Here is a 271,280-nt window from a genome sequence, read left to right on the forward strand (position 1 = left end):
AACTGGGCAGCTGGGGGAAGTGAAATGGCACTTTGCCCACATGGCAGGAGGGAGAAACCCGGGCCCAGCAGAACTAAGGGAGTCCATGAGGCAGAGCTAGTGGCCAGACCCAGGAGTTCTGGCCCCTCGCACCTTGTTTCAGCCTGAACAGTTAGGCTAATCAATTCTCTAAGTGCAGCAACCTGGAGAGAGTCAGGTCATTGGCGAGAGCAGGGGAAGTGAGTCCAGGATCGCCTGCAGACTGGGGATCCCCAGAGGCCTCTGGTGAGGGGTGGAGGGAGGGTCAGGTGGGGATGGAGGGATGGAAGGAGGACCACGTACAAAACGTTGGATCCAGACCAAAGAATTTTCTAGAAAATTTTCTAGAACAGGATGTGAGATCCACTCTGCCAGAGGTTGAATTGTACCTTTAAACCCAGAGCAATGGCAGAACTTCCAGGTCTAAGAAGGTACTCCCACCAGGTGGCGTTACACGTTTGCCCACGTCCACTTGCCCCACCTCCCCCTCAGATTCCAAGAACCCAGGATTCCGCTTCAGATGCTTCAGACGCACCATCCTCAGCTGCCTTCTGAGAAGCACACCCCATTCTGGGAGGGCACAGCTTACTCCCACCGCCCCCGTTGCGCTGTTATGAGTCCACACACCGCTACTCCCCCTCCCATCTTCTTCCACCATCTGTGCGATGTCCAACCACTTTGAGTTCACATCACACTACCTTAACCCTCTTAGTTAACCTTGACATCGAAGTTCACCCCTTCCCCCTTCCTTCCAGTCCTTCTCCATAAATCTGGACAAATTCAAATGACCCCTTAGACAGGTGAACCCTTACCTGACCCCCACCCCAACCATACACACCTCAGAGGTGAGGAGGCCAACTATAAAAGCAAATTCACTCTGCAGGGTTCATTCCCGGAAGGGATGACCTATCGGGCCCCAGGTGATGCCGGTTTTCTTCCTTCTGCTCAGGCAGAACAGGGTGGACACGACTTGAAGCACAGCATGAAGGAATTGAGGCTGGCTGGGGAAACGGCTCCCAGCTTGTGGAGTTGTCTAGTCCCGGCCGAAAGAGGCTCTGAGAGTGCCCGTCCTGCATGAGGCTGGAAGAGGCTCTCCAGGTCTGCAGAGCCGGGGCAGGGCCTTGCTTGGCAGACGGATTAGGTGCCTCCCGATGCCAGGCCGCTCTCACTCTGCGATGGGCAGTGGGCCACCGTGCTGAAAGCCGATTGCCAAGGAGCCAAAGTGCCAAAAACCAGTTGACTCCCAGCAAACTGACGATCAGCCTCAGCAGGACGGTGGCCGTCGGGCGGAGGGAAGACTGGGGCCATGCAGAGCACAGTGCACACGGATGCCATCGCTTTGATTTGGTTTCATAATATCTGACTTGTTTTAAACTTGTGATAACACTAGGGATAGGAAATCTTTTATGTTTCTCAACATCAAGCATGGGTTTTTCAAAACTGAGAAGCTTTGTTCTTGGATAATGTATATCTTTATTGGAGCAAAGGGTGGGTTGAGATTCCTGCTTCATTCATTCTTGCATTTGTTCATTCCTACAAGAAGTAGGGACTCATTTCCCACTGAGCTAAACACTCGCCAGGCCTGGGATTATAAAGATAAGCAAGGGCCAGTCCAAGGCTTCAAGGAGGGCCTAATCTGGCGGGGAGAGCCACTGGAGAGCAGAGAATGACCAACCACTCAGGCGGTCAGGGGATGCGAGGCACGCTGGGAAGAGGAGGGCGGGACTCACCCGGCCTGGCGTGAGGCAGGAAGCCCTCATGGAGGCAGGAACGTTTCAGCAAGTTTATGAGGAGCCGAAGCTGAGGATGAGTTTGGGAGATGATAGTCCTGGAAGCAAACAAAACCTGTGGAGGCTGAAGCAGTGCCATCATTCCAAAAATGCCCCAAATGCCTCTATGACTGAATCACAGTGGACCAGTGGCAGGAGCTGAGGCAGGGATGGGGTGGGGTGGGGACAGGATCGTGGGGAGCCTTGTGTACATGCTAGAGACCGACAGATTCTTTATGTAGGTGACAGGAACCCACTCAAGAACTTTAAGGAGGGTGGTGACACATTAGGACTGACATCTGGAGAAGTCCCCCCATGAAGGGCAGACTGGAGAGGAGGCAAGCTCTGTGTGCAGGGAGGGGGCAGAGAAGTTAGGGGATTATTACAACAACCTGGGTGGGAGAGAGGCCTCCACACTGGAATCTCTTCCACATGGAAGATCCACAATGCATGATACATCTTCATCACCCACCACAATTGTGGATCCAACAATCTTAAGCTTCATAAGTTTTTAAGTAGAAGCTGAGAATAAAATTGGAATAAAAATGCAGAAACTTGGCCCTGGCCTGCCAGCTCAGTTAGCTGGAACATCACCCCAATACACCAGGGCTGTGGGTTTGACTCCTGGTCAGGGCACACACAAGAAGCAACTAATGAATGCATAAATAAGTGGAACAACAAGTGTGTATCTCTCTCTCTCTCTCTCCCCCACCTCCACCCCCACCAAATAAATAAGTAAATAATTTTAAAGCAGAAACTTCAGGGGGGAAATATGCAGCTACTGCAAAATAGAGACACTCAGATGGGTACAGAACAACCTGAGGAAAGAACTGTAGAGGAGGAAGGAGACGCCAGGCGGAAGCACTCCTCCCCGTCCCCGTGGGACTCAGAGCTGAACCTGAAAGGATGCAGCAGGAGCCCCAGCACCTGCGGTTCAAGGAGGCTTTGCTACAGAGTCCTGTACCACGTGGCCTCTGTCTGAGGGACCCCAGCCGGGGGTGGGGGCCGGGGGGCAGTTATTCACTGGCTGTCTGGGCTCACTCTCCATGCAGATATGAACACAAAGGCCTTCCTGACTCCATGGCTCTGACAAGATCTCTGCCCGGGGAGGCCAGGCTCCCCGGCAGGCCCTGGCCCCCTCTCCAGGCCCGCCCGATGCCAGCGGAGAATGAATGACAGGTCCTGCTGAACGACTGGGCTGGAGCGGGAGACCAAGCCCGCGGCCGTCCAGTGACAGCAGGGCGGTTCTGAAGCTGCCGGGCTGAGTCAGCCATCATCACCCTGACAGAGGAAAATGCCCCAATGGTTCACTGAAGAGTGGGAGCAGGCAGGGCCCACTAGGAACCAGTAGTAATAGTTTGCAAACGCAGCAAGAGGCTGTGGAGGTGCCCCTAACTGCCACTTCACTGACAACACACTAAGCCTGAAATCCCATGCCCCTGACAGTCAGGAAGAAGCCAAGTGGAGACGCGCACACGAGGGGACAGCCCTTCACTGGTCATCTCACCCATCGGAGAACTTTCTGAGCGCCTCTGTCTCTCAGTGAGTTACAATTCCCGTCCTCCAGTGGAAGAACCACGGGCTTCTCCCTGTGTATTTGGCAGGAGAAGCAAAAGCAAGGGGACACTAACCCTGCAAAAACCCAGCCAGGCTTCCACTGGTGCCTCCCCCACCTTTCTGAGTGTCAGCCCCAGCTGTGGGGTCAGGACCCCAGCTCTCTGGCGTGGGACCCCATTCGCCTAGACCAGAGTTCCACTGGGACTACATCCGACTTCTACTGACTCGGCTCTATTTTTTCCTCTTTTGCCATCTCACTCCCCTCCTCACATCTCACATAAATTACTGGTCTACCCATTGGGTCTGCCCTCTGCCACCCCAGGTCACAATGGGACAGCCCTTCCTCACTCCCAGGCAGCACGGCGTGTCTACCAGGCATATGGAGCCCTTCTTGAGCACAGAGGCCTGGCAGGGACTGGGCCCTCGCCACTCCTGGTGTCAAGGGACAATGACACACCCTCCTGAGTGGGTGGAACCCGATTTGGAGTGTAAGCCCTCCAAAGGGGCCAAAGTACTGTCTGTGGTGTTTATCACCTGGTGTCTCCCACTATGATGAGAGCGTCACAGAGGAGGTTTGTTTGCCTGAGGGATGTAGCCCATGAACTTAGAGCAGTGTCTGGCACTTGGCAGCATCGACACCTGTTTTGCTGAATAACTCAGTGAAGTCAGGGCAATAATTTCAGGAGTATACTGTGTAAATTCTACAGGCTTCAGAATAGCACCCAAGCACAGAGGCACTGCTAACTCCCGTGTGTGTCGCTGGCCACCTATCTCAGTGGGAACTGTGGGGAAGAAGGAGGGGAGGGAGAGACAGAGCCTCCTGTGTACAGTCCAAGGCCATGAGGTTCTGTTGAACTTGCCAGCACCTGTGAGGAGATGGGGCTAGACATCCACAGAGCTGAGCGCATCCCTGCACCAGGATCAGGGCAGTTCAAGCGTTACGGGACGTGTGCTCACATGCTCTGAGAGCCGAGGACCGCATCTCATGCGAGCTCAAGTCTGCCAGACCAGCTAATATTGTCCGTGGGAGAGCAGGGAGTAGCATGCTCAGCTCCTGCCAGAAAACCCTTCCAGAGGATCTTGGTCACTGGCCCTGGGACACGGCCCAGCTCTTGGTCCCTGGTCCTCTGAGGGCCTCTGGTCCACTGTGGAGGTCCCATGCTTCCTGGCTGGGTCTCCCCCAGGAGAGGAACACACTCTCTTCCTCCCAAGTCCAGGCTCCAAGTGGCACACTTGCTCTGTCCCTAACTCTGCTCAAAACAGCTGGGCTGCAAAGAGTGGACAGGTCACAGAAGAAGGTACTTTTTAAAGGGAGTTGAAAGCCTTTTGCAGCCATTCCCAGATACCCTGTCACCTTAATGCAGTTCTCTGGTTACTGGCCAACTGGAGTTTCATCTCGTTCTTTAATGGGGCTACAAGTGGCCGAATATTGTAGCTGCGAAGCCAATGGGGCCCTGCAGGAAGAGTGGCAGGTCTCTCCAGTGACGCGTCCACACGGAGGCAGCAATGTGACTCCAGGGGAGGCAATGCCCCTAGAAGAAATGTCTCTCCATGTCATCTGTGTTGCCTGAGGGAAACAGAGCATCATTGATTTTGCTTGTTTGTTAATGAAGCCATGAGTTTGCTGGGGAGGAGGGGGCAGGGGGATAGGGAACCTCCATTGGTTCTTCAGCTAAAACCCAGTATGACTACTTTCTAAATATGTCTCGGTTCCCTCCGCATCTCTCCAGAACACTCCAGCCCACATCACCTCTCACCTGTTAACAGGTGGTCTGTGCCCCGCCTGCAATCTTGCTCCCTTCCGTCTGCGCATCCCTCCAGCTGGAAAGATCTCCCCTGACTTCCTTCCCTAAAATCTGCCAATGCTTTCCACTGAGCCTCCTTAACCTCACCTGACTCCTCCCAACCAGTCCAGCCTCGTTTCTTTCCCAATGCTCCACCTATTGCTCAACAGAACAGCCATAGTCCATCCTTTCTGTTTTCTCCCAGACACCATGCCTCTGTCCCTCCCGAGTCTGCCAGGATCCTAGTTCCTCCACAGCCACATTCGCCCGCCACAGGCCTTCCTCCTCCCCTCTCTCCCTCCCTGCTGCTTTCAATGCACCTCCTCACTTACTAACTCCTGTTTGTCTTTCCAGTCTGCTGTCTTCAGACCTTCTCTGACCCTCCGACCAGTTTATACCCCCTCTGTCCATTACCATCTGTCTAAGCTCGGCCCACCTTAGCCCTCGCTGATGCTTTCCAATGAATCCCACAGGGTGGAGAGCCAGCCCTGGTCTCTCTCCCTGTCTCTCCCTCTCTCACCACTGCTTTACCAACGCCCCGCACATTCCAGGACCAATACATGTGAGCTAGGTGAACGCATAAACCCATTTTGAGAACAGATGGAATCTCCATCTCTCTGCTCCCTCCCCAGAACTCTTGTCCAATAGCAGCCTTTAGTTCTGGGTTCATTTCATATCTGGGATCTTCCTTTTATTCAATCACACTAGGCCAATTTACCTGTTCTACCTCCCTATGAAATATCTGCTGTCAGCACTTCTTCTTATCTCCTCACTAATTCACTCTCCTTCCCTAGACAGTAAGTTCCATCTCACCAAGAAACTCAGAAGTCCCCAGAAGCATTGAGAAACGTTGAGAAATCGGCTACTTACCTTTTCAAGGCTGTAGGGAGGGCTGGCACTCCCCCTAGAGGTGACAGTGAGTAAATACTCCTGTAAAAATCATCTGACCTCCTGGATCCCAGTAAGCAATCTTCAGAACTCCCCGGCCAGAATCGCTAGGTGTGAATCTGGAAAGACTGTTAGGAGTCCCCTAGACCTATAAGATCTTGAAGAGAAGACATGGTGAAAATATCGGTCTGATACCCCTCGTCGTCCCTCCCGGCACCCCTGCCATTCTAAACCCGCCGGCCGTAAACTCTGAGGGAGCCGGGCAACCCAAACCGGCTGCAGGTGGAACCAGGCCTGTGTCCCTGCCTCTCTGACAGGTCGAAGAATCGCAGTCGCTAATAATGAGAGTTTGTTTTAGCCAAGGAAACAAAGATCTGAAGTACAAAATGGGAGCCAGGACCGTTTTCTGGGGGAACATCCAAGAACTCTGTTCCTCAGTCTCTCTCCCAGAATTATGCAAGAAGGAATAACATTGCAAGACCTCATTTCTAACAGATCTCCATCCCCCGCGCAGTAAAATACCTGGAGCACGCAGGTCAAATTAGGAACTATATGAAGTGGGAAATGTTTCCTTGTAGACATTTTATGGCACCTACATAATAAAACGAGTGGTACTTGAAGATATTTTGTAGGTCAGATGCAGCTGTCCCTCACCGCTGCTGAGTCTGAAACGACATGAATGGCTCCCACTGGACCTGAGAAAGCCTGAGAGGGCACTGTGAAGTCAACACACGCGACTGCCCACACAGTGAAACTGGACCACGAGAAGAGGAGACGCTGGTATTCGTGGGCAGCAGACTTTCCCATAAAGACACTTTCTCTTTACCATGTGGCACATGACAAATTTAGCAGGTTCCTTTTTCTAACACCCTGCAATGCTGAGTCAAGACATTAAATGTTTATATATTTTGTTTTGTTTTGTTTTAAGGATTTTACTTATTTATTTTTAGAGAGGGGGAAAGGAAGGCGAAACAGAGGGAGCAAAACATCACTGTGTAGTTGCCTCTAGAGCACCCCCTACTGGGGACCTTGCCCACAACCCAGGTATGTGCCTCGACTGGGAATCGAACCCACAACCCTTTGGTGGGCAGGCCAGCACTCAGTCCACTGAGCCACACCAGCCAAGGCAAATGTTTATGTATTTTTAATATTCAATAACCTATATCAGTGCTTCTCAAAGTACGATCAACAGACCACTAAGAGGTCTGTCTCCAAGACAATTCTGGGGTGCTGGGGCCCAGACTATTTTCAAAATAATACTAAAGTGGCATTTTTCTCTTTCATGGTGTCCACAGCTGCACTGGTGAGTAAAACTCCCCTTAGTAAGAACCAAGTGGTGACACCAAACTTTCCTACCAGGCACTGCGCTCTGCCTTGCCGTGCACTCACAGGGGAAAAAATGCCAGTTTCATTCACAAATGTTCTTGATGAAACAGTACAAAATATGCATTTTATTAAATCTCAGTCCATGAGGACACACATTTGTAAAATGCCACACAGAACACAGTGAGCCCTCGGGCTGCACACTGAAGTACAATCCTGTCTAAAAAATAAGCTGGTATGGATTATTTGAATTGCAAGCTGAACTTGCTGCTTCTTTCATAGAAATAACTCTATTTTTACTTGAAGGAATGACTGGTAAACTATACATACTCAGACATGAATGTTGAGAGACCTTTTTGTAAAAAATAAATAAATGGAGCCTGTCACTCCAGTGAAAGCAGTTGACAGTATTTGTTGCCAGCACTAAAATTCGACCTTTTGAGGAAAAATGGCAGTGTCAGAAAGTTGTGTCCCCCACTGTAAACTTGACGGCTTCCTAATTCTTTAAAGACATTTCTGTGAAGTCAGCTGTGTCATTAACAAATGTGACTTTTTTAAATCTTGTGTAATGGAATTGTCAACATTTAGAAGGTCTGTATGACTCAGTGAGCCATTATTTTCCAAATGACCGATGGGTAAGATGTTACAAAGTCGTGAGTGGGTGAAAATCCATTCAGGTGCCTCATTAACTGATGGGTTTTATAGGAAGAGTGTGAAATTCCTCAATGTGGCTTTAGATGCCGCCTTGCCACTACCCTTTAAAAACGCACTACTCTCCAATTTGTCAGGCAAAATATAACCAAAGACACTGAAATAGAGGCTGACAGTGACCAGAGGGGAGAGGGGAGGGAATTTCAGGCAGAAAGGGGAAGGGTTTGCAGGAACAAGTGTAAAGGACACATGGACAAAAACAGGGGGGTAGAAACGGGAGGGAGATGGGGAGGGCTGGGGAGTTGGGCTGGGATGGGAGTAAAAGGCAGAAAACTGTACTTGAACAACAATTAAAATAAAAAAAATAAGTGAAAAAAATTATCATTCATTATCTACTAAATACTTCTCTTTGGAACTATATACCTGTGTTATGCCAGATATTCACCACATATTTCAACTGAAACAAACATCACATTGTTTTTCGGAAAGAAGCAGGAGAAATCAACTGCCTTCTCTTAAGCCAAACTTAGAAAGACTTGCAGACATCTGAACAATGTCATTCTCCTCCTTAAAATTTCTTTGCTTTGGAAAATAAAGGTTTTTTTTATAAAAATCATGTTACATATGTTGGCATGGGTTTATTGATTTTATTTTTGATTGACACCTTTTAAAATTTTCTCAGCTTCAATCTCTAATATATATGAGTTAGAATAAACTCTCTCTCTGTAGAACGTATCTCCACCATAGGAAGCTGTAATACGAATCAAGCTATGGTACTTCTTTACTTAAAATTTCCAGTAGATTCCCACTGCAAGTAGAATAAAACCCAAGCCTTTTCTGCAGACAGACCCACAGCCACCCTCTGCCATTATCTGCTGCTCCCCGCCCCGCCCCGAGCTCCAGCACAGCCCCTGCCTTTCTACTGCAGAAAATCGAATTTGCTCTCACGTGGGTCCTCTGTACTTACTTTCTCCCCACATCCTTGCATGGCAGCCTGGTCATCGTACGGACCAGCACCACTGCCTCAGGACCCTACTAGCACCCTCCAAAGCAGCATTTACCTGTGGCATTCATACTACCTGAAATCACCTTGCTTATTTGTGTTTTCATGTCCAAGTTTAGTGTCTATCTTCTTGTACCAGCATAAAAGCTTCAGGAGAGCTGTGGCCTCACCTGTCTTTTTAATCCTTATATCCCCGATATGTAGAACAATTCCAGGCAAGACATAGGATCGCAGTAAATGCTTTTGAATTACTGCATCCTTCCTGTGCCAACAGAGACCATGGGAGGGAAGAAGGCTGAAGAATTGACCGAGAGGGCTCTGGACACACACATCAGCCAAGAATCAAAAGCTAGCTGCTAACGGTGGCAGAAGTATCTCATGAAGCGCTCTGCCTTCTGTAAACATCTTCAGAAGGGAACTCAAGAGAACCCCTCCATGGCACACGATGTATAACCTCCCTTTGTCATGTGCAAACTCACACACCTTGACTTCTCATCTGTGTACATTCACACTCACTTGTTCACTAAGATACGTCAACATACACTCAACCACACAAGCATGCACCCACGCTTTTTTTCTTTTTCAGATTCCTTCTTCTTCCTTTCTTGACATGCTGCCATTCCCATCCTTCAGTGCCTACCACATTCATGAGATATGAAAATTATTTTTTAACTCCTGGGATGTTTCAGCCCTCAAACTCATGAGAGAGTGAACTATCTGAGTCCCAGGCAACATTTTGCCTCCTCTCCTGCCAGCATTGCAGTGCAGCAACCCTGTGGCCACCAAAAGGTGTCTTCCCTCCCAAAGCAGTCATAAGTAGCTTGGTTTTTAAAGTATTTGCATACCAGCACAGCTTGTCACTGAGTGTCTTGCAAAATTAACAGAAGATACAAAATTACAGTAGAAGTAACTGAAACACCAACTGGTTTTTCCTGAGGTTCCACCGTCCTTGCATGGGAGAGGCCTCACAGCAACTCGCTGACGCAAGCAGTCATTGATCAATGGTTGGGTTTAGGAAGTCACGAAAAAGTAAGGGCATTTGTCCATCATATGCAGTTCTTCACCAAAACCTCTACAGCAATTTGATTCTGTTCTGCCTATAACTGTGGACGAGGGGCCAGGGACTCTGGGGTGGCAGAGACGGGCAGGTGACACGGTGTGAGTCATGGGTCTCTGTGACCTGCCACCGCTCAGGGTCAGCTGATCACACCCCATGGAGCATGAGCCCCGCGCAGCCAGGCCTCCCTGTGTTCTAAGAGAAGCTAGATAACCAGATTTTTATGCAAAATTCCCTAATTTTTCAATGGTAGCTCAGTCTTTAAAAGCACTTTTTAAAAACATGTTTAAAAATCTATCTATAGGTCAGACTCAACCTTAAAGTCACAAGTTTGCGACTTGTTCTAGAAGTTCAGAGGGGAAAAAAAATGACAAAAACCATGGTGGAAGTTGGGGCAGGGGGCAAAGATAAACGGGAGAAACAAGCTTTTGGCAAAGGTTCAGAATTTCAGAAGGCAGGGAGGCCCTGGTCTCTGGGACAAAGCCATCGTCTCTGGCTTCCTTTCCTCCCATCGAACCCCAATCAGGCCCTTTGTGGGCCATCTGGTGGAAAAGGGACGTGCAGAACTTGGAGTTAGAAAATGAGGCCTGCGGCCAATCAAAGGGACTTGAACCGGTCACCCCAAAGCGGGAGCAGGGGAAAGCTGCAAGGTCACTCAATGACAAACTTCACAAAGCTGGAAGTGTAGACAGAGTAGCCGTGAAACTCTAAAGAACATAGGAGGAAATGTCCTGATTCTCAAGACTTTGCAGGCAGTGGGATGCGGTGGGGGCGGGAGCAGGCATCTGTTTGCGGCCCGTGCACAGGAGAGCTGCTGAGAGGCAACGGAATCCAGCCTCAGCAAGCTCGTCATTCCACCTTCCATCGTGCTGGGGCTGGACAGGGAGGCGTCCACCCCCTCGGCCCCCTCTGGCAAAAAGAGGTTGAATGGCAGCTGAAAAAGAGCTAGGCTTGTGTGGTCTCTACCATCCATTTTTCCTTCCTACTTTTCTCCCGCAGAGCAGGCTTTCCCCACCCAGTGATCTGACAGCTTCCTGCTCCTTGTCTTCTTTCTTCCAGACAGAAGGTAAAGGGTACGGGGGGGAGGTGACAGCCCCAGCAGCACAGACTCGGGAAGGGAGGGGCATCTCTGCTTCCTTCCAAAGCAAGGCAGGCGATACCCCGCAGAATTGAAAACAGGTGTTGGAGAAGAGGCGGCGCTACTCAGTCTGGCCATCACTGGTGAAGGACAAACTGGCAGACCCGTACAACGGAATGTTTCTCAGCCACAGAAGGAATGAAATCCTGATACTCGGACGTACCTTAAAGAAATGCGCTAAGTGAAAGAACTCGCATCTTGTATGACTCCATTTATATAAACTATCTAGAAGAGGCAGACCCTTGAGGTCAGAAAGTAGATGAGAGGTGGCCAGGGGCAGAGAAGGGGGAGTAAGGGAGTGACTGCCACCGGGTCTGGGGGTTTCCCTTTGGGGGATGAAATGTTTTGGAATTAGACAGAGGTGATGGCTGTACAACGCTGTGAATGTGCTGGAAGCCAGTGAGCTGCACATTTTTTAAATGGTTAATTTTATCTTATGAGAATTTTACCTCAATTTTATATTTTAATAGCTTAACTTTATTGTATTTTTCCATTACTATTTATCCCCCTTATACCCCGTTTCACCTCCACCCACTCCCCTCCCCCACAATCTATTGTTAGTGTCCCTGAGTCTTTTTTCTTTTTTGCTCCACCCCTCCACCCCAGCCCCGCCCCCCAGTGTCAGCCTCTACCTATGAGTCTGTCTCTATTTTCCTTGTTAGTTTATTTTGCTCATGAGAGTCCACATAAAAGTGAAATCATATGGTGTTTGTCTTTCTCTGACTGGCTTATTTCACTTTGCATAATGTTCTCCAGGTCCATCCATGCTATTGCAATGAGTAAAATTTTCTTCTCTTTTTACAGTCAAGTAGAATTCCCTTGTGTGAACGTGCCATAGTTGTTTTATCCACTCATCTGCTAATGGACACTTGGGCTGTTTCCAGATCTTGACTATTATAAATAATGCTGCAGTGAACATAGGGATGCATATATTCTTTTGAATTTGTGTTTTGGGTTTCTTCGATAAATTTCTAGAAGTGGAAAAAGGATGGAAAATGATATTCCAAGCAACTTACCTCAGTTTTAAAAATAGAGTCGGCATCAAGTGTTGGGTAAGCACTGGCTGCCCAGTTTGGAACCCTGCCTCTGCCGTGTGCTAGCCATGTGGCATTGGACAAGCTGCTTCAGCTCTCTGGGCCTCAGTTTCCTGATCTTAAGTTGGGAATGCCAAAAATCCTTGCTTCACAGAGCTGTGATAAGGGGCAAATGAGCTAATATTTGTAAAGCACCTAGACCAGAGCTTCGTGTAAATATTTTCTACCGTGGAGATATATGAGTCCCACAGCCCGCTTTGAAGAGACCCAGGTTCCCTCCAGTTCTGGATCTCACAGGATGGTCTCTTTGGGGAGCCAGATGAATTTGCAGATGCCTTGAGCATGGGACTCATTGGGGGCAGGGCCTTGGTTTTAAGGACTTGTGAGATTCCTGCAAAGAAAAGAAAAGGTGGGGAGCTCTGAAGAAGCCACACAAGAATACCTGGAGGCACAAATTACCCAGGCCGGCATCCACACAGGCCTGAGCTCACTGGTCCTGGCTCCCTTCCCAGGCTGTCGGGGAGGCAAGGCTGTGGAGAGACTGTGAGCTGGGGAGCCACACTGTCCTCCGGCCCTGCCCCTCAGAGTCCACACCGAGCACTCGCCCAAACGCATTGGAACAGTGACTCCATCACTGGGTTTGGGGTCATGTTTTCATTATGTTTTGTTTCAGAATAGGTATTACATTGGTCCAAAATCAACTCACACTCAAAGGTCACAGTGAAATCTCACTCCCATGCCAATTACTAACTTCTTCCCCATCCACAGCTAATCCGCTAGTGTCTCCTTTCCCAGAGTGTCTTTAAGGTGATACAAATACAGGTGTTTTCTTATTTTCTCCCTTACTTGTAGGAAGGGTAGCACACTCTACTGCACTTCAACTTGTTTCACTTAATATACCTTAGAAATCAGTTCCTAGATAGCTTCCTGCTTCTTTTTTACAGCTGTATAATATTCCTTTGTGGGGAATTACCATACTACCATTCCAGCCTTGATGGATAGAGGGATTGATTCCAGTGTTTTCCTATTAAAAACCAGTGGCAATTAATAAACTTTGCACATTATTTTTTAAAGATTTTATTTATTAATTTTTAGGGAGGGGAGGGGAAGGAGAAAGAGAGGGAAAGAAACATCAATGTGTGACTGCCTCTCATGCACCTGCTACTGGGGACCTGGCTTGCAACCCAGGCACATGCCTCAGACTGGGAATCGAACCGGCAACTGTTTGGTTTGCAGGCCAGCACTCAATCCACTGAGCCACACCAGCCAGGGCAAATTTTGCACATTATTATGCAAGTGTACAATATTCTATCAAGTAGATTCCCTGCAAATCTATTTGTTGGGGAGTATTCCCAACAAATACTCCCCAAGAGTATTGTTGCTGGATCAAAGGTTACATGCATTTGTAATTTTGATAGATATTTCCAAATTATTCTCTATTTTACTGGCTAACTTTAATGTAAGAGAGTTCTATTTACTCGCAGATACACCAACACAATGTGTTGTCAGGTTTTTTTTTACTTTTTCCAATCTAATATGTGAAAAACAGCATCTTAGAGTAGTTTTAATTTGCATTGCTCCTATTAAATGAGGTTGAACATTATTTTATGTATTTAGGGGCCATTTCTGTTTTCATTCCTATAAACTGTTCACATCCTTCATCCATTTTTCTTTTGAGCTTTTGGTCTTTTGCTGGTTGGTGTATGAGTGCTTTATCTATTAGGAAGATTAGCCCTTTTCAATGGTGTGAATTGCAAATATTTTCTGATTTTACCACATTTGCCATGCAGAATTTTTTACGGCATTTAACTTATCAATCCTCTATGCCTTTTGTGATTTTTGGATTTTGAATCATAGTTAGAAACACTTTACTGACCCCAAAGTTATAAAGATTTTAACAAAGAAATTCTCCCCTGCCCTAGCTGGTGTGGCTCAGTGGATTGAGCTCCAGCCTGCGAATCAAAGGGTTGCTGGTTCAATTCCCAGTCAGGGCACATGCCTGGTTGCAGGCCAGGTCCCCAGTAGGGGGCACACAAGAGGCAGTCACACACTGATGTTTCTCTCCCGTTCTTTCTCCCTCCCCTCCCCTCTCTAAAAATAAATATATATACTTTTAAAAAAGAAATTCTCCCCAATTTTCTACTAGTATTATATGGATTTTTAAAAAATTTAAGTCTTTAGTCCATTTGAATTTTTTTTCCTTCTTCTTCAACTTTTTCTCACACAGGGAAGGGAACTCCTTGTGTCCCCCTCGCCATCCAGCCACCACCCCCCAACTCCCCTTTCAATCTAACCTGAACTTGGCCCTGCACTTGACTGAGACATGACAGCAGCTGCCAGCAATGTAGACTTCAGGAAAAGGCAGCGACCCCACGGCACCTCCCAGAGCGATCAGAATTTCCACATGAATTTGAGCTGTCTGCAGCGAAACAGGTTCGGGGAACTGAAGGAGGCAACTGAAAGGGACCCAACAGCAGGGACCCCGACATCGGTTTGCCTCAGCCACTTAAAATTCTTGGAAGCACTGAACGGAGTCACTTGGAAAGAGAGAAAAACAGACTTAAAAAGCAACTCCTGGGTTTCAACATGTGTTCTTCGCTGGTAGAATTCGGGATGAGGATTTGAAGGACCCTGTGGGAGTATCTTTTCACTGCTCTCCCCTAATCCTGCCCAAATCGCCTAGGCTCTACAGCTGTTGGTTAGCCAGATAAACTATTTGTTCAATTATTCTTGGCCTCGATGGGGCGGCTTGCCTCAAAGGCCTTGGGCTTTATAATTCGGGCTACTTCAATCAGCCACGGCCCTCCCAGGGCTGCCTACAGGAGACAGGGCCCGTTTGAAGATCGCAGCGCCCCCAGTCAGTCTTTCCCGTCCACTCCCTTTTCATCTCCACCCAGACGGGGCTGAGGCGGCTGACACCTCCCCACGGACCCCGATGTCGGGGAGCGGAGTTAGTGCTGGGAACGGTGCCAAAGCAGAGAACCAAGGCGATAAAATAATTACAAATGAAAGGGAGATTAGCAGGGACTGTCGGGACAAATGCTTCCAAAATGGTTCCTGAAATCTTGGGCGGCACATTCTCAAAGGAGACGTCGCAGCAGCTGCTGTCTCCACGGCAACGGGGCAACAGATGCCCCGCCGGGAGCGCTCGCTGCAAATGTCAGACACCGCCAAACACCAGGCACGGGGAAGGAGATGACAGACTGGGTCACCTTTGCATCATGGAAATGGACTGGTAATTAACACAACTTTATTCTCTCCCTTCCCCTCCTTTCCCTCCACCTTCCCTTGGTTTCAGCAGAGTCCCACTAATAAATGGTTGACAGCTGTTGAAAGATGGGTCTCGTCTGGCAGTTGCTCTGAGACACGCTCTCTTTTAGGGTTTGACCCTCCAGGCTGCTGCAAAGTCCTCGGCAGCGCTGCCACCTCTCTCTTCGCAACTCCCGGTGCTCGCAGGACGCCCTCTGCTCAGGTTCCTCCGGTGGCTACTTCACTTCCTTCGCCCCCTTTGACAAAACCCCCACTGGCTGTAGTTCCCCAACGCTTTCCACCAATGTGGGCCATGATGCCCCTCCTCAGAATGACCAGGTTTGCTGGCTGCAGAGGCAGGCCCCTGGGCATCGGTGGCTCAGAGTCTCATCATATGTGCCTTCCACAAGCTTCTCACAGGGTTCCCACCCGCCCCTAAGTCTGGGGTCTACCACAGGGCTCTGCCTGCCACACACAATGCTCTGAGCACTCCTGCCAGCTGGGCCTCAACTACCCAAGTGTCCCAAATCAACCACCTTTGCTCGAGCCTACCCCAAGGCTGGCACTGGGGCCAGGAGATGAAGAGTCCAGGGCTGCATGCCATGGTCCTAGGGGACAATAACTGGGTGTCCTCTTTCTCCTGTCTGGATGCAGAGTTTGCAGGCATTTTTATCTGAATATCATGCCTAATGCTTTGCAGACTTCTGGAGGGGAACCGGGGTAGCTCAGAGGAGTGGAACTTCCCAACCTGGAAGTCAACTGTCTTCAGCCGTGGTATGGGGAGACCCAGGGGAGAGGCTCACCCCAGCGTGGACCGTGTGCTCAGTAGAACAGGTGAGCTCCTGGACCTTTTGCCTTTCCCCACAGTTAAAAAGATGAGTGTGGACTAAGTCTATGTTTATTCTACCTGGAAAACTGTCATCAAGGGACTTTCCCTGAGCTGAGCGGAGCAAATGTTTTTTGCCATATTGACATAAAAGGTCTGTCCAGAAAAAGTCCAGCCACTGTTAATATAATGAGAACAGTTTGCATGACATCGATGTAACCTGGTAGCCAAGGTGAGTGGACTGGAATGAGCATATGTGAACAACGTTGACTTCACTGTGCTAGTCAGTGGGGGCGGTAGATGCTGCTGAGTGAGCATGTGTACTGTGTGGTCATCACATTCAAAATTACTGTGCAAGGAAAGCAACAAATCTGCATCAAATTTTGCAATAAGATTGAACATTCCTCCACAGAAATTATCCGGACGATACAGAAAGCTGCAGCTATGGGCAACTGGTGAATGGCAGCTTCATCACAACACACCTATTCGTGCATCATGTCTCATGCCAAGTTTTTTGGTGAAACATCATATCACCCAGGTGACTCAGCCCCCCTACAGCCCAGATCTGGTGCCCTGTGACTTCTGGTTTTTCCCCAAACTAAAATCACCTCTGAAAGAGATTTCAGACCATTGGTGAGATTCAGGGAAATACGCTGGAGCAGCTGATGGTGACTGGGAGAAATGTGTGAGGTCCCAAGGTGCCTACTTTGAAGGAGACTGAAGTGTCATTGTCCTGTGTACAATGTGTCTTGTATCTTGTATCTTCTTCAGTAAATGTCTCTGCTTTTCATAGGACATGGCTGGGTACCTCCTGCACTGACCTCATAGAAGCAGGCAGGAATAACTCTGAGAGCCATGAATGATAAGGTGTAAAGCCAGCGAATCAATTCTCCACATTCAGTTTAGACCCAAGTCAACTTCTGCTTCTTCCATGAAGCCTCTCAAACTCACACCACTCTCTCTCTCTCTTTTGAATTCCTATCACATATACAAGAAGGAACCCCCCAAAATGGATTTTTCATTAAAAAGTGAGTATTTATTTTTACATGTTTAAACTTCAGTCACCTTCAAACTACTCTCCATTTGATGCAATACACCTATTGAGAGGTTTTTTCCACTGCTCAAGAGTTTTTGAACTCTATCTTGATGCCTTTTAGTGCTTCTGCTGTTTTTTGTTTCACCTTTTCCACATTGGCAAAACATATCCCTTTGAGGATGTTTTCATCTGGGGAAACAAAAAACCTGGCTCAGGGAGAGGTGAACAGGGCGGGCAGGGCACGGGGTCATGCTGGTTTTGGTCAAAAGCTGCTGGATAATCAGCGTGGTGTGGGTAGGTGCACTTGTAAATCACCCATTATGAAATAGGCAAACGAATTGAAAAAGTCTTCAAATAATTTTTTTCTGGTGAAGCCAAACACAGCCTCTCACAACAATGCCAGCTGGTACACTCTCTGATACAGATGGGTTCCCACAGCACTCACCTAGTGGGGGAAGCCTGCACTACAAGGGGCCAGCCCTCCAGAAGATAACTGTGGTTTTTCAGGGTATCCCCTCTTATATGTCAGTGGCATGTGTTTTAGCACAAACGTATTGTTTATTCTTAGCATTTTGCTTTTGTCCCCATGTCCCCACATTATAAGCCCCTTGAGCACAGAGGCCACATCTCATCACCTCAGTACCTCCCTCAGTGTCTGTCACAGTGGCTGTCCCCAAGCACCGGTGAATAGCTGCTAAGCAGGGAGCCACATCAAAGGGAAAGTGTTGGGAAAATAAAGTAGTCATAATATCTTTACTGAGTACAAGTTATGTGCCAGTCTTGTAAGCATATAACATGTATTAATGTCCTTAATTTTTACAAACAGCCACTGAGATGAACCCACATTACAAAGAAGATAATCTGTTATAGGGCAAATGCGGGAAGTGCCCGGGGTCACACAGCTGCTAAGAAGCGAAGGCCAGATTTGAACCCAGGGAGAGCAGTTCCTGAGCCCCTGATCATACACACGCCCTAACGCTGCAGAAGGAGAGCTGTCCCTGCGGGGAAGGGAAAAGTAGATGAGGTCAGAGAAATGGAGGATATGTATGCTTCCCAGAAAAAAAGAAACTGGAGCCTAGAGTCTTTACTGCCACTCAGTTTGCAGTGACCAGCAGCAAAAGGTCCGTGACCTTAGCCCAGTGCCTCAGCTCTGCTTCCAAGTCTACCCCAAAGGCAGCTTTCCCCTTGGCCACAGACTGCAGCTGCCCCCCTGGCCCCTCCCCACTCATCCACCTGCCCCACCTCCCAGAGATCCTTCCTTCTCTGCTTGGACTGGGGGAGGGGAGGGCATGTCACTGGGACCAGGCTGCACCAAGCCACAGCTGGCAAGAGAAGTCTCAGTGCCCTAGAAGAGCACCCCCCAAATTAAAACAACTCCTCACCAACCTTCTGGCCCCTGCCACAGACTTGCTTTCACATTCTCCTCATCTCCTCATGTAGGTGAGCACAGGACAGTAACATATTTTGAGAGAGAGAGTCCATATTCATATAACTTTTATCGCTGTATGTTGCTACAATTGTTCTGTTTTATTATTAGTTACTGTTATGGAATCTCTTACTGGGCACAACTGGTAAATTACACTTTACCATAGTATATGTATGTATAGAAAGAAACATGGTACAGGCACACTTCGTTTCATTGTGCTTCAGAGACACAATGTTTTTTGAAAATTGAAGGTTTGTGGCAACCCTGCTTCAAACAAGTCTATCAGCACCATTTTCCCAACAAGCTTGGTGATAGCATGTTTTAGCAATAAGATATTTTTTATTAAGGTATGTACTTTTTTAGACATAATGAGACTATACACTTAATGGACTACAGTGTAGTGTAAACACAACTTTTATATGCACTGGAAACAAAACTTCCTGACTCACTTTATTTTGGTATTCGCTTTATTGCAGTGGGCTGGAACCCGGCCTGCAGTGTCTCTGAGGCATGCGCTGTATATCCAGGATTCGCTGCTATCCACGGCTCCAGGCGTCCACTGAGGGTCTTGAAGCATAGCCCCTGAGAATAAGAGGGGACTCCTATATATTTATCTCATTCAATACTCACAACAAACTTATAGGGCAGAATTACTGCCCGTACTTCACAAATGAGAAAACTAACCTCAGTCTGCAAACGAGCCAGAAGTGGCAGGTCAGAGGCTCACACTCAGGCCTGCTTGCTGGGGCTCTTCCCACTCCACCGCCTACATGCGGGGCTGGCCCTGGGCTCACACAAGGCACAGAAGCTTTCAAACGCCTAAGGAGTGAGCTCGGTGAATGCTGCGTTTCTTCCCTTCCCGCCCTTCTTCACCCCCCCACCCCAGAAATGGGGCCCAGGCCCAGGCCCAGGGGAGTTGCCGTTGTCTGAGGTTCCTCTCCATCCAGAATTTCATTCACCCTTCTGACACTCAGACTGGCCCAATCCCCACCAGATTCACATCCCTTCACTTTCAGTATTGAATTTTCCCTTTTCCCTCCAGCCCCTACCTGAGACAGGTGAACTTTCCTAGAAGTCAAAAACTGATGGATAAAAATAGAAAACCTCTTGGATTCCATGAAACTGCTGAGTCGCTGCAGGAGGAAAGGTGCTTCGGAGCCTGTTGCATTCTCCTCTCTGCCCCCGGGGGGCGCTGGAGAGGACGGCTTTGGACAAGCTAACCAGGCTTGCGGCACCACCTCTCACCGCTCTCTCTCGAAGCCTCCCTGGCCACAGGTCTCTACCTCTGTCCAGTGAAACCTCCCTGGTGTTAACTTGGCAAGAACAGAGGGAAGGAGGTGTGCTTCTTTTGCCCTTGATAAGAAACACGTACAGGCCTGGAGGTGTGGCTCAGTGGGTTGGCCATTGTCCTGCAAACCAAAAGGTTGCTGGTTTGATTCCCAGTCGGGGCACATTCCTGGCTTGAGGGCTCAGTCCCTGATTGGGGTGTGTGCAGAAGGCAGCTGATGGATTTTTCTCTCTCTCACCAGTGTTTTCCTGCCTCTCTCTCTCCTTCCCTTCCCCTCTCTCTAAAATTAAATAAATAAATCACAATTTTTTTCAAAAGATTTTTTAAAAAAAGAAACCCAAGCCCTGGCTGGCGTAGCTCAGTGGTTTGAGCGTGGGCTGCGAACCAAAGGGTCGCAGGTTCGATTCCCAGTCAGGGCACTTGCCTGGGTTGCAGGCCACGGCCCCCATCAACCGCACATTGATGTTTCTCTCTCTCTCTCTCTTTCTCTCTCCCTTCCCTCTTTAAAAACTAATAAATAAAATCTTAAAAAAAAAAGAAAGAAACCCTTCCCAAAGACATTCCTATTTGTTAAGTTACAGCATGTGACTAGAATCCAGTTCTGTGTTTCAGTGACAGGCTTCGGTGGACAGATGTGCCAGGGTGGGGCCGGGACACCTCTCTTCTGTCATTATGTCTGGCTTGTTCAGAAGACCCTTCCTTCCCGCCTCCACATTTTCAAAGCCTGGTGTCCCCTCTCCTTTCAGCGCGATAAGAATCTGAGAAGCCAGGAGAGGACACTGTTGTGAAACTGCCTTGGGCCCAGGGTGTGGGAGATCACAGATGTATCTTGCAAGACAAGCGGAAGGGAGGTAACAGACTTTGCCTGGTGGCTGGTGTGGGTGCACTGTGCAGTCTGTGCTTTTCCGTGAGAGCTGAGCATGAACCTGTTCTATGGTTAACCTTGGCTCAGAAGCCTAGTAGCTGGATGGAGATACAGGGAGATGGTCCCACGCTGGTGGAAAAGATACACTGAAGTTGATTAATTGGATATGGCGCCAACTCAAGGAATAAAAGTCAGAGGGAGTCTTTTAGCAGTACTACTTCTCCAGGAGCAACACAGCCCCCCCTGGTGACCAAGCGGGTGTAATGTCATTGTGATGTCCTTGAAACAGTGCCACCTGCTGAGCTAGAGCTTACTGATTTGCCAACCAAACTTCCGTAGGTGCTTTCAATTTGCCTACTTAAATTAGGCAGTATTGGGCTTTTGGAAGCGAACTTGTGAAATTAAAAAAGTGAAAGTAAAAGTGATTTGATTATGGGAATCCAAGAGAAATGGGCAATAATCATTTCAGTAACACGTGCTGGCCATCTGTAGAGGTGTGAGCATGCTAAGGCAGCACATTGCCATGGGAAAGCACGGATTTGGGAGTCAGACGCCTGAGATCAAACCCCCCCACGAGCTTAGTGAGCTTGGGAAACTTGCAGAAAATCTCGGCACTTCAGTTTTCCTCATCTTTAACGGGAACGGTGTTGAATGAATTGATGGACAAAAATTCAAAATAAAATATGTATAAAGTAAATCAGATAATATGTATAATAAATAGGTTTTAACAGTATAACAAAACATTTTAACAAAGAGATTTTTTCCTAATTGTTATAATTGTGCCATACTCCTGAGATAGATGTATCAAATGAGAACCTGAAACCTCTGAGGTATTTTTTAAAACAGCGTAGACTTTTCTTTTCCTGGATTGGCTAATTCTGACCCTCCTCCCCGAGGCACTCTGTTTCTGATCCCGGGGTCTAGAAACCGAGCTCTGCCAAACCGAGATTCCACTACATGTACAGCATGCTGGCCATGTGCTAGACACTTTCAGATGTGCTCTTTTATTCCTGTAAGTACAATTTAAACCTTCACGATCCACCCCTGACTTCTACCAGCACACTCTCTGCCAAGCATATTGGAACCTGCCTTCAGAGCCTCCCAAGTACATTCAAGATTACCCAGAAAAGCCCGACGCTGGAAACGCATGGAGACCAAATAAATGTCCGTTAATAGGAGGACCTGATTGACCCACCTGCACAATGACATACCACTGCACAGTAGAAAGGACAAACAGCCAGATAAATATGACAACGTGGGTGTGTCTCAAATTTCGGCAAAAAAAACCCTGGCCATATACATACGCACTGTGTTTTTATGAAGGTCTAGAATATGAACCTAATCTTTGCTGGTAGAAATCAGAAGAGTGGTTTGCACAGCCTGGGGGGTGAGAATTGATTACAAAGGGGACTGGGGAACTTGCAGGGTGATGGAAATGTTCTAAGTCTTGATTTGGGAGAGGGTTACACAGGAATATACAGGCGGCAGGTGCCGGAGCCTTCCAGAGCCATCAGTAATACCGACTGTCAAATTTTCGGAAAGGTTGGAACCCAGTTGACGATCACATTGGTAGCTTAGAAGCCCCGTGGTGAAAGTATTTATACCACGGATATTAGAGCACTATACAGCAGGTTTGTTTTCTTACCCCACTGGAGAGCCTGTTGTTAAACATTTACCAACACCCTAGTGTATACATTGTCAAGACTCACCCAGCTATGCAGGAAAGACCTATGTACTATTACACTGTGTGAAAGGTATACCTCCGTAGATGGCAGGGAAGGCTCTTACCACCAGAGTGTGCAGGAGAACTCATCTGTAGGCCGCCCAGTTGAGAGAGGACGACTGTAAGCAGCTTGCCTGGGGCTGACAAGGAAAACTCAGAAGTCTTTGTGTTCAGTCACGATGGATCTAAAGCAGCAAGCACTCCAAGTCAAACTACATGGATCAGTGTCTCTGCAGTAGCCACGTGGGTCACCGCGTACCAGTCTCACGGTTACTAAGGAGGGCCTGGGGTTTGATCAGCATTCACTGTCCATCCTCTGTAACTTAATTAATTTATAAGCCTTCATACAAGAAGATCCTCTGACACACAGTCATATAGCTTTAACACAGGTCTATATAGTCACCACCACAACCAGGGTGATTATATAGAACCCAAAATGGGCTCTGCCTTCATAATCACAGCCTCTCCAACTCCTACCTCCGGGCAGCCACTCATCTCTTCTCCTTCACTGCCTGTCCTTTCAAAAATGTCTTGCGTATGACAAACGAATGAGAAATGCAGTGTGTAAAGATATAAGACTACCTCTGCTCGACACAGTGCCTCGGAGTGCCATCAGCTGCTGTATGGATAAACAGTACACTCCCTTTCACTGCTGAGTAATATTCCACTGTAGGGAGGTACCACCACTTGTCCCACCACTCACCCACAGAAGGACCTCTGGGTGTTTCCAACTTGGGGCAGTTATGAATAAGAGCATCCATAAACATTCATATATACGCTTTTATGTAAAACACGTTTTCATTTTTCTAGAGCATGGAGTACATGGCAGATTTGTGTTAACTTTCAAAGACACTGCAAAACTGTTTTCCAGAATGGCTGTACCATTTTTCAATCCCACCAGCAATGCACGAGAATTGCAGTTGCTCCGTGATCTTTCCAGCGGCCGACACCATCAGTTATTTAATTTCAGCTATTCTCCTAGGCGTGCCGTGGCATTTCATTTGTGATTTCAATTTGCAGTTCCCTAGTGCCTTACGATATCAAACACATTTTTGTGTGTGTATCTGTGCTTATGTGTCCTGCGTACAAATCCTGGAACAGACGTGTGACTTGCAAATTTTTTTTCTGAGTCTGTATCTAGTGTTTCTATTCTCTCAGCAGCATCTTTCAGAGTAAAGGTTTTTAATTCTGATGGAGATGGGTTTATCATTTTTTTATGAACCACACTTTTAGTATCCAAGAATAGTTTTTTTAACTTGAGTCGCAGAGGTTTCCCCCTGTGTGTTCTTCTGAAAGTTCTAGAGTCTTACATTTTACATTGAGGTCTATTATCCATGTTGAGTTAAGTTTTGTATAAGCTTCGAGGTCAGCATTCTTATTTATTTTTATGTATTTACTTATTTTGCATTTGGGTGTCCAGTCCTTCTAACATCATTTCTTGAAAAGATGATCATTTCAACACTTGCATTTGTTGGTTTGTTGATGAAAGCCATTCTGACAGTTAGGAGGTGATACCTTGTCATGGTTTTGTATGGACATACCTCAAAAACTTAAAAACATAACTACAATATGACCCAGCAATTCCACTTCTGGGTATTTATCTGAAGAAACCCAAAATACTCATTTGAAAAGATATATGCACCTTTATGTTCACTGAAGCATTATTTACAATGGCCAAAATATGGAAGCAACCTAAGTGTCCATCAATAGATGAATGGATAAAAAAGAGGTACATATATACAATGAAATATGACTCAGCCATAAAAAATTAAATCTTGCAACTTGTAACAATATGGATGGACCTAGAGGGTATTGTGCTGAGTGAAGTAAGTCAGACAGAGAAAGACAAATATGATTTCACTTATATATGAAATCTGGAAAACAAAATAAATGGACAAACAAAACATAAAAAACTGAAAGACAGAATGCAAACTGATTGTCATCAGACAAGGGGTTGGTAGGACGGGTGAAGAAAGGTAAAGGGAGGGACAAATTGCCGGCTGTGAAAACAGTCCCAGGGACGAAGGCACAGCACAGGGAGCCCAGTCGATAACACTGCCATAACGATGCAGGGGTCAGGTGGGTACCTCACTCATCGGGGTGATCATTTCGTAAGTTACAAAATGTCTAATCATTGTTATGCCGCTGAAGCTGATGTGATATTGTATGTCAACTTCAATTTATATTTTTTTTAAAGGAAAGATGATCCTTTCCCTCCTAAACTGTTTTTGCACCTTCGCCAGAAATGCCTTGGCCGCGTGCGTGGCTCCCTCTCCGAACCCCCATGGTCCCGTGGTGGGTGCGGACCCCGCGCAGTGCCGCCCGGTCTGGCTGCAGCAGCCTCGGAGCGCCTCCCAGCGGGGCAGCGGGTTCCCGCAATGTCATTCCCACTTTTCAAAGCTGGCTCAGCTCTTCTGACCCTTTGCCTTTCTATGTAAACTTTAGAACCAACTTACCTGTGCCAACAAAATGTCCCGGTGAGATTTCCACTGGAATCATGTTAAATCTGTAGATCGATTTTGGCAGAATTGACAACTTTTAACACTAAGCCTTCCAATTCTTGAACACAGTGTGCTATTCATTGAGGGCTTCTTGGAGTTCTGTCACTGGCATTTTTAGTTTTCAGTGAGATTTTTACCAAAGTATTTCATTTTTTGGAGCTTTTTAAGTGATATTATTTTTTAAATTTCACCTTCTATTCATAGATTTCTGGTCGTAATAGTTGATTTTCTGTCATCTGGGCTAGGCCATGGAACTTAATTTGGGTCAAACCCTAGGCTAGATGTTGCTGTGAAGGTGTGTTTTAGATGTGGTTAGCATTTAACATTTAATCAGTAGTCTTTGAGTAAAGCAGGTCACCCTCCATAACGTGGGTGGGCCTCGTCCTATCAGTCGAAGGCATTAGGAGAAAAGCCTGGGTCTCCGAGGAAGAAGGAATTCTGCCTCCAGATGCCCTTCAGACTGAGCTGCAACATCAGTGCTTCCCGAGGTCTCCAGGCTACCCGCCTGTCCTGAAGATTTTAGGCTTGCCAGTGCCACAACGGCAGGAATCAATTTCTTTTATTTTCTTTTTTTTTTAGAATTGACTTTGGTTTTTATTTCAACAGGCACACTTCATTCATTGTCTGTAGGAAACTAGGCAAGGTGTCAATGGGCAACAGTCACAGCTACTGAGCAGGTAAATGCGCCACCACTTCCGTGTCCTTCGTTTCTTCATCTTCAGGCTCGTCTGGCTCCTTCTCTGAGGAGGAGGGAGTGAGGGGGTAGGAGGTGTCATACCACCTGTACTACAATTCAACTCATTTTTTGACACTATTTTCCCAGAGATAGTGTCAGAACCCACTGGCTAAGGGCTCAGTCTCACAGAACGGCCCCCTCCCCCCACTGCAGACACCAATGGCAACTACAGGTTGTCATCTGTGCTCTGATCGACTGGGTGTAAATCATAGGTTCCCAGAAACCCCTCTCAGGTTCGATGAATTTGCAGCATGGCTCCCAGAACTCAAAGAAACAGGTTACTTACTAGACTACCAATTTACTATAAATGGCTATAACTCAGAACAGCCAGATGGGAGAGACACTAGGACCAGGATATGGGGAGGGTCTGGGGCCCAGCCCCTGCCCAGAACCTCCACAAGTTCACCAGACCGGAGCTCTCCGAACCCTGCCTTTTGGGTTGGATGGAGGCTTCATTACTAGCATGGTAGATGAAATCGTGGCCATTGCCAATGAACTCACTCTCCAGCCCTGACCCCTTCCCGGTGTTGACCACCCTCTCACCCTTAGGTGCTTTCCAAAAGTCACCTCATTAACATAAAAAAGACACCTTTATGAAAATGCCAAGGGTTTTAGGAGCGCTGTGCCAGAACTGGGGACCAGAACCAGATACGTATTTCTTATCATAAATCCCAGTATCACAAGACCCCACACATTTGGTGCAGACTTCGAAGGGGCTCTAGTGATCCTGTGAGACATGGTGGAACAAGAGCCAGTGGAACTGGACTTTTTAACTCACTGTATGCTGTTTCTGCAAATCGGTGAAGTAGAGAAATTTTAAGTAAAAGGGAATTTCACCTTCGTGCCCATGGAACTCATTGGCCCCTTGGCTCCATCACGACACCTTTGAGATCAGCGTTTGCCTTCCCCACACCACTGGAAGCTGGGGAGCTGTCTGGCCACCTCCAAGTTGCTAAAGATGGTAGGAGGTCATTTGACTCGACAGGAGGCTGCCTGCTAATCATCACACCCCCCGCTCCCACTTACTTTTCTGTCATCCCATCCAAGGCTCCTAACAGCTGTCCCAAAGTTCCAGGTTGTAGAAATTACTCTTTAGGTAATATGTCAAAACACCATTAGTGCCCCTCAACACCCGCCGGCCCTTCCCTGCCCCTTCCTCCAACCTACACACAACACCCATCCTTTCTCCTCCTTCCTTCCCCATTCCCCACGCCAGCACGGAACACTTGTCAGAACCGGTTACCTCTGGGCGCTGGGAGCCTCCGCAGCCCGATCCCCGTGACTTCCCGGCTACCCCCAAGTCCCAGACATCGGGGCCTCCTGACAGCTGGGTCCTTCCTGGGTCCCTCACATCACCAGGCTAAGCCAAGCTTCCAAAATAGTCTCCCGAACAACGGCGACAACTGCACAGTTATTTTGGAAGGTGCCGTGAATGGCCAAGACTCAGAACAACGCAGGAAAGACAATCGGTGGGCGCCGTGGGGGGCGGGGCCGGCACTGTGTGCAGGTGAGTCCAAAAGCCTGTATTTTTCCTAAAGCATGACCGGGAACGAAGGAGCCTAAAAATAAAACCGAAGCCAGACCCCAACAGCTTCCCATCCCTAAATACACACAGAAAGCAAAAACTGGGAAGTAACTTCCTTTAAAACGGCCTTTGTTACTCTCACAGGGCGAGCAGAATCCAGGGCCTGAACTGCAAAAGGTGAGGGCCTGTTTGAAGCACCAGCACTTTGCAAGTTGCAGTTTCTAAAACAGCCTGGAGTGGCGCTGGCCTGTGTGGCTCCGTTGTTGGGAGCTTCGCTGGTGAACGATTTGTTCCCAGCGGGGTGCGAATGAAGCCAAACAATCAATATTTCTCTGTCACATGGATGGTTCTTTCTTTCTCCCTTTCTCTCTCTAAAAGCGGCGGGAACGGGGGGGGGGGGGGATGTCCTCGGATGAATATATGTTTAATTGTTTAAATAAAATAAAGTAGTCCAGATGGGAGTCCAATTGTACATGGAGATAAAGACAAACTGGCACTTGAAGCAAACATAATGTGGTGGGGGGGGGGGGGGGGGCGTCTGCAGGAGGAGCTAGGGCTTGTGAAGGCTCTCACACGCTGTGTGATCGCGAGAACCCTGCCAGAAGAATTCTACGTTTATAATAAAGCTCTACGGTTCTCACTCCCCTTTCCCTGGACGTCTGTTTTCCCGTGTGTAAACACCCCAACGTCCGGGCACCAGGCCGGGAGTGCACACGGTTCGCCTGGTCTGCACAGGTTGAAACCCTTTCTTTTCTCCCGAATAAGTCCTTTTTGGTAAGGAAACACCCAGTTGGTGTTATTTTTCAGTCAACAACAGCAATACATTTCTTCTCTATTTTTGTAAGTTTTATAAAACATACATCCAGAAACATGCACAAGGCATTCCGTTTACCCCTTGCTGGATTCCCACCGAGGGAACACTTCTTCAAAACCAGCACCCGGATGAAGAAACAGAAGGTTACAAAATCTCAGATGCGCCCCCAGGGTGGGCCACTTGCAGTCCCTACCCCACACCCATCCCAGGGCAGCCACTGTCCTGATGTCCAGCGTCCTGACGTCCACCGTTGTACATCAGCTGTCCTATTACTGGAACTTCTGCAGTAAACCAAAGACTATGTAAATTTCACGACTAGCTTGTTCGCCACGGACATGTTTGTGAGATTTACCCTTTCTGTATGTAGCTGTAGTTAATTCATTCTCACTATTGTATAGCATTTCATTGAATAATATACCATGGTTTATTCATCCATCCTGCTGTGGGACATTTGGGTGATCTTCATTCTGGTGGCATTAGTAAGGGAAGTGCTGCGAACATTCTAGAACATCATTTTTGGTAAACGTATGCAGACAGTTCTGTCGGTATGTACCGTGGAGTGGGGATTACGGTTCTCAGAAATGTATTCCAAAGAAAAGAAAGCAAATTCAAGTTGGATGTGGACTTGACTGCTGTGGGGAGTGGACTCTGTGACCGTTGTGGACCTGAGCTGGCCCTGGGCAGTGTGTGGAGCGTGCTTGTTAGGACAACTATCCTAACAGTGGGAGCCATGCACAGATCTCCAGGAGGTCGTCCAAAGAAGAATCATCTTTATTCAAAATGATGGGAAAGAACTCTGAGAAAAGATTGCAGAATCATTCAGATAAATAAGGCTGATGGGTGGGGGCAGTAACTACCTTCGGAGAGTCCAAGTAAGGTCATCCAGTTGTTCTTCACTGTTACACGCCGAGCTCTCTGATAGGGAGCGCCGTGGATCCCTGGAGGAGGAGAGACCGGGGGGCTGTACACCATGCACATGCTGGCTCCAAGAGAAATCTGTGCTGGGCACTTCTTTTATGATTCTGGATGGAGGTGAGGAGGCAGGTGAGATTCTATTGCCTTAAAAAAAAGAAGATTCCATGTCACTGTTCTCTGTCCCGAACCCTTCTACCTTGCGTGTGAGTGAAATGACTTCATTAGTGCTAGCAGATCCCCTCACTGAGGCACGCAAAATACATTTTTATCCCCACCCGAGGACATGCTCATTGGTTTTGATTTTAGAGGGCGGGCAAGGGAGGGAAAGAGAGAGAAACACTGATTGGCTGCTTCCAGTATGCGCCCAACTGGGACTGAACCTGCAACCCAGGTTTGTTCCCTGACCGGAATCAAGCTGATGACCTTTCATTGATGGGACAATGCCCAACCAACTGAGCCACACCAGCTAGGGCTCCATGCAAAATATTTATGAACCATTTTATGTCATTCCCATTATTTTTTAAAGTGACAGAACTAATCTTCCCATTTTAAAATTAGAAAAATGAAGCCCCAAGGAAATCTGCATTTTCTGATTTCAGTTTTAGTCAACCATCCTGGAAGTTGTCCCAGTAACTGAAGGACCCAGCCTGTGAACCACACGGAAACAGGGTCTACCTTCCTCCTTAACCAGGCAGCTTGGCTGAGCCTATAGCGCCATCTTGTGTGCACGATGAGGTAGCTACTTTCTTAATACAGAGTATCGAGCATTATTCACTCAGTATTGCGTGTTATGGCTCACTAACACATTAGGTGCAGAGCACACAGTGGTGAGTAGACAGTTTTAGGTTCAGGTTTTCATCACCATATGACTTCAGGCAATTTATTTCACCTCACTGTGCCCTAGTTTCCCAAACCTGAAAATGGACATAAAAGTAAGAAACGGATACAGTTTCTCAGAGGCGTATAGAAGTTGAGCAACACAAGGGATATAAAAAGTTTGTTGACTTAGTCATCACCCCACACATGGCAGCTACCAAGCCTCATCCCTGGAAGAGTTGACATTCTCATAGGGAAGGCAGACTTGCAGATGGAACACAGAAAAGGCATGCTGGACAATGAAATAGAAATAGAAACTTTCCCCATGGATATTTCATATACATAGACCAACATCAAAGCTGTGTCACTCTGGCGTGTGGCCTTTCAGAATTTGCAGTAAGGCGTCTTTCATCTCAGTCAAAAATCAGCGCATTCTAAAATAACCAGAAAGGACCTCCTGTGTGCCCAAGGAACTTTCAGGCACAGGGAGAAAACTCTCAAGCATTATGAAGCTTCCAAGCTGTCTTTCTCAAGCCTTGGTTGTTACACACTAGCATATTAATACAGTGTATATAAACATTTCAGAATTTTATTTCACCTATAAGAGATATTCTTTACGTTCATTAAATTTAGAGGGTTAACAGCAAAGACTATGGTTGACATTGTGCTAAAAAATAGCGCAGCCTCTGTCTCGAGCTCACCCTAGTGAAGACCACAGAACTCCAGTTTCCTCCCCTCTTGCCTGTTCTTCCCAAGGTCCCTGGGGGGCTGGAGAATGACCCCTGTGGCCACCAGAAACCACCAACAACCTTCCTTGCAAGTAGCCCCCTCCTCTGGCCAGCTTGTCCTTCCTCTGTTTGCTAGTAAAGCGGCTTTTCTCTCTATGGCTCGATTTACTGATACTAAAATTTCTCCCCTCGCTGCTGCTTGGGCTCTGCTGTGCCCTGAAGCTGGGACCACTACCTTTCTCATAGGGCTCCTTTTGGGTCACCATCCCTGCTTCTAACCTGAGCCACAGACCCTCTGCAAAGCCATAGCGTGAGTATGGTGACCTCACACCAGTGCAGGGACTGGAGGCTGCTGGTCCAGGGAACAGGCACAAGAGGGAGCCTCATGCCAGCTTCTCCCGCCAGACTGAGGGCCACCAAGACACTTCCGACTCCACTCTCTTAGCTTTACCAATAAGGTAAAATTTATATCTTACAGGCAAAAAATCACCAGGCATGCAAGAAAAAAGAGAGGAAGCACCAGAAAAACATACCATCCATAACGAGGAGAAAGGGCAAACCTTAAACCGACCCAGAAATAGCGCAGACTGTAGAATTAGTGGACAAGGACATTAAAACAGTTATTATAGCTGTATCCTATATGTTTGAGGAGTTGAGGAGAGGCTGGCCATGACAGTAGAGATGTGGAAAATATTTTCAAAACACCCAAGTTGAACTTCTGAGAATGAAACTACAATATCTGAGGTGAAATTTATTTCCCCACGGATATTTCATATGAAAGAGATTAACAGCACGAGATGCTGCATCAGATTAATAGCACATTCGACACTGAAAAGATTCATGACCTGGAGACATAGCAGGTAAAGCATCCTCAATAAACACAGAGAGAAATCACACCAAACAGATGAGAAGCGCGCCCAAGACTGCGAGACAGCCTCAAGCAGCCCACCCACCAGAAAGGCTTCGACTCAGGAAGGGAGGCGGGTCCCCTGGAAGCCGGACAGCCCGTTGGGATGCGCCGGCAGCGTTAGAAAGCTAATGCCCAAGAGCCCAACGCAGAAATCCGTGAGGCGTGACCTCTCGACAGTCTCCTCTCAGGCCGAAGCAGCTGCCGTCCCAGGGCTTATCGTCACACTGCCCCCTTGTGGTTGTGTTGTTTTTCCAATAACGTAGAAATAATACAGGGCCAAGAAGAGCCCGTTTCAGGGACGCAAGAGTTGTTCAACAGCAAGAGGCTTCTACCAACATAAATGATTACATTTTCACACCAAAGGAAAAAACCCACACGATTTCACGAATCAATTCAAAAAGAGGCGTTTTCCTGATATTTAATAGCACTATGCATAAAAACACCAATTAAAATAGGAATATAAAAATACTACTTAAATATGATGAAAACTGTTTACCAAAAATCAACATGAGACTTCTGCTCTCAATTACAACGGAATAGCGGAGACCGAGTCAGCTAGCCTGGCCTCCTTAAACAACTAGGAGCGGGACCAAATGCACGAACCAGAGAAGGTCTCAGCCACTGAACAGGCAGTGCAGGACGGCCATCCCCGAGAGGAGGATAAGTGAGGTGCATGCAGAAGTGCCCAGCTCACCCCCTGGAGAAGTTTCAGGCTGGCATGACAGGGCAAACCAAAGCAGAGGCCAGCATTCTCACTGGGTTAAGGGGACAAGGACCAGAGCTCCAGCGGGGCAAGGGAATGAAAATTTGCAAGGCACAGTAATGGGCAGGGGGCTGCACGGATCTGCAGATGGGTCCCTCCAGTCCATGGTGGAAACTGCGTCCTGCACGTGGGAGGACACCTCCAAGGCTGGGGAAGAACGCCAGGACCGGGGAGACTGGTCAACCTTCGGAGCTCACGCAGAGCCCAAAATTGTGCTCCCACCAGCGGGGGTGGACAGACGGCCGAGCACCTGGGACACTGGGCCCAGTTCTCAGGAGCATGTCACCTCAGGGGGGCCAAGTCAGCCCTTGATGAAAATCTGTGTTAGACCTGGCCTATCACGGCTTAAAATCAAGCCTCAAAAGAATGAAACTGACTCCAAGTAACTAAGCCAAGCCCATAAAAAGGTAAAGGAATTCAAAAAATCCAGCACCCGATAACATAAACTGCACAATGTCTGGCATCCAATCACATGTTACCAGGCGTGCAAATAAGCAGCAACATGACCTATAACCAAGAAAAGACTCAATCTGTTTGTTGATCAAAACAGCAATTCCAGAGAGCACAGAACCACAATTAAGTGTATTTTAGCTAAGCTCTCACACGTTCCCATCACACATCACAGCTTTTTTAAAAACAAGATTTTATTTACTTATTTTCAGAGAGGGGAAGGAAGGGAGGAAGGCACAGATGTGTGAGAGAAACATCAGCTGGTTACCTCTCGCCCGCCCCCAGCTGGGGCTCTGGCCCACAACCCAGGCACCTGCCTTGACAGAGGATCCGACCCACCGCCCTTCCATTCCCAGGCTGGAGCTCGTTCCACTGAGCCACACCAGCCAGGGCCAATCACAGCTTTCAGCAGCAGACGCTGACTCAGAAATGAGAGAACTGGCAGATTTCCTTTCCCTGATTTTTAGTGCTATTAAACCAAAAAGTCACTAGGAAGAAAAGAAAGCAAAAGCTCAAGTGGTGTGCTATTTCCTCAGAATTCTCTAATCTTCACGATTTGAAACCCTTGAAACCCTGCTTCCCTTTGGGCTCCTTTCTGTTCCTACTCATTCTTAGTCTTTGGTAAATAAACGCCTGTTTCATTTTTAATAAAAACATTTTATTAAAAAATACTTCAAAAACAAAAATTAAAAAAATATATACCTGTAACTAACGTATGCATGTCCAGTGTGAAAGCGCTGTCTCTGTGCTGTCACTCTGCAGTAGGTCTCTTTAACAACAGAAAACTTCCTAATACACTGCTCTGGGCCGAGCACAGTAAGTGCCATGTAAGTGTGCATATATTCCCATATAAAAAAACACATATATTTGGGTTAGGACAGCAGCCCTACCTGGCAGATGTCATCCTCAGTTCCATTTTACAGATGAAGAAACTGAGGCATGGCAAGGTCCCGAGCCTGCAATAAAGTCACACAGTTCATAACAGGCAGATTTGGGTTTGAACTCAGATAATCTGCCACCAGAGCCCATCATTTGAACTTCTTTACGACACTGCCTCTAACTAACTCACAGGCTGTAGGACGGATTATCTGGTTTTTGAAAATAAAACCATACCAATGAGACTGATGCAGCTTGCTCCCATTCTTTCCCTCCTTCCATTCCCCGAAGTAACCACTAATCTGAAGATACAGAGAGTTCTCATACATGATTTCCCTCCCCTCCCCCACCTGTGGGTCTCAGATGAAGATGTCTGAGAAGATCACGTTTCCCAGGTTTCAGCACACAATCAACCTCCATTGGTCCACACGGACCCCCTCTTACTGTTTTTGAAATGAACTTGTGGATACCTTTGTGCCCCATTCCCATGCTTCTGCCCCCACAGCTAACCAGTTTAATGGGCTTTGTACATATTTTTGAATTTCCATATTTTTTTATAAAACCCACACTGATGGTGGTGCTGATGTGTGTATGTTCTGCTACTTTGGGATGAAATGCCCTGAGGAAATCAGTTAAATCCACCTGATCTCGTGTGTCATTTAAGACCACTGTCCCCTTGTTGATTTTCTATCTGGAAGATCTATCCATTGATGTCAGTGGGGTGTTAAAGCACCTACTTTGACTGTAGTACTGTTGATCTCTCCCTTTATGTCCATCAAGATTTTCTTTACACATTTAGGTGCTCCTGTGTTGGGTGCATACATGTTTACAAGGATTATATCCTCTTGTTGGATTCTTCCTTTTCATTATGTAGTGTCCTTCTTTGTATCTTACTAGAGTCTTGGTTTTAAAGTCTAGTTTGTCAGTTTTAGTTATATCTACCCCAACTTTTTTTCATTCTCATTTACATAAAATATCTTTTTCCACCCCCTTACATTCAGTCTGTATGTGCCTTTTGATCTGAAGTGAGTCTCTTGCAGACAGCATATAAATGGGTCTTGTTTTTCTTATCTATTCAGCTGCTCTATGTCTTTTGATTGAAGTATTTAAGCTGTTCACATTTAAAGAAATTATTGAGAGATACATATTTATTGCCATTTTATTATTTTAATCATATTCCTCTGTTTCTTCTCCCCCTTCTTCTTCTTCTTCTTCTTCCTCCTCCTCTTCCTTCTCCTCCTCCTCCTCCTTCTTCCCTTCTTCTTCTTCTTACAGTAGACCTTTTAATGCTTCTTGTAATACTGATTTGGTTGTAATGAACTCCTTTAGCTTTTTCTTGTCTGAGAAGCTCTTTATTTCTCCTTCAATTTTACATACTAGCCTTTCTGAGTAAATTGGTCTTGGTTGTAGGTCCTTGCTTTTCATCACTTTGAGTATTTCATGCCAATTCTTTCCGTTGACAGTCTTATGGGAGCTCCCTTGTAGGTAACTGTCTCTCTTGCCGCCTTTAAGAGTCTCTCTTTGTCTTTGACCTTTGCCATTTTAATTATGATGTATCTTGGTGAAGGCCTCTTTGGATTCACCTTTATTTGGAACTCTGCACTTCCTGGACTTGTTTGTCCATTTCCTTCACCAAGTTAGGGAAGTTTTCATTATATCTTCAAATAGGTTCTCAATCTCTTGCTTTCTCTCCTCTCCTTCTGACATCTCTATGATGTGGATGTTGGTTCACTTCATGTTGTCCCAAATGTCCCTTAAACTATCCTCATTTTTTTAAATTCTTTTTTTCTCTTGCTATTATGATTGGGTGTTTTTTCTACCTTGTCTTCCAAATCACTGATTCGATTCTCTGCTTCATCCAACCGTTTATTCCTTCTAGTGTAGTCTTCATTTCAGATATGTAATCTCCATTTTTGACTGGTTCTTTTTTATTGTTTCTATGTCTTTCTTGGCATTTGCTATCTCTTTGTTGAAGTTCTCACTAAGTCCCTTGAGCATCCTTATAACCATTTTTTTGAACTCTGTATCTGATAAATTGCTTGCCTCTATTTCATTTAACTCCTTTTTCTAGGGATTTCTCCTGTTATTTCATTTGTGGCATGGTTTTTGTCTCCCCATTTTGGCTGCCTCTTTGTGTTTGTTTTTATATATTAAGTAGATCTGCTACGAGTCCCAGTCTTGGTAGGGTGGCCTTATATTGTAGGCATCCTGTGAGACCCAGCATCAGAGTCTCATTGGTCACCTGATCCTCGTGCTCCAGGAATGCCCCTTGTGTGGATTGTATGGGCCCTCTTGTTGTCACTGAGTCTTGATTGTTATTGGCCCATTCACTTGTGGGGCCAACCGTCAGGCTAACAGATTGTGAAGATTGTCCCCGACCATGGTGTATGAGCAGTTGCTGACCACTTGAAGTTGCTGACCACTCGAAGCCTTAGCAGGATCTGGTACCTGCCAGGCTGTCCCTTTGGATATGCCACTTGTGAAGCTAATTAGATGCTGCTCTGACGCTGCCTGAAGCTGGCCACTGTGTGAATCTGAGGCCACTCTACCAATGTCTCAGGGTATTCCAAGTCTAGCTCTCACCTCCAGGTGCCTGCAGACCTTTGGGGCAGGGTGGGCTCTCAGGGAGTCATCAGGGTAAGGCCAGCAGAGTTTCTCAGGCCCTAACAGACCAAGATTTGGCCATGTGAATGGAAAGCTTTGCACCAGTCAGACATGTGAGGGGTAGATGGCCCCAGTCCTAGAGCCATACAACATAGTCTGTCCAAGATTTTGCCACAAGCCCTAGCTCAACAGGATGGGACCACTGGAAGTTGAAAGGGTGGGTCTAGTGGATTTCTGGCCCTGAAGGGAGGTGCAGGTGAGGCTTGGGAGAAGATGGGAAGAGTGGGTCCCCAATCCAGAGCCATACACTCAACCTGTCCTGGATTCTACCCAGACCTCGGCACAGCTGGGCCACCAGAAGTCAAAAGGATAGAGCTAGAGGATCTCCCATGAGGGGGGATCTCCCATGTGGGGGGTGCACTATTCAGGTTGGGGAAGCAGGGAATGGCCCTTGCCAACAAGCCACATCCCTCGGTCACTGACACCCCTGAGTCTGCCCAGACCCCTGCACCCCAGCCCAGCAGGGTGTGATCTCCACAGGATGGGGCTGCAAGGAGTCCAGAAGGCAGGGCTATTGCATTCCCCCGGGCTGATTCCGTAAGGAGGGGCAGGCTCCACTCAAGAAAGATGGTGTCTGTGGTGCAGGAGAGGGACTCAGCACCAGTGTCCTGGTGCCTGTCTCCTCAGCTCTCTCCTCAGAGCCACAAACTCGTTCTTTTTTTTCCACACAGCTCCACCCTCCTTCCACTGGCGCTTGGCCCTTTGAGAGGGTGTCTGAGTTTCTAGCAGACTCCTGTTTCTCCCTGGCAGACAGAATCCCCACTGATCTTCACAGTCAGACATTATGGGGGCACCTCTTCCCAGCTCTGGTGCTCTGGGCTGGGGAGCCTGGTGTGGGATTGAAACCCCAGTCTCCTCAGGGGGAACCTTTGCAGCTGAGATATCTCTCCAGGATCACATCCACCACCTGTGGGAGCAGGGCCAGGTTTTTTCTGTGCCTCCTGCCAGTCTCAGTGTGGCTTCTTCTGTGAGTCCTTGGTTATGACTTCCATTCAGCTCATCTTCAGTTGGTCATTCAGGCTGATTGTTCTATACTTCAGTCATCATTCCAGTCTGGTCCTGGGAGGAGGTGAATGGAACATCCACCTAGTCCGCCATCACCTTGGAGTTCTCCCCTTTTCATTTCAAATACATAAAAGAAGCTGCAAAATTGTTGTTTCCTAGAACATTTAAGACCTTGCTCCCCCACCATGGTCTTCAGTTTTGGCTCAAATAGACTCCAATAAAAATTCAAAAAATACCATAGACTTTATAAACAATGTATGCTTGGGTTATGCACAATACATAACACAACATGAAATTTAATAAAGCATGAGAGAAATGATGCAATCAAGAGACAAGGTAAACACAAGATGTTTGAGGCAGCTGCTGCATAACTGTTTTATAGCACATTTTATAAGTAGAAAAAGTATACCACAAAACAATGATAGCAAATATAGTAAATGCATAAACCAGCCACCTAGTCTTTTATTATCATTATGAAGACTTGTGCACTGTCCATAATTACACGTGCTCTACTTTTATACAACTAGCAGTTCCGTAGGTTTGTCTACACTACCACCACTGCAAACACCAGTACGTGTTGTGCTCTGCTGTTATAATGGCTACAATGTCACAGGGTGATAGGAACTTTTAGCTACATTATTATCCAATGGAATCATCATTTCCATGTGGTCCCTGGTTGACTGAAACATTATCACACAGTGAATGACTACATTAGCAGTTCATTTACTTCTGTTGTTAAATTCCACCCCATTTTATAATTACAGCACATTTTGATTATATATTCACCAGATGATGGATATTTGAATTGTTTCCCATTTTTAATATTATGTGTAATGTTACTGTGAACATTGGCATAGAAGTCTGTGTGGACACATTTTCATTTCTCTTGGATACATACCTAGGAGTGAAATTGCTGGGTCATATAATAATAAGCTTGTTTAACCTTTTAAGAAGCTGCCAAATTGTACTCCAGAGTGCCTAGACCATTTTACATTTCCATAAACAATAGATGAAGGTTCCATTTTATCCACATCCTCCCCAGTTTTTACTATTTTCTGTATACGGTATTTTATTATATTAATGCTATTGGATACACTGGTATCCCATTATGGTTTAATTTACATTTTTCCAATACCAATTGTGTTAACCATCTTTTCCTGTGCTTTTTAAATATCCATATATTTTGTTAGTGAAATATCTAGTCAAATATTTTGCCCTTTTAACATTGGGCCTCCTTATTAAGTTAGAAGACTTCGTTATAATTCTAGACACAAGACCTTTAGCAGATAGATACAACTTGGAAATACTTTCTCCTGGTCTATGGCTTGACTTTTCCTTTTCTCAGTGGTGTCTCTTGAGTTTTTAATGTTGACGATGACCAATCTACCAGATTTTTCTTTCATCAGACATGTTGTTGATATGAATAGCTCGGGTCCTCTCCGGCCTGTCTTGTGCAGACATGTGAAAACTTATCCAGACCTCTCAGCTGTCTCACATTCCAGATTTTCTTGTTAAACTTTTGGGCAGTCCCCTAGTTCATTGCTTGTCTTAGCCAGGACTACTAGCTGAGCCACTGGTTTTACCTGTTTGTCACTGAAATCGCAACTATTACTTAGAGCATCTGCTGGGCGTGGGTTTTTCCAGCTCATTCAGAATCAAGTGAGACCCTTCTGACAGTGAAGCTGTGGGCTTTCGCAGCCTGAACACTCCGGTAGGACCCCTACAAACTTGGGTGCAGGCAGGAAGAAATGGGAACAGCCCCAGGAAGATCGCCACAGAGCCCAAAGCTCAGTGTTTCACTAATAACCACTTCCCCATTGGCCGTCTGCCCCTTTGGTCAATTTCCAGAGTCATGAAATGGCTGTCTTTGACAACTCAGTCCAGTTTTATAATTAATTGGGGGGAGGAAATGTTCTGGGAGGTGGAATTGAAGGATTGTACAGAGACTGACTTCTCCAACAAAAACACATCTAGATAGTTTGGGGTGTTGCTGGTGCACCAACTGAGTAGTTTAAAAATAAGTAAGTAATGGAAAAGAATTAAACATTTATCCTGCCTTTTTGGCATGAATTCTATGAGGGAAATGGGATAGTCTTAGATCGGGAAGGTGAGTATGTGTAGAAATATTCTAGTTAATAAGTACATAATGAATGATAGAAAATCACTATTCAACAATCTCTAATAAAATAACCATTCAGATAATGATCATTAATACATAAATTTAACAAAATATGTCCAAAACTTCTATACTGAAACCTATAAAACAATGTTGGGGGAATTTAAAGAAAAGCTGTGTAAAAGAGGAATATATTGTGTTCATATGTTGAAAGACAGTATAGAATCATGTAATCCTCCCCAAACTGACCGATAGATTCAATGCAATCTCAGTTGACCACGGGCAGATTTTACATGTGTACGTGAAAAACAACCAACCGTTTTACAGTAAACACAGAAAGGCCAAAAGGATGAGAATAACTCAGACAAACAGAAGGACAGAGCTGAAGGGCTCACTTTATCAGACGCCAGGACGTCGTCACAATGGACAGCCTGGCTGGGCCAGTGAGTAAGGCCTGCGGGGCACAGAGGCTGACAAGGAGCTGTCACAGGCCGAGCGGCCCCTGCAATGCTACATGTCATCATCATCCTGATGCAGCACCAGCCCACACTGGAGACTGGTGTATCTGTTATTGATTTGGCAAATGCTTGCTTCTCGCTCCACGTGCAAGGGGAAGGGGAGGGCCAGTTTGCATTCACGTGGAACAACCTGCAATGTACTTTCAACCTGTTTCCATGGGCACACCTCGACTGCCTGGCAATGTGCCACCACTCGGTAGGGCCTGACCTTCAACAAGCCCAGATCAAGGGAGAATTTGTCATCCATTGTACCAATGACATCCTGATAGCAGGGCCCACCGAAACACAGGTGGAGGTGGTGCTGCAATTAGTCACAGTGACAAGTGATAGTCGGGCTCTGAACGCAGATGAAGTCCGGGCCCGGCACAGCAGGTGCCGTTCCTTCAGGGCCACGTGGGCGGGAAGCCAAAGAAACATCTCAGGTTCAGTAAAGCAGAAAACCGCTGGCCCTGGCTGCATCCACTAATTACAAAAAAGAGGCCCAACATCTAGAAGGTCCCTTTGGGTACTGGAGACAGCATGCACCACTTGGGGTCCTTTTGCCCCCAGTTTTAAGGTGACCCACAGGCACCAATTTTGAATGTGACCCTTATGGGCAACACGTCTCCAGCTGTCCAACGAGCCATGGCCCAGCCACGGCCTCTGGAGCCTTTGGAGCCTGCCAGCACAATGGAGCCACAGGTGCAGACAACCTCCACTCAGGCTGCTGTGTGGCCACAAGAAACTGCCCCTAGGCTTGGCCCACCTCCTGGATACTGGGCCCACAATTTGCCTGAGGCGGCCACCAGATACACTCTGAAGAGCAGCTTCTGCCCACAGTCGGACACTGGTGGAAACGGGCGTGGTGGTGCCCCTTCCTGACTAGGACAGGATGGGCCCTAACCACTGCACTCCAGTGCAAAAGAATCACGCCACCAAAATGCATGTTGGGAAATATTGAGCTTGGAGAGGGTGGAGGTGGATCACGAAGCCACCTAATTAGGTTGTGCCAACGAAATCCCAAGCTCAGTGTACACAACCATTCTTTCTCCCCGCTTAGAGCCCATTTAACTTACCATAGTACCCTGAACAGGGCCCCCAGGCTCTGCTCTGGAAGTGATATTTGCAAGCAACAGTCTCTGTTGTGGCACCAAGAACCTCTGACCCTCCCATTCAAAAGGAGGACATTATCGGACCTGCCAACCTTGTTCATGGGCAGAGCATGACCTCCCCCCTGGGACTGGGTGACCAAGGCTGAAAGGTCTGGGTCAAGCAACAAGAGCAAAGATGTCTGTGAAGGTAGTAGCCTCGAAAGTGGGACAGACAGCCTGGATTGCTATACCAGGACAGCCAGCACCCCAAGTAATAGAGGAACACCTCTGACCACGGGAAGTCCAGAAAGCAGGCCGGGGGTAGGAAGAAAATAATCCTTCCCCATTTTGTCCCCTTAGAATGCCCAGTGGTGCCAGGGGTTGACAATACATTGGTGAAGATTAGCACAGAGGCAGCAGCAGGGGGAGATTTGAAGCACTGCTGAATGTCACCCATGTATTCAAGGTATTTCCCCTCCAGACATCACGTGTGGCCTATTGCTAATCTGACAGGGGTCCCAACAGCCATCAGTGCTTTTATCAAAGTGACACTCCCAGTATGAGTTCAGATCCATAGGATACTAATACCCATGCATGAAGCTTACCTTGAACATAGACAGAAAATGATAGGCAGACTTTAAACATCCCCACTGATATGGGACAGTCTTACATTATGAACTTGACGTTGCTGCTTAACCCATAGCTAAACCACACATAGGCTTTGTGTCCTTGGACTAGAAACTCTTACACCTGTTCCCTGACCAGTGCGACATGTGCTCTGCTGGGTCAAGTGCCCCTCTGAGGGGCAGGGATACTGGGCTGCCAAGTGCCGGTGCTGGGTGCTGAGGGTGCTCAGATGGGGCACACTGTTTGGGTGCTGTCTCGGTGTCCTCGGTTGTTAGTAAAAAATGACACCCGGAACGGGAAGGGCCCCACTCTTCTTACATTACAGTGTTGCCAGATACACCCTGCCAGGAAAACAATCACACAGGCAGTTAGTTCCAAGCTATTCTTGTCCTCACACCTGGCATAGGCACACATGCCCGGGGGGCTGGGGGAGAATGGTGTGCGACTTGTCATTGACTGTGGTGGAGAGATCTGGCACCATGGCCTGCGCGTTCCCACTGAACTCCCTGGCATGGTCATGGTGGACTACCCCACAGCCCTCAATTATCTGCTGGCAGAACACGGTGGCATTTGTGTTATTGCTAGCACCTCTAATGTGTATACCTCAATCATTCAGGGAAGAGCTGCAGAAAACCCACGCTCAGGTGGTAGGGTTATCAGCTGTATCGTCGCCGTTCCCCCTGGCTCATTCTTTGACTCCTTGTGTGGTAGTGACCCCAGCACTTGGGGTTCCCAGTTGAAGACCATCCTCCAGGGAGGCTGAGCCATCTCTGGGGCCTGCTCTCTCAATAACCCTAGTACAGGGCTGTCTCAAAATGATGTGGAGGCTCTGCCAGCAAACTTTAGCTGCACAAGTTGCTTAGGGGCCCCCATGGGTGCTGTCTTCACCTCCAAATTCAAGGTGGGCAACGGTCCTGCTGCATTTGACACACTGTATCTGCTGTTTCAGTGGCCGGGGAGGGTCAGCGGGTGGGCTATTGAAAAAAGCAGTGCCATGTGCAGCCTTTCAACTCCCCCTGGGACACAGAAGAATGGGCCTCAGGCCTGGGGCATTTCCTTACCACAAGAGAGAGAGCCCAGACAGCTGTGCGGGCTCATAGCTTTGTCTGTGAAGATCATTCCATGTCTCAGACTCAATGCAGCCTCTGCTCTGCTTAAACAAAAGCCCTCAGGCACACCCCAAGCACTCAGTACTTCAGACTCCAGAGGGGAGAAGTCGAGGTCCTTCTATTCCATCATGAGAGGGGCACATGTAAGCCATATGTCCTGCCATGGCTGCCAGGGTGGAGGGGGGCCCTGCTGGCCAAGGGGGACCAACGCGCACTATTGGAGCTGATCGTGCTCTGTCTCTTCTCTAGGTGAGCACAGCGCCATTCCATCCTGTGCTCTGTGGTGTTTTCCCCGCTGACTCTGATACCAAGGTGCACTTGGACTCTTGCCTCTCAGCGTCTGACACTGCAGTGAGCTTTGCTGTCCCCCAGCAAAGACTGGAGTCCTCCCCTGGGACTGAGAGCCAATGCGCCATGTTGCACTGGACAGTTTATTTCTCTTTCTGGAATACTATTATGAATTAATAATTTTATATGTTCGATATTTTTATAAATTGCTGGCATTCTTTTGGGTTTTCCAATTGGTCCCTCTTTAGAGTGCTCCTTTAAGTTGGCTCCTGTGTCCTTTGGACAAAGCTTCTGTATTTACTTAGGTTTCCCCAAGTCAGAGCTAAGGAAAAAGCTTGTACACAGTAGTGTATATGCCCAGTTGATTCCAGAGAGCAGGAGTGAAAGATGTGGAGAGTGTCACCAGGAAGGGACAAGTTGGCTCCTGGAACTTTTTTCCTGACTGATACTTTTGAGGAGTCTTCGGAATGATCTAGCCATGGAACGAGAGTGAGGCACACATGCCTACTATTCTCCATTGCTGGAGATTGGCTACTGTTCTCCATTGCTGGAGAGTAAGTGGCCTCTTGGGCATTTATTCCCCCCAAATTCCTAAATGTGTATGTATGGCCACCGAGTGGCTTCCTGCCACAGCTGTATACCCTGCAAGCCTTAAAGGAGCCCCGAGGCAATAAGCAAGAGATCACAGCACAAGCAGACAGGGAAGCATTATCTGCTTGTATCTGTACAAAGCTTGTCAAAGCATGCATGAACTGTTTGCCACAGCCGTGACTGAAGTAGGAAGTAGGCCTGAGAGGACTGTGAAATGTTGCACAAGAGGTGTCTAGAACTGTTCACTTTCAGCCACTCGTGCTCTCTTAAGTCTTGTTCATCACAGAGCCTCCCTCCAAGTAAAAGCTAATCACAAATTCTGCAAGGATTCTATGTAAGAGGATTAGTGAAACAAACTATAGGCCCCACTGCTCAGCTGGTCCTGAGGCTGTGATCGGGATAGCCATTATGCATGACCCAATCTAAATTCCTTCATCTTCACCAGCACTTCAGCTGGAAACACTTCTGAAAAGAAGTTAACCATCTCTCGCCTGCAACCCTTCTGTCCAGTATTATTCCCATGATATAACCAAGGTAGCTTTCCACACCTCCCCCAATGCTTCTACATGTTCCACACACACCCCACACACTTAAGTGTATATATAATGTGATCTCATTATTGTAAAATAAGAAGAAAAGAAAAATAAACTAAATCTAACAGATATATACAGAACACTCCACCCAACAACAACTGAAGACACATTCTCCTCAAGTGGACATGGCATATTCTCCAGGATAAACCGTATGTCAAGCCACAAATCAAGTCTCAGTAGATCTTAAAAGACAAGTATCATACAAAGTGTCTTCTCTGGCCACAACAGGAAGAAGTTAGAAAAAATAGAAGAATCAATAGTAGAAAAAAACTTGAAAATTCACAAATTTGTGAAAAATTAAACTTAATACTCAATGGGTAAAGAATAAATCACAAGGAAAAGTAAAAAATACTTAGAGATGAATGAAAACAAAATCACAACATACTAAAACTTATGGGATGCAACAAAAGCAGTACTAAAAAAATTTGTAGCTATGAATGCTTGCAGTAAAATCAAAAAAGATCTCAAATTAACTATATAACTCAAGAAACTAGAAAAAGAACAAAAATTAAACCCAATGATAGCAGAAAGAAAGAAGAAAAACTTACAGCAACATAAGTAAAACAGAAAACAAAACAATAGAGAAAATCAATGAAACCAAAAGTTGGTTCTTCAAAAAGCTTAACAAAATTGACAAATCTTTAGCTATATTACTAAGAAAAAAATAAGAGAAGATTCAAATTACTAAAATCTGAAATAAAGGTGGCATTACTACCAAATTTTATACAAATAAAAAGGATTATAAGAGAACAATTTTACTATGAATAATTATATGCCAACATATCAGATAACCTTGGTGAAATGAACAAATTCTTAAAGATACATGACTTACCAAGACTGATTCATGAAGAAGTAGAAAATCTGAACAGACCTATGACTAGTAAGAAGGTTCAGTCAGAATAACAATGAATGTAAACTATAATTTAAATTTTTAAAAAAAGAAGATTGAGTCAGTAATCAAAATCTCCCAACAAATAAAAGCCCTGGATCTAATGGCTTCACTGGTTGATACCACCAAATATACATAGAACAACTAACACCAATTCTCAAATGCTTCCAAAAAAAATGAAGAGAAACATGTTTTCACTGATAATATGAGACCTGCATTGCCTGATATCAAAGCCAGATAAAAAAACACCCCAAGAAAAGAAAAATACAGACCAATATATCTTATGAACATTGATGCAAAAACTGTAATAAAATTCTAGTAAATAGAACTTAACAGCATATCAAAAGAATTATATGCCATTACAAAATGAAAGTTATTCCTAGAATGCAAGTATAGCTCAACATATGAAAATCAATCAATGTAATATATCACATTAACAGAATAAAAGGGGAAAAATACCTGTAATATAATTGCAATCAATGCAGGAAAAAACAGTTGACAAAATCCAGCACCCTCTCCAGAAAATTACACCTAACAAACTAGGAATGAAAAAACTGTATCAACATAACAAAGGCTGTGTGTGAAAAATCCACAGCTACCCTGACCTCAGTGGTGAGAGACAGAGAACTTCTCTAAGATTAGCATAAGCAAACAAGACAAGGAGGTTTGCTTATTTTTTACTTCTGTTCAACATAATGTTGGTTCCAACCAAAGTAATTAGTCAAGAAAAAGAAATAAGGCATCCAAGTTAGAAATAAAGAAATAAAATGATCTTTACTTTAAAATGGCGTGGCCTTATATGTAGAAAACCCTAACTATTCCACACAGGAAGCGTTAGAAGTAATAAACAATTCAGCAAAGTAACAACACTCAAAAATCAGTTGCATTTTTATACATTAACAAAAAAATCTGAAAAAGGCAATTAAGAAAATAATTCCATTTATAACAGCATCAAAAAGAATAAACTATATAGGAATTAAGTTAACTAAGAAGATGAAACACTTGTACACTGAAAACTATAAAACATTGCTGAAAGAAATTAAAGAAGACATAAATAAATGGGAGATAATTTCAAGATGTAATAGTACTCAAAGCGATCTACAGAGTTGAAGCACTTCCTATCGAATTCCCAAAGATGTTCTTTGCAGAAACAGAAAATTTATCCTAAAAATCATATGGACTTTCAAAGGACCCCAAATAGCTAAAATACTTTGAAGATTAAAAACAAGTTTATTAAACTCATACTTCCTGATTTCAAAATTTACTACAAAACTACAATAATTTTAAAGTGTCTTACTGGCATAAAGGCAGACATACAGACCAGTGTAACAAAACAGAGATCCCAGGAATAAAACCTTGCATATATGGTCAAGTGATTTTTGACAAAGGTGCCAAGACCATTCAATGGGGAAAGGACAGTCTTTTCAAATAAATGGCGCTGGGAAAACTGGATGTCCACACACAAAAGAATGAAGTTGGACCCTTGCTTAATGCCATATATAAAAACTAACTCAAAATGGATATATAGCTAACATAAGAGCTAAAACTATAAAACCATTAAAAGAAAACATAAAGGGAAACTTTCGTGACATTGGGTTTGGCATTGGTTTCTTGGCTACGACATCAAGAGCACCGCCAACAAAAGCAAAAGTAGTAAATTGTACTTTATCAAAAGTTAAACTTTTTTGCATCAAAGGATTCTATGAACAGAGTAAAAAGGTAACCCATAAAATGGGAGAAAATATTTACAAGTCACATATCTGAAAAGAGATTAACATCTAGAATATGTCGAAATTTCCAAAACCTCAGCAACAGCAGCAACAATAAAACCCAATGTATCCAGCTCAAATACGGGCAAAGGCATGTCTTAAAACAGGTATACAAATGGCCAATAAATACATGAAAAGAGCAACAGCACTGATTAGTATGGAAATGCCAATCAAAACCACACCCACTAGAATGGCTATTGTTAAAAAGCAGGAAACAAGTGTTAGCCTGGATGTAAAGAAGTTGGAATCTTTGTGCAATGCTGGTGGGAATGTGAAAGCGTACCGCTGCTGTGCAAAACAGCACGGCAGGTCCTCAAAATCTTAAACATAGAATTGATCCCGTAATTCCACTCCTGAGTATATTACCCCAAACAATTGCAAGCAGAAACCCAAATAGGTATTTTCAGAAAAGGTTCATAGAAGCATCATTTACAATAGCTGAAGGTGGAAGCAACCCAAATATTTATGAATAGATAAAGGGATAAATAAAATGTAGTATATATGTACATTGGAGTCATACTCAGCCTTCAAAAGGAGTAAAATTCTGATACATGCTACAACCTGGGTGAAATTTGAAGACATGCTAAGTGAGTTAAGCCAGACACAAAAGGACAAATACTATATGATTCCACTCATATGAAACACCTTGAGTAGTCAAGTGTATGGAGACAGAATGTAGAACAGTGGTTACCAGAGGCTGGGAGAGTGAGAAGTGGGCAGTTATTGTTTGAAGGTGTACAGTTTCAATGGAGGATGATGAAAAAGTTCTGGAGATAGTGGTGATGGTTGCACAATAATGTGAATGTACTTAATGCCACTGTAGTGTATAATTTAAAATGATGAAAATGGTCATTTTTATGTTACACATATTTTACCACACACAAAAGTATCCCTCACTACTCTACAAACATTTTTAACAATACATCGTGACTATTTTCCTGGTCAATAAATATAAATCTAATTGATCCTTATTTAAAACTACACAATATACCTTAGAAAGGGCATGCTATGCTAAGTTTAACTGCTCCCACACTGACGAACATTTGTTGTTATAAATGATGCTGCAGTCAGAATCTTTAAGGTTATGATACATTAAAGTCTCCAAACTGTGATTACTGGGCAAAGGGAATAGATGTTTAGATCTTTCTTTAAGCCAATTTTAATTTTATTTCTTCATGATATATAACAGAAGGGTAGATGTTCTGCAGTAATTAAGTTATAGATTGGCTGCAAATAACAAAAGTCTCAAGTAGCTGTGACTTATACAGGATATAATTTTATGAGCATTCCAGGACCAGTGAGGAAACTACGGCATGAGATAATGCAAGAATTCAGCCTCTTTTTATCCTCTTATTCCACCATCCATTTTCATGGCCCAAGATGGCTCACTGCCATGTCCACATTGCATTCTGCAGCAGGAGAGAAGGAGAGAAGATGGGCACACCCACTTCCTTTCAGGACTCTACCTAGAAGCTGCCTGTACCACTTCTACTCATAGCCTATTGTCCTGAACTTAGTCACGTAACCCAGACCAGCTAAAAGAGAGACTGGGAAATCATAGTCATTCTGGGTGGCCACATGCCCAGTTAGTACCAGGATGGCCAAAGGAGATTGGATAATGAGCAGTTCTATAATAAGATCTTCCAAAAGAATAGTCAACCATGTCAGCAATATTTATAAAATAAACCATTTTCCAATGAATTAAAATGCCATCCTTGCCCTGGCTGCTGTGGCTCACTGGACTGAGTGCTGGCATACAAACCGAAAGGTTGCTGGTTCGATTCCCAATCACATGCCTGGGCTGCTGGCCAGGTCCCCAGTTGGGGGCGTGCAAGAAGCAACTGATGGATGTATCTCGCACACACCTATGTTTCTCTCCCTCTTTCTCCCTCTTATCCCCTCTCTCTAAAAATAAATAGATAAAATCTCTTAAAAATTGTACCTTTAGAAAAATAAAAACTAAAAATAAAATAAAATGCCATCCTTGTGTTTATTAAGGCCCACATATAATTGGATCTGTTTTTAGATGCAAATCTGTTATATTAAAATAGCTTTATAATAGTTGTTAGCTGTTCTTATTGTATTAATTTATAGTTGTTGATATATTACTAACTTATCTTTTGTTAACTGGTTTAAGCTATTTGATTTACATTGTTTTTACAGATCAAGTTAAATACAGTTAAACTTATTTTGTAAGAACTAGTTTGTTCTGGCACTTGGGTATTGTAATTTGAGGCAGAGATCATTTTCTTCATTCCAACATTCAATGTTAACCAGCATCTCTAGCCCTGGCTGGTGTAGCTCAGTGAATTGAGCGTGGGCCTGAGAACCAAAAGGTTGCTGGTTCGATTCCCAGTCAGGGCACATGCCCGGGTTGTGGGCCAGATCCCCAGTAGGGGATGTGTGAGACACAACCAGACATTAATGTTTCTCTCCCTCTCTCCTTCCCTTCCCCTCTCTATAAAACTAAAAATAAATTAAACATTTTTAAAAAAGGAAGCATCTCTACCCATCAGTAACTACAACCAAGAGGTTGCATGTTAGTTTCGTCGTCATTGCTTTATTGGAAAAGAAAACCTTATTAGAGGGAAAGCCTGACCGTAGCAGGAATCTGGAGAGAAGGAACAGGATTTCCCAGGCGTCCAGAACTCCACCTCATCGTCCATTTAAAGAACGATGGGCATGAGCAAGTGCCAGGATGCCGGCTGGCGGCGAATGAGTTCCCAAGGTGATGGGAAATCACAGAGGCACTCTCGGCTCTGGCTCTGGCACATTTTCCATCTCAAATGTGTGGCTCCATTAGCCTTCTAACTGGTATCAGTGCCTCTCTGCCATTACCTCTTGCTGCCAGGCTTCACTCACTCTTTCAGAGAGGAGATTTGCTCGAGTTTATGTCTTATCCTCCCAAATGCCTTCCTTTAACTTTGTGCGGGGGGGGGGGGGGGGGGGGGGGGGGGGAGCTATTTGATCAAAAGAAGCTGCACTTGGGATCCCCTCCCTTCCACCCTGCTAATGAATATCCTCTGCCTTTTTTTAAAACCTGCATACAGCGTCTCTTCCACGAAGGCTTTCTTGGTGTCCAGCGCCCTCAACAACAGAAAAGTGAGAAGGCCTCTCAGAGATCTGGAGGGGAGGTTCTCAACCCTGACCTCCTGTGGTCACCGAGGAACCGATAAGAAACACATCTGCCAGCACTCCTCCCAGATTCCAATCAGTGGATCTGAGCTGGAGCCTTAGCTCCTGCATTCTTCTACTTCCACGGGGGGTTATGAGCCACAGGGTAGGAAACGATTCAACCAGGCCAACCCTTAACTTACAGATGAGAGCATTGAGACCACGTGATGCTAGGAAGAAATTCATGCATTTCTTAGCAGGAAGCAGCTCCTTCCAGGAAGGGACTTTTCCTCCTTGGAAGCTCCCTCCCGCACCTAGAACTCTGCTTACCTAGCATGTGGCAGGTTTGTGGAATGAATGAATGCATGAATAAGAGAACCCATGTGGCACCAAGTTTAAACTACAAAACTGGGTTCTGGTCCAGCATGTGACGGAGTCAGTCTTCCTTCGGACAGCCTCTGCCCCAAGTCCTTGCCACGCCTCCCAGGCTCTGTAATTGCTCTGCATCTTAGGAGGTCACTATTGGTCGCAGTCTGTCCTGGGTGCCCAGGGACCGGCCCTTGCCGGAGCGCACACCTTAGGGAGTGTCCAGGGCCAGGGAACACGTCAGCTGGAGGTCAGGGGCGTGGAGAAAAGTGAAGGCTTTGAGAAGGAAGGCACAGCGCGCGCATGGGCGGGAAGGGCGGGCTAGTGGCTTGGCCCAGGAGGGTGGGGCGCTCGCACCTGCTCGTAGGCGCCAGCCCTCAGAGGACGCGCGGCCAGCGGATCGCTCGGAGGTGCTCATCACAGGTGAGATGCCGCGCAGTGGGCAGGGGCTGGGACGGTGGGGAGGGGCACGGACGGGGAGAGGGCCGAGACCCGGAGGAGGACCGGCACGTGGAGGAGAGCTCCGACCGGGAAGGGACTGGGACTCGGGGAGTTGGGGGCGGGGTGGGGGGGAGGCTCGGACTAGGCACAGGCGGGAAGAGCTGGAAGGCTCTCGGCTGGAGAAGCTCGCGCCTCGTCCCTCCCCTCTCGCATTGCCTGCGGCCCTGGAATGAAGGTGTTGCATCCCGGGCTGGTTGGGTGGCCGGTGCTGCCGCGTGAGAGGAGCTTCAAAGTGTGAAGACCCTGCCGTCCGTCCCACCCCGAGGAGTAGAGAACCCTCGGGCGGCGACGGCTGTGTCTGGCCGGGAAGCCCCGAAGCTGCTGTGTGTGGGCTGCGCAGGACGGTGGGCTTAACACCCTCGCTGCCTGTCCCTGTTCGCTCCCATCCACAAAGTCACCGGTCAGACACGGTCCTGCGGCCAGGAAGCCTGGAACCCACTAAGTAAGGCGATTGGTTGATGGTCTCCTGAGCCATTGTTCTGCTTCGCTAGCTTCTGCTAATGGACCGGTGGGTCTGATCCCAGGAACCAGGAGGTGAGATTAGCAGGGATTGGAGAGGTGTGCGTGGGACCTAAAAATAGGGTCAGGTGACCCTGCCTGGGTCTGGAGGAGATGTGACCCAGCCGTAGATGTAAGAAACATTTGTGTTCCAGTGAAGGAACCCTGTGGCTTTATGGAAGGGATCAGTTTTAAGTTTAGCCAGGCGCCTCTTCTCAGAGTCACGGAATGACCATTTCCTTCACATTCCCCCCGACTCGGCGGCGCCGTTCCTACCATTGCCCTCCTCTTCCCTGACCATTTGTCCCCTGCCCCACCCTTCACTCTGCCTGACTCACCGAGTGGCTTAAGAAATTTACCTGTATTTTTACACTCATTTTAGTGGGTGGTATGGTTTAATGTTCATAAGAAACAGATGTGCAACGCTGTGGCGGGGGAGGGGGTGCCAGGGGGCTGCGGGGAGAATCTCGCTACATTGTGAATGCAGGGCCAGCACACTGCAGACTGAGTTCTTTGTGGCGGAGCCTTTGTACTTTGTAGGCTTAATAATGACGTCCTTGCCCTCTGTTCCCGGTGTTTCTGGAGCAGATATGGAGTTGATATGACCCTTTATCGAACTTGGCCCCTTGGCTTCACAGGAGAGAGTGCCTGACGGTATCAGTGAGGAGTGATTTCTGGTCGTGTGTTATTTGTTCTGGTGTTTTGGGGGCTAGGCGTGCAATCTCCTTTTTTAAGGAGCTCTGGTTTCCTCTCACTTCTTCCACAGGAGGTGGAGACGGTACCACCAGTGACTTATTTCTTAGGTACATTTTTCCTTATATTCTGCGGGTTCCTCCTTCACCCATCTGGCGGGTGTCGATTGTGACAGAGTAGCTGATGCCACTGAATCTCCCCCTTTAGCACCAGTTACTCCACTTGGCGTTTTCCCAAAATGTCTTTGGTTGTGTCTCTTGCTGAATCTCAGCCAACAGGACTTGGAGACAGTCACAGTTTGTCAAGGGCTGGGGAAAAAATGGGTAAAGAGGAAGAAAGACATCTTTCTTATCTCCCCACCACCTTCAAGTTCGCCTCGGCTGCTGTGCTTAATTGGTCAAAGAACAGGTGTTAGCTAGGTTGGCTGTAATCGAAGGTCTATCTCTTTTCCATAAACGCATCTGCTGGTTAAAAGGGAGAGGGGCAGTTTTGCCACCTGTAGAGCCACACCCAGGGCCAAGGTTCCTGTTATTGCAAAACTCTTTATGATTGTGTGTCATCGACTAATGACTGTGTCTGTAGACACAGTTCACTTCGAGACTTTTTCTAGAGACAGGTCATAAAACAAAACCTGGAATATTCACAAGACTGTGCAATAGTGAATGTCAGCGCTGCGATCCCCACACTTATTTGAATCCCAATTCCCTTTTAACTGCCCTGCAAACCTTTCCTGGGGCTACAAACAAACAGGGGTCATTTGAATTGTAGCTGTTTCTCTTTCTCTTGTCTGTTCTCTTGTGTAAAAATAAAATGGGCCCCAAGGGAGAAGGAAACTCAAAAGATCTGTCAGCTTTATGTGACGGAGAGTTAAACTGAAGGTAACAAAGTGCTCTCACGTATCTCCTTTGCAGGATTGAGATGTTATAAGCATTTTCAATATCTCATTGGCATCGAATCATAAAGGGGCTTTCCTGAGTACAGGCGATTTCCACAGCAGCACTGGGAGGGAAGAGTAATAGCCAAGCTCATAAATAAGGAAATTGATTCTTAGAGATATTGAGTACCCGGCCTGGGCATATGCATCTGTTAAGTGGTAGCCAGGACTCGAAGCAGAACTTCTTCCATTATATCACAGCCCCCTCCAGGGTAGTTTGTGTGTGTTTGTTTGTTTGTTTAATTTGGGGGTGAGGAGTTGTGATTTGTTTAGTGTATTTCATACCCACCATTGTTCAATGTAGTCACAAAATTATTGTAGAGCTGAAGATAGCCTTAAAGATTACCAAGCCCAGTCTTCTTGTTTTCCAAAGAAGAAAAGTGGATTCAGGGAAAATTCAGAAAGTACCTTATGTTGTTTCCCCCAAATCTGCTTTGCTGAAGAAGTACAGCGAAAACCTGGGTTTGCCCATGTTCAGACTACAGCTCGCTCTGGCAAGTGGTCCCTTGGGGATTTCCTAGATACGTAAATCAACTGGTTTAGTTTGACTGACTCTGTTGCTTTGGGGGTCTGCGACAGCAGACCACAGCCTCCCCGAATCCGGCACTCAGATGTCTGTAGATTCTTCTACTCTTCCTGTACTCCACGTTCCATGGGGAAATGAGCCTCGTCCGTGTGGCTCATTGTGTTGCTCCCAGCACAGGGCCTGGAGTAGCCACTCAGTGAAATGTGCTCAATGTCTATCCAGTAGTTGCTTCCGAGGTCGGAAGAACAATAGGAATGTAGGTGTTGAGAAAAGGTGACTTTAGTACTATCTGTAGTATTCATAATGGATAATAATGATCTCGTTCGATTAAAAAATCTAGAAACAGTCCTGACTGGTGTGGTTCAGTGGCTTCAGTGCTGGCCTGCGGCAAACCAGAAGGTCACCAGTTTGATTCCTGGTCAGGGCACATTCCTGGGGTTTGAGCCAGGTTCCTGCTTGGGAGCCTGCGAGAGGCAACCATTCATTGCTTGTCTCACACATCGATGTTTCTCTTCCTCTCTTTCTCCCTACTTCCCCCCCTCTCTAAAAACATAAACAAACAAATAAATATTTAAATCTAAAAACAAATATGAAGAAACATTATTATTAATTCTAGGTGTTACACGTTATTGTTTGTAATTCTTTGCACATTAAATTCCTCAAAAGATAGAAGAAATCTATGAGATAAACATTCAAACAAGTGTGAGATGTCATTATGATTCCATTGAGCCACAGTAACAGACAACCCTGCTCCAGCGACTTTAGTAAGGCATTTGTTTTTCTGAAGTAACGAGGTGTCTGGAGCTGAAGGGTCCAGGACTGGGACCACTGCCTCTATCCCTTGCACCCCCACCCGCCGAGTGCGGCTCTCGCCCGCACTGGGAGACGGGCGCCTTTCCGGTCTTTCTCAGGAAGGCAGAAGGCACAACCCGGCTGACTCTGTCCTTTTTTGTAATAATAATAATATCTTTCCTGAAAGCCCCACCCAGTCGACTTCTTACATCTCAGTCACATAGCCACTCCTAACTGTAAAGGAGCCTGCGAAAGTTGACCATTTTGTCAGACGCATTGCCAGCACAACAAAGGTGGGGGGTCTGTTAATAAGGAAGACAGGAGAGTGGATATTGATTGGGTGGGCAACTAGCAGAGTCTGCAATAGTACATTCATAGTCATTGACTCTTGGTCTGCATAGGTCATTGGGTTGTTTATTTATTTATTCATTCTGTTTTTTGGTTTACTGAAAAATATGATATGCAGTGGGTCTAGAGGAACTTTTTTAAATTATAGATCTTAATCCCTCCCCAAGAAATGTTGACTCTTTAGGTCTGGAATGGGTCTATCAATCTTGAATAATAAACTGGCACTCTGGGTGATTGAAATATGAGTGATTGCAGGAGCCCAATTTTCAAAACACTGACTTAGGGGTCCTTTAGCAGGTGCTCCTCATTTCACTTCCAACAACTTTCTGCGCCACTCCTCTTGAGGTATTACTTCTTACATTTTCTCTTTTGGTCAACATTAACAAACATAACAGCCTTAGAAGCAGTAAGTCCTCAAGTCTTTATGGAGTCTATGCTGAGCTGCCCCCTAGAGGCAACTATGTGTAATGCTTTAGACTATGTTTTTCTCCTGTTTTCCACCATATTTCCAAACAACGTGTTACTGGCTATTTCTTTTTCTTTTTCCAGCTCTAGATAATATCTGTAGACTTCTTACCTTGGAGGCTGAGGATTTCTCTTCTTTATACCCCATTATTCTATCTCATATTCACTTCCATTTCTTGCAAGGTCTCAATGTATTTTTTTATATATAGCGATGTTTATTGACTGTTTACATTATTATGACTTTAAAAATATTATTCACAACTGTGCCATATGATAAGCCATGGTTTTTACACTTCCTTTCATGTACTACCTTCTTCTGAGCCCTGAAGTTAGTGATTGTTTCATCTTCTTCAGCTGCTTAGATTTTTGAGTACTCATTACCAGCTCTTGTTCAAACTTTGTCAGGGTGGTAAAATTCCTCTCAGTGGAGTTAAAACTGGAGTAGCCAGTTTGATTTCCTTCTCTCTTGGAAACATCCCTGAGCGGGCTCCCATTCTCTGGGACTGACTATTCTTCTTGGAGTCCCTAGTGATGCCCCAGGCCCCCTCTCGACCACCCTGTGAAATGCACTGGATTCCTATTTGGGGTTCTATGCCTCCTCATTCCTTGGTTTTGCTGAGCACAGCTTCCTGAGAAAGGCACGCGGAGTGCGAGGCAAGTTTGTCCTGGAGCTGATAGCGCTGCGGGCTCCCGTGAGGGCCGAAAACCGCAGTGCGCCGTGGGGTGGGGAGGGAAAGCCAGGCTGCATCCAAGATACATTTTGGGTAAATTTTCTAAAGGGATTTTAAAAGAAAAGAGTCCTGAACCTGCGTGGCTCCAACTGTTGTGATTTCTTTTCCCAATCTGAGTAAATATTCACTTTCACACCTAATTTTGTATTTGTAAGTTTATGGGTTTTTTTCCTTAAAGAGCACTCCCAAAATTGTATAAAATCCAGGCCCCACAAGACCTGGCTGCTTTTTGAGACCTTGTGCATTCAAGATGCAAATGTTCTTCCTTCACACTTGGCTGATGGTTTGGCTGGCTAGAGAATATTAACTGGAAGTAATTTCCTCTGAGAATTTTGAAAGCACTGTTTCATTTTCTTCTACCTTCTTAGAGTGCTGTTGAGAAGCCGATGCCATTCTGAGTTCTGATCCCGTGGATTTTGTTTTAATCCCTGGAAGTCTGTAGGGTTTTCTTTACTCCTCGGGTTCTGATATTTCATGATGTTGTTAGTTGGTGACAGGGGTTTTTCAGTCATTGTTCCAGGTACTTTAAGGTCCTTTTCCATTTAAAACTCATCTTCTGCAGCTCTGGGTGGTTTTCTTCTGTTAGATCATTTCCTCTGTTCTGTTCTTCTGAAGCCTGCATTAGCCAGTTAGAAGTTGGATCTCTTGGATCTGTCCTGTTTCTTATTTTTTCTGCACCATTAAAAAAACAAACCTCTTGTCTTTTAGTTCTAATACATCTTCCACCCCTTCTATGAAATGTTTACATTTTTAGCATTATATGTTTAATTCACAAGGGCTTTCATTTGGGCAGGAGCTTTCCAAATGTTTTATCTTATAGCATACTGTGTTTATTTATATCATGGATGCAGCATCTCCTCATATTTCTGAGACTATTAACTCCATATTTTTCTATATTTGCATCTTATTCAGCAGTCTACAATGTCTGTTAATTTTCAAATTCTCTTTTTCTGTTATTTTTTTCTGTCTTTCATGTTGAGAGCTTCATTCAAATGTCCATGTTTAAGAATGGCATATTAAAACAAAAAAAGAATGGTGTGCTGGAACACTGTTTGTAGAGCGGTGAGCTCCATTGCAGGGTGCCCAAGCAGAGCGAGGTTTTTGGTGGTTTACCCTCATGTCTCCAGCAGCTTTCTAGTATGATCAGTTTTTCATTAGAAAGGCCCCATCCCTAGCCATTTATTCCTGTTTGAGAAAAGGCCACTAATAACTTAGATTTATTTAGTACATCATTTGTTTCCTAGTAGAGGTTCTTGTTTTAAGGCAGGTGAGTGGCAGTCTCGGGTTCAAAGTCAGAATTCTGTTCTCGACTCTGCCCACTTGGAAGCGCTGGTGCCTCTGTGCCCCTCTGTGTGTCTTTTTTCTGTCCGTGGCATGGAGGCCGTCAGAAAGCTTCCGTAAAGACTGTTCCCTTCTATTAAAAAGAGAGAGAGAGAGAGAGAGCCCTGACCAGTGTGGCTCAGTTGGTTGGATGTCATCCAGTCATCAAAGGTCGCTGGTTTGAGTCCCAGTCAGGGCACATGCCCAGGTTCAGTCCCCAGTCTGGGTGCCTGGGAGAGGCAACTGACTGATGTTTCTCTCTTGCACTGATGTTTCTCTCCCTCTCCTTCTCCCTCTCTTCCCCTCTCTCTAGAATCAATAGAAATACAAATAAAAGAGTCTGGAAGGGAATTTCTGTCCTTGAAGTTCACTGTGAAATCCGTATCATTTTTCCTTCCTGCGCCCTGACTTGTGATCATCAGACCATGAGGCTGATTCATCACTTTTTGCTGGGAGAGTTTTAGATCACATGACTACGCCAGACGATATGTGTTACAGGAACGATTCCTGGTGTAGCTTTCAAAGACCTCTTAAGTGAAAAGCCTGAGCACTAGCTACCAGATGTTCTGTTGTTGGCTTTTCCTTCTCAGGCACCTTCTAAGAAAACTTACAAACTCCTTGAAGGCTGGGTTCAGTCTTGTTATCTCTGTTCCTCTATCATCTAGATTCTAGGTCCAAGAACAATGCCTGATACATAATAAGCACTGGTTAAATGTTGCTTGAATTAAATAGACTCCATTATCCACTTTAAATTAGGTCTTCCTACTTGTCCCCTTGCTGTTTCTTCTGTTTCTTCTCTATCATTTTTTAGAGATTTGTTTGTTTGTTTGTTTGTTTTTAGAAAGAGGGGAAGGGAGGGACAAAGAGATGGAGCAAAACATCAATGTGCCCCAGATAGGAATTGAACCAGGACCTTAGGGCCCTTGGAGCAATGCCCAGCCCACTGAGACACACCAGTCAGGGCTCTTCTCCATCTTTCTTTGTCACTTCCTCTTGGATGATATGACCTCATTCTCAAAGTTGATGTGTGCAACAGCTCTAAGAAAACACACTAGGAAGTTCTCAACTACCAGGACTCCAGGTACAATTTCCAGCAGTGAAATCTCCCCATATTAGTCTGTTAAAGATGTAATAATGTCTTAGGTTATCGCCAAACACCCTACATCTAGTCCTATCTTTAACCACAGTTCTATCTGGAATCTTTTCTTTCCTCGTGTTCCACACCTCACCTCCACTTCCTTCTACTCGCTTTGACCTGGCCCCTGCTCTGATCCAAGCCTTCTCCTTGTTCTATTTGACACAGTTTTCCTGCCTCCTCCCCCCTGCCTTTATCCCACCTCTGGAATAGTTTGTACAAAGCACAGTGATGCACTAATTTCAGGAGACCTGCCCTGCCTATCAGGCAGACACCTTTTCACACCCAGTCCAAGCCCAGGGTGAAAAATCTCGCTCTTCCGGCTGTTTCTGAGATTGTTTCTATGCTTTGGTCTTACTGGGGCTGTTTATTTTTATGTGGAAGGCTCTAGACAATTAAACTCAATGTAAAGCAACAATCTGTTGATTAGTGTTTCTCAAGTGCTACCACGACGTGGGGGCTTGGAGGAGAGCAGCCTGGAGGAAGCTGAGGACTCTCTCAATGCTTAAAAATGTATGCTGCCCCCAGATACATCCCTGCCTATTTTAACATGAAAAAAATCATTTTCCCCAAAATCTTCACCTGAAATTGATACTCCAGGATGCTATTCTATATTGGTCTTGTGATTTCAGATATTCCTTTGCCTACCCATACACCAGTCTAAGAGCATAATACTAGACGATCTTTCAAAGACTCGTGTAGCTCTAAAAAGTAGATGAAAAAGTAATGGTAGCAACAACCTTACTAATGACCGGATTTAGGAGATAGTTTCCTCATGATTCGGGATTAAGGCTAAGCCGCATCAGGTCATGTCAGATGAAGAACTATTATTATATGTCAAGCTAAGCCATAGGAAGTTTAAGATGAAGCAGATAAGGTCTACTTTTGAGGAGCCAAAAGTCTAGTGAGTAAGACATGGAGATGTGTAATTGTAATATGACAAGGTAAGTAAGTGATGAAATCGGGCTATATATAAAGTACCGTGGCAGCACAGAGGTGGGGCTCCTGGCCCATCCCACCGTTTCCCGAGGGCTTTCTGTAGGAGACAAGGCGCACGTATTGGAAACCGAGTAAAGGCGAACCCGGGGGAGATAATGGACAAGAACATACCAGGTGGAGGCGGTAGCATGAGCAAGGTGAGGCCTACTAAGACAAGATTTTAAAGATGTCTACTGGATGAAGCAATATGGAAGGCACTTGTTGACACCCACAGATACAATTTCATAGCAGAACTTGACTAGAACGCAGGCCAACTCAGTGTGGCGGTGGGGAGGGAGGACTGAGCAAAAACAGGAATTGTGTTTCTAGGTTTTTTTCAAGAAACTCAACCGATTTTGACAATATGTTGTTGCATTATACAAAATCACCAAAATTCTCTCTATCCAAAAAAAACTTCACTCCATGTAATTGAGTTTAATATTTCATGATGTTCCAAATAGCTTCTAACGTTAGAAAATTTTTTCATTATCTATAAATAAACCTTTGGTCAAAGGTTTTTATTGACTCTTGACTAGGGGAGATGGTAAGACAAAGATCCACATGTTTTGAATAAATGTACAAAGTTTCAAAATTTGCAAAGTTCTATTGCTTGGCGATCACAGATGCAGTAAACAGCTGCAGTAAACAATGTAATAAACAGATGTAGTAAACAGTGCAGTGTGGAGTAACACGGTGGCAAGTGGATGCTGAACACACAGTTCAAGATGATGGTTACTTCTTAGGGGGAAGTTTTGGGGGAGGAAATCAAAGAGGGTCAACAGGAAGCTCCAAAGATGTTAATAGGGTTCTATGTCTTAATCTGGGTCCCTTTTGGGACACAGTTGTTAAATTATTCTTTATACCTTTGATGTACATTAGTTATATTGTTTTATGTTTGAAATAGTACACAGGAAGAGAGATAGGTGGTGGCTCTTAGGAGATCCAGGGTCAATGTCGATATTTGTTTCTTACATTTTGTGTAACAAAGTCTTAGGCTTAGTTGTAGTTGAAGGGAAGAGGCAATAAAGGGTGGGAGACATTCAGCATCGACGGAAGTGGAGCCCAGAGGGCACAGGCGCGGCGGGTGCAACCAGAGGCACCGCTGAAGGAGGGACTGGCCTGCAAGAGGAGCAGTGACTCTGAAGAGAAGAATGGGTGTGGATACGTATGAATTTGTAGGTGAGGAAGAGGAAATTGAGGTGAGTGATGCCTTATAGTTTCCATTATGTTAATGAGTGGGAGGAAAGCTTCACCCAGAGTTCAGTGAACTCAGGTTAAGGGAATGATGAGTTTCCAAACACCGGTCTATGGGAGATGGACGGAACAGCTTGCACGTGACAAGGGCTGGTGAGTGAAGCGGAAGGCCCAGCATCTGTCTTGTTTGCCTATTCGAGTGCTGAACAAGTGCACTAAGAGGAGAGAAAGAAGGAAATGCATATTAAACCTTTTTCCCTTGCTCCTTGAAAAGTCAGCCAACCTGTCAAGTCCAGCGAAGCCCCTTTTGCTCTCACTGGTGCCCAGGTGGCACCCGGGAACTGCTTCTTTGCTGCTGATTCCACACACTGCATTCCATCACACCCCTCCCCTGCCACCGCCATGCCTGAACTTACTCTAAGCTCTTTTCATTTTTCCTTTCATTTCATCTTTGTAATGCGATAGGAGCAAAGAAAGAAAGGTATTTTAGAACTAGAAAATGCCCTGGAGATTATGTTTTCCCAACTACCCATAATTCAACAAAGAAATTATGATCTGTGAGGGCACGTATCTTGCTCAAGGTCACAGAGCGAGTTCGTAGCAGAACTTGGACTAGAACCCGGGTCTTCTAACTCAGAGGCCAGTGTTCTTTATGAGATCTTGAGGTGTAATTATATTTAGACAAGATTTTTTTCTTCAATCTTTTTAAAAATATTTATTTATTTATTTATTTTTAGAGAGGGGGTAAAGGAGGGAGAAAGAGAGGGAGTGAAACATCAATGAGTTGGTCGCCTCTCACGGGCACCCCTCACTGGGGACCTGGCCCACAACCCAGGCGTGTGCCCTGACTGGGAATCAAACTGGCAACCCTTAGGTTCTCAGGCCGGCACTCAGTCCACTGAGCCACACCAGTCAGGGCTTTTTTCTTCAGTCTTTAATTCAAGATTCCAGTAAGAGCGACTAATTTTCATGACAGTGTGAAAGAAGCCATCGGAAAGGCCCAGCTCAAACGCCAGGCCCCTCTGGGAAGCCCTCTCAGATTCCCTGGTGAGAGATACCGCTCTTCCTCATCCACAAGGATTGCTGTCAGTATACGTCACGGCATGCAGTGTTTCACAAGTACATCGCTCTCTGCTACATCATAAACTCTGTGAGTGTAGGGACCATTCCTTCTTCGTTATATTATTTCCTCAGCACCCAGCATAGAGTCGTGTATTTAATACACTCACATAAAGAAAAAAAAGCAGGAATGAGACCATATTTTTGCTGAGGAACCAAACTGAGGAGGTAAATGAGCTGTCGTTCGTGGTGATTTTGTTCAGTAGCATCATGAACTCACGCCAGAACAAGGTTGAGACTATTATTCTGGTCTTACACCTACAGAGAAAATAACACTGACAGTAGCAGCTGACAAATCGTGAAGACAGCAATGGACTGGGGTTGCGACACTGCAGGCCTGTAGAGCAGGGGAACACCTGGCCGGAAGTGCAGGACTAAGCTGCAGTCACGCCAGCCTGCAGCCAACAGAGGACTTCCAGCAGGGTTCCGGGTGCCTCCTTTGCATTCTGCTACTAGGCTGCTTGGGAAAGAGCAGGTGGGGGTGGGGGGGCCCTCATTGTTTGCAGAGTCACAGAAAGCCTAGTCAGGTGGGGTTGGGTGCATTCCAAAGTCAACTCAGTCCAGAAACCATCCGAGCGTTTCTGCTGGCAAGGACAGATTCAGACAATAAAATAACACGCTGCATTCTCCCCATAACCTACTTCTCTACTGACCAAACACACATCCCACTGTCCAGGAAGGTAAAGGTTTAACAGTGATCCCCCCCTTTTGGAGGGGGGGCAGCTACTAAAAGCAAAGGATAGCAGCCTCAGTTCAATACATATACTTCTAAGAAAGAGGCCCAGGTTTCTCCCCTGTGATTTGTGGGTCTAGGTATAAGAGCACCAAAGAGGAAACCAGCATTTATTAAACACTCATCCTAGGCAGCCACAGGCATGTTCGGTTACTCCTCACCAGATCCCTCCGAGGCAGGTGTGACTGTCCCTGACTTGGGAGGGGTGCTGAGATTCAGAGCGGTTAGGGAACTTGTGGAAGGACAGTCACCAGTAAGCTACTGCTTACCGGTAGCAGTGGCCAAACCAGATCGGAATTTGGGTTTGCCACTCCCTAGGTCACGCTCTCTCTGTTAGTGACTACACTTCCTTCCAAAGGAAACTTGAGGAACCCAGTCTTCCTTAGGGAAATCTAAGAAGTAGAGTGCACCCGAACTACGTAAAACTTCACTTATATCTTTTCCAATTCCACCTTCCTCAGGCCCATTTGTGAGATGGTTTAATCCCTTCCCAGAGACTCTCTAGCACGTGGGACCACCGTGTCTGGTTGATCTGAGTTTTAAGGATACTGTTTTGTTCATTCCCAATCTAAGACTGCCTCAGGGGTTAATGCAGTCCGCCCCAGTGGAGAATGACACCTTGGGAAAGAAGCTGGGAATGTCAGGGCACAGGGACTAAGCACCATCATCTAGCTCAGCTCTGACCACAGGGGTGGCTGGCTGCAAGCAAGTCAGGTTGCGCAGGTACAGGTTGCCCTGCCCGGAGCTCCGCCCACTGCGGATGTGGGCTCCTGTTTCAAGGAAGCTTTAGTGGCTCATCCCTCTGTAATCTCTCTCCTGTTTTCCCCGAGCTGAATCAGCCCTCCCTTTATTGTAACACTCTGTGCACTCCGTGAAAATATTTTAAAACCACCCGAGTGTGTCTTTCAGACACATTTAAAAAAGCTGTCCCAGGAACAAAAATTATAGTTAGTAAGGTTGTTGAAACCTTTAAAGTATCTTTTTAGATACACCTGCCAGTTGTCTTTTGGAGTGACTTAGTAATCAAGTCAATAAAAGTGTATAAAAATGTCAGGTGATTGATGACTGGATGAACACAATCTGGTGTTATGGGTTGAATTCTGTCCCTCCCCCCTTGAGATTATATGTCGAAGCCCCAACCTCCAGGCCTCTGGATGTGACTCTATTGTTTGAAGATAAAGTCTTCAAAGAGGTGATTAAGTGGCAATGAGGTGGGTCACTAGGGAGGGTTCTAACCCAACAGGGCAGGTGTCCTGGTGACAAGAGATCACAGGCACAGGCAAAGGAACGGTGACGTGAAGACACAGGGAAAAGACGGCCCTCAGCAAGCCAGGGAGAGGGGCCTCAGAAGAAACGTAACTTGCTGACACCTTGACCTCAGACCTCTGGCCTCCAGACTGAGAAAATACTTCTGTTTTTAAGCCACCCCGTCTGGGGTGCTTTATTACAGCAGCCCTAGCAAACCAGTAAGTAGGGTATATCCCTACAGGGAAGAGTCAGACGTGAAAAGGAATGGGGGGTGGTACACATTAGGACATGGGAACAACTTGACAACACCCTGAAGGAAAGAAGCTACTCACAACAGCCCACACACTGTAGGATTCAATTTACATGCAGTGTCCAGAATAGGCAACTCCAGAGAGATATGAAGTAGATTAGCGTTTGCCCAGGGCTCCGGGGAGGGGGGGGGGGCGGGGAGGACTGGGGAAACGGAGAGCACCTAACCCGCCAGGGTACTCTGCTTCGGGCGATGAGAGTGTTCTAACATGGACTCACAGTGACGGCTGCACAGCTCAGGGAATACACTCAAAAACACTGAATTTTACACTTTACATAACTTGTATGATATGTGAATTACATCTCAATAAAGCTGTTCTTTTAAAAAAAGGATATGGAAAACAAAGAAGAAAACTAAAGGGAAGCAGACTTACTCTCCACACACAGTTTTGAAGGGAGAACACTCCAAGAATAAATAGTGACGTAAATAAATAACAAGAAAAGGAAGGCAGCCTGGTCTCTGCTTCCTGCAGGAGAAAGGGAGGGTAGGAAGCTGGTCTGGAATAGAGCACCGTCTCACAGCCTCAGCATTGTTAAGGTTTGGGGCTGCAGCCCTGGCCCATGTGGCTCAGTTGGTTGGAGCATCACGGGTTCAATTCCCGGTCAGGGCAGAGGTTGCGGATTTGATCCCCAGACTTGGAGGGGCACGTAGGAGAAGGCAGCCAGTCTGTGTTTCTCTCTTATATTGATATTTCTCTCTCTCTCCCTTCCTCTCTTTCTGAAAGCAATGAAAAAAAATGTCCTCAGGTGAGGATAAAAAAGTTAAAAATAAATAAGTAAAGATCTGGGACCACAGAATTCTCTGTTGTGGGGACTGTCCTGTGTGTGATGGTTGGCAGCACCCTGCTCTTGACCCGCCTGGTGCCAGTGACTGCACCTCCATGCCCAGCTGTGACAACCCAAAAGACTTCCAAATGACCCTGTTGAGAACTGCTGAAGAGCAGTGGACCTGCAGGAGAACCTTGCGATATGACGGAGCAGTTGCCTGAATTTTCCTCAGGCTGTGCCATCAGACAGGGCAGGAGGACGGCAGTGCCAGAACCCAAGCACCATTTCAAAGGAAAAGATGTATGGATCTGATGTCAAGTAGAAAAACAGGCAGTCAGGGCAGGTCCAGATCGGATTTGCCAAAATTTTCTCTGGCACTTTTTTGGTACAATTTCTACCATATCAGGCACCCAATTGCTTCTTTGGATTTAATCAGGCTTTTCCATACTTAAAACACACACACACACACACACACACACACTACAGAAGCCTGAGTGTCCCAACCGGAATGTGTTGACCGAGTTTATTTCTGTTTCCTTCGGAGCACATTAGGTTGTGCTGAGTGGAAAGAGCCCTGAACTCAACTGTTCGTCCCTCCCACGCTCCGTGTTCTCCCTGGCTCGCTGCGGGGAGCTCTGCTCCGCGTCGCCGCACTCTGGGATCTGGGCTGACGGAGGAGCTACCGTAAAGACCACTGATAACGACCTGGCAGAGGGAGGTATGTTGGGGGGGGGGCGGGTCTTGAACTGGCATTTGTGTGTTTCAGCCGGGAAATAACAAGTCACTCTTGCTCACAAATCACAAGACCCCTGCCAATCACAAGAGGGCCACTCAGCGTGGTCAAACCACCTGCCTAGAAGACAGAGCACCAGAAATGTTTAATGAACAGCACGAAGTGCTCTCCAAGTACTCTTCATACTGCTTTCCCTCCCTGATCATATAATCGATACCCACATTCGATACGTACATATATATAAAAGCAGGGCATCATCACTGCCACACAAAATGGGGTCGTATTGTAAGAGGTGGTTTCCATCTTGCTTGTCTCAGCCAACGCTACCCGTGGAAAGCCTTTCAGAACAGCTGGTCCACTCTAACTCACTTTTTTTAACGGTTACATAATACCCCATGGTGGAGACAAACCATAATTCACTAAATCAGAGGCACGACTGGGCCTCAATAGAGCCCGGGTTGTCTTTGTGATTTGGCAGTCCCATACGTTGTGGATGCTGTCATCGCAGATTGGGAGAAACTGGCTTTAACTCTTGCCCTGCTGTGAGAGCCAAGTCCTCAGTTCCCCCCATGTTGGAGAGTGCTGGTGGCTAAACGTAGGCAGAAAACAAAATCACTTCTCTGGCTGCTGCTTTTTGATTCTCCCACCCATCTAGATACATCCCTTCCTTCATAATTCCTACTCTCCCCACCCAAAGTACGGGAAAATATGGGCTTTGTTAAAACAAAAGGTGCCATATGAAGTTTTATTTTTAACTCCAGATAAATGGCATCAACCATAATTTCTCCTCTCCTCTACACCATTTCCTCTCTCTACTTCTCTTTAAAGACTTTTTTAATGCTCACCTGAGGACATATTTATTGACTTCAGAGAGAGAGGAATGGAGAGAGAGAGACACCATGTGTAAGGGAAACATTGATCAGAGAATGTAGGTAGGGGAAATGCTTGAAAACAAGGAATACAAGGAAAAGCACGTTGAATATCTGACTCAAATTATGATCCTTTCCTAGGGGTCTCTTTAGACATGAAATGAAAATCTGACCAAACTGCTAGCCTTCTTGGTTGCCAGCTTTAACTTAAAGCTACTACCTCTCCAAAATACTCAACCCTCCCTTCATACCCGCATTCCATCTCATGTGATATCAAAAAGGAGTAAATGTGTTAAAATTTAAAAGATTTGTCTTTGTGGAGGCGCCTTCTAATGTTTTCCTACCTGTGGGTTTTCCTTGCAATAATGTTTTTAACAGTGTAACGCCCACCCCGTTCTGTGTACACCGGGGTGCTCATTCCTTCAGCGTTTGCTTTTTTCATGCTTTTAAGTTACTTTTTAAAGCTAGAGTTCTCAAGGACTTAGCCTATTTGAATGTTGTTATCCAAATTGTTAGAAGTCTAAATTTTTTAATTTACCTTTTTTAGAGAGAAAGAGAGAGAGAGAGAGAGACTGATTTGCTGTTCCACCCACTGGTGCATTCACTGGCTAACTCTTTCACGTGCCCTGACCGGGGATCAAACCCACAACCTGGGCGTGTCAGGGCAACGCTCTAACCAGCTGAGCGGCCCAACCAGGACCAAAGTCTGAATTTTTATTGTTCATTTGAGGTTAGTTATTGCTTTGTGCCTCCTCATAAAAACTGACCTATCCTATAACCTATCCTAACATCTTTACCACATGTTGTATAACGTAGCCAATCTAATAAACAAAGCTGATAATTTGTTATGGAGAAATCTCCCTCCCTCACTCCTCTCCCCTGTGAGGTCAAGGTACTCGGCCCCCAAGCAGCATAAATAAATTCGAAAGTAGCTCTGACAGATAAGATGCAGGCCCTATGGATGTGAATTTCAACTCAGGTAAGAGGGAAGGGTGGGGCCAGGTGTGGACATAGAGGCAGATAAGGATGCTGCCTGTTTCGGGAAGCCCTCACAAAAACGGAGAAAGGCATGGGCACGGAGGGTTTGCAAAGCTGGTTTTTCTGCACTTACGGCTAGAAAAACAAAGGTGTGTAACAGGCCTGACCTTGAGAGGGAATTTTTTTTATGTTGACCACAAAAATTAACTCAAAATGGACCATTCATTTAAATGTAGTATGCAAAACTACAAAACTTCTAGAAGAGAACATAGAAAACCTAGATGCACTTGGGTATGGTGATACCTTTTTAGCTAAAACACCAAAGACATGATCCATGAAAAAAGAAAAATAAGTTGGGCTTACTTAAAATTAAATTTTCTGCTTGGCAAAAGACAAAACTCAAGAAAATTAGAAGACAGCCCTGGCTGGTGTGGCTCAGTGGATTGAGTGCTGGCCTGTAAACCAAAGGGTCGCCAGTTCGATTCCCTGTCAGGGCACATGCCTGGGTTGTGGGCCAGGTCCCCAGTTGGGTGGTGCGCAAGAGGCAACAGACTGATGTATCTCTCACACATTGACGTTTCTCTCCCTCCCTTCCCCTCTCTAGAAATAAATAAATAAAATCTTAAAAAGAAAATTAAAAGACAAGCCACAGACTAATAGAAAATATTTACAAAAGACACATCTGATAGAAGATTGTTATACAAAATAAACAAAGACCTCTTAAAATTTCATAAGAAAATAATCTGATTTAAAAATGGGCTAAAGACCTTAACACTTTACCAGAGAAGATACACAAGTATAAGCATGACTAGATGCTCCACATCCTGTGTCACTGGGGAAATGCTAATTAGAACAGTGAGGTACCACTACACACCTATTAGAAAGGCCAAAATCCCGAACACTGACAACACAGAATGGTGGTGAGAATGTGGGGCAACGGGAACTCGGATGCACAGCTAACGTCGATGTGAGAGACATCAGAACCTATAGAGAATTTTTGTGAGATTATTTGAGCCAAAGTGACGACAATTGCTGGGAAGCAAAACCTCAACCACTTGAGATGATGCTCTGGAGAAGGGCAGTTTAGCACCTCATTCGATACATTACAATCAAAGGAGGAGACGAAAGGGGGTTATGTGAAGTCCATTGGTGGTAGGTTAGGGAGGCCGTGAAAGCAAAGGGGGGGCGGGAGGGGGCATGTCTGGGACTGGATAAAAGGTAAAATCATAAAGACACATTGTTCTTTCCCAAAGGTGGGTACGGGATAGTTCACAGTCAACAATTAGCATGATAACAATGACAACGAGGGCATTTGTGGTCTCAGCTCTGGTGAATCGGTTGTACCCGAGGGGTTCAGAAAAAGGGACTTCACCTTGACATTCCAAAGACGTGTTACCATAGATGCAAAAAGATAATAGAATAGGCTCAGTTAAGGTAAAGATTGACCTTTGTCAGGGAAAATTCCAGTCTAGGACATGACTGGCTGCCAGGAACTGCTTTTAGTTAATAACTTTCCATTTCAGCCCATCCTTTGTGGTGGTTACTTGCGGTCTCTGAGTCTGCAAGGCTGCCTGCCTCGCAGGCCTCCCCTGAGCTTGTCAGGTTAATAGGCGGCCCCTTTTCATCCCCACTGATGGGAATGCAAAACAGTACAGCCACTTTGGAAGACAATTTGGCAGTTTCTACAAAGCCATGTTCTTGCCATGTGATCCAGAACCTCACTCCTTGGTATTTACCCAACGGAGATAAATACTCATATCCACACAAAAACCTGCACACGGATCTTTGTAACAGCTTTATTCATAATTGGCAATTTTTGGAAGCAACCAAGATGTCCTTCAGTAAATGAATGGATTAATGAATGGTGGCATATCCAGGCCACAGAATATTATTTGGTACTAAAATTAAATAAGCTATCAAGCCATCAAAAAAAACAAAAAACCATGGAGGAAACTTAAATGCATATTACTGAGAGATGAACCGATCTGAAGAGTCTGTGTAGTGTATGGTTCCAAGTGTACATGACATTCTGGAAAAGGCCAAACGATGGAGACAATAAAAAGGTCGGTGGTTGCCAGGGAGAGGGTGGGGGAGGGGTGAATGGAAGACCACAGAGGACCTTTAAGGGACACGTCTGCTATTTGCCATGAGGTAGCCAGAGACGAAAGAACCATTTGAGCTGAGACCCAAGCGAAGGAAAACTGTCCTGGGAAGAACAGATGGTGCCGGGCCCTGAAGCAGGAGTGGATGCGACTGAGGGGCCCATATCAAAGGGATAGGTGAGTGGGAGAAATCAGGGAGAGAGCACAGGGCCGTGTGGGCCCTGGTAAGGATTTCGGCCTTATACAGCAGTGATAATGAAACTAATGATCTCGGTAAATGTGTATGTTGTAACCGCAGTGAAGGGAGAGGTGGTAAAGGGCGCCAGGAAGTTGAGAGAGAGTGCCTGACGACAGTAAATTAACAGATGGCAGGGCACACACAAATGACCTAGAATTACGGAGGTAATTACCAGAGAAAAGCAGCAGAAAGAGTGTAAAGGGGTTTCCCTGGGGGGTGAGGAGGGAGGGAGTGTGGGGCTGCTGCTTCTCATTGTAAACCTTCAAATGCTATTTGACATTTTAAGAACTGGAAGCATTTTTTGAAAGCTTGTGAAAGTTCTTGATGAAGGGCAGATACCGCAACTGTAAATGGATCAGACACAGAGCAGCCCTGGCTGGGAGCCGGTGCCAGAGGGCGGGCGCCCGGGTGGCCAGGGCTGGCGCAGGCTGCGAGGAGCACCCGTTCGCTCTCATCCTGAGTGGTGGTTTCTAGATCGCCATCAGCTGCTGTTTCCTTCCCACCCTCCATTTGTGTGCAGCCCCACCCAGGCCATGCGGCAAAAGCGATCATTTTCCTTCTGAATGAAGCCTAGATAACACTCATAATTGGGATCCCATAGCCTTGCTACTGTAAATAGGATAAAAGAAACCATTTTGAGTTTGACTGAAGTTGAATCATATTGGCCATGTTTGTTTATACTAGAGCTACATCTAACTTTTTAAAATATATTCCAATTAGGTGAAAATGAGACTGCACATTCCTTTGCATGTCTTCAATCACAGTGAGATTTATCATCAGTGTGCATTATTTGTGAATTGTGTTCATGTCTTTCCTCATTCTTCTGCAGTCTTCTTCCTCACTAATCGGTAAAGGCTCTCTAAGAGAATATTGCTGCCTACGCATTTTACCAGATTAGTGCCCTGCTCACACCACGTCTGGACATTTAGACCAGGCCTTGAACTTAGACTTCCCGCCCCAAATTCTGGCTTTGCTTTTCCCAGGCTGCCTTTTAAAATAGCCACTTAAGAGTCAGGCTCTCAAAAATTTGTGATCTCCACCCCACCACCTTAAAGGTAATAGGTGCTTGCTCCCCCTGCTCCCCGAGATCTGGGGTGGAAGGCTGCCCTTGCCAGCTCATCGCCCCTCCCCAACCCCATCCCTGCTTCTGGGATCTGTCTGAAGTAGTGAGCCTGTGATGCTACTGCCTTTGTGTGAAAGCACTGAAACTGTGCCTCCGATCAAAACGGCCCGTGGTTTTCACTTCCTCAAGGTGGGAGCTTGGATGCCAAGGGAGCTCCCTGCCAACTGTGTGGGTTGCTAGTTCCTTCTCACTCACTAGGTCATAACATAGTCTGCGTGTTATTCCAAGGCCCCAGCTCCACTTCTCAACACAAATACCCACTGGTCGAGACATTGCTGGTTTGCTTTCTGATGCTTTTGATCTAGAAAATGCCAGTGTCAGTGAGTATGTTTTCTAGTTCCCTCCTTTATGTTTACAAAGCCTTTTCTACCCTGACATCACTATTTACCGATCCTCCGGTTTTTCCCCCTTTTATTTGCCCACGTTTTTAAAAGCCTCAGGGCAGCGGCATCCACTTGGCACCGACTCTGCAGAGAAGCCTGCAGTGACGCAGCATCTCCATGTTTCATGAGAGCGAGCGCACCCTCCTCCGACGGCTTCTGATGTGGGATCCCATTTCCTGCTGTGATATCCATCCGCCTTCTTCCTTCGGCCGCCTAACAGCTTCCCCTCTTTTTCAGGCATCCTAGAGCCGCGATGGCAAACTTCAAGGGCCACGCTCTCCCAGGGAGTCTCTTCCTGATAGTAGGGCTCTGGTGGTCAGTGAAGTACCCCCTGAAGTATTTTCATCAAAAGGGGAAGAGGACCCTACTGACGCGTCATTATCAGCGTCTCGAGATCATTGAGGCCGCGATCAGAACTTTATTTCCAGTCATTGGTAAGAACGGGGGCCACCTGGTCCAGGGGGTCTCCCCATCATACCCAGAACCTGCAACCCGTTTTCTGGGCCCTGTGAAATGGATGTTCCCATTGGCGGAGATGAGAGAAAAAGGATTTTCAGTTGTGTGCTGAGCTCTGTAGTGTCAACAGTTAACAGCACATTACATCTTAGCGCACCATGGAAAACTACCGAACTGCGGTCCTGGCCCTAGGAGGACGTGGGTATATAGGATGTAGGACAGAAGACATACTTTATAAAAAAAGACAAAACAGAAAAAAAAAGAATAAACTCATGTACATGCGTTATGAGAAAGCACTAAATGAAGTTTAGTTTTAGGAAAATCCATCCTTTTTTTCCCAGCTGTCTCTCCACTAGAATCTCAAGAGTGAACACCCTACTCGTGGGTACATCCTCCCTCCCCAAATCTCAAGCAGGTATGGAGAGGGGAGTTCATGCCGCAGGGCCAGTGAGAGAGACAGTGGAAGAAACCGGAAAGCCCCCAGAGGGCTGTTGGGGAGGTGTCTCCCTCCACTCTGCCCCATACCCACAAAACCCACCCACTTCCACTTGTTGTCCATTCCCTCTACCCGTGGTCCTCAAGGAGTGACTGGCACCAGTGGGGGCCTTACTCTGTACGTGCATTTGCCACTCACCATCTCTGACCTGCAGTTCCCTGGGAGGAGCTGAAGCAGTAACAGTAGCTTCTCTTGGAATTAGCAAAGGCGCACAGCTTGGTTTGCCTGGTCCGGCTGGCTTTTCCCATTCACCAGCCAGCCATGCAGGCCTCAGAAAGGCTTTCTCACCTTTCTGGAGCTGAGAAGCGACGGGGACCGTATGGCAGAAGTGGTGCAGGCAGCACCGACCTGGCCTAAGTAAAGCAGGAAGCATTGCATGGGGGGCAGGGGGAGTAATCCTCATCCACCAATCACGTCTTGGATTCCCACCATGCGCCAGGAACTCCCTGGCATGGATGCTGAGGCTACAGTGAGGAGCTAAACAGCCTCTGTTCTCACGGGCCTTCCATTCTAGTGTCACCAGGGCCTCCCTTCCCTGGTTGTTTTCCCCAACTCGACCCTTCACACATAGATTCAGAGAGGGGCTGGGTCTGAGGGGAAGTGTCTGGGGAACAGGGGCCAAGATGCTGCCATGGGGGATTTATGTAGGCCCTGTGAACATTTTGGGCACTGGGCATAGAGAGGCACACCTTCTGCCTGCCAAAGCAGGTGACAGGAGAAGCAGCAAAAACTGAGACCACCACTGTGGCGCACCTTCTGGTCCCAGTTGCTAAAGTTGGCCTCTCCTAAGATGCAGTGTGGTCGGAAATGCCAAGATCAAGTGCTTAGGACACCGAGACCCAAAGCTATGGGAAGAGCCAAGCCCAGAGCCCAGGCGGTGCCTGGGAAGAGCGCTCACAGGACATCTGCCCCGACAGAAACACCTGGGAGCTGCTTCCCTCCCTCAGGTGTGCCCGCAGGTCCTCACCCCTGCTGTCTGTCGGCTCAGACCCTGTGGCTTTCAACCTAATGGTTGCCTTCTAGGGTTCCTCTCACTGCTCACTGGGCGGAGGGGGCCCCAGGATGAAGTTATCTGCCACACTCGCCCTTCGGTGACAATGCCTGTCATCTCAGCTATTGGACAGGTGTCCTGTGAACCTGTGTGGCTATGTTTCTACTGCTTCTCCCCCTCTCCCCATGGATCCCTGTCCAAGGAACAACAACAAAAGCTATGCAGGTTCCTCAGGAAATACCCTTGTACTGAAGCAGCCAAGTCCAGCGAACCACTGGCCACCTCCACCCACATCCTGGCTTCATTCATGACTCAGGGTTATTTTTTGAGGTCACGTGTTTGTCTTGGAGCTCCTCTTCCCTCCTCAATTTCCATTCTCATTTTCCTGCAGGGATCCTGGCAGAACAGTTTGTTCCAGATGGGCCCCACCTCCACCTGTACTCGGACAGCCAGTGGATAAAGCTGATGAACTGGCAACACAGCACCATGTACCTATTCTTTTCGGTCTCAGGACTCACCGACATGCTCACCTATCTCTTCAGCCACGTTCCCTTGGGGCTCGACAGACTGGTCATGGCTGTGGCAACATTCAACGAAGGTAATTTAGCGGTAAGGAGGGAAAAAGGAAGAAACCTGACAGGTTGTGATTATGAGGGCTTGGGGCACAGTAGGCCGAACTATTGCAAATATACTAACCTGCCCTGGAAAAATGCAAATCTGACCTTCACCTTGAGCAGGCCCTATGCTCTGGATGGTATAGGCAACATACTCCATAAAGCAGCACATGAAAGCACAAGGCTTTTAGGCAAAGCCACCAGCTAACAGTGCAAACTCTCCCTGCCCTGCCCCAGCCCATACCCTCCCCCACTGACACACAGCAAGTTCTTGGGCGCACATCTACACAGAAACACACAACTTTCTGGAGACTGGGTGGATGCCACCATGCAAGAGTGTGACTCCCTGTGGCTTGGGAAGAGAAACTCCCCACTCCACCCTGACCCCACAGTACTGCAGTCTGGACTCCATTACCGATAGGAGACTCACCCAGAGGCCAGGACAGATCTCCCGATAGAATTCATATTAAATGGGTCATAAAAAAGCATTTTTTAAAAAAGACATGGCTACATTTTATTTTTTTAAGGTTTTATTCTTAGAGAGATGGGAGGCGAGGAGGAGAAACATAGATGTGAGAAACACATAGATATGAGAAACATCAGTGTGTGGTTGCCTCTCACACACCCCCAACTGGGGGCCCCACCCACAACCCAGGCATGTGCCCTGACTGGGAATTGAACCAGCGACCTTTCAGTTTGCAGGCCGGCACTCCATCCACTGAGCCACACCAGCCAGGGCAAAAAGCCTTATGTAATCCAATAACTTCACTTACGTCTGTAGCTCAGGAAGAGTTGAAAACAAGGTGAATGAGGGCAAAACTGAATTTCAAGTAAACACACACACAATTTGTTGTAAATCAGCAGCATTTCACTTACCCATCCTGTATTGAACCCTGCCACAGGTTCTATAGAGATTTAAAGCTGTATCCTTTGCTGCTTACACCCACTTTACAGACACAAACTAAGTTTCATCTGCCTATTGGTTGTCCTGTAATGTTATATAAACTCACTTTCCAAGTACTGAGAAACCTGGCTTTGAGAGGTTCCAGTAACAGAGCAAGTCCGGAGCGCACGCTCTGCCGCAGAAACAGGCAACGCTGACAGCCGTCACTGGCTTCGTGGCAGGTTTTCTCTTCTACCACCACGTCCACAACCGGCCGCCCCTGGACCAGTACATCCACTCCCTCCTGCTGTGTGCTGTGTTCGGAGGGGCTGTCAGCATCTTCTTGGAGGTGATTCTTCGAGACAACATTGTGCTAGAACTTTTCCGAACCTCCCTCACTATCCTTCAAGGCACCTGGTTCTGGCAGGTAATTGTCTTAATGCTGTTTGGGTTGAGGGCCCCCACTGAGCGTGTCCAGGTGTAGTCCTGAGGATGCAGCACTAACACGCCACGTGGGTGGGCTTAGAAGGCCACGTTCCTTACCTTGCCTGCCCCTGGCCCTATGTAACTTCCTCCACGAATGCCCTGCGGATGCCACACTAACGAGCCCAGTCTGTGCGGCACACGCAGCGAGCAGGGTGCATGTTGCCCACCTGCCCAGCCCAGTGCTGGAGGCACTGACACCATCCACAGGTCCTTCTGCTCACCTGTCCGCCTGAGGTTTGGTTTGCAGTAAGCCTCTCCGATAACCAGAGTTAACCTCTCCGTTTTCCTGTGCAAAAAGGTCTTTCTGTGCTAATGCGGGTATGGGAAATAAGGTGCAGGGGAACATCCGGTCTGGTGACCCCAGGAGGGAAGCATCAACTGCAGGGCTGACTTCTCTGTATAATCCACCAGATTGGGTTTGTGCTGTTCCCGCCCTTTGGAACACAAGAATGGGACCAGAATGACCACTCAAACCTCATGTTCATCACCATGTGCTTCTGCTGGCACTACCTGGCTGCCCTCGGCATTGTGGCCACCAACTACTCTCTCGTCTACTGGTATGTCCACGAGATGACCTGTGTCCAATCTCCCTATCCCCACCAACCCTCTGCCCCTGAAGTGTATCACACTGTACCACAGTTATTTCCAGGGGCACCCCTTTTGTAGCTGAGTAGTAACTTCTGCCACTTTGGTACCAACTAAGTGCCAAGTTCTGTGTAAGGAACTGCACACCTACAAGTGAGGGTGGCAAGGCTGTAGGAAGGTCAAGGCCCTGACTGGTACAGGAACCTGTGGGACAACCAGGCTGCAGAGGCAGTTCTGACGGGCTGCAGGCCGGGCGTGTGAAGGAAACACCCAGAACTGGGCATCAGCCCCAGACTGCAGTGCCTACTCTGTCCCCTGTTCACCCCGAGCCCATCACGGATTCCTGTCCCCAAGACCTCGTGACAATAAGATAGCACAAGTGGCAAGTGGTCTCTAAAGCACTCTTCAGAGATAATCCTGTAATTCCTATGCACTTAGTTTGTCCCTTTGGTGCATTACCCAGCTTAACCTGTATCACTTTATGAATCAAATATGCACTGTCACGTTCTACAGGTGGGAAGACCAAGGCTTCAAAAGACTAACTTGGTCAAGGTCACCCAACGAGTAAACGGCACAGCCTGTCTTTCACCGCAGGGTGAGAGTGACTTGTGGCGCATGGTGGCAGTAGTTCTGCTGTGCCGTGGCTGCCCCACCTTTTTCCTGGCTCCAGATTTCCCTACCCAAAGCAGACACACTCCACCCAGAAAGGGCTCCACAGAGGCAACTCAAGGTCACAGTTCCTTTTGGTTCTACTGCCTGGTCAGTAAAATAATAAAAAAGGATGTGGGAGACCTAAGTTTAGTCTCAGTTACAACATTAACTATTAAGTATTAAATCATGGCGTCTTTATCTACCAACAATTGCTGAGAAGTCAGATATGCAATCTCGTATTTGATAGAGATATAAAGGAAATGCTTTAAGAACGATCAGATGCCCTCACATTCTTGGGTGAACAAGGAGGGAGTATGGGGGCTCACTTGTCTCCGTCTCTCTCCTACAGCCTTTTGACTCGGCTAAAGAGGCACAGGGAAGGAGAAATCATTGGGATTCAGCAGCTGAAGTCAGACCCCACTGCCCAGAAGGCCCTCCTGAGTGGCTCAGATGAGGACTGAGAAGAGGCCATTGGTCATAAATGGGTGGACAAGTCTCTTTGAGCAGAAACAGTGAGAGTGTCCCCAGGGGCCGTGCATCCCCTCCGCTGCAACGCTCACGTTGGTCTGCACTTACGCCTCTCCACACCTGCACCTGCTCATTTAATTGGCTAGTCTGTGTGGGCGTGGTGCCCTCCATAAAGAGAAGTGAAGCGAGCTTTCACTGTGGCTCAGAGCGAAGAGAAATCAGAGACCCTTAAAGCTGCAGGACAGGAAGCAGCCTCACGGAGGGTATGAATCCAGCAAAACTCGCTGCTTTTGATAACGTATCCCTTTTCCTCCCAAGAAACAGGTACTTTCGTATTAGAAAGTAAGTGAATGACAGTGCCTTTATTTCACAGATGCAATTCTAACGTGTATTTTTTAAAAGTATAATTCACAAGCTTTGGTGTGTTAAACATTACTTGTTAAATATCTCCTAATTAGAAACTTCAGAGAACTGTAATACCACTGCTGAAAGTGACAGGCCAAAGGTGATTTTTATTTTTTAAGTCGGGAAGTTAGTGGCCCAGCAGGGAGCTGGGCTCAGGTGTTCTGACTCCTCCTAAGAGGATGCTGACAGGAAACCTGTATAATAAGGGGGAGAGAGAACTGGCAGGTTGTGGACGGCCCTGACTTTACAGCTAAACGCAAAGGGTAAGAATCCTACAAAGAACGCAAAGTCTGAACTGGTAATACAAGTCTTGTCACTCTAGTCTCGGTTCTGGTTCTTTTTTTTCTTTGAACTCCTTCAACAAGTATTTATTAAGCAACTACTCTGCACCAGCACTGACATGGTTGTGCAGATTAAGAAGTGTGTGTCCAGCAAGAAATTCACAGTCTTGTGGGAGAGAGATGCAAGCAGTGACAGACAGGGGGGACTCGTGCCATGGGGGTAAGTACAACCGCCATGAGACCGAGGAGGGAGGACGAGCAGGGAGCGGCCCATTGCCATTGGGAAAGCAGTTCCCGGGCACAAAAGCAGTTAGAGTGTTCTCAAAGAGTGAAACACCTTAAGTCGGGGGTGTCAAACTCATTTTCACTGGGGGCCACATCAGCCTCGAGGTGGCCTTCAAAGGGCCAAATTTAATTTTAGGACTGTAAATGTAACTACTCCTTACCTAGGGGCAAGGAGCTCTACATTTGGCCCTTTGAAGGCCACCACGAGGCTGTTGTGGCCCCCAGTGAAAATGAGTCTAACACTCCTGCATTAAGTTCTATCAAGTGGTAACCGTGGCTCAGCCCAATGAGAAGGCCCTTACAGGCTCAACAGTGCCATACACTGGTGTGACCTTTTTCGGACTTGAAACGTGTCTCGTTGGTTTCTTATCACCACCACCTCTGAGTATAGGGTAGTTGACCTAAGGTCGCACAGTTTACTGAGTCGTAGAACCAGCCTCCCGCGGGACTCAGATGCCAGCTTGTCTCGCTTTCCCCGCTGCCACCCCACAAACACGGCCGAGTCCACGTACACGAAGCACTGTGTGTGCTTTGGAAGAAACGCTGTACTCAGTGGAAGGTCACCCCCACGGCGAGCCAGCACTTCAGAGTTGAAGTCGCAGCTTAGAGGCTAAGGAGCTACTTGAAAACACTGATTTAATCTTTAGGAGAGACCCATGGGCACCCTTTCAGGATCCACTCTGGTTTGCGAGCAGAAACCCGAACATTCACTCAGCAAGGACTAGAGGACCTACCGCTGGCCATCAATGCAGCCCGTTTGTTCCTTAGGCACTGGAGGTGGGAAGAAGAAACCTGTTCTTGCTTTTGCTTCCCCAGTGGAGCTCTCCATTTTGATTTAACAGGGGCGGGGCAGAACACTTCGAGGAAATGCAGTGGTTTCTCCAGAGGGCGAGAGCGAGGGGGTGGCGAGGTGTGCAACCTTCACAGGAGTGACCAGTCCCAGTGTGAACACTCCCAGACATGGCAGTCAAGGACAAACCAGGCTCAGACACACGGTCTGAATAATTCTACCATCCTCTGTCAACCAGAGGTACAAAGACCCCATGGCCGCCACAGGTTCCTCTGGAACTGTCCCCCCGACACACACCCACCAGTCACGCCCTCTCTGTGCAATCCCTTCTCTGCGCGACCCCTGAGGTGCACACCCAAGGAACCCTGTTCGGCACCAGTGCTGGTGACGTCACCTCACAATGCCAGCAGGGGGCTGCCAAAGTGGTGCGCCCCATCCCACTTCCCAGGGAGTCTGACCTACACTGGCGTCCTGACACCTGTCTGTCCCCCTCGGGTGTAAACGTCCGCAATCACGAAGCAGACAGGCAGTCGGGCGACTTCAGTAAACACAAGTGTGGGGTGAGGCTGGGGCTGAAGGTCAGAACTACTTTCGTGAAGTTTGTTAAGTAAATTCAGAGGGAGTTTATTTTAACCAGCAGTAAATACCTGAGACAGGATTCCGCAAATGTCTACCTTTTTCTCATTTAGAAACAAACCCTCCCCTGAACTTCTCTGTGAAATGTGACTCTAGAAAACAATGACGTGCAAGTATTGAAGCAGCATAAACAGCCGAGGCAGCCTCCTTCCGGCAGGCCGCAGACCAGCCTGGCTCCTTCCCTGCAGCCCTCCCCGCTCACCTCTGTGCCAGCTCTCTCCCCCCCAGAAAGCTCCCCCTCACCTCAGCTGACTCCCCTCTGCCCCTTGGAATCCACGCTCACTCGGGATCCACCGGAGCCTCAGAGCCTCACCCTGGGACACCTCACCGCCCTTCTCATCTTAGGAAGGCAGCCAAGAAGGTCCTTAACTTAGAACCAGAAGACTGGATTTAAACCCTGGTTCTCTTTAACCTCAACCGAAAGTTGCATTTTCTCAGTTAAAACAGAGGTGCTAAACATTTTACAGAACCGCTTTAAGAATTAAATGAGATTATCTATGAAACCTGTGTCACCCACAAGCAAGTCCTTGCTCCTCTGCAACTTGCCTGGTGACCAGCCTTCGGCCAGCACCCTCCACAGGAGGCCGCCCCAGCTCTGCCCCCCACCTCCACTTCCTCACGCAGACCCCATCACGTTCATCACTAGACTTCTACAGATGAAAGAAACATTTTTAATAACCTGGATACTTTCAAGAGTTAGGGCTTCCTAAACTCTCGAAGGTATCACTGTGGAAAAGCTTTCCCACCCATCCCCAGCTCCAATATAAACAGGCATATATTCTTAACCACCAGTGCTTTGGTTCAATCTGACACTTTAAAAAACCACTCTAAGCTCTCCGCTGGTAGCTTGATGGAGGCTCAGAAGAAGGAAACAGCCTGGATTAAATAACTTGTGTATGGGGACTGGCTGCTTTTGTGGCTGGTGCTGCCTAGCAGGGACACCTGCTCTCTTCCTGCCATCCCTACTTTGGAATAAAAGTCGGCAAAGTTTTAAAGAACTGTATAAAAAGTATTGTAGGCTAGAGGGCCATATGGTCTCTATGGCATCCATTCAGCTCTGTCTTCAAATTGAAATCAGACACAGATAATATGTAAATGAATGGGCATGGGCTGTGTCCCAATAAAACTTTATTCACGAAAACAAGTAGCCAGTCCAAGGGCCGTAGTTTGCTGACGCTTGTTCTGGAATAAAGCAGAATGTATCATCTCTGAACTGAAATAGTTTGTGCTGCAAAAGCAGTATTTCCGCAGCTCCCACCTACTGGATCCACTGGCAGCATCCTTTACCTGTGTGTGAACAGGCTTGGTGAGGAGGACGGCCCGCAGGTGAGGGCACAGACCGAGGCCAGGACCCACCCTGACGCCCCCTTTATGGAGGGAGTGCCGAACCCACCCCCTTTCAGGGGACGCACATCACCCCCACGTCCTATGTCTCTCCCATCTCGGAGCCTCTCCATTACTGTGTAGCCACCAGCTTAGAAGTCAGCACCGAGCTTAGAAGAATCTTGCTATTCTCACATTCTGGTCAAAAGAATAACCAGTTTTAAAAAAAATAAGTTACATAAAAATTTAAGGACACGAAACTCCTAACCAGACCATGAGCCGTGGAGAAGAGCACAAGTTAAAACATACGATCCACATACGTCATGAGGCTCATTCGCTGCCTGCGCTCTGTGCTGCTGCAAGCCCTCCCTCAGCACCCTGCTCTCAGAAGAGAACTTTGGCTTGTGTGACAACTGTGACCTCACACAAGCTTGAAGAGCAGCTTCTCCTGGATCAGTACAGAGCAGACCTGGAGAGAACCCTTGTCAGCGTCCCCACGTGGAGCGTGGCCACAGAATCTCAGCCACTGCTTCTGCCATCCCACTGCTGGCCCCTTGGACAGGGAGGCTTAGAGGAAGGACGGGCCTCCCGCCCCTTCCCTTCGGCGTCAGGGCAGAGCAGGCCCGGGTGTTCAGTGAAGCCATCTTTCTCCCAGAGTCACTGTTGTTCAGGCGCCTGCTTGGGAGATGGAGCTGTGGTCACCACAACAGTGGAGACTGCCTTGGAGGGATTCGAAGCTGTTCCCTGTTGAAGATGGGAGGCGGGCACAGTCTGGATGCGCACCTGTTTGCGGAGAGAGCGTCCGATCAGCAGACTGCACACGGGCTCATCAGCTGAGAACACGCAGCAAAGGAAAGAGAGAAACCCACTATGGCCAGCATTTCGCCTCAGCCCTTACCTGTGTGGCCTGGCCTTGCTGCTGGAGCTGCTGCAACTGCTGGGCAGTGAGGAAACTCACGGGCTTGTTGCCGGCAATGAGCTTAGTGCCCGCCGGCATGGTGGTGAGGATGATGTTGCGGCCCAGCCCACCGAGGCTGCAGACAGAAGGCAGGACAGAGTGTCACCTCCCACCGAGAACCAGGCCACGTGTTGAGGGAGGGAAAAGAGGGAGGTCTGGTGCCCAGTGGAAATCCCAGCATTCTGGACTGAAATGGAAACCCATCTCATGAGCCAGGCTTTCTGCCAGCTCCTCTGCTTCCGGGGACGAGAGCAAAGGGCAGGCCCGAAGCTTGACCCTGATGTCCACACCTCGATCAGCAGGAGTAGCAGATGAACAGTGCCCCAGAGAGGTGTGTGGTTTCAGTCAGAAACCCACCCCCAAACCGCTGCCTTGAGACCATCAGAATGACTCCCTCACACCCTTTATCCCTGTTTAAGTCAGGGCCATGGGAAGCCCAGGCTCCTGAGTAAAGAAGCCCTCACTCTGCGACCTACCATACCACAGGGCTCATGCGTGTGAGGGCGCCCCCCCTCCCAGCACCCACAGTCAGTCCAACTCCATCGCAGCGCCTCCTGCCCCTTCCGTGCTCTTCTCCACAGTCTCTTACCACCCCATGCAGTATTTTACTTTATTCTCTCTCCCCACTTGAGCACAGCAAGGATTTGTCTCCTTTAATCACTGCTCTATCCCCAGCACCTGAAACAGTACTAGCTGCTCAACAGATCTTATGCACAACGGGAGATGTGGAGGGAGAGCCCCCCAGGGCGCCCTGCCCAGCCCTCACTGAACAAGCACTCACTTGGCTCCAAGGTTGCCTTTGATGATGGGGGCCGTGACCACACTCTTGCCCTTCATCGGCTGGCTGATCACAGAGAGTGGAACCGTGATCCGCGTAGGCAGCTTCCCCTAGAGAGGAGGAGGAGACCAGGAGATGAGACAGGAAATGAGAAACCAGAAGCCTGCGTCCAGGGCTACCAGAGCTGAGAGCCAGCACTCAGCAGCTTCCGGCCCCTATGCCCCGAGGGGCTCCCATGGCGAATCAGCTGCGGCCCGAGGGCTACAGGTAAGGGCTCCTATGCTACACTGAGGGTCACCTGATCTGTCACCATCCTCTTTCATGCCACCTAAAGCACAGTCACCACACAGGACCACTCTCGTCAGGAGTAAACGTGTACCTAGCCCCAAAGGGAGACGTGGGCTTGCTGCAGCACAGTGAGTGTCTGAGCCCCTGGGGGCGCCGGGGCCTGCTCCCGCGTGCACCCCTGCACTCGGCCCTCCACAGCTGCCTATGGGGGTGGGCGCGGTACACAGTCACCCCAAAGGTTAACTCAGGATGCACACACCTGCTGCCTCCCCTGGACTGACGGCTGTGCCTGCCCGCTGGGGCACGGGCCACGCTCTCCACGTGTTTTCCGTTTCTCCCAGAGATAAGAGGAGGTCAGTCAGGGGACACTAATCATAAACTCAACCAAGTGAAAGTCCAACCTCAAAGCAAACAAGGCCTAAGAGGAACAAAAGGTTGAAACAGCCTAGTTTTGGGGATTTCAGGATGGCTAAGATTCGGTAATTGCATCACCTGTTTTAAGGTTACCTGGTTTTTTAATGCTTGGTTGGCAATAACTTTATATACAGTAAAATCCTCTGATGCGAGCCCTGGCCAGGTGGCTCGGTTGATTGCAACGTCATCTCATACAACGGAAGGTTATGGGTTTGATCTCTGCTCAAGGTATATACCTGGGCTATGGGTTCAACCCCCAGTCTGGGCACATATCAGAGGCAACGAATCAATGTTTCTCTCACGTGGACTTTTCTCTCTCTCCCCCCACTCCTCTCTCTAAAAAAAAAAATCAACACATACACCCTTGGGGGAGGATTAAAGAAAAGATTCAAGATTCATAGATAGAGAGCAGAGTGACGGCTGTAGGAGGGGAGGTGGAGGGATGGAACAAAAAAAAAAGAGAGAGAAACGGACCCAACAGTGTGGTGCCTGCGGGGGTGGGGATGAATGGTGATGGGCAGAGACTGGACTTGAGGCAGTGAACACAACACAGTGTGCAAATGCCATGCAGTGGAGTTGTGCACCTGAACCCTGTGTAATTTTGTCAACCAGTTTCACCCCAATTAAGGCAATAAAAAGAAGAAAAATGACTTGAGAGGGGTGGTTTGATAGGCTGCTAAAAAACGGCACAGACATTTCCTACGGGTGAGCTGGCTCTGAAGAAGCCAGGTGCTCAGGTGCAAAGCCACACTGGAGCGGCAGCCCGCCAGGAAGCGCTAGGAGATGCTGACAGGCGACAACACGGTGCCTCCAGGTGGATTTACGTATGGTTTATTTTCTTAATGCCTCAGTGCAAGGGGTGTCAGACTCATTTTCACCGGGGGCCATATCAGCCTCAGGTTGCCTTCAAAGGGCCGTATGTAATTTTAGGACTGTGTAAATGTAACTACTCCGTAACAGTTAAGCGAGAGCGCGGCGCTGCCGCCAGGTGGAAACAAGGTGCCAGGCCACATAAAACAAGACGGAGGGCAGGATTCGGCCCACGGGCCTTGTGTGTGCCACCTGTGCCTTAGTCGCTTAAAAACATTTCAGGCCACCAGAACAGCAACTGGAATCATCCCTTCATGAACTGCCCAACTAGCAGACTAGACAGGGAAACCTCAGTGCTTCCTAACGCCCCGAATGCTCTCCAGCCATACAGGGTGGGGCAAAAGCATGTTTCCAGTTCTAAGTTCACAAAACACAGAGTTTACTCTTGTGTTAGTATTTATGAATTCTTGTATTCTTTTCCACACCAACACCTACAACCTACTTTTGTCCCACCCTGGTACATACCAGAGCAGAAACAGGGTGGGGGCCGCTGGCAGCAGCTCTCCTGATGTGAGTGCTGTGAGGAGGGCTCATGGGAAACAACCGTGCGTCGGGCAGCGGCTTCCTCTCCCCCTTACTCTGGCTTCTGGGACCTCAGAGCCTGTTTCCTTCTAAGCCACACTACATACATCCGGGTTTGTTGGCTGGCTGGTTTTGCTAACCTGTATGTCCTCCGCCACCACTCTGGCTTCTACCCAAACAATTGAGGTTTCATTACACAGCTTGTTCAGAAAACAAAACTATGTTTTACCCTGTCCACATAAAAATACAGAACACTGCTCCTTATCAAGAAGCAACATGAACAGGCCTGTATCCAGAAACACACCTATGTTAATACGAGGATTCGGTTTATGACAAGTGTGGTATTTCAAGTTAGCGGGGAAGGGATAAATTAGTCAATGATGTTGGAATAATCTGAAAAACAAAATGAGATCTCTGCCACATGCTATTCAAAAAGTTACATTTCGAATGGATTATCGGTTATACTTTTCTTAAAACTGAAAATATTTCATGGAAATATAAGCTAATATGTTTATAACCCTGAAGTAAGAAGGCAAAAGACATAAAACCTAAAAACCAGGAAAGCAATGTTGATAGATCTAATCAGATAAAATACCCGTAGAGCAAAAGGCTCCCTATGCAAGGTTAAAAAATGACAGAGTGAAAGAAAATATCATCTGCACAAAGAATTAACACCCGGAAGATATAAAGGGTCACCTCAAACTATGAAAAAGGCAAACACCCCAGAAGAAAACTGGCAAAGATGTATTCACTGCAAGAAAGCACAGGCCAGTGTCCACAGGACTGGATGCTCAACCTCACCGAAGTTCGGGGAAACAGAAGAGCTCCCTCTCACCACTGCGACAGCTACGTCCAGTTAAAGCCCCCACGGTGCCCAGCCCTGGGCAGGGCAGGAGACTTGCAGATTGGACTGTACGCTGGTGTGGCCTTTTTGGCAGCACAAATGCATGCCTAAACTTTCAAGGTGTTACCCCCGTGGCCCAACATAGACACCTCTGCTCTAGAACCCGCACACGCGTGCATCAGTGTACACGTGTGAGTTCGCTGTGGCACTCAGTGCTCCTAACGGTGGAGAGTGCCCTCCAGCAGGGGAACGGCTAGACAAAGCACATCCCTTCCATGGGCTACCACGGCCTCGCTCCAGAGCACACACTCAGTATCTGCGGGGGATCTGGAATGATCCCCAAGGCATACTTTTAAGTACAGCACACCACAGAACAATATCTAGACTAAGGTCTCTCACAGGGTTGTGTTTTTTTTTAACTGCGTGTATGTGTATAAAAACACCTAGAAGAAAAGGACTAGATGCGTAAATGCCAAGACACCAATAGACATTAGCCCTCAGGAAGGGGGAACTAGGGGGTTGTAAAAGAAATTTTATATTTTACTCTAGGTGCTTCAGTACTGTTTTAATATTTTTTTAAAGAATGTATGCAGGGACTACTTTCATAAATCTGTTTCAAAATCAAACACCAAAGTCTGTTACTAAACAAGCCTGTTTGGGTCAACTGAGGTGACACAGGATTTCCGTTCCTGAAAACAGAGGCTCCCTGGGGGGAAGGGCTACTCTTCACCACCACCGGTACTCACAGCCTGCGACGTGGACACCACCGTGGTGCTGACAGGGACCTGCCGCACAGTGGGGGCTCCCGCACCAATGCTGATGGGGGTGCTGGCCGCCCCGGAAGCCACAGCCACGGTCTTGGACACGGCAGCATTCACGCTGGGCAGGGACACCGCTGACGTATGAACAGTGCTAGACCCACCGGCCACGGCAGGGCCCTGCTTGGCGTGGGCCGCCACTGTGATGGTCTGGCTTGCTTTGGGGGGCATCACTCCCAGGCCCTGCACGATGCGGATGGTGGCAGCCGGCTTCGCTTCTGAAGAGGCCACTGCGCTCTTCCCCTTCTGGTCGGCCACACTCACACCAAGTGCTGGCATCAAGCGGAAGGCTGAGCTCGAGGCTTCTGCTGGCTTGAGGTCGGGAGTCACCTTGACCACGGTGGTACCTGTTGGCGTGGCTGAAGGGGCACTGGCAGAACCAGCTTTAGCCGGGCTGTCGGTAGCATGCACGGGATTGGAAGTGACATGTAAGGTAGCAGAGATGCCTTTGCCTGCGGTGCCACTTCCTGCCCCGAAGAGGTCCTGGGTCAGCTTGACCGTGGTGACCTGGGACTTGGCCAACGTGGCCATCATGTCCGGAGTGATCCGCAGAACCGTCTGGCCTTTGGCATCTGTGGTGATGGAAGAGGGTGGCAGACGCAATACATCCTTACCCTGGATACGAAAGTTCGTGGCTGTGAGTGGAATGCTGCTGCCCGTCTGGGGCTTCACGCCGAGCTGCCCGGTGACCGCCACCTGGGTGAGGAGAAACAGCACTGACCAAAGGGTTCCCAGCAGCACTCGGGTGCAGAGCACAATCAGGCAAACCTCCACTGCGTGGGCATGCGCGTTTCATGTATTTTTCTAAGTTTTTAATTTTAAAAACAATAAATATTCACGAGAAAAGAGAACAGCATGACAAATCCATGTAGCTATCCCCCAGCTTCCAAGGTTATCCCTTTGTCAGTCTTGTTCTATCCACCCTTCCCGAGGTCTGGGGGGCTGAGGGGGGAGGATAGAGGAGGAGTGGGAATATTTTCAAGTAAACTAATATATAGCATTTTGCTGATCGACACTGATGTACATATCTCTAACCTAGAAGGACTTTCTAAATTAAAAAAATACTCATGGACTATTACCTAATAATATATATATTCACATTTCCCCAACAGTCTCAAAAACATCCCTTCGTCGTTGGCCAACCTGCACTCTGAGAGCAGGAGAGCAGCAGGCTCGCTCCCGGACGCAGCCCTCCCGGCCCCAGGGATTCTCTGTCACATGAGCCCCGCCCCTCTGCTGCACCACAGCCACCAGAACACAAGCTGTGACGTGTCCCGTCCGCAAAGTCGACAAACCCCTGTGGGCTGCGGTCTCCTTCCCCCTGCTCCACTCCAGCCCCAGTTCTCCACTCTCTTCAAAGAGCCAAATCCCTCTAAAAATTATCTGCCTTCACTATCTCCATTTCTTTGCCTTACATTCTCTTTTGAACACATTCCCCAAAAGCCACCAATCCAGTGGACCCAGTCAGGTCCGCTCAGCACCCTCATCCAGCGGGGGGGCCAATCCTAACCCTCACATCCCTCCCACTCTCACGCCCCTGGTGCCTGCGCTGACCTCGAGGGGCACCCTTTCCTCTCCTCGACGGCCTTGCAGTCTCCGCACCTCGGCGTTCTCCATCTCAGGCAATTACCACCATCGACCCAGTCATCACTCGAGCCGAAAGCCACAGTGTCGATCTGGACCCTCTTCTCTCAGACCCCATATCAAACCACCAGAAAATCACAGACCTGACCCTGCAGCCTGAGTTCGGAACCCCTGCACTCTCACCCCCCGAGATGACCACGCACAGGAAGCCAGCATGACCTTTCCCCTGGCCCATGGCAACCGCCTCCAACCCAGTCTCCCGCTCCCACTCCTGCCCCTCCAATCTGTCCTACACAGCAGCCAGGGGCATGCAAACTAGATCGAGTCATTCTGGCTCACAATCTCTTGGTGGTTCCCTATCACACCTGAATTAAAGTCAAAGTCCGACGTGATCTAACCACTGGGAACCTCTCGAGAAAACACGTTCCAACACTTCCAAACGCGTGTTCAGTAGGCCTCAGCCACCACTGCCTTCCTGTCACCCCAAATACCCGACTCAAGGCACTCCACTTGCTCTCCCAGCACCTGGGATGCATTGCCTCCAGCTCCCTGTAACATGGCCTACTTTCCAACCTCAGTCCCCGCTCTCAAATGCCACCCCTCAGACAGGCCTTCTCCGGTCGCCCCAGCTGAACTGCGCACGGCACCCCACACCTGCCCACTGATGCTCACAGCCCCGATGGCCCCACCCCAGAGCACCCGTCTACCTGTTGGCTCTGGGGAAATACGAGCCCCATGGAGGAGGGACTTAGTCTGTGCAATATAGCACTAAATCCCCAATATTTTTGGCAGTACCTGGCACACACAAAGTACTCAATAAACATTTAATGAAGGAAATGTTACTGTATCATTACACAGCCCCATTTCACCTGTAAAACGGGGACAACAAAAGTGCCTGCTCCACGGTGCTGAGTATTAACAGCCATGACGCAGTTAGCACAGTGCAGGCACCAGCTGCTATCCTGCCTGACAGTTCTTTGAGGCCCCATGGCTAGCCTCGCATGTTCACAACCAAGAAAGTACACACACAGTCTTTTACCAGCGGTGAACTGAAACGCCAATGAAGCATATGAAGTTATACCACAGGCTTTAACTTAATTCATGGAGAGTCTCCTCCCAACTCAGAAACTCAGCCGCTACACGGCGAAGCAGATGGAAAGGAGCAGGGAAGCCTCTCCAGCAGCTGCACAGCCTGCACTGCCCTGGTGGGGACACGTTCCTGAAAGGCCTGTGCACTAAGGACCGGAGACCCCTGATCGTGGAGACCCCCGCTGTCCTCTGCCTCAGGACAAGGGGTCGGGCCCCACCCACCTGCTTGATGATGTTCTGTCCGCTGGCGTTCTGAATGACGGCGGCTGTGGACGCACTCGGGGCAGAGGTCCCAGGAGAGCTCGTGGCTGGCTTGTTCGCAGGGCTGGCTGTGGCAGGGAGGCTTGTCACCGTGAGCCCCGTCTGCCCGGGCCCCGGCCGCTGCATGGTGGCCGCTGCCGTCTGGGCTTTGACTGGAACGGTGGCCATTACTGTCTAGTTCAGAGCATGAGGCCGAGAGCTTAATCAGACACTACGGCGCAGACCAGCACACCGCCCCCCAGGGGTGAGCCTCTGCAGGCACTTCTGATCTAACCGGGCTTCCTGCACACCAGTCTCTAAAACACACACCTGAAGTCCTGAGCTTGTGAGCACACCTTTCATGTTCAGAATGATCCCACACGTAACACCCCACCCCTACATTACTGTGGACAAACAGTATGCCCCTTTTACAGTGCAGGACCCTGAGGCAGAGGGCTTCTCTCTAAAACCGCACGACTAGTTAGTGGCACAGCTAAGTACAGAGGCACATCAGATGGAGCCTGAGATTCAGGAGCACAGGGCTGGACTTCACCCCACCTCCACGAGGGACCTAACGTTATAATGCTGGGTAAATCACCAAGCTTCTCAGGAGTTCTGATCTGCCACACACGTGTAAAGCAGAACTCCTGAAAACGTGCACACAGCCATGAACGTTAAATGAGCTGTGTAATGAAGATCCTCATCGGTAGACTAACATAAGGCCCCTCAGTCCTCGCCCAGACTACCCATTGTGCTTACAGCCCACCGCAGAGTCCGCTGCCCGTTTACCTGGGGCACGACTTTGGTCTGCGTAACAGTGGCTGGAACGCGAATCTGAGGTCCTGCTGGATTCGGTGGCAGTGTCTGTGCTGGCCCAGCTGCCTGCTGAGTCACAGCAGGAAGGCTAGGCTGGGCCACCACCCGTACCTGGGGCAGGCCGGCCGAGCCCGAGTGGCCCACAACCCGGGCTGCAGCCTGAGAGCTGGGGGGAGTCTGACTGGAAGCCGGGGAGAGCATCGTTCCCAGCTGTGGCATTGTTGGTGAAGACACCAGAAGAACACTAGAAGGAAACAGGGGTCAGTGAGAGCCAACCAACTCAGGACATGCACACAAGAGCACTACAGATGGAGCGGGCTAGAGAGGCAACAGAGGCGCTTACCCGGAGCTAGACTTAGCTGGTTCTGAGACAGGAGCAGGGCCACCTTTGTTGACGGCCGAGACTGGAGGCGGGGAGATAGGAGTGGTGGGCAAAGCTGGAGTGGTGGGGGTCACAGGTGTGACTGGGGTGGGTGGCATGCTGGAGTCACTGAGGCTCATCTGGCTCTGCTCAGAAGGGCCACTGCTGAGGACCTTCATTGAACTCTCCTTGCTATTGGACTTCTGTACGTAGAAGATGAAGAGACATTCATGTGCAGACTTAACAAAGGTGTGAGAAAGGGAGGCATGGCCCCTGGTTCCTGATGCACTGAGCTACGGGAAGGCCTCACTGCCACCTTCCCTGACACCGCTAAGCCGGGCACTCTGAGGGAGTCACTTACCACCTTGGATGAAGGCTTAGGTTTTTGCTGAAGGGCTTTTCTGGCTTTAGCTGCCGCTGCTTGTGCTTGGTGAATCCGCTCTGCAAACAAGGGGGAGATGCTTCAGCGGTAGTTTAACCTCAGCACAGTGAGCAGGGGGGTTTCATTAAGAGCCCAGGCTCCACTGGGGGCTGAGCCCTGCCTAAATGCCACTGAAAAGCATCCTGGGATTGGGGCAGAAAGTCAGAGGCACCCCCACACCAGCTGGATGCTGCCCAGAGGCCTCACACACCAAACTCTTCCTCGCTCCTGTCACGATGCAGGTAGATCCACAGCTTCCGTCCAATGTCATATTTCACACATGGGTCTTTTTCATAATGGAGCCGATCCAGTGCGCCACTCACTACTGTATTCACCTGGGAACCAGAAGCAAGGGGACAAGGGGCAGGTCAGACCTGGACACCAGAGCAAAGCTCTGAGTGTTTAAGTCACGGTTGCTGAGCCGATCATGTCTCAGCAGTGGGGCAGCACTCCCAAAAACTCACTGAGGATCACGTGCCCAAACAGGAAGCGCTAAGATTCCTGAAAAACTAGGCTGCTGACCCCTGAAGGTGACAATGACCTCAGACCCTCAGAAGCTGTAAGAAAGCTCAAAGTCAAATTTGTGCTTCACTAGAAGCAAGGGTCTCAGGTTATCACTCTTCTCCTGTCTTGAGACACCCTTCTTTCCTCTTCATTCAGTTTTTCAAAATTTATGTTATTGTATATTCCCTGATAACTTTTCTGAATTACTTTCTGGAGCAAAACAAAAATAACCTCTTCTCCATCCTACCTGAGTGCTGGTGACATCTGGGGCGAGAAACTGGGAGTCCTTGAGCAATTCACAGATCTCCGCTCGTGTGCCTTCTCCATTAGGCAGCCGAGCTGCCGCGTCTCGAACTGGTGGCATCGGGAAAGGGAGAGTCCATGAGTCAAGCAGCTGAGGAACCCTTCCTCTCCCGCTCCTCTGAGGAAGTGCCCAGAGGTTTTCTCTGCCTCACCCAAATGCACCGCTGGGCAGACACTGCCCTCTAGTGGCAGGCCCCTATACACTCACCACCCTTTCAGCGGACACCAAACATGACACCTTGGGACTATTATAAACAGAAGTACAAAACCACATATTGTTAGTGCCCTGATGTTTTGAGAGAAATCAGGTGTCTTCATGTCACGTGACAGCTGTTGCAGACATCTCAAAATACCATTTCCATGCATCACTATTTGGAAATTATAGGAGTTGTAAGACCTGCTGCTAGTTCTTGTCATTTGATATCATAAAAATACGTAATATTTCTGCACAAAAAATTGGTTTTAATATTTTGATAACTCTTTCAATATGACTGGTTTCTCTTGTAGCTCTACACATAGTATTTTATGCATTTAAAGACCTAATTCTGAGAAGAGGCCCAGAGGTTTCACCAGACTCACGACACAAAGAAAGGCTGAAAACCTCACATTTAAAGGACTCAGTCTGGAGGAAGCCAGTCCCTATACTCGTGCTACTGCTTACCTGTGAACAATTCCTGCAAGAAAATAGACTGGAGTGCAGACTTCAGGAAAGAAACACTAATTCCAGATAAACCTCTGGGGGCAGAAGCCCCCTCCCCACACTCCAAAGCTTCTTAAAGCTGCACTTGGCCCTCAGAGCTCTCCCGTGTGTGTGGCTGGGGGGCAGGGGGCAGAGAGCAAGCACAGCGGTCCGAGAAGGAAAGCAACCGCACCCAGTGACAGGATGGTGACGTAGGCCGGCCGGTCGGAGCGCAGCAGGGAGTGCTCCCGCGCCTTGTTGAGGGAGGTCTCCTTGTCGAACACGCCCTTCACGGGCCCCACCACAGACTCGAAGCCATGCATGCGGAAGGTGAAGGCCTTGTGGGGCTGGCTGTATCTGTAACGCTCCTGTCAAGAGCAAAGGGACAAGGCTCGTACATCGGAACCAGTGCGGTTCTCTCTAGAGCTCCTACGAAAGGGGTCTACCTGCAGAGAGCACACAGGAAGCAAACTGGCTACTCCAACTAGGAATACTGAGCCGCCGACAGTGGGGAAGCATGGTCCCCAAAGCCTGAGCCACTGGCCAAGGGACAAAAGAGCAAAGATAAGTGTGTTTTGCTACCTAGAGAAAAAGGTCATCAAAACATTTCTCATCCCCTTTCCTTACACCATTTCTGCCCCCAACAGACAACCCCAACCAACAGAACACCTAAGGCTGCAGGTGTGGATTTTCCTGACTGCATGGCCTCCCTAGCTATTTCTTACCTGCTCCTGAAAAACTCGTTTTTCCTCCCCGGTACTGGGCCGCACCACATAGTCAGTTCTTCTGGAACACAAAGAATTTGGAGGAATCTAAAAAAAGCTGAACTCACAAAAACAGGGAGAAGAGCAGTACTTTTTACCAGGGGCTGGCCAACGGGGGGAAACAGGCAGACAGGGGTCACAGGGCACAGACTCGCAGCTCTGAGACAAGCCCCGGGTGTCTGGTGTAGAGCACACTGACCGTAGTTAGTAAAGTTATTCCTTTCACAGCTGGGAGCTGCTGAGAGAGACCACACACATTCCCACCACACACCAGTAACTATATGAGGTGATGAACGTGTTAACCAACCTTACTTCGGCAATCATTTCACAATATACACATGCGTCAAATCAACACAATATTATACGTCAACTGGATCTCAACAAAGCTGGGGGAAAAGACAGGGGACCACCCCCGACTGAAAACGGTCACATGAGACACCGTGAGACACAGAGCTCAGGACCAGACTGGAGGTCAAGAGACCGACATTCTCGCCTCGGTTCTGTCCTGACCTGACCTGCAGCCAGTCACTTAACCTCATGCCTCAACTTCTTTACAGGTAAACCGAGGAAGATGGACTAGGTGAATCACTACCAAGTGGGTACTGCAGGAGGGGAAGCCAGGGGAAAATGTCCACCCATAAGATAGATCACACCCCCCTCAGAACCTCCCCAACCCAGAATCCTTTGCTCAGGGAGCCACGTTTAACAATGGGAGCGTGCAGCCCTCCTGGGGCACACTGAAGCAGGTGAGCATCGGTGCACCCTGGGATCACTAACATCCCCCACAGCTCTCACACGCTGAGAAAGGTTAGAAAAGCATGGCAGTATCAAGAAGTACAGTTTCAGGGGACACCCCCCACTGTTCAAGGATCGTACTCACACCCGAGGGACAGGTGTTGTGGCATCTGCACCGTCTTCATGTTCTTGCTGGAGAAAAGGAAAACGTGAATAGATGAACTAAAGAATTCTGGCCAACATAAGGGCTCTGGAAACCCAATGAAAAAAATCTGCTTTTTTAAAAAACCCATACCTTACAGAATGCCTGGTCTTTGGTTTCTAGCCAGAGCTGGAACAGTGCAGCTAATTCCTTTTCATTATCTTGGGACTGGCCTATCAGAAGCATTAAAAGACAAAAAAAAACAGTAAGGAAGTGCACTAAGGTGTTCCTCAGAATCTCCCCTTCTCCATATTCACTGTGTTTCTGCCAGAGGAATTGGCTCTCAGGACCTGCAGCCGCGGGCAGCACTCTCCACACACTATCCACTCAGCCTGCACCTCTCCCATCACCGTCTGCCTGGACCGCCCCTTCCGGGTGTCCCCTAACTAAATCACTCACTGGGTAAGTATTTGCTGACAGTGAGTGCTGGCAAGGACGTGGAGAAAAGGGAGCCCTAGTGCACGGTCGATGGGAATGCAAACTGGTGCAGCCGCTGCGGAAAGCAGTATGGAACTTCCTCAAAAAACGGAACTGCCTTATGTCCCAGCAATTGCACCACAGTGGATATACCTTAAGAATCTCAAAACACCAATTCCGAAGAACTTATGCACCCCAATGTTCATAGCAGCACCATATACAAAAGTCAAGTGCTGAAAGCAGCCTAAGTTCCCCTTGGTAAATGAGTGGATCAAAAAACCCTGGTACATTTACACAATGGAATTCTACACAGCAGAAAAAAGGAGCTCCTACCCTTCATAACAACATAGATGGAACCAGAGAATATTATGCTAAGGGAAGTAAGCCAGGTGGTGAAAGATAAATACCATATGATCTCACTTTATAAGAGGTATCTAATGAACAAAATAAAGTAAAAAGCAAAATAGAACCAGAGGCATGGAAACAGGGAACAGACTGGCAGTGGCCGGGGGCGGGGTGCACGTGGAAATGGTAGGAAGGGAAGGAACTAGACAAAAAACATGTATGAATGACCCACAGACATGGACAATGGTATAAGCATTGACTATGGGAGCAGGGGGTGGGCTGGGCAAAGGGAGGAAAATTGAGACAACTGTAATAGAATAACAATAAATAAAAAATAAGTACTTGCTGAGCAGCCACTATGTGCCACAGTGCATGCTAGGTTGGAGTTAGTCCCTCATGAAGTTTACAGGCAAGTGAGGAAAGAGCACAAAACAAATAAAATCTAAAAGTGGCAGGAGTCACAAAGGATGTGATGAAAGCTTATTCTAGGAAAGTTATCCTGTCCTTGGCGGGGTTGGGCGGGGTGGTTAGAAAAGGCTTCTTCTGGCTAATGAGGGCACAATGGCACCACCCACAGGGCCCAGCAACAAGGACCCCAAAAGGCAGGAGAAAAGCTGGACTCCCCCTGCCCTGCCTAGAACGAGACAAGCACTTTGCCCATGTCCTCCTCCGCTATCACTTTGTTCCGACTCCTGCTGTGGCACTTGTCACATGATGGTACCTATGTCTCCTGCCCAGACCAGCCACCACAGGGACCCACATCACCCAGGTCTGCTGGGTAAAGAAGGCACCAGCCAGAGCCTAGCCTTCTCCTAGGCTGCTGAGTTGACCTCACCAGGTCTCCTACCTGTCTTCACTAGTCAGTGCACAATACCACCGCCCCAGGAAGCTCTGGGCTTTCTTACCCCACACAGCTCCTCTTACTCCCATTCTGCCATCTAGAAATGTGACTTCATAACCAGCACATTCTCCTCCAGCTGCATCTTCCTCCCACGACACTCCCTCCACCTCCTTGTTCAGTGTGACTTCTGGCTCTGCCTAACCCTTCTGCCATGGGAAGTGCTGGCTATTTATTCCCTCCCAGCCATGCCCCTCAGAGCTGAGCTCCACTCTCAACCTTGTAACTGATGCCAGACTATTTTTCTCCAACTCTTCTGAAATATCAAAATAAAGCAAAAGCCAGGTCCCTACGGCTCTTCCCACCCACCTGTACCCACCCCATGCCCTGCCCCTTGCAGGTACTTCCCAGTCCCTCCTCCCCATGGCATGCTGGCCCACCTTGCTCCTCACCCACCCATGTCCCAGCAGCCTGCTGGGAAACTGCCACACCCACATGGAAGGCCCATCCAATATCCTGATGCCCGGTTCTGTGACCTCAGAGACCTCCCTCCACGCCGGCCCAGCCACTTGTTCCCACAACCAGCTGGACTCTGTCATTTCCTCAAAGTGCTCCATCTTCCAAATGCCTGGTCCAATGTTTCTCAACCCTGGCTATACATAAGAATCAGCCAGGAACTTGTAAAATACCCAGGCTCGGGCCGCACCCAAACAATTAATCAGAAGGTCCGTGGGGAAGGTCTAGACACGTCAGCACTTTTCAGAAGCTCCCTCCTGACTGCAGTATACGGCCAAGGCTGAGATCCTTTATACACATCCACACATTCTGCCTCCCGACCACCATCACCGAGACTTCATCCTTGCTTACCTCCTCCCACCAAAGCACCACCTGGATTCAGAACTGCTCGTCCACTCCTCCGATCCCATCAGCCACCTTCCTTCCCACGGCTCTCCCTGTTCGGTCTACGGCCATCATCTCCACGATACCCTTACCAACACAGTACTTCCTACCGCCTCTGCTTCTCTGTCAGCATCACTCCCATCTACACTACCCACATTTTCCGAGCCCCAGCTCAGACAGCTGAGAGCTGCCAAAGAACCACAAAAAAGGTAACAAATGCCACTGACAACAAATGATAAGCAATCTCCATTGGCCCCAACAATGCCTGGCTGTCTGACATCTCTGGTCAGGCTGGTCTTCCATGCTCCATACTGACTACCTCCCCACTCTCCTCAGCTCTCTTCTAGCTCATGACACACACCCTCACCTCTCTCACCTACTACTTTAACAGCAAAGCCACGGGACCAACCCTCTCAAGATTCCTACAATAAAACCTACCAAGCCTGCTGGTTTGAACCCATCATTTCCACCTATTACAAGAAGTGTGCTGTCTCCAGCCATCCCAGGCAAATCCTGTCACCTCTTTCCAGGAATGTACGTAGTCAATTTTCCTGCTCTCCCATATCTGCAACCTTTCTTCCCACTGTACTTTCCATCAACACTTGGGCTCACCCAAAATTTCCTCTCTTTGCCACAAGGTCCTGTACTATCCCCATCTCCCTGGCTAAACCTCTAGAAAGAGTTGTTTAGATGATCAACAAAAGTTCTAAATGGAGCCCCTTTAGAACAGAGCGGGCGCTGCCACGCCAGAGCACTGCCTCGCACCTCTGCTGCCTCAAACTTCAGAATGTTACAACTGGGCAGAATAACCTTTGGCCTGGGCATAAACAACCTTGTTTCCCAAAAACTGTTTGCAAAGATAACAAGACAGCAGTCGTTATGACTACTGGACTGAGGACTGCCAGTTACTGTTGCTAAGTTACTTATCTGAACCAAAGGAAGCACCTTCCTTCTATTGATGTGATTGCCCCCCATCCCCTTCTCATAAATACTCATTGCTTTTGTTTCCTAATTGGAACATTACCTGGGCTTCTGCCTGAATCAGTGCTTCCCAAACAGCTACTGTTTTGGGGTTTTTTTTTACTTCAAATAAATGCTTGTTGCTCTCACTTTGAAAGGCTTTTATGTTTAGCTTAACAGGACCCACCGGCTCTTTCACCAGTGTGTGCAGGTAAATGTTTCACTGGCTGCAAAAAGGGGGGCCCTCACTGGGGGCATTTGCAGATCTCCCGGTGCACATCAAGGGTCAGCTAGCTGGCCACCTGTTCTTGGAAAACAAGTTTTATGGGCACACGGCGAGGTCTGTTCATTTGCACACTGTCCATGGCTTCTTTGCACTGGGATGCCAGGGCCGAACAGATGAAACAGAAAGCACCTGGCCCATGAACTTAAAATACTTATCACCTGGCTGTGTCACATTGGCCACCCCTGACACACAGGTCCCACCATGGCTGATGTCAAGCCCCCAGCCCAACAGAGGAAGGAGCCGCAATCAGCTATTACAAGTTGCCTTCGGTTCGCCACTGTCTTTAACATGCATCATTCTGATAAGGCATCATTCTTACAAGAAATTAATCATTTCTTCCAGGTCCACAAATCCAGTCTTTACCTTATTGAACCTTTTAGAAAGAGTCAGGGCTAATGACCACTCCCCAGTTCTTGACTCTCCCAGTACTGGGCTTCCAGGATTCCACCATCGTGGCTTCCTCCCTAACTCTGCAGCCACCTCCTCCCGATGCTTGCCCACAACACCTCCTCTGCCTCCGGTTTCTTGAGGCTTTGTCCGTGGCCCTCCATTCTCCTCATCTAACACTTTCTCCCAACGCCTCTGACTTCCCATACCATGTATAGGTTGAAAACTCTCTACACTCGACTCTGGTCTGGAGTCTAACACTGTGTATCCTATGCCTGTTCAGTATCTCCACTTAAGTGCCTCAAAGAGAGCTCAAACTTGGCAAACCCAACACTAAACTCATGCTACTCACCCTTACCCAAGGCAGGCCATCTTCCACAGCTGCCCACCTCCATAAATGACGCCTTCCTCCACTAACCACAAATCTAGTGCAGGGAGGCTTGACGGCCCTCTTCCCTCACTCCCACATCTGTTCATAACCAAGTCCGGCACTTTCCCCTCCTAAAACTTTCTTAAATTTAAATTTTCTCACCCTAGGTCACAGATGATTATCATCATCTCTACATAGGCCTTGTGACCTTTTGGAACTGAATCTTCTTTGGCACCGCTGACCTACACTGCCCCCTCCATCTGGAATGCCCGACCCTTCCGTCTGCCTGGCTCCTGTCCTTCCTGGTGCTTTCCCTTTGCAGAATGTATGAGTCTGGTAGTTCACTTGAATGACTATTTATTCCACAAACAAACCTTAAACCCCATGAGGGGAGCACACTGTCTGAAACTTGCAAAGCATTATATCCCCTTGCACCTAACACAGTGCCTGCCACCTAGGAGCTGAAGAAATGTCATAAAAATGGATGAAATCTACTACTTTCACGGCCTTCTTCTCCATGCATCTCCTCATAGACTACCCAAGAGAGTAAAGAGGAAGGTTCATGAATCTCAATACAAAATCCACACTGATTTTTCCTCTTACCATCACCAGCTAACAGTCACCAAGTTACTACAACTTACAGGGTAAGTGAAACTTTATAAACTTAAAACAAAAATAAGAATCCTGATCCTTAAAAAGAGCTTATTCAGAGCTGTCCAGCATCTTGTTGCACATTGTCCTCAATAACGAAGCCCATTTTAGGAACAAAAAATAACTACACTATCATAAATTTATCTAAAACTATAGCTACAATTAATATAAACACTGATTCTATTGTAAAATGCCCCTGTGTATTTAAACGTAGCCACACCAGAGTGCACCGTAACAGAAGGGCTATTCCGTCTCAGCCTCAGTGAGCCCAATCCAACGGGGGGGGGGGGGAGTGCGAGGGGTGAGACTAGGACCCCGAGTACCAAAGGGGCCCTTTATTTAATATTGCTCTTTCCAACCCCCTACTGAACTGTACTACTGAATGGAAGGCAAAAGAAGATTGGGGGAGGAAATGAGAGAATGAAAACCAAGTTAAGGGTAGGTAATTATGAATTACTTACCAAGCAATTTCCACTGCTGGGTTTTCTCTTTGAATTCAACAAATGGAGAAAAACTGGAAGGTACAGCTGCAAGAAATGGATGACACAAACAAGCCACACAGGTCAGGGAGAGTGCTAAACTCAGACCTCCAAGGCACGGCATTATGCAAAGCCATACGGGTTTAAAGCAGTAAAGCTGCAGTGCCCTATGAGAATTAATCAGACAAGGGGGCTGACGGTACTGACTCTACAGATAAAAGCTCCTTACCTCGGCTTTCTCCAGCAAGATATTGCAGGGCTGGCAATACCAACTCCGCCCAGTTGGGGGCCGCAACGAACCAGCTATTGAGGGAGCTGGCTGGAGACGACTGCCAATCCAACACCCGCTCCTCTAGCTGCAGGAAAGGAGAGGCAGACCCAGTTAGAGTCCTGTGCTAACCGGCAATTCCATGGATGTGTCAGAGCAAGCTGGGGCCTATCTGTCCAGTTTTCCCAAGACAGAATGCAAGTTAGCTGCAGGCCTTGGGAGTAACCCAGAATGCTGCCTGTCAAGCTATGGAGCATCGAAAATATCTCCAGTTTAAAAACTCTGACGTACGTATGACTTTCCCAAAACTCTTACCACAGGAAGGCTAGACTGCCCCTCCAGCAGCAAGATCTCCAGTAGAAGAGAGAAAAAACTGGAAGATATTTCATTGATTCCAAGGCAAGGCTTGAGGTCTTCAAGAGGCCTAATGAGGGAAGAAAAACATGAGAATGAAAAAGACCCAAGAACACATCCCTAGACTGGTTTAAGCTTGCCGAGCCTCCTGTCAGTCATAAAAAAAACTTCAGTGAAGGACCACACCACACACTTCCCATAGCGGGACCCCTAGGACTCTGGGCCAGGGGTTCAACACAAGCCAGTCCACACCAGCACCAGCACTGGGCACACTCTCAGGGTTAACCTTCCACCCGCCGGCAGGAAGCTCTGCAGCCCACTCACTCTTCCTTGATAGCAGGAACTGCCAGCGGAGACGGGGCCTGCGACAGAGGCGGCAGCCCCTCGGCACCACTCAGGGGCTCAGCCAGATCCTCCGCCTCTGACTTGATCGTTTTTATCTTCTTCTTCTTCTTCTCCTCTTTTTCCTTAGCCTTTTTTTTAAGGACAGCCAAGTCGTACAGGGCTGGGAAGAAAAAGCAATACAATCATAGAACTGCATTTCTGTATCAGGAAATGAGAAGTTTCAGCTGCATATTATTTGCTCAGGCCCACCAGTAAAAGAAAGACAAATCTCGAAAATAAGATACTCAGTTTTGTTTACCAAATCTAAAGAGTGATTTGCAAATCAACTTTAACAATTATTAAGGAGCCCATAATGATCTGCTATTCTGACTTTATATTTATATTCACTATCCACCTATTAACCCATAGAGGCAATAACAAGAAAATGTTATCAGCAAGAAGAAAGCTGTGATTTCACTTATTTTCAACATGGAGGCGGGCTCAGGAAATCTACCACCACCAGACGATGGCGCCCTACAGCGGCTGTCCTGTACCTGCTAGAGAACCTTTCCTGCCCGCGTTCACTCGAGTCATGATGTCATTGAGAGTCAGGTCCCCCGTCAAGAGGTCCGGGTGGTCCTAGAGTGACAGTCAAAGAGTTGTTATGGAAGCCCAAATACAACCCAACAGATACTTAGATGTTACACGCATTTAAGGAAATCATGTTGAATTAAAAATATACGCAGATAAAAACTGCTCTTCCTAACGAGCCAAAGGAGAGCCCAGTTCCAACCTTTCTATTGTACAGCATTTACAGTTTATAAAGCTCTTTTGTATTCCTTATCTTATGTGCTCTTCAAATAGTCTCGTTAAATACCATATTTTAAAGTCTGAAAATGAGACTCAGAGAAATGAAGGGATCTGCCCACCACCACAGGGTAAGCGGAAAACACAGGCAGAGAAGTCAGCTCTGACCTCCGCTACGGGACTCTTCGCAGCTCACCACTCTGCCCAAGGCAGATGGCCCTTTCTTCCTCCCCTGCGCTCTCTGGCTTTGCTGCACTGGGGCTGCTTTGAGTTGGGGGAGTAGCAGAGACGTAAGGAGGGGGAAGAGCACTGGCTCTAACTCAGCTCTGCCACTTACTAGCCGCAGGGCCAAGGACAAGCCCCTTCGCCTCTCTGAGCTCTGGTAACACGGATATGATTCATATGCCGGTCTTGAGTGAAGATTAAATCAGACACTATGTTAAGCATGCCCTACAAAGTCAAAGCATGTGTCTTCTCATATCTCTGGTTCTCCTGTCCTCTAACAGCGATAAGGAAGGAAGCAGAAAGAAAGTCGTGACTACCTGTATCTTCCCTACAACAGCCAACCCAGAGATTTCAGACTGACAACCGCTAGTGACCGCACACACCCTCCCCGAGTCTTACTGGTTGGTGTTTCCGCTTCTCGTGGTGCTTCTTTAACATTATCTTCAGGTCACTGTCCCCCAGTTCTATTTTATCTGAGAGAAAATGAACCAAACCACATGGACTAGGTCATTCACTCATACAATGCTGAAATGTAAAACCTCTCTGGTCTCCTGGGATATTCAAAAGGAAGATGTTTCTGAGCATCCCTCTGACTACTGCCCTACAAGCACCGACACTCCTGACCCAGCCACAGGTCAACTCTTCAGTGTTTCTACACGTTGGTCAGTACCAGTGACCTCAGTGACTCAGCCACTCCTAAAACATACTAAACGTTCTTACACTCTTCTCTGATTCCTAGCCCACTAAAAATCCTCTAATTTCACAGGCTCTGGTCACCCCTTTTGTTCTATTATTAAGGTGTCCCTTAGTATCGCTATTTTGTTTTAAGATTATGCTTTAGCCCACAATACCAGTTGATCAGCTCCTAAGAAAAATTTTTAAAGCAAAAAAGGGAAGGAAGGAAGGTCTACTTGTTAAAAAGTGGAATTGTACAAAAACTTCTGCAAATTCTCCTGGTGCGTAAAAACCTAGTCCCCACCTCCGTCTGAGGGTGTTCTCGAGTCTCCCTGCAGAGTCCCCAGAACGCCCACAGCACCAGTGAGTTCTCACCTGCAGTCTTCATATCCATGGTTGAAAGCGTGGGCACCACCCTCAGGGGCACCGCAGGGCTAGGAGAACGTGCTGGAGAGCTCGGAAGCCACGAGCTGAGATCTTCAAAAGAAAATTTTTCTTGTAAATCCAACGTGGCTGTGGACTCCAACAGGGGAGATTGGGTAAGTGGCCATTTGGGTTCAACAAAGGGTAAGCCAACAACATGGAGGCCAGGGTTCCACCATTCCTTTCTGACCCTTCCCCAGGCGAACGGGAGCATACTGAGGCCATTTAAACGGCTCTTCCAGGAGGAGAGACTTCAACAGAGTGGCGGGGTCGCACTGCCGCAGGCCAACAGTCACTACTACTCTCCTGTAAGGGGAAAGGGGTTCTCTCTCGAGTGACACAGTAGGGCCTGCTGCTCCTCTCACCTACACTCCAGCGCCACTTAGGCACATAGCCACACCCACCTAGCAGGAAGGCCCGCCCCCCAGACAGACAGAGTGGGACTGCTTCTCTGCTGGGGAGACAGGCAGCTAGCACCGGCTCCAACCCAACAACAAGCTGCTGGTGGAACCCAAAGCCCCGGCCACCCCACGTGCCCACAGTGACTCACCCTCTTCATCCGATGACGGGGCGGTGTCACCACATTCCTCCTTCACTTCCCTCAAGATCTTCAAGTAGCGCTGCTGCGTCCGCCACTCCCGCTCCTCAGGGGTGCGGGACGGTGAAGGGCGCTTCTGCCGGAAGGAAAGGGCCGGGCCGCTCCGACGGGCCATCTCCAGGAGGTCCTGGGAAGAGACCAGAGAGGGAACCTGTCGTCATCAAAACCTGGTCTGGTCCATTCGCGAAGTCTGCATTTTCCTGTCTTCTTCCACACACTCAACTCTCCCCCTCTGGATCACAAAGGAGATGCACATACGAGTGTGCCAAACAAAAATGGCCTATTTTGACTATTACATGGGAAAATTCTAAAACTAAAGGTTGAACTGCTCCGCCGAAAATGAATACTCTTTATATTCAACACTAGACACCCACATTTTTCCTCACCAAAGCTTAAACCACTTAGAGCTGGAACAACTCGGGCCCGGCTGCAGGGCCAGAGCTTAGGGCCCTGCCTGCCTATCAGGTCACCTGCAGGTGTCCTGTTGTGTATCATGTGTCCCTCCCCACCCCTCACGCACTCACGCATCGACTCCAGACCAGCTGCTTCTCTTCTCTTACTAAGCCACGACGGCTCTGAAAGCCATCGATCTGTCTTGGTAAATACTGAAGCCACAAGACTTCATCCAGTCCAAGAGGTAGGTACCTTTTTATTACTGTATTAACACCTCTGAAATCAGGATCCATCTTAAAATTGATCACAAAATAGGATAATACAGCTGAATTGTGTCATGGCTTAATTGGCAGTGGTTTTTCCTCAGTGGTATCTTTTGTATTTTGTACCGGAGCCACTCCTTGAAGCCATGCAAGCTGTGAGCTCACTGCCCATGTCGCAGAGCCAGCTCCCAGCACTACTTACACTCCGGGACGCCAGGATCTGCTTCAGCAGCCGGTGGAAGTACTGCTGCTGCGAGCTGAGGTATCGCTTGTACTGTGACTTGAAGCACAGCTGCCGATACTTGACCACCTCAGGGTTAAAGTGTCCATCTTAAAAAAAGAGGTACAACTATTTACACACCAGTCAACAAACATTTAATCTGTGCTTCAAGTGTGCTGAACTCTAGTGAACTGGAATACAGTATTTGGGGGCAGGAGAAGATAACTTCCATTTACATGGAGCCCGCAGTCTGGTGGGAGAAACAGCACATAAAACAGGTAAACAGATGAAGAATATTCAACTCTCTTAAGTACTACAGGGAAATTGAGAGAACTGCAAGGGTAAGGAGAATTGAATCAGGAAAGGGATCTCAAAAGAGTGATACATAAAATGAAGCCTGATTAAAGCAACTGTTGCAAAACATGGGCAACTGATTAATGTAGGTGGAAGTTGCATGAATGGCCATTGTATTAGTTTTCAACTTTTCTATATGGTTAAAAGTTTTCATAATGAAAAACTGGGAGGAATGTAAGGAACATGGGAATTTAAAAAATGAGAATGACGATGGGGAAAGGCAAAAGGAACCATATGTGCTGAAGTGGACCTTGAAGCACGTTCCAACCTTAAAGACATGTCTGACAGCAAAAGCAGAGCAGGTCGTGGCTGAGTGGCATGAAACGACCTAGGAAGGTGGGCCAAGATCAAACCAAACAGAAACATTTAGGTCACGGCCTGGATTTTACCCAAAGTGCAATGAAAACAATTTGAAGGGTCTGAAGCAGGAGAATGACACGGCTGAGTGAGAGAGAAAATTGCAGTAGGGGTCCCAGTGACAGACAACGGGGGCTTGGTGCAACACTTTCCCTCCACACTCAGTAAAGGCCAAGACCCCAAAGGTGGCCTGCAAGGCCCATCACGACCTGCCTCGTGCCACCCTGGCCTCGGCTTCCACCTTTTCCTCTTCTCCATCCCCACTGGCCTCCATGCTGTCTCCTGACAGGCCACCTGCCCTACTTTTTCAAGGCCTTTGTATTGAAAGCTCCCTCTGCCTGCAAAGCTTCCTATTAACACCCAGTATTTCCATGGCTTACTCTTTCAGCCTTCGTGAAGTTTCTGTTCAGATGTCACCTCACTAGAGAAGCCTTGCCCACACACCACATCTAAAACAGCTCCTTCCCGGCACTCTAACCCTTATTCTTTGTTGCACTTAAACCAACAAACACTTACTTGTCATGTTTTTCTCATAAAAGATAAGGTCATTACTCTGTCTCCAGAACTCCAAAAAATGTCTGGCACGTATGAGCTGATTAGTAAACAGTGAAGTGAATGGAAGCACAGAGACTTGGGATACACTTCTGAGGGAGAAAGATCAGACCTGCTGACAGACAGTCTGGATGCTGGGGCAGGAAGGGGTGCAATGGAAAGGTCAGCTGAGCATGGTCCCTAGATCACTGAACGTGAGCAGCTGGTGCCACTGCCGGAGACAAGGAGGTCTAAAAGAGGCCCACTCTGGACACATTAGATTTGGACAGGTGGGCTTCAAGGAGAATCGAGAGGGAAAGACTATGTAGCTCATCCTGGAAAGCTACAATAAGGGCTCAAAGCACAAGGTGTTCCTCTTTTTTTCTAACTGCCCTAATAGTGTCCAAGGTAACTGATAGCTACAAACACTCAGAACAGTACCTGACACCTAACTGCCACTACATGAGGGCCTTGCATACATTAACTCATTTAATCTTCCTAACAATCCCATAAGGAAGGCACTACTAAACCCTCATTTCACAGATAAGGAAACTGAGACACAGAGAAGTTAAGTAAATTGCCAAGGCCACACAGCTAGCAAACGGGAAAGTCAGGTCTGACCACAGGTAGCCTGGAACTCCCAGAGCCCAGCTCTGCACCACCTGCTGCGTGGCCTGTCATAGGGAAATGGGGACTCTGACCTTCGAGAAATGGGCCAAGGATTTAACATGAGTAATGCTGTTTGATGTACAGAACTGGGACTAATGTTCTACTTCTTTGTCTCTGTGCTTCTTCGAAGTTATATTCCTTTACTCTTTAGCTTCCCTGACTTTCAGACAGTCAATAAATGCCACACCTCTATTAAAATAACATTAAGGACACAGCAAATTAAAGAAAATGCTTAAATTATTTTAATAATAATTAAATCATTACTACTTATTTAACAGAGTAAAATAGATTAGATTTGCTTAATTGCTCCAACTGTTCTTCATGTGACTACTAGGAAATTTGAAATTGAATGCGAGGTTCGCGTGTCAGCTGCTGGATGGCACGGGGCTGGGCCGGACGGCAGCAGACAAGGGGAGCCAGGGAGCCCTGCAGTCACTCCACGTGAAGGGAAACACTCCACCAAGTGATGTTCTGAGCAGCTCAGTCTGGCAGCCATGTGAGGGTGGCTGCTGCAGCGGCCCTAGCAAGAGTCATCCTGTGAAGGGTGGTGACTGCAAGTGGCAAGTGATGGAACCAAAACAACAGCGACAGAAACCGAGAGTGGAAGAGGGGTTAGCAAAGAAAGGGGGACGGGGGAGTCAAAGACCCAGGAGGAAATGCAGGACAAGAATCCCTGCTGCAAAGGGGAGAGAAGTGTTGAGATGGAGGGAGGAAGTGGCTGGGGCAGCAAACACTCAGGTCGTCAAGAAGTGAACTAAAAAGTATCTACTGGTTTGGAAATTACATGTTCGTTAAAGAGACAGAAAGCAAGGAAAAAATGCTCATTGGGACAACCAGTGAGATACAATGAATACGAACTATATATAACAATGTGCCAATGTTAAATTTCATATTCCAACACAAAAAATTCTCTTTCTGTATTTTTTATATGATCATTTGTAGCTGTGTAAGAGAATGTTCTTGTTTTTCATAGATTAACACTGAAAATTTTAGGGGTGCTATGTCTGCAATACTCTCAAATGGTTCAGCAAAACTAATAATACAGTAGAACCTCGGTTCTCAAATTTGATTAGTTCCAGAAGGCTGTATAAGAAGTGATTTGTTTGAAAACCAAATCATTTTTTTTCCGTTAGAAATACAGTCTCAGCAGGAAAGGGTTGTTGGGTCAAGAACCTAAGTTTTATCTGACAACTGAGACATGTTTTTCTATGAACAACTTGTTCGAGACAGGAGACACTGGAGAACCAAGGTTTGACTATAACAGTGATAATATGTACTGTAAAGATGAGAGTAAATGTGGCAAATGTTAATTGGTGAACCTTGTGAAGAGTACATGGGTGTCTGTTATACATTCTGGTAACCTTTCTGTGGGTCTGAAATTTAAAATTCAAGGTCAGAGGGGAAATAAAAAGAGGTCCCTGGTGGCAGCAGCAAGAGCAGGCCTGCAGGCCAGGAGGGAACAGCCACCGGGCTCAGGGCAGAACACTGAAGGGGCAGCTCCACACGCCTCTCTAGGAGTCTGGAGATACTGGGAAATGACAGAGGAAGATGAAGAAGACAGATGGTGAAGGGCTTCTTTGAGCATGTGACCCCTGAACACACCTATGGACTGGGAAAGAGTGGGTGGGTGGACATCCAAGCAGAGAGCATGCACAGGACAGAGGACAGGAGGTCCCAGAAGAGGTGACAAACAGAAGGATCAAGAGCAGGCGTTAATGTTAAGCAGAAGGAAAAAAAATCCTTCCTCTGGGACAAGTCAAATAGGTCAGAATGGAACTGAACTCAGTAAGCTGGGGTGGAGGCTCTGAGTGAGAAGCCGGAGTTTATGATGAAGGATCCTCTCCTTTATGAAATAGGAGGTTAGGGAGTTTGATAAGCATTTAGAACTTAAGGGAAAGGTGAATGTTTTAAAAAGAACCAGGAAAGATAACCAAACATACAAGAATACCGATAAGAAATGAGAGCTTGCACCTGAAACTAATAAAATATTGTATGTTAACTGCAGTTAAACACAATTTTTTTCATTAAAAAAACAGCAATGATAGCTGAGTTAAGACTGATAACCATGATAACCACAGTAATGTGACTGTCTTCAGCAATCGTGGACACTCCTTGTTTATATCCTTACCAGACGATTACAACATTCTAGGGGAAGATATGACAGCAAAACAGATGGAGGTAACATTACAGAAGGTCCCTGACATGGCTCCTCTAAAACCAAGGAAGCCCCATTCGAAGAAATGGTTTATTCCCAACTGAGACCCCTGGCTTCCGTGAAACAAACCCTTGCCAACCAGAGAGGGGAATTCCTCTTTAAACTAATAACCCACCAAAGGAGAGAATGCTAATCTTAAACCCGTAAGATAGTGAGGTTTAAACAGCGTTTGCAGCTGTCCAGTTTAATAAAACTTAAGGAGACGCACTGTCCTCCCAGGGCCTCCTTCCAAAGCCGATTCTCCCCAGGAAGGGGGAGGGGATGGGGCTTCCTCTGCTTCTCTCTATGGGACAGAGAAAAAACTGTGACAGAAGAGTGGTTCTAAACTGTTTCCAATCCCCAGTGCAAAGACTGATTTGGGAAAAGAATGATTACTAGGTGCTAAAATCACTGAGTAAAACAAAGGCTTTTAGGAAATAAGAGTATCACACAGTCGCAAACATATCACCCCACAGACTGCTTCTTAATCACAAAGAAAAAAAGGCACCCTCACAAACAGCAGGTGTGACAGAGCTCACCTAAACAAGGGACCAAACACGGCATCACCAACACTGGAAAAACTGACATCATGTGCCTTCTGAAATGATGGTGGAAAACAAAGAACATTTCCCACATAGCATTCCAGGCAAAAATGTTTAACCCCAACCTAATTGTGAGAAACCAAGAGGACAATTTCCCAGAAGACAGGATGTTTTACGTTCAAGTGTCCTAGGCTCATCAAAAATGTGTTTTGAAAGACAGGCAATCAGAACAGAGGGCACCAGACTCAGGAAGCTAGGAGACATGCGAGCCAAACACAATGCGTGGACCTAGACTTGGTCTCAGATTCAAGAGGCAACTACAGAGGACATTTGGGAACAACTAAGAAAATCTGCACGCGGGATATTCCACGATACTACTTGCTCCACGTAAAAGGTCTCGTGCATGATAACAGGAGTGCGATCACATGGAGACCGTCCTTGTTAAGAGATACATACATGCTGAAATCCTTGGCTATAGTGTCATGTTTTCTGCAGCAAAAGGTATGTGATTCAGACACACATACATGCATCCAACACACACATGCATGTAATAATGCAAACAGTAAGCTATTAAAAACTTTCAAAGACTAGTCATAAAGGTGCCTCTAAGATGTTGGTAATGTTTTATTTCTTAATCTAGGTGGTGGTTTTACACAGCTGAGTTCATGTTATAATGAATCATTGAGCAATACACTTACGATTTCTGTATTTCCTATGTAAGTGAAAAAAATTTATTAAAAAATAAAAGAGTGGCCCAAGCATCAGTGTTGCACACAAAACCACTCCCTAAGTCAATACCTGTACATACAAATAAATAGAATAAAATGAAGAAAGGGGTATTCACCTGAGTGAGTGTGCTCCCACCTTCCACCCCTCTCAAAAAGACTGCTGAGCCACACACCTCGGAAGAGCTTCTGGGCGATGTGCAGAGGGTTTCCAAAGCGGAAGTTCTCCCCACTGAACAGGGCCAGGATGAGCTGGCTTTGCTGCTCAATGTTGTCTTCAGGAAAGCGAGGCAGAAACTGCTGGAGGTGTTCACGCTGAGAGTCACTCAATACTTCTTCCCACGTGGAGAAGCTGACCACATCAAAGAATATCTCAGGCTAGGGGAATGAGGAAAAGCAGGAAAAAAGCAAGTAAGAGGGAAAAAAGGTCTTCAATTCATTTTTGGGGGTATGAGTGGTAAAATAGACATGACATAAAATTCACCATTTTATCCACTTTAAACTGTACGGTTCAGTGCCATTAAGTACATTCACACTGTAATGCAGCCATCACCACCATCCAAGTTTTAAGTTTTTGACACAAACTAAAATTCTACTGACTGCAACTCAATTCTCAAAACTGAAGGATTTGTAAAAACCACATATAAGCCAAAGTCTTATAGCAAACAGGAAATAGTAATCCACTGGAAAATTATCTCAGTAGAGAGAATCCCACTTGGAAACCATTTCTGCCAGGAAGGGACATGATGGCAGACGTCAGAGTTCAGCTTAAAAGGAGTCGCAGGGAAGTTAATACAGACGGAGAGAACTTGAGGAGCCGAGGCCACCTGCTAAGTGAGAACCAGCAGGATAGAGTTCACTTTCAACCCAACAATTACATGCTGGATATCTTCTGTGTGCTAGACACTGAGACAGACTAGTACCGTATACATATTGTCTGGATGTGTGAAAAATTAAACACCGACTACCACACAGTTTAAGTAGTTTACCTATAAGCACATAGGAAAAGCACGCATCCTAGACTTTAGGTTTCAGAGAACACCTACCTAAGGAAGTGACGTTTTAGATAACGAGAGACAAGGAAAAAAAAAAAAGATGGTGAGTCAAGAGAGTTAAAAATCCAAGAACAAGAATTCAGGCAATGTGTGGCTGGCATGCGGACAGGGAAGGAGAGGCGAGGCAGCAGCCGGTAGAAAGAAGAGCAAGGGCCCTGTAAACATGTTAGGACTTGTGACTTTATCCTAAGAACAACGGAGAGCCGCCACAGGGCCTAAGTAGGAGACAACCCGGAAATCCAGCCACCTTTTAGGTGTCTCCGCATGCGCGTACCAAAGCGCCTCAGGCTCAGTGTCCAACCTCTTCCCCTGCAAACCTACTTTTGCACCACTTTATTCCTCGCATCTCAGAGTCTGGCATAAAGCAGGATTGTAAAACAAGTGTTTGCTGACTGAATGAGATAAGGAGATTTTCCTGAAAAAGTATGCAGAGAAACCACAGGACGACATATACCAACTTTAGTAGTTGTTACTTCAAGTGGGGGAGGGAATAAGAGTAAAACGGTGGCTTTAATTTTATCTAAAATTTTTTAAGGATTTTATTTATTTAGTTTTAGAGGGAAGAGAGAGAAACATTGATTGGCTACCTTTTGCACATGCCCCAACCAGGAACCTGGCCCACAACCCAGGCATGTGCCCTGACAGGGAATCAAACCAGAGACCTTACACTTTGTGGGATGATGCTCAACCCACTGAGCCCCACGGGCCAGGGCTAATTTTATCTAAAATGTCTGACATACTGTGAAAGAAAAATCTGAACCAAATATGAGTAAAAAGAAAATTATCTCCTAAAACTGGATGATGCACAGATGAATGTTTTATGATACTCTATACCTATCTTATGCTTGAAGTACAGCAAAATAAACAAGATAAACAGACAGATGTTTTAGCACACCTAGTGCCTTGCACATAATAAGCACTTAATAAATGGTAGCCACCTTAATAATAATGCAGTTAGAGCCTGCCTGTGAAAGTGGTCAAAAGCATGCTGATATGCTATCCCAGGGCACATATTAATAATTGATTAGAGTAGACAGTTACCTCATAGAGATAATACATTTGGGTTTGGTTTCTTGATTCACAATATGGGTAAACTTTTTAATGCAAACATTCAAACAATTCTACTCTTAAAACCTAGAACTTCTTGTTAATTGCTAAAAATTATCATGTTAAAAATAGGGCTTTATAACACATTACCAAGTAATGTTGACACATTAATAATCATGCAGAATGTAGCTTATAATTTCTTCCTTAACCAGATTATTGACTACACACACACACACACACACACACACACACACGACAGAGATCCCTCTGGCCTCAATGCAGAAAATGAAACAGAAAGGAGCACAGAAGACTGAAAAGGTCTGGAGTAGTGGCTGTGGAGAAGCTGACAGAGAGGAGACAGTGGGGACGCGGCAACTTACATCCTCCAGGAGGTCCTCAGGCAGACTGACCCTGGTGTCCCCCAGGAGGCAGTCCTCCATGATGCGTGTGCCATGGCCATCTCCACATGGACCCAGTTCCAGGGGGTCTGTCAGCATGTGGTCCAAGGAATCCATTGTTTACGTTCCACAGATAATCTAGACAAATACACGCAGTTACACCTTAACAGGGAAAGGTGGAAGTCCCAGGACCTGACTGACACACCCCTTCAGAAACTACTCTGGCCCAGAAAATACTCAATCTCAAATCTATTCCTATACCTTATCCTCACACCCTGACCACAACTCAGCAGCTCTTCTCCCTCCCTTCCACCGACACATTCATCTGGACTTGCAAACCTGATCAGACCTCTTGTTACTCAGAATGCTTCTACAGTAACTCCCAAATTTATAGAATTTCTTCTAGCTTCATTTCACACATAAGCAAAATGAGCCTCGATAAACAGATCAGCAGAGTCCGTAATTTAGGACTTCCCAGGCCAATAACCTCTCCACTATAACATAATGTGACAATTAATTGTTTTTTAGCAATTATTTTTTGTTCCTTCACAAAGGAAAATTTACTGAAAATCCACACACACTAATAAAGCTCAGCCACTAACAATAAGTTATTTAATGGAAGCCTTTTAAGTGCTAGGACTTTCTTGTATCTCATTTAATTCTTACAACTGTGCTAGACAAGGTTACTGTATCTATTCTATAGATATTAAAAGGACCAAAGTAGAGAAGTACCTTGCCCAACCCAGAGGTAGTACTGAAGCTCAAGTCTACCTGACTGCAATCTCATTTCCTAACTCTATACACAATACGTCATATATAAAATTCCAATTTAAATCATGAAAAGGGAGCATCTTAATATGACTTCATTAGTCCAAGTAAACTCCGGAGGCTCCAACAACCTGGCCATGACAACCACCCACCTCCAGCTGGTCTATCTCAAATTCATACCCACATAAATGTAATGCTATTTTTCTCCTTTCTGTAGTAACTGAACACAGCTGGTCACCTTCAGAAAAGTACATATGAGAACATTTCAGAGAGCATTTCATAAAGCTGATGGCAAGAACCAGTCTAAAGCTGAGGCCACAGGTGAACACACCTAAAAGGAACAAGAGCTTAAACTCCATCACCCTAAGTCTCATGTCCTATTCCTACTAAATGAGCTAACAAGCACAGTAACAACAGAAAGAAAATAACAGGCAATAGCCAAACACCAAACTACTCCTCTAATCTCAGTGACTTCGGCCAAAATCTTACCTCACCAGGTGTCAGTGAAGGGCAGTTGGACCAATCCTGGATTCCTGCAACAATCTCTAGGTGGGTGACAGTTTATATGGCGTAATGTGGTCATGTAACGTAGTTAATGTAATGACTTCTCATTCTGAAACTCTCAAACATAAAGAGAAAGTCTGTAAAATAACTACTAAAATAAGTATATTTCCACTAAATTATTTCAAGTTATCTTGAAGTTTCAGAGCTACGTGCAATCCAAAAGATACAGTGTTGATCGAGTCAGCGGGGTGGCCCCAAAGCAACTGTACCCCTTTCAGCCTCGGTGAATTACAATATCCTGGGCATTCCCTGTGACTAAATAACTGAAGCAGGTGAGAAAGCACGTGGCACAGGCGTTTAACATAAAACAGAAAACAATGAAGCTGCAACCTGATGCTCCAAGTAAAGTCCTTCTAAAAGAACTGACACAGAGCAGGGTCACCGCTGCAAAGCCAGTGCTCTCTACCTGACTCTTCCAATAATCACCTACTTCCGCTTCACATCTCACAAGTGTCTTCAATTCGGGGGATGTGGAGCTAAATTTAATCTTATTTAAGTGGTAACCTTTGTCCTGCTACTATTCTGAACAGGCTGTCCAAATACCAAAAGCAGGAGCTGCCAGAAGGTTGGAACCCCGGAAGCCAAGGAGTTCTAAGTCTTGTGGCTTCAGGACCTCTTTTCTAGACCAAGCAGACCCCTCCCAATGGTTTTTCCTCTGTACCTGGGCTAACCTTGCCTCCAGGACCCTCCCCCAAAAGAACCTAAGCCCAAGGCTCCTTCCGGAGCAACCCCCTGCTCCAAATCCGTCGCCAGCGGCAAAGCTTTCCCTAGTCAACCCGGTCCTAGCGTAAGGCCCGGCTCCCGCCCCTCCAAACTGCACATCAGCGCCCCAGGCCCCTCCCCCACACCATACCTAACCCTAACCCCCACCCACCGGAGCCACCCAGCTCCGACAGTGGCCCACTCCCCTAACCCGAACTTACCGGCTCAGCCACCCTCGGAGACCAAGCCGCTCCCTCCCTCCGCTCGAGGGCAACAATTTAACCCTTCAGCGCCCAAGGCCCGCCCTCACCAGTGCCGCAGGCGCGGGTCTCGCAGCCCACCGCGCTCCTTGACCCGCGGGCTCCTGGACGCGCTCGCTCCCGCATGGCGTCTCTGTGCGTGCACGCTCCGGGCTCCGACGACGGAAAGGGTGGGGCCTGGAAAATGCCGGGGGCGGGGCTGCGCTGGGCGGGGCCTGGAGTGGTGCGGCGCAGGGTGGGGCCGGAGGGTACCCGGGGACTGGGCGGGGGTAATCCACCGACGAGAGCTCACGCGGGTGGGTTAAGGGATGCGATTTGCAATTGGCTTTAAGGTCTCACCACATTTAGAAGTTTCCGGAGGTTAGAGACGGTGTCGTTAGTTTTTACCTGGCCGCGAACGGAGGCTCCAAAACCCGAGGGGCTGAATGCAATTTTATTAGGTGAGGTTTGCAGAGAGAGCATACCCTGCTCCAAACATTGTTAAGCACTTTCTACCCACTATCTCTGCACTATAGCTGTATTTTTTTTAGTACTATTAGTTCCTATTTTATGGATGAGGGAACAGCGGTTTCTCGAGTTTCATTGAGTACGCGGACTTCAGCCTAAGCCCCAGTGTGTCCCCATTTCTCTCTCCGGTCCCCGGGCCCTAGATGTTCGAAAAAATACATACAACGAAGAAATACAGTTTTAATTAAACTGAATACGTTCCTCTACGTCCCTTTCTTCTTATTCACTGGCTCTTAGAAAGGGTTCAGACAGCACAGAGACCCTCACCAGTGGTGCAGAGATCATCCTCAGTTCTTGATTTGGACGCATCTACGTCAGAGAAGCTGGAGGGTTCCCTAAATGTCCCTGCCTTGTTGAAAAACAGTGGCTTCTTCATAAAGCCCCATCTCTGCTCCCCTGCTGGCTGCAAGCCTGCTTAGTTCCTGTTAGAAAGTTGGTAGGCTCTTGAACTAGAAACCACCAAGTGAATGAGCAGGAGAACATCATTCCACAGTCATCATCCATAAATTCTCTCACCTGGAGTCTCTGACCCGACTAGAGTGAATGAAACAGTCAAAACACTGTAGGTTCCAATAGTGAGAAATTAACAATCTCAGTAGCTCTTGCAGCTTCACACATACTAACAAGGAAGAAGTTTATTTAAAAAAATATTTATTAATTTTTACACCTGCTGAGTAGCACAAGACTATTAACACTATAACTCACTTAATGTACATTAAATGTTCACATTTAAATAACAGGATAGGGTCAACATTTTCAACTCATGGGTCAGCTAGCTTTAGCATCTCATGAAGTGCTTTTTTGCCCTAAGAGTTTTTCAAAGGATAATTGGAAATCAGAAAACAATTCAAGATCAAAACAATAGCTTTCTCCAGAGTTAACAGAAGTTTTTCATGATAAAATGTCTATTATGTGGGCACAAATCAAACAATAAAAATGTTAAATCTATATGTAACTCCAAAGTTTTCACACTGCACTGACTGCAGTCTACAGTGTCAATGTGTTTTAAGAAAGGAAACAATGTAACATTGGCCGCATACATTTTCCCCTCCAAATTGGGTCTTCAAGTGGCTTACAATCTGCCATCTCTTCAAATCCAAGTCCTTCTGAAAATCGATTCCCTTGGACAAATGTGAGGAATACCTGATCTTAAAGCAGTGTCATTTGGCTTGACTGCCATGTGCATCTCTGGTTGATAACATATCAATTGGTTTCAGAGTCTTGAATTCTTCCACATAAGGAAAGAAAGAAAAGAAAGAAAGAAGAAAGAAAGAAGGCAAGCTCATACAGGAAAGAGACAAAGAGGTCCTTCCACATTTCCTTCTGTGTATTTTAAAACTTGAAATAACTGGCATAAAATGAACATTCCATTCAGTGACAGTTTTCTATTTTGATCAATGTTGTTCCTGAGGGGGAGGGAGGTACCTTGCTGATTCAAATTAAAAAGGACCCAAGAGGGCCAAATTTAAGGTATAAAAACTAAACTGGATCTTTGTGAAAGTCTAGTATTTTCACCTAGCAAGTCTTTCTAGCCTGGACCCTAGGTAATTTACAGTCATTACAACGTTGGACTTGTTGACCCAGAGTCTCTATTTTGTGATTCAGAGTCAATATTTCCTATTAAAAACACTGACATTACCTCTTTTTCACCAAAGATATAGAGTCCATTTTCAGTTTCTACAACATTTTCATTGTATGTAACTTTCTCATCTTCTCTTGGGGCCCAAATTTTCAGGATAACTAAATGAATGAGGTCTCGGAAATAAAGTGCAAAATCTACATACTAGTGAAGTTATTTCAATAGAATTGTTTACTTTTCAGAAAGGTTATCTTTACCATAAAGAAGCTACTATCCTTAATTTATAGAACCAGTTTTAACCCAGAAATGTAAATAAAATAAATTAGTGACTTCATTTGAAATTTAAGTTAGGTTTCTCTGTCCTGGAGTGATAAATTCTACCATCAGTAATTATTCTAAAAGTGTGTTAATATATCACAAAAAGTTGTTAAAATACATACTAATCTCTGCAATGTTTTATGTGAACAGTTGGAATGTACAGTAAAAAGAAAATGTTTTCCCCATTGAATTCATAGCTATCAAAGAGGAATACATATAAGCAAAACTCACTGAGGCAGATTTTTTTCCTTTTCCTACTAACAGTGTAATGTTCATAAGGATTAGATTCCTTTCAGATCCCTTAATGCAGCGATTTTCAACTGGTGTGCCGCAAGAAGTTTTAAAACATGCTATACCTGCCTATTTAGTCTGGCACACTGATCTTTTTCCCCTTAGGTTGTCAAATTAAAAAATGACAACAGCCAACACAACAGTAGCCGTCTGGTGCAAATGCCCTGTCTTGAACCACAAATACACATATAGGTTGTATAATAATGAGTTGTAGCTTATTGGTCAGGTTGCATAATAAGATTGCATCTGATTGGCTAATTCTTGGTACTAGAAATCCTTATGTACAATTATAGGCACCTGATTTTTTAAAAAGTCACTTTGGAGCAAAAAGGGTAGGTAATTACTTTTTTGTGGTAAATCAATCAAAATTATATGTATTTTTTTTGCCAAATTGGCAAATTTTTGCCTAATTGGCAATTTTTACCAAATTGGCAAAAATACATATTTTTTGGCGTGCCACAGAATTTTAGTAATTAATTTATGTGTGCAATGAGATGAAAAAGGTTGAAAATCACTGCCTTCACATACTGTAAATGGTCCCCATGTTCTTATTTTCCCCTAAGTGTGAAGTTGGTCATACCAAAAGGTCCAGATGAGTTGTAGTATGTTTAAGGTAAAAGTGGTAAGAAATAAGGATGGCCACCTTGCCATCCAATCTTGAAGAATGTTCATTTTAAGGAAGCATCAGAAATTCTAAAATACACTGAATGCTGTGAGTGAGGACTGAATGTACACCTGGGGAAAGGAATTCATCCTTCACCAATGACTGGTGAATGGGTCCTGCAAGGCAGGCAAGGTTTCAGTGCTTTTTACTTCATATATACACATATTGTCTCAGTAATTTTACTTGGTACCAACATCACCAATATCTCCTATACAACCACCCCAGAGAAGAGGTGGCAAAGCTTTACTGTAGGAGTTTCAATTCGGCCAACATCAAGCAAGCTTTTCTCACACAGGGAGCCCACTGTGTGGAATAGTGAAGTAAGATCTGGCAGAACACAGCATTCTGACCTAATCTGCTGAGGGCTAGAACCTGCACTACCAACAGCCTAACATGATTTTTTTTTTTTGCTAAAAAAGGCAAGATTTTTTTTTAAATCAGCAATAAGAAAAATTTAGATGACAGTTTTTCTTTAGAGCATCACTGTCAACCCTGTGTTTCATCATTGCTCTCTTCATATTCAATAGGCTCCCTTTGTTAAATCGTGGCAAACTCAGAAGGTGACGCAGTTCTGACCTAACACACGCCCGTAAAATGCCCCTTCTCCTTTGGCGCCACAGCTTGGAATAAAGTCCAGTGGCCATGGACTTGTCACATCCTTTCTCCGCCTTTGGTACAAACACAATACACCACTTCATAGTTCCACAAAGGAAAAGTAAGGCTTATCAATGTGTTTAAAAAAAAAAAAAAAAACCTCAAGAGCAAGGTGAAGTTTCTCCATCTTGAAACCTACTTTCCACTGAAAGATCTCCATTCCATGACAGAAACTCCTAGGGTCTGAAGAGTCCTTCAGGTGAAGATGACTTTGATAAAATAAGCCCCAGTGGTTATATGAGCGTCAAAACCCTTACCTCCAAACTCTTGAGTGAATGATAAATCTGAAAAAAGAGTTATAAGTGTCAGGAGCTTTCCAATTTACGAATGAGAGAAGACATGATGTGACTGCTTGATTCCAGCTCAAAGACAGAAATTAAGGTTTAGTGATGTGCACTTCCCTGCCCCCACTCCCGCTGGTGGTGGTTGTGATGATGTACTGTGTGGCCTGCTGTGGGCTGCTGGTCTGGGGGTCCAAGTCACTGTGCGTAGTTGGCTGAGCCTGGACTCCCCCAGAGAGGGCAGAAGCTTGCTTGTCCTCCAGTTCTGGTTGGCTCTCTGATAACACATAATGACCCTGGAGCAGAAAGAAAGATCTTTAGAAATCAGGCCTAATGGGGGACAGGGAGTCTAGAGGGCAGATGCAGGGAGTACGTAAAGGGATGTTACAAGGGGAAGCTAAAACAGGCACCTGTGGGAGATGCCTTATCAAAGTGTTTTAGAGAGAATGGACCCATCACAGTAATTGACTACAAAGGTAATTTAAGGGAACACCTTAGTTGTTCCACTGAAACATGTAGTGAAGAATATCACATACAGAAATTTGCATCATGATGGTAACCCACAAGGCAAAAGAAACATTTCCATTGTGCTACTCCTTAGAATTTAACTTCCTAAAATAGGATTGCTATCTGTCAATTAAATTTTAAGATTAATATAAAATGGATCAAAGAAGAGTTATTATCTAAAGTCTCATTAAAGAGGCAGAACAGCCCTCAAGACAAGTAGTCATGATCAATTGTTCCCAGACTTCAAAATTTCAAACACCAGCAAAATTAAAAGTAATGATAAATGGTTCCAGATTTTATTCTGCTAAGCAAAGTCATTTTTGAAATACTACTGTCAAATAAGAGATAGTTTAACACTCAAAGGCATAGGAAGAACACAATCTTAGGATAAAGTCCCTTACACATTGAATAAATTTAGCTTTATGAAAATATACATTGCCTTTCTATTTCCTCCTTTTTCCTCTGGCCACAGTGTCTGTCTCAGAGACTGCAGCTAGCTATATCCTTATGTTAATGTTTTAAAGACAGAATGTGTTGGGTGGAAGGGGGATTGGTTAGCTACTAGACTGAGAACAAAAGAAGTCACGAAGGAAAACTCAAGCATTGGCCTTTCCAAGCACTGTCCAGGAAAGAGGCCATAGACAAATACCCATTTTATCTTGGCCCATGTGCTCATCAATCAACTCCAATTATGACTTGGTGTCCCATGTGGCTCTTTTTTCAGCAGGAGGGAGATGGTCCTCAACCTAGGGTACGTGGTCCCCTAGGTGGCCCCTAACTGGGCTTCCAAGAATCTATGGGCCCTCTAAAACGTACATTAAATTTGTGTGTATGTGAATTGTGGTGGGGGAGGGGAACATCCTTGGCTATCATCAGGTTCCTGAATGAGTCAAACGATGGTAGTCAGTGGGTCGCACAGACAGCAAAAATTTCACTGATCATACTATTTTACATTAGTTATGGTTTTCATTGACAGTAGTGTTATTCTGGATTTACACATAGCTCCTAAGTCCAGTTAAAGTGAGTTTGGATGCTAAAAATGAGCTTTCAGTATGCCTTGGGGGGAAAAATCAGGTTTTAAGGCCACCAGACTATCCTGATACTCTTTGAGGCCTCTTGGGAAACATTTTCCCCTGGGAACACTCTAATATTCCCATCCACTTAAGAGTAGTTTTTTTTTCCATTTAAATTCACATACTCTATCTCCTAATAACTTAGAGGCAGGTCAGAATGAACCGTGAAGATAAAAATAGAGGTTGCAGTTATAATCAACATTGACTTGCCTAACCTAAATATCATAAAATAATGTATGGTAATGTTTCTCACCTTGGGATGGCTGAATTGTTTAAAATGGTTTAAAGGAACCTGAACAGATTGGTTATGCCATTCTTGTCCAACACAAGTTGATAACCAACAGTAGTGAAGAGTTACATACATTCCAAGAAGCACATCAAAAGGTGATCAATTATGAATTTATATGCATATGGACCCAGGAGGTTCACTATAGTTATTCACGGGATGGGTATTTATCAAGTATTTACTATAGTCCAGCCTCCTATGCAAGGCACTGAAAATAGATAAAGACAAGACAACCCAGCTTTCAGGAAATCCATTATCTACGGGGCAAACATAGATAGTAAACCAATAATTACAATAAACTGCAACACAAGTTGTTATGGGCACACAGGGGAGGCACTTCTAACTCAGACATTGCAGCTGGGGAGAAGGCGGGGGAGGGGCAGTGAGGTGGACAGGAAAACCCTCAAGAGCAGCATGGCTTACCGGAGTGACCGCCTTCACTTGGCCAGTGGTGACAGGAGTGGCCACACCACTATCGGTAATCACAAACTGTCCTGGAGGAAGTGTCATCATTTGAATTTCAGATGCTGTAAAACAGGAAATATCCCCATTTCAGCGGTCTCAGGTTTTATGATGAGATGTAGATCAGGGACCACAGTCCCCACTGAGACTCTGTCGTGGGTTTGTTTGCTGGGAGGGTCCTGTGATGATGCAATTAATTGACGTAATAAAAGCATCTTTGACAAGAATTGGTCACATGAGGTTAGTAGAGTTACCAAATATCGAAAACAATCACTGCATCTCCCTCAAATGCGGCCTCTGAAGACCCATAAAAACAAATACTCAATGATGTTTTAAAACCTTGAAGATACAAAAACTTACCTGTTGGTTTAATATTTTATGTTTTATATTGACATAAAATATGGACATAATATTTTATGAATATATATTATATTCACATTAGAATTAGTGGATTCACAAAGAATCCACTATTGCCTAACGATCACAAATTGACCTAACTTGAGTTTTATTTCACCACCAGTCTTATTAAGGCAAATTAAAAACAAGGTTCACCAAAACACCCAGTTGAGTGTCTAAGTAATATTTGTGTACTACAAGGGACCACAGCTTCCTGGGAAAACGGCTGATTCCAGAGCTGGGGCAGAAAACATAGAGTATGAACCTAGAACATGGTGTCACACCAGCACGCAGGATGCCATAAAAGACTACAAGGTCACAAAGAAAAAACACAGGAGCCGATCCGAAGCTGCTCCCACTAGCTAAAGACGGGATGCCCTGAGCGTCACTTAGGATTACCACTGCCATGGTCTGACACACATCGGACGTGCCGGAAGTCAGGAGCACGTGGCGGTGCTAAGACTCACACACAGGTAGCCCTCACTGGTAGTGCTTGCCTCATCCCAGGAAACAACTCATGATTTTGGAAACTGGTGAAGGAGAGGAGCCAGGTGTTTAAAGCAGTTATCCCACCATTCCTATACAAACTGTATGTCAGCGTAACCTGGCCATTGAGGTAAAATCATGTTCTTCAGTGCAGTTTTCTAGCTAATTAGTGTATAAAAACATAGAGCTGGGCAATGATGACTTTGCGATCCCTAAAGAAATAGTGGACCGAAGGCAACAAGAGGCAACCAGACACTGTGTGCCTCCTGGTGGAAACACGAACCACGAGCTAGGAAGTGTCAGGGAGAAACGGAACCTGACTCCGGCTGAGCCTCCGGATGGAACTGCTCGCCTGCAGGAAGTGAAAGGGATGCAGAAAGCATCTTCAGTGATAAGCTAGGGATGCCAACAGCAGCATCCACGTGGGGTTTTCAGAAATGTGGGAATGGGGGAAACTCTACAGTAGCCATGACCCAGTTTCTTCAACACACATATTGCAACTCAAAAGACATAATCAATTGCAATGTCTGGCCCTTATTTGGAATCCAGCGTGAATAAACCAACTACCCCAAAAATTTATGAGACAATCACAGAAATATGAGCACTGACTGGATATTTGATGGTATTAAAAAATTACTGTCATTTATTTTTAGATGCAGTCACAGTGCTCGAGTTGTGGGGTTTTTTTTTTAATATTCCCTGGGTTTTGGAGGTACATACTAAAATACTCACAGATAAAATGATATAGATTATTGTCTAGCTGGAGAATGGGGAGAGAACGGGGGTAGCTCAGAGGAGACACACTTGGCCTTGAGTTGTTAACTGTTGAAGCTCGATAATGAATGGGCCTGGGGACATCCATTACACTATTCTATTTCTGTATGTTCTAAAAATTTTTCCTAATAAAATATCTTAGTTCTAGAATCTTTTCTTCAGGTTAGAATGCTAGTTCATACTATTATCCCCATGACTGTGTTCATCAGGCTACATTTCTTTCATAGCAATTAAACTTGAGTATAAATATCCATCTATTTACTAGGATTCTACTGGTATTTACCATGACTAGACTCAGCCCTCACTGGACCCATCAATATTTAAGAGAATAGACTGGAGAAATAACTAAATGGAAGAGTTGGAGCCTAATTCCAAGCCAAACCTATACAACACAGCCAAAGATCAATCACAACAGAGACAGACCCCCCACCCCCTGCCCCACACAATAGCAGGGGAAGATCACCGCTGGCCTTCCTGCCTTCTCAGCCCCTGCTCCTCCTCATTGCTACTACTGAGGTCTGCTGTTACCTCTATTCCTGTTCCTTCCGCATCTTCAGTCATAAAGGTCTCATGCTGTTCAGCTCATCCCCAAGCCTGTTGCCTGGTCTGACCTTTAGCAGCCAGCCTTTTACTGCTTCTGTAGCACTAATCTCTGGGCTTTGAAAGCAACTACTCATCTCTCTCCACTAGCTAATACTCTTTCTGAGCCAAGGACCACCTACTTAGGAGAGGCAGCCCAGCGGGGTAAGTTAGTGTATCTGGAGCCACTTGAGTTCCAAACCTCTCTTCACAAGTTGTGTTCTTCAGACAAGTTACTCTGCCTGAATACCTTATCTGTAAAAGACAAACAACCAGCGTACTTACCCCACAGGTTGTTGTGAATACTGAACGTGTATACAGGTGGTTTAGGAACTTCCCTGGCACACAGTAAGAGCTTAATGAAAGCTGGCTAACATTGTTAGCGTGTGGTGTTAGTGATGTGAATGTTAATCTTTTATACACCCAGGATCTAGCACACTGGCTGATATACAGGCATGCAATAAATATTGGTGGAAGAGACAAATCAATACTATCTACATATCCTACATCCAACTGTTCTGCCATACACACCACCTGCCTACACTTCCTCCAGCAATGTCCCTAATGTCTACGAACTGGGTGGCTCTTGAGTGCTGCCTTGAATTATGTCACGAAACCCATGCAAGTACATGCATTACATCTCGAAGAAAATGGTCACTGATACTTGAATCTAGAAAATCCATCATAAAGCTGATGAAACGATGACCTATGGCTGCAGGTTCCCCACCTGTGACCTATAGCATTGCCCCCATATTTCTTACAGTAGCCACGGAAGGAATTCCAGGTGCTGGGCAGGTAGGTGTGCTGCACAGAGGCGCCCTGCTGCTGCGGCTGGAGAGCCTGGCCTTGTGCGGACGCAGCGCCCTGTATGTGGGAGGGGCTGAGGCCCTGCTGAGACTGCTGGGCCGAGGGGCTCAGAGGCTGCCCGGCTACCTAGAGAGAAGCAGAAAGCAAGAGCAGAGAATTATGAATGCCCAATATGGTTAAGACTCACAGATAACTGAAGAAAATCAATCAGGCTAAACTGAGTTACAATATTCAAAGTACTACTGCTAAAATAATAATATTTTAAATACAAACAGAATTAATGAAAAGTAATCATAACAATAAAATCCTACTTAATCTTCAAAGGATTATCTCCAAGGGTATCCAAAAATTAATTTCAGAAAGCTTATTAGAACTTGGTTAAATGAAGGTAAATATAAATTATCTATATTATATGAAGTTAAAATAATTGAGAAGCTAATAACTTTCCTGTGCCATGGAGCTAATCTGTAACACAAACTGAAGTCACAGCTCCTGTTGAAGTGTCCCGACAGCCCCACAGAGCCAGTGGAGAGAAACACGGGGACATCCGTGCAGACGCTGCCCCTGTCGCCCAGGTAAAGCCCGAGCTCCCCCTCTGCCATTCACACCTGCCATGCTCCAGCGCCAACCTACCTTCCCAACCTTTCCCCCAACCTCATTTCCTGTAACCAACCTCAACAGTTTTCTTTTTTTTAATATTTTAGTTTTCTATAATTATACCCCTATACAATTCCCCATCTCTGTGTCTGCATTCAAATTAGACCATGTTCGGATCATAATGCCTTCCCCAACAACCACGTCAAAATCATACCTCTCCTTCAAGACCTGCCTGATTCAAACACCACTTCCACAAAAATGTCCTTGATTTCCTGCTGACCATAACCTTCTGAACTCCCAGGACTTGTCCACATGTCCACAGGGCTCTCGGACCCGGGCAAGAGGGACCTCTGCGGGGATCTTGGTTGGCCCTTCTCTGGCTGTGCCCCTCCTGCTCCCACGAGGCCAAATGAACGTGCCCACCTGGAATGTGTGTCCCCTCCCAGGCCTTGCTTTGGGGGCCAGAGCCCCCATTCCTGTAGAAATGGCCCTGCACCCACTGCAGGGCCTTTACAAGCCTCTTCCTTGGGTCTGTACTCCACCGGGGTCCTGGCTTCTGGATATGGACCACTCTGAGGCATTTGGGCCCCCGAGACCTAGGAGGCGGCCACAGGATCGCCGCTATTTGCAGGGGTGCAGACAACCACGGGATTGCCATACGCAGGACTGCAAAGCTGGCACGTGGGTCAGGGTGTCTGTGTGGGTATGTGGGACCCTAGGAGGTGCAGGGCAGAGCCTGGGTGAGAAGAAAGGGGGAGCAGCCCTGGGGAGGTGGTCCCTGTGCTATCAGAGTCCAACAAGGAACTCGGCAGGGAACCTCCTGGCCCTCAAGCCTCAGGTTTCTTTGAGAGACTTAAAAGTGTGCTGCTAGTGGGGGTGGAAAACCTGGGGCCCCTGGGGCGAGAGGCCACCTATACTGGGAGAGGGAATGAGAAACCTCACACTGGGAGAGAAGGGTGGCAAGGCGGCCGGGTGGCCCCCTCTCTACCACACCTGCCCCCAATAAACAGGAAAGTAGAGAATGCACATGTGTGGCTCCTGCATCTCCACCGTAACTGGAAGGGCGAAGAGCTGGCAAAAGAGGGAGAAAGTCTTCCTCCCAGCTTCCTCCTGCGAGAGCTGGCAGCTGCTAGTGCCATCCACAGCGTTCGGCAGGAAACACAATTAACTTTGAATTGGCACCATCCATGAACCGTGTTATTTAGTATCAACTGCTACTTTACTTGTATTTCCCAATTTTGTCATTATAAAAGTATGTGTGTCAAGTAGGAAGCTAGAATATATTTTAGTTAATGGTTGGTCAGCTTGATTCAAGACTTGTAAGCACTCCAACACATGGCATGTGGGTCGTCATTCGTACCCTCGCCCTGGACCCTGCGACTGTCGGGGTGGGCCTGCGAGCACCTCCACGGTACGATACCTTCCCTTCACATCCTGTTACTTGCACACTTGTGCCGTCTCCCTACTAGACTCTAAGCTCCTTGAGGACAAGACCTAGAAAAGTTTCATGCAAACAATAAGGATTTTGTAAGTTTTTTTAAATGGATCTAGCTAGTCTATCTTGATAATAGAATCAATATAACAAACAAATAATACTCTTCAAAGTCACTGTTCCGAAATTATAGAAACAACTTAGCAGTTGCATTCTATTACCCGGCCATCAAGAACAGGAAACAAAGACTGTGTCATCTCTAGGACATCATATCACAGGGCTGCAGGTGGACAGAAGCCAATCACTTAATGTGTGTCCATAATACCAATGTAAGAATTAAGGTCCAAAACAGCAACATCATTTCAATAGTCAAGGAGACTAGGTCTGAAGATAACGTCTCTTCACTCACTAATTTTTCGCCTGAGGCGAAAAGTTTCGTCTGAGGCGACATCAACCCCTGTGAACAGTTCTAGGAGCTGTGTACCTGGGAGGACGACGCAGCTGCAGCGGTGGGCTCAGTGACCTGGATGTGCTGCACCTGGATGGCGTGCTGGGTGTAGGTCTGAGGGTCATGGAGCTGGCCCACATCCACGGTGGACTGCTGGGACTGGTGAGGGGAGGTGGCCTGGAGGGTGGGAAAAAACAAATACATTCCGATGGAGGTTACAGGGAATCTTTCCAGAGAAAAAGGTTGGCTAAACCAATATCCCAATAGAAATACAAGAAGAGATAGAACGTGAGATCCGGGGCTTCCTCCCAGACAGCTCACCCCTAAGCCAAGCTGGCAAACACTGGAGAGAAAGAGAGTTTTTAAAATTAAGCTCATAAAACATAAGCCACTAATACTATTAAATTCCGAAAGAGAAGGAACCAAAAGAAATATGGCTTTTAATAATAAGCAGCATGAGAAGCTCTCAGGAATCGAAAATCTTCTTCTCTTAAATATCAATTAAATTTAATGACCTACTCTTTATGAGTTAAAAGACATCAAAGAAGAGAATTTGCTTACAGCCTGACACTATTAACCCACCAGAACAGTAGTTCCTAACCTTTCACGTATCACAGACATCTTGGAACGTTGGGCTGAAGTATGAACCCTTCCCCAGAACCATGTGCACACACTTCATATTACACGAGCAAGCCCGGGGAGTCACAGGCTCCTCCCAAGCCTAAAACGAAGAGCCCTCCCGTAAGAAAGGAGAGATAAAGGTCAGGGCCATGCAACTTCCAGTCTCCTGCTCTGGTGTAAGTGTCCGGTTTTCAGAGACCAAATTATTTCTAAGCAACAACTCTTCAGTTGGGCCTGCAGGACACCTGCTCACCATAATTAGGGGAAACCCAGTTCTGGGGGCTCTTTCTTCTGGCTCCCTGATCAGCAAGAACGAGCTACTGATTCCTGGTAGAAGGAACACAGTTATACACTTAGATCAGCGATTCTCAACCTTTTTCATCTCACAGCCCACATAAACTCATTACTAAAATTCTGTGGCACACCAAAAAATGTTTATTTTGCCGATCTGACAAAACATAGGTATAATATAATTTTGATTCATTCACACCAGATGGCTAGTGTTGTGTTGACTGCTGTCATTTTTTATTTGACAATATCAAGGAAAAGAGATCAGTGCCCCTGACTAATTCAGCCCCATGCTATTTAGCCACACATTGCATGTTTTAAAACTTCTTGTGGCACGCCGGTTGAAAATCACTGGTCTATGTAATAAGGTACTGACTGATATTCAAAGATTGGGCCAAAATGATTCTTTACAACCTCCCACTGATGTAAGCCACCTGATGCCTAGGTAAGGGCTTATCAGACTGGCTCCTCACCACGTAACAAACCTGGGTCATCGGGGTAAGGACTCAGAAGAGGCTCAGAAAGGGTCTGCACGGGGACGGTCCTGCAGCAGCACCGCTGACAGTATGTGCGGAGTCTGAGCTCTCGGGACTGCTCTAGACAGAGATCTCTGACACTACTAAGTCCAGACCCCTTTGTAGGCTGTGGCAGGGAAGTTGTATAATGCCTTAGACTCAGAGTTTACACACAGAAGCCCACTGCATTGATAGGTAGAGTCCCACACCGGCTCTGGGAGCCAGCTGCTTTGGTTAGCCTTGGTGCCCTATTCGCTGGTGACAATATGGCATTCACGTAGGTCAAGGGAAATAAACGCAGTCCAGTACCGGGGCCACTTGCACCACTTGAAGCTGAATGTGCTGAGGCTGCTGAAGACCAGCTGTGGACTGTGACACAGGGATGTACTGGATCCTCTGGTAGTCCCCTTGCGGCGTTCGGTAATCTGTTGTTAAGGTCTGGGACAGTTCTGTCATGGCTTGAGTCAGCAGGTCTGTCGTCTACAAAATTGACACAAAACACATTAGTTGATAATGGTACTTCAGAGCTCTTAAATCCTACAGAAATTTAATTTGTATCACTGGTGGATCATGGAACTTACAAATTAGCCCTGAGCTCAGACGGAAAAAATTCCAAAATGAGATGTTGGAAGATTTCCTATATATCTATATCTCTCTGTTTATGTCAGGCCCCACAGAGTTAGCCTCAAGGTCCTAACAACCTTGCAGCCAATGAGCAGCACTGGAAATTTCTTTTTTTAATTATATTTTCTTGATTATGCTATCTCCTAATTTTTACCCCTTTGCTCCCCCTCCACCCAGCATTCCCCACTCCCTCAGGCAATCCCCCACCCTTGTTCATGTCCATGGGTCATATGTATAAGTTCTTTGGCTACTCCATTTCCTGTACTGTACTTTACATCCCCATGGCTATTCTGTAAGGACCTATTTATACTTCAAATTATAGGTAATAATAATCTCACCTTTTCACTCATTCCCCCAAACTCCCCTCCTACCTGGTAACCATCAAAATGCTCTCTGTATCCATGATTCTGTCTCTGTACTTGTTTGCTTAGTTTGTTTTTTAGATTTAATTGTTGATAGGTTTACATTTTTTGCCATTTTATTGTTCATAGTTTTTATCTTCTTTTTCTGAAACAAGTTCCTTTAACATTTCATATAATAATGGTTTGGTGATGAGGAATTCCTTTAGTTTTTTCCTGTCTAAGGAGTTCTTTATCTGCCCTTTGATTCTAAATGATAGCTTTGCTGGGAAGAGCAATCCTGGCTGTAGGTCCCTGCTTTTCATGACTTTGAATATTTCTTGCCAATCCCTTCTAGTCTGCAAAGTTTCTTTTGAGAAATCAGCTGACAGTCTTATGGGAATTCCCCTGTAGGTAACTGACTGATTTTCTCTTGCTGCTTTGAGATAGTCTCTTTATCTTTAACCTTTGACATTTTAATTACAATGTGTCTTACAGTGGGCCTCTTTACATCCATCTTGTTTGGGACTCTCTGTGCTTCCAGGACTTGCATGACTATTTCCTTCACAAAATTAGGGAAGTTTTCTTTCACTATTTTTTCAAGTAGATTTCCAATTTCTTGCTCCTTCTCTTCTTCTTCTGGTACAACTCTACGATGCATATGTTGGATCTCTTGAAGTTGTCCCAGAGGCTGCCTTATACTATCTTCATTTTTTTTATTCTTTTTTCTTCTTGTTCTGATTGGTTGCTTTTTGCTTGCTTATGTTCCAAATCATTGATTTGATTCTTGGCTTCATCCACTCTACTGTTAAATTGTTCTTTATTTCAATTAGTGTATCCTTCATTTCTGAATGGATCTCTTTTTATGCTGCTGAGGTCCTCACTAAGTTCCTCAAGCATCCTTATAACCAGTGTTTTGAACTCTGCATCTCATAGATTGCTTATCTCCATTTTGTTTAGCTCTTTCTGGAGTTTTGTTCTGTTCTTTCATTTGGGCCATGCTTCTTTGTCTCCTCATTTTGGCAGCCTCCCTGTGTTTGCTTCTATGCATTAGGTAGAGCTGCTTTGACTCCGTGTCTTGGTAGTGTGGCCTAATGTAGTAGGTGTCCTATAGGGTCCAGTGGCACAGCTTCCCCTATCACCCAAGCTAGGTACTCAAGATGCACCCTTTGTGAGGGCTGCGTATACCTTCTGCTTGTAATTGAGGTATGGCTGCTGTCAGCAGTTCAATGGGAGGGATTTACCCAGGCCAATCAGCTGCAAGAACTGGCTATGACCACTTACCACCAACCTCTACTCTCCATGGGGGGGTCAGCTGTGCAGGGGCAGTGTGGTGGTGCTCTGATGTGGTCTATAGCTATCCACTGGGTTCACTGGCCCTGGGGTTTCCTGAGGCACCCTGCCTGAGCTGTAAAGCAATCTGCGATGGCTGCCACTTGTGCTGGGCTTGGAGATTCCCAGGCAAAGCTGTGAATCTAGCCTGGCTACTGCTAGGGCCAGGCCTGTGGCTGAGGCTAGCTGTTGCTTGTTTGAGACGATTTAGGAAGTCGTGAAGCCTGAGCCATGATCTGTTATTCATATGGAAAAGTAGCTTGGGTAGGTCTGTAAGTTGGGTGGGGCAGAGTCTCTGGGGATCTCCAAGGCAGGTCAAGCTGTGTTTGCCAGATTGACGGAGTCTCAGATATGGTGCCAGCTTGCTGGCTCCATTCAGGGAGGGTTTGGAAAAGGGACAATGGCCTCTGCTCGCCTTGATGCCAGACACTTCAGTTCCTCCCTGTATACCACTGGTGCCTTTCAAGCTGCTACTTCGGTGCTAGGGAGTCTGAGTAGATGAGTCCATGTGTGACTTCTTTAAGAGGAACTGCTTGGGGCTCCAGCAGGCTCCTCCACCAACTCAATCCCTGCTGATTTTTGCAGCCAGAAGTTGTAGAGACTTATCTTCCTGGCACTGGAACCCTGGGCTGGGGCGCCTGGCGTTAGGCTGGGACTCCTCACTCCAGAGATATCCCTCATGAATTTTTATTCACCACACATGGGTTAGAGACCAGGCCTTTGCATATCTTCACCCCTCCTACCAGTCCAAATGGACATAGTTTCTTTAATTCCATAGTGGTCAGACTTCCATTCAATGTAATTTCTGATGGTTCTGAGTGGTGGTTGTTCTATTTTAGTTGTAATTTTGACGTGGTTGTGTAAAGAGGCAAACCATCTCTGTCTATGCTGCCATCTTGACTGAAAGTTCAGCACTGGAAATTTCTTGCTACCCCTTTCACAGAGGAGACCCAATCATAAGCATCATAAGCACAATGGGCTACATCTGCAGCCAATAACAAGCTAGACCTGGCTCTGGCATTGAAAGGCATGCAGAGCACTGAAGGTGATGTGGTGCGCTGACCAGTCCCGCACTTACCACCACAGTCTCTCCCGTGGCACTGTCTGTGGTTAAAACGGCAGGAGCGGTGCTGATCACGGCTGTCGTCAGGGGTGTGTGCAAAGCGTTAGGGAGCTGGGCATACTCTGGGTGCTTCTTCCGAATGTGTTGTACCATCTTGGTCTGAAAAAGCATGGCAAAAACCAAGGATAATTACTGGGATTAGTCATTTTCAGTCTTTCTCACATGCAAACCCTGCAAACGTTCCTAAAGTCTCTTATGTTATCCATTTTTTAAAAAACCAGAGTGATACTGACTCTGCCCTTTCTAAAGAGGCACAATGCTATGAAAGGGGGGAAAAAGATGAAGCTGAAGAGAAATTAAAGAATCACGTGACCCCCACATCATCAGGCAAGGTAGGAATACCGCCACCCCACCCCACCCCCGGCACCCTCTAGTCCCGCCAACACTTGCGGCAGTCAATCATAAGACCCCCAGCCACAATGACCCCCTTTCCAAGAACCGTCACTCAAGTTCTCATCCGGTCATTCTGGAAGCCTGCGCTCATGAGCCCTGAGCGTAGACTGTGCCCACAGGAGACCCTCAGGGGGCGGGCCAAGGACCAAGAACCCAGTCACATGCTCAGGCCACCACCCAGTGCTCATTCTGGGGAGAGGCCCCCACAGGCTCTTCCTAGCCTGACCTCAGGACACAGTGCCTTAGCACCCCTGTCAGCCCCCATCAAGTCAGGAGCCATCAGAACATCTGGCAGAAGGCACCTTCTCTCAAGAGTCCTGAAACCGTGGCCTTGGTCCCAACTGGTCAGACGCCGTCCCTTACCTTGCTGCTGTACTGTTTGGAGCAGTGGGGGCAACAGACAGGAGGGGTGGCTATTGTGCCCGTGAGCTGGGTATGGGTGCTCAGCATGGGGTCAGGTTCTCCGGGGCCTGCGGGGCGCAGTTTCCGAATGCTTGGCGGGAGCTCGGCCCCGGGGTGGTTCTTCAGAATGTGGGCTTTCCTCTTGCTGGCACTTTTATAAACCTGCAAATTCAAATGCTTTGCCGTGACAGCAGTATACAGTTCCACTTTCCTGCTTAAACCAAACCATCTAACAATTTCCTTACAAGGAAATGAGAAAGAGACGAGTGTAGCCCAAGATAAAATAGATGCCATGTAGCCCCAAGCAAACAGATCTAATGAGAGATAATAAGGATGTAACACAAATCAGAATAAATTAAGAACCTCATCTAGATATGCCAGGCATCTTCCCTGAACTTGTATCTCTAAGACAGCAGCAGTAAAAACAGCCTTCACCCTAGAGTTTAAGAGGTGGATGCAGCATCACAGAGAGAGAGCCGTCTCTAAGGCCAGGGCCTCCTTTGGCCTGTGTGCGGCCGCCCTCATGTGATGCATATGTCAATAGCTGACCACCAGGTGCCAGGGGGCCTTCCAAAATGGGAAGTCCAACAGCACCGAGTACCTGCAGTGGTGGATCTATGCTGGAAAATGCTCACGTTGAAGCTGACACAGCTACATTGTGTGAGGAAACAATCTTACAATGAAATAACAAAACACGGGCTGGACTCTGTCATTTTTGTAACTGTACAAAAATAAAGAATGAAATAGTACAAATAGAGTACTCCACCACAAGACTTTTTCACTTCCTACTCAGTCTTCTGAAAATCCAAACTCCATCATGTATTTTACAAACTGGGTGCTTAGAAATTTGACATGAATCCATGTACTAAGCTCTTGTAATAAGACTCTTCTTTTGTAATCAAAATCACAGACAGAATGAACAACACGTAAATCCAAGTCCACTAATTCTGAAGAAAAAACGATGGCTTGAAATGAGGCCACACCTCCTGCCCTTGCTTGTGGGAACAGAAAAACACTGAGAGACAAGCAACCATCTGTGGAGAGTGGCTGCAAGGCCCCGGCACGGAGTCCTGCACGTGGACCAGCTGGCTTCAGCGGGGCTCCCACTGGGACGCCCTGCGGAGGGCGGCGTCCATTTACCTTATCACAGTACTGACAGAAGTAATCGCGGTTGGGTTTTATGATGGGCAGAGTTAACTCTGGCACCTCTTCTATCTTCATGTCCGGGTGCCTCTTTGATAAGTGGTTTACCTAAAGGGAAAGAGAAAAAAGAGACCCCATGAGGAACAGAAGCTAAAGGAATGTCTCTGACAGGGATTGTTAGAAGCTGACATTCTCTGACGCGGCGCCCAAACAAGAAGGCATCTGGCCAGAGCCAGCACTGCCAGGCCCACCTGACACCAAGGCATGCACAGCCACTGTCAACAGGAATTCAGCAAGTTACTGAAGGGGAACTGGGTCACTGCAGAGCCCACTAGTAGTCTTTGATGAAAGGATGGCTATAGGAAAAATGAAAGTTACGAAGCAGGATTTCTTTGGTGAACTCTCAGGATGCAAACCCACCTTTCATTATTTCATGCCCTAGCTTTAGAGAGGACCCGGAACGAGATAAAAAGTAAGGGACCACAGTTTAGATAATGCTCCATGACTCCAGCCCCCGGTAGAAATACAAAGTCCTCACTTAACGTTGTCAGTAGGTTCTGTGACTTTAAGCAAAACAACGTGTAACAAAAACCAATTTTACTACAGGCTAATGGACAGGAACAAGAATTAAGTTCCTCTTGGCATCTCAGCAGCATTATAACAAAACTACATTAGCTATTCGAGGACCCACTCACTCTAGCTGCCCTGATGGTTCAGCTAACCTGGCCCCACCCTGCTTCAGTGAAAACTTGCCTCCCGTTGCTGTCTCCGACCCAGAAAAGAGAGACATCAAGGAAACAGTCGGGGAGAAGGCAGAGACCCCACAGGAAAGTTACATTCAGGGACACAAATGAGAAGAGGGAAATAAAACACGGTAAGACCAGAGACTGAGAAGAGTAAAACAAGACAAAACTAGTGATGAAAAATGATAGCTATAGACCTCTTCCAATGAACTGTGGCAAAGGAGGACGAACGGAGACTGGGAAGGACAGAACTCCCCATCGGGAACTGTTTGCCCCTGGTTTTTCCCCTAGCCACGGACAAAACCTACTGACGAATCCATACAGAATGTGGTACAAAAGCCGTCACGAGGAAACAGAAATGGACAGAGCAGAGGACGACAGGCGGAACCCAGAGCCACAGGGCACTGACCAGCATGCCTCGTCTCCGGAAGCCCATCATGCACAGGCGGCACTTGAACGTGAAGCTGTCGTAGTCGGTGGACGTGATACGAGGCTTGAAGGTCTTGGAGCGGCTGATGCGGTCGGCTTTCTTGGCCTCCCGCTCAGGATTGTGCATTCTTTGCATGTGTTCCCGCAGTTTGTCTTTTCGCTGTTGAGAGAAGATTTTTGAAAAGGCAGGGAAGCAAGAAGCAGGGATAGAAATTTTTAATTGCAGGGGTATAAAAAAAAACTCATGGAAGTTAGTGACCACAACCTACCAAGAAGCATCTGAGGGGCTACGGCAGCGCTGGGATGCACAGGCACATGGCCAGAATGACTAGGAACAACCTCGTGCATCCCACAAGCCTTCAATTTGAAAGACACTGATGTTTGAGAGAAGAAAAGGACTCTGCACTTATGTAGAAAAGACCCAAGGGCACATGGGGTAAGTCTGGCAGTAAGAACTACAAGATAGAACTACTGGCAGTAAGAACTTCGATTGATAACGAATGGTAGGGACAGTGGATTTACGAAGCCCTGTGTACACTCACTCCCCACACGTTTAGCAAACCATGACGATATTCCTCTAAATCCGAAATGAGTTTAAGTAAGGCTGTCTTATCACTTGGATTTGGAGGTTCACGTGAACAATTCCACAGTTTGCTATGGACAGAGCATATGGTCCAGGTCCAGTCTGACGATCTAATCTAGTGACGTATGTTGATGTGAATCCATAGGGAAAAAAATCAGGCAGAGCCCATCCTGAATAAAAACAAAATTTAAACAATGCCAGCTCCCTTATCCTGTGAGGCTCTGCCCTTGGGCACGAGACTAAGCTGTTCCTTAGGAAGATTCTGAACCTTTCTGCCAGACCAGCCCCTCCCATCTGTTGGTGCAGCCTGGAAGGTGGAAACGCAGTGCAGCCTTGATGTCCGGGTCAGATGCAGAAGCTCCAGAGCATCCCTGTTCTCTCCCACTCAGCCACCAGCTCCCTTCCTGACCACCAGCCTGCTGGCCCAGTCCATGGCCACTACCATATGCAGTGACTCACCAGCTATCCTTCCCAGGCCCACCCTGCAGTGGGAAGTGCCCGGGTCCCCAGCCCCCAAGTTCCCATCTGTGCGCCCAGACCAGGCAGGCTTTCACAAAGGCGTATTGACGGCCTTTCTCTGATCCTCAGCTCCGCCTTTCAGACTCTTACTTCGCCATCTTCTCCTACAACTAAGGTCTTCTTCCTACAGGAAAATCCCTTATTCCATAATACTCAGAGTGGTTTGGCTCCTCTAACTGAATCCTGTCTAATACATTGGATGGAAGTAAAATAGAAGCAGAAAAGTTTTTTTTTATATATGCCTAGGTGCTAAAGTCATATCTGGCACAAGATAATCAAAAACTATTAAATGGGTAGGATGGACAGCCTACCAGCTGGCACCACAAACAGGGATCCCAAGACAAGTTGGAGAAACCTAGGCCCATTTCCACTTTTCACACTAGTCCTTCAGAGTTCCAAAGCATGTATTACACATGAAAAGCCATGCAATGATACTCCCTAATGCACGTGCCACAAAGCTTAAGCTTTGAAAATTATTTCTGCTCTCTTTAATGTTGCCACACTCTACACAACTGCACCCTTGTGAAATTAGTTTTCCCCTCTGAGCCCACTTCTGACTTTTTTCCAGTTTCCATGACAACACGACCTATAAACATATTCAGTGGGTGTCCCTCAACGACATCTTTGTAGAATCATCTGATTTCCCGATGAAGCATTTTTTATTGTTTTTACTTCTGTTTGTTTAACTCATATCCCTGAGTCTCCTACGGCTTTTTCCTTTGCTTCTTCTAAATTCCAGGCAGGTCACTGAATTCATTTTTTATCCTAACCCCTGGAGTCATGAACATTCCCCAGAGTAAACGAAGCTCTCCCCGCACCCTACAGAGTTGCCGCCTCTGTCAGGGCAGCCCTGCCGCCTTCAAGGCTCAGTTATCAGGCCCTCAGACTTAACAAGTGCTCAATAAAATTCTCTTGATTTGATAAGCAAATGGATTGTTCACTTAGGAATTCCTCAACAGCAATTTAGTTCTACTCATCATACATTTAGATTCTCTTAGGAGATGCATTATCACTCTCTTTGTTTGGGGATTTGCATTAAAAAAATTGGAAAATTAAAGTGAGTTTCTTCCTTAATTTGATCGTAATAACTAACACGAACATGAGTTCTTTGAAAGTAGGTGATAAGCTGGTGAAACAAACAGGCGCTGATCCTTTACCCGGCGTGACCGCAGGGGCCCTGGGAACCAGCCCGGCTGCTCATGGCTCACACACCTTAAATTGCTTCCCACACGTAGAACACAGGAAATCTTTGCGGTCTGAATGTCGCAGCATGTGGAGTCGCAGTTTGTCAGGACGGCAGAAGGCCTTGTCACACTCGGTACACTGGTAGATCTTTTCTGAGTGGAAGCTGCGCACGTGTTTTTTCACCTGGCAGTGAAGACAGAAAAAGGGTACTCAGGCACCAAAGGGAATGACAAAAGGCAGCTCATCAACACTAGAGGGCGCCCAAAGCATTGCCATGGACTTGGTCAACCAGGTGGTGTTTTCCAATCCGCTGTGTTTGACCATTGGCCTCACGGGACACACACACACACACACACACACACACACACTCTCTCTCTCTCTCTCTCTCTCTCTCTCTCTCTCTCTCTCTCTCTCTCTCTCTCTCTTCCCTACCACAAAGTGACAAAATAAGTAGCCAGAAGCCTTACAATTCTCAACCTCCCATAGGACTTGAAGAGGAAGAAAGCATGCAAAACCCTAATTATGTGGAATCCACTTTCATTTCTTTCTTTTTTTTAAGATTAAAAGCAGAGTTCCCTAGGACTTAAATGAATCTTGCTAAAAAAAAAAAAAAACCCTACAGAAGACAAAAAATCATTCTTTCTTACTTTTCCCTACCTCCAACTTGTACAGAAACAATTTAGCCCCTTTTAGTTAATAGGTTCTTTCACATCTGTCTATATAATCAGGTTCTGAAGAAGTAAAGACATGAATTGGATGATATAAAACACATTCCCCATTTGTGAGGACAAGCCAACGCCAGCATATGTCCCCTTCACTGGAACTTACTTCCTGTACTTTTAGGTAATTTAAATAAAGGCATATGGCCTTGAGCTCTCTTAGCCATCAATCTCCAAAGAGGCATTACGGTTAGGGGCCAGGCAGTAAGTCACAGCAAACCACTCCTATTAGACAGTTTGCTTCATTATTGTTTTTTGCCGGTAGAGTCTGCCTTAGGGCAACTTTTCTCATCGTTTATGTGAAGCGATAAAATTACCAAGACTTCCAACACTAGCAGAACTGTAATTAAATCATGGACTACTTTTGCTTTGGAAATTTTTTTTAAAAAGACTATTTTTATTAGATATTTAGATTAAATTACTCATTGACCAGCCTATGACAATATCATTACTCGGAATCCAAGTGAAATCATAAATACGTGGGAATTTGTCCTCGTCCATTTTGCTCCAGACCACAGTACAGGGAAGGAGACCAGGGCTCAACACCAAAGTATATTATGTAACAACTTTCTCTTTGTTTTCCTCTGAAGGACCTTAGTGAAACAGAACAGGAGAACAGTGGCAGGAAGGCAATGTCCCCAGGCCAGGAAATGGGAGCAAATGTCTTCAATCTTTGCCAGTACCCGTTTTTTAAACATTGTAATCAGATAAGAGTATTTATTACTTGTCATACTACTTAAATGTTTAAGTGCCAGTGTCTGATTTGGGCAATTAAGAAGGTTACTTAGAAGGGTCATAATAACCTTGTGGCTAACAAAAGCATTTTGATTGAAAAAAATTCCTCTCAACTGTGAAGCTGTGACAAAGAAGAGATGAAAACGCAGGTGGCAGGCAGTCTCAATTTCACAAAAACTCAGTTTCTGTCACCAAAAGAAGGAAGCGTGCAGCAATGTCAGTAGCAGACACTCACCTGGATAAAATCTGGGAACCGCTTTTTACAAGTGGGGCAGGTGAAGTAGCCATCATTGATGTGAATGGCCACATGATCTTTCAACAGATCGAGGCGGTCGAAGGACTCTGGGCAGAAAATGCAAGAGTATGTCTTCTGGTCCGAATGGAGCTTCATGTGGCTCTCCAGGGACGCGCTGCTGATGAAGCCCTTGTTGCAGAGGTCGCAGGTCAACGGGCAGTTCCCCTCCCGCCCGTGGAAGCGCAAGTGCTGGTCCAGTTTGTCCTTTTCCCGGAAGGCCTTCCCACACTGCAAGCACTTGAATGGCCGGAAGGACTTCCGAATAAACAGATGCTGAAGAGCTGCATTCTGAAAGACACACACAAATGTGATTATTTAGTGAGGAAATTAAATGTGTGGCTCGCACATATAGAGAGAAAGAGGATGATCTCTGCCATCGCAGAGTTCCCATAGAAATGAAACTTAGGACACACAGTTGAAAAAAGACTTCTCTGGTGAGACATTAAAAATGAAGCCATCTCAAAGAAGTTCATCTTGAAAAGACAAACGTTTTCTGTGTTTTTGCATCTATGTATATGTGTTTTCTTATGAAAGGACTTAAGTAATATTCAAAAAAACGTATTTCTAATAGAGGACTTGTCCAAGAAAACAAATCCCAAAGTGACAGAGACCAAAAACTGAATATTCAGGAGAAATGATGTGGGATAAGTCGTACGTGCCTGAGCGAGGCTAGAGCAAGCCAGCCAAATGTTACTTGTGCAAGTCCTTGAGAAGAAGAGTTCGAAGCTCAGTTAAAATGTTCAGCAAAATAAAATGTGGTAAGGAGAAGAGGTTGAGGGTAGTGCTTGCTGGGGGCTGGGTGAGGGAGACGATGGTAAGGGGGCTTCTTTGGAGGGTGACGAAATGGTCAGAAATTAGATGGTGCAAACGGTCACATAACTGGGAATATTCTAAAAACCACCATAAAGGGTGATTTTTATGGTATGCGAATTATATCTCAATTTAAGAAAACAGAATGGAAAGAGAAGCAAAGGATTCAGATTTACGTGAACATGTGTGTTCACGAGATAAGGCATATGAGCACGCATCATCACTGGGGCGTGTGCATCTAATCAACCCCGGCTTAGACAACACAGAGGACAAGTTCCCGATGTAGCTCGTTACATCCATGGTTAGAACGCCATGCTAACCCAGTCAGGCCCATCGCCTCGCTCCCTGTCTAGACCCCTCGGTTCTGCCCCCTCGCCCTTCTCAGTCGCAGGCTGCACTCCTCTCGTTGATCAGCCAGTAAATTCACGCAGGTGTTACTGAGAATCCAAGTGAGAGAGTTTGGATGCTCAGTGCAAACTCATCACTACCACTGGAAAAACAACTCATGCTCTATGAGAGCAGATGAACAGAATCAGCTTTCACACAGATAATACAGAATCAATACTTTAGTTATATTATAATGAGGCCTCATTCACAAAAATATGAAAAAAAATCCCTCGAAAAATATATATTTGAATGGGCATGCTTATACAAGAAGTATAAGGGAATAGTAACTGAAGGGTTAGTGGAGCTCCTAATGCATTATTTGTGCAATAAAAAAAGTATGATGAACAAGGTTTAAACCCTTAATTTCAAGTTACTTACAAGCAACAAGTTCTAAACTAAATTTGATGTAAAGTAACCATTTAGGGAAAAGCAAAATACTCATTTTTGATTTCTTGAAAATTCTGAACCTCGTTACTTTACAACAGAAAACCGTCTCGGGGCTCCTCGCCCAGGGCGAGGAGAGACGCGAGACTCATACGTCTTGAGGAGAGAGCCAGTAATTCTCATCCCCCCAGGCTGACGGGGACGCTGCTGGGCTGCACTGGGGTTCATTCTCCTTTGCATCTAGAGCCCTTAGAAAATACCTTATTTCACACGGAGTGTTCAGTAAAAGTTTGACAATTAATTAAAGGTATTTCATACAAAAATCAAAAAGAATTATTATTTCAAGATTCTTTTCTGTGGCATCTACAGAGATCTTTCAGAACAGACCTTTGTCAAATCAGTCCCAGAGCTTTCTTTCACTCCACTGCACTGCTTCGCAGGTGCCGAATCTTTTCACTCTCCAGAGCCTTACATTACACAGAAGCTCTCAGTGTTTTGGTGACTTTTAAAACGTTGTGGAAATATTGCAAATAGACAAATGCTCTGCGGAGGTTCGAGGTTCGGGGAGTCAAGATTCGGAGTGCTGGCGGCGTGTAAGAACCCCTTCCTCGGCCGCCCGGGTCCACCAGTTTCCCAGGGAGGACACAGCACACAACACCTGCTCTCGGCCTCACTGGGGATTCCGTTTCTCCTCGGGTGCCAAACCTAGAAGGCAGTTTTGTCTCGATCCATTATGCTAATAAGTCTTCTGTCACTGCTGATTAGAGTGAGTGTCCTCAGACACTTGATTTAAACTGGGCAGCCACCTGGCTCCACTTTCCAAGTTTATGGACAAACCTTATTCTTATCAAATTTTTAATTTCCATGGAGCCCTGAATATGGTCTAAGTACTCAGAAACAAGATTGCATTTCTCTGATCTAATGATGCTAACGTAACCCTCACATCACGAGGCAGTGAGTGCTGAAACCACTCCAATCCCGTGACCCGCCTGCAGGCCGTTTCTACCCTCGGGTGTCTTCTGTAGTTCAGAGCTACAGCCGGCACACCTTTCTGGGAGAAATCGTGAAATACGGTGAAGGCGGCCCAGATGGATCCACCACGGGTCTTCTGGTCCCCGAGTGACAGCCAGGCAACCACACCACACTGGACGGCACACCAGCTGCTCTAAGGGTGCCCAAATGGTGTGGCAAAAATCTGTGACAAGGGACTTGACTTACAATGAAATGAAGTCTGAGACGACAGATTCTTTGCGAAGACCGTAATATGTTTCTACAGTTCAATATTAATAGGTAAGGAAGCCTAAGTTATTGATTGATTTTCATATAATGTTGACCCTGCATTCAAAGCCCTGCCCAGTAGATCTCACTCACTGCTGTCCCTCACGGGCGTCCCAGCCCAGGGTCAAGCCAGCACACACACTGCCCCGCAACCACACCGAGCATGTCCCTGTGTCTGCACCTCCATCCGATGGCCGCCCTCCCTAGAACAGCCAACCACCTTCCTGTCTCTCTTTCAAGGACCAGTTGAAGTCTCACTTCGTCTATGAATTACTCCCTGACTCCTTCATCTTTTCTTTTTCTTTTTCTTTTTGGCTTTTCACTCTTTCAAGTTTCTAAAACAATTTCAGGCTATATTTTTAAACATAGCACTGAACTGAAAGCCCCGTTACAGTAGCAACATCTCCCCAATTAGACTGTAATTAGGCTCCTACAGGACGACACCCCATGACACTCTGTGGTGCACACAGCACAGTGCTGAGTGCGCGGTCGGAATGCAATACCACCCGTAAGTCATGTGCACTGTTCTGCAGCTGGAAGGGGCCTTGGAGGTCACTTAGTCCAACCCTTCGTTTGGTACATGAGGAATCTGCAGCCCACGATTTACTCGCTGATCTATTGGAAAATAAATCATCATTCTCCATTGACTAATTTGCATTTACTGTAGCAACCAAACTGTAGTTTCTACCAGGATTTAGTAAGTACAGGTTGCAGAGAACAGCAGGTAAGGCAAACACTTAAATAACATTCGGTATGTAAAACACAGGAAACAAACCTACCTGCAGCTCCAACTGAGCAGGCAGCATTAGAGGAGAGAAAAATAGTTACATTACCAATTGGATTGGAGGACTTCCTTTCAGTTGGTCATTACCAACCTGGATAGAAAAGATGAAAAAAATACATAGCCCTACTTTTCAGAATGTGTGAGAGGAAAAAAATACCTAACTAAGACTGACCTCTGCAAAAGCCACATGCACACAGCCTTTGCTTTGACACAAGAAACCTTATACCAAAACCAGTAACCCGACTCATTCAAGAATACAAGTACAATCATGGCCAGATCGTGCTTGTGTATCTACAACTTCACTATACATGTAGGCTTTAGGGGTTTTTTTCCCCCCTCAAAAGAAATTACATCTAGGAAGTATTTCTATGGACTTAGTGAGAAATCAGAATGGCAGAAAAGACAATAATTGGTCAAAACAGCGCAATGCAGACTGGGAAATAATGTAGAATGAGGAATAGGAAGGTATTGGTTCATAGCTTTTTGCCTTTCTGGTCTGTATTTATATATGTTTATATGTCCCTTTGAAATGATATACATGGAGCCCAGAGTGCTGTGCGTTTTCACAGCAGGCGCCTCGCCAAAGCTATTCGGCCTCAGAGGGCGCAGAGCCCTTCAATGCTATCACATAGCTATGGATGTTTAAAGGCATTTTTACATGAAGGCATGGACTGGACTATTTTTCAAGGTCCTTTCTAGCATACAGGCAAATAAGAAAACCAAAAGAAATATAAGCTGCACATATGCAAGTAAGAAGACCAAGAGAAACATAAGCTAAAGCCATGATCCATCTAGAAACTATAAACCCTGGAAAGTTATACAAAAAAGCCCTGTCATCCACACATCAAGTACTAATAAAAGTCTTTACATGCCCTGCTCGCAACCACAGGAGCTTAAGTAATTATTTCCTGAATGCAAACTGTCAGCCCAGGCACTTTCCTCAAACGCGTACGGTTCTCCACACGCATCCTGGCAGCTCCTAACTCAGCCTCGCTGCTGTCTGTGAAACCAGAACAAAACACATCTGCCCTGGAAGCCATGTGGCCTGAAGTCACCATGCAGGTCACAGGGGTGAGACGCTGACCTCCTCCCTGACCTAGAGCCTAAGGTCCAGCTGCCCTGGGTGTGGGGGTTGTACCTGCCATGTCAACTTGGACACAGGTCCGCTTTCCCTGATGAGTAATGACACTGGCCAGTCTCCCCTTGGAAAATGCACACAATGAAATGAAGTTACCCAACATGAACTTCAGAGCTACCATTGGCCATGGATTCGCCTGGCTTAAATGTAAATAGTTACCACCATTAAATATACTTGTTTCTCCATTTCCAACTTGTGAGTTTAGGGATCCAGAGAGCTGCCCTACCATAGCGAGACCCACCCAAGAGCTACCGAAAGCCCAGCTTCTGTGCCCTCACTTAATGGATCAACTCTGGGGCCCGCCCCCCAGCCTGCCACAGGACACGAAGACATTGAGAAACAGCTCATTCTTTCTTCCAAAGTAAGGGGATTGAGCGTGTAATAAGCTAGATGCAAGAATCTGAAGTGGATGTTGAATAAGCAGGTTGGAAAACATAGCATCTTTCCAGCTGGCTGCCTGGAGAAAGGTAGCGCCTAGTGAGGCAGGGGCTCTGCTTCCCACTTACTCGGATGCGCTTGGCCCGGCGCATGTCATCGGCTGTCAGGGTGCTTGGGGTGGGCAGCACGCTCTCCTCATGCTGGGGCTGCAGGTGCAGGCTGTGAGCTTCCGACTCCTGCTCCAGAGGAGATGGGGTTTCCTGAGGCAGCTGAGGGATCGGGAGAGCAGTCTGTTCTGGTTGATCCAGCCCATTCAGAGTGGCTGGTTCAGCTTCATCAAACTGTTCCTTGGGGGAAAAATGTAGCAAATCCTGCAATTGCAATAACCAGGAATTATTTTCTTACCTAGACAGAGGTTAGTCCTAGGAAGGACTGTCAGCTGAAGTTTAGAATTACTGCTTGTTTTTTAAATGGCTGGCGGCATAATGCTCAGAAAAAATATTCTCCTTCTGGGAAAGTTAATTAGATAACTATCCATAGGAAGTAAAAACTACAATATATTCCAGATCACTTCATGAGGAAAGGACTGTGACAGGGCTCTCCTGGAGCATTATAATTTAATTTTTAAACTAATTAAACAGAGTCTTTCAATAATATCTCAAAAAAATCAAACACTTAGGACAAGAAAGTAAGGGTTTTGTTCTCAGTAATATTTGCAAATATACTTTTCTTTGCCTTGCCCTAGTCACACTGTAACTAACAGGCAGCCCAGGGCCAGCACAACAGGACTGTCAGCCTCTGAGGGGTATCTGCACCAAATCCAGCAGCACCAGTTCCGGTCAGTCCTCTAAGCGAGCACCCGAGCAGGGGCTCTCTCCCGTCGGCCCCAGTACCTGTGTGCCATCATCACACTTTTCCCCGTTTTCACTGGTTATTTCCAAGCGGATAAATTTGGGAGGACGCCCTGGCCGTCGACCTGGGCCAAATCGCCTCTTGCCTCGTCCCCTTCCTCTGCATCTTGTTCTGGGGACAAGAGATTGGGGTTATAAATAGTGGTTTATTGGTTACATAATACTCCATAAAAAATATTTTCCCCAAATCTTGATTTTCCTCTCACTTTATTACAATATTTTTCCTGATTCTTTTTCTAATTGAAACCATTGTCTTTACTAGTACATACTTTCTAAATTTCTCATCTTTGCTGTATACACTGCTCAAAGAGATGTCTTAAATTATTCAGAAAAAAAGGGAACTATAAAAATGTAAAACACTGACACTATTTTGCTCCTGAAAAATCTGAAAGCTGGAACACATCTCTGAAGGGATGTGGGACGTGCAGAGAGGACAGGACACGCTACACCTCAGTAGAGTATGACCCTAGAGACAAGATTCCGTTCTTTCTCCTCCCCTTGCCTCGCCTCAGATTCCTTCCAAGAAATGTGGCTTTCCAAGAGTCAAAAGAACTTTCTTGTTCCACTCTAAGCTTCTGAAAGGCCAGAACAAATTTCTAATTTGACCATTCCATAATGTGCCTAGTAAATACCAAATAAGCTTTATCCCTTTAATAGCGTTCTGTCATACAAACACTCCTTAATATAAGGGATTCAGAAAGTCCCTAAAACTTCTTTTAGAAGATGTATATGTGTGATGTACATAAAATTAATCAGATCATGTTTTATTCTTCCATTCATCAATTTAACAATTGAACAAAAATTATATGTTTTCCCAGGAAGTTTTAAAATATTTTTTATAGTGGAAAATTCTGAACCCAGGCAAATGTAGAGATTGCTATAATGAGCCCAAAGTACCCATTACTTAATTTCAATATTGTCAACTCATGGCCAGTTTTATTCCATTTACAACCCTACTACTTCCCCACACACATACCCATTCAATTATTTTGAAGTAAATCCCAGATATCATTTCATCTATAAATATTTCATATGAATCTCTAAAATATACCTAAAATACGATGACACCATCACATCTAAAAAAACCACTGATAGTTTGCTTAGAATTATTAAATCTAGTTGAAGTTCACATTTTCCAAATTGTCTCAAGTTTCTTTTACCAGCTGACTAGCCAACACTCTCTGCTACTGTGCATCAACACACCACGCTAGGCAGGAAAGATAGCAAGTTGTGTGCCTGCGGTCTTGCTGTCCAAAGCCTAGCAAAGGCACTGGGCACATAAACCAGAATCACGATATAATATAAAAGTGCTAATTAGCAGAGCCAGGAACAGACAGATATAGTCGACTTACTTCTCACTGTCCTCCGCCCACCTCAGACACGTACTCCCCTGGTCTTACCCTTCGTCACCCTCAGTAAGTGCAGCACCCCTATTATCTCAATCCTATGTGTCACCCGCCCTGCCTGGCACCACCTCCTAGCTTCCCAGCTCAGCCCATCTAATACGTGGACTCAATGATCCTTCCGCCGCAATACCAACTCCAATCCAGTCCTCCGTCACCGGGTGGCAGTCCTCTGTCCTCTTGATGCTTTCTTTCCCTTCATCCGCGATAAACTCCAAAGTCATTCACTGCAGGGCCTGCCCTGTGTATGCTCTCGACTTCCGTCCCCAGTGCTGCCCCATTCTCTTGCTGTGCTGTGTGCGCTTAGCAAAACTACAATACTATGCAACCCAACTCTCTGCCCACACTGCACTGGCACTCCCACAGTGAATGAAGCTGGAAAATGACACACAGCCATGCTAGTGGTCCCATTTTAAATTCATGACCATGAACCTCAAGTTGAGTTCTTAGTGTTGCAGGCAACCATACTGTACTTCCCCAGAACATTTACTTTCCCACTTCCCTGAACGCCACTCCACACCATCTCCTCCCTTTTCAAACCCTGTAAAAGTTGGCGACCCTACGTCTGTCCCACGGGTACTTCCCACGGGCACTCTCCCGCTCCAAACCACTCTCGCTCTTCACCTGAACTGTTGACTCAGCATCTAGCTAAACTCCCTGTCTTCACTCTTGCTCCATTATCAGCTGAAATGTTTTTATTTTTATCCCAGGTGACATTTTGAAATATAATCAACATCACAATACTCCCAGATCAGAATGCTCTAAAGATTTCTTAGAATGAAATCCAAATTTCCTCCCATTACCAAAACAGCCTACCCCATCTGGCTCTGGCCTACCCTATCCTGTATGATTCTCCCTCATCTGTCTTTTTTATATAGTGGAATTAAACATATAATGAAGGACTTTACTACTAAAAGAAGTTTGAAAATCAGAGATGCAGATTTTTTCAAAGGTGTACACTATCTCAAGAATTCATAGTTCAGAATCTTTAGTTAGGGGAGGTTTAACTAAGGTCAAAGGTTCTCCTACTGCTGGGCACTGGTTATGCTGGAAAAGAGAGCAGTGGGAACTGAGGATGGGGATGGGACGGGAGTGGAAGAAGATAAGCAACTTCCATCAGCAGCCTACCTGGCTACCTGTCTACACAGAGACACATGAACACTCATTAGCTGGTAGGCAATACTGAAATGAGTCTGGACCTCGACCAACTAAGTTTTTGAAACCTTCCCCATCGTTATACCTGCTAAATACATCCAGTTTCTCATCGTGAGAGTTAAGATGCTGTTGCAACTGCTCCGAGCTTATAAATCGGCGGTTACATTCGTAGCAGGGCCAGTTCTTCTCTTGCTCCCGAAGAACTGCAGTCACAGAAGAGAGGTGACAAAGGCTGATGATCAACAGAAACCAGTAAACCTCCAAGATCCCAGTGCCCCCGCCCTTCTCATGGCACCACAGCCCCAAGTTCATAAACATGTGGCATCTGCTCTTTGCATTGCTGCTGAAAATCAGAGACTCAGGTTGCACAGAGAGCAGATTTTAGGACCTTCTTTTCTGGCACATTCTTGTAAGACACCAAAGGAACAAACACCCTTATACTGCCGTCTCCCGGCCACCCCCAATACTCACATACACATCACACTGGAAAGACAGAAGGCACTACAATGGAAATCTACATTCAGATAGCCCAGTGATTCAGACACGAGCTTCATAATCTGAGGGTATATTTTATCACAAATAACTTGAAAATCAATGCCCAGTGTAACCACTCTGGCAAACTGTTCAGAGCTGATGTACATGCATGCCCTGGGAACCAGCAATTCCACTCCTAGAGGTACAGCCAACAGAAACACACACACGTTTGCTAAGAGACGTATAAGAATGTTCACAGTGGCACTCTCCATAATACCCCTAAACCGGAGACCACCCTGCTGCGCAATAATGAATTTAGCCGGCTTTCTCCCTGGTTCCTGGGAAATGACCCCCAAATCTCTGGTCTTTCCCAAGTAAGATGTGTTCCAGCTGCTCACTGTAGTTGCTGACCATCCCTGCGTTCATGCTAATGAGGTGGCTGTGTCAGTGGCTGGCTGTGCCAGAGGCCCACCCACCTGACTACAGACCACTCTGAGCGAGGTGCCAGCAGCCAGGGAGCGGGGCAGGGGCTGGAGAGTACGTTCAACCACAGGGACAATGACACAGTCAGTCACGCTGCATAATGATACCTCCAGAGAAGCCCTGAGCAGTGAAGCTCAGGTGAGCTGCCCTGGCTGGTAAGCAATGTCCCAGGGAGGTGAGTTGGCCTAAGGACCTACTTGGTGTTCTATCGTATGAACATTCCACGGTTCAGTTATCTGTTTTGCTGTAGATGCGAACTTGGGTTGTACAATGCAATTCTGACACTAACTACTTAAAATCGGGTCACACAGCAATGAGAATGAATAAATTACAATACACAACACTACGGATGACTCTCACAAACATAATACTGAGCAACAGGCGTGCACCAAAAGTGCACATATCGTACACTTCCATTTATGTAAAGTTCAGACACAAGCACACACCGTGCCTGTGGGTGGTAGTCGGGAGAGTCATCACACTTGGGAGTCGGGGGAACAGAAAGAGGTCTTCTGGGGTGCAGGTCCTGCTGTCTCCTGATCTGGGTACAGGTGACACGGGTGTGTTCGCTTCACGAACATCCACCCGCTGCACACTTACAATCTGTGTGTTTGTATCTACAGAGACTGTACTACCCTCACATTTGTGTTAAAAACAAAGTCTGTGGCTGCCATGCTATGTCCTCAGAGATGACTAACTGTAGATAGGGATCAGCCTCTGATCTAGGCTCTAATTTAGCACTTGGAGGTTTTCATTAGGTTAAACACTATTTCCCAGCACCCAGGAAAGAAACGTAAATATGTCACTGTCATTTGATCCCAGAATTAGACAGGCACATGTAGCTTGAAAAAATCTACTGGAATATCTTCTTAAATATTTTGAAACAGAAAAATTAGGGATTGCACAAAGATATATATAACTTAGAATTTATACACAAAGTATTACAAAGTACAACTACCTTTCCTTTCTTCCTCAGAAATGTCATGAATTTTCTGGTTCACAAATTCAGCATAGGATGCAGCATACCACACCTGCAAGAACCAAGAATATCACCATCAAAAACTAAAGGACAATGGTAAGTGTTCTTTGCCTGCTTTACTTTTTAAATTGTTCTCCTGCTTGTATAAAGCAAGTCAGGCTTTTCCACAGCCCATGGTAAACAAACTGACAACAAAAAAATCACACTGTGGCCCTGACCGGTGTGGCTCAGTTGTGTGGGCATTGTCCTGCAAGGCAAAACGTTACAGGTTCAGGGCACATGCCTGGGTTGCAGGTTCGATCCCCAGGCAAGGCATGTATGAGAGGCAGCCGATAGATGTTTTTCTCTCCCACTCATTCTCCCTCCCTTCCCTTCTCCCTAAAAAAAAATAAATAAAATCTTTAAAAAAATATCACACTGCGGGCCCACCCCTTTACCATCAGTCTGCAGTCAGGAAGTTCGCTTGCCAAAACACACAATGTGTTTTCTTTTTCCTTTTTAAAAAAATTGTTTTTGTTATTAGAACAACTTCACAAGAGATAATATTAATGACTCTTCATCTAAATAAAACAGAGCCTCTCTTGATTTTTTTATGTGTATTTAAGCACAGGTTTTCACACAGCTGTAACCGTAGAACCTTCCAGCCCCACCAGTCACCACATGGCTCTTACTAGGTTCACCAGTGACTTCCAAATGCTGCCACACCCTCCTCAGTCTCTTCCTGTTTCCCACCACACTGGCTGCATCTGCTCCTTGCCTGGCTCTTCTTCCTCTCCCTACCTTCTAAGTATCCTTGTTTCTCCTAGCTTAGTCCAAGTCCAGGCCCTTCTTCATTTCCCCTGAGGTGATCACCTCCATTTCCAACCAGTTCTCTGCTAATGACTCCCAACTCAGTATCTCCAACCCAGACCCTCCCGGTTCTACCACCGCCCCCCCCCCACACACACACACAGGTAGGCCGGTTCTACTGCCTACCTGATGTTCTGGATGCTTCACGAACAGCTCCAACTGCACATGTCCAAGACTGAATTTAAGATGCTCCCCTACTCCCCTGCTGAAGCTCACCTTTTCCATTTCAATAAACACCCTACCTCCCACCCAATTGCTCAGACTTGAAACCTAAAGGTATCTTGGATTTCTCAGTTTTCTTCTGCACCCTTAGCAAGAACTGTTGATTGCTCAAATGCTCTTCACCTCTGTCTCTGCCACCTAGATGCACGCCAACACGAGGTCCTGCCTGCTCTTCTAATGAGCCCCCTCTTTTCTACCCTTGCTCCCTCGATCCATCCTTCCTCCACAAAGAAGCTAGAGTGGTCTTCTTAAAACAGAATCATCACGTTCCATCATCCCCTGCTCAAAAACCAGCAATAGCTTCTTGTTTCATAATAAACCCGAAACGCCTGACAGCCTCCTAAGGGCTCCATGATCTGGCCCGGCCTTACCAAGCAATCTCGGCTCTCATCACTCCACTTTCCCTCTCCTTCATCCGAGAGGCCTGCTGCCAGTTCCTTGCACATGCCAAGTTCTTCCCTACCCCAGCCTTTATTTGCCCTTGCTGTCTCACCACCAGGAATGGACGATTCTCCCCCTGCCCCCACCCCAACCCTTCTATACTGCTGGCCCCTTCTCATCAGACAGTTCTCAACCTAATGAACGTCTCTTCAGCAAAGTCTTCCCTGTCCATCAATCTAAATGGGTCCCTTTTCTGTTATTTGCTCTTTTTGCACCATTTGTCTCCTTCCCAGTGCTTGCCACTATTTGATATTATTTGCTTATTTACACCTTTCTGCTTACCTCCCCTCTAGAATACAAGCTTCTGGAACATGGGGAAACCAAGTCCATCTTTTCCTAGTGTCTGAAACCTAGTAGGAGTTCGATATATTAATATTGGAATATTATTTTAGCAATATGAAAATATTTATTTTGATATATTTTTTATCATTTTTAACTGTGGGGTAATATTTTACAGTATCTGTATTCTAATATTTACTTAACCGTGACCCTGTGGTTGGATTTTTAGGTGGTTGTCACCTCACTGTTATAATTCTGCCCTGGCTCATCAGTTCCAAGATGCGCCATTTCTCACAGGTGAACACCTCACAGTGCACGGCACTGGGCAGTCACGGCCACGAGGCGGCCAGCCGCCACTGCCCGCTCACTGTTCCCACACAAGCCGGCCAAGCTCTTTGTGCTGTTCTCACCTCACGGAGTTGTGCACTGCCCTGGCACTCTGTGAGCTGTGAACATTTGCCAAGCAACACAAATGAGGGCAAGAAAACAAACAAACAAACAAACTCTGTTTTCTCCCTCAGAAGAAATAAATCTTTCCCTGACTGGTGTGGCTCAGTGGATTGAGCACCGGCCTGTGAACCAAAGGGTCACGGGTTCAAATCCCAGTTGGGGCACATGCCTGGGTTGCGGGCCAGGCCAGGTCAGGTCCCCAGTCATGAGAGAGGCAACCACACATTGATCCTTCTCTCCCTCTCTTTCTCCCTTCCTTCCCCTCTGTCTACAGTAAATAAATAAATTCTTTTGAAAAGAAGAAGAAATAAATCTCAAAGCAGTGCAAGGCTGGTGTGATCACCTTGCAGAACCTCTCATTAAAGTATCAAACATCAAATTGTCAGAAACTGTCTAGTGACTGGACTGAAACCACTTCACTTTCAAGGACATGTGGCAAAACTTGACTCAGTGGGGTAGGCGTTGTCCCACAATGAAAAACGTCGCCAGTTCGATCCTTAGGGTACATACCTAGGGCGCAGGTTCCATCCCCAATCAGGATGCGTACGAGGGGCAATCAATCAATGTTTCTCTCTCACACTTTCTTCCTCCCTTCCCCTCTCTCTTCAAAAAAAATTTGCATAAGAGGGTAATGACTTGGGAAAATATCCTAGCCGAGATGGAGGAGTACTTACATTAGAAATCACTTACATTACAAAAGAAATGCACTGTACTGCTCTCAACACTGATGACACAGAGGATGACAGATACGGAAAAGCACAAACATCCATGATGGAGTAAAACAGTGAGTCAGTGAAAAACGTCAGACTGCACACAAAGCAGCTAATACCATCACCAGATTCTTTTGCCTATAGGTGCCTTTTTACGTGTGTGCGTTGTGATTTTAAAATTATAATTAACTAAGTCTAAAACAGCTCATACAATTTGGATAAAATAACCACTTTGTTGGTAAAGAAGCACTGTATCAAAGTCTAACCAGCACCTTTTTCTTCAACGGCAGGTAAAACCAGGTGCGAGTGAAAGCCACAAGTGTGCGAGTCACTAAGATGCGGCATCACGAAATTCTAACGTGACTTGCTCTGTCTTCGTTCACAATTATTTCCTCAGACTGATTTTCCAGGAATTGGGTTTACTCAGCCAAGAATATTTTTGCCATATGCTGCCAGAAATAGTCTATAAAATATTGCAATTCTGTAATAAATGTTCCTGTATCGTAAAATTCTCACATTCACTGTACTGTACCCATTTATTTTTGCTAATTTAAATTAAGAAAATCAGTAACTCGTACTTATGGGTTTTAAAATAATCAACATTGAAAACATTTAAAAATATTTCTTACCTATCTGATTCCTCCTCCAAAGAAAGCCTGTTTCTGGCATTTGTTCATGTGTCTGTCTGCACGCAGTGAGGTCAGAGGTGCACAACCCTCTCTGCTGTTACCCTTAATCACTGTACTGTGCATCACCCATACTTCCCCCACTCTGCGCTTTCTTTTCATCTGTTGTTTTGGTTATTATACTGAACTATTATATTCTTATCTGTTTCTGTCTGTCTTACCTCTACAGTTGCCGTAAAAGAGAAAATAATTTCCCCTCCACAGTTCAGTTTTATCTTGTTAAGAATTTCTTGGGATAGATGGTGTGAGATATGAATCTCCTTTTACATATTTTCTTTGGGGTGTGTGGATTATCTAGTCGATGGTTTCAAAGACACAGGCTTTGTATGGCTTTTGAACAAAATCTAGGTAGGTCTTTGCTTTCTCCCTAGGGAGGTTGTCTAGTCTCTCTTTGACCACAGTGAGGCGCTGTGCAGTTCCAAGTTCTCCTCAGTCCTCACCCAGTTTTTCACTTATGTCAGGAAGCTATACAGTATTGTAATGCCCTCTTTTGGCTATGTTTCTAACATAGATTTTTTTAAAATGTATTTTCACTTGGAATCATTGCAGAATTTTCATTATGTCATCGAGTTAATATTTATACAAATTCCAACAGAGAGTTATTCCAAAAAACATATCCCTGAAATCCGAAGTCCATGCATAGAATTCCTTGGGCAAAATGAATGATTCAGATAAAGGAAAGAAATCAAAGAAGGAGGAGGGACTGGTCAGAGAACATACATGTGTGACACATACATGTCTGTGGACACAGACAACGGTGCGGTGATGGCACTGCCTGGGTCGGGGTGGGCGAGGGTGGGTGGTCATCTGTAATATGCATCAGCAGTAAAAATCAAGTTAATAAAAGAAACTTTTCCCACACATCTGAATTCCATTTAATAAGATGTCCGGTTTCCCACTGACTCTTCTTTCACATGTCTAAATCACGTTAAGTGACCCCATCTTTAATCACTCCATCACAAAACCAGCCTGCTCCCCAATCACTACATCCTTAACCCTTGACCTAATGCCTCCCTGTGGCCTCTGATAGGCCCCAAGGTCACTCACCTTTTATTCTCTTCTACTTATGGGATTATGATAGGTGTACTAGTACAGAGTGTGTATTCAGTAAGTAAATTAATTACAAGGAGAGAACCATTTTTGTAAGAAGCCCACTTCAGCGGTGGCGGTGTGGCTCAGTGGGTTGGGCACTGTCCCACGAACCAAAAGGTTGCCAGCTCGATCCCTGGTCAGGACATATGCCTGGGTTGTGGGTTGGGTCCTCAGTTGGGGACAGCGAGAGGCAACCAATGTTTCTCTTGCACATTGATGTTTCTGTCCCTCTCATTTTCCCTCCCTAGTCCCCCCACCACAGCAAATCAATCAATCAATCAATCAATCAATAAAATCTTTAAAAAAAAAAAGAACCCCACTTCAAAGGGACAAAAGGTAGGAAGCGCACTAAATAATCAAAGGTCCTAGCAGAGGCCCCACTGGCCCGGCTCTGTACCTTCAGTTCCTGCTTGGGCTCCACGTTTTTGATTGTTGTGTAGTACACGTGGTGGCCGTACTGGTAAGCCACCAGGTTCTGCTCCAGATGGTTCTGGGCTGGACGCACAAACATCATCCAGTTACAAAGGGTCTCGTCGGACAGCTCGAACCACAGGTCTTCGTGCAAATCCCTGTCTTTTCTGTCCCCTTTATCCAGAGAAACCTGCAGCCAAAGAGGAAGTTAAGAGCCACACCAAAAGATAAAAATCTTCAGTGTGATACGCATTGATGTCATAATATATAAAATATTGCTCCTTAAGTTTCCCATTCATCCTGAGTCGCCCCTTTGCATAGACACTGACTGGCATTGTGTCCTGACAACTGGCAAAGGGAAAGAATAGTTGCCAAAGACCCACCTCTAGTACAATTACCTGGCAAAACCTCAAAGTTAGCAACCTGACTGAGAAGCTTCAGCTGATGTGTCAGCATTAACTAACACAACAAAAAATGCTACAAATAGGCCAGGAAATTTCATTTGGGATTCAACTGCATTCATTTAGAATATGTAGCCTATATTTCTTTTTATAAAATAATATTCTTTTTTGAAAATCTTGAGCATTTACCAAGGAACACCTCCCCATGACAGCACCTAAATTCCCAACACACATCCTAAATATTTTCCTTCCCACTGCCCTTTCTTGGTTCTCCAGAGTGGCTCTTAAAGAGGCAGACAGCAAGGGGTTAAATAGAAGCAAAAGTGTCAACTTGAAAAAACAGAGGTCAGTATAAACGTACTTTAACATGCAGTGAACTATTCTTTAGCAAAAGATTCAACATCTGTTTCAAAAACTGAAAAGTACTTTTCTTGAAAACATTATTGGTGCTGAGCAGATTACATGAGACTACATAATCCTCGGTTCTAATCAGCTGGAAAAAAACAAAAGCTGTTAGAGCCCCTGTTGTGGGCTAAATTATGACCCCCAGACAAAAAAAACAACAACAACACACCTTCATATGTTAAAAGCCTAACGCCCAGCAGCTCAGAAGGTGACTACGTTTGTAGCTTGGGCTTTTAAAGGGGGGATTAAGTTTAACTGAGGTCATCAGAGTAGGTCCTAACCCAAACTGACTGCTGCCCTGAGAAGAAGACTTTGGGACACACAGAGAGACACCAGGACACTGTTGCAGAGAGGGATGACCTCATGCCGAGGCAGCAAGGGGCAGCCGTCTACAAGGCAAGGAAAGGGGCCTTGGAGGAAACCAACCCTACCAAAACCTTGATCTTGACCTTCTAGCCTCCAGAACTGTGAGAAAGTGTCTGTCACTTAAGACAGCAGGCTGTGCTATTTTGTTATGGCAGCTCTAGCCAGCTAATTCGGCCCCTAAGAACTATGCCTTTTAGAGTTATTCGTAAAATGCCTTAGCAAACAACAGCTACAAAATTGAATTAGGAGCCTGGCTGTTGTGGCCCAGTGGACTGAGTGCCAGCCTGCGAACCAAAGGATCACCAATTCAATTCCCAGTCAGGGCACATGCCTGGGTTGCAGGCCAGATTCCCAGTAGGGAGTGTGCGCAAGGCAACCACGCATTGATGTTTCTCTCCCTCTCTTTCTTCCTCCCTTCCCCTCTCTCTAAAAATAAATAAATAAAAAGTTTTTAAAAGTTAAATTAAATTTTGGCCTGGCTGGTGTAGCTCAGTGGATTGAGCACGGGCTGCGAACCAAAGCATCGCAGGTTCAATTCCCAGTCGGGCACATGCCTGGTTACAGGCCATGGTCCCCACCAACCGCACATTGATGTTTCTCTCTCTGTCTCTTTCTCCCTCCCTTCCCTCCCTAAAATAAACAAATAAACAAATAAATAAATAAATAAAATCTTTTTAAAAAGTTAAATTAAATTTTAAAAAACTGAATTAGGAGACTCAGTAGGAAAATGTGTGCACCTTTAAAAAATCATAAGAACAACAGTGAACTATGAATAAAGCATAAATTACCTTCAGATGAATATAACAGTCTTTCAGCTCGGACTCCCTGACGAGAGGTCCCTCCACGGGGCCAAACTGGGTGCGCTTAGGGATGCGCCTCTTGGAGAACACGCCTCCCAGGAACCGATCGATGTAGAGGACCAGGGGGAGGCTGGCTCTCGCCCTGGTGAGCACAGGGCGGTTGGGGATGGGGTGCAAGGGGCCATGCTTCGGGCACACCGAAGAGTGTGCGTTGTTACACTCTTCGCACCCTGCAACAGAAGGAGAACCTGAATGTCAAAGCTTTCAACATGACTTGATCTCAAGTAAAAAGTTCTACGCTAAAAAAATTCCCAAGTTTTCAGGCTGAAATTCAATTAACTCCTGCAATTACAGTACCCATTCCATTGTGATATATTAGCTTTCATAGAGTAATAAAATCCTGTACTTTTCCTCTAAAATCAGGCAGAATTGGCTATGCCTGCCAAAAATAATATGCAGACTGTGGCTTTGACTTATTTCTCTACCGGATATGGATTCAAATAGCGGCCACTAAATTTACAAATCAATTATAACATGTCTGAAAAGAAAAAAAAGGAGAACTTATTAGACTAAATATTACAAAATTTGATGAGATGAAAGAAGTGAATTTTATAATATATGAATTTTATCTCAGTAAAGCTGTTTAAAAAAAGAAACCCTGACAATACTGTTTAATCAGTTTTTTCAAAAGAAAAGTACAGAAGCCTCATTGTCTGGGCATGTCTAATGAAAATGGAGAGCGTGCCGAGAAGCCTGCGAGCTCAGTGCCTACTGTGTGAAGACAATGCGGAAACTGATGAACTTCACACCCCGGCCCTCACTCCCTTGGATGACCCAGTCGCCCGGCCCTCAGAGGACATGTGTTTGCAGCTCGTCCTCCAAGTGATCAGTTTGCACTAAGAGGCCACGCTCTCCCCCTTGTTTTCTGTAGCGCCCACCTGTCAGCTCCCTGTCAAAAGTAGATGTACAGAGCCACACAGGAGAGAAAGTGACTGGGCCTCTCAGAGGTCATACTCATGACTCTCAACAACTTTAATTCACCAATCATATTTTACCCAACACTGGCTGTGTGATGATTTGGCTTAGGAAATGGGTATTTTCAATTTCAATAATTGGCCAGTAGTGGGGAACTACTTTGTATTAATGTCTGTAACAGAAAGTGGTTTTATGCATATTTGACGAATGAGTAGCCTTGAAAATGTATCAAATCAAGGAAAAACAAATGAGACAGTTCTCTGTCGGACATGCATGAGAACACCAGCCCCATGCAAATGGGCTTTCCCACCATAGCACGGAAGGTCCCAGGGGGAATATGGAGCGACCACAAGGCTCTGAACAGCCTGGCTTACTCAAACAAACGAGATAAGAACTTCACCACAGCAGCATGAAAATCGATGGAAAGAAGCAATGATCCGGTAGGTGGGAGCAGGAACACCCTCCTCCCCAGGCAGGCGACTCAGAGAGGCAGTGCTGGGCCGTGGGCACGCTGGAGCCAGGCTGCCTGCATTTGAATCCTGACTCTCGCAGTAACTGAGCACGACCTTGGGAAACCTGCCTGCCCCTTAAGACTGTGGAGAACATGAACCAAGTCGGAGGATGTAAAGCACTGGTGCCTGGAATACAACAGGCTGTTTTAAAAGGTTATTGTGAAAAGACATAAAGCAGTAAAGAAAACATATTAAAGCTGAAATTGTTGCCCTGGCCAGTGTGGCCCAGTTAGTTGGAGCATCATCCCATAAACTGAAAGGACACGGGCTTGATTCCCGGTCAGGGGACATACCGAGGTTGTGGGTTCGGTCCCCAGTAGGGGTGCATAGGGGAAGCAACTAACTGATGTTCCTCTCTCTCTCTTTCTCCCCTCCTCCCCGTGGAATCAATGAGTGCATTCTCTGGTGAGGATTTTTTTTAATTTGTTAAAATAAAATTGCTGAATATTCCAGAACTGGGCAAACTTACCACAGTGGTTTGGTAGCCCAAGTTCTGGTATCAGAGAGATGTAGGTTGGATGACCCCTACGTGACCCTGAGCAGGCTGCCCAGCTTCTCCTGGGCTTCAGTTCATTCATCAGTAAAACCGGAACTCGAGACAGCGTCTTCCTCCCTCACACGCTGTTGTGAGGCTGGAGGGAGGTGAGGCCCACAGAGCGGGGACACCGTGCCCATGCACGGGAAGCACTCACTCACGAGCACTGGCTGGTACTCACACAAGTCGTGTGGGTCGAAGGGCCGAGGAGGATCTGGCTCCCAGTCATCCAGGTCTGTGTCTTCTCCATCTTCCTCCTCATCTTCCTCCGAGTCCTCATCTTCATCCTCTTCCTCTTCCTCTTTGGCCTCCAGTCTACTCATAGGGTTCTGCAGAGTAGCCAAAGGGTCTGAGCCATCCACACTGTCCATCGAAGGTAACACCTGGCTGTGCACCGGCAATGAGGCCTGGAGAAAGTCCCACCGCAGAGTTAGCGTACGTTCGCTCTTAGTTGGCTGGAGCACATGGACACACATGGAATGCAAGGTTGGGGTGGCAGGTGGTCTCCACCCCAGCTCCCTTCAAGGCCCTGGAGAGATGATTTCTACCTATCAACTGTAAAGAGGAATCTGCCTTCATTTTTGCTTTTTGTGTCCCACACCTGGGCAAGCTGATGGGAAATCCTAGGTGCTCCCCCCTTTGACGTTGGCAGGAGTTTCACACCTGACCATGTGCTCTCGAAACTCTCACTGCCCCCACCCCTGCACCCCAGCAAACCCCAAGCCAGTCTCATTTCCTTACTCTCTCAGGCTGATTCAAACCTGCTGGAGGGGCCTGACCTGCCTCCCCAGGGACTTCAAATGTGTAAGTCACAAACCTTTCCATACCTTCTTGGTGTATGTATGCTAGCATCTGAACTCAGCTTTGGGTGGGGGTCCCTCCCTCCTTTTCAGGGCAGCCACACTGTAGGTAGTGATTTGATCTATCCTCAACCACTCACTTCTAAAACTAAACACGTGCTTTGATGTGCAGGTGGTAAAATTCTATGGTCAACAGCTCTCCTCTTACACCTCAGAGAGGCTGAGGTTTTGAAGGTAAGAATGAAAGGATGTCTACTTGTTTCATTATGCTGAAGTTAGTCTTTTGCACGGAAGAGATTTGGCTCATGTATTGGGTTAATGCTACTTTACCAAATATGCTGGCAGAAAATAAATGGTGCCTCAAAGAGTTTTCTCATCTCCTAAATAAGTGTCATGGGTTATAGACCTGCCCAGATTCCTTTTATCTGATCTTATTTCTCACCCAATTAATACCTTAAGTCATACTCAAGCTATGTCCCTTTCCTATTTAGTAAATACAGCAAGTTTTTCTTGTTTGTTTTTATTTGGTTTTTGTTTTAGAGAAAAGGGAAGGGAGAGAAAAGAGAGAGAGAGACATCAATGTGCAAGGGAAACATTGATCGGTTGCCTCTTGCTTGCCCCCAGCCAGAGACCTGGCCCACAACCCAGGCGTGTGCCCTGACCAAGAATCAAACCAGCAACTTTTGACCTGCAGGCCGGCACTCAGTCCACTGAGCCGCACCAGCCAGTACTATGGCAAGCTTTTTATAAATGTCTACTCCTTTTTCTTTACCTTCCCATATGTTGTTTTCCTCACCCAGAATGCCCTCCCTGCACCAATCTTCTACACTGGTCAGGTCATCACACTCAGTTTCTCTGTGACCGTCCCTGACTGCTCTCGCCCTCCCTGCCTCTGCTCTGCTCTGCTCTCCTGTGGCACTTGGAGTCACAGAATCCCGCTTCACCTCATTTAGCCTCTGCTGTCACATTCCCTCCCCACACAAGGCAGCCCAGAGCACACTGGGTAGATCGGAGACAGTTACTGTGGAGTGGACACGCCCCTGTGCATGTCTTCCATGCCCCGGTCGGGACCAGTGGCTTCCCTCTCAAGTTAGAGAGAGTAAGTCCAACCCTTGTGCCGCGTGAAGGCAGGGCTTCAAATACATCAAGACCGAAAACCTCGACTCCCTTCCGTCACTGCTCCCGTGGCCAAACTTCCAGGCCCCTCATCATCCTGCTGTCCTCACTCATTCCCCAGTGGGTCCCACACCCCGTGAATGTAGCGTGCGCACTGATGACAGCTACTGTTCTGCAGCTGGTCCAGTCCAAACGTGCAGACGAAAGTCCCCACGTCCCTTTGCCCCTCTCGCAGAGTGCTGCCAGACCGCTTCTCTCCCCCAGGGGACTGAAATAGCTGATTTTCACTTACATAGGGAAACTTTTCATTTATCTCCAGTAAATTTCATTTTATTACTTTTTCCGTTCTTTTAGTCTGCCAAGATCTTTTGGAATTGATTCTGTCATCTCCATATTAGCAATCCCTCATAGCTTCGTATCCACTGCCAAACACCGTTCACTTTTCAACGAGTATGCATTTTTATGTGAGTCCGTCTTGCCTCTCTAACTGCACCTCAGCAGAGCAGAGCACAGCCTTTGGAGTCACACAGATTTAAAATCCTGGCCCCACTAGTTAGCAAATTAATACACTACTCTGAACCTCAGTTTCCTCATCTGTAAAATGGAGATAGTAACAAACCTATACCTAATAGGCTGTTGTGAGGACTAAGTGAAATAATTATGTACATGAGGCTTAGTAGTAAAGCACCTGGCTTTTAGTCAGTGTTTAATATTAATAATAGATTATAATTATAAATTCTGTGAGGATCCAGATAACATCATTTACTTCCCTCTACACCTTAAAAGACTTGCAAATGTTGGGTATTCAACGAAGATCAGTTTGTGAAAATATATCTGGCCCCTGAGAGATGACATCAATCCCTTTAGGCATCGAAGGAAACTCTGCTGCTAGTCACTGGAACACCCTTTCTCCAGCTTCTTAAACTACATAATGAAAAGTCCTTGTGTGCGTTTACAGGGCCTGCCTGCTACGGCAGTGACAGACCTTTGCCAACATTTGAAATCCTCAGGCTCAGAAGGCAGATACGATCCGTTACCTCCAAGAGCACCGACATGTTTTAGCATGAGTTCACTTAGCCAGGAGCCCAGACTTTTATAGGATTTTCCGCCTCTGAAGCTCAGGGTCTTTTAGAAGCTTTATGTGGGAGGGCAAAATTCTGGGAGCTGCTTCAGCTTCCGAGTCAATAAAAACAGAATAAAATACACGCTGAGGTGAGGACTCCACAAGGGGAAGAGCAGGGGACTTCTGGCAGCGAAACTGCGTTTGCCACCTCCCTCCTGCACCCTCCCCGGATCCTGCCACAAAGCTACGTGCTTCCCACTTGTTATCTCAGAGCACAGTTCCAATAGCGCCCTTTACTCTAAGCACTTAAATTTTATGCCAACATTAGTGATGAATGTTATCACACGCTAAACAAACCAAAGCATATATCCACCTCTGCTCCCCACAAATTCTTTATCTCTTTGCAGAGCCAACCTCAAAGAATGAATTCAGCAATTCAGTCATCCCAGGGAAGCTGTGATATATTTTTTCCCAAAAGATGCTGCTAGAAAGGCTGTGGTCAGGCAAGATTACTGCTGGATCCTCGCCACTGATGAGAGAGCTGACATTAAGTAGTGCCAACAACCTTCTCCTACAAGACTATGGCGAAGAAGAGGCCTGAACACTGGGCACTATCTGGAAACACGTTGAAGCAGAGACTGAACACAGACCAGAATCGTGCAAACTACTGTTGCAAGGAAACGAAAAGGTCGATGGCAACCATTTCTAGGTAATATTGGCCTGTTTCCAGAGAGCATGGACCTTAACACACAATAGGCATGCATTATGAATTTGTTTAATTAATAATTCAAATTCAGCTGGCACATCTGAGAGCTAGGCATATTTGTAAATTCCTTTGAGGCTGGGGAACATGACTACACAGTTCCTAAGCAGCAGAGATAAATTCAAACTCTGACCCTGCCCTGCTTTTCCACTGCATCACAACAGCTTCTGCGGAGGTAAGTCTGTTCAAGGAGAGCAGGAGAGGAGATAACATCACACAACACCTGAATACCGGAGCCACAGGTAACCACACCTGCCCCAAGACAATAGCCAGGCAGTGAGGTGGGGAGCACTATGTGTCAACTCTACTTACAGAAAAAGAATATAGGACAAAAATATTTTAATCCTGTGCATTTTGTCATGCACAATAAAACACAACAGGAGGAAAAAGAATTTGTTCAACTTATGGTACGCTTTCTCTTTCCCACCTAATGTCACTCTCTCTGTAATTATTTTTGAAACTCTATGATGCATTTGCATTTCAGGATACAATTTATCTGACAAGTGAAACATGGAGCTAGGCCGGACAGCAGCAAACACAACAGAATGCCTCTGGGTTCCTGCTGAGACCAATTATCAGTGCGGCACACTTCCTTCTCAGTGGGTGGGGAGTCACACATGGTCATTTTCCCCAACAAAGAAGAGCTGTGCTGCCAGGTCTGGGGAGTACGGAGGCCTTTCTTAGGAAGGAAGAATGCGTATATGAAAAAGACTTCAAATGGATTTTGCCGCCACTAAAAACAATTGAAAATAGGAAACTTTTTGCTAAGAAATTTTTTTTTAAAAAAGCATTTATCGTCTGTGTTAAACCCTCACTCCAATTTTCTATTCAGAATTCGCCCAGGTCACAGAATAAGCTGACAATCAATGAAATGTTACAGCCAAAAAAAAAAAAAAAAAAACTAAAACACCTGTGTTGGTTTTATGCCAAGCCAATAGTTACATTTCCTTGTGATGTCGGTGTTCATAGAGCTGAGCATGACTTTCCTTTTGTACAGAACATGAAACAGATTGTTTCTAGAGACTGGAGAAGGTAAAGGATGCTTTGAGGTGCAAATGGCAAGGAAACTTCTAATTAAATCTATGCCTTAGTATTAAAACAACAGGATACCATTTTGCATATCAGACTGGCAAAATATTAAAGAACACAAATGCCCAATATTGCAAGGGTGTGTGGAAATGGGCATTCTCACATATTGTTGGTAAGAACATCAATTTTTCAAGTCCTGAAAAGCAATTTAGAAAGTCTTATCAAAGTAACCTTCCCATTTATAATGACAAACTTCAAACATATATCAAATTGCCCCAGCTGGTGTGGCTCAATGGATTGAGTGCCAACCTGAGAACCAAAAGGTTGCCGGTTTGATTCCCGGTCAGGGCATATGCCTGGGTTGCAGGCCAGGTCCCAGTAGGAGGCATGCGAGAGGCAACCACACACTGATGTTTCTTTCTCCCTCACTTCCTCTCTCTCTAAAAATAAATAAATAAAATCTTAAAAATAAAAAAAATTTAAACATGTATCCAATAGATAGAATAATATAATAAACTTCATGCATCCATCACTCAGCTTCAATGCTTATCAACTCATGGCTAACCTTATTTCAATTATATTCCCACACACTTTTGCCCTCACTAGATTATTCTGAAGCAAACCTCAGGCAGTATACATTTCTATCTGTAAACAGTTTTGTAGATATCTCTATAAGAAAATGACTTCTAATTTTATATATTATCATACCTAAAAAAATTAATCATTCCTTATTATCATCAAATATCCACTTAGTGTTAGGATTTCCCCAGTAGTCTCATAACTTTTTTTTTTTTTTTACCATTGGCTTATACAAAGTCTCCTTTAATCTGTAAACCCTCATTCCTTTTTCTTTTCCTTTGCAATGTATTTATGGGAGAAACAAGGGCCATTTGTCCCACAGTTTCCCACCGCATGGATTTTGCTGACTGCGTCTTTGTACATCTTTTAACTTGTTCCACTCTGTTCACCTTGCTTCCTATAAGCTGGCAGTGGAATTCAGAGAGTGGATCGGATTCAGGCTCACCTTTGGGGGCAAACTATTTCACGTGTGGTAGAACACAATAGAAGGTACACAATAGCAGGAGGCGAACAATGAATGGTTCTTTTGTTCATGATATTAACAATGTTCCCAGGGCTCAGCTGATCCTGTCCATTATAAACTGCTACATCAGTTTTTTCCTGAAGGTTTCAGACTATTGTTGATTACCACTGCCTAGATCCATGTTTCATTAGAAGATGAAAAATGGTGATATTCTAAGCCAGTCATACCTTCTTTAATTCATTAGTTGGAATGCTTCCATAAGGAAATTCCCCTCGTCAAAGAATTACTTACCCGAGTATATTCAGGGAGAAAGGCTGAATTCTTTCCAATCATTTACCAGTTTCCTGAATAATGAATATAGTGGTCCCCCAGCATCCTCAAAAAGTGACCAATGAGTTATTTCTTCTAATATCAGTATGAGCTTATGGATTTTAAATATATTTTAATGTGTTTTGATCATTGCAGATGTTTTCCTTTTTTCATAGGTCAAATTGTCCCATTTTTGGACCTTATGAGTTAGTCATGAGTTATTTCCACAGAACTCCAGAACAGAAGATTTTACTCGCTTCCTTGCCTTGTGATAAGACAAGGTGTTTCAGGTACATCTTGTACATTTCCTTCCCCAGAGCTGGAACTGCTATTTCTCTAGGTAGCCCTAATTTCTCTTATTAAAAAATTGTATTTGGAGACCATGTCAGCTCACTGCTACTGGATGGATGGATGAATGTATCTAAACCTTTCCAGTCGCCAGAACTAGAAAACATGTTTTGTTTTGTTTTTGTAGGAGAATTTACATGAGTTCATACTGATATCTCAACTCAAATTTAGGATTCTAAGGTTTTATTTAACTTGTTTTACCTTTATATTTGTATCTTGTCTCACTTTTAGAAAAAAATCTTGGTTCTTAAATAATTTTTAATGCAAATACCGGTAGCCTCTATCATTTCTCCTTGGAGAATTTATTTTAAGGAAATAATCTGATATATCTATGACAGTGTTCTTCATAGGAGCAAAAAAATAATAGGAAATAACATACATATCAATATAAGACAACAGATAGAAAATAGTACATCCCTACAATATTGGGTTGGCCAAAAAGTCTGTTTAGTTTTTTTCCATAAAATCAAAGACATGCTTTTCATTTTCACCAATAACTTTATTGATTTGGATATTTTGAGTATGTCAGCTATCTCCCACTATTGGCCTCTAGTGGGTAGAGGCCAGGGGTGCTGCTAAACATCTCCCAATGCATAAGACAGCTCCACAGCAAAGACTTATTTGACCAACATGTCGATAGTGCCAAGGAACTTCACAAACCACTTTGGACATTTTGATCAGTCACAGCACCTTCTCCATACACTGCACAAATCTTTTTTGTGTTTCAGTTGCATTTTTACCTTTCTTGAAATAATAAAGCATAATATAACAAAAATGTTATATATTTTATTCTATCTTCAATATTAAAATGTCTACACAAAAATTCACCAATTCTGATAAGTTTTTTTTATGGAAGCTGATGTGACAGCTGCTACAATACAATCTAACAAATTGTTTCAAATAAAGTTAAAGACAACTAAACACTACCAGAGCCATCTTACAGAAAAAAACTAAATGAACTTTTTGGCCAACCCATAATACTATACAGTTAACAGAAATGATGATGAAGGTAGAATATGAAGGTTGCCATCAAATTTAATTTAACATGTAAGAAACAGGTACCAAGAGAATACACAGTGCAAATGGCTGGGGAACACTCCAGGGAACAGGAATGTTCATGGCATTATCTCCAAACAACAAAGAGGCAAAAAGGCAACTCATTACCTGCTGAGCTGTAGCATCCTGTTGGACATAAGCTACCTGGCCTGGGTCTGTAAACAGAGTCTAGACAAAGAAAGAAACAAACAAAACACAACAACTTAGTAGGTCTTTAGACAACTTGCCTAAACAGAAAAAACTAAGCACCAATTCGTGGGAGAGTTAACTCCCATATAGCTAGTAATAATCCCTCATTGATAAAGAAGCTAAAGATAGAAATCTTACATTTAGCTAAAGCCTTTCACTCAGCGGCACCCAAGAGATTGTATAAGCTAACCATCTCGCTTGGCTAACACACTCCACGACTTTCCTCTTAAGAAAAGCCCCTCCCAAGGCTGAGTGTCACAAACGAGGATGCACATGCTCACACTTAACACTACGTATCACAAGGAGCAGACTTGCCATTAAGTGAAAATGGATAATGATATATAAAAATGCAGAAGGGTACTATATAGGCAAGCATTACAGCTCTTTCAAATATAAAATGCACACTCATTACCAGAAGGGAAGTAGAAGACAAATAAATTTAACTTAATGTTCCATAGATTCTATTTCAGAAAAGGCCAGTAAAATCATAATTTAAAAGAAAGTTCTCATAAACACATAATTTGTGTCATGAAGCAGCAAAGCTGATGAAAGGAAAATCTTCAAAATTATTTTAGCCAAGGCACTACAATGTTCAACCTAGAAAAGACTCTTCCCTATAAACTTTGAAGAGACTTCAATTTGCCCGAGCCTTTAACAAATGTCTAGGAATAAGAACTATAGCTAAGCTTTGACTGCAAAGAATTGTAAAAGAGAATTTCAGCAAGTGTCAGATTCTTAGTTTTGACATTAGAAACTGACCAGAATTCAGGCATCTAGTAACATAGCAATGAGCCGAAAGCTGGGCCCAGGGAGGGGACCACGCCTGGGCGGAGGCAGCCGGCATCTCAGTGTCTGCTCCTTCCATGCGGATGCTGATTTGAAAGGCACCAACTCAGTAGGCCCTGTTTCTTCTAGGAAATGATTAGAGCCTTTTGATTAAATGTTGCATGTAAGGGCAAATTTTTATTGCCAGGGTCCTACAATAAAAGTATGGAACTTATTTTTTAAAATACATCAAAAGGTGCTTCTGTACAGTATAAAGTGCTAACAGAAACTATATACTGGGGAATATTTGTGTTGTGCACTTGGAAACCAATACCCCAAGTCACCGGTAAAAAAAATTAAAATAGCTGTAATTGAATTGTACAGCTTTTACCTTTGCTCTACTGCAGTTCCACACATCAGAAAGATATTAATAATAAATAGCAGTTAATAAGCTAGCAGGAGCTTTTGCTTATACATTTAACTGTAATCATCTATATGTTTTCACCAATCCATCTTTGGTTGAGCAATGCAGAACTAACTGCCATGACTGGCCTGCTCCTTGATACTTAGACAAGTAACAAGTTGACAATCTAGTCCATGATCACTGGGGAGAAGAACTGATACAAGGCTGGTGCTCTAACTCAGCAATGTGCAACCAGTTAGCACAAGAATTTTTAAAACCTGCAACACCTGCCTTTTTAGTCAGGGGCACTGTCCTCTCTTAGGCTGTCAAATAAAAAAGTGACCACAGCCAACACAACAACAGCCCTCCAGTGTGAATGCCTGTGTTGGACCATGAACACACAAGTCAGCTCTACTAAGCTGCATCTTACTGGTCACATTGTATAATAAGGTTGTGACTGATTTGTTAATTCTTAGTATCAGAAATCCTGATATACAAGTATAGGCACCTGATTTCTTAAAAAGTCATTTCAGAGCAAAAAAGCTAAGTAATTACTACTACTATTATTATTTTTATAAATCAATCAGAATTACACCTACTTTTTGTCAGATTAGCAAAAATATATTTTTTGGTATGCCACAGACTTTTAACAATTAGTTTATGTGTGCCATGAGCTGCAAAAGGTTGAAAATTGCTGCTCTAATTCATTACATTTAATTTAAATAAATAAATCATATCTTCCTCTGCCAAGCTGGTTATAAGCTCCTTGAAAGCACAAATCTTGTCTGAATGTTTCCTGTACCAACAGCCACAGTGGTGACTGGCAGAGAGAAAGCCGAAGTAATTAGTGAATTAACTGATGGATAAACAAACTGTACACAATGCTCATTCACATGCCTGAGCGGCTTCCACCGGATGGATGTACACCAGGGTGTGCTCGGGACCATCCACCGACGTGTAGGAGGCACCATCTGCCGTGTACACCACCTGCTGGGGCGGGCGAACCTGGTCATCGGTGTAGACGATCTGAGCCACCGTTCCAGCGTCTGGAACAAAGTGTACCTGCGGCAAAAAGCGGCAAATATGTAGCAACTACCCCTGTAGAACAAAATCAATCTCCCAAAGCACTCTCACAAAGATACAGAGCAGACCAAGCCCAGCACACATTTGCATTTCTCAAATATCCCTAATGGAGAATGGGGATTGATACATCCTCATCTATGTTGAATTACTGACTCGGAGACAGGAGCCAAGCACCTTGTCACTCACTGATATACTGCTTACTATTAGGCAGCTGATTTAAACTCCCCTTTGCCTCAAATATCCATATCCAATGCACATATCTCTTAGCGGGAGTAAGGAGGGGGTGCTTAACTGATCCTGGAAGTATGACCAAAGATTTCTGGTTAACATTTCCAAAATACAAAATACAAATTATTCTGTAATGTGAAAAAATACGTCAAGACTCAAAAGCCAACTGCTTTTAACACATCATAAAAAATTCTACTTTGTAACTAATAGTACCTTTCAGCAGACACATTAAAATAAGGTCACTTTCCTTCCTACAAGTTCTTTCATACCCCAAGGCTGTACTGGGAGCATACCAGTAAACGTTTGCTGAATCAATGACTAACAGAATTCCTAGCCAACTAGAGAAAAGATAAGGAAAATTCTAATGAAGTACTTTTAAGGGGTTCTGGACAACTATTTCAATTGTCAACAGGGTACATAATTTTATATCTACCAAGAACTAAATTAGAAATTGAATTTTCTAAAATGCTTTCTGAGTAGTTAGCTTTGGAGGCTTGAATTCGTGAAGGCTCAAGTTTGGCATATGGCCCGAGGCTGATACGGAAGGTATATGAGCAGATGGCTGAGAACACATTTGGGAGAGAAATAATTTACGCACTGATGTTGAAGTTGAGCACTCGTAGGTTGGAATCCTTACTCCTACACTTGTCTTGGCTTTGGACCTAGCTTTTAATTTCCGCTTTCTCCAATGGAGAACAGTAGAAACAAAAGATGATATAAACTAATTTAGTCCCCAGAAAGAAACCTCGAGAGCAAATGCCATCAAGCGCCAACAGAAATAAAACAAACTTTCACTTCTACACTAAGGAATCAGTCCACCTTCTACATAAATTTAATTTGTCCGTGAACATAGAGTTGATATATTGGAAGAGTTAGGCTGGCAACATACTTGCGCTGCATATTTAAGTGCTGCAGGATCATTCTGATTTTAGATTTGGTCATTAACATCAAAACCTTGCACGGGTTTCAGTGCTTTAAAAGGGCAAAAAACATTTCCTCCTCAACTGGGTCTTTGCCACTCACTATTCTGCTAACCCAGAATGCCCAGCTGGGAGGAGGGGCGGTTAGGAAGAGAAGGGGAATGGGGGATGGGCGGGGTAGGTAGCTCTGCTCTCTACTACTGTCTGGTTACCCACGCCTGGGGACCCTGGCCACGCTGCCATAACCACGTTCTCTTTTATTCTGTTCTTTCATGGACTACATTTCTGTTTATGAACAAAACATATCAAAATATAGAGCTGTATGAAAGTAGCCATCAAAATGGTTTCCATGAAAACAAAACAGTATTCTCAATGATTCTGCTAGAAGTATCTCTGGAACTTTTTATTTTTTTTTAAGTATTCGGACTCAGCCTTTTCAAACATACCAGATAATCAATTTTATTTACTATAACATTTATTATATTGCTTAAGTTAAATAAAATGTGTATATTTAAATGTTTCAAGTAACATCCTCATTTTGAATATTGTGATCATGTAATTTGATGAATAATTAAATAAAAACTACTGTTTATTATAATGCTTAAAAATTAAGTTTTATACTTTGGTCACATATAAAACACGGCTCCATATGACTGCCGACTCTTCTCAATGCATACCAAAAATGCAGAGGTTCGCCTTTCCTATAAGAATAGTCAAAAGAACAAGTAGCTGGTTATGATAGCAATTTGAAAGGCAGAGGTCACAATTATAGCAGCATTTCAATAAGTGACTAACATCCAGAGTTACTGACTCAAAGGGACAATTTTCAATTAGAGGTTTACATTCCTCATTTGAAAAGGAGAGAAAGCCACGCAGTTCACAGACATACCTCGTACTTCATTATGCGCAAAGAATCAAAGCCATATACTGGGTAACATCAAAGAAGTGCACTTTCAGTGCCAATAACAAAACAAAACAGAGCGGTGGTGCAGATTATGACACTGAATAGGGAAAGGCAGAGAAGCTGCTGGGTGGCAGCTCCGCCCTCCTGCACCACACCGCACGTGCTGACAGGCGTTCAGAGCGTGGACACGCTGCCTGCTCCTGACCTACCAGGTCTGCATGTCAGTGCCCTTCCGGCTGCTCACTACGTTAGGGAAGCTGCTATCTAGCTGTCAGCAATCTGTACCCAACTAGCAAACTGCTCTCACCACCACGCTGGAAAGACCACTCTTCACCTGTGCCGCACTCTCCTCATGATCTGCAGACGCAGGCCACACGTGGGAGCTCTCCTCTTTGGAGTCCATCCTTTCCCAACTGGACAGCTCCACGTCCAGGGCACCTAGGGCAGCATGGGGTGGAGGACAGTCATCCGTCCACCCCGTGAGTGCTCATGAAGGACAAGACGTCTCTGTAGTATGCCTGAAAAAAGAGAGAGAAGGACGAAGACTTTAAATAGATGCACACATTTTAATAAATTATAGTTTCAACCACAAGGAGAAAAATAAAACCTCCTAAAAGCTAACACACCTGGGCAAGTAGGTAAAAGTAGAGAAATCATGTGTTGTAATAATACAAGTATAGCATGCTTGCTATGCTCTAGGCACACATAATATAATGTACTTCTCTTCAGAAATACTTCAGGTAGCCCTGACTGGTGCAGCTCAGTGGCTTGGCCATCGTCCTACAAACAGAAAGAAAGGTCACTGGTTTGATTCCCAGTCAGGACATATGCTTGGGTTGTGAGCCACATCCCCAGTCAGAGGTGTGTGAGAGGCAGCTGACCGATGATGTTTCTCTCCCTCTCTTTCTCCTTTCCCCTCTCTCTAAAAATAAATAAAAAAGAAATAATTAGGGTAGTCCTCTTAGTTCTCCTGAGTGGGAGAATGAGGTTGTCCAAGGCTAAATGCAGGTGAGTAGTGGGCCACACCCGAGCCTGGGGGCTGCACAGCCCCAGCCGTCCCCTCTCTTCCACACCTGCTTAGGCGCTGAGTTCCTATACCACCTATTCGAAGTGAATGGCAGAGGAACAAGTTATAAAATGAGCAACACATGGCACACAGAAAAGGCTAAATTCTCTGGGGCCCAACTTGGTGAACATAAAGATAGACTTTGCTTCCCATTCGGTCAGTACAGGGGTGACTACAGAACAGATCAGAAGCTTCCCACTTGGTCAGTACAGGGGTGACTACGGAACAGATCGAAAGCCCTGCCAAACAACACCAGGCACTTGGTCTACATCGTGAAACCTTGTTCTTTTCCAAAACAGGCCCTTTAAGGAAATCAATCTCCCCTTTTGATGATGATAAAGTGCTGACATTCTAAAAGTCCCAAGAGATGGCTGCTGTAAAAGGGCAGCAGGGCAGCCACGCCGGTAAAGCAGCATGTGTAGACAGGAAAGGTCAGCCTGCGTGGAGCACCTTCAGCTGAGGATGAGGAAGGCCGCTGGCCAGGACCCAGCCAGACCAGGGTTTTCTCCACTGTTAGTGGTGAAGGCAACCTAAGTCTTGCCCTCTGGGGCATTGAGTTGAAACTGGCTATTAAGACAAAAAAGACTTAGAAAGAGCCTTTTGACCCTCTTTCTCTTCTTGCCTAAGAGACTGAAATGGAAAGACCTACTCCAGGAGGGGAATCTTAGGATGCTTGCCTTAGCCTAATTTGAATAAGCATGGTAAATGGGAGGGCTTCTGGTAGAGGCTTCCTAGACTCTGACTGCCACGTGTGTGCGCACAGCTGCTCCTCAACTCCCTGCAACCTGCCCGTTCTCTCAGCTGCCCCTTCTCCTCCTGTATCCAAGATGCCATGTATACCCAGTGCAATCTCCCTGTCTTCAAATGTCCATGCTGATGTGAATGCCCGGTGTACATGTGTTAAAAATTTGATCTTGACTGAGCAGAGGGAAGATGGCAGCATGGTAGGAGGAAGCAGATTCCACTTTCCCCTACACACAGGAGAAAAACCTAGCCGATCTACAGAGGAACAGAGTAAACAGCCAAGAGTACCACAGCATATATGAAAATAGGAGATCAAAAATTACAGCGGACACTGAAAACCCAGACGGTAAGGAGAGTGCTTCAGGACAATAAGGGCCCAGGGATCAGCCACGGGAGCAGGGAAGCTGCAGTCCCAGGCCTGGGGCTCACGGGGTCTCCCACAAGGCTCTAGGGGAAGGGCTGGGTCAACCGCTCCCTCCCCGGCCAAACAAGGATTGAGCAGCACTGGAGGAGGTCTGGTTGCTTGAAGGTGCAGAGAGGGGAGCACGGTCTGAGTGGCATACACACAGGGACTGTGAGCACCCACGCATAGCCCTGGGAAGAGTGCGTGCCCGAGCCTGTGCAACCAAGGGCGGCCTGGCCATGTGCCCGCAACCCAGGTACAGTGTGGCTCTGTGGAAGACCAGGAGCCCACAACTGGAAACCCAGGGGAGATGCATGCTCCGTAGGAGCCCCTAAGCCCACACCTGTAAAACCGAGGGAGTCACGCGCTCTGCTCCGTAGGAGCCTTGGAGCCCACACCCGTAGACCTGAGAGAAGCGAGCTTGGGAGGGCCTGGATCCCACACCCAGGGCCCTGTGGAAAGGCACCAGACTGGCTCTGGGGGGACTGTGCATCTGAGTGCTGAACAGGAAGGGACAAAAGCAAAACCAATAGCCCCTCTGCTTGCTATAGCCAGCAAGACCAGAGAAGCCGGTTTGGCTAGTTTAAAACCAACAGGGGGTTTGTTGTTTTTGTTTATTTTTTATTGTTGGTTTGTTTGATTTTTTTAAGTGATCTTTTATTTTTTAATTTTTATTATTTTTATATCTCTCAATTCCTTTTGCTTTTCTTTCCTTCTTTCTAGTTTTATTCCTTCTTCCTTTCTTTCCTATTTTATCTCTACTTCCTTCTTTCTGCTTTTTTCTTTTTCTTTCTTTTTAAATACCCACAAGTGAGACAAAAAATCAAAACAAAACAGGAACTGTGAAAAGACCAGAGTTGGACCCAAAGAGGGGGCATACCAACAGCTAAGACAGCGAGCAAAACAAATTTCACTGTGCTATTACAGAGAACCTGCAAGTTATTGCATATTTATATTATTATTTTTTCATTATTCTTACATCTTTTATTTTAATAGTATTTTTGTATTTCTCTTCTTTTTGTATAGTCTTCTTTGCTTGGCTGGTTAAATTGTATCATTTGACAGGTTTCCCCTGTTCTCTCATTCATAGTGTATTCCTAATTTACTGTCCTTCACTTCATTTGTGTTCCATTAGCACATTACTCAAGGTCCTACACTCCCTATTCTTGTTATCTAGATCTCATAGATTCTGTCATCTGATTAGTGCTCTAATATTACTGTAAATAATACCTATTCCATACAATTGTAAATACTATACAACACCCCTCCCAGATCTTAGCCCACTTCATGATCTATTGAAATCTATCACTGTAGTGGTTAACTCTATTCTCTCATACACTACACCTATTTACTATTCTTTACTCCCACCTTACCTCAGAATCTGACCTCCCACAACCTCCCTACTTTCTAGATCCAACTCACAATCCTTCCCTTCCCAACAAGAGTCTTATCTTCTTTCCATCCATTCTAAAAAGTGGCTAGTTGGGTGGAATATCACAGTTAACACTATACATAGCCAAAGGATCTCCTATTTCTTCTCTACCGGCTGCTACTGTAAATATCATAGAATACTCTCTTGCTGTCTTAAACCATTTGCCTTACCCTTCCAACTGATCACAAAGAAGAGTAGGTAGAAGCTGTGAACACCAGCTTACCCAAAGGAGACTGCACCACTGAATCTCACAGGTATTCTACCACAGAAGTTCATACCATAAACCCAGGGAGCCAGAACACGTCAACTTAAGAAGCAGAGGCTAACAAGAAGAGTCTCACAAACAATGGGAAAACAAAGAAACAATCCCCAACTGAAGGGAAAGGAGGAAGCCTCATTCTTTTCATTTAGCAAAAGAATGCTAAATGAAATAGAGGCAACTCAACTATCAGATATTGAGTTCAAAGCAATCATTATCAGGAAGCTCAATGAGCTCACAATGAGCTACCAGAAACTACAGGGAAGCTACAATGAACTCACTGCAAACTATATCAACATGAAAAAGGAAATAGAAACTATCAACGAGGGGCAAGAGGAAATGAAGAATACAATTTCTGAACTGAAGAACACAAAAGAAGAAATCAAAAGCAGGATCAATGAAGCAGAAGATCAGATCAGTGAGCTGGTGGACAAAGTAGAAAAAAACACCCAGAAAGAGCAAGAAAAGGAAAAGAGGCTCAAAAAGAATGAAAAGGGATTAAGAGAAATGCAAGATAATATGAAACATAATAATATCCATATAATAGGGATACCAGAAGGAGAAGAAGAAGAGCAAGGGAAAGAAAACCTATCTGAAAAAATAATGATGGAAAACTTCCCTAATTTGATGAGAGAAAAATTCACACAAATCCAGGAAACACGGAGAGTCCCAATCAAGAGGAACCCCAAAAGGCCCACCTCAAGACACACATCATAATTAAAATGGCAAAATTTCAAGACAAAGAGAGAGTCTTAAAAGCAGCAAGGGAGAAACAGGAAGTAACATACAAGGGAGCCCCAATAAGGCTAGCAGCTGACTTTTCAATGGAAATGCTCCAAGCCAGAAGAGAATGGCAAGAAATATTCCAAGTAATGAGAACCAGAGGTCCACAACCAAGGCTACTTTACCCAGCAAGGCTCTCAATCAAGATAGAAGGCCAAATAAGGAGCTTCCCAGACAAAAGAAGTCCAAAAAAATACACCTCCACCAAACCAGCTCTGCAAGAGATGCTAAAGGGCCTACTTTAAGGAAAGGAAGGAAAAGAGAGAGAGAGGAACACAGGTACAAAAATGGCAATGAATAAGTACCTATCAATAATAACCTTAAACATAAATGGATTAAATGTTCCAATCACAAGACATAGAATAGCTGAATGGATAAGAAAGCATGACCCACACATATGCTGCCTACAAGAGACCGACCTCAGGACACAATATCTACAGAGACTGAAAGTGAAGTGCTAGAAACAAATTTTCCAAGCAAACGAACAGGAAAAAAAAGCTGGGTAGCTATACTCATATCAGACAAAATAGACTTCAAAAAAAGGGTCATAAAGAGAGACCCAGAAGGTCACTTCATAATACTCAAGGGAAGAATCCACCAAGAAGGCATAAACATTGTAAATATATATATGCACCCAACATAGAAGCACCCAAATACATAAAGAAAATCTTGGAGGACTTAGAGAAAGATATTGACAGCAACACAATTATAGTAGGGGATTTTAACACCCCACTGTCAAAGATGGACAGGTCTTCCAAACAAAATATCAACAAAGATACTGTGGCATTGAACAATGCCCAAGATGAAATGGACTTAACTGATATATATAGAGAGCAATCCATCCCAAAGAAGCTGAATACACATTCGTTTAAAATGCACATGGAACATTTTCAAAGACAGACCACATGACAGGACACAAAACAAGCCTCAAAAAATTCAAGAAAATTGAAATTATACCAAGCATCTTCTTGGATTCAAGGTAATGAAACTAGAAACTGACCCCAAGGAAAAAACCCAAAAGACTCAAACTCATGGAGATTGAATAGCATGCTATTCAACAATGAATGGGTCAAGAATGAAATTAGGGAAGAAATCAAAAAGTTTTTGGAAACAAACAAAAATGAACTCACAACAACCCAAAACTTATGGGACACAGCGAAGGCAGTCCTGAGAGGGAAGTTCATAGCGATACAGGCATACCTAAAAAAGATAGAAACATTCCAAACAAACAACCTAACCCTACGTCTACAAGAACTTGAGGAACAACAACAAAGAACAGCCCAAAGCAAGTAGAAGGAAGGAAATAACCAAGATCAGAGCAGAATTAAATGACATAGAGACTAAAAGCACAATTCTAAGGATCAATGAATCCAGGAGCTGGTTTTTGAAAAGATAAACAAAATCAACAAGCCTTTAAGCAGGCTCATCAAGAAAAAAAGAGAGAAGACCCAAATAAACACAATAAGAAAAGAAAGAGGAGAGATTACAACTGATACCACAGAAATACAAAGGATTGTAAGAAATTACCACGAAGAACTGTATGCCAAGAAATTTGAAAGCCTAGGTGAAATGGACAAATTTCTAGAAAAATATAATCTTCCAAAACTCAATGAAGAAGAAGCAGAAAGCCTGAACAGACCAATAACAGCAAATGAAATTGAAGCAGTAATCAAAAAACTCCCAAAACACAAAAGCCTGGGACCGGATGGTTTCACAGAAGAATTCCATACAGCATTTAAGGAAGAGCTAACCCCTGTCCTTCACAGACTATTCCAAAAGATCCAAAATGATGGAAGACTCCCAAACTCTTTTTAGGAAGCCAGCATCACCCCAATCCCAAAACCAGATAAAGATACAACAAAGAAAGAAAACTTCAGGCCAATATCGCTGATGAACATAAACACTAAAATCCTCAACAAAATATTAGCAATCTGCATCCAACAATACATTAAAAAGATCATACACCATGACCAAGTGGGATTCATCCCAGGGATGCAAGGATGGTACAATATTTGCAAATCAGTAAGTGTAATACATCACATAAAAAAAGCACAGGCAAAAATCACATGATCATATCAACAGATGCAGAAAAAGCATTTGACAAGGTACAGCACCCATTTATGATAAAAACACTCAGCAAAGTGGGAAGAGAGGGAGCATTCCTCAACCTAATAAAGGCCATATATGAGAGACCTACACCAACATCATACTCAATGGGCAAAAACTAAAATCTTTTCCACTAAGATCAGAAACAAGACAGGTTGTCCAGTTTCACCACTTCTATTCAATATAGTACTGGAAGTTTTAGCCACAGCGATCAGACAAGAAAAGGAAATAAAAGGCATCCAAATTGGAAAGGAGGAAACAAAACTGTCACTGTTTGCAGATGACATAATAGTGTACATAGAAAGTCCTATAGACTTGGCCAAAAAACTGCTGACCTAATAAATGAATTTGGCAAAACAGCAGGATACAAAGTCAATATCCAGAAATCAAAGCCATTTTTGTACACCAACAATGAAACAGCAGAAGCAGAAATCAAGAAAAAAATCCCATTCAATATAGCAAAAAGAAAAATAAAATACATAGGAGTAAACCTACCAAAGAGGTAAAAGACCTGTATTCAGAAAACTATACAACACTGAAGAAAGAAATCTAGGAAGACACAAATAAATGGAAACATATACCGTGTTCATGGATTGGAAGAATTAACATCATCAAAATGTCCATACTACCCAAAGCAATGTACAGATTCAATTCAATACCTATTAAAGTACCAATGGCATATTTCACAGACAGAACAAACACTTCAAAAATTCATATGGAACCACAAGCGACCCTGAGTAACTGCTGCAATTTTGAGAAAGAAGAGTAAAGTAGGAGGAATCACAATACCTGACACTAAACTGTATTACAAGGCCACTGTAATCAAAACAGCCTGGTACTGGCATAAAAACAGGCACATGGACCAATGGAACAGAACAGAGAGCCCAGAAATAAACCCAAGTCTCTATGGTCAATTAATATTCGACAAAGGGGGCCGCAACATAAAATGGAGTAAAAATAGCCTCTTCAACAAATGGTGTTGGGAGAACTGGACAGCAATGTGCAAAAAAATGAAACTTGAGCACCAACTTACACCATACACAAAAATAAACTCAAGGTGGATAAAAGATTTAAATATAAACCATGACACCATTAAAGTCCCAGAGGACAACATAGGCAGGAAAATCTCAGATATTTCATGCAGCAACATTTTTACTGATATGTCCCCTAGAGCAAGGGACATAAAGGAAAGAATAAACAAATGGGATCTCATCAAAATAAAAAGCTTCTGCAGAGCTAAAGAAAACAGTATTAAAATAAAAAGAGAACCAACCGTATAGGAAAACATATTTGCCAATGATACCTCAGACAAGGGTTTAATCTCCAAAATATATAAAGAACTTACACAACTCTGCTCTAAGAAGACAAACAACCCAATTAAAAAATGGGCAAAGGACTTGAACAGACATTTCTCCAAGGAGGACACACAAAGGATCCAGAGACATATGAAAAGATGCTCAGTATCGCTAGCTATCAGAGAGATGCAAATCAAAACCACAATGAGATATCACTTCACACTGGTCAGAATGGCCATCACAAACAAAGCAACAAACAGCAAGTATTGGAGAGGTTGTGGAGAAAAAGGAACTCTAGTGCACTGTTGGTGGGACTGCAGACTGGTACAACCACTATGGAAAACAGTATGGAATTTCCTCAGAAAACTGAAAATGGAACTGAAAACTGCCTTTTGACCCAGCAATTCCACTGCTGGGATTATATCCTAAGAACTCTGAAACACCAATCCAAAAGGACCTATGCACCCCAACATTCATAGCAGCACAATTTACAATAGCCAAGTGCTGGAAGCAACCTAGGTGACCATCAGTAAATGAGTGAATCAAAAAGCTATGGTACATAGCTTTTACATGGTGGAATTCTATGCAACAGAATGAAGGAGCTCCTACCTTGGCTCCAGCCAAGTGCTGGAAGCAACCTAGGTGCCCATCAGTAAATGAGTGAATCAAAAAGCTATGGTACATAGCTTTTACATGGTGGAATTCTATGCAACAGAATGAAGGAGCTCCTACCTTTTTTGACAGCATGGATGGAACTGGAAAGCATTATGCTAAGCTAAATAAGCCAGGCAGTGAAAGACAAATACCATATGATCTCACCTTTAACAGGAACCTAATCAACAAAACAAACAAACACGCAAAATATAACCCAAGACACTGAAACAGAGAACAGGGTGACAGTGACCAGAGGGGAGAAGGGAGGAAATTTCAGGGGAATTTCAGGGGAAAAGGGGAAGGGTTTACAGGAACAAGTATAAAGGACACATGGACAAAAACTAGGGGGGGTGGAAATGGTAGGGAGGTAGGAAGGGATGGTGGGTGTGGTGGGATGAGAGTAAAGGACAGAAAACTGTACTTGAACAATGATTAAAATAAAGTTAAAAATAAATAAACCATCAAAAAAAATTTTTATCTTCCCATTAATCTGCCTCTTAATTTACTAGCTCAGCTAGAAGAACTTAGAAGGTGAGAGGGAAAATGTCATTTTTTAGCTCCCACAAGGGCAATAAGCTGACAGGAAGTTCTAAGATCACGCACATTCCCATCTCTGAACCAGATCAAGGCCCAAAGACAAAAGAAAGGAAAGAAAGGAAAGATACTAGAACACCCGCTGTCAGGACCTAACTCTGAGATAGAGAACTGTCAGGTCCAACTGCACAGCAGCCTCTTCCTGGCCACGGAGCAGCCTGCTCCTACTACACAGCACCGGGTCCGCACCACCCCAGCCCTCCCACCACACACACTGCTCCTACAGGCACCTGCTCCTCCTCCATCGGAGTCCTGCAAGCAGGGGCCAGGTCCACCAGGAGGTGAACGTATAGACCAATGGACAAGGGGGGACAGAAGAAATGGAAACGTAAGCCCCGGCTGGCATAGCTCAGTGGATTGAGCTTGGGCTGCGAACCAAAGTGTCGCAGGTTCGATTCCCAGCCAGGGTACATGCTTGGGTTGCAGGCCATAACCCCCCAGCAACCGCACATTGATGTTTCTCTCTCCCTTTCTCTCTCTCTCTCTCTCTCTCCCCCCCTTCCCTCTCTAAAAGTGAATAAATAAAAAATCTTAAAAAAAAAAAAAGAAATGGAAATGTTGTATATCTTGTACCTGGACTGGAGTGGTAAATACATGGGAAATAATGTGTCAAAAGTAAAAAATCCATTGAATTAAAATATGTGAATTTTTTCATGTATAAATTGTAGCCTAATAAATGTTTTTTAAAAAACTCCTTATAAATAGCACTATTTAAGCGAATATTAAAAGATATTCAGGATGAGTTGTACAGTATGTTAATGATACCTCAACAAAGCTGTTATATTTTTTAAAAGAACAAAGATATTAAGAAACCTAGGAATAAGTGTTTACAACAATAAACAAAGATCTATATGAATAAAAACATGTTTTTCTTTTGTTCAAAAGGACATAAAAGGCTCGGTATCACAAATCATAAAATGTTCCATATGGGAAGCATTTTAAAATTTTATTTTCAAATAATTTCAGACAGAAAAGCTACAAAAATAACAAATAATTCCTGTATTTCTTCACTCAGCTTGCCTGAATGTGAGCATATCATGTTTACTTTATTATTCTCTTTTTAAAATTAAATTTATTGAGGTGACATTGGTTAATAATGTTATATAGGCTTCAAGTGTACAATTCTATGTCATCTATACATTGCACTGTGTGCCCACCACCCAAAGCCACATCTCCTTCTGTCACCACATATTTGACGCCCTTACTATTCACCTGCCCCTCTTCCCTCTGGTCACCATCATACACTTGTCTGTATCTTTGAGTTTTCATTTGTTTACCCTGTTTATCAATTCATTGCTTTCGGTTTTATATCCCACACATGAGTTAAGTCATATGGCTCTTGGCTTTTTCTGTCTGACTCATTTCACTTAACATGCTGTTATCAAGATCCATCCATGTCGTCATAAATGGCAGTACTTCATCTTTCCTTTCCTTATGGCTGAGTAGTGTTCGACTGTATGCTCCTACTGCTGGTGGGAACGTAAACTGGTGCAGCCACTATGGAAAACAGTATGTCGTTTCCTCAAAAAATTAAGAATACAGTTACATATAACTGAGCAACCCCTCTTCTGGGTATCTACCCCCAAATTTTGAAAACATTTACTGTTTTTGCAAAGATACGTGCCCCCCAGCCCATGTTCACTGCAACACTACTCAAGGTGGCCAAGACATGGGGACAACTTAAGTGTCACTCAGTAGATGGTTGGATGAAGAAGATGTGGCGCAGCTTTGGCAGGTGTGGCTCAGCTGCAGCATCATACTGTAAACTGGAAGGTCACAGGCTAAATTCTCCGTCAAAGCACAAACCTGGGATGCAGGCTCAGTACTGTCAGGGTGCTTACAGGAGGCAACCAGTCAATGTCTCTCTCTCACATCAATGTTTCTCTCCCGCTCTCTCTCCCTCCCTTCCCCTCTCTCCAAAACTCAATAAGCATGTCCTTGGGTGAGGATTAAAAAAAAATAGTACATATATACAATGGAATCCGTCTCTCTCTTAAACTATTTGACAGTATGTTGCAGATACAATGCCCTTTTAGTACTAAATTCATAGGTGTCCATTTCCAAAAAATGGGACATTTCCCCCCATAATCATAGTACTAGGATCAAAATCAGGAAGTTACCAGTGAAACAGTACTGTTACCTCATTTGTAGACCTTATTCAAAAGTTGCCAATTGTATATGCAGAGAAAAACAACTTTCCTGGGGGCCTGCAATTCAACCTGGTATCGCACACAGTGCACTGAGCTCCATGTCCCTTCAGCTCCCTCTGACCTGGAACAGTCCCGTCTTTCTTAGTTTTCCATGACCTTGATATTTTTGAAATGCACAGGCTATTTGTTTTTCAGAATATCTCTTGATTGGAGTTAATCTATTTTTTATTTATTTTTAATATATTTTATTGATTATGCTATTACAGTTGTCCCATTTCCCCCTTCACTCCCCTCCACCCTGTACACCCTCTCCCACCCACATTCCCCCACTTTAGTTCATGTCCATGTGTCATACTTATGAGTTCTTTAGCTTCTACATTTCTCATACTATTCTTGCCCTCCCCCTGTCTATTTTCTACCTACCATCTATGCTACTTATTCTCTGTACCTTTTCCCCCTCTCTCATCCTCCCACTCCCCTGTTGCTAACCCTCCATGTGATCTCCATTTCTGTGGTTCTGTTCCTGTTCTAGTTGTTGGCTTAGTTTGTTTTTGTTTTTGTTTTAGGTGTGGTTGTTAATAATTGTGAGTTTGCTGTCATTTTACTATACATGTTTTTTTTATCTTCTTTTTCTTAGATAAGTCCCTTTAACATTTCATATAATAAGGGCTTGGTGATGATGAACTCCTTTAACTTGACCTTATCTGAGAAGCACTTTATTTGCCCTTCCATTCTAAAGGAAAGCTTTGCTGGATAAAGCAATCTTGGATGTAGGTCCTTGCCTTTCATGACTTGGAATACTCCTTTCCAGCCCCTTCTTGCCTGCAAGGGCTCTTCTGAGAGATCAGCTGACAGTCTGATGGGAACTCCTTTGTAGGTGACTGTTTCCTTATCTCTTGCTGCTTCTAGGATTCTCTTTCATTTTTACCTTGGCTAATGTAATTATGATGTGCCTTGGTGTGTTCCTTCTTGGGTCCAACTTCTTTGGGACTCTCCGAGCTTCCTGGACTTCCTGGAAGTCTATTTCCTTTGCCAGATTGGGGAAGTTCTCCTTTATTATTTGTTCAGATAAGTTTTCCACTTGTTGCTCTCCCTCTTCCCCTTCTGGTACCCCTATAATTAGGATGTTGGAATGTTTCAAGATGTCCTGGCAGTTCCTAAGCTTCTCCTTGTTTTTTTTGAATTCTTATTTCTCCATTCTTTTCATTCTTTTCTGTTTGGTTGTTTCTTTCTTCCTCCTGGTCCACTCCATTGATTTGAGTCCCAGTTTCCTTTCCATCACTATTGGTTCCCTGTGCATTTTCCTTCATTTCTCTTATCATAGCTTTCATTTTTTCATCTAATTTCCAACCAAATTCAACCAATTCTGTGGGCATCCTGATCACCAGTGCTTTGAACTGTGCATCTGATAGGTTGGCTATCTCTTGGTCGCTTAAAAGTATTGGCTCTGGGGCTTTGATTTGTACTTCCATTTGAGCCATTTTTTTTTTTAATCTGGTGGCGCCTGTTATGTAGCGAGGGGTGGAAGGAGCCTTAGGTGTTCTCCTGGGTGGGGCAACCCAGTTGCTGGGTTGTGACGTTTTATGTGGGGGCAGGGTCTGAGAGGAAACAATGGCACTTGCTCCTCTCTGCATCGGATTTTGGTCCCTTCCGCCACTTCCCCCAAGCTAACTTGGCCTTTCTGGTGCTAATTCCCATGTGGGTGGGCTTGTGTGTACGTTCTAGGACCCCGTGGGTCTCTCCAATGAACTCTCCTGTGAGGCTGGGAGTTTCTCCCTGCACCACAACCCTACATAGGTGTTTTCAATCAGTGCCCCAAGGCTCTATTTCCCCGCACTGGGACTCTGGGTTGCGCTGGGACCCTGTCTCACTTTTGCCTGGTTTATCTGTGTTTGAATGTGGCCTGGACAGCCAGGCACCTTGTGCACAGTGCCTCACTTCACAGTCGCCACCTTGCTGGGTCTGCCAGCTGCCTGTGCTCTTGTGCTCGGGATGCCTTACTCGCCTGGGATGCATTACGCATTCAGTGCCACCGCTTTTTGTGCCACAACCCCTCTCCACCCAGCTGCCCACCTCTGCCCCTCCTACCAGTCTGAATGAATATGTGTATTTTAACTCCTTGGTTGTCCAACTTCCATACAGTTCAATTTTCTGTCAGATCTGGTTGTTATCTTGTTTCTAAATTGCTGCTGACCTTATTTTGGTTGTGTGAGGAGGCACAGTGTGTCTACCTATGCCTCCATCTTGGCCAGAAGTCCTTAATCTATTTCTTATTATTATACTCAGAAGATGTATTTTTAGCAGGAATACCATAAGAGATGTGTCCCTCCTATATGGGGATTTGAGATTTTTTCAATTCGGTTCATTGATTGTAGAGATACTCAAGTGCATACTACACTAGGCACTGGGATGTGATGATGATCAAGGCTGGCTCATCCCACATGCTAATGAAATACACATAGCCAAGTGCCTTGCTATATTTTTATGTGTGTGTTTTTTTAAGTAAGATGTTATTCATCTAGGGGGTTTTTTAATCCTCACCCAAAGATATGTTTATTGATCTCAGAATAAGAGAGAGAGACAGACGGAGAGAGAGAGAGGGAGGGAGGGAGGGAGGGAGGAAGGGAGGGAGGGGGGAGAGAGAGAGAGATCAGTTGCCTCCTGCACATGCCCCCACTGGGGATGAAACCCACAACGTTTTGGTGTACAGGACGACTCTCCAACCAACTGAGCCATCCAGCCAGGGCTGTATTTGTTTTAATGTCTAGAAAGGTGTTTATTGTATCTTTCATTTTGATTTTATTTATATCTTTTTTAATAGGCAATAAATTCAATTGACTCAAAATTCAAAAGGCACAAAAAGGTATACAGTAGACAACGTCCCTACCTGGAATCAATTAGCAGCTCTTCAGGAGCAACTTATATGATCAATTTCCTGTCTATCCCTCCAAAGACATCTTATGTATATACAAGCAAAAACATATATATTCTCTGCCTCTCCAACCACAAATAACAAATACTATTGATTCTATGCAAAGTAGCATCTCTTCTAAACCTCATTTATTCCACACAATACCATACTTCTTACACTGTTCCATATCCCTATAGTATTTCCTCATTCTTTCATAGAGCTGCATCACTTCACTGTAAGGATAGATCATAATTTATTGAATCAATATCGTGTAGATAAACATTTAGGTTATTTCTAATCTTCTGCTATTACAAGCAACACTGTGGACATCCATGTGAACAACTTTGGACATCCATTGTTTTACACGTGTTAGTATCCTGAACTCTTTCACAGTCTCTGAGGGAAGATACTGAACAAGTTAAAGTAGTTGCACAGCTATGAAATCATCACTAGTTTCTCAGCTCCAACACAGGAGCTCGTCTCCCTGCGCCTGGCACATGAGCACACCTCAGATACACAAGGAAAGGGCTCGCAGGGGAGGCAGCAGTTAGTTCAAGAGGAATAGTGGTTAACAGCTTGGGCTCTGACCTGGATTTGAATAGCAGTTCTGGGACTTAACTGACCTTGGGCAAAACACCAAAGTTCCCTAAATTCCTCTTCCTTTTCTGTAAAATTAGGACAAGTTTTGAGAGAGTGACATGAAATAATGCATGTCAAATACTTAGCACAATGCCCACTATGTAATAAATGGTCAACCTATTAGCTTTTAAAAAAAGGTATTCCCATGATATTGCATTTTTCTGTCTGTCTGCCTCCCCATCTCAACTTCTTTCAGGGCAAAGAATGTGTTTGTTCACAAGAGTGCCTCTAGATCTGACATGTGACAGGTGCTCAGTAAGTTGTGTGGAGTGGTTTAAAGACACCACCATGTGCAGTGGGACACCGAATCCCTGCCACAGCAATCAAGGATGGCTTCTCAGGGAAAATGAAACCTAAAGATGAACGGGAGCAAGTAAGCAAAAATGGGAAGGGACACACTGAAATGTCTCTGTTCTAATTCTACTAAAATATAGAAGGAAACATTGCATGACATAAAATTCCAGTAATTAATGGAATAAATAAATTCTCAGGCAAGAATAAAGGAGAGAAAAAGGGAAGTAACTGCCTGTCAAAGGTGGAGCAGAACAGGAGAGTTAATACATGCATAGGACAGTCAGTAAAATGTGGCAATAAGGAAGTGACATGCAGCCAACAGTAGCAGTTCCCGGTCATTTAGAACATTGTTAGCAAATAAAGAAGCCCAAGGTGGTCAAAACCCTTCAATTTGAAAAGTGTCTGGAATCCAAACAGAATACCCAGTTAGTAGCTCTTGCTCTTTAAGATACAGCTATAAGTCCTGTTGAGCTTCTGTAACCACTAAGCTACTTAAAATACCAGTGTGACATTGTGTAATTATTTACTGTTTAATAAGTTGTTCAGGAAAAATGAATTCTAAGCATGACTCAACACTAAGTCACTTTAAATCCTCTAGCATTGTGTCATCATCAGCAAAATGAGAACATAAAATGCTTTCAAACATCCTAGCCTTTGCTCAGATGGAAGCAGCAAAGTAGAAAGTCCATAGAATCTGAAGTGACATCGTGGCTTTGGAGTGTCTCAACTGCTCACCAGTGATATAACCTTGGCCAAATCCCAAACACTCTCAGTGTCACCGCAGGTAAAGCGGGAGTGGGGGTTATTACCTCCTAGAGTTATTGTGAGGGTCACAGGACATAGGCAAGACTTCTAGATACAAGCTCTGACACGTAGTAGTGCTCAAATATATCAACTTCTGTATTTTACAGATGAGCTTAGAAGAGGCTCAGAGTTGTCAAAATATTTCATATTTTAAAAACCTAACAATCTATCAAATAACAAATAACCTGTGTATGAATTTCCTTTATAAGGCTTGTCATATTTGTTTTCCTTTTTAACTGCATGATTCATTGAGCCCTGTTGATATTTTTTCATCTGCAATTTTCATTATTTTATTCTTCAATGACACTTGACATTCGATGTTATTTTATACTAGTTCCAGGTGTACAGGAGCCCTGTTGAGCGTGACTGACAAGAGCCCACCAGGAAGCATCCAGGCGCTGCTTCAGCGCTGTCCACCAGGCAGGTGCTGACCGGCTCTGTTAGCTCCCACTCCTCACCGGTTTGCCTCTTCCACAGACCGGAAAGAACCTGAGAGCCAAACTGTACTTTATCTAGAAAAGTCGTCCATATTCCCTTCTTTTACTAATTGTCCAATATGTTATAGACCTCATTTCCAGAAAGAGAGGGGCGTGCTTGCCTTTCTATCCTCTCTAATGACCTTATTCAACAAATATGTATTAAGAGACTTAGTATGTGTCAGGTACTGTTCTGCACCCTTAACAAACATCCGTGTATCAAAACAAAATGATACTCGTTTTCTTGAAGTTTCTAGTCTAGTTACTTTTTCTTGAACAGTGCTGTATAGTTAAAAGTGTAAGCTTTAGGATCAGGGTTCTAGGCTTCTTGATCTACCATGTGCTTAACAGGTGTGACATCAGTAAGCCACAAAATGATGCTGTTTCCTTATTTTGAAAATCTAAATTATCTGCCCAGGCTGATGGTTGTAAGAATAGATCTGTGTTTTATCAAGTCTATAGTGCACATTTTTCACATTTTAACATTTCTGAACTAGGGATCTATTTCACAACAGCAGTGACCTGCAATTGCTACCACCCAGGTGGCAGCAGGCTGGGTGGCCACCACTGGCTTCTGCTTGACCTTGCTCAAAGCCCTCCATTAGTTCTGGCCTCGCTTCCCCAAGTCATGTGTGTTGTCATCACTGGACACCCTAATCGCCATTTTAAATGTCTTCAGAAAGATGACGCACCCTGGCTGGTGTGGCTCAGTGATTGAGTGCAGGCCTGCAAAGCAAAGGGTCGCCGGTTCAATCTCTAGTCAGGTGCATGCCTGGGTTGCAGGCCAGATCCCCAGCAGGGGGCGTGCGAGAGGCAACCACACACTGATGTTTCTCTCCCTCTCTTTCTCCTTCCCTTCCCCTCTCTCTAAAAATAAATAAATAAAGTCTTGAAAAAAAGAATGATGACACCATAGTTCAGCATTAAAATTGAAAGGATGGGCACAGCAGCTGGCCATAAATTTTATTAGGGAAGCAAATATCCATCACTGGAAAAATGGCCTTAACAACCACACCTGTGGGTCCCGGCCATAAAAGACAGCTAAGTGGATGAAGCTGTTATTAGTGAGAAATGTGGAAAGACTGGCCTACCACAGGCCAAGAAAGAAAAGACCAGATTCACAACTCCCAGAATGGGTACCAGCTGCTTGGAAAAGATTCCTGGCAATGGCAGAGGGCCCTCTTCTAAGAAACCTGCATCACCAATACCCTTGATGGCACAGAGACACAGCAATTACTCGGAGTCACAAAGTGATTCTGAAAGTGATGAAATTTAGAGAATAAATTATTTCACTTATATTTTCCCTTTCATGTATGCACAAAAGTGATATGATAAAAAAAATCTGTCTAAATAATAAATCTAAAAGACCTCTTTCAGTAAGTATATAATAAAAATTCTAAGTGGCAAAAGCACTTGTATCAAACTTTAATTACAGGCCTTTTTATTTTGTAATGATACATTAAACAGTAGGGTATCTTACCATCAACACCTTCAATTACTAAAATTACAGTAACATTTGGAATCACATAGCATCATGACAGATATTCAAGAAATGGTAGCAATTTTTTTCATGCTTTGTGAACATCGAACAGAAAAAAGTGAGCAAAAACCCTGCTCCCGTGAGACTCCCAATCTAGTGGGAGAGATGGGCACAGAGCACTTCCTAGCTCACCCAGGTGCTGGGCTCAGAGCACTTCCCAGATCACCCAAGTGAGGGACACAGAGCACTTCCTAGCTTTCCCAATTCACTAATAAGGCTGGGCCCTGAACCAGACAATGGAGTGTCCTGGGGCCCAGCTGCACACCTTTAGCTACCAGTCCCATTCTGCTGTTCAGCCCAAAGCCATGCCCCCTCATCCTCCACCAGCCCAGTCCCATGGCCATGGGGCCTTCTGCACTGAGAGAAGCCACCACTCCAGGACCACTTGGGACTGGGGTTGAGACGCTCCCTTTTCATCACCTGCACAAAGAGGTGGAAGAAGACCTAAATTTGCCTTCAAAAGTAGGTATGTACCTGGGATCACAGGTGAAACTATAAATACAATCTCAGTGTAAAATGCCGATTATTGACATATTATTAACCCTCGGAAACATAAATAATTCATACAGATTCTGTACTGGGGTGGTGCCTTACACACGAGACACACCATTGTTTAAGTGGAAAGAGGTATACCACTCTCCAGACTCCTCTGGCTCATGACAAACCAGCTACATGAACTGCTGGTTCCTTCCCTGAAATCCGACACCAGACGAGCATGAAAGTTCAAGGGAGACTTGAAGGGCCTGCAAAATGACCACAAAAACTACCAGGAGGTTGAGTCGCACAGCAAGTGGGAAGCGGCACATGAGTCAGCGCCTTCGCAGGCCAGGGCTCTCCCCTACCAGGAGCGCTGCTGCCCCTGCCAGAGCATGGATGGTGCTTAACCAGAGTCCTGACCTTACCCACAGCTCTTTCACTTAACTTCATTTTTATTTCTTGAAGCTTTTTGTCTTTGATTTCCCAGTTGCAAAAACATTCTTGAACTTTGTAGCCCAAATGAAGGAAAAATAGCATTACCAGCCATCACAATAGTCTAACAAAGTAAACGCAGGCAGGCAGAATAAACAAAAAATTTTAAAGATTTTATTTATTTATTTTTAGAGAGGGAAGGGAGGGAGACAGAGAGAGAGAGAAACATCAATGTACGGTTGCTGGGGGTCATGGCCTGCAACCCAGGCATGTACCCTGACTGGGAATCGAACCTGCAACACTTTGGTTCACAGCCCACGCTCAATCGAATGAGCTACGCCAGCCAGGGCTTAGAATAAAAATTTTTTAAAAATGGGTAACTTCTGCTTAAGAGCTAATGAGACTTTACACAGCGTGAGCTGAATACAGAACTTGTGTCAGGCCTTTAAAGAGTGCTCCCTCAGCAAGAGACAAGGATTTTTTTAAATAAAAATGACCTCCCTCCCTGTTTAAAAAAAAACTTGTTTTGTTTTTTACTTTTCTAAGGCCCTTCTTTTTGTCTAAGACAAAAGTTCTATATACAAGTTATCTCATTACAAAATACTTTAAGAAGTTTAGAACTAAATCTTGTGAGACTATTAAAAAACTCAGAATAAGGACTTCCAGCCAAGATGGCAGCATAGGTAGACACACTGTGCCTCCTCGCACAACGAAGATAGGGACAACAACAATTTAGAAACAGAATAACAACCAGAACAGACAGAAAATTGATCTGTATGGAAGTCAGACAACCAAGAAGTTAAAATAGACACATTCATCCAGACTGGTATGAGGGGTGGAGTCGGGCAGCCAGGAGCGGGTCAGGGCACGGAGAGCAGAGAGCACTGGGACCAGGTGCATAAGGCATCTGGGGCCCACAAGACCACAGCGAGTGGTCTCTGAGCGCACAAGCGGCAGCTGGCAGACCCCAGCCAAGGGATGGGGGGATGGCAAGCAGCAGACCCAGTGAGGCTGCAATTGTGAAGCAAGGTACTGCGCACAACCCAGGATCACAGCGCTGGGAAATAGAGCCTTGGCGAACTGATTGGAAACACCTGTGGGGCTTGAGGTACAGGGAGAGACTCCCAGTCTCATAGGAGAGGTTGCTGGAAAGACCAACGGGATGCACAAGCCCACCCACATGGGAATTGGCACCAGAGGGGCCCAGTTTGCTCAGGGGAAGCAGCTGAAGGGACTGAGGTCCCACGGAGAGCAAAGCAAACGCCATTGTTCCCTCTTGGACCCCACCCCCACATACAACGTCACAACCCAGCAACTCGGGTGCCCCGCCCTGGAGAACACCTAAGGCTCCACCCCCATACATAACCAGCACGACCAAACTGAAGGGGCGGGGTGGGGGGGAAGATGGCTCAAACAGAATTGAAAGCACTGCAACCAGTTTTTTTAAGCAACCAAGAGATAGCCAACCCATCAGATGCACAGTTCAAAGCACTGGTGATCAGGATGCTCACAGAATTGGTTGATTTTGGTCACAAATTAGATGAAAAATGAAGGCTACGATAAGTGAAATAAAGAAAAATGCACAGGGAACCAACAGTGATGGAATGAAAGCTGGGTCTCACATCAATGGAGTGGACCAGAAGGAAGAAAGAAACCACCAAACAGAAAAGAATGAAGAAACAAGAATTCAAAAAAATGAGGAGAGGCTTAGGAACCTCCAGGACATCTTTAAACGTTCCAACATCCTAATTATAGGGGACTAGAAGGGGAAGAGGAAGAGCAACAAGTAGAAAAGTTATTTGAACAAATAATAAAGGAGAACTTCCCCAATCTGGCAAAGGAAATAGACTTCCAGGAAATCCAGGAAGCTTGGAGAGTCCCAAAAAAGTTGGACCCAAGAAAGAGCACACCAAGGCACATCACAATTACATTAGCCAAGGTAAAAATGAAAGAGAGAATCCTAGAAGCAGCAAGAGATAAGGAAACAGTCACCTACAAAGGAGTTCCCATCAGAATGTCAGCTGATTTCTCAAAAGAGACCTTATAGGCAAGAAGGGGCTGGAAAGGAGTATTCCAAGTCCTGAAAGGCAAGGACCTACATCCAAGATTGCTCTGTCCAGCAAAGCTTTCCTTTAGAATGGAAGGGCAGATAAAGTGCTTCTCAGATAAGGTCAAGTTAAAGGAGTTCATCATCACCAAGCCCTTATTATATGAAATGTTAAAGGGACTTATCTAAGAAAAAGATAAAAAAAAATGTACAGTAAAATGATAGCAAACTCACAATTATTAACAACCACACCTAAAACAAAAACAAAAATAAACTAAGCAAACAACTAGAACAGGAACAGAACCACAGAAATGGAGATCACATGGAGGGTTAGCAACAGGGGAGTGGGAGGACGAGAGAGGAGGAAAAGGTACAGAGAATAAGTAGCATAGATGGTAGGTAGGAAATAGACAGGGGGAGGGAAAGAATAGTATGGGAAATGTAGAAGCTAAAGAACTTATGACACAGGAACATGAATTTAAGGTTGGGAATGTGGGTGGGATAAGGTCTGTAGGGTGGAGGGGAATGAAGAGGGGGAAATGGGACAACTGTAATAGCATAATCAATAAAATATATTTAAAAACTCAGAATAAAAACTATACATCAAAGAAAAGTTTGGTGTAGAGTAATGAAGGGGAAAATCAGTAGCATATGAAGACTCAGATTAGGCAACCTACAGAGGAAAAAAATGACAAAGATCCAGCAATATATATACACGAACAGTTCTATGTAAATGTTCCAATCCTCTAAAAGAAAAACCATGAATTACATTGAGTGACTTGGTAATAAATGAGGACACACGGTCACTGTTCTGAGGAAAGCAATGCGGCAAGAAGAGCCAAGCTAGAACCATCCAGTAAAGGCTGCTGGTACACTGAGTGACGATAACTCGACTGTGCATATCCTCAAAGTCATGTTACGTACTGTATGTTGGTTCTCAGAATACAAAAAGTTTACTTACTAACAATTTAATTGAAATATAAACTTAGCTGTAATAATAAAGATTTAAGAAACCATATGTTACACTATCAGTGTTTAAACATAGCTAGAAAACAAAACTAAATATATTAAGGCAAATCAGCCACTTCTTTATAATTTCATCAAAGTACTTTTCAGCTCGATAATTATGGTTAAATGTTTATAAATTGTGGTAACTGAAAAAATACAAGGTTAAATAGTATTAGATAAAAGGCAGATAAAGCCTCTTGTGACGATACAAAATGAGACTTCTGGATATAATACTTCTAAACATTCCAGAACTTGATGGACAAGCACTTGTGATATTTAATTTCCCCATGACCTACAGCTGCCCTCTGCCCTTGTGCTGGGGTGCAGGCAGGACTTCACACAGAGGGCAGTGGGGAGGTTGCAGCCACACTCCTTAGACCCACCCTGACCCCACCCTCACCATCGACTGACCTTATACAAAGTCCCTCACCAATCTTTGGCTCAATGCCATCATCTGAATGCAGAGACAGGAATGGTGTCTATGGACTTCACAGAGTCATAAAGAGGATTAAATGAATTAATATTTTCAAAGTACTTAGAACAGAATCTAAATTATGGTAAGCATTTTATATGTTAAATGAAAGAAACGATTAGGGTCAATTCTGAGTCACAAATTAAAAATGATAGAGCAAGAAGAAACTAGGGGAAAGAAAGAAGGGAACGGAAAAGGGAAAAGAAGAGGAGAGCAATGAGGAAGCAGAAGGAGACAGAGTATTCTAAAACCCAACAATGAGGCTGGAGGGAAAGGAGGGCAGAGGACCGAAGGAACAGAGTGGGGGCGGGGGAGGGGTGGATTCTGAGAAAGCAAGAACTAAACAAGCACGACAAGTAGAGGGTTTACACTTAACTGATTTCTAGAACAAATAGTTTTAAAACAGAAAAGAAAAGAAAAAAATACCCGACTTAGTTCTAAACAAAGAACAGGAACTGAGTGGAAGTGGCAATGGACAATATCAAAATTATACCAATTTCAGCACAAACTCCCCATTCTGGCTGAGAAGGGGAAGCCCAGATAATTCATCACATTACGTTTCTCAGTTTTAAAAATTCACAGCATATTATTAGCGCTGAGAAAAAGTGGAAATGAGTAGTTAATAAGTAAAACAACACTTCAACTAGCCTGGCATGGTTTTCCAAGTGCTCGAAACAATGCTGTATTTGCTCTTCACCTCAGTCCTGTGGGAGGCTGGTGCAGTGTTGTTGTACATTTTACAAAAGAGAAAATGACTTCGGAGAGGGGTGACACCACTTGCCCACAGTCATGGGTCTGGTCAGCTTAAGGTCCCTCCATTTGTTATCTTATCCTACCACTGACCCCAACTGAAGAGCGAATGAAAACCCACAAGTGAGGGTGGAGTAATAGGACTAAAATATTTTAATCCCATTCTGAAGTAAAATAAACACATTTTTTGTCAGGGGAAATATGCCTAAGGACCTAAAGGTTTCTGGGAAAGTAAATAAGCAGGGAAACCAGGCTCTCATAAAGGCTTTTAGCAAATTCTAAACTAATAACACTAAGCCTTTGACTAGGTCCCAAATAACAAAGGTGTTTTTAATTAGACCATTACAGAATCAGAATATTTCCATGTAAACACAGAGGTCTAAGAGTAAAGATTAAGAATGAAAAAGTGGCAATAACGGGGTCCTCCAGGTATTTCACCTGACATCATTCGCATTTAATATTTGCTTTAAATAATAATAAAGCAAACAGTGAAATGCTCAAGACTGTGGAAAAACTCCAGATGAAATTGTATCCATTGGAAACAGAGCTCCAGAAAAACCTTCAGAAAGTAGATGAACAGTCAATGGTGGACAAATTTCAGAGTAAGCAGCATTTTTTTTAATCCTCATCAGAGGATTTGTTTACTGATTTTAGACAGAGAGGAAGAGAAAGCGAGAGAGAGGAACATCAATGTGGGCAACATCGACTGGAAATCAAACCCAAAACCTAGATGTGAGCCCTGACCAGGGATGGAACTCACGCCCTTCTGCTGTACAGGGACAACGCTCCCGGCCAGTGCAAGCAGCACCTTTAACATCACGAGACCCAGCTATCTGTCACAAAGAACTATTGTAAAATATATCCTATAGAAATTTGCATAAGGTGTTTCTGGCCACCATCAAGGACAATATGGAATAACCAAAAGAGAACTGAACCAAGGTTTTTAAAAAAAAAAAAAAAAAAAAAAAAAAAAACAAGGAAAAAACCTTATTAGAAAACACAGGTGACAAACACAGGCAAGAAATGAGACCAATCAAGCAGGTCTGAACCGGCAACCTTGGCCTTCTTTTCCTCTTCATCTGTGTGTCCCTTGCCCTTCCACTTCCCATGCAGAAATCTTCACGCCACACAATGAATCCTCCTACTTTTTCTTGTACACAAAAAACGCTTCAGAGACTACCAACGAAAGGTTTTCTTCTGTGAAAGAAGGTTCTTTTTTCTAGTCAGCATTGTGGCACTCCTTTCTTGTGCCTCAAAAGAGGCGTGCAAGCAAATCTTTCTTCCCGTCAACCCAAGAAAGCTTTTTTCCCCTCTAGTTCAGATTAGAACTTTTCATGTACCAAAAAAGGAAGATTGATCCTCCCACCCCATTTGAAGGTTTGTTAGCAATGCATCAGAACCCCATCAAGTCACTGAAAAGAACTCTCTGCGTTCACCCAAAGAAAAGAAAAAGCGAGGTTAAGAGACTTGTTGGGGGTCTTAGCCTAACAATTCTACATTAAAGTCCTTGAGAGCTCAAAAGGAACCAGCACTCAGGGTGAGTTCTAAAGAATGATCAACCTTGATGTCTGCCTTTCCCTTTTTACAAAGACCAGCTGGTTGGCTGGGAAACTGTGAAGGCAGTTTCAAGGAGAAATCTACCCGGGGTCTGCTATTCTACATTCACAAGATTTTATGTACAAACCTCACAGCGCAGAGGGTATGGTAAGCAAAAGCATGCAAATCAGCAGCATCCAACTAGTAAGGTGTTCACAAAGTAAAGGGATGTGGACTGAGGAACAGAACACCTCAAGCTCCCGAAAGCCTCGGGGCACCCTCCCCCAGAGGCTCCCACACCCTCCCCCCACTACCCACACTCCCACCGGCCGGCCACTGCAGATGCCACCAGAGCAGGCTCGGGGCTTGTTCTCAGTCTCTGTAAGACTAGAAGACCAGGCCTGCCCCAGGGCTGGACCTTCCGGGGTCACACAGAGATTCTGAGTTGTTTCCTAAAGCGCCTCTTCCTTGGTGGACAGTGCATTCCGGTTTTGATCTTCCCACCAAAAATATGGGGTTATTAAAATGTAATTCCCCAAACTCTGAAATTAAATATCTGAATTACATATTCCCTCTGTATACAATGGAGGGAACGCCACCCTTCTTCCTACCAAAGACCACCCTCTCCACCTGGCTGCTGGGGAGCTTTCTGGTCCCCTCAGGTTTACCCCTGGTCATCCTCATTGTGGCTCCCTGCCTCCCTAGTGGGACACTCACATCAGCAAATCCGCACAGTATCTTCTATCTGGATTTTAATTTTATTACCTATGATTAAAATTTAAAAGTATGTACTATCCTAAACATGTTTTATTTCAATAAGATGTTTACATTACACAAAACTTTCCCTGGAACCCACACTCCTGCTTACCTACTACACTCTCCGCTCATTCTCCCACACAATAAAAAACTCTGAGAGTTCTGAGAGCCCACTTCCCCTCTCTCAACTGGGCTTTGATCTCAACCACTCCCCTGAGGCTACACTTTTTTAAATGTCTATGGCCAAATTCAAGGCTCTCTGAGGTTGTCTTCCAACTTGACCTCCCCACAACATCCACACCCTCCTTCAAACTCTCCATCTCCTAACACTTGGCAGGAAACCTCCCTGGTTTCTGCCCATCTCTGCAGCTCCTTCTCAGCCGCTGGCCCAACCTCTAAAGGCCACACTGCTGGCTCTCTCCCTGCTCTCCTTCTCTTCCCAAGCTTCTACTTCTCCGGCACATCCCAGCTTTTAGGGCTTTTGGAGAAGCTCTACCTGATGCTTATCACATCCTCCTCCACCGTTAGATTTCAGATCTCAGAATCAGCGGTACCTCCTCAGTAGGCCTTTCCTGTCCACCCCCCCACCTCAGATTACTCTCCTCCAATACTATGCAAAACACCAATCATCAGTTAAGTGATACATATATAACATTTGTGCATTATCTGACCCGCCCCCTTCCCCTGGAATAACAGCAGGGCACCTCCCTCCCCCTGGACACCTAGAACCATGCCGGACACCTGGGGCTACCAACTATTGTTCCTGGAATGAATGGAGGGCACAGTCTTCTCCTGCCTTGGGAGGGAATTTTTTACTTAACAAAAACACTCTCAAGGTGAAATCTCATAAATCAAAAATGTACTACCATTTAGAATGATGATGCACAACTGCTTCCACAGTTAAGAAACTAGGTGTATATTTGACATTAATGTTTGTACTTGAACTTGAATGAGCTGGAAAGAAAAAAACACACAGAGGGAGAAAAGTAATTTATACCTGGCATTATATAAACTAACAATAAGAATATTCTGAGAGAACTTGAACTCAGGTTAATTATGCAACACCAAAGGTACACAGAATTAGTTGCTCCCAAGTTACACAAAATCAATATCAGTCATTGAAAATGCGAAGAATATGCTGTAAGTCAAATATGGTAGAAGAAATTCTGTGAGAAGTCTGATTACTGTAACTCAAGGTGTATGTCTTGATGTGTGATGTAGTTTCTGAAGTTTTCACATCCGTGAACTTCTGACATGCTATGACAATGCTGTAAAATCACTGTCTTTTTGTCATATATAATGTGCACTTTTTTGCCCCAATTCTTGAGGGATCAATACAGACACACATTATACATGAATATAATGATTACATACCATGGGTATAATAATCCCAAGTATAACATGCACAAAACGTGGGTGCACATTATATACAGTGAAATACGGTAGTTCAGATACCAGCATCCTCATACACAGATGGGTTGAGCTCACAGTGGTCACAAAGCCGTCTCAAGTGGGCACAGCCAAGTTCAGTGGTAGGGCAGTACTGGGACTAGAATGTACATCTCACTCCTCCCCACAGGCCTCCAACACGCTTTACTTAACAGGCCGGGCAGAGGTTCCTAAATGACGATGAGAGCTGTTGGAAATAACACATGAACAGTGTTCCTGCATGTACAGGCCTGGGGCAAGCCCTTACGTAGTGCCTGATGCCTTAACATGGCCACCAGTAGCCTGCCGTTGATCGGACTTCATCTTCTCCCAGGTCCCGTCCTGCTGCACGAATCTGGATGAGAAGCAACCCAGCTGAGAGGCAGGAGGCCTGGTTTAGACTCATCAGCTACTATCTACTTGCTACATGACTGGAACAAGTTAATTTACTTCATAAGCCTTAATTCCTTCATCTATGAAATGTGAACAACAGTAACTGTTCTACCCCGAGACAGAACTATGAAATAAGGTGAAACTATGAAACAAATGAAAAACCCCATACCTGGCACAAAGGAAAGACTTGAAAATGTTTGTTGTGGTGGTTGTTCTGGTTATTAATATAATTATTACTACACCCTAACCATTCGTGTTCATTCCTAGGGTTAAAAGGGGTGGTACCTCAGCTTCTTTGCCTGCTATTGTTCAAGCAGAATAAACTTGGAATTCAAATAATACTGTAAACCCTCCACTAAGAATAAAGGCTTATCCAGCTAAGAAAATGTACAGGATACTGTAGCTTCAGAATAATACCTGAACGTAGTTTTTGTAGCCTGAATTTCAGCAAAATGTTAATCTATATCTTTTACTATTTGAGGGCTCCAAACAGTACTAGGCAATGTTTCTTACAGCATGTTAACTAACTATACAAAATTGCCCTTGTTGATGCTATTCTAGTTTATATCATGCTCATTTTTGTATTGTTATTTTTTCAAATACTTTTTAAAAGATTTTATTTATTTATTTTTAGAGGGGAAGGAAGGGAGAAAGAGAGGAAGAGAAACATCAATGTGTGGTTGCCTGTCGCGCACCACCCCCAGGCATGTGCCCTGACTGGGGCCCTGGCCCACAACCCAGGCATGTGCCCTGACTGGGAATCGAACCCTCGACCTATTAGTTCGCAGGCCAGCACTCAATCCACTGAGCCACACCAGCCAGGGCTGTAGTGTATTTTAATCTTCTCGATTTCATTCCAAATTCTGATAGAGCAACAGATAATACCAAGTACTGGTTAGGATGCAGTAAACTAGAACCCTCATATGCTGCTGGTAAGAATGTAAAGTGGTGCAGACACTATGGAAAACAGTCTGGAAATTCCTGTATATGCTAAACATAGTTAACAAATGAGCCAATGATTTGTCACCAAGGTACAATAAGCTCAAGGGAACTAAAAACACACATCTACATAAAAACTTGTATGTGAATATTCATATAAGCATTATTCATAATTGCTATAAAGTGGAAACCCAAAACTCCATCAGCTGATGAATGGGTAAAATGTATTATCCATACAATGGACTATTATTAGCCAAAAATAAATGAAATACCTTGAAAACTTTGTTCTGCTAAGTGTGAGAAGGTAGTCACAAAGGACCACATATTGAATGATTCCTTTTATATAAAATATGCAGAATAGGCAAATCAACAGAACTAGAAACCAGATCAGTGGTTGCCCAAGGAGTTGATACGAAATAGGGAATTGAGGGATGGTGGCTAAGGAGGTATGGGGTTTCTCTGGGGTTACAAAAATACTCTAACACTGACTGTGGTGACAGTGGCATAGCTGTGAGTACACTAATGCCACTGAATTGTGCGCTTTCAATGAGTGAACTATATGTATGTGAGTTATAGCTCAATAAAGCTGGTTTCTGTTTTTAAAGGGCATTTAAATTGATGCAAAAGTTCTGGGGAGTTATAAACATTAAGAAAAAAATATATATATGGTCTGTCCTGAAGGTACCCAGCCATGTAATATGAAAAATAGAGCTATTAATTGAAAAATATACAAGATACAAGAAGCACTGTACATGGGACAACAATGCCTCCATCCCCCTCAAAGGTGGCACCTTGGGACCTCACACAGTTCTCCCAATCGCCATCAGCTGCCCCATGGAATTTTTTGGAATCTCATCAATGGTATAAAATTTCTTCCCTTTCAAAGGTGACTTTAGTCTTGGGAAAAGCCAAAAGTCGCAGGGCACCAAATCTGGCTATAGGGTTGCTGAGTCACCTGGGTGATCTGATGTTTCACTAAAAAGCTCTCACAGGACGTGATGCTGGAAAGTTGTGATAAACCTGCCAATCACCAGTTACCCATGGCTATAGCCTTCTGAGTCATCAGAATAGTTTCCATGGAGGAATGTCCAAGATTAGTGCAAAAACTGATGCAGATTTGTTGCTCTACTCAGTCAAGTACACATGTTCACTCAAGTGGTGTCTACTGCCCAGTGACTAGTACAGTGAAGTCGTCATTGTTCACGCATGCACATTCCAGTCCACTCTCCTTGGCTGCCAGGTGACACTGATGTCATGCAAACTGTTCTTGGTATATTAACAATGGCTGGACTCTTCCCAGACAGATGTCATATAATGTGTGTGTGTGTGTGTGTGTGTGTGTGTGTGTATAAAAAGAGAGAGAAAAAACTACTTGCTACTTCAGTAAATATGAAAGCATTTCAGGCATTCCTGGTGAAAACAGCTTGAGAAAGTTTCAGAGGTAAGAGAAATTTAGGACATGCTCAGGGACTAGTAACTATGAGAGAGAAAGCCTCAAACTGTAGTCAGGATGGGCCTATAAAAGAATATAAAAGACTTCAAGTTGAAGTCTTACCTCAGAATCACCTGGGGACCTGAGAAGAAAGACAAACTGCAGTCTCGCTCCTGAAAACTTTGTTCCATTAAGTGCAGAGGTCAGGGAAAGAGCAGGACTCTTTGTTTATAAACCTCCCCAGGCGATTCTGATGTCAACCAGATCTAACTCTCATGCGATAAGGAAAGAAAAATATTTTATCATAGCAAGAACACTTTTTGGAACATGATTCTGGAAGTAATCTGAGGGTGTGAGTATAATGAGGCCAAGAACAGCCCTGAGCCAGCACTGGGCAAAAAGATTAGAGCTCTGAATTCCTGCTCCAACTTGGTGGTTAACACATGTTCACACACAGACCTCCAGCACTCAGAGTCTTTCCTTAAAAAAAGACTTTCACATCACTGAAGAAAACCTTAGCAAGAATCCTTATGCCTTTCTTAAAAACTTAACAGCTTCCCTAGTATGTTTATGATACTTATGTCTCAGAATTCTGAAAAGGCTGGGCGGCTGTTCATTCGTCCTCCTCACCAACCAGGCTATTCTCACAGGTGTTTGGTTTTCCAGCTTCCCTTCACCACATGGTAACAAGGAAATAATTCCATATACTTACCAAGAATATTTTAAATAAGTCTTGTATATAAATACGGACCTATGAAGAACATATGAAAACTGAAAGACTGAAATAAATGACTCACCAAATAATATTGAGTATCCATATGTTTTTACTATGAATAACACATTTGCATAGCTCCCAGTACAATTCTCTCTAGCTCCTTTTTGGACAGTGGCATTCATTTGCAAGACAAATGGCAGGGGTACAGGTCCAACGTGTGGACCTGGTACCCCTTTACACAGAAAGGCTCTTTTGTGGAATCAGCGATTGCAGTAACTAAATAGGAGACTTGCAGGCGGGTCTTCTAGTGTTGTAGTCTGCCTTGCCTGGTCTCAAGAAGCTGTAACCCTCCGAGACTTAGGCTGAGTGAGCCACTAAGGAGATAAAACTTACTTCCCTGGCATGAATGCTGCCTGTTCTGTGTCTGGCCTCCTATGCTTGGTCAGTCAGCGAATGACAGGTAAGACTTCCCATCGGGGGAATCACCTCATCACGAGGAGGCCTCAGGGAAGAGACTTGGGGCTGTGGAAATGAAGGGGTGATCGACATCGACCCCTGCCCCCTCGGCTTTGTCAAAACCTGAGTCCTTGTTCTTAGTTGTGAGAAATCCAAGTCTCCCGGCTACCTTTGTCTCCTCTGCCTGACTCAGGCCTGCAGAAATAACAGGGGCGGTGCAGTCCAGACCAGAGTCAGCAGACCCCTAGGGTAATCAGGCCTGGGACATAGAATATGCAACATCCTGTGAGATCTGTTTGCTAGAGGATGCTATTGAATTAGAATATGAAGGCACGGGGAGGAAATGAGACTAGCCTTTTAGGTCCTGTAGTCTTTTTAAGTGATAAAACACAAACTCTCAGCCCAGAATCCCAGTGGAAGTTCTGTCGGTCCCTTTGAAAATTACCTATTCCTTTTTATCTTCCCTGCCAGACTGTAATCCACAAACTGTATCTGTATTCTTAATAAAAGCCTATTCAGGAGGCAACTCGGGGCGCTCTCCACTAGAGAGGGTGACCATGGTGTTCTCCACTAGAGAGAGTGGCCGTTTTGTCCCTATTTCCCCACAGGACTTGGTTGTCCCTGTGTATGTTTTTCTTGTGTTTCAACGAGCCATCCGCAGCGTTCCGAGGTCACTGCAGGCTGGTGGCCACGTCATTCTGGGGCCCTGAAAGCCTTTCTTACAGGTGGTTCTGGATGATTACTATGACTCCTGACAATCACAAATACAACCTGTTAGTATAAAATACTGGACAAGGTAATGAAGCATAATCTTAATTAAGTATAAGCTGTTTCCTCAATATAGTCAAGCACTTTAAAATGGTTAATGGGGAAAAAAGGAGTATTAAAATTGCTTAGAGGTAATCAACCTAGAGCACAATTTTCATAATTTAACACTATGTATATATGACGAAAGAAAACAGTGAGACCACGTGTTCACTCTACCTCAAACTCCTGGAATGTGCACAGCCTTTTATTCAAACAGGCTGAACCATGGCACTCACCCAGGTCTAAGAAGCAAACTGGTACTGGTTTGAAGGAATTCCCTTTATATTCGATTCATTCACCCTGTGAACAGGTTAATGAGGGCTTCACCTTCTGTTCATTTTCAAATTCTCATTCCTTAACTTCAGTCCTCTATTTGCAAAGTAACATAAACACAGAATTGTCAAAAACAAGCATTTGATTAACATGACAGTGAGCCCAGTGAGGCAGTTATAACACTGCATTCATTAAAAACTATCTGCCCTGGCTGGTGTGGCTCAGTGGATTGAGTGCCGGCTTGCGAACCAAAGGGTCACTGGTTCCCTTCTCAGTCAGCACACATGCCTGGGTTGCAGGCCAGGTCCCCAGTAGGGGGCATGCGAGAGGCAACCACACACTGATGTTTCTCTCCCTCTCTGTCTCCTTCCTTTCCTCTCTCTAAAAATAAATAAATAAAAATAAAAACTCCATCTTACTGATATATCATTAAAATTTGCAATCTAGCCCTGACTGCTGTGGGTCAGTTGGTTGGGCATCATCCCGCAGAGACTAAAGGTCACCAGTTCAATTCCTGATCAGAGCACATGCCTGGGTTTCGGGGTTGGTCCCCTGTTGGTCCCCAGTCAACTGCCTGCCACACGCACCCTGAAGACCTGTGAGAGGCAACCAATGAAAGTTTCTTTCTCACATCGATGTTTCTCTCCCTCTCTTTCTTCCTCCTTTGCCCTCTCTCTAAAAAATTTTTTAAATAAAAATAAACTTTAAAGATTTGTGATCTAAATTCAACCTCCTCCATCTTAATAAAATTATAATAGTAGGCCAGCATCCATTGGTCTAATATTCAGAGTTGTCTTCAATAAGCCAATATGTTTCTTAAAATGCTTTCTCAGTACAGAGTAGTGGGAAAATGCTGGAGGTAAAGGCAAGTATAAGTTTTCTATCTTTTTTTTAAGATTTTATTTATTTTATTTTTAGAGCGGGAAGGGAGGGAGAAAGAGAGAAAGAGAAACATCAATGTGTGGTTGCTGGGGGCTGTGGCCTGCAACCTAGACATATGCCCTGACTGGGAATCGAACCTGCAACACTTTGGTTCGCAGCCCACACTCAATCCACTGAGCTATGCCAGTCAGGGAAAGTTTTCTATCTTGACAACTGGAATTACCACCTGTGTTACCGAAGTCTCAGGCTCACTGTTAAGATACAATGAGATGTTTGTTATAGTATAGTACAGTGGAATGGAGCAGTAATTTTCAATCTTTATCATCTCATGGCACATATAAACTAATTACTAACATTCTGCAGTACACCAAAAACTGTAATTTTTTGCTGACTTGACAAAAAATAGGTATAATTTTGATTCATTCACATCAAACAGCTATTGTTGTGTTGGCTGTTGTCATTTTATTTCTTTGACAGTCTAAGGGAAAACAGGCCTGCTGACTAAATAGTCAGGTGTTGCACGGTTTAAAAATCCTTGTGGCATACCAGTTGAAAAATCACTGTTACAGAGTATATTACAAATGTTAATAATTATTTAAATGATGCTCACCACAGGCTAAGTTTTAGATTGTGAAAGTATCATATCAAGAAATGTCTAATTTTTCAATTAAAAGACATTTTTAACACATTTTCATTATTAAACAATTGACTTGGGAATAAGCATCTCTTAACTGTTGGCAAGCAGTCTCTCAACTGATTTGGCTAGGAAACATGTATACTTCAGCTCAAAACTGATAGAATTTCAAAACTATATGATTAGTATTTGTTTCTTAAGGAAAGACAAAACAGTGGCATCATGCTCCTGTGTAGGAGTCTCGGCCATGTCTACCCTCTGTAAACAACTTCTGGACCATTTCATTCAGATATCAACTGCAACCATGTCAACTGGATTCATCTGCAAATCCAGTGGAGTTAAATGAGACCACAAAATTAGAATCCCCTATTAGGTGAAGCTCTTTGCTTTTAAAAATCAGCATAATCATAGTTCATCTGATTAAAAACACATACTATGGAAATTCAATGTTACTTAAGTAAAAAGCCAGTGGAACAGGAACTATTATTGCGATTGCCATTTATTAAGCACCTATCACACACCAGGCATTGCGAGTTGTCCTGAGTACTCAAATACTCAGTATGTCTCTAAATATTTAAATACTCAGATGTCTTGAGTAATCCTCATGAGACAGAATAGTGAGAAACTACGAGAATTCCTTGGCCAGTGGAATAGGGAGCCTGGGACAGTGAGCTGAACACAAAGACTGAGCAATTTACAGCCAGGTGCAGATGGTCACCTCCTCGAGATAACATCCAGGCCTCGGTAGTATTTCAGCTCCAGGCTAGAAAAGCAGCAAAACCAGGCGGGCCAGAACCAACTGCAGTGACTAAAGACCTCCTGCCTGAAAGGGCACTCCAGGAGAACTGATGAACATTCTGCTGAAACCCTCAGGTCCTAACATTCCTTCCTGCAAGAATGAGATAAAAAGCCTTAAGACAAAGGACCCAGCCCCCCCCCTCTGGGGAGCAGCCCTACCCATTCCCTTTCTCTCCTTCTTCCCCCACTTCTTTCTTCACAGGCAAGTGTCTCCTAAACTCTTAAGACAATGGGCAGCTGGCAGCTGGTCCTGGGCTGAACCCCAGAACCTGTCCCCAAGGCCCCCTTTTCTCTGACTTCCCTGTGAGCTAAGGCAGCCCAGCCTAGGTTCTCCCGTTGCTTCTTTTATGCTAAGCCTTTCCTTGTTTCACTGTCCCAAGCTTTAATAAATGGATTCTCATAGTCACCTGGACTCCTGTTGTGAAATCTTTCCTACACGAAGTCAAGAGCCCCCATGCTACTGCTGGTCCTGGGCAGATCCACTCAGGGCCAGGGCCCTGTCCAGTAGCACTCACTGATAGAGGACTCGAGAGTTGGAAAATTTTAGTTTAAGTAATAGCTAATAAGCTTAGTAATCAATGCATGTAAAAACCTATGTTTCCAGGAACTGAAGGGTATGTTTCCAGGAACTGAAGGGTATGACCCACTATGACTCCAAGAGACCATAAGCAGTTCCACCCTTGTTCCTCAGAAGGACTTCAAGCAATTCAAGATGATATCTGAGCCATTGTACTCCAGGGTGACATGACTACTGCCCAGGACACAGCTAAAGATCACCACCTAGGGCAAGAATGCTGCGGTTTTCTTCATCCAATTAACCATTCCCTGAATTCCAAACACCTTACCTATACTTTGTTCCTATAAAAAGGGCTGCCCTGGCTAGTGTAGCTCAATGGATCGAGCAAGGGCCTTTGAACCAAGGGATTGCCAGCTAGATTCCCAGTCAGGGCACATGCCTGGGTTGCAGGCCAGGTTCCCAGTAGGGGACACAGGAGAGGCAACCACACATGGATGTTTCTCTCCCTGTTTTTCTCCCTCCCTTCTCTTCTCTCTAAAAATAAATAAAATCTTTTTTAAGGGCCATTTTAAAATGGAATTTAAGATGGTCAGTTAGGGTATGAACACACGTCTTCTCAGACCACTGGCCATCTGAATAAAGTGCCCATAAAGATTCATCCCTGTCTCTGCTTATTGGGTCCGGTATGTGACAGGCAGGCACCAATGACGGGTTTTGTTTCTGGTTTCATTACAACAACCAAAAATTGTATTTGGCCAAGGTCAGAGCGCTGGTAGGTGTGATTTGAACCCACATTCTCCTTATTACAGAGCTTAACCCTCTCTCCCCTTCTCTGCTGCACAGCTTTCCTCCCAGGCAAGGCTGCCAAAACCCAAGCTTATCTTGGAACCTGCTGCTAATCCCCTGGTCTCCCACCAGATGATGCAATCGCTAGGCTAGGCTTGATCTCAAAGGAACCAGGAGAGGTTATAATTTACCAACCCACAGACAGACTGAATTAGTCCATAGCCAGAGTTGAGGTAACTACAAACTTACAGTGAAGGTTATCCATTATAAAAATTCAAGTAATTTCCCCCCCACTTTTTTAGGAAGTCGCAGTTGCAGCCGCAACTCACCACCGCTCAGCCCGCTCCTGCTCCTGGCTCACCGCTGTTCGCTCTCGCGGAGGAACAAGTCGGTCAGGCAGCTGCGCGCAGCAGTGGCTTTGAAAGATACCGGAAAGACACTCGTGGAACCAGAGGCGGCGATTCACCGAATTAGAAGTACTCTACCCAGCTGGAACATAAAGTCTTAGGAGGATGTGTGTGCTGATTTGATCAGAGGCGCAAAGGAAAAGAATCTGAAAGGGAAAGGACCAGTTCGGATGCCTACCAAGGCTGTGAGAATCACTACAAGAAAAACTCCCTGCAGGGAGGGTTCTAGACTTGGGATCGATTTCAGATGAGGATCCACAAGTGACTCTTTGACTTGCACAGCCCTTCTGAGACTGTTAAGCAGATTACTTCCATCAGTATTGGGCCAGGAGTTGAGGTTGAAGTCACCACTGCAGATGCCTAAATCGATCTTTTTAATAACTTGACTATCAGTTGTTTCAAAAAAAAATTCAAGTAATTTTTTTAAAACACAATATTTATTAAATGCCTATTCTGTGCCCAGCATTGTTTCAGAAACTGAAAAACAGGCTGAATATTAAAATTTCATAAGACATAGAAAATATAAATAACATTCACTGTTGTGGGGAAAAAAAAAAGCTACCTATGGAAACCAAACCAAACAGAACACAGCAACCCTCACATGTTAGCTAAGTCAGTTCATATCAGGAAAAGCAGTCACTCTGAGTATTTGTCTGGCTCTCTCAGGTACACGCACTTCTCTAAGGGTGAAATTGCTGGGCTTTAGAATCTGTGTATCTTTGACTTTCCAGGTGATGCCTAATCATCTTCCAAAAGAGTCGGACCCATTCATATTCCAGCCTGGCATGAATGTTCGTCCAGCTCAGCAACTTCAGGGTCTGGTACCACCAACTTTACTGTGGGCATATAAGAGGAGCCTGGCATTCTGCCTGGAGTCTGTGTTTCCTTCGTTATTAACGAGACTGAACGCCTTTGCATGTGTTTCTCAGACATTTGGATTTCTCCTTTTCTGAAGTTGCTGTTCTAGACTCTTGTCTAGCATTCTGAATGCAACTAACCTTATTTAAGAAACCCTTCTCTACACTGAGGTCATGAATGAATTCTCCTATATTAACTTCTAAATGGTATATTGTTTTAGCCCAGTGTTGGAAACAACCTAAGTGCCCATCAGTAGATGAGAAAATTAAAAAACTGTGGTACATTTGCACAATGGAATACTATGAAGCAGAAAAAAAGAATTCTTACCTTTTGCAACAGCATGGATGGAATTGGAGAGCATTATGCCAAGTGAAATAAGCCAGCTGGTAAAAGACGAACACCATATGATCTCACTTATAACTGGAATCTAATGAACAAAATAAACTTACAAGCAGAACAGAACCAGAGACATGGAATGTGGAACAGAGACAGCTGTGAGAGGGGAGGTGGGAAGGGAGAAATGGCAGAAGGAAAAGGGATTAGTCAAAGAATAGGTATGAATGACACACGGACACAAACAACAGAGTGGGGCTTGACTGAGGGAGGGAGGGGCGAGCTGAGTGGAGGTGGGCAAAGTGAGAAAAAAATGGGACAACTGTAACAGAATAAACAATAAAAAAAACAAATGTTCATTGTTTTGATCTAATCTGCCATGCCTCCTGCGTCACAGATCAATGTCTGAACGTATGTGAAGCTGCTTCTGGACTCCCCATGGTGTTCCGTTGGCCTGTCAGCCTATCCCAATGCCAATGCCACAGTTTTAATCATTGGCACTCTTCTTCATCTCTAGCAGAGCAGTTTTCCCAATTTCTTTTTCTTGTTCAACAGTATCTTGCCACTTATTGGGCCCTGACAAAAATTTTAGTATCAGCCTGTCTAGTTTTTAAAAAGTTGCTGGGATATTAAATCTGTAAGTCAAGTTTCCAAACAACTGACACCTTACACTATTGAACCTGCCAATCCTTGAACCAGTGTGTCTTTCCATTTATTCATTTTTTTTACATTTACTCAAGAAAGCTTTAGAATTTTTTCTGTAAAGACCTTATACATATTTTGTTAAACTTAAAATACATCTCCTACAGCTTACAACTGTTGAAAATCCATCAATCTGAAAAAAGATATTATTTTTAAAATGTGTAAAAACATATTTTGATGAAATATCTAGAGCTTGGAATAAGTATGTATAAATATGATATGTACTTCCTTAAAATGTTTAAATGAAACAAAGTTCATCAAAGCACAATTAATGCTACACAATTAAGTTTTAAATCCAGGGCTACTGTTTTGAGGTTATGTCATATGTCATTCCAACAGGTTCAACATACTTGAGAAAACTTACATGTCACACAGCAAGGGTCCCAAACACCTATTAGTCACGGGTCCTTATACTAAACAAATCATGAAGTACATAAAATCCAGAGTAATTTCATCAGATTCAAGAGGAAAAGATTGAAAGACAGGATGAATAAAGGATGAGTAGGAGACTGAAATCCTGGCAATACACACACCACCTCCTGAGTCTGAGAAACACAAATACCTTGCTCCTAGCGTGAGCTCCTCTCATATAATTCACTACACTTCTGTCTGCTTTGTCTCACTTGTGAGGTAGGTACTGCACATGCTCTGTCAAGGCCACACTTTAAGACGGAAACAAAAACAGGTGCCTGAGAAAGGACACAAAAAGTGAGGCAAACACAAAGTGATACTCACAGCTATCCCACTATCAGAACATTCATTGTAAGCTCTGTGGCAGGACTGAAAATAACCCCCAATAGACTGGCCTCGAAATCTTGAACAATGCTAAGAAAATGGTAGGTAAGATAAGCATACAAAAATAAGAATTTTGAAGAAAAGGAAGAAAACTTCAGTAATCACTTTGAATGTCTTAATTGTACTCACTTCTTTATACCTCCAAACCTTTTATTAGACTTTTAAGTGAAAGGCATTGTATATGAGGGGGGCTAAAAAATATCCATAGCTTTAAGGAATTTATAACATGTTCAGGAAGCAAGAAATAAGCACAAATCATTGCTATAGGATACAAATTAAATACTTGATAAATGTTACTATTGCAACAAAGCAGGACAAAAGTGCTGCAGGACATTTATAGACCAAAAAAAATCACTTTCAAGTACGATGGTTAGCAGGGAGGAATATGTGCCTTTAATTAGCTCCAGTTCAGAGGCTGGCAAACCAGAGCCCACGGGCAATGGGACACCTGTTCTGGTGTGGCCTGTGAGCTACGACTCGGTTTTTACATTTTAAAATAGTTGAAAATTTTCTTCTTTTTTTGGTGAAACCATGGATAGACCTGGAGAACATTATGCTAAACTAAGTGCAATCGCCAGTCAGAAAAAGATGAATACCATATGATTTCACTTCTTTGTGGAATCTAATGAACAAACTGAACTAACAAGCAAAATGGAGACAGACTCATAGAGAGCAGACTGACAGCTCTGGGCTGGGTGGGGGCGGGGGCAGGAGGTGGAGGGATGGAGCAAAAAGGAGAAAGCACTCCTGGACACAGACAACAGTGCAGTGCCTGTGGGCAGAGGAGGTGTAAAGGGAATAAATGGCAATGGAAAAAATACAATTAAAAAAAGAAAAAAGAAACTAGAAACCAAACATTTTTAAAAAATAAAATAGGTGGAAAAGCTCAGAAGAGTATTTCATGGCATGTGAAAGTCCTATTACTTCAAGGTGAAGTTGCATTGGAACATAGCTTCGCTCTCTCCCTGCAGGGGTGGAGGTCATTAATTACAACAGGGACCACGGGCCACAAATGCTTACTCCCTGGTTCTTTACAAAAAAAAAAGTTTACCAACCACTGCTTTAGAAGGATGGATGGGATTTCAGTGGACAGAACTGGGGGAGGAAAAAGGAGTGGGCAGAGAGGATAAACATTCCATCCATTTGAGAAATGAAGGAGTACGAACATGAAGGAGAGCTCGTGACCATTGTAGGGACAATGGGATGGCCAATTTGGCTGAAGCAGAGGGTCTGAAACTCAGTAAATGTTACTGCGCCATTTTTACTGTTGCAGTGCATAGTAACAAGAATTCTCTTAGCTAGTCTGTGAGACTGGCACTGTTATTATCCCCGTTAATAAGGAAACTAATGAATGATTTGATAAACTAAGGCTTACAGAAGTAATGGGCCCAAGGCCACAGTCAGTCCACTGACCTGAGATATGAATAGGTTCCTTCGTCCCCAGAGCCCGCACCGTTAGTCCTGTGGCTACCAAGCCTCCATGGAGGGTAGTGAAGAGAATACCTCTACAGAGGTCAATTAGAGCAAAACTGTCTCGGTGCTCCCGAACACAGGTTTAAAGAATATGATTTTTACCTGTAGGCCATGATTCTTTAACTGAGTGTAAAAGGACAGTTATCTCACAATCTCGTCCCAAGAGTTCCACACTCAGAATGAGACTATTACGGCCTTTTCTTAAATCGCAGGGAGAAACACTTACGAGCTTGATTTTCTGTTTTAAGTTCCTCCCAGAAATCTATCTCAAATCTTTGAAAAATGGTACATGACAAAAATCAGGCCCTGGCCAGGGAGCTCAGTTCGTTAGCTCATCATCCTGACAGCCAAGGTTTAATCAACCAATGAGTCCATCGCCGAACAGAACAACAAATCAATGTTTCTCCTCTCTCTCTCATTTCCTCTCTCTCCCAAATCAATTTTTTAAAATAATTTTAAGTCAGTAAGTAACAGACCAAGTTTGGGAAAATTCAGTTGCTTATGCTAAGCTCAACTTTTTTGTTAATAGATTATGTGCTCAACAGTTGTCATTTTATTACCTTAAGTTCAAATAAATTATTAATTGAATATATTAATTCAATAACAGTTAACTCAATTATCAGGAAGTAGTTGTAATATTAAGGTGTTCTTCAAATGAATAATAATGCTTCTGTGAGAGCTAACATAAGCACTAAAATAAGCAGATACACCTATTAGTAGTAACTAAAGAACCAAAAAGGCAAATACAAAAAAAAAAAAAACCACATAAAAACAAAAAAAATTGTATGACAGTGCTACTTGGGAACACTCACCCCTATTGGACTGTCCAAGGTCTCTCTGTTCAAAAGAAACATACAAACACACATGTAAGCCACTTGTACTTGTAAATTTTTTTAAAGTAAAAAACAGGCTAAATTAGCCGTCACTGGTGTGTCTTAGTGGATTGAGTGTCAGCCTGTGAAGCAAGGGGTCGCTAGTTCCATTCCGGGTCAGGGCGCATGCCTGGGTTGCAGGCATGGTGCCCAGTGGAGGGTATACGAGAGACAACCACACAATGATGTTCCTCTCCCTCTTTTTCTCTCACCCTTCCCCTCTAAAAATACATAAACAAAATCTTTAAAAAACGGCTAAATGCATTATAATATTTTATTTAATTTAATACATGCAACATATTATTTCAACATATAACCAATATTTTAGAAATAAAAGTATTTGGGGGTTTCTCATGCTAAATCTCAAATTGGGGATGTATTTCACATTTACAGTATTAGCCATGTTTCAAAGTGCTCCACAGACCATACTGGACAGCTCAGATCTAAAGAATAGCTACTTTAAAGATCACAGCAGGAAAGAAGCTATGGACAGTAACCAGACACTAAAAGTCAAGGGCATGGGTTAAAAAAAAAAAAAAGAGTATTTAGCTCCAATATTCTCATGTTAAAATGAGGGTTCAACTAAGAAATGAGTAATAATAATATCACTTTAGCAGTATTGATTTTATAATGATTGTTTTCACCAAGTTTTAACTGCCCTTACTATAGTTATGATTTAGGATTATCCATAACCCCCGTCCTCCCTTTCCAATTCTCTCCCCTTTCCAATTCTCTAAATTATTTCAAAGTTATCGAAAAAAACCTTCATCCAGGTGCTTTCCACAATCGGAACAAACTTAAAACACAGGTATGGACAAGAGAAAGCTGTTGCAGGATTTTACAAAGGGATTGGAAAAAATGTTTCAGCACTAACCATGAAGTATCAATGTCACAAAGGAGCTGTAGGAAATAAACTGGAAAGGTACCAGTTCAGAATGTTACACATTAAGTCTGGAACTAGGGTTACCACATTGATAATAAAAGGACAGAGGCCAGATATCCTTCAGTAATGATTCAACTAAATCATGTACATAGTATCAAAAGACGGAGACAAGGCTTCAACAGAGAGTGACCAAAATAGTAGTCAGAAAAAAACACCCCCTCACCTTCCTGCCCTTACCCCAGTACTCCAGCAGAATCTGAGCAGAACCACTGCAAAGATGTGGTTGTAGCGAACATATGTTTTTTCTCAACTCATTACTGTTGCTACATCAGACCAAATTCTCATTTGCTATGATAAATTTATTTAAAGTAAATTTATAAAAGTACCTACAATAGATTTAAACAGTCAATAGATTCTGCTTGTGCAAAAACATACAAATTGCTGGACAGGGTGTGTCTACACATTTTCCAAAGTAGGTTGGGTAAGGAAACCATGTATTTTAGTGGTAATAGGTCAAAGTACATCAGCCTTGTATTTTCAAACAAAGACTGACTAAACAGAACAAACACTGCAGAGACAAGATGTTTAATAGTTTACTATTTTTACCTAATGAAATTACAGTACTTGTACTATTAAATTATTAAGGAAATCAAAATTATAGCTCATATTTCTCAACTCTTTGAACAATTCTGCTTGTTACTCAGAAACCAATCCCAATGGGTTATGCATTTAAATGGTAAAAGGAATCAAATATTATAATTCTTTTAATTCAAAGCATTTCATGATACCCCCTTCAACTAATGGGGGAAACTACTGAAAGTGGCAAATTATCACTGAAGTCATAAGGTATCTATCTACTTTAAAAAAAAAAGATACAAAAACCACATACCATAAGGACAAGTTTGTGAAAATGTTTTTATGCACACGTAAGCTCTGAAGCACAGCAAAGTATCAGCAGGGATTACCTTTGGTAATTGTACTTTAGGTAATTTTTTCTCTACTTTCTGTGTTTTCTACAATGATCAGAAAAAAATAAATTTATACAAGTGGAAATTGAAGCAGCGCCAATAGATTTATGATTATGTTAAATTGATATGTGCTCCCTTCTATCACCATAATCTCTTAGCAAAAAGCCTGCAGGGCCCTTCAAAGACATGGACTTTGCCTTATTTATGATACATACTTGATCACATTCACATGCACGAACCGTATACAATGCACACATTAATATGCGGTGGAGCACGCTACACAACATTAAACCAAAAATGGCTTATTTAGAAAAACAGCTGTTTAGCACCCTTGCAAAACAGAGCAGAGCCAAGAGTGGGTGCTCAAGGAATAAATGTATAACAGGAGTCACAAGGTGGAGAAAACGTCTTGGTTCAAATGTTAAAAATGTAAATCTACTCCTAAATTTTACACTTTAAAATAGTTCGTTTTATGAGAATTTCAGCTCAGTTTATGAAAAGAGTAAACCTATAAATTACTTCCCAAGTACACCAGTTTGGCTCCAGACTGCTTTAAACCTGGCTTTGCTCCAACCAATCCTTTGTTTTTGTTTCTCAATTCTACAGCAACATGTGAGTATTGTTAATCGAGGTAGATAGAAGCCATGGTGGTGCCGGGGGTGGAGTGGGTAGGAGAGTACTAAAAAGATACAATATACCTTCCTGACTTCGATGAGCTTAAAGCAATAAAGGAACGGGTCAGAAAAAGAGACCACGAAACAATCCCGAGTGATTTTGTTTTTAGTAAAGGTAAATACTGCGGAGTTTGAAAGAACTTTGGGGGGTGATGAGCCAGCCGGGCAAGATTTGAACAGGCGAATCAGACAGGACTGAGCTGGGTCCTCGATAACTGCACCCCAACCAGCCCTCCTTGTGCTTAAAGGTACACAAATATCGACCGAAAATCGACTGAAACCCAGCAAATCCAAGCCAGGCTAAACACGCACGCACACGAAATGCAACAGCTGTGCGTTCACTTAGGAGACATAATACCTAATACCTGGCTACGGACTAACAAGTGCTTAATGAAAGCCGATGATCGGCTGGAAACTATAACATCAAGCGGCTCCCCAAAGGCCTATGACTCCCGCCTTTGCACTCGACATACAGCGCAGGTGGACCTCAGCTCCGCCCAGCCCACCCCGGGCCACTGTTTCCGGAGACTGACCCCAACGGGCCATCTCCAAGCCCCTCCAAGCAGGGCCTCCCGGGTCTCGGTGACGCAAAATTGTAAATAAGGAATGGGACACCAGCAATCAATGGCAGGTGGCGGCACGGCCTCATAAGACAAAGCAGAGGGCCCCTCCCGTGGAGCCCTTCAAGGAACGGGTTCCCTGCCCACCGGCCCCGAAGACCGGTGTCGCGCCGCCACCCCCGCGTAGTCCCCCCGGCCCTGGCCACGGGAGACGCCCCGCAGCACCCCGAGCGCCCGCCCAACCGCCGCCGCAGGAGCGCGCGCCGGGCGCCCAACTGCCGTCCCGGCCCAACCAATGCGGGCAGGGGAGGAGAGGTGCGCGCGGCCAGCGGAGCCTGCGAGCCACTCCGGGGTCGCAGGGAGGAGGCTGCGCGTGGGGAAGGCAGGGGCGAAGCGGCGCCGAGGCCATCGCGGAACGCAGCGCCAGGAGGGACTCCTCTAGGGGTTTTTGCCCCTTTCCCCTTAGAAGGTGCAGATGTTTGACCCCCCCCCACCCCGAGTGAGGTGCCGCGTCCCAGCCCTGGCTGGACTGTACCATCGGGCGGTGCCGCCGGGATTTCTCCCCCCCACCACCACCACCATCAATCCCCCCCCACCCGGGTCCGCGGTCGGTTGGCCCCGGCCGGGCTCTGAGACGCGGAAAGAGCTTGGCGCCATTTTGGGTGGGACTAAGCAAAGACGAAACACCCTCCCAGTCGATGGGGTACTCTGGACGCCGGCTTATCCGGTTCCCTTAATCCTGTAGGTACTTACACGATGTTGGGTGAGGGGAGCTGGAAGATCAGCGGGTCCCCGATCCTCTCTCCCTAGGGGTGATGGAAATCAATCCCCCCCCGCCACCTCCAGGTGGTTCTTCCCGCCGCAGAGTGGGAGCAGCATAAAAGGCGGGGCGTCATTACCATAATCTGCCTAGCAACCTGATCTCGGCGTTATGTGATTGGCTGACTCTGTAAACCCCATGCCTAGCCTAGAGACGAGTAATGCTGGGGCGAACTGACAGGCCCAGATTTAAGACTCATGACGAAGATCCCGAGACGCTAATTCAGTCGGCAGAGAAACCAAAAGGAGATTCACACAATGGCCCAATGAGTGAAGGCCTCTTTATTTCGTGCTCTGCTGTTCCTTTAAAACCCAATCAAAGAGCGAGTCTCAGGCAGCGTTAGTCTGCGTTCATACTCTAAGCCAATCAGAAAAGCCGACTCCTGAGGTTCAGAGTCGACGGGTCTCTGAGCGTCCCGCGGGCTCCGGGACTGGTAAACGGCCGGCCTCCTCGTCCCAGGTGGAGAGGTTGGACTGCAGGTTGGGTTTTCAAGCCAGGCCCCCACACCCGAGAGGCTCCGTGTCCCGGTGCTCCGCGCCGAAGGCCAATTCCTGGCCTCGGGCTCTAGGGTCGCAAAGGTTTGCGCGGGAGCCCAGCGCTGGTGGGGCTGTCCACGCTTCCTTTCATCTCTGACCCGCCAACTCTGTTCAGTGTCTGCCAAACCCTGGAGCGCCTCACTGCATTTTCCCCCTTACATTCTAAAAAAGGAAATGATTTTTCGGAAATGTGAAGTATTATTCAACACTGGTCAACCAATAATTTAACTATTAACTTCAGGATTCCATATACTACCGTCCCTTAAAATTGTCTTCTCAAAGGGCCACCGAGTGCATAAAAATAAGCTCAAGCAGTTTTAGCAAGAAAGGCCGCTCTAGTTAACCCCTGAAGTGAACGGCAACTAGATCTGGAGAAACCGGGAAACTTCCTATCTTTAGGAAGTGTGCCCTTCTGTAACATCTACCTGGCTACGTTATTTTGAAGATTAAGTGAGATTTCCGTCTAAAATAGCACACTAGAACTTAAATTACGATAATACATCAAATTACTAAACTATGGCTAACCAAGAAAAAAGAAAATATCTTGGTGGAGGAGGAGATCGTAAAATTCATTCAACAATATCCTCTTTCCTGGTTTTTTTTTTTTAAACTGGAAACAAAGTTGAAAGAATGGGAGAACATGATGTTTTTAAAACTCGAAGACAGTTGACTACTTTGTAACCAACTTTGTAACTACGCTGGGTCTCATTTCTCCACAGACCCCTGCGCAAGCAGCACTGGACTTGGGATAAAGACTATCAGTAAACACTTGGGGAATTTAATTGCAAAGAAGTGTGAATTGGGGCCTGATGAGCCAGAGTTTAGCATTCATAGTAAGAGATACTATTAGCTCTTAACAGGATCTGAAAGTCAGATGCCTTAGGGAAGACTCTGTCAATTAAGAGTCATTCTAATGCTCCCCTTTAGTGCCCGGCTAGATAATGCCAGAGGTCTGGCATGTCCACTCTTCTGCCCCTTGGCCTCTAGAGAGAGCTTCCCCCATTCCGAGATTTGACATTATTTACATCCTCTCGGATGAACTGGAATGACTCCCAGCTGAGGTCTGCGGACCAAAAATGACACCAAGGAACCCAGAAGGGAAACGTGCCATAAGGAAATGAGGCTATATTGACTGGAGGCCCAGCTCACCATCATGTGGGAAATGGTCTGAGACTTCAGAGTGCACAAATACTATAGATAGGTCCCACCCCAGAGATTTATTTTATTCAGAAGTTCTGTTCTAAAACAGGAATCTGCATGTTATATAAAATTTTAAAATAATTTTTAAATTTACACACAGTAGAATTCACCCCTTTCAGTGTACAAGTAATTATTGATTATACACTGTGTCCAGTTGCTGTTCTAAACAATGAGGATAGAATGGGGTCCCTTCCTCCAAAAAGTCCCTGCTCTCCTGGACCTTACATTCTAGTGGATGCAACAGAAGAAAATAAATAAGATAATTCCAGGTGATGGTTGGTGCCATGAAGAAAATAAAACTAGAAAATGCAAAAGGGAAGGGAATGCTGGCAATTTAAATAGATTGTCAAAGAAGTCCTTTCTAAGATACTAACATCTGAGCTAAGACTTGGATGATGGACATGAGCCACCCATGTTAAGATATTGGAAAGCATTCCAGGCTGAGAGAAGTGCACATGTAAAGGCATGAAGGGAAAAGAAAATCCCGGCATGCACATATTAATTCCTTCTTCCATTGAATGACGATGATATGCCAGGCACTGTCATAGGTGTTCTGGGAAAACACAACACATTAAAAATCCCTGCCTTTAAGGACCTGTCACTCTAACACACTAAAAAACAGTAAGAAGGCCAGAGTTGCTGGAACACAAGAAGAGGAGTATCATACTACAAGAAAACTTGGGGAAATAGGCAAGGACCAAATCCTACAAGGCTTTGAAGGCTATAGTATTAGTGTTGTTATTGTATTTTAAGTACAATTTAAAGTAATTGGTGGTTTTTAGCAAGGGTATGATGCCACTTTTTAAAAAAAAAACTCTGGCTGCTGTATGTTTGAGGAGGGGATAAAAAAACAAAGACAAGGTGGGTAGTAAGGAATCTGTCAAGCTGTACACAAGAAATAATGGTAATGTTGACTAAAATGGGGAGTCAAATAGTGTAAATGGGGGGCATAGAAACATATATTTTGGAAGTAAAGCCACAGAACTTGTGAATGGATGAGCTAATGGGACAGAGTGTAGATTTCTAGTGATGACAACAGAGTGGTAAAGTTGAGACTTGGGTGACTAAGTAATTGTTGAAGCCTTAACTGAGAAATGGCAGGATCAGTAAGAGTTCTGTCATAGTCATGTTAAGTTTTAAATATCTTTTAGAATTTCAGCTGGACATATGGGGCAATTAGAACTCAAGGAGAGATCAGGGCTACAGTATAATTTTAGAATTTATCAGACAATAAATTGTATTTACATGGGATTACATGAAGTCTAATTAGGTAAGGTCATCATGAGGATTAGATGAGGGAGATAGCATCTAGAGAACACAAGAAAGTCTAGGGTGAAGCTCATGGAAACTGCTGAATTTAGAGAGGAGACACAGGAAAGAGACACTGAAGGCCAGTAAAAGAGAACAGAAGAGGATGGTGTCTGAGAAGCCAAGGGAAGAAAGAATGTAGTAGTCAGCTGCATCTGATGTTGCTGAGGGTAAAGAAAGATAAAGACAGATAACCCATGCCCTGGCCAGGTAGGTCAGTTGGTTGGAGCATTGTCTCGATATGCCAAGGTCACAGGTTGGATCCCTGGTCAAGGCACATACAAGAAGCAGCCAATGAATGCATAAATAAGTGGAACAACAAATCAATCAATCTCTCTCTCTCATCAATTAAAAAAAAGGATAACATGTGTATCTGGAAAAATGGAGGTGGAAGCAGCTTCAGGGGAGGATTAGGAAACTCAGGAGTTACCGAAAGAAAGAGTGAGAGGTGAAGAATAACAGGTGTTGCCAATAGTGTAGCAGATAAGCTGGGTCAATAGAAACAACTAGAATATTGTGGGTGCTATTTTTAAAGACTTTTTTAAAAATGCGTAACAGAGTGAGGAATCTACAAAGGTTGAAAAAAAGTCAGTGAGTAAACATGTAAAGTTCGTCATTACAGAGGAAAGCACACTGATAAGAAAGGGAATTCTGGGAAGAAAAAATAATATGTGGCAGCAACTGTAACAATTCTTAAATTTTTTTTCAAGCAAGAATTATCAATGGCCCTGACTGGTGTGGCTCAGTTGGTTAGATGTCCTCCTGCAAAGCAACAGGTTGCCTGTTCGATTCCTGGTAAGGGCACAAGCCTACAAGCAGTACATCAAAGATGACTTCAAATCAATCAAAGGGGAACTGAAGAACAGAGTCCAGAAATAGTAAAGCATTGATGACAGGGGCTGTGGAGCAAATAGAGCACAGTCTCGATAATTTCAAAACCTGCAGGGTTCTTCTTGGCGAAAATGTGAATCCAGATCTGCTGAACTACCAAAGGATGGTGTGACCTCACATTGATTTTCTTTAAGTATGGTTTAGAAATGGGAAAATGTGAACAAATTGGGCAATTTCGGATCTATCACCTGTCATCATACCTGGCCTCTGTTTTGCATCCATACACCACAACTAGGATAAATGGGACTGATGTTACCATGAACTCTTCATTTATTTTAACCTCCATTTATTTGGAGCAGAAGCACAGTGTTTTTAAGAAAAATATGTCATGTAGGTTGTCTGAAAATAAAATGCATTTTAAACTAATAAGTGACTTTCAAAAGAACTTGCCATGATGGGGTATCTGCCTTTGTTTGTGGCCCAGACTCCCAGAAATCTTAAGTCACAAAACTGGATGTGACTTTCAGTTCAAACAGCTGGAGTCATGGATGTTGGAGAAAGAATTATAACGGAGGTGCTGTCCAGAAAAAGCCTGGGAAGTTAATAAGAGAGAGAAGCAACATGAAGACTTTAAATCACTGGTTCTTTCTCCATGAAATACAGTCAAGGAAAAAGAAAATGTATGAAATGGAAAAGTATTTTCCATCAAACATTGTTATTTTAAGAAAATACACCTGTGGCCCTGGCTGGGTAGCTCAGTTGGTTAGAGCATCATCCTGATATGCCAAGGTTGCAAGTCCAGTCCCCAATGGGACACACAGAAAAATCAACCAGTGAATGCATAAAGAAGTGGAACAACAAAAATTGATGGGTCTGTCTGTCTGTCTGTCTCTCTCTCCTCCCTCTCTCCCTTTTTCTCTCTTTCTCAAATCAATAAATTAAAAGAATTTAAGAAAAAGAAAATGCCTTTATGATATGATTCAGTTTGAAAATTTTAGACCATAAATTTCATTATGAGGGAAGCTGTGCAAGCAAGAATTTTTTTTTTGGTCACAGAGAACATTTTATTAATTTGACCCCACAGGCAAGAGAAGTAAAGACAAAAATAAATGAGTGAGACTGTATCAAAATGGAAAGCTTCTGCACAGCAAAAGAAATCATCAACAGAACAAAAAGGCAACCAATTAAATGGGAGAAGACATTTGCAAACAACAGCTCTAAAAAGGGGTTAACATTCAAAATATGGAAAGACCTTACACAACTCAACACCAAACAAACAATCCAATTTAGAAAATGGATTTTAATTTTTTTAAATCCCTGGCAGGGTGGTTCAGTTGGCTGAAGCATACACCAAAATGTTGTGGGTACTATTCCCAGTCAGGGCACATACCTGGGTTGAAGGTTCCATCCCCAATTGGGGTGCAAATGGGAAGCCACCAAACAATGTTTCTCTGCAAGCAAGCATTATTATGGATATGAGTATACTGTTGTTCCTCTCATTTGTAGAATCTCGTTTAAGAGTAATCATTGTGCCCTGGCCGGGTAGCTTAGTTGGTTACAGTGTCAACCCCATGTGCCAAAGTTTTGGGCCAAGGTTGCCAGTTCGATCTCTGGCAGGGTACATGTGAGAAGCAACCAATGAGTGCATGGATGGGTGGAGCAGCAAATCTCTCTCTCTCTCCCTCTCTCCCTCTCTCTCTCTCTCTCCCTCCCTTCTTCTCTCCTCCCTGCTCCCAAAAGTCAGTACATAAAAGAGAAGAGTAATCATTGTGAGAGAGGTTTTCTCTTAGAAATACAGTGTCAACATATACCTGCAAATTAATAAAAAAGAGAAACTGTGACATGTAAGGATGTTAGAAAGCCTCCAGCCAAATGAAATTTCCTCAAACATTCAAAAAATCATACTGGAGAAAAAGCTATGAATATAATGAACATAGACAAACCTTTAACCTGAAGCAATACCTCAGAGGTCGTAAGAAAATGCATAATGGATAGCGTGCATTCATGTGAGTGCTAAATATAGTCAAGTGTTTTCTCTCTCCTTCCCTCTCTCTCTCCCTCCCCCTAAGTGTGCTCTTTTTATATCTATATATATTTTAGAGAGAGAGGAAGAGAGGGAGAGAAACATCAATGTGTGGTTACCTCTCACCTGGCCCACACCGGGAACCTGGCCTGGGACCCAGGCATGTGCCCTGACTGGGAATCAAACTGGCAACACTTTTGTTCACAGTCCATGCTCAATCCACCGAGCCACACCAGCCAGAGCTCTTTTTTTTTTTTAATTAAAAAAATTTTATTTATTTTTAGAGTGAGGGAAAGGGAGGGAGAAAGATCAATCAGTTTCCTCTTGCACTCATGCCAACCAGGATTGACCAGCATGCACCCTGACCAGGAATTGAACAAGTAACCTTTCATTTGCTGAACAATACCCAACCAACTGAGCCACACTGATCAAGGCCCAAGTGTTCTCTTGAATTTCGTCCCTCACTCTACATTTAAGAATGCACTAGATTAGAAATCATGTAAAAGTGCTACGTGTGAAAAGCCTTCAGCTGTAATAGGAAAACTTCATACTCATCATTCTAAAAAAAACTTATGAATGTGGGAAACTTTCTATTCAAACATCAAGAGTCAGTAGATACCACGGAAGACATGCTGGAGAGAAACCCTGTGCATATAAAGAATGTGGGAAAGCCTTCAGTAACAAATCAGATCTTACAGATCATGAGAAAATTCATACTGGAAAGAAACTCCTGAATGAAATCAACGTGAAAGTGGCTTTAGCTAGTAGAAGCAATACCTCACTAAAGATAAAAGTGTTCATACTGGGGTGGGGGGGAACTCAAGGAATGTAATGAATGTAGGAAATCTTCAGCCAAAAGGAAAAAAAAACTCATTATTTATCAGATAGTCCATACAAGAGTGAAATCTTATGACTGTAATAAATATGAGAAAGCTTTTATTCAGAAGTCAAGCATCCTTAGACACCAGAGAAGTCATACTGGACCTAAGCCCTATGCATGTGAGGAAGGTGAAAAAGCATTTGATGGCAAATGGAACTTTGTATTTGAGAGATACTCTATAAATACAATGAATGTGCTAAAATCTCCAGGCAGAAGCTATACCTCATTAAGTATTACAACATTTAGATAGGAGAGACAATCTACGAACATACTGAGAGTAGAAAAGCCTTCTCTCTTTTTTTTTAAGATTTATTTATTTATTTTTAGAGAGGGAAGGGAGGGAGAAAGAGAGAGAGAGAGAAACATCAATGTGCGTGCGGTTGCTGGGGGCCGTGGCCTGCAACCCAGGTATGTGGCCTGACTGGGAATCGAACCTGCGACACTTTGGTTCGCAGCCAGCACTCAATCCACTGAGCTATGCCAGCCAGGGCAGAAAAGCCTTCTCTTGAATCACACTGCTTACTGTACACACGAGAACCCATACAGGCAATAAACATGAATGCAAAGCGTGTGGAAAAGCCTAGTCTCGGTGTTCAAACACTGCTCTGTGAGAACCAGCACTGAATGGAATGTCCATTAACAGGTGAATAGGTAAATACATCCTGTTATATCCATACAAAAGAGCAATAAAAAGAAATAAACTATCAGCACATGCAACAACATAAATTAATCTCAAAGTAATTATGCTGAGTAAACTAAGCCAGACCAAGAGGAAAAAAGAGCACTCTCTTTATGATTCCATGTACATAAAATTCTAGGAAATGCAAACTGATCAGTAGTACTAGGAAGCAGACCAGTGATTGCCCAGGTAGGTGGGTGTGGGGAGGAATTACAGAGGTCAAAAACAAAACTTTTGAAAATAATGACTGTGACTGTGTCCCCCTTTTGATTGTGGTGACAGATTCATGGACGTGCACATATGAGTATTACAAAGCTCATTAAGTTGCCCACTTTAAACATGTGCGGTTTAATGGGTATCAGTTATACCTCAATGAAGCTGTTAATATTGTTTTTAGGATTTCTGACAATTATAAGTCAAGAAAATTTTTAAATTGGTTAAGAATTTGAAAAGGAGAATTTAATCTCCAATTGTTTATAATTAAGATTTACCAAAGCCTCTTAGGTTTTTTTAGGTAAATGTAACATAAACAAAAATACCAAAGACTAAAATATAACATAAAACAATAAAAATCTTCTAAAACAATCTAGGATATGCTGTGTACCACCTCTTCTAGAGACATCGGTAAGCTTGTTCACCACGATCTGAAGCCAAGAAGCTGTAATGGAAAAAAAAAGTTATAATGGAAGCAATAGGTATATTTTAATTACATGTAAATAAAAACTACAGATATAGAAACTATAAGCAAAGTCCATAAACAATACATTAACATTTATTCTGTACAGAGAACAAAAAGTAATTTCCTATAAAGTGTTAAAAAGAAGCAAACCACCCAAAGGTAAAATAAACAAAGGGCACTAATAAAATGACAGGGAAGAGCAAATCCAAATGCCCAAAAGCATATCAAAGCCCTGACAGGTGTGTCTCAGTGGGTTGGGCATTGATCCACAAAACAAAAAGTCACCAGTTCGATTCCCAGTCAGGGCATATGCCTGGGCTGTGGGTTTGTTCCCTGGTCAGGGTGTGTGCGAGATGCAAGTGATTGATGTTTCTCTCTCACATCGATGTTACACTCCTTCGCCTTCTCCCTCCTTTCCCCTCTCTCTACAATAAGTAAATAAAATCTAAAAATATTTTAAAAACCATATTAAAAGATTTGCAAACTTTAAGCATCAAGGAAATAGAAATTAATTATTAGATATTACTTTATATTCATCAGAAAAAAGTTTTTTTAAAAAGTAGCATGTATTGCTAGAGCAGTTTCATATAATGCAAGTGGCATTATGAATTGCTGCAGCCTTTTGGGAAGGAAAGGTAGTAATGTCAATTAAAATTAAGTGTGGATACATATATATGTATAAATATGGATACATATGTATTCAATTTTAGGAGACACTTATCAAGTCTTTCAACTCAGTAGTCTCCATTCTGCAATTCTGTCTACAAGGAAAAAAACCCACCAATATCAGGTCTTTAATGCAGGATTTTTCATGATGGCATAAAACTGACAATAATCAAAACATAACAGTACATGCACACCATAGAACATTGTGCAGTGATTAAAGAAAAGGAATGATAGCCATATCCATGGGCTATTTTCAAGAAATATTATTGTATAAAAAAAGCAAAATGACAAAAAAAAACAAAGTGAGCTGCATCAGTCAGGACTCAACTACAGAAACAGAATCGGTGGGGACATACATCAGGGGATTTATCGCAGGAGTTGGCTCATGGGATTGTGGAGGCTGGTGAGGCACGCACAAAATTCGTAGGGCAGCCCATCGGGAAGGGCAACCCTGAAATCTCTGGCTCAGGCTGCAGCTCCAGTTCACAAGCAGAATTTCTTCTTTTTCCTGAAGTACCAGTTCTGCTCTTAAGGCCTTTCAACTGATTGGGTAAGGCCACACCCCCTTAGATTATCTAGGATATTACTTATAAGGCTACTGATTATGGATTTTAACCACATGTACAACATATCCTCACAACACCTGTATTAGTGTTTGATAGGGTAAAACACATTGACACATACAACTGACCATCACATGTGTAATATTTCATTTCCAAAAAACAAAGGAAGATAAAATCCCTATACATTTATGTGTGTGTATGAATATGTTGTGCAATTATCTGTATATTTGTAAATATGTGTATGGTATGTATGAGCTGTGCACGTGGGGGAGTGGGGAGAGAAAAGCATGGACCAGGTACCAGGTTGTGTGGGTCAGGGCGACGCAGATGGACAGGCAGCAGGAGGGGAGCACAGTGTCAAGCAAACAAAGAAGGAATAAAAAGACTGCAATATAAAAAACATAAAATCCAGGATATATACCTATTATCATGTTTATGGATTTATATTAAAACTACCTATGTGAATATAAATATATAAAGACATTTCAAATCTAAAATATATAAATATTTAGCAAGTATTCATTAGATAAAAGAGTATTCATTGCTTGTGATTTTCTAAAACATCATGTTAAGAGAAAACCACAGGCCCCAAATGGTGTCACGCGCGCTAAAAGTCCAGGATACCAAATGGAGTTTTAATGTCTGATCTAACCACAGTTTCAACCCCTCCCAGAAGCATAAGCTTAATCAACCGGTCTGGGATTTTTGTGGTCAAGCACTGGTAAGGTGATCCCGCATATGGGCCCTCTCCATCCCCCAAAGAGAGAAGAGGCAATTTGCAGATAAAAAACATTCTGTTCTATTTCCCCAAAGAAAAGACATCTGGGCCCCCCCCACACAACAATCCTTTCTTTCTATAAAAACCCTCCATTTTGCACAACTTTTCAGAGTGCCCTTCTAGTTGCTGGGTGGGGTGCTGCCCAATTCATGAATTGCTTACTAAAGCCAATTAGATCTTCAAATTGACTTAGTTGAATTTTGTTTTTTAACAATCACAATAAAAAAGAAGTGAACATGTTCTTATTAAATATCTCTGTTAAAGCACCAACAATATTAACAGCATTAGTTTTCTAGGAATAGATAGCTTAAACAATAGGAGGCTAGATAGGAGGCTAGATATTCTAAATCAAGCCTCTGAAGGCTCTGGGGAAGAGTCCTTTTTTGCCTCGTACTAGCTTCCGGTAATAGTACCACCTGGTGCCAGGACAGCCAACCACTAAACACAGAATTGCACTGGAGAAGGATTGGCTATTTTATGATGAACGGTGCCACGTAGGAGAAGAGGAAGCTAATGCTCAAAAGCCAGACCTCCCCAATCCAGGATTTGGGTGGGGTTTTCAGGGTTTAGGGGGGAGTAGATATGCAGAACCATTGGTGGGGCAAGGTTTAACTGGAGGACCTTGGAGCTTGTTATTAATGGTAAGGGGCATTAGCACTGAATCTTCCTGAACAACAGACCCTTCTCTTCAGAAAGGCTTCCAGTGTTGAAGTTCCAGTGATGTCCCAATGTTACCTGCCTTGTGGTTCTTGATTTTCCCAAGATAGAAATTGAGAGGAAACCATAGAGGAATTTCCAGACATTTTATTAAGCTTATGCTTGAGCAGAAAGGGAGGCAGCACAGAGGAAAGATCCTCTGAGCTGGCTTGGGGAGTGGCCCTGCTTGGATACTTTTATAAAGTGGAGACAAAGCTGACTTGCGCAAAAAGGCGGGCTTGTGAAGGGTTTGGGGAGGGGAATTTTCCAAGTCAGGGTGGGGTTACTTCCTCCTTCTCTCAGGTTGCTTGATGACTGTCTTGCCCTTGGTGGCAAGATGGCCATGTTGCTCCTTACGGTCATCCCAGGAGGGCTGTGTAGCAGCCAAACTTTGATAAACTGAGCATGAGGAACAGTGGTTTCCATGCCTCTTAGCCACCTGGTCTCAACTTGCCTTCCCAGCCATCCAGTATTGTTTCACTGCTGGCCTGAGTCCTTGTACTGTCTCACCAAGTCCTGTGGTTCCATGGGCAGTGTGGGAGGAGGGGGGAGGCAAGGTGTGAGACTTTTGTTCCAGGTGCACCTGAAGGTCAAAGTTCTCTCCTTTGCATATGCTTCTGATGCATGACTTTTGGCTTTGGTCTGTTGTCTCTGAAAAACAGCTCAGTGTCTTATTTCACAGGATGGGACCGCTTCAGTCTGGTTCCGTGGTCATGCTGGTGGCATGCAAAACCCTCAGCTTCCCTTGGCTTCCGTGTGATCACTCCACTTTTTGCCGTCAGCTTCCTTCACGTAGCCATCTCTTTCTTCTCTCTGTGTATGCGTGTGTGACTCCATGTCCCCTTCTCTTTCAAAGGATAACGGTCACTGGGTTTAAGGCCCACCCTGACCCATTAGGACCTCCCCTTAACTTGACTACATCCGCTAAGACCCTATTCCCAAATGAGGGCACATTCACAAGTGCCAAAGGTTAGGATTTTAACAGCTTTTTGAGGGGAACACAATGAAACCCACCATGGTACCCAACTTATAATCAGATGAAGCATTTCCATAAAACGGAGTTAACAACTATTCCACATTTATTGCAATGGTTTAATACTGCCCTGGAAGTATGAAGCAATGCGATAAAATATAAACAAAAGTAGGAGATAATTATTGGAAAGGCAAAACCAAAATCATTGTTATGTGCAGAAATCCAAAGATGTATTGAAATACAATTGAGTCTATAAAGAGTTTGAAATGGGGACCAGGCACAAAATAATTAAATACAAATTGAATGTTTTCCTAAATACTAACAATTATAATAGGAAACACCATAGAAAAATGTGTAAGTATGAAAAGTCTACTAAGCATTTAGCTTTGTCCTTCAAGAAATAAGATGTGTGAGCCCTGGCCATTGTGGCTCAGTTGATTAGAGTGTTGTCCCATATGGCAAAAGGTCACTGGTTCAATTCCCAGTCAAGACACATGCCTAGGTTGTGGGTTCAGTCCCCAGCTGGAGCACATGCAGGAGGCAACTGATTGATGTTTCTCTCTCACGTTGATATTTCTCTCTCTCCCTTCCCCTCTCTCTCAAGTAGAATAAAATAATAATGCTAATAATAATCCCTTACACAAAGAAACAGGATGTGAGATTACTTGGTTACTAAGAAGGACTTTCTGGAGTTCCAGGAGTCCAGCTTTCTGCTCCAGACACCCGTGTCCTGCTTTACCATGTTGCCTGTAGTCTGCTCACTTGCTACGGTTATTTTTGACTGTTCTGCCCTCCTCACTGATAGCAGGAAATACAACTGGGTGCTTGATCTATGATTCTCTTTTTTCTGATCCTATCTGTTGGTTCCCAAGTGGTTTGTAGGTGGCAGCCCTGCAGCCCCTGGATACTTTTTCTTGTGGCTAACCTGCTAGAGCAGCTGGACTGCTACTTGTTTGTTAGAGAAGGCCACTTCCTGAGCAGAAGCTGGGTGCTATCTTAAACGTAGACTCTTTTAAACAAACTGTGACCATTTGGCAACTTTTTCCTCCTCTTTATAACTTGGATTCACATCTAGCTGAACAATGTTGGGGGGAAAGGACAGGAGGACATCGCACTGGGTAGAAAAAAAAGATGGCGACCCTTTGGTTCTCAGGCCGGCACTCAATCCACTGAGCCACACCAGCCAGGGCCAATGCTTCTCTTTTGCATCAGAGTTTTTCTCTCTCCCTTCCTCTCTCTCTAAAAGCAATTAAAAAATGTCCTCAGGTGAGGATTAAAAAGAAAAACAACTTTAATGAAGTAGGCTAAGAAAATGTGAATGACCCATTTTCAAAAAGATAGCTTCCAGAAAACATTGAAGAAAATACTTTCTAAGAATGTTCACTAATGAAACATTCAGAGAATTTTGGTGGGTGGGGGGCTACCTAAAACTTAATATTTGGGTTCTCCCACCACTCTTGTTGCAGGTCCAAGCAGTCTGGGTGTTGGGAGAAGTGGCCGGGCTGCCCATGTTCAGAAAGGCTCCAGGCAAGTCTCAGCCTGCCGCCACAATGCACACCAACCCAGAGACCACAGAGGAGCTCAAGAGGAGAGTGGTGATATTGTCAGCTAAACCTGCTTCTGCAAATGTGAAAACGAAGCCAAACAAAGCAGCAGGAAAGGATAAATCCACAGACAAAAAAGTGCAAACAAAAGGGAAAATGGGGAGCAAAGAGAAAAGAGGCCCAAGTGGCCAACCATGAACCTACAGATCTATTGCAGAAAACGGAGAAGCTAAAAATGAGGCGAGTCCAGCCTCAGATGAAGCAGGAGAAAAAGCCGAGTCTCATGACTACCGCATAGCATGGCTGAGCAGTGGTCCCTGTCTCTTGTAAAAGCAAGTGTCTCAGTAGTTCCAGAAGGAGAAAAGTCCTCCCTATCCCACTTTTTTTTTTAGTGTAAATGCTTTTTTAAAGAGGTGAAATCATTTGCTGGTTGTTTATTTTTTTGTACAGGCAGAAAATAGTGGGATATTGAATATGGGAGGAATAACTGCTTTGGATGTCTAACACTCCATAGATGTGGTAGTCTTTATATTCCATAATACAACACACACTAAATGGCAATTTGGAGTAAGTCGTGCATTTAATGCCTTGTCCACTTTAAATTTCTTTTTTAAGGTTTAAAAAAAGGATTTTATGTATTTGTTTTTAGAGAGAGGAGAAGGAAGAAAGAGGGAGAGAAACATCGATCAGTTTGCCTCTCACACCTGCCCAACTGGGGACTGACCCGCAACCCAGGCATGTGTCCTGATTGGGAATCAAACCAGCGAACTTTTGGTTTGCAAGCCTGCACTCACAGAGCCTCACTATCCAAGGCTTAAATTAACTTCTATTCTCTTGTTTTTGGTAGAACTGTTTCCTAAAGAAAACCACTCTTTGATCTTGGCTCTCTCCCTGTCATAATAATTTTGCGCACTCTGTAACATCCTTGGTGTGGTACTCCAATTTTCCTAGTAACTTTGTTAGTGTGTTGTAAAAGATAGAAAATTTGATTATGTAGTATACATGACATCAAATTGTGAATTAGTAGGACTTTGATGTAAAAACATATCAACATTTGAAGATATTGGTACTTGATACGCTATTAAGGAAAATTAGCCTCCACATTTCAAGCTGGAAATGAAACCGGAAAAGTCAGCGTTCAGCTGCCTCTCACTACCAGAACCATTAAGTAGGGATGAGGATTGAGTCTTTATGGGCGCTTTATTTAGATGGCTAGCAGTCTGAGAAGGCAGCCAGCACGTTATGTACCCTAAGAGACAGTCTTAACATTTTATCTCAAGCTGACCTTTCTTATAAGGAGAAGAAAAGTGTAGGTAAGGGGTTTGGAATTCAGGGAAAAAAAGTAGGCAAGGTGTTTGGAATTCATGGAAAAGGTTAATCACATGAAAGCTGCAGTCCAGCAATTTTTCTAGCATCCTTTCCTTTGCTGACCCGTGATTCTTGAGCCACATCCTGCGCATTGGAATTTCTCTCCCTGGGGCACAATGGCTCAGATGCCATCCTGATCACTTGCGGTCCTCCTAGGGCACAAAGGTCGAATTGCTTGTGGGTCTCCTGGTGTCAGGTGGGGTCTGGTCTTACATCCCAGTTCCTGAAACATTAATTACTAAGTTTATTAGCTATAATTTAAAGCTAAATTTTTTTCAGTTCCTGAGTTGCCTCATCAGAAATTCACTGGAATAACTGTTTAGAAAAGAATCATAACTACATGACTTTTCTTGGTTTTGGTACATGTGTTAAGAATTGTGTACAAATTGAAATGTCTGTGGACTTATCCTCAAAACAATCAATAAAATCTCAATTTTGAAGGAAAATAATTTATTTTGAATTATTTTGTTTTATTTTATTTTAAAACCCTTAATTTATTTTTAAATGCTTAATTTAAAAAATCAGTGAAAGGGAAATTCTATTTTGAGTTAAACCCCTTTATTTGTGTCGTGTTCTGCAGCTTGCTAACCAGGCCTTTAATACGGGTGGCCCCATTCGCTCTAAATGAGATTACAAATGTAATGGCAGACCAAATGGTAAACCAGAGAAGTCTTATGCTAAATGGGAAAAAGGAAATGGAAAATTATTTAGAAAACAAAATCCTAAACCAAATATGGCAAAGATCATGATCCACAGAAGCATTGTTCTGAATGCTTCTGGGTAATCCATGAATAATCCTCAGAAATAGATATTGCTGATGCAAATCAGATGAAAAGAATTTAGATGGATTTTTCCAGCACATATGGCAATCAAGAAGAGTAACACACAGTGATATTGGCACCAGGGCCATGGATGCATTATTTTAAAGACTGAGAGGAAACGAAGTGCCTTTGTTAGAGAAATAAGCCTCTGTTGGTAAGGACCACATTTCTCTGGTTATCAGAAGTAGGAGACTAAGAAATGGGAGGAAAACTCCCTTGCACTGTAAATGTCTGCCATGATACTTCATGCTGGATTTTAAGTTGCTTGATTCTTTTACTCCTTCTCAGCAAACATTGACAAGAGACAGGTATTGCACAGATTTAAATTCAAGTAGGACATTTTTGACTTCTTAAGTGTTTTTTTTATTTACTCTGCTCCTATGGTCCTGGATGTAAATATTCTCTTAACTTCTCTTCCTTATCATGTTAAAATAACCAACAAAGAGCTTGAAAATTAATCAGGAATTTTCCCCCTCCAGACCAAACTGCGAATTCTGTATGTGCCCTGCCTGGGTATCCAACCCACAACCTTTTGGTGTATGGGACGACACTCCAACCGAGTCACACTGGCCAGAGCAAAAATAAAAATTTTTAAGTTACATTTTTTCCTCACAAGGAAGAAACATTAATTGCCAATACCTACAAATGCAATTATTGCTGATGACAAAAGAGAACTTTTACATTTTTTTGTTTGTTTCTTCACAAAAAAGTAACCTACACAGGCAAACATCTCAACGATTCAGGTTGTGTTCATACTCTACTCACTCAATCTATTCATATACAAACTGTTAAAAAGTGTTCCCCCAGGTTAAAGAAGAAAATTAAAATCCTAGCTTTTCACCTTGAGACTATGAATTCCTCTAAACTTTTTATGCTAAATGCCATGTTCAAGTTCATATGTGTACTTCTTCCAGGGAGAGACTTTGGTTCTTAGCACATTCCAAGGAGCCCAAGATCCCATAAAGACTTAAAACCACTACCTTGTATTATTATTGAAAACAAGGGATTTTTATATTGAATTCCATAGACTTTCTAATTAGCTACATCAGTACCTCCCAAATTTTAATTCACCCATAAATCACATGGGGATCCTGTTTAAAATTTGGATTATAATTCAGAAGGTCTGGGGTAAGGTATGAGATTGTACACTTTGTTAAAAAAAGATTTTATTTATTTATTTTTAGAGAGGGGAAGGGAGGGAGAAAGAGAGGGAGAGAAACATTGCTGCGTGGTCGCCTCTTGCACACCCCCTACTGGGGACCCTGCCTGCAACCCAGGCGCATGCCCTAGACCGGGAATCAAATGGACCAGCAATCCCTTGGTTTGCAGGCCGGCACTCGACCTGCTGGGCCACACCAGCCAGAGTGAGATTCTGCATTCCTAACAAATTCCAAGGTGATTCTGTTGCTGTTGGTCAATAGGACACACTTTGAGTAATAGTAAAAGATATGACACACCTGAAGAGGGCCCCATGCAGAGTTCAGAAAGTGTCACCCGCTCAGAAGGTTCTAACACTGCACCATTTTTGTCAATATACCCCAATGTCCAATGAGGATGAGAAAACAGGCACTTAGAAGCACTACTTTTGCCATAAGTGGAATTGTTACAAAAACAAAAGTTAACCAAGTAAGTGTGAAGAATCTAATTGGCTTTATTAAGTGATTAATGAATTGGGCAACATCCTATCTAGAAACTAGAAGGGTTTTTATAGGAAGAAGGGTGGGTCAAGGAACTATTAACAAAAGAAAAGATTAATTTGGAGCCTGGAAATCTATTCTTTGGGGGAATGGAGCAGAAGGGTTTTTTTGTTTTGTTTTTATTTTTTTTATTTTTAAAGATTTTATTTATTTTTAGACAGGGGAAGGGAGGGAGAAAGAGAGTGAGAGAGATATCAACGTGTGGTTGCCTCTCATGTGGCCCCATTGGGGACCTGGCCCGCAACCCAGGCATGTGTTCTGACTGGGAATCAAACCTGCAACCCTTTGCTTTACAGCCTGCGCTCAATCCACTGAGCTACGCCAGCCAGGGCTGTTTTGTGTTGTTTTTTAATCATAAAGATTACCTCTTCTTCCTATGGTGGATGTAGAGGGCTCCTCTGACAGTTTCCTTAATGGTGCTTGACCACAAAATTCCAGACTGGTCAATTAAGATTGTGTTTCTGGTAGAGGTTGAAACTACAATTAGATCAGATATTAAATCTAGGTATCATGGGCTTTTAGCATGAGTAATGCCATTTTGGGTCTGTGGTTTTCTCTTTAACAGAATAAAGATTATATTTGTGAGATGAAAAGTTATACCATTCCCCACTATTTAGAAGGTTTGAAACTGATTTTTGCAGATTTTATACATCAAGGAAGCTCTGATTGAATTTCTATTTTTGTGTTGCTTTTGTTAAACTTAAAAACCTTTAACTTCCATGACTGAAATCATTTTTTCAGCAAGGTTGTATTGAGCCCAAAACATTAGCCAAGAACTGATCTTGGAGCATAGGGTCTAAACTACCAGCAGCATGGCTACATAGGAAAAAAAACAACAAAACAACATGTTTGAAGCCCTGGCTGGTATAGCTCAGTGGATTGAGCGCGGGCTGGGAACCAAAGTGTCCCAGGTTCGATTCCCAGCCAGGGTACATTCCTGGGTTGCAGGCCATAACCCCCAGCAACCGCACATTGATGTTTCTCTCTCTCTCTCTCTCTCTCTCCCTTCCTTCCCTCGCTAAAAATAAATAAATAAAATCTTTAAAAAAAAGGTAAATAAATAAAATGTTAAAAAAAAAACAACAACAACATGTTTGTTGTCCCAGAATTTTGCAAGCACTTTTATCCATCAAGTAGGGGAAAGGCAGAGGGAAAAAGTAGTCTGAACACGTTTACAGGAGCTATAGGGAAAGGGTTGGGAGGCAGTAAGGCAGGACCAGTTCTGAGAGAGCAGAGTCTGCACAAAGAAATGTCTGCCCCTGTGGAGTGGCTGTGGGCAGCAGTCTGGAAAGCCCACCAGTAAGCGAGCAAGCAAGCAAGCAAGCAGGCAGGCAGGCAGGCAGGCAGGCAGGCAGAGGCTCCTGGAACTCAGCGGCGCCTGGCTAAAACAATCTGTGGAAACAGCCACCTGAAAAATGAATCTGAAATTCCAACAGGCAAAACAAGAAAGTGAGAAGCCTTTTGTTAGTTGGCCCGTAGCCATTAACAGACTAACAGTTCTCTTCTTCTCTCTGGCCACTGTAATGTAATTTAAAAGAACATTTCAGAATGATTTTCTTATCACTTCCATCCCCCCCTCAATCAATATTGGTTCCAACTGGTTCCACAGAAAGAGTTTAATAACATGCTGTCTGTTCTCCAAATGATATAAATTGATGATGTTCCTGGTCATTAAAAAAAAATTCATGATTTCATTATCTTCAAGACTGTGAAATGCTGCCCTCTCTTTTTCATTCTCAGGCATATAAATCAGGTTTAGAAATTGGCAAAACAAATGCATTTTATTATTATTCCAATGGGTGTCACAGGAAAGAGACCGGGAATGTGTGGGTTCCTGGCTTCGTGCAGGAAGGATTTCACAATTCAAGTCCAGGTGATTTTGAGATAATACTTATTAAAGCTGGCAGTGACACAAAGGAAGGGCTTAAAATAGAAGAGTCAAGATCATGGCAACCGGAGTGAGCACAGGCAGAGCTGCCTTGGCCCTTCAGGGAGAAAGTCACAGAGGCAGAAGTGAGCCAGCTGGGCCATGGGGACTCCGGAGGCCAGAGGAGAGCCCTCGATGAGCTGTCATTGCCTGCTGTTTCCCTAGATGCAAATCTCCAGGGAACCTTTAGAGCTTAGAAAGAAACCAAAGAGACACGCCTGAGGAAAGAAAGGAGGTGAGGTGTGGGTGTGCCCAAGGAAGAACATGTTCTGGGTCCTTTGTCTTAAGGGTTTTTTATCCGTTTTCTAAGATAGGACTTTTAGGAGAGGTCTCAAGGGAATATTCAACAGCTTTCCAAGTCTGTCCTTTAATATGATGATGTATCAGAATGAGTGTATAGAGGGGTAAGGCTCATTCTCTGGTCAGTTTCACCTTCACAGAATATCACTGAAGAGGGACCAGGACTGAGATGTCTCTACCCCAGAACAGTCTGGAATGTGTAAACCATTTGCTTCTAAGTGTCCTCGCTTAGGGAAGATCTTGCAGCTTATTAGCTGGCTGTAAATTGCTGGGCCACCTGTTTAGATTTCTGCCTCAGTTTCCCCATTACAACTGCCAAGGAATTTTCCCAGTTTCTTACTATTCTGCCTCATTGGGATAGGACTATCTTTTTCTTATTCATTCACCTTATTTTTCTTCTCATCTGCCTATTATGATTGATTTACTCAAGATCATCAGTACCTATCTAAAAGTTTTGCCAATATCTGAAGCTTAACATAAAAAAATTAAACTAACAATTCCTCTTACTTATTAATATGAATCATCCATGAATCAAACAACTTTGTAATCAAAACCTTAAGATTTTGCCTCTCTGTCAAGCTCCAAACTTAATCATTCAAAGTTCTATGATATCATCCTCTTTATTGATTCCTTACTGATTAGGATTTAAAATGAGAAAAAGAATATAGAAGTATATCAGTTTCCTTCCCCCTAGCCCTAATCAAAAGGTGCAGCACCCCCTCTGAGATTTAAGGGGAAAGACAGCAGCAAAGAGGAAGAGGAGCTACTGAAGAAGGGAAAAGCAGTACAAGTGTATTCTGGTATTGTTTACAACCCCTCTTAACTAGAGAGTAGGACTAAAGCCATTTTAAAATAATGCCATATAGCCTTGGCCAGGTGGCTCAGTTGGTTGAAGCATTGTTCCCTGTACCAAAGGGTTTCAAGTTCAATTCCCAGCCAGGGCACATGCCTAAATTGCAGGTTTGATTCCTGGTCAGAGCCCGTATGGGAGGCAACTGATCAATATTCCTCTTTCTCTTCTTTCCTCTCTCTCTCTAAAAGTCAATAAAAACATATTCTTGGGTGAGGATTAAAAATAATCATATTAATGCTGGATTCCAGCCAAGATGGAGGTGTAGGTAGAAACCCTTTGCTTCCTGGCATAACCAAAAGGAAGGTAACAGCCGATCTAAAATCAATAAAAAACCAGAAGCACCAGAAAATCAAACTGCATGGAGCTCCGACAACAAAGAAATTAAAGAAACAGTCAAACAGAACAAACAGCAGGTGCACCAAGACAAAAAAATATGGACCAAATGAAAGAACAGAGCAAAGTTTCAGAAAGAGAGCTAAATGATGAGGAGATAGCCAACCTATCCGATGGAGAATTTAAAGCCCTAGTAATCAAAATGCTCACAGAACTGAGTGAGCTTAGTCGAAAAATGAAAAAACAAATGAAAGATACCCAAAATGAAATAAAGCAAAATATTTAGGGAAACAACAAGGACAGGAAGGAAACCAGGACTCAAAGCAACAATTTGGAACAAAAGGAAGAAATAAATATCCAATGGGAACAGAATGAAGAAACAAGAATCCAAAAAAATGAAGAGAAACTGAGGAATCTCTGGGACGACCTGAAATGTTCCAATATCCGAATCATAGGGGTGCCAGAAGGAGCAGAACAACAGCAAGAAAACTTATTCAAAAACTTATTTGAACAAATAATGAAGGAAAACTTCCCTAATCTGGCAAAGGAAATAGACTTCCAGGAAGTCCAAGAAGCCCAGGGAGTCCCAAAGAAGTTGGACCCAAAGAGGAACACACCAAGGCACATTATCATTAAGTCACCCAAGATTAAAGATAGGGAATTCTAAAAGCAGCAAGAGGAAAGTAGAGAGTTACCTACAAAGGAGTTCCCATAAGACTATCAGCTGATTTCTTAAAAGAAAACTTGCAGGCAAGAAGGGATTGGAAAAAAGTGTTTGAAATTATGAAAGGCAAGGACCTACACCCAAGATGGCTCTATTCAGCAAAGCTTTCATTTAGAATGGAAGGGCAGATAAAGTGCTTCCCAGATAAGGTCCAGTTAAAGGAGTTCATTGTCACCAAGACATTATTATATGAAATGACAAAGGGACTTATCTAAGAAAAAGAAGATAAAAAATATGAATAGTAAAATGACAACAAATTCACAACTATAAACAAATGAACCTAAAAAAGAGAGAGAGAGAAAAACAATGAAAACAAAAACTAAGCAAACAACTAGAACAGAAACACAATCAGAAAAATAGACATTACATGGAGACATTTCAGCAGGGAGGGGGAAGGGAGGAATAGTGGGGAAAGGTACAGGGGAAAAGAAGCATAATTGGTAGGTATAAAATAGACGGGGAGAGGTCAGAAGTGGTATAGGAAGGAGAGAACTCAAAGAACTTATATGTACAACCCATGGACATGAACTAAGTCGGGGGAGGAATGCTGGAGAGTGGGGGGTGCAAGGCAGAGGAGGAATAAAGGAGGAGAAATTGGGAAAGCTGTGATAGCATAATCAATAAAATATACTTAAAAATAATACTAATGCAATATAATGTAAATGGTTAATAGCCTGGGCTCTGCTGTCAGACTTACTTCCAATACTATTTGTTAGCATTCTTATGTCTTATTTCCCTCATCTATAAAATGAGGATAATATTTGAGGGTTATCTATCAAATTATCCATTCCTTTTTTTAAAGATTTTATTTATTGATTTTTAGAAAGAGGGGAAGGGAGGGAGAATTAAAGGGAGAGAAGCATCAGTGTGAGAGAAAAATACGGAACCAGCAACATTTTGCTTTGCATGACAATGCTCAACCAACTGAGTCACACTGCTCAGGCCTCATCCTTCTTTTTTTTTTCTTTTTTTTTAATTTATTTAGAGAGAGGGGAAGGGAAGAAGAAAGAGAGGAAGAGAAACATCATGTGTGGTTGCCTCTCACATGGCCCCCACCAGGGACCTGGCCTGTAACCCAAGCATGTGCCCTGACTGGGAATTGAACTGGCGACCCTTTGGTTCGCAGCCCGCTCTCAATCCACTGAGCTACACCAGCCAGAGCCTCCTTCTTCTTTATTAACAAAAATTTATTTGGTGATCTTGCAACCTCCCATGCAAACAGAGCTAACCAAGAGACATAATTCTGACCAAAAATATGTTGATGGAAATCCTTGAGAAGAGATACCCATTGCCCTTTCTTTCTCACTGGAAGATGCAATGTCGAGAAGTATCAGTGATATTATGGCCACAAAAATGAACGACATTTGCTAACTACAGTGAAGTGAGAAGACAGAGTGAAGTTGAAATCTTTGTGACCTCACTGAGTCACACAGAGAACTGGACTGAGCTCCTTATTAAATGAGAGAAGAAAACAGTGTCCTGACTTCTTTAAGTTCTTGCAGTAGGTTCTTCTATTATATCTAACACAATCCTAACTGATATACTATTTCGCAGAGTTATTGAGAATATTATTAAGTGTGATAATAAATTAACACAGGGTCTAGTACATAGTGGTCACGCAAACAGTTTTGGTAGTCATCATTGTCATTATCATGAGTATTCTCCACAGCTCCTGCATTCTTCCCCATCTCAAGCACAAGCTTTTTATATTCTACTTGATTTCCACACCATCAGTCAAATCAAGGCACTCATTACACTACATGTGGGTCCCAACAAGTGTCTTAGTTGTACCTTGAAAGGTGAAGCTTTTCTAGAGAGAAGGGACAAGGGAGAAAACGTGTCAACACAGGTCGGGAGGTAGGAAAGCAGAGTATTACAGAAGCTCTGTGCTTCTCTGGAGGATTAGTGGAAGATAAGATAGAAAGATAGGTCAGAGACAGATTGTCAAGAGTTTTCTATGACTGGCGAAGGAGTAGGCCAAAGAATTTGTAGTGTATTTTCCTATGAGAATTTTAAGGCATTATTTGTTCTTGTTTTGACACGGGAACTAATATTGAATACAATGAAAAAAGTAAAAATATTTGATGCTTTGGCTTACCTGGCTAGATTTAGTTTGCTCAATGATAACACAAGGAAGTTAAAGTTGATGCTCTCAAAGAACTGTGACTGTCCCTGACTGGCTGTGGCTCAGTGGACTGAGCACTGGCTTATGAATCAAAGTGTCACTGGTTCGATTCCCACTCAGGGAATCAAACATGCCTGGGACGTGCCTGGGTTTCAGGCCAGGTCCCCAGTAGGGGGTACATGAGAGACAACCACACATTGATGTTTCTTCCCTCTCTTTCTGTCTCCGTTCGCCTCTCTAAAAATAAAAAAAATAAAATCTTTAGAAAAGAAAAAGAACTGTGACCATTCTAAGAGTCTTTGGAAATTGCAAAAATACTCTAATACCCAAGCTTGAGTGAGAGCCTCAATTTCAATATTTGATGCAACCTTATTCTTCCATTCATTATTTTTTCTTTATACAAAATTAATTAATATTGTGCACTTCGCATATGCAGAAACTTGCTGCTACCTCAAGTCTGACTGGAAGCCAACCTCAATTATCCACAATCATCAGAATAATCTTCCTCAGAAACTTTGTGAATCTAGCACACCAGCCCTTGCTCACCTGGTTTTACATTCCTTTGTCAACTGACTTGGCTCCCTATCAGTGTCACTTCTCTCCAGTTTGCTTTCTTCATGCTACATCTTATACATGATGCTCGATTTTAAGCCATACAGAACATCAGCTTGTAAATCAAATGCAATATAATAGTACAAATGGTTTAATAAGTAATACATCCATTTGTTTTTAAAAATAGGTTTATTATTTTTGGATTATAGTACAATGTCAAGTATAAAAAAATAGAAAAAATATTTTAAAAGAATAAGGAAGCGACACTACCATATGAAGGGAAAGGTGTTAACTTTGAGGGGTATTCCTTTGCCAATTTTTTTATGGCTTTTACACAGTTGTAATCATTTTGAATATGTCATTTGTTTACCTTAATATTATAGCACAAATATTTTCCATGCTGTTATTTTGGATTTATGTGTAACTTTTTGATAGTTATATGTTGTAAATATATCATGACATATTTAAAACATATAAAAAGATATAAGGAATAGTGAAATGAAAATTCATAAATCCTTATGGAGCTTAAGAAAAAGTCATTAACATTTCAATTGATTTGTTCTGTGTAACCTTCCTCATTTGTAGCTCCCTCTTTCTCTACCATGTTTGGTGACGATTCAGCCCATGCATTTATCTATATTTCCACCATATAAGTAGGTATCCCTAAGTAATATGTAGTCTTACTTGCATGTTTCAAACTCTATATAATTAGTATCATACCGTGAATATTCTACAACTTGCTTTTATTTTCTTCTCAATATTATGTTTTTGGGAGTCACTCATGTCAATTCATATTTGCTGTGTGATATTTCATCAACTAATATACTATAATTTTTCTTGTGTTTTAATGTTGACTATTTAGGTGGTTTACAACTGTATATATAATGTTCTGACAAATATTTTTCTGCATATTACTTTTTATCATGTAAGATTATCCTCTTATATAGATCCCAGAAGTGAAATTACCAAAAAGCATGAACATTTTTTAAGATCCTTGATACATATTGCCAAATAGCTTTCCAAAAGGATTATACCAATTTTTTAAAAGATTTTATTTATTTATTTTTAGAGAGGGAAGGGAGGGAAATAGAGAGAGAGAGAGAAACATCAATGTGTGGTTGCTGGGGGTCATGGCCTGCAACCCAGGCATATACCCTGATGGGGAATCGAACCTGCGACACTTTGGTTCGCAGCCCGCATTCAATCCACTGAGCTACGCCTGCCAGAGCGGATTATACCAATTTTATATTGCCACCAGAAATATATTACTCCCACTTTATTACATACTCACTATTCATGGATGATAGTACTAATTTTTTCCTTAATTTTGTTGGCTTGATCAGCAAAAGGTAGTATTTTGATTTCTGGTGAAGTTGAAATTGAAGATTTTACTTCTTTTTAGAGAGAGGGGAGGGATGGAGAAAGAGAGGAAGAGCAACATCAATCAGTTGCCTCTCGCATGCCCCCTACTGGTGACCCAGCCAACAACCCAGGCATGTGCCCTGACTGGGAATCAAACTGACAATCTTTCATTTTGCAGGCCAATGTTCAATCCACTGAGCCACACCAGCCAGGGCTGGTGAAGTTGAAATTGAATAATTTTTCGTATTGTCTATTAGTCATATTGCCTTCTTTGTGATCTGTCTTTTATGGCTTTTGACCGTGTAGAAGAAGAAAAATTCTCCTTTTGCCCTTCTAGGTTCTATGGTTGGTCTAATAATCAAATTAACATAAGACATATTAACAGGAAAAAAAGCAAATTTAATTACATGCGTATGTATAGGTGCCCATAAAAATGAGCCCCCAGGGCAAGTCAAGCAGTTGAGGCCTATATGGAATCCGAGCTAAGGAGTGGGATAGGGCCTGAAGCTTGCAGGGAGCAGGGGGGAGTTCATAGCACATATTCTTACATTTGGGAGATGTTCAGTAGATGTTTGCCCCGCCACACAGGTAGGTCATTCAGATAAAAACTTATCTCTGGTAACAGCTTTCTCTATGAACCAGGCCCCATTCCCCCTCTATCTAAATTATTTTGGGTAGTTAATGGAGAGGTGAACATTTTCTTGAATCTGCTGGGTCTCGATTGCCTTCAGCTCAAAATAGTCCATATGTCAAAGTGGCACATTTTGGGGAAGTGCACTCTGAAACCCTAAAGACTGGTGGAGGTTTATCTGATCTTAACAGTTTTTTATATAACAATATATTGATTTGTTGTCAAATTTGCTATACATATTTTTGAGACTTGTTTTTTCATACATGGTTTTGTTTTAAAACAATGCCTATAAGTATATAAATTAAAGGTTTAATAATTAATTCTATTATAATATGAACTTGTTCATGTGGGTGGGCAATAACAGAATAGAATAGGACATTTTGATGGTAAAATCATAAATATGTCATCAAATTTACAAATGTATATGCTACTCTGAAATTAGTTAAATTTTAAGCTCTTTCAGTGGTTTTAACTCATTCATTTCCCAGAATAGCATTTCCAAAACTGTTAGATGTTGACTCCATGTAGTTTGTAAAGTGAGAGCAACCTTAATAGCCCATAGAGACTTTTATTTATGTTTTCTTTCCTTATTCATTCATTTATTTTTAGTTTTCCCTAAGAAAATAATTAGCAGCTCAAGTTTAAATGACCATTAAAGCCTTTCATATTACGTTTCACTAAACTTGCCTAATGTTAGAAAATTACCATTTTACTGTTTCTTTATGAATGTCTTCTACTTTGAGGAGTGAACACTTCTGCAATTTGAAAAGAAAATTTTAATTGATTTTTTTAAAGAAAGAGAAGAAGGTTGGGGTGGGAGTTGGTGGGAGAGAAACATCACTTTGTTGTTCTACTCATTTATACATTAATTGGTTGCTTCTTGTATGTGTCCTGGCTGGGGATCGAATCTGTTACCTTGGTGGGTTGGGATAATGCTCTCACCAATGGAGCCACTCAGACAGGGTGACATTTCTGCAATTTTAAAATGAAGATTTGACCTTTAAATAATCTAAGACATAGATTGAATCAGCGGCTCCACTCTGAGAAGAAGAAAAATAGTGTCCTTTATTTACCTTTCTTATATATCCTCTATTATGAAGAAAGTCCTGGGAATTAGTAGACATCTCCTTAGAACCCTTATAGAATTAATATAACAGGTCAAAACAACTATTGATCCACCAAAAGGTATTTATTGAACACTGCTTTAGGTTCAGGCCTGCCACAGGAGCTAGGAAATGTAAGGAAAGTGAGTAAGTGGCCTTTTTAGATAGAGCAGTGAGGGGAAGAGAACAGAGAAATCAAACGGCAGGTTGCTGAACCAGATTAAAGTGATCTTTTATGACCTGCTAAATATTATGAAATTTTCCCCATAGCAGCTTCCCACCTTCAAGTATTTCTTTTCTTTCCTTTTGGCCATGCCATAGATCAGTGGGCATCTGTAAACACACAGGTATGTATGGGGCTACTTTTGCCATATTTGCAACACCATGAATCTAATTAAATAGTACAATGTTGTCCTTACTCTTTGAATTAAAAAATATGTGTTTTAGAAAGATGATTCAGGAGACAGCATGGAAAATGTACTGCACGGAGGAAATATGGATGGAGGTGACCACTGGGAGACTGACTGAACCATCCAGGTGAGACACAATGAAGGTCTGATGTTGTAAGACACCTTGCTAAGCACTGCAGGGAACACAGAGTCGAACAAGACACGGTCCCTGTGCAAAGGATGAATGAATGAAAATGCCAGACTGCATGCTTGTTTACCCTAACATGGTGCCTCTGGAGATGGTGATATAAAAAGGTATGAATAAAGGACTTTCATTAAAATCCTGCTGAAGGTCAAAATTACAGAAAGCAATAATTCTTGCTTGATCTTTTCAATTTGATTCTGTTGTCTCCCATGTCCTTATGCAATCAATTTACACACCCAGCTGTTTGTGTTTTGACCAAGCATGAAGCACAAGGCAACGGGAACAAAGCTGTCGGCAGTTGCCTGGACTTGTTAGTGGATGTGATCTCAGTAACTAAGGACTTGCTGACTCAGCAACAAGAGGAAAACAAAAATCTCCCCTCTCCATTCTCTGGCCAGCCCAGCTGTTACAAGACTGTCAAAGTCCACAGTGGTGGGGACCTCTTCCTACTGCCCAGCTTGCTCATTTGCTGTGTCATCATGAGGCAGGACTGAAGTCTCATACTTAACTTGAATCAGTGAGCCGGGTAAATCATTTCCGGGGCTTGGTATCCAGGGCCAGGTGGCAAAAAGACCAGACCTCCTTCCCTCGCCCAAGGCTCCATTACTCATCTGGGCTCTGGTGGGGCTCCAGCTCAGGCTCTGGGGCCAACCAGGAGCTACTGCAGCTCCCTCCCTCACCTCTGCTAAGGAAAAGGAACACCCAGCCCAGACACTCTTCCGGTGGTGGGAAAGAATGGGATTCAGAGTCAGATATGGTTGAATACAACCATGGTCAAGGCTGTGTGACTACCTGCAAGTCAGTTAACCTCTTTCAGCTGCAGGTTGCTCACCTGTGAAGTAGTGGTTATGACTCGACCACACATATCTACGTGAAAGAACGCATGTGCAACACCTGCCGCTCTCACGCTTTTGCTGGTGGGAATATAAAATGGTGCCACCTCTTTGGAAAACTGTTTGGCAGTTTCTTTAAAAGTTAAAGATAAATTTACCCTACAGCCCAGCAATTCTGCTCCTAGGCAGCCACCCAAGAGAAATAAAAACATATGTTCACACAAAGACTTGTGTGTGGATGTTTCTAACAACAGCCTTCCTGCGTGAACATAAAAACATTATGCTAAGTGAAAGAAGCCACACCAAAAAAAAAAAATCACATATTGTGTAAGTCAGTTTACATAAGGAAGAGCAAATCCAGAAGCTAAATCTTAAAACAGGTTACAGTTGCCTAGGGCTGGGGAACCCTGGGGGAGAGTGACTTCAAATGGGCCTGAGGGATATTTTGGGGGTGATAAAAATGCTCTAAATTGGATTGTGGCTATGGATGCATAACTCTGTAAACTTACTAACAGTCATTGACTATAAACTTAAACTGGTAGAAGTTTATGGTATATAAATTATAACTCAATAAGCTGTTTAAAAAAACCTACCAGGCATGTAGTAGATACTCACTACTACAGTGAATCACCAACATTTGATCAGCATTTATTGGTGAGTGACTTTAGAGACATTACATGTCTTAGCTCGACTTAATATTTTTTAAAGGATTTTATTTATTTATTTATTTTTAGAGAGAGGGGAAGGGAAGAAGGAAGAGAGAAAGAGAAACATCGATGTAAGACAGAAACACCAATAGTTGCCTCTTCTATGTGCCCCAATGGGGACCAAACCCGTCACCCAGGCATGTGCCCTGACCAGGAATAGAACGGGCGACCCTTCGCTCTGCAGAATGACGTCCGACCCACTGAGCCCCACCGGTCAGATCGTCAATGTCACTCTGATTTCTAAGGCACATTTCTAAATATCACCAACTTCCATTTTCAAATACCTTTTTCCATATCCACTTACCATGTGTGCAATGATCAACTGAATATTTTTCTTTAAACAGAATTACTTTAAAAACTTATTAAGTTTATGCAATTATAAAACCTTGTATCATTATGGTAAATGGAAAACTAGAATCATTTGTTATTAATAAAATATACTGTGAAAATAAATCCAAGAAAAGCAAAATTTATGGGCAGTTTTCCCTAAAGTCTTCCTCTGTCTGCTTGAAAAAAGAGACTGAAAATGTTAGAGAAGGGTGAAGGGGGGATAAGTAGAGGTGCAAGGAGACTTGGCATACAAATGACGTGTTATAGAACTGTCCAGGCCCTGTCCAGTGTGGCTCAGTTGGTTGGAATGTCATCTTGTGGTTGAAGAGTTGCAGGTTTGGTTCACGGTCAGGGCACATACCTAGGGTGTGAGCTCGATCTTCGGTCGGGATGTGTATGGGAGGCAACCGATCGATGCTTCTCTCTCTCCCTTCCTCTCTAAAAGAAATGAAAAAATGCCCTCAGGTGAGGATAAGAAAGAAAAAAGAATTGTGCATCTGCAAACTATACAATTTTATTAACCACTGTCACCCCAATTCAACAAAAACTATTTTAAAAAAATGTTAGAGAGATGACGTAAGCATTTCTCTTTGATGGAATCAGACCCGGAGATTGGGATTCCAGACTGAGAACAAATAAGGTTTTCTGTGTCCCCATCATCTATGCAGAGTTGAAAACCATTGAGGTCAGATAACTTCCCAGGGCTTGTCAGGAGGCAGCTGAGCCTGCTCCTGCTACTTGAGCATTAGGCCCTGCAAGTCCATAAAAGGAGAGGCCTGGAGAGCGCTGGAAAATCATCAGGCCTGGTCAGGTATGAGGTAGTGTGCCTTGGCCTGGGGCAGTGAGAGGCCTGAGAGAATCACTCACGGCGACCACGCCACAGTGAGAAAGGAGATGGGTCTCCCCTCCTCAACGGAGGTTGGCATCCGTCTCCAGGCCTGGTGCTGCTGCCCCAGCACGAGTGTGGAGACAGAGGCCTCGGAGGAGCCCGGGTGCGCCCCTAGTGGAGATCCCTGGAATGGAAGCCGAGGGACTCGGAGGTAAGGGAGCCAGGCGGGTGCACTGAAAGACTCAGGCTCACACTACCGTGAGAACCGAATTCAGGATGCCTGCAGCCAGGGGGCAGAGGCAACGCAACCAAGAGAGGCTCAGCCATCCCTTGGAAGGAGACATTTTCTCCCTCTCCCTTCTTTCCCAAAATAATGGGAAAAGAGATTCATTTGAGCGTAGCAGAGGGAAATAAGTAAACATTTCATGTTTGTCCTCCACTTGATTCAGACTGTTTAATACTGGGTAGAGAAGGATTAAAACAACTTTAAAAAGATCTCACTTTCACACTCTGCCATTCAACTAATGCTTATACAGAAACATCTAAATTATCTGTGAACCTCCTCCAGTTTTGGAGGTGAAGAGTTAGCTGCCTTTAGCCACCCCCCTCCAACCGCAGGGCTGCCAACATGTGCTGGAATGATGATATCTGAGCTACTGTTCCTCTCAGTCTTCATAAACTTTGGTCTTTTCCAAGTGATGGGCATCAGGGCAAAATTTAGTAATGCCGCATGCCTGGACAAAATGACCATTTCTCTCATTTGCTCTGTTTTTCCTGTCCTTTACTGATTTCTCGGTAAGAACCGAGGAACCTTTCCTTGGTCAGCGAGGGTGAATTCTGCCTGCCGCCCGCCACTGGGCTGAGTGAGAAACCAGAGCTTGAGTTTCCCAAGGCACCATGGGAGGGAAAATGTTGGGGTACAGAAACTCCTGCCCGTAATGGCCAGAGTTTGAGTTCAGATTCTGCCTCTTGGTACCTCTGTAGCCTTGGACAAGTCCTTGAACTTTTTGAACTATACTTCTTTATCTGCTAAATGGGATGAATTATAATATCTGCTGCCCAGGTTGTTGTGAAGCTCAAATGAGGTGACATGAGAATATACACCATACAATTCTATAAATATGTTACTTTTTATTATTGTAGTGGCGGTTTTTAAAAGTGCACCTTTAAAAAGTAATTTGTCCCCCTGGCTGGTGTGGCTCAGTGGATTGAGTGCAGGCCTGCAAACCAAAGGGTGACCGGTCCAATTCCCAGTCAGGGCACATGCCTGGGTTATAGGCCAGGTCCCCAGTAGGGGGCATGCCAGAGGCAACCACACATTGATGTTTCCCTCTCTCTCCCTCCCTCCCTTTCTCTCTGTGTAAAAGTAAATAAAATCTTTAAAATAAATATTTTTAAAATAATTTGTCCAATTAAGGCATGTATGTATGTTTCAACATGTCTCAGAAACACAAAATTGAAGGACAAGAATAATTTGTAGAAACATACACAATGTAATTCAAAGTAGATTTTATTTTCCCAGCTTTATTGAAATATATTTGACATATATAACATTGTGTAAGTTTAAGGTATAGAATGTGATGATTTGATACACACATCTTGTGAAATATATACCCCTACAGTAGGGTTAGTTAACACCTCCTTCACCTTGTAATTACCATTTGTTTGCTGTGGAGAGAACATTTACGATTTACTCTTTCATCAACTTCCAAGTACGTAACAATACAGCATTGTTAACTGTAGTCACTGCGTCATACATGAGACCCAGAGCTGGACGTCTGTGCTTTTTGACCAGCGTCTCACTTCCCCCACGCCCAGCCCCTAGAAACCGCTCTACTTTCTGTTTCTGAGTTGGCTTTTTCAGATTCCACATACAAGTGAGATCATCCAGTATTTGTTCTCATCTGTCTGACTTATTTCACTTAATATAGTGCTTCAAGATCTACTCATTCTTTTGAGGCAGGATTTCCTTCTCTTTTATGGCTGAGTAATATTCATATGTAGATCACATTTTCTGGATCCATTTGTCTGACATTTCAGTTGTTTCCATGTCTTGGCTATTGTGAATATGCTACAGTGACTATGGGGGTGAAGATACCTCTTTGAGACAGAGATTTCATTTCCTTAGATATATACCCCAAAGTGGAATTGCTGGATCCTATGATTGTTCTATTTTTAACTCTTTTAGGAAACTCCATACTGTTTTCAACAGTGGCTGCACCAATTTATATTCCCAGCAATAGTGCATAAAGATGCTCTTTTCTCCACAGCTTCATTGACACCTGTAATCTTTTGTCCTTTTGATAGCAGTCTTTCTAATAGATGTGAGGGTACATCTCATTGTGGTTTTGATTTGCATTTTCCTGATGACTAGCGATGTTGAGCATCTTTTCACGGATCTGTTGGCCTTTTGTGTGTCTTCTTTGGAAAACATTGTGAATTTTAAACCACATGAAACAATGTTCCATGTTTTCATGAATATATACAAATGTAGGAAAAGTACTTCAAATGTGTGGGAAAACACATTAAATTTATGCCACTGGATGCTCTGGGGAAAAGAGAGCCACAGGACCAAGGAAGGGTGCACAGGCGCTTCTGGTGGAGCCATAGTATTTAATTTCTTTGAAAGAAGACAGAGAGAGAAATATTAAAAGCAAATCCAACAACTTATAAACAGTTGTTCCGTCCGGGTGGTAGGCACATGAATGTTTACTGTGTTATCCTCAATGCTTTTCTCTTTTGAAAAAAATTTTCTTTTTTAAAAAGTTTTTTAGTTCTTAAAATTTTTTAATTTTTCAATTACAGCTGCCACTCAATATTATTTTATATTAGTTTCAGGTGTATAGCATGGTGTTTAGACAATTATACAATTTACAAAATGTTCCCCCTGATATTTCAAGTACCCACCTGGCACCATACATAGTTATTACTATATTATTTTTAAAGATTTTATTTACTTATTTATTTTTAGAGAGAGGGGAAAGGATGGAGAAAAAGAGGGAGAGAAACATCAATGTGTGGTTATCTCTCAAGCGCCCCCCACTGGGGACCTTGCCCACAACCCAGGCACATGCCCTGACTGGGAATAAGGGCAGGTACTCAATCCACTGAGCCACACCAGCCAGGGCTCTGTTACCGTATTATTGACTACACTGTCTGTGTTGTATTTGACATCCCTGTGACTATTTTGTAACTACCAATCTGTACTTTTCAATCCCTTCGCTATTTTCACCCAGCCCCGCAGCTCCCTCCCATCTGGCACCGGTCAGTTTGTTCCTCATATTTATGAGCCTTGTTTCTGTTTTGTTTGTTTATTTTGTTATTTAGAGTCCACATATAAGTGATATCATATGGTGTTTGTCCTTTCTCTGACTTATTTCATTTAGCATAGTACCCTCTGGGCCTTTTCATGTAGTCACAGGTGGTAACATTTCATTCTTTTTTATGGCCAAGTAACATTCCATTGTATATATGTACCACCTCTTCTTTATCCAATTTTCTATCAGTTGGCACTTAGGTTGCTTCCATATCTTAGCTATTATAAGTAATGTTGCAATGAACACAGGGGCACATATATCTTTTCAAATTAGTGTTTTGATTTCTCTGTATAAATATCTAGAAGTGGAATTGCTGGGTCATATGGTAGTTCTAATTTTAATTTTTTAAGGAAACTTCCACAGTGACTTCACCAATTTGCAATGTCACCTACAGTGCACAAGTGTTCACCTTTCCACATCCTCCCCAATACTTGTTTGTTGATTTATTGTTTTCCATTCTGACAGGTGTGAGGTGATATCTCATTGCAGTTTTAATTTGCCTCTCTCTGATGATTAGTGACATTGAGCATCTTTTCATATGTCTATTGGCCACCTGTATGTCCTCTTTGATGAAAAGTCTATTCGGGTCTTTTACCCATTTTAATTGGATTGCTTGTATATTTTGGTGTTAAGTTGTATGTGTTCTTTATAAATTTTGGATATTAACTCCTTATCAGATGTGTCATTGGTAAATATCTTCTCCCAGTTGAAAAACAATTCTTAAAAACATGTTATAGCTCAATATTCATAATCTGGAGAAAACAGAAAAGGATAAAGGCAATGATAACAAAAAAACCTAACTAAAATAACTACTATCAACAGTGATTGGTTTAAGTTCTGCCCATCTATTTTATGCACTTGCAGACGCAAAGGCAGGTAAACACAGCTGGATCATTGTACTTTGCGAAACCCTGGGCACCTGCTGGCCGCTGGGTTGGATGGCTCCGGGCCCAGGTGTCAAACAGTAGGTCTCACACAAATAAAACCGTTTCCACCACTCTTTTCTTATTGAGGTTTCTGGTTTATAAAATTGCCCTTTACAAAAGCTCTGTTGTGTAGAGTGTAAATATTTAATTTAATCCACATCCACTCAAGCCTGTCTGGTGTTTGTTTTTCATTTATATTTCATTGTGTGACCTAATGCCAAATTCATCTGCCCATTCACTCCATTAAGTTTAGGGGGGACAAAAGCAAAGTCATTTTTTGATATTGTAGTTATACCAAATGTTTAGGTGCTTAACTAAATTTTTCTATCTACTTGGTTTAAAATTAATTTTATATGTGTTCTCTCACCTCAGGAATCGATAAGGATATATTTTTTTCTCTCCAGGCTTTCACTTTTCAACCACCTGCTACTTTGAGTTTGGGTTCAAATTCTGGAGTTGGTTAAGGTTAAGGTTTCAAAATTCAACCAGTCAGGATATCTGGATTTGGCCTCTAGTATCTGGAAAAGCCAACCGAAAGTCAAAATTGCAGTGCCCAAGGTCTGGCAGGTGTGGCTCAGTGGATTGGAGCACCGTGCCCTGGACTGTAGGGTCATGCGTGCCATCCCCAGTTAGGGCACATGCCCAAGTTGCTGGTTTGATCCTCAGTGAGGGCATGTACAAGAAGGTAATCAATTGGTATTCTCTCTCAGATCTCTCTCTCTCTCTCTCTCTCTCTGTGTCCCGCCACTTTTTCTCCCCCCTCCCCTTCCTCTCTCCCTCCCTCCCTTTCCTCTCTAAAAACCAATGAAAAATGTCCTCAACAAGAATAAAAGATAAAATAAAATTGCACTCTCCAGTATAGTAGCCACCAGCTACCTGTGGATAAGTTTAAGTTTATTAAACTAAACACAATTTACAATTCAGTTCCTTGCTTCCACTATGCACATTTCCAAGGGCTCTGTGGTCACCTGTGGCTTCTGTGTGGGACAGCACAGGTCTAGAACTCAGCCGTATCTCACGAAGAGCTATTGATAGTGCTGGTCTGGCATCACATGGCAGCAGCCATGGTCATTTCCTGCACTTGCCAGATTTTTCACTGTCATCTTCCAAACTTTGAAAGCCTTCTGCAGGTGCCAGTCTGGATGAGGAACCTGTGAGTAATACATGGATGTGGAAGACAAAGCTGATGAGAGCCCTCTCCATTCTTCCCTGGAGACAGCTATTCCTGCTATGCATCTTGGGCTTCTGTCCTAGCCAACATCTTTGAGCCCTTATAAGATTTTCATCCGGCGGTGACAACCTCCCCACGACAACATGCCTCGTGCAAAGGATCTCCTTCTTCCCTCTCCAGAAAAGGAGAAGAGGAAACACAGGAAGAAGCACCTGGTGCAGAGCCCCGATTCCTATTTCATGGATGTGAAATGCCCAGGATGCTATAAAATCACCACCGTCTTTAGCCATGCACAAACGGTAGTTTTGTGTGTTAGCTGCTCCACTGTCCTCTGTCAGCCTACAAGAGGAAAAGCAAGGTTTACAGAAGGATGCTCTTTCAGAAGGAAGCAGCACTAAAAGTACCCTGAACCAAGATGAGTGGGGAACCATCCCAATAAACACATTTTGGATAAAAAAAAAACCCCAAACAAACAGATTTTCAGATAAAGCTCTTACCAAGAGTCAGAAGTAGATTCACCCCTCCAAAGCTCCTTGTTATTTTATTTGTGGAAGAGTTTAAAAGGATATGAAGCAAATTCAATAGGCAATCCACTTTCATTCTTAGACAAACTTTTAGTCACTGCATCCATCTATTCTCTTTTTGGAAATCAGACTAATAGATGCAGAGTCTGGAGAAAGTGGCGAAGGCGTATTCGATGACTCCAAAAGGTCAGTAAGTGGTCACAACTCGGAAGGCCTCAGATCTTTGCGGAGGACATGCTCTACCAGCAGACAAGGCGACAAGATAAGCTAATACCTGGTAATCTTTGAATAAAGGAAAATTAATTAGCAAATCAAATTTCTGATGAGTCTGTCTTTCCAAAATTTACGAGGAGATTTTTCTGGCAATTCTCTCTGGCGTTTCTATGATCTCACCTAGTGCACCGTTATTTAATTTTTTCTTTAAAAAAAAATATTATTTATTTATTTTTAGAGAGGGAAGGGAGAGAGAAAGAGAGAGAGAGAGAAACATCAATGTGCGGTTGCTGGGGGCCGTGGCCTGCAACCCAGGCATGTGCCCTGACTGGGAATCGAACCTGCGATGCTTTGGTTTGCAGCCCGCGCTCAATCCACTGAGCTATGCCAGCCAGGTATAATTTTTCTTTTTTTTTAAATATATTTTATTGATTATACTATTACAGTTGTCCCACTTCCCCCCCTTTATTCCCCTCTGCCCTGCACATTGCCTCCCACCTGTGGGGGCCCTCCACCCGCAGAGCACCCCCATTCGCCACGGATGAGAATAAGTCTACCAAGACATGATCTGCTTGGGGAGGAAAGATGGCCGATCTCTCAAAGGAGAAAGGCCAGGAGCCTGTTCCTCGAAGGGCTTTTATTGGGTTCAATTTGCACAGGAAAAACTCATCAATCATTGTCAGGCAGTAATGATCAAAAAACAGATGACATTCAAAGAACTATGAGGGCCTATTCTGAGTGAGGGTCTGTTAGCTAAAGGGCCATAAAACTTTGGGGAAACAAACTTATTCTATGCTTGGACCCTTATCATTTCAATTAAGGTTATAAGCAAAGCAGATTTCACAGGATTTTATGCATTCTTTCTTAGGCCTAATTGCCCTGGGCAACCCACACTTTCCAGCACAGGGCTGCACCCACCTCCAGAATTGTTTCAGACTTAAGGCATAGTCTCAGGCTTAAATCAGGCAGGGGAAGTAAGGCAGCCAAGAGATTAGAAGACTTCTTGCAGACAGAATGAGGACTCAGGCTATGTCAAAGCTGAGGGGCGTGAGTCCATCACTCCCTTTTTCTATAGCCCCCCAAGTCCTTCCCTGAGGGCCCCTTCACAACCATGCCTATTTTAGGTTGTCCCTCCCTTGGGAAATCTCAATGGCTAGCCAGTCATCTGCCTGGGGCCAAGCAGGGTGAAGTAAAAGGGGGCAGAGGCAGCACCCCTACCAGGAAGATAAGCTTTGTCTCCTTAGTGGCTTATGGTCCCAAGGTCTCTTTACTCATCCTCAGCCATAGGGGGTTACAGCTTCTGAAACCAGACAGGGCTGTTCCCAACACCCACTCACCTTTCCCCCTTTTAGTTCATGCCCATGGGTCGTACGTATAAATTCTTTGGCTTCTCCATTTCCTGTACTATTCTTAACCTCCCCCTGTCTATTCCGTTATTTAATTTTTCACTGGGTTTATTCTCCCTCTGCATTTTTCCATTTGGCTTTTACAGAAGTGTGCTCTATGGTTATTTTAGAATGAGTCAATATACCATTTGAACTTTAAATCACCAGATTTTATTAGAACACCTATAAAGTATTTATTATTCAACAAATAAAAGGATGTCCTTTGCAATAATTGCCTTGGAGCATGTATAAAGTTAAAAACACTCAGAAAGTTATTTAAAATTATAAAAGCCTCCAGCCAATGACATACTTCAGGTGTCAAACCACTTTAAATCATTTTAAAGCAGATTTCACAAAGTTCTCTCTCATGAAGAGGTCGGCTGAAGAATGACAGATGTTGGTCCAGACTCGGAAGGAAGGCAAGCCAGAGACTTCACCAAGACGAAGGGGGAGGAAGTTACGTACACAGCGTCCCCCACAGGGAGCTTCTGTTGTCTTCAGGCCCCCCTTTCCCAGGAGGATTTGGGGCCTGTAAGTGGATGTGCCCCACCAGGTCTCACACTGCTGCAGGTGGGGAGGCGGTCACTAGGGCAACCAAGTCTCAAACCACTGAGGTCTTTAATAGATATGGTCAACACTTACAATTTCCCTTAGAAACAAATGGCAGCTTGTTCAGATCTCCAAGATGAGTTCAGTCTCCTAGTTCTGGATTTTCAGAAGCAAAGGAAGTGAATCCGATGAGTTTTCATTTAACTCTGTGAGTCTCTCTCGAGTGGTAGGCAAGGATGAGCACTGTGTGTTGTGTTGTCTCCACTGCCTCCGATGCAGCTCCCTGGAGGCTAATCCTCACTTCCCCGCTCCCCGCCTTTGCCTCTTTGCAGCAGCCATAATGAGCTTGGAAAGAGGATCTGAGGTTTTCATCAGCCACAGAGTTACTAATGACAGGTAATCCCACTTGCTGTTGAGCACGTTATTTAGGCAATGCTCAGACCACCTGTGTACCGTCTAGCCACGTGCTTATGAGGAGAGAGGCGCCAGGAATCTGCATTCTAACAAGTTCTTGTCCATGATTCTTACACTAAAATTTAAGATGGAATGGATGGCAGATAAAACGATTTTCTATGCCTTTTATTATGAAGAATAAGAAGAGTCAGAAATTCAGCTAAATCTCTGAACCAGAACAAAAAAAATATGAACTGAAAAAAAACTGGGCAAAAAGCAGAAGCAGATGAATTTGAAAACCACAAGTGCTTCTGAGGAGCCAGTGCCGGCAAGCCCCATGTCCATACGTTCCTCATCTCCCGAGCTTGTTCCCCTTGCAGGCGACCTTTCCTCCTGGCTGAGACCATCTGCAAGTGTTCCTCTTTCACTGCTTCTATTTCTCAATTATATTTGGAAAATGAAAAATAGAAATTTCTGTCCTATATACCATATAAAGTTTTTGTAAAGATGGATCAAATGAGATGATATCTGTAAAAGCAGTTTGCAAACTAGAAAGTGCTTTACCAACATTCCTGGGTCCAGAGAATAGTGAATTGTATTATTCTTTGACTAATCTTTGTCATTTCGAAAAACTCAGTTACTAATTCAATCTTCTCTTCTGTAAATTAGGACCATGTCTTTGAATCATGAGTGAACTATATTATGGCACAATCGATTTATTCCTTGTTTGTCTTTGCAATGGAATTAACTGTGGCAATTTACAATGGTTATCAAGACATTTAGATAAGATGAGTTTCTTCATAAATGTAGATACCTCATTCCTCTCGTGATTCTTCATATTCTTTTCATTTTTTGAAAAATTTTTATTTACTGATTTTTTTAGAGAGAGGAAAGAAGAGAGAGAAGTAGAGAGAGAGAGAGACATTGATTTGTTGTTCCATTTATTTATAAATTCATTGGTCAATTCTTGTATTTGTTCTGACTGGGGATTGAACCCACAACCTTGGCATATCAAGATGATGCTCTAACCAAATGAGCTACCCAACCAGGTATCTTTTCATTTTTGTTATTTGTTTTGAATTATCTGTTTCAGTTTTTAAATAAATAACACATTTGCAAGAATCAAAAAGTATAAAAAGCTATAATATAAGAAGTCTCTTTCCTTTTCCATCACCTATTTCCCACCTACTTTTTATAAGTAATCACCCTCACTGAGTTCTTGTGTATACTTCCAGAGATGATTTTTATGCACACACAAGCAGATATAATTATATATTATCATCCCTTCTGTAGGAAGGTGCAGCCAGAGGGCCCCCAAAAGAAGGATTTGTAATGGAGCTCAGAACTCAAGGTGTCTAGGAAATATTAGAAAGACATATAGGATATCCTCACCCTCCACCACAGGTGTGAGTTGGGAGAAGGGACACAAGGAGCAGGGCCATTCAGAGCTGTTTTGCATAGCAACTAACCTTTGCAGCTAACCTCTGGCCTGGTCATTTAACATATCTATAACCTTTAAGTGGTTGCATAGATATGTTAAAGAGCTGTGGCCTGCTCTGAGCCAGGGGGATGGAAGAAACTTCCCCCCAAGATGTAACTGGGAGGCAACTCCCCCTAGTTACAGTGCCTGCGTGAGAGCTTGGAGATGATTGACTCCATGACATGGGGCCACCCCTGCACAGACTCATGGATGGCAGCCCAGTAAAACTGGAAGGATATTTAAACCCAGACTCGGCGGCCATTGAAGAGAGAACTATGTGGTTTTGGCTGAGTGGAGACCCCTACAGCCAAGGAGAGGGACCATGTGGCTGTGGCAGTGAGAAGAACCACATGCTTTGGCCAGAGTGGGGGGACCCCCACCTCCCCGCAGCCATGAGAAGAATCACCATGCAGCTTTAGCAGAGAACCACCACGCGGCTTTAGCTGAAGATCCCGGCAACACAGCCGATGGTGCTGAGGACGGAGGAAGGTCTACCAGCTGAGCACAGATTACTGGGAAGAACCGGGAGCTGCCTGAGCCATGGGCTTCTATTTCTTTTCCTGAGATAGAGTACCCCAGACTGGGCAAAGGGGGGAAGAAAGAACTGTGTGTGTTTGTGGGTGTTTTAAGAGACTTTGGGATTTTGATGAAGACATTAAGTCATTACTCTTAGTCTGTATAACTTGAATAAATAATTCCTTTCCTTTTCACCAATCTCTAACATGGAGAGCTGTAATTCTCTGGCAAAGGGAAAGGTGAACCTAGTACAGGGGGACCCCAGGAGAAACAGGGGTCAATTCAATAGCATTGTGGGACCCTCTTCCCTGGTGGCCAGTCGGGGAGGATCATGGGAGACCACATGCGCAGTAGCTTTAAAGTAATGCAACTACTTGTACGTGTGCAGTAAAGCCCACCACAACTAGCCAGGAAGGATCCTCCCTATAAGAATAGAGTCCCTCCAGCCCATGAGGTCAATCTCTGGTTGGAGTGGGCCTGCTCCCATGTTCTCTTCTATAAACTCTGGGTGTTCGGTTCAATTCTTTGTCCCGATCACTAAGAACCTGATTACCTGTGCCCACCTGTGACACTTTTGCTTTTTAACATGATTCGAGCATACTCCATATACTATTCTGAACTTGTTGCACTTAACAATATATCTTGAGATCTTTCCCTAACCTAACGTAAAGAGTTTCTTCCATCTTTTTTTTAGAGCTTTAGTAAGTTCCATTGTATAGCTGTCCTTAATTCATTGAACCAGTATCATCTTAATGAACTTCTAGGTGCATTCCAATCCTTTGTCATTATAAAGAATGTTGTAATGAATAAATTTGCACATTCGTTATTTACCATTTGCGAGTATATCTGGAAGATAAATTCCATATGGTTCATTTTCTAGCCTCTGAATGTTTTTGTTGATTTTTTTGGGACTATTTCCAAGTTGTGCACATCTCTCTTCAATTAGAGAAACCAAAATTGTCCACAATACCTAAAAATAATCTTCCCAGTGCTGAATATAACAGGATTGTTTTTCACTCTTTTGTTCTTGCAAATCAGATCTGCCAGAATTGTAAATCAGTTTTTAAAAACGGCCTAACAACTGTTCTACAAAATAAAACTTATTAAAAGTAATGACCTAACATTGTCGAAAAAAGTGAAATAGCAATGCATCATAATTTCCAGTTTTATCACTGCTATTTATTTTCACGCATTTCCCCTGTGTGGCACATCTTCTTTGTCTGCAATGCTGTGTCAGTGGAAAACTCTGACCACAGACAAGGTGGCACATACACAACAAGGAAAGCATACGAACGGGGCAGGATGGGAAAATCAAAGTTTAGTTGTCAAGTATGTATGGAGGCTAAATGTTCTGATTCAAAATATTTCAGCTCAGCCCTGGCCAGTGTGGCTCAGTTGGTTGGAGAGTCATCCTGTAAGCTGAAAGTTTGCAGGTTTGATTCCAGATCAGGGTACATAACTAGATTGAGGGTTCGGTACCCCATCAGGGTTTGTTACTTGGTCAGGGTATGTACGGGAGGAAACAGTCTGGTGTTTCTCTCTCACGTGAATATTTCTCCCTCCCTTTCTCTCCTTGCCTTCCCCTCTCTCTAAAATCTACAAGCACGTCCTTGGGTGAAGATTAAAAGATAAACAAGTAAAATATGTCCTCTCATTATCTGATTATAATTCTCAATTTTAGCTTCAGAAAATACGATCACCATGCAAATATGGAATACCATTAGTCCAGGAATTTGGTAGCTATAGCCTGTTCATGTTTAAGGTGTTAGCAATTGCTTGAGAATGTCCAGCTTCCCTTAATGTTAATAACACTCAATGATTCAAAGCGACAGCAGCAGACAGAAATAGCTTCTAACTCTAAGGAAGTTTTGAGATATTTACTAAGCATACACAACCCAAATGGTACTACATCAGTTGCTTTTTTTCTTAACTTTAAAAATGACATTAGTTTTTTTTTTACCCTGGCTAGTGTGTCTCAGTGGATTGAGTGCCTGCCTGCCAACCAAAGGGTTGCAGGTTCGATTCCCAGTCAGGGCACATGCCTGGGTTGCGGCAACCACACAGTGAAGTTTCTCTCCCTCTCTTTCTCCCTCTATTCCCCTCTCTCTAAAAATAAATAAAATCCTTTTAAAAACCCAACATCAACTTTTGGTAAGAAATGGAACTTGAGTAATGGAAGCCACAAACATAAAGTGAACTGTCTCTTTATGAACCAATTGTCTCATCATGATTTTCCCTACATCTTCCCTGTCCCTTTCTTTTCTTTTCTCACTCTCTGATCTTCTTTTGGCAGAATTTCTCAGGCAGAGATAAACTGACTTAAAAAGATATCCTTGCATTTCCTCAAGGGAATGGCTAAAAGGGGGTTAGCAGTTTGAGGAACTAGGAGGTCCTGGATGGCATGCAGTAGGTGGACGGTTGAGAGCTCACTTTGCTTGGTTTTCATCAGACACCTCTGAACTCAAATCAGAATTGATCTATAACATAGCTGAGTGATAGAAAAAGCCGAAGTCAAGATTGAACACCCAAAACATTTTCATAAAACTAAGCAAAATAACGATGAAGAATTATATAGAAAACCTATTGTTTTTAAAAAGATTCTATTTTATTTACTTTTAGAGAGGGGGAGAGAGGGAAGGAGAGAAATGTTGAATGGTTGCCTCTTGCATACCCCAACCCGGAATCTGGCCTGCAGCCTAAGCATGTGCCCTGACTGGGAATCGAACTAATGACCTTTCAGTGTGCAGGATGACACCCTACCCACTGAGCCACACCAGCCAGGGCTAGAAAATCTATTGTTGAAGACATGATTCCTTAGACTTATCTGCACCCTTTATCACTGATAATTCAACCTCATAGATCCTGAAAGCTTCAACCTTAATCTATCTAGGACAGCAGCCAAGAGCAAAAGATTAAAAATAATCACCACAAGAATAGAACTTTCCTTGCAAGAATGGGTTATTGCCCCATAGAACAGCTTTACAACTTGAAACCATTATGACCTTTTTATTTGGTGATGTTAACTTGATCTTCTAGTATTCAAGTATCACTTACCCTCACCAATCCTGTCAGTTGATACATTTGCCTTATCATTTATCTTCACTGTTCTGTGTGCGCTTCAGCGTAAACACAACCAGCAGATCCGAAAGGCAGCACACACGGTCAAACTCAGTTGGCCCCTGAATAACACAGTTGTGGACTGCATGTGTACACTTAGGTGTGGATTTTTTTTCAATAAACAGTATAAACATATTTTCTCTTTCTAACAATTTTCTTAATAACATGTTATCTAGCTTACTTTATTGTGAGAATACAGTATATAATATACTTAACATACAAAATATGTGGTTCATGGATTGTTTGTGTTATCAGGAAGGCCTCTGGTCAACAGTAGGCTATCAGCAGTTAAGTTCGTGGGGAGTCAAAGGTTACATGAGATTTTCAACTGCATGGGGACTGGTGTCCCTAACCCCCATGCTGTTCAAGGGTCAACTGTATGTGTATCAAGCACAGCATTCAATTCTGTCTGCTTTCTACAGGTTTTCCATTTAGGGACAACCTCTTATTCTTCAGTTTCATCCCTGGATACTTTTTAGCATGCATTTCAAAGGTAAAAAAACTTCTCACATAACCACAATACCATTGTCACATCTATTGAATTTAACAAAACTCAAGTAAATCTCCATTCCATTATATTTTACCATGGCTATGTAATTTAGTGTGTGACTACCAGCAAAGTGCAGATGGTACAAGCCTGGTATACTGAGAAGATCTGGGCAAATCTGGTCATTCCGAGATTAGCAACGTCTGAAGGCATGACGGTGGAGTTAGTCACCGCTCAGTGAATAGCTCCTAGTCTGATTTGCAGCCCATCCAAAAAAGGAGCAGACCGGGTTTACTATAGCATATCTGGAAACAACTCAAGTCTTCAGCAGCTTTCCCCGTGTAAAATGTAGCAGGGGATTGAAAAGCCGATTTAGTCTATGTTTCTGGACTGCTGGATGCAGAGCTCTTTTTATCTCAAAATAGTACAGACATCATCAAGCGTCCCTGTAGGGCAGCCATCCAGGAGCTGCTTTGAATGCTGCTGACTGTGCTTTTCAGGAGGTGTGCCAGCAAATGTGATCAGGAGCAGCTTCTCATCAAAAGAGAACCACATTAAAGCGCCTCTAGAATTTATATGCCAGGTCACCTTCTGAGAGGAAAGCTTCTGAGAATTAGCATACATTTACTTCAATTACTCCCCTGCAGAAGGGGTAGTGTCGTGGGGGAAAATATGGGAAATCCTTACTTCCAACAAATGGACGATGAAACATTTGGTGGTGGTTAGGCAGTATGCATCCAGTCTAGTGCCTAATTTCTATGTAATATGGAACAAATAATCTGATCTCACTAAGCCTCAGAGAGTTATTGTTAGTATTAAATTAAAATGAAGTGAAGTAATTTTTAGTTTCTCATATACCTTGATATGGAAAACGGTTCCCCAAATAGGTAAAATGAGTATCTGGTCTCCTGAAATCTGTAACCCACCAATCGGCAATTGGTGTGTTATCTTTTAGTTCTATGTGGCAAACTCTTCTGAGTTTGGTTACTTTAAGATAGTATTGTATTTTAAGGGTTCTGATAAGGTCAAATTTCTCACTGGTAAAACAGGGCAACTATGTGGCCCAGAAATTCTATTTTTAGGTATATACCCAAAATAAATAAAAACATATGTGCATGCAAAAATGTGTACACAAATGTCCATAAATCATTGTTTATGATAGCCGAATGGACAAACAAATGAGATGTGGTATACATATATAACAGAGTATTATTTGGTAATAAAAGGGAATGAAGTACTGATACACAGTGTAAGACAGTTGAACCTTAAAAACGTTATGCTTAATGAAAGAAGTTAGTCACAAAAGACCACGTATTTTATGATTCCATTTTACATGAAATGCCTAGGAAAGGCAATTCTATGATATAGAAAGTAAGTGGTTGCCCAAGGCCTGGGGGAGGGGTGCTGGGGGAACGGGAAGTGACTGTTGATGGAGTTGGGGTGTCTTGGTGAAATGAAAATGTTCTAAAGATGATTGTGATAATAGTTGCAAAACTCTGTGAACATACTAAAAACAGTTGAGTTGTATACTTTAAATCAGTGAATTGTATCATATGTAAACTACATTTCAATAAAGCTGTTATATTAAAAAAAAAAAGAACAAAACAACAGCAGACAAAAACCCAGAAATTAAACCCTTGGGGTCTGATGAAGCCCTTCTTACTCAGCTCCACCCACTTTGATATTTCTTCATTGAAACAACAAACAAACAAACAAATGAATGGCATTGCCAATATAAGACAAAGAAGAAGAATATGACCTACTGGCTTGTTCTACATCTTATCTTCAACTCAAAGGTTCTCAAGTAATTTAAATCTGAGTGGTTTCGTAGACTACCTGATCAACATCTATTTAATGGTTAACAAATAGAGAACCAAAATAAGGATCCCAGGAAGGACATTTGGGAATGAGGAGAGATGAAATTTGTAGCTAACCTGGCAATGAGATCCAAACTAAACTGAACATTGAGAAATAAAGTCGTTGATATTGTCTGTTTCCTACTTAATATCCTTTTCCCAATTCTTCCTATTTGCTCTCATTGGCTTATCACCCCTCCCCCAACGCTGCTCTCACCTCCATGTCCTTGGGAGGTCGTATTTTTGCTCCTCCTCCCACACCACATCCAAGTTATTGACACAGGAGTGTGTATGTGACCTAAGTTGTTCAATCAGAGAATCTCAGGACTCCTGTTTGGAAGGCTGGGGCAGGAGCTGTTTTTTCTTTGGGACAATTTCCTGTGCTGATTAAGCACTCGTTCCGAAACCGTTGCAGATGACTCATCGTCAGCCTGGGGATGAAGCTGCCACAGGAGGAGGACGAAGAGAACACCAGAGCCCTGCGCTCAGCTCCTCTCAGGAACCAGGCCTGCTCCCTACCCCTTCGCCTCTAGATTTTTCCAGTTACAGAACCCAATACATACTCTTTTTTGTTTAAGCCAGTTTGAGTAGACATTTCTGTTACTTATAGCCAAATACATAAAAATAAGACAATTCTAATAAATTCTAAACTCATATCTAAACTGAGTATCTATTAAGATGCTTAAGACAATGCTTGGTACTTACCATGCATAGTGAGCACTTACCATGCACAGCATTTACATAGTACCAAGCATAGTGAGTACTATGTAAGTGTTATAATTATTATCAATGGAAGTGCCAGTATGAATATTATAACATGGAGATAATAATGACTAACCTCTTTATTTAACAAGGCATTATTAATAAGACAAAACATGAGACAGAAAGAGAGAGAACTGTACCATTCCTCCCTCCATTTTGAAAGTAATACATATGTTTTAAAAAGTTTGAAAAACACAGAAATATATTTAGAAGAATAAAACAATTATTTATAATCCAACTATCCAGAAAAAATTCCATATGTTGGTTTTTTCCTCCAAGGCTACTTTAAATGTGCAATTCAAGTTATTTTATATGTACAATTTTGCATTCTGCTTTTTAAAAATTTACCAAATCTCATAGGCATTTTTCATTATTTATTCACATCTTGGGTTATTTTCCTAGAATGGAGTCCTAGAAATGAAATAAGTGAAAGTTATACAGTTCTGGATATGAAATGAGATGACAGATACAAAAGAAATTCGAAAATTGGAAAGCCCTATGCAATTATGAGCTCTTGTTGTAATGTCATCTCTTCCCCAAACTTGCTTCTCTCCCTGAATTCTCTCTTTCGCTGAATTGCACCAGCATAATCACCACCACCACAATCAACCACAATTACCTACTGTCCTGTATCCAGCTTTTATTATGTGCTACACACTGGGCAAAACATGTAAGAGCTTTATCCGTTGTTCCATTTAGTCTGTATAAGATCTCGCTAAAAAGGAGATAACATATTTTTCGAGGAGGATGCTGATGTTTGATGAAATTAAATAATTTAAAGTAACACAACCAGAAATTTTAGAGCAGGGATCCACAGTCTGAAATCCATAGGAATCTGAAGTCCATGCCTTTTTTTAAAAGGAAATTTTATTTATTTATTTTTAGAAAGGAGGGTAGGGAGGAAAAAGAGGAAGAGAAACAGGAATCAGTTGTATCTTCTATGCATGACTCAGGAACGTGCCCTGGTTGGGAATCAAACTGGCAACCTTTTGCCTTGTGGGACTAACACCAACCCACTGAGCCACACCGGGCCGGGGTTGAAGCCCCTCCTTTAGCCACTGTATTGTCTGCTACCATGCCCTGCCTTCTCCCCAGGGCGCATTTATTTCTTCCGTGTCCCTCAGGTCATCGAGTGGGGCAGTGTCTAACCCCTATGTCACTCTCCTCTGCATTTCACTTCCTCTGCAACTGTTTCAGGCTCTCAGTGTTTCAACAGTCTGCTGGTCTGGCCCATCCCTGCTCTGTCCTCCTGACAAGAGTGAGCTTCCTAAAATGCAAACCTGACCATCATGTAGTGCTTCCCCATAGCCGTCAAGACGAAGTTCAAAATCCGTAGCTGAGCACCCTGGTTTCCCATGCTCTCTCTTTTCTCAGTCATGTCCATGTGGGTTCATGGTGCTTCCTGCTGTCCTGTCCATTCAGAGACTGATGCCTCCACTGGGCTGACACCTGGTAACCACAGCCACCTTCTGTGCACTTTGCGACTCCTACACTGTCAAACTCGGATAAGGTATCTTCTCCTTCAGGAAGTGTTCCCTATTATCATGACACTTTTAACATTGAGCAAAGAGTCTTTATTTATTAAGGATAGGTTGTATTAACAATACGCACACTGTCCAAAAAAAGACCATTATGCACTTCATACAGCATGTGAAGTCACGTGCTCAGTTTTGGAATCCACACTTTCAGAGGCTGATTGGTAAATTGAAATGTATACAGAGGCACATAAAATGTCTAGAAACAATGTGATGAGAAAAATGATCATAGAAATGAGTCTGTTTACATGAAAGAAAAAACTTTGAGAATGGGCAGGGCTGAATGGGATATGACAGTCATCTGCAAATACATGATGAAGATCAGCTCGACAAAAAAAAACATTTCTAACCACGGAGCTGTGAGTTTCTCCAGCCTTCCTTATGGTTATCGCAGAAAGAACATCTGCACAGGATAGAAGGATGACCCAAATGTCTTCAGACTTCTTGATTTCGGGCTTCTCAGTCTGAATAATTTCACATCAGCTTTTTTGGAAAGCAAGTACCATGTGGAATTGTAACAGTGGAAACTTGTAACAGTGGGGAATTCTAATCCATACTGCCATTCTTTTAACCTTGTTTCTACAAGTGCGGACTCTGACTAATATGTAGCTTGTAGAAAAAACAGCATGTTTGTGTAAGAATCCTAGGAACTAGCTTCAAAAGTTACTGACTTTTGAAGTCAGTAACTGACTCTGACCTTCAGGCATCCCAGCTCAGGGAGATTTGCCAACCTCCATCCACGGAGTCAGGATGATGTAAAACCAGGCTGACGTGAAGCTGGGATGACGTGAAGCCAGGATGACTAAACCAGGATGATGCATACTGAACCAGCGCTTGCCTGATCAGAATGCACTGTGCTCATCTGCACGTAGAGAACTTTTCAACCCCCTCCCTTGGTCTCTTTGTTCCCCTCTCCCTCCTTATAAAAACCCCTGCCTCCACTTAGAGGTGGAGATGGGCTTTGAGACGTGAGTTCCCCATCTTCCCAGGAGATGGGCTTTGAGACGTGACTCCCCATCTTCCGGGTGGCTGGCACCTGAAAATAAACCACTTTCCTTTACGTCAGCACCTGCCCCTCGAGTATTGGCTTTTGCAGCAGCATGCACCCAGACCTGTTTTCGGTTACAAATCAGCAACAATAAGATGTTTCAATGCAAGGAGTTCCCCACGCTAAGGATTTCTAAAAAGATTTTATTTATTTACTTTTAGAGAGATGGGAAGGGAGAGAGAAAGAGAGGGAGGGAAACATCAATGTGTAGTTGCCCCTCATGTGCCCCCTACTGGGGACTTGACCTGCAACCCAGGCATGTGCCCTGACTGGGAATGGAACTGGCTACCTTTTGCTTCACAGTCTGGCACTCAGTCCACTGAGCCACACCATCCAGGGCCCCATACTAAGGTTTTTTAATCATCATTTTATATTTTTTAAACAGAAGGCAAAATAAATCATTCAGATGAATGATCTGAAACACCAAATGAGAACACTAAAAAAATGTGGCATCATTCTGGGCAGGTGAGAAAATAGCCCCAGCCTAGAGGCAGAACAGACCCAGAACAAGGAATGGGATGGCTTCTTTCAAATCCAGACTGTGGGAAAACAACAACACATGAATGCAGGTAAGTAGACAGGATTCCATACAATAACGACTCCTCCAAAAGTGATTGGCAGCTAGAGGCAGCTTTCCTCAGAGCTAATAAAGATTACGCTTTGGGGCCCCTCTCGCCCCAGTCCCCTCCAACGCCGCAGGCAGAGACCCTAACAGCCTTACGAAGGCACCGAGAGTGTATGTTTTAGGCCTTACAAACCTCATTTGCTTTAAGCCTGTAACCAGTTCACCAGCAAAACAAAACTTAATATATGCGTAGTGTGTTTAAAATTGTTTTTCAAGCCTTGTATTTCAGACACAGCTACATACCCAGATTGTAATCAGTTCAATCAACATTATCTTTGTAAACAAAAGATATTTACGTGTATGCTCTAGGGCCACATTCTCTCCCATGTCGAGACCTTGCTCTGGCATTACTGAATTTGGGTGCTCTGTCTTGATTTTAAGTAGTCGATCTTTTTGTCTACTTGATTTGTTTGCAAACCAGATCCTTGTTTTAGTCTAGACCAGTGGGAGGGTGAAGAAAGACTTTCTACATTAAAATATTTAAATTTTAATTGCCTAGTCTTGTGGTAAAGACATAAATCAAGTTAGGTTAAACCTGTTCTGCTTCAAGTCCACCGCCTCTCTGAGAAGTGATTTCACCTATTCAACATCGGTGGCAGCGAAGCAGAAGCCTTCTAGGTAGGGTGGGACAGCTAGGTAACTTTCGAACCCCTCAGTCACAATTCTATAGAGTGACTTCCCTGTTTATTAATGGAAGTGTGATTTTAAAGAACATCGCAAGGCTACATTAAAATGTGAGCAAAAGAAATGGCCAATCATGGATACCTTATCCATGTCTCCACCACCGAGGGCTGGTTTAGATTAGTATTTTCTGATATCCGGTAGGGAGTTGGTTAGCATGATGTGAGCAGAAAGATCTTAAGTCTCTGAGTTACACAAACCACAATTCAATTTCCTTCTCTGCTAGTTCCTGGGCTTTGGCTGTGGAAAATTATTCCAAATTATTTAACCTGTCTGAGCCTCAGTGTCCTCATCTGCAGAATGAAGATAAAACTCATCTTACAAATCTCAGGGGTCTCTTTTTGCATTTTCAGTTTCTCCCTTGCCCCCAGGGTCTTCTTATCAATGACGAACAGCTACAGCAACAAAACTCTCCACCCACACCCCACAGAGACTCTACCACTTTGCTCCTCCACCAGGAAACGTCTTGGAAGAGAGGACTGTACGCCTTAGCTCTTCCTCGTGAGCCGCTTACACCTTTACTTTCTGCAAGTAGCTTTTATCTTTACAACGAAGCATGATAAATGACCACGTTCAGTGGTCTCCAAGTTCAGTGCTCCTTCCTCTGTCCTCATCCAACTTGGCCTTTTCTAGCCTTTTGATGCTATGGTGATAAACATTATTTAAATAGAACAAGAGTGCACCCTTTGGTTTCTTTCTAGCCCTCTTGTTGCTGCCCCATTGGCCATCTCATGGATTTAATGAAAAATTTTTGTGTAGGTAACTCCCCAAGTTCAAATTTCAACCTCTCTGAGTTTTTTCCAAAGTAATTACTATGCATCTTACACTGGAAACATTGTTGGCATTTCATCGTCTCAGCTCTCCTCCCATCCCCACAGTCTTCTCGATTCTGCCAAAGGCATTGTCATCATCACACTCTCCCAGGTACTGTGTCTGAGCGCGTGAAGTCTTTCTGATTCCTCCCCCCCTTCCCTTTCACAGACTCCAGGGGTGACTGACTTGCCTTTTGCACGTGTCTCCTTTCCAATCCCTGCTGTACCTCTCTTAGTTCTGCCCATATTTATTTCCCCAAATCTCAAAGGCTCCTCATTTGCCTCCTTGCCTCTGGGCTCTACTTTATTCCTCATATGACTGTCACATTCAATTAGTTTTTGTCACACTGCAAACTAATTCTAGTTCTATCTTTGTCCAAAGATTATGGCTCTGCAGTATCTTTTAGGCAGTGACACTACCTACCATTCTACCCTCTCCTATTTATAAAACTGTGCTCTAGGTAAGTGAGATACTCACCTTTTCTCTTTGCGCGTCATGTTTTTCTAGTGCCGCGCCATTGCTCACATCGCTCTGCCCGGCTTCTCGTCCTCTCCAGGTGCTGCGTATGCACATCCTGTGTGTATTTCCAGGAGACCTCTCACATCCTCGCCTGATGGCCTCAGCCAGGCGTACCCAACTCCCTCTTCCTCTTCATTCCCTAAAAAATGTAGGCAGTTCTTATTAGCCAATGTCACCCCACAAATTCAATAAAAAATGTCGACAGTTCTCCTCTTAGGCCATTTGTGACTTTCCACCTAGTGCTGTACTTATACGTGTACAAGTTTTATCTTCTCTGCTAGACTGTAAAGCTCATTTAGTTGTGTCTTCATTCAGCAAATATTTTTTTAATGCCTATTAAGTACAACCACTGTGCTAGACTTTGAAGAGAAAGAAATGAAAAAAAAAAATGGCTCCTCCCCTCAAGGGACACTTGGTGTAATTAGGGAGACAGTAAAGAAGTGACTAATATTTATTTTACAAATAATGTGTGAGAGGCGGGCACAGAGTGCTTTGGGGAGCACAAAGAGACTCAACAACTCAGTCTTATAGAAGAAGAGCAGAAAACTTCCATGAGCAGGTGATACTTGAGCTCAGTCTTAAATACTGAGTCAGATGTAGATGGGATGATGGGTTTGGAGCGGGGAGGATGCATTCTGGCTATGGCATAGTTAAAGACTACCCGTTGTAGGCCATGGCCAAGTCATATAAGCATTTATATTTATTTCCCATACTGCAACGTGGGAATACTAACACCTGTGTTAGACCAGGACTGTTCCATTATGAAGTGTTCACCATTCTGATTTGTAATGAGAAAAACAAAGACAATGTAGTGAGTTGTCAAAATAAATCACATTGTATCCAATTTTTAAGTTTTAAAATCATGACTTTACCTGCCTGGTGCAGCTCAGTGGACTGAGTGCTGGACTGACAACCAAAGGGTCGCCTGTTTGATTCCCAGTCAGAGCACATGCCTGGGTTGTGGGTCAGGCCCCTGGTGGGGGCCCTAGAGAGGCAACCACACATTGATGTTTCTCTGCTTCTCTTTTTCCCACCCTTCCCCTCTCTAAAAATAAATAAATAAAATCTTTAAAAAAGAAAAAAGGAGTGAGTGAGTGCTGCTCATATAAGTACACGTTTAGGGACATAAACTTTACTCTTTTTCCCAATAATCTTCAGTGTACATGGAAGAGAACTCTTAGGAGAAAGTCTGATTTCTAAGAAAACAGAGAAAAACAGGAGGTTATTTTAGGACTTTTTAGTTTCATGCACAAAGGGTGATGAAATGAAAACATAGTACTCTTCAAATGACTTGGTAGCTGACATGAATATATTTAGCATGAAAAAATTTTTGTTTGAGAATTGCAAGACCAGCTATGGGCCTGCCTCTCAGTGTCATTGAGTAAAGAGGGTAACATTTAAAAATCAAGAACATTGAAAAATGAGGCAATAAGCTCCTATTAATGATCCTTTAGTGACCTAAAAATGCAAAAAAAAAAAAAAAAACTTCTTCTAGGAACTAATTTTAGATTGAAAACTCCTTATAGCATTTTCCAAATTTCTTTGTCCCATCTCATGATATTAGCCCTCAGTCTTGAATAGACAGTCCCAAAAGTATGAATATATTGGGAAACTGCTCGAAACTCAGATAATTTCACTTCCTTTTTTTCTCTCAGCATTTAGATTCATAGGGATTCACAGATCCCTGAGTTCAAGTCCCCGATTTTGTGGGCAGGAAACAGGCCCTAGAGGGAAACGTACAAGAGTCACCCAAGGCTCCACCACAGAACAATGCCTTGGGCAGTCACTTGATACTGTTTCCACACAGACTTTCTCTTCTTTTTTTTTTTTAAGATTTTATTTATTTATTCTTAGAGAGAGGGAAAAGCAGGGAGAGAAAAAGGGAGAGAAACAGCAAGTGGACCAGCCTGCAACCCAGGCACGTGCCCCAACCGGGAACCGAACTGGCGACCTTTCACTTTTCTGGACAGCACCCAACCAACTGAGTCACACTGGTCAGGGCTCCACACATATTTTCATAGGAACACTTGTACTTGGTAACGTGTTGCTTCATCCTCCTTTCACCCCTTAGTGTCTTCAAGATTTCTACTATTGTACATTCATTTTTCATGGAATTACACAAATGGGTGAAGTGAGACAGGTTTTTAATATTCACACTTGACAGAGAAGGACAGTCCAAATGATGAAGGGCTTGGCTTGCCCAAAGCTATGCAGCTGTACTAGTCAGCTCCGGTTGCCATAATAAATTACTACCGAGTGGGTGGCTTAAACCGCAGGAATTTATTTCACACAGTTCTGCAGGCTGGGAAGTCCAAGATCATGGTTCATTGGTGAAAACTCTTTTCCTGATCTCCTTCTCTCAATGTCTTCACGTGGAGGAGGGTACCAGGAAGGGTGAGAGGAAGAAGCAAGCTCTCTGGTCTCTTCTTACACCAATGCCATCATCATGAGGGCCCCATGCTCAGAACCTTATCTAACTCTAATGACCTCCCAAAGACCTTATCTCCAAACATCATCATCACAGTAGGGTTAGGGCTTCAACCCACACATGAACTCTGGGGCGGACACTCTCAAGTTCAGAGCAACGATGTTAGGACTAGAACCCAGCCAGCATAACTGGTGTCAGTGTCAGTACCCTGAGAAAGAAGATACGGACTAAAAGGGCTCCTGGTAGTTAACTGGGCTCAAGTGTGAAAAACAAAACAAACAAAACAGAGCTTAACAGCTATTTCTATACTGGGCCTCTCACACAAACTGCACTGTTCAGGGAGAAGCCTGCACTAAACTACTTGCCTTTGTGCTGAACTGCCTGCCTGCACTGTATTTCTACCATATGAGCCAGCCCTTATAAAGGATGGAAACCTATTTCAACCAATAGTACTGAGGCTTTCCCCAACCACTTGGAGCTGCGCAGCTTCGACCAATCAAAGTCTCTCTATTCTGACCAGTCAGGACAGTGCCTTTTGAACCAGTCAACCTCAAGGACTTGGGGAGTCCTCATTTGCATGAGGATGGAAACAGGGGTAAGGACTTCTGTCTACATAAACCAGCTTCCCTGTGGCTCTGGGAACACACCTGCCCTTTGCTCTAGAGACTGCCACCCTGCTAGAGCAGTCTGGAACACAGCAGCGGTGAACTGGAGCAGAGCTGCCTCACAGTGGTGCTGTTTTCACAGCCCTGCTGTACCACCATTGAGCTGCTTTGCACTGAAACAAACTTTCCTCTTCACTGCATCCCGAATTGGGAATTCCTATCCATAAAACGTGCCGAGGTCTCCACTGTGAGGGGATCCTGTGGTATATGACTTACTGAAATCTTATTAGTGGTAAGACAAGTAATGGAAATACTAAGGGAACAAGGAAGAGCTATAATGGGAAACAGCACTCTGGGAAGTCAAGAGGTGATGATGACACATTCGACTAAGCTGAGGAAGAACGCAAATGCTTTCTACAGGTAAAGGTTCGAGAGTGGACATTGCAGGCCTAGGAAGGGCTATACTGGAAAGGCATGGGTTGTGTTTAGGGAATGGGGCAGAGCCTGTTTAACCACCAGGAACTGTGCATGTCAGCAATAAGGCTGGAAAATCCAGTGTTCTCATTGCTCCACTCTATTTAATCTATGGACACTGTCTCTTCCTTTTTACTGTTTTCTGGGGTAGAGACCCTGCTCTTTATTTATTTGGTTGAACCTAAAGGGACTAACAAGGACTCAACAAAGGATGGGTTATAAATCACATGGTTATTGAAAGAAAACGAAGCCGTGGGGAGGGTGTGCCAGTTGTGAAAAGGGACAGAACGTGTTCCCAGTTGAAGGGGAAATACAGTGGAGCAAGAAGGCACAGAGAAGCAGTTCTCTTGCTAGAGATGTTAACCCCCCAAAAGAAACACGATCTTTTCCTATAACGCAGGAAAGGGAACCTGGGTTTAAGGTCAAACGTGGTCCTTGCACCATTGGTCTCCGTGGGAGACAGCTAAATCTCGCTAGAGTCTTGAGAAGGAAGGACAAGAATAAGGCCTAAGGAACAAAGGTCAAAAGCGTGGAAAACA

General features: G+C 44.3%; 4 protein-coding genes, 3 long non-coding RNA genes and 1 pseudogene across 17 annotated transcripts; 5 read left to right on the forward strand and 3 right to left on the reverse strand.

Moving 5' to 3' along the window:
- Positions 1 to 15,142: 15,142 nt before the first annotated feature.
- LOC118497933 lies at positions 15,143 to 17,291 on the forward strand. The gene is made up of 3 exons (XR_004900453.1): positions 15,143 to 15,457; positions 16,172 to 16,305; positions 17,091 to 17,291. It is a non-coding gene; the product is annotated as an uncharacterized LOC118497933 (long non-coding RNA).
- A 15,256-nt stretch (positions 17,292 to 32,547) lies between these two features.
- On the reverse strand, positions 32,548 to 46,514 carry LOC118497841. The gene is made up of 3 exons (XR_004900348.1): positions 46,437 to 46,514; positions 37,022 to 37,026; positions 32,548 to 32,558 (listed from the first exon to the last, which is right to left on the reverse strand). It is a non-coding gene; the product is annotated as an uncharacterized LOC118497841 (long non-coding RNA).
- A 4,170-nt stretch (positions 46,515 to 50,684) lies between these two features.
- On the forward strand, positions 50,685 to 77,462 carry TMEM45B (transmembrane protein 45B). Of its 2 annotated transcripts, XM_036014334.1 has the most exons (6): positions 50,685 to 50,811; positions 71,344 to 71,540; positions 73,441 to 73,647; positions 74,789 to 74,973; positions 75,444 to 75,589; positions 76,618 to 76,729. In XM_036014334.1, the coding sequence occupies exons 2-6, from the start codon at positions 71,360 to 71,362 to the stop codon at positions 76,727 to 76,729; spliced, it is 831 nt and encodes a 276-aa protein (XP_035870227.1). In that variant the 5' UTR covers positions 50,685 to 50,811; positions 71,344 to 71,359. The 2 variants fall into 2 exon arrangements, with proteins under 2 accessions (XP_035870227.1, XP_028384081.1); XM_028528280.2 differs by lacking the exon at positions 50,685 to 50,811 and having other exon boundaries at positions 71,360 to 71,540; positions 76,618 to 77,462.
- A 2,767-nt stretch (positions 77,463 to 80,229) lies between these two features.
- On the reverse strand, positions 80,230 to 114,156 carry NFRKB (nuclear factor related to kappaB binding protein). Of its 8 annotated transcripts, none has more exons than XM_036014329.1 (27): positions 114,046 to 114,138; positions 112,959 to 113,002; positions 111,684 to 111,839; positions 109,378 to 109,579; positions 103,812 to 103,939; positions 102,906 to 103,080; positions 102,308 to 102,445; positions 101,657 to 101,730; positions 100,780 to 100,864; positions 100,226 to 100,406; positions 99,863 to 99,971; positions 99,509 to 99,635; positions 99,262 to 99,327; positions 93,740 to 93,819; positions 93,590 to 93,636; positions 92,671 to 92,731; positions 92,139 to 92,313; positions 91,211 to 91,317; positions 90,671 to 90,794; positions 90,400 to 90,479; positions 90,021 to 90,241; positions 89,651 to 89,921; positions 88,844 to 89,056; positions 85,877 to 86,644; positions 82,196 to 82,302; positions 81,355 to 81,490; positions 80,230 to 81,239 (listed from the first exon to the last, which is right to left on the reverse strand). In XM_036014329.1, the coding sequence occupies exons 3-27, from the start codon at positions 111,816 to 111,818 to the stop codon at positions 81,114 to 81,116; spliced, it is 3,936 nt and encodes a 1,311-aa protein (XP_035870222.1). In that variant the 5' UTR covers positions 111,819 to 111,839; positions 112,959 to 113,002; positions 114,046 to 114,138; the 3' UTR covers positions 80,230 to 81,113. The 8 variants fall into 8 exon arrangements, with proteins under 8 accessions (XP_035870222.1, XP_028383436.1, XP_028383438.1 ...); XM_028527635.2 differs by having other exon boundaries at positions 112,959 to 113,082; positions 114,046 to 114,134; XM_028527637.2 differs by having other exon boundaries at positions 102,308 to 102,409; positions 112,959 to 113,090; positions 114,046 to 114,131.
- A 963-nt stretch (positions 114,157 to 115,119) lies between these two features.
- PRDM10 (PR/SET domain 10) lies at positions 115,120 to 215,126 on the reverse strand. Of its 3 annotated transcripts, XM_036014645.1 has the most exons (23): positions 214,806 to 215,126; positions 170,147 to 170,357; positions 167,602 to 167,766; positions 165,456 to 165,515; positions 158,003 to 158,228; positions 155,788 to 156,029; positions 153,814 to 154,017; positions 148,667 to 148,739; positions 146,837 to 146,954; positions 144,176 to 144,305; positions 143,411 to 143,653; positions 141,762 to 141,773; positions 138,064 to 138,411; positions 136,402 to 136,557; positions 134,068 to 134,247; positions 132,913 to 133,023; positions 131,734 to 131,934; positions 130,933 to 131,076; positions 127,870 to 128,040; positions 126,173 to 126,313; positions 123,614 to 123,785; positions 120,579 to 120,682; positions 115,120 to 118,585 (listed from the first exon to the last, which is right to left on the reverse strand). In XM_036014645.1, exons 2-23 carry the CDS (start codon positions 170,240 to 170,242, stop codon positions 118,385 to 118,387), a joined length of 3,498 nt encoding a protein of 1,165 aa, XP_035870538.1. In that variant the 5' UTR covers positions 170,243 to 170,357; positions 214,806 to 215,126; the 3' UTR covers positions 115,120 to 118,384. The 3 variants fall into 3 exon arrangements, with proteins under 3 accessions (XP_035870538.1, XP_035870539.1, XP_028384356.1); XM_036014646.1 differs by lacking the exon at positions 141,762 to 141,773 and having other exon boundaries at positions 118,385 to 118,585; XM_028528555.2 differs by lacking the exon at positions 141,762 to 141,773 and having other exon boundaries at positions 118,385 to 118,585; positions 170,174 to 170,357; positions 214,806 to 215,125.
- On the forward strand, positions 188,336 to 197,467 carry LOC118498016. The gene is made up of 2 exons (XR_004900538.1): positions 188,336 to 188,451; positions 197,230 to 197,467. It is a non-coding gene; the product is annotated as an uncharacterized LOC118498016 (long non-coding RNA).
- On the forward strand, positions 200,828 to 206,313 carry LOC114510236 (annotated as a pseudogene).
- A 35,733-nt stretch (positions 215,127 to 250,859) lies between the features above and the next one.
- LOC114509615 (40S ribosomal protein S27-like) lies at positions 250,860 to 251,193 on the forward strand. The gene has a single exon (XM_028528028.2). The coding sequence runs from the start codon at positions 250,875 to 250,877 to the stop codon at positions 251,127 to 251,129; it is 255 nt and encodes an 84-aa protein (XP_028383829.1). The 5' UTR covers positions 250,860 to 250,874; the 3' UTR covers positions 251,130 to 251,193.
- Positions 251,194 to 271,280: the final 20,087 nt, after the last annotated feature.

The sequence above is a fragment of the Phyllostomus discolor genome, chromosome 13, assembly GCF_004126475.2.
Source record: "Phyllostomus discolor isolate MPI-MPIP mPhyDis1 chromosome 13, mPhyDis1.pri.v3, whole genome shotgun sequence".
NCBI classification, from domain to species: domain Eukaryota; kingdom Metazoa; phylum Chordata; class Mammalia; order Chiroptera; family Phyllostomidae; genus Phyllostomus; species Phyllostomus discolor.

Excerpts from the sequence above, each read along its gene's own strand:
- TMEM45B (XM_036014334.1), top strand. The coding sequence starts at position 71,360 with ATGGCAAACTTCAAGGGCCACGCTCTCCCAGGGAGTCTCTTCCTGATA. Across the intron at positions 73,648-74,788 it reads TGTGGCAACATTCAACGAAG|GTTTTCTCTTCTACCACCAC; the intron begins GTAATTTAGCGG and ends GCTTCGTGGCAG. Across the intron at positions 75,590-76,617 it reads AACTACTCTCTCGTCTACTG|CCTTTTGACTCGGCTAAAGA; the intron begins GTATGTCCACGA and ends TCTCTCCTACAG.
- NFRKB (XM_036014330.1), bottom strand. The coding sequence starts at position 111,818 with ATGGATTCCTTGGACCACATGCTGACAGACCCCCTGGAACTGGGTCCA. Across the intron at positions 100,407-100,779 it reads CAGGAAAGGTTCTCTAGCAG|CCCTGTACGACTTGGCTGTC; the intron begins GTACAGGACAGC and ends TTTTCTTCCCAG. Across the intron at positions 92,314-92,670 it reads AACGAGTTTTTCAGGAGCAG|GAGCGTTACAGATACAGCCA; the intron begins GTAAGAAATAGC and ends TGCTCTTGACAG.
- PRDM10 (XM_036014645.1), bottom strand. The coding sequence starts at position 170,242 with ATGGACTCCAAAGAGGAGAGCTCCCACGTGTGGCCTGCGTCTGCAGAT. Across the intron at positions 154,018-155,787 it reads ACTGTTATATTCATCTGAAG|GTTTCTCTGGATAAAGGGGA; the intron begins GTAATTTATGCT and ends CTTTGGCTGCAG. Across the intron at positions 118,586-120,578 it reads AAGTGAAGGCGGTCACTCCG|GGTCATTATGTGTTATCAGA; the intron begins GTAAGCCATGCT and ends TTTCTGCTCCAG.
- LOC114509615 (XM_028528028.2), top strand. The coding sequence starts at position 250,875 with ATGCCTCGTGCAAAGGATCTCCTTCTTCCCTCTCCAGAAAAGGAGAAG.